We start from the raw sequence: 288,358 nt of genomic DNA on the forward strand, positions 1-288,358 counted from the left end.
TTGACAGGCTCCTGACTCTGCTTGTATGAAAGAAATGAGCAGTGTTAAATGAAATTAATTATTGAATCACCCTGTATTTCAATTCAATTCACTGAGTGATAACACTTATGTAACCAAGTGGAAACAACCACATACTCAGAATGTGCTGGTACCTCTTCTTGTAACTCCAGGTTTTTTGGAAGCACAAAACCCTTGAGCCCACCTCCTAAAACCCGGCAGCAATACCAAAAGAATACAACTGTTGACAAAGAAGCTGAAAATGGGGTGGGAATGGAATGGCTAGAAAAATATGATGGGAGAAAAAGGATAATAAAAACACTAAAGCTATTTTTGAACAGCCTTGGGACTGGAGAGCAGAAGGAAAGCATGCTGGCTTCTGCTACTGGCCAGAAGACCTAGGGCCCCTGGGAAGCTGCCCCCACCCTGCTTATGAGGAATAGCATCATGGTAAGAAGATGACTCACCTAGCCCTATCCACTAGCCAGAGGAGCTGCAAGGCACTCGCCCTCCATCCACTGAAGAATATTCAGCTCCAACCACCCAGCTGCCCTGCAAAAGCAAGGGGACCTCATCCCCTTGGTCAAAGAAACAAGAGCTACCAATTTCATTTCAAGCAAGAACACCAGCAAGAGAAGATCAACCTGACTTGAATTGGATAGAAGTGCCCTCTTACAGCTCACCCCTTTCATCTGGCCTTGGAAAACTATCTTCTACCTTTCCCTGCTCCCACTCGCCTTTCCGTGTGTGTGTTCTTTTAGTTTGTAAACCTGATGGCAGGGACAGTCTCTTTTTATTGAAGTGAGCCACTCTGGGAGACAGTTATTGTCTGAGAGTGAGATAAAAGCAGTAAATAATATTTAAAAGGGGCAGAAGCAATATTTTAACACAGCTGAGACTGGGCATCAACTATGTTCGCTGCCTAATCCTAAAGGAGGAAAAACCCAAACAGCCCAATGAAGTCTGAGAATGCAGACTGATTGTTGGAGGAAAACAAGGTGAGGGACAGTGGAATGAAGCTGTCTTTCCAATGAGCAAACAAAGCACAGATTTACATACAACAGAATTCAAATATTCACATTTGAACACTGAACTGTTTATTTAAATTACAACCGTGGGCCTATTCAACACCTCCAGCCACATTGCTGCTGCTTGTGTACTTGCTATCACATCACTTCTGCTCCTCTTCAAATTTGGGCTCTGTCATATAGGAAAAATGAAAGGAAGTGTCAGTTTATTTTCAAAGTGAAGTTTTCTAAATAGATAGTTTTACAACTTGATTCTATTGTCAATTTGCCAGAAATTAAGAACTGCAGCTTTAGCTACACAAATCTGCAAGAGAGGAGAGGGCCCTCTTGGAGCATAACACTTATTCCTTTTTAAATGCAGGTTCTCCACAGAAGAACAGAGTCTACTTCAGTGTAAATGGTGCAAAAGCCACACTTGCTTCCAAGGCAAGTTCCTACTACATGTAAATATTAGCTGCTTTACAAAGAGATGCATAGAGAGTATATGTATAGTTTATTGTTGTTGTTTCAGCCATCATTTCCCACAGGGTAAATATATACACTAATGCAATACTGAGGAACAACATCAACCAAAATATCTATTTATATTAAAATATACATGTAACAACAACAACAATTTAATACACAAAATATATAATATACCAAAGGTTAAGAAATGATAAAAAATTAAAATACAAATGGTTCAAGGAATTAATAATTAAAATCATCCAGCTGCATAAACCCAGAAAACCAATAGGAACTAAATTGTTTAAAAATAAAGACGTTACACTGTCTTTTTGCTTGTTGATCTCAAATTTAAAAACAATGTATGAACGCATAACGTTATTACTGGAAACAGAACCGACTGCTAAGATTACTATGTAGATAACAAGAATACAAATGTATCGCTATAACATACATATATATTATGCATATATATGTTGGGTACAACATTTGAGCCCATTTACACACTCACTCTCTCATTCTCACTAGTTTACTGAAATATGTCTAAAAGCCAATCCTGAATATATATTGTAAGTCCCATCCCACAAAAGTACGCTTAAAAATATGTGAAAATATCTGCGGTTACTGACTGCAACCAGTTAGTAAAGGTTTTTTTAAATCACTTATTTTATTTAACATGGCATTTCTAATATTTCAATCATCCACTCTCATGTTTTTACATTACTAAACGAGTCATAAAACTTAAAAGCTTACCCTGAAATTTGAATTCTGGAAATTTGGTCATATCTCCACCACCATACACCCGCTGGAGCTTGACCATTTGTTCATGCAAGCTTTTTTCATATTCTGGACCAGCATCAACAGGGCCACCAGTTTTCCTACAGATGCAAGAGTTAATTGAGCTTTGTTATATCTAGAGTGACGGATGGGGAAAGAATCTAAATAAATCACAAACACTTGGCGAACAGAGAACTTGTAGCATAAATAGAACAATTCAAGTACAGTGGTGCCTCAGGTTAAGTACTTAATTCATTCTGGAGGTCTGTTCTTAACCTGAAACTGTTCTTAACCTGAAGCACCACTTTAGCTAATGGGGTCTCCTGCTGCCGCCACGCCACCGGAGCATGATTTCTGTTCTCATCCTGAAGCAAAGTTATTAACCTGAGGTACTTTTTCTGAGTTAGTGGAGTCTGTAACCTGAAGTGTATGTAACCTGAAGCGTATGTAACCCGAGGTACCACTGTATAGGATCTTCAGTGTACAGTGATGCCTATAATGAGTTTTCACACTACGTGAATTATAATCCTTGTTACAGTTACAATAACTTGTTACAGAGTAATTTTGAGAACTGTTATTACAAAATGACAAATGATTCCATAGGCGAGAGACAGCAATAATGTGTAGAAGTGGGAGTATTTGACTTAGATCAGGGTGGTCCAACATGAGGCCCTTGAGGCCTTTTTGGACGGCCCTCGGGTGACACCTCCTGCAGCCCTTGAGCTGCCTTCTCAAAGCAAGGTAAGCGAGGTGCTGGGCTTTGGGAAGGAGGTGTGAGGGCTCTGACGAGATCCTAGAGTCCTCTCTCTTCCTTCATAAAGTCTACCTAGTGCTTTCTCAGCTTTGGGAAGGCAGCGTGAGGTGTGTGTTTGTGTCAAATTTTGCTCTTATTCCCTGCCCCCACATGACAAGAATGTGCAGCCCCCGGGTTCTGTGCTAAAGTATGCTTGTGCCCTACTTGGTATGAAAAGTTGGGCCACCCTGACTTACATCAAGGAGACCTAAATGAAAATCCCACCCAACCCTTATGCTGACTGGGTGACCAGGAACTGATCATATACACACACAGCTACTTTAGTCTACCTTCTAGAATGGTTGTGAAAATAAAATTGAAGGGGGATCATGCGGTCTTGGAGTAATTTCACAAAGAACATATAAATCAAGGGGTGTGATGTTGTTGGGATTACAACTCCCATTGTCCCTGACCATTGGCCATGCTGGTTGGGGCTGATGCAAGTTAGGAATCTGCAGAGCCACAAAATATAAATATACAACAAATCTAAGAATTGGTTGCATGACAGTTTTATAAGGTGGCCAATATTGTGACTGATATTTAAAAATGCCAGAAAATGGCATGGGTTTGTATTCAGTTTACATGCGTTATGGAAACTATTTACCAACACCCTTCTGTGGAAGTCACTGAAGTCTAAAAGACAGAACAAAGAAATCTCAAACTGGAAAGGAGGCAGGAGCCAGCAAATCTTCCTTTTGATATTAGCACAGCTGCAGAAAAGCAAATATAAGCAGCTGCCCACAATGAAAGAGCATGGGGAAGATTTTCAGATGTTCAGGGAAGTTTTTAACGTGTGATATTTTACTGTATTTTTGGTTTCTATGAAGCCGCACAGAGTGGCTGGGGAGGCCCAGCCAGATAGGCGGGGTATAAATAATAATTTATTATTATTATTATTATTATTATTATTATTATTATTATTAATTTCAGCCAGGTGCTATGGGTTTTTGGGGTGGTGGTGGTGGAGGGTAGGTTAAGCTTTATTATTTAGAGGAGGAGGAGGAGTTTGGATTTGATATCCCGCCTTTCACTCCCCTTCAGGAGTCTCAAAGCGGCTAACATTCTCCTTTCCCTTCCTCCCCCACAACAAACACTCTGTGAGGTGAGTGGGGCTGAGAGACTTCAGAGAAGTGTGACTGGCCCAAGGTCACCCAGCAGCTGCATGCAATAACCCTGGTTAAGAGTGTCAGACTATGGCCAAGGAGACCCAGAGCAAATTCATGCTCAAATCTTAAAACTCATTGGGGTAACCTTGGGCCAGTCACAATCTCTCTAATGTACCTCACAGGGATGTTGGGAGCATGGATGGTGAGGAATAACCATGTATACTGCCATTAACTCACTGGAGAAAAAGTGAGATATAAAATGGGATTAATAAGTATGGCTGAATTTCCCCCCTACATATCACAGGGGAAAATGTTTCATTGCTGGGAAAACTAAATCCTATAGCAATAATACAGACAGCACAACTTTCATATTTGTACTTTATTGTTTACCTAATACTTTGTGAACTTTGTGGAACAGCAACTGTTCAGTGTTGAATAACTTCAGCATCCCAAGAACAGTTGCTATGACTGACTATAGCAACAACTGTGCTAGGTATGCAAGACCATTATGTGGGAAATAGCATTCTGTTGCTTTTATTATATGTCAGGTAACAACTTCAAATAACAAGCTGTGTGCAAAGTTGAATCCAAATCATGCCTGCAAACAAATGAAGGGGGACTCACAGAGAGCCCCTTTGGTGCTGAGTGTGTCACTGATCAGACAGTTGGCACTGAAAGCATGCCTTCAATGGGGTTTGCATTCAGTACTGACAGCAAGTGCCCTCAAATGGAGCCCCCTAATGCAGCTGATCAACAAGTCCTGAATGCAAAACAACAACAACTGGAAGCTCACTTTAAGCTGCCAGTTGTTCTTTTGCGCCCATATTGTTACTTGCTCTGCAGCAAACTTCACATTTACGAATACTGCAGGCGGCATTGTCATGGTCAATTAGGACCCCTGCCAGTTCTAACTGGCACTTGCCTGGAGGTTCCTGGTGTCTGTTTTTATATATTTAAGAAGATTTATGCTCTAGCTTTCACTCTAAAAGATTTTTAGAGGCAGCTTAAAAGACATTGTACAACTCAATGTAGGAGGAGCTGCTAAGAGATATCAATTACAATATCATGCTATGGACTAAAGGACTTTTAGGCTACAGCCCTAATATGATGTATATTATGTGGAGGAGGAATGGAGTGCTCTGTCCATTCTCTGTGCCCAGCACAGAAATACCACAGGCTGCTGGAGGAGAGACAGAGCTCTCCATTGCTCCTCCACTAGCTCCCACCAGGCAAGTAACTTTTGAGAACTTATTCAAAAGTCTAATTTATGTGTCTGATTTAAAGCTTTAGATGAATTTACTCAACAGTTACCATATGTTGCAGAACTTGATTACTTTCCACAAGCAAACAATTAACGCAAGAAATACATTTATATCCATATATATTTCATAGCAGGCTGTTATTACTGGGAGTCAAGTACTGTCCAAGAACCAACTTCAACAATATAAAAATTAAATGGAAAATTATCAAAATGCCCACAAGATAATCAAATGACTGGAGCCTTGAAATTCTGCATTTACTACATTCACTTACTGGCTCTTTGTGTTATATTCTCTGATCTTGTCCAAAAAGAGTTTCTGCACAGGATCAAGTTCCTTTGCCTTATTAAAAGCAATGGCCGAAAAGCCGATGTTTCTATGCAAGTGGAAGGAGATCGCGGAACGGAAAACAGAAGAAAACCTGAAGAGCTGTTTGAGAATCATGATGTATTTGTAGAAGTTTCAGCTAGAAAGACAAAAGGAACTATCAGTTACATCTTACATACTTCTATTCCTATCTGAACCTCCCAACAGTTGGAGTTCCACTGGGGAAGCCCACTTTCAAGTTTCAGCTGATTGGGACACCACAGTAGTTTCGACCAGACGCAGGGCATTCTAAGTTAGCACTGCACCATTTTGTGGCAGGGGTGCAATGGAATGTGTACTGATTTTTTGTTTAATGTTTCAATATTTCTTTCTGAAACTATCTGGTGACAAGAAGCATATAAGATTTGATGAAGAATTTGTAAGATGCTTGACACTGTAACAGATAACATGGTCCAGAGGTATAGAACCTTTACCAGCCTGAGGGCCACATTACCAAATGGGCAACCTTCCGAGGATGGGTGAGGCAGAGGTTAAAAGGGGGCAAAGTTAGAAGTATAAGTGGGCAAAGCAACAAAAGCAACCCTTAACCTAATACAACACACTACATTCCAACAATAACAATAGAAACATCAGGTCTCCCTAGTTCATGGACACAATCCAGCCAGCCAAAACCATTTGAGAAGGGTGTGGAGCAGGTCCAGTGATGGGTGATGGCTAGGAAAGAGTACTCGGGGCCAGATGGGCCTCATTTGACACCTCTCTGCTCCCCAAGCTCAAGGTTCCCCACCTTCATCCAGCCAAAGTTAATGGGGAAAGTTAAATTTCCAACAGACTGCTCCCCCATGCCCATTAATTTGAATGGAACATTTCCACCACTACTCCTTATTCTAATGGCTAAAGTGAAACATTCTTAGCTTTTAAAAACAATTGATCAATAGAAGTTATGAAGTTCTTTTCTTGCATTCTCCTGATTCAAACAATACACCTTTAAAAATGCTTTAAAATTCCATAACTGCTTCTTAAGGGTACTTAGGTTGGGGCGCCCACCCCATGCATTTGCATATGCACAGAGGCTGGACGCATTACAGTGGTGCCTCGCAAGACGAAATTAATCCGTTCCGCGAATCTCTTCGTCTTGCGGTTTTTTCGTCTTGTGAAGCACGGCTATTAACGGCTTAGCGGCTTTAAGAAAAAGGAAACAAACTCGCAAGACGTTTCGTCTTGCGAAGCAAGCCCATAGGGAAATTCGTCTTGTGGAACAACTCAAAAAACGGAAAACTCTTTCGTCTAGCGAGCTTTTCATCTGGCGGGGCACCACTGTAATAGCACCCCTCTGGAGGCTTCACCTGGGGCAAAAAAAGTGGCTAGCTCCCCCCCCCTAACTACAGCTTTGCTTAAGTAAACATCTCAGTCTAGAAACATGCAGAGTGACATTCTGGTTCTTCTCAGGGATAGCGTTGTTTGGGGGCAGTTGCAGGTGGGAAACTAGGTCAGAAAGAGAGTACCAAGCAAGAGCTACAAGCAGAGGTTGGGCAACAGGAGCGTTTGTTGGGCATCTGACAAGGCCCACTTTAGAACAGGGGTGTGGGCGCACTGTCAATCCCGATTCTGCTGCTGCATTTCCTTGCCTGTTCATCTGTCCTCTTAACAGGATGCAGACCATGACAAGAACGAGAAACCAGACTCAGCCATCCACCACCCGCTTCTCCTTTCTCAAATTGGGCCCGGAGGGAACGCAAAAGCGAATGGACAGTTCTGACCGCGGGGGAAATGCTACCATTCCCCCTCCTGAGATACCGCAGAAGCCTGCTAATTCAAAGGCCCGGAAAGGAGGCTAAACGAGGGTTAAACTCGAAGGCGGTTTCACACCGACTGAGGCGAACCACCAAGGCCCACGCGAACGCACCCGCCCGCTTGGCCTCCTCAACGCCGCGCTCTCTCCCGTCCGGATTCAACCCCGCAGAGGAACCGCCGGTCACCTTGCCAGTCACAGGGAGGGCCTGACTCGGCCCCGCCTCCAACAGGCGCAAAGAGCTTCGGGAGTTTTCTCTTTTGAACCCCCGGCCTTTCGACACAATTCTAGGCCGCCTCGCCGTACTTAAGCCTCAGATTCCCTTGCACCGGCCCTGCATAAAAGAGAAAGCAAGCCCGTTGAAAGGGGGGGGGAGCGCCTCAGAAACAGCGACGTACCTCCGTTGCTTCCCGTCCCCGCTTCACCGGAAACGGATGGATTCACTTCCGGCTTCAAGTAGGCGGGTGGGAAAAGAGCAAAAGCTAGTTTGAGTTTGACTGAAGCGCTTTCCTCGGGAGGCGGCGGCAGTTTCGCAAGGGACGCCGGGAATTGTAGTTTTCGCCCTGACGCGGAGGGGGGGATTGTATGTGTGTGTGCGCTTTTCCCCCGCCAGGGCCCCGCGCGCAGCCTTCTCTGCCCGAGTGTGAGCGCGCTGCGGCCTTCTTCCCGCAGGGGCGGCGTGAGGGGCTCCGGTGGGGCTGATCCAGCCGCCGCGGCTGGAAAGTTTTTTTTTCCTTTAAAAAAAAGGCGCGGGGAGGGGAAGCGGCGGGCGCTGCTCCGCCTGCTTTGGCGGGTTAGCGGGGTTTTGCGTTTTGTTTTTTTTGTGACGGAGGCTGAGGTGGCGGCGGCTGGTAAGTGCTGAGGCGCGAGACTTCGGGGCGCGCGGCTGGAAAGGGAGGGCGGGGGAGAAAGGGAAGCGCCTCGCGCTGTATCCGGGGGGGAAGGGGGGGTCTCGTGGCTTCCTCGCTTCTTGTGTTTTGTTTCCGTTTTCTGCCCCGCGCGGCGCGAGCCTCATTTCCGTTCCGAGTTCAAACAACAAGGAGGCGCCGCCGCGGGCGGAAGGGAGAGGAAGGCCTGGGCTGAGGCGGGATGGAGCCCTGCGCGCCTCAAGGGCCTCCCCGCCGCCATCGATACCGCGGCGGCGCCCTTTCCTCGCCGCCTCCTCCTCCTCTCAAACGGCGGGGCGGGAAAGAGAGACGTCCCCGCTCGCCCTGCTCGTCATCCGCTATGGAAGAGGCCGCCGGAGTCCAAGGCCGCCATCGCCTCCCTTGGGAAAGAGACGGGCCCGGCGGCGGCGGCGGGAGGAGCCGGCGGACATTTCGGGACCCTTCCCGCCGCCTCGCTCAGCCGCCGCTCCCGTCCCTCACTCCGTGTAACCTGGCGAGGTCATCTCAGCCGTTCGGCCTCCTGTCAAACGTCGGAGGGGTTATTTCAAAGCGAAGGAACATAACAACTTCATCTATCTCTCCCCATGTGTATCTGAAGTGTGTACATGCGACAGCGAGGGTTATTCTGTGCGTGCCTTAATATGCAAATAAAAGGTACCAGAGATTAGATCAGGAGATGATGTAGCTCAGTTGGTTGGAGCATGATAATGTACGGGACGGCTACATATTCCTGCATTGCAGGGCGATGGACCACTAGAGGATCCTTAGGGTCCCTTCCAACTCTGCGTTTCTAGGATTAGGTCTCTTCATAGATGTTTTGTTACATTAAGTGAAGCAGGCAGTACTGGCACCTGCTGAGATGCAATATTTTTATTTTTGGGACGAATGAAAATATCTGGATCAGTGGCTTGTATACTACTATGAAGTATACAGCATCCCCCTTGCCCGGGTGCAGTTCTGTATGCACTAGTGTATACACACTTCGAAAAGTGTTCCACCAATAAAACAGGAACTTCCCTGTAGGTGTGTTTTAACATTGGGATGTTTTTACTCTTTTTTAAGCAATACCTTAGTTTGACATCATTATGTTTACTTTGGAACCACAATTATGTGACTTCAGAAAGAGTTGGTCCAGGAACAAATAATCATAGTGCTTTGTTTTTGTTTTCAAGTGGCAATTACAGCAGTGTGCATAACTAGAAACAAATTGCTTACTTTATTAAGAATATCTGTGCTCTTGCCCCGAAGTGTGAAGGTTTTTACCACTTTAGCTATATTTAAATCATACTGTGATCATTTCCCCAAATCTGGCAGCAACTTATATTAAAGGAAATAACATATTGAAAGTCCTCAGCTTCTTGAAAGTTATATTTTCCAGTTCTCTTTGGAGAAAGATCCAGCTGTGGCAAAGTTAATAATATAAAGTTGAATGATAAATGGTGCATCACTTCAGTGTTTCAGACAGAAACTGCTTCAAGCTGACTTCTAGACATTACTCATAATTCATAAGTTGCATGTCCTGCCTCTGAATTCAGCAGAGGAATTGGAAAGATGAAAGGAAACGAATGATTAGCCAGCATTTGAGATTTATAGCAAGTTGAAAAAGCAATATTTTAAAAGAGACATCTGTTTTATACTGCATAAGCTTTTTTTTTTTTTTAAAAAAGGATATGAATCCACAAGCTACCAAACATCAGAATAATTTTAATGACAATGTTATTTTGATATATTAGTGGTCTTAACCATTAGCTCAGCACCCAGCTGAAATCTTGCTCCATATTTATGGCTTTGGATTGTGCCCTAAACCACCTATGCAGAAACCCCATTAGACCAATAGATCGTATTTTCAAGTGAAAAGTAAATGAATGAATAAAGTGTACTTATTTTGAACCTGTTATTTCTATTTGTATGCAATGTGTAAAAACAAACAGACACATTTTATTTTGCAGATTGCCTCTTGAAACATTTCAGCCATGACTAAAAGAGAAGCAGAAGAACTGATAGAAATAGAAATTGATGGAACAGAGAAACAAGAGTGCACTGAAGAAAGGTATATAATTTGAGTCCACAGGAGTATTTTGGGTTTTTTTGGAGCTGCATTTCAAATTCAGGAAAGAGAGATGAGTGTTTACTGTAAATCCAGTTTAGAGTGTTGCAGTAGAAGAACAGTGGCTAATTTGCTGTTTGTGGGGGCCCAATGCATCCATCCAAGCAAATTTTTCTGCCCAAACCCCACTGAATTTGGTATCAAAAAGTTAATAAAGACATTTCTGGGAAGGCAGATATTTAAATCCCAGCACCCTGATATTGATGCAAATCACCCACTCCCCAGTCACCAGATTGTTCATTTAACTAAGAGGGAGGAGCAGTAATGCCCATCTTGAGCTGATCTGCGGGGGGGGGGGGGGCGTTGTGCATGTTCATGTGAGTGTTGGGTGGCCATCTTCATCACTGGCATGTGGCCCATGGAAGCTTGGCAAAAGGTGAATGCAGCCCTTGGGCTGAATCAGATTAGCCTGCCTGCGATAGAATGTTGCCATAAAGAGGCCACGGAAAGTGTCTAGCTGTATTTCAGTAACCCAAAGCTTTTTTCTTATGTTGGGTTCCATACGTTAAAATTCACCCACAGTGGAAAAAATCAAGTTTGTTGAATGTCAGATAACAAGTTGCTGATTGCTTTTTCTCCATTTTCTACTTCCTTTATTTCTGATAGAAACTTTTTCTTCTTTCACCAAAAGAAGCCAAACAAGGAGTAATTTCCATTTGAAAACTCCTGCTCATTTAACATCCTCCATATGAGATTAAGTCTCAACACTTACTCGACTAAGCTAATTTCTCCACTTGATCAAGGGCCAAAAAATCTAACTCTTGGAAGTCTCTCTGAGTATAAATAATCACAACTTTAAAAGCATTTTCTGTTTCTTTCTTTTTTCCAGCTGTATAGTGATTAGATGTTTTCTTTTGTCAGAAACCAAACTGTTTTTTGTTTTTTAAGAAAACATTTACTGCATGCATGTTTCTATAAAAACTGCAAGATAACTGTGCTTAATATTTCTGTTTCACAAGCTTGTGGGCAAAGATTGGAGGGGGAAAAGATGGACAGATGCATCTCCCTCCCTACAGTTATACTACCTATATTTTTCTTAAAGGGTATACTACTTTACCTTAAAATACAATTAATTGTAAGTCAGATTTAGGGGCTTTACCCTGCTTAATCACTGCCATTATTTTTTGGTCCTTGGCCTGTTTCATTATAACCTGTGGAATCTTTGTGACACATGTCTTGCAGTTCCCTTGATATCTTTCCATTTGTGTATCTTTGTCACATAGCTATTATCTTGATCCCAGTTGTACTCTGCTAAAAAATTAGCAGATTCCTAGGATTTTTTCATTAATTGCATGATTAGTCAGGTAGTATTCAGTATTCAGATACCGACGTGGGGATCCAGGGCACAGTCCTTCAATGGCTGCGCTCGTTTCTCTCTGGTCGGGGACAGAGGGTGGCGCTTGGGGGGGAATTGTCATCGCGCCACTCCTTGGTGTGTGGAGTACCTCAGGGCGCGATACTTTCCCCGATGCTTTTCAACATCTTTATGCGCCCCCTCGCCCAGCTTGTTCGGAGTTTTGGGCTGGGTTGTCATCAGTATGCCGATGACACCCAACTCTATCTGTTGATGGATGGCCATCCTGACTCGGCCCCAGACACACTGACCAGATGTTTGGAAGCTGTGGCTGGATGGTTACGTGGGAGCCGGTTGAAGCTAAATCCTTCGAAGACAGAGGTCCTGTGGCTGGGACGGGGCGATATGGGATTGGGGGGGCAACTCCCATCTCTTGCGGGGGCGCAATTAGTGCCAGCACCGTCCGTTAAGAGTTTGGGTGTAATCTTCGACACCTCCCTTTCCATGGAGGCGCAGATTGCAGCTATAACAAAGGCGGCATTTTTCCATCTCCGCCAAGCTAAGCAGTTGGCTCCTTACCTCTCTCGCCCTGACCTAGCCACTGTGATCCACGCGACGGTCACCTCCAGACTGGATTATTGTAACTCGCTCTACGTGGGGCTGCCCTTGAGACTGACCCAGAAACTCCAGCGGGTGCAGAATGCTGCAGCGAGACTCCTTACGAGGTCTTCGCTGCGAGATCACATTCACCCGGTGCTATACCAGCTGCACTGGCTCCCGGTGGAGTACAGGATCAGGTTTAAGGTGCTGGTTTTAACCTTTAAAGCCCTATATGGCCTAGGACCCTCGTACCTACGGGACCGCCTCTCCTGGTATGCCCCACAGAGAAACCTACGGTCTTCAAATAAAAACATCTTGAAGGTCCCAGGCCACAGAGAAGTTAGGCTGGCCTCAACTAGAGCCAGGGCTTTTTCGGCTGTGGCTCCGATCTGGTGGAACACTCTGTCACAAGAGACCAGGGCCCTGCGGGACTTGACATCCTTCCGCAGGGCCTGCAAGACAGAGCTGTTCCACCAGGCCTTTGGCCAGGGCACAGCCTGACTCCCTCCCTCGGCAATCTTCGCAGAGCTCTGGCCCAATGGTTGCTAGTGGCTTGAATTAATTAATTTTTATAATGAATGATTTTAGAATGTTGTTTATGTTGTACCTTTGTACTGTTTTATTGTTGTTAGCCGCCCTGAGCCCGGCTTCGGCTGGGGAGGGCGGGATATAAATAAAATTTATTATTTATTATTATTATTATTATATGACAATGACCTAGATGTCATTGCAACTTTGCATCAACAGTAAGATTCTTCCCACTCCCCACTATAGTCATGGTTTCTATGTCCCAATGCATTTTCAGTTCAGTGCAAGTTCAGATCACTACAGAAAAACACACAGAACAGTTAAGGGAGTTCAAATCCAGCTTCAGATATGTACTCAAAAGTTGTTCCATTTTAAAACTTTCCAAATGAGGTTCATGTCTCTTACTGGAATGTTTAGCACTAGCACATTCTAACAGTAGTTTTTGTTCAAATACAAGACCCCTTTTTAACTCTTTTGTTTCAGCATTGTTGAGCAAACTTACACCACTGCAGAATTTGTGAGTCAGGCTATTGATATCAATGAACCGGTTGGAAATCTTAAGAAACTACTGGAACCAAGACTTCAATGTTCTTTGGAAGCACATGAAATCTGCCTACAGGATATACAGGTAGGTATAGCAAAAGCATTACAGTTAAAAGTTTTAATGTAAAGGATGGCCTATACTGAGTAGGACTCCTTTGATCTTCTGCCTACATTTTCTATTGGCAGTTTTATTCTTGTATATATTTATCAATATTAATTGATTGGAACGCATTGCATAGAATATAATTATCTCTACCAGGGGATGCACATCAGTCAAGAGTAAAACGGACATAGATACATGGCCACCTTTTCATTTAACTCAACAAAACTTTACCTCTGTATCATATCTAGCATATTTTTCAACAACTGAGACTTTTGTTTAGATCAGAGTTTTTGAGTAAGTAAGTTATAACCAGATAAACATATTCAAGCTACAATTCGTTCAGGAAAACAAAATAGATTCAGGTTTATAAGCAAATATGGGAATGATCAATTATAACAAGTAAGCTGGCCTGCCTTTTAGGTGATACATGCTAGAGGGCAGGGTAGAGCTTCAAAGAGACTGGTTTAGCCTAAATAACTGTTTTGAAAGGCGAGTCCTGTCTTTGCTGTTGAAAACACACAGTCTCTCTCAGGAGACAAAACTAGCCCCCGCCTGTAAAATAAAACCTTGCAATTTTCTAGGGATTCCCCCCTCCCCATATAATTTTATATGGATAATTGCAAAAATATATATATAAGGTTAAATAATATGTGTGTTTGAGGAGCAGGAAAGAAACGGCTATCTGGAAACACACCGGCCATAACCTCAGAAATATTAACTCAGTGGTCTAGAACAACAAAGCATGATCGAAGATATTGCAGAGCATACCTCCAATTGTGTTCAATAGGCCTCCCAAAACAAAGTCTGGAGATCATATCTTTGATGCATGTTCAACACTGTGGTTTCAAAAGTGCTGTATGATAAGGGCATGTGATGTATCTACATCAGTGTTTCCCAACCTTTTTTGGGCAAAGGCACACTTGTTTCATGAAAAAAATCTCGAGGCACACCACCATTACAGCCCCGTGACGTCAGCATGCAGCGTCACGCCGGGAGGGACATGAATTGCTAGCAAATTACATAATCACCTCCTTGAGGGCTGGCTCATCTTCTCCGAAGGCAGAACCCCATTAATTAACAGCACAGACTCACACCATAGCCAAGACGAGGGGGGAAAACCTCAGTCATGCACATGTGGGGGCTAAATGAGGACAAAGACCGGGCAGAGAGCAGGGTTCAAATCACCCCACCTGGCCAGGACAATCCCTGGGTGCTCCCTTGGGCCACTCGCCTGACCCACCTCGCAGGGCTGTTGTTGCGAGGATAACACGGGGAGAACCACGCGCACCCCCGGGAGCTCCTTGGAGGAGAAAGCGGGCGATGAATGCAATGCACGAAATATATGAGAGGCGACCAGGTTTTGCAGGTGAGGGGCCCCCGCCAGCCTCCGCTTCCAACACCCGGCGCAACGACGCCGAAGTTTCCCCCCAGGCTCGGCTCGGGGAGCAGTGCTGCTCCCCCCCGGCTCCCCTTCGCCCTCCCGGCTCTCTCTGCCGCCCACTGGGGACCCCCCTCACCTGCCAAGTCCGGCGCGCCGGTGGAAGTTGCATGCATGCATGCAGGGCGCCGCGTTGCCATTGCATTGCACTGCACTCCATGCAACGCCTGCACGCATGCATTGCCTTGCACGCCCGCCAAGGGGTCTCCCCGCGGTCCGATGCGTCCCCTCCGGCGCGGATGCAGCATTGCAAAAATAACCCCCCCCAACGCAGCCCTACCTGGGGGGCAGCCTCCGCCTCTGTCGCTCTGCCTCCGCGGGGATCCCCGGGCTCCATCCTGCCGCCCGATCTCCGCGGGGGCGCAGGCAGGCTGCGCGGGGTCTGCGCGGAAGAGCCCCTGCCCGCCTGGCCGCCGCGCTCATTCCATGGCCGGGAGAAGAGCGCTTCAAACAAAATGCCCGGCCCGCCAGGCCACGCTGGGAAACGTAGTTCGCGCACCCCGCGCAGGCGCGGAGCCCAAGGGCGAGGGGACTACAGATCCCAGCAGCCCCCGCGCCGGGGACGGAGGGGGAGAGGCCGGGTGCAGGGATGGAGGGACGGGTGGGCGAGCGAGTGAGTGAGTGGTAGCCGCCAAGCCTTGGCCGAGAGCCAGGAAGGGCCTCCCCGGAGGAGGAGGAGGGAGGCGCAGAGCGGGAGGGAGGGAGGGAACCCCAGGGGTCATCTAGTGACGGCGCCCCAATCGAAAATTTGACTTTTTTAAAAAAAATATCTTTCAAATTTTTTAATTTTTCCCGCGGCACACCAGGCAACATCCCGCGGCACACTAGTGTGCCGCGGAACAGTGGTTGGGAAACACTGATCTACATACCATTATGGTGACCCATCAGGTGTTGTGTGGGAAGGATTCCACGAGAGAGGAAGGCCACTGAAGACAACCATGGAGCCCTATCCACCTGGAAAATCCCCCCAAGGGTGTTCTCCCATCAACTGTCCTGTCCTGATTGTTGTGAACAAACCCATAATAATAAGTTGACTACCTTTCTTTGAATTTCTATTTATCAAGCTGGATCCAGATCGTAGTCTTTTTGATCAAGGTGTCAAGACAGATGGAACAGTGCAGCTTAGTGTCCAAGTAATATCAAGGCAAGGTAAAAAACTAATTCTGTAGATTTATGATGTTTCCTGCATCTGGTGGAGATGTATGTTAAAAACAGTACTATTTAGTGGCAGGGTTGGTATGCAGCCCTTGTTATTGACCTACAGTAATAGCTTTTTCTGTTCAAATATTATTTCTCAATGGTTGGATATAAATATACACATTACAGCTTAGTTATTGTGAACTTACTACACAGGGTAAACTTTCATAGTAATACATGTCAGTGAGCAGATAAGAATGATTAATCTGGAAAATTGGTTTCCTTGTAGTGATTTGAAGGACTTTGTAGACTTGCAAATGCTTTTGCACAGCTTATTGATTATATAGATGTTGATGCTTAAACCTGCATGTGATTTTTTAAATGATGAAACTATAAGGTCAAAGTCGATATTGGGAGCTAGTGGGTAGAAAATGAGATAAAGTAAAAGTTGGTGAGCTGGGAATTCAGAGTTTGTATTTCACAAAATATTAATGAATAGCATTTTTTAGAATTTTAAATGTTAAAGTGATGACAGTATTGGAATGAAGCCTTTAAAATTGAAGTTAAAATGCCATTTATAAAGATTTAATTTTTAAGAGGGCTCTGAAATAAAATTATTTGCTCACTTGTTAATGTATGATTGCTGTTGTTTATTAATTGCCTTCTACATATGTCCCAAGGCAATGTGCAAAATATAATAAAAACAGGACTGTATAGTTAACCTTTTATCAGAACAGTATGGAGCAGAACAGAACAAATTAATTGAGTTCCAATTCAATACAATATAAGGAATTGGAACACGATTAATTTGTTCTGTTCCATTTTGTGTAGTTTGCATTTTGTGTGGTGTTTTCTCAATTCTCTTTCTCTGTACAGGAATAGAACCAAAGTTAAACATCCTTGAAATTGTAAAGCCAGTAGAAACTGTTGAGGTCGTGATTGATCCAGATGCCCACCATACGGAAACTGAGGCACACCTTGTTGAAGAAGCTCAAGTGATAACACTGGATGGAACGAAACATATTACCACCATCTCTGATGAAACATCTGAACAAGTAACTCGTTGGGCTGCAGCATTAGAAGGCTACCGAAAAGAGCAGGAACGTCTAGGAATACCCTATGGTAATAAATTTTATACAATGGCACATGTATATCTTTATGGTTCTTTTCTCTGTCTCCCCCTCCATTTGCAGATAGTTCTGCTTAGATGTCTGATTTGTAATAATGACAAAGTGATGTTGAATAAATATGGTGCACATTCCGTTTCTACTGTGAACGTTTCATGTTGCCAGTTCAGCATCATTGCCAAGGGAATGCCATATAAGCAGGGGGAATTCATAACCTCTTTTGCTGAGGTTTAGATTTGCATTTTCTCTGATGTATGCAGTAGTTCAGAGAAGGGGAATAAGCTGTGAAAATATAATTATTTTCTAATTGTCAAACTGTAGTAGCTAAACATTTCTTTGAGAGATTGGTTTGGACCCTTCTTTGTGTGCCTCCTCCATGAGAGGTCTGGAGGGTCAGAAAACAAGAGTGGACCTTTTCTGCCATGGCTCCTTATTTGTGGAATGCTCTCCCCTAGGAGGCTTGCCTGGCACCTTCATTACATATCTTTAGGCACCAGGCGAAAACATTTCTCGGTAACCAGATGTTTAGCTGATTAATATTCTATGGCCTTTTAAATGTTTGTGGGAGCAGGGTTATTGGTTTGTTTTTGGTTGATTTGTATTTTGTGTTCTCATTTTTATGTTGTGAACTGCGCTGTGATCTTCAGATGAATGGTGGTGTACCAATTTAGTAATCAATCAAACAATCAATCCCTGAAGCACTGGATAGTTCATGTCATTCAGAGTAGACCGCACTACTAGAGAGTTGGATTGACTTGGCAGTCTGGTTCAGATGTAACACTAAATCTTAGTTTTACCATTACAAGGATAAGCAAGTGTGAGCCTTGGGGTTGTTTACTCTCCTTTCTTCCTGTATATAGAAGGGGAGGAAGTTTGAAAGTTTAATGTCATTATTTAGAGTTTAACATTACCTCAGAATATGTGATACTGTAATTTATTCCAGTGACACCTAGTTCAGACATACCAGGATCACACTGGCTTCAGATCCTGGTGGATAGAACTGTGGATAGAATAAAATATATTTTCTTATATTTGGACATAAAGAGGAATGGCAATTTGTTCAAAACCATGCCAAGAAGCTTTACATTTTCCTCCTTTCGCATGGAAAGGGGAGACTGAAGCAGTCGGAAGCGCTTTGTTGTGACATCTGAAGTTAGCAGCTATCAGTCATCTCCATAAATTTATATGTTCAACATAATGATGTAGTCATGGATCTTTGAAAAAAGACTACACAAGTCCATGAGTTACCACTATGTCTCTGAAAATGGTTGTCATAATAAAGCTATTTTCTGAAAACTTGATACTTAGTTGAGTATAGATCTGAAAGTAGTTGGAAAGTAAGATTTTCATAGATAATATATCAGAATTCCTTTTCTTTATTATTGCTTCAGCTGCATGAACCTGCCATCTGTTGGGCTTTTATGTTCATTTTAAGAATACTTTGTTTGAATGTATGCTGATGATGGTCTAACATAGCCTGTTGCAACATTGGGAAAAATAAGTAGAATATTTCTCTTCTTTCCTAGATCCAGTACAGTGGTCAACTGACCAGGTACTGCACTGGGTAGTATGGGTGATGAAGGAGTTCAGCATGACAGACATAGATCTCAATACTCTTAGCATTCCTGGGAGAGAGTTGTGCAGCCTCAGTCAAGAGGACTTCTTCCAGAGGGTCCCTCGGGGAGAAATCCTTTGGAGCCACCTGGAACTTCTTCGAAAATGTATGTGAGTTTTCTCAACAAGTACCTTGTTTGATTTTTTAAAATAAAAGTTTTAAAATAAAAAGTCTACATCATGGCAGTCCTAGTTACCAAGTAATGTATGCATTCAGTCATTATGACTTAAAATGCTACTGACACTTTAGGGCTCTGTACACATAAGCACAATTCAAATTGTAAGGGTTCTGTATGTATCAGCTTCTAGACACGGATAATTTAAACACTATAGCAGTTTAGTTTTCTCAAGATGCAAGTATTCTTAGCATCAGGAGAAGAGTTACTGATAATTTAAAGTAAGATTTAAATCATTCTTCAATCTCTATTAGAATCTAAGTGCTTCTATACTTCCTACCCCTCTTTTAGTTAAAAATATATATGAGGCAACAGAAGGTAATTATTTAAAATTACCAGATATGAAAGAAATGTGAAATACAGAATTGCCTATAAATCTAATAACATTATAAATTTTATAGATGTGTATTTATTTTTTCCTTTCCCTGCATGGCCTTTAGACTTCAAGCATGTTCCTAATTCTTATATACTTTATAAAATTAGCACTTTCCTTTGTTCTTTCCTCATTTTTTCAAGTGAAAATGTTGCCAAAGTTTAGTATTTAATATTTTTCTTGTATATCCAGATGTGCTGGCTAGCCAAGAACACTCTGGAGAAATAGCTACAGTTACTATTGATCAACGTAAGTTGTCATTCTATGATTTTGTTTTAAAGAAATAGTATTCTCAACAGAGTCGTATCATAGTCTGTATAAAAATGCTTGAACTTGGAAGCTGATCCGTAACCTTTTAAAGATGGAATCAAATTGAAATTAAGAATATTTGTCTCTAATGGTGCATTTGCACTGGCACCTGACCAGTGAACCAGGAGGTCTAGTGCGAGGTGTATTCCCATTGCTGTGGGGCTTTAATATTGAGCAGTAGTTCAATATTAAATTATTCCTGGATTATCTAGCAGCAGCTTACTGGCGTTTCTCATGGGATACTTTAAAAAGAGAGTGCAAACAATTTGGGAGTAGAGAGTAACTAATAAGGTCTGTCCTCCTGGGCAGAGTGAGTTTGGTAAGGTTATTATTTCTATGGTGCTTTCACCCACAGTTCTTTTATTGGAAAAGACTTTGGATAGTTGTTATTTTCTTCTTAGTTTGGGAGCAAATAAAGAGGAGCAACAAAGGTTTTATTGAAGTGGCACTACGAAAGGTACAGAAGCTTCAGTATCAAGCTCACCTGTTTGCTTTTCTTGGCTAGTAGAAGCAGAATACAGTCATATCTTGGTTGTTGAATGCCTTATGACTTGAACATTTTGGCTCCCGAACGCTGCAGACCCGGAAGTGAGTGTTCCGGATTGCAAATGTTCTTTGGAACCTGAACATCCAGTGCGGCTTCCGCAGCCAATCAGAAGCCATGCATTGGTTTTCAAACGTTTTCAGAAGTCGAACGGACTTCTGGAACGGATTCCGTTCAAGAACCAAGGTGTGACTGTACATGCAAAATCAGAAGGTATTTGCATAAATTAGAGTAGTCACAAAATTTGGGGTAACATTGATGCACACTTCAGATTTGTGGTGGCAGAGCCCTCAAGCTTTTCAATAAAAATGTAAAAATGATATTATAGACTGGGGTGGGGAATAGGATTTGGCTGGCAGGCGAGATGCTGTGCTCCCCCATCCTCCACAGGAGACTTTGACAGGTGACTTGGGCTGACTGCTATCACATCACCTGACATCAACATGATATCAGGTGACCCTGTTTCAAAGGAAAGAATCAGGAGCATGCTCTTAAGAGTGCCTGCATGGAGGCTCAGTGGTCTGCAGAAAGAACCAGAATTTTTAGGAATACTCTATTGTAATAAATTACACACACACACACACACACACACACACACACACACACACATATAGTTCTCTCTCTCCTCCCTCCAAATAGACTTGAACTCCAGCTGGGTTGCAGAGGATGATACTTGCTGAAAGAACCTTGTTTATTGATACTGTCTTAACTCCATTTGGGATAAACTGGAGCCTGCAGACTCTTTGAGTACCCCTTATCCTAGCAGGGTTCTCAGTCAGTACTGATTGGCACCAACTGTAAACTTAGCTTTTGTATGAGGCAGGTGGCCATGACTTTGGTATACCAGCTTTATGGGCCCAATAACGAACCTAGGTGGGCCTGATTTGGCCCATGAGTCAAAGGTTCCCCCTCTACAGACTAGTTGACAAGCCATCACTACTTCACAACTCAGAAATTCATTTTGTGTTTAATACAAACTCTTTAATTATACAGAGGTTGGTTTCCCTAGTTATGCAGACCAACTGAAAGATTTGCTATGCCAAAAATCACTGTTTCTGATGCAGCATTGTAACTAATAATAATAAAAAATGAAAATACTTTGGTGTTCCAGACATATTTCTGTAGGGAACTAACTCCATCACAAATGTTTATTTCCAAGTGCCAGGCAATGACACCATTTTTCAGATGACTTATTGATAATGCTGTTGGACGTTATCTGGTCTTTGGTTATAGAAGGGCTGAATAAAGCTGTTTGTATACTCTTTGGAGAAAACATTAAAACTATTCTATCTCCAGTTCAATATCCCTTCATCTGTATAGTGCAGATTACTGGAGCTAAAGTTTAAGAAAATGATCTCATAATGTAAATTCACCAGCATTTGTAATATTTTATTACATGTTCCTCTGTTCTTTAACTAGCTCATATGATTATATTCCATGCCAAATGTCTGTAATATCTTGGGCTGTTCCTGTGTCTTGGTGTCTGGCATGGGAATTTCTGCTTATGCATCTAATACCCATTTTTAATCTTATGTTTTCTCTGTAGCTGTGCAGATTATTCCAGCATCTGTACAGCCCGCTACTCCAACCACTATTAAAGTCATCAACAGCAGTGCAAAGACAGCAAAAGTGCAGAGAGCACCAAGGATTTCTGGAGAAGATAGAAGTTCACCTGGGAACAGAACAGGTATTTTCTTTTAACTAAAACCAAAAGATTTTAAATATCCATAAAGTATGAATACTCCAGTTCATAGAGAGACTGTAGAATTTGTTAGTATCTTAGAAGAACAAAGGTCAGTTTTATTTGAATGAGTAAAGTTCCTATTTCTTAAAATAATGTATCTCAACCTGAAGTCTCTTGGAGGGAGAACCATCAAGACAGAAAAAATAATGATTTCATAGCTGGTAGATAAAATACTGCCCAACTTGTGCAACAGAGAGAATAGACACAACAAAAATAGATTTTAAAATTTACATTAATGAAAGATACAAACTCCATAAAACTATTTTTTAAATAAGGTTGGGATACGAGGTTTTTAATACACCAGTGTATTGATTGCAGATTTCCTTCAGGTTAAGGGTAATTTTTCTACAATAGTAGGGTAATAGGACCATTAAAATGGAACACAATGTGAGCAAGCTTTCAAGTTAAACTTTTTTTTAATTAGTCAGGATATTTATTTTATCTTGAATATATTTTATGTTTAATTTCTTACCCCAAGGAGTTTAGCGTACTGGAAAGCTTATTCACTTAAAACATTTTAGTCTATTTCACAAGTGAGACTCATAATGAGATGAAAAACATGGTTTTACATTTGCATTTTAATCATTTCATTCTTAATAGGAAACAATGGCCAGATCCAACTCTGGCAATTTTTGCTTGAGCTTCTGACTGACAAAGATGCTCGAGACTGCATTTCATGGGTTGGCGATGAAGGAGAGTTCAAACTAAATCAACCAGAGCTAGTTGCACAGAAATGGGGACAACGTAAAAATAAGCCTACTATGAACTATGAGAAACTCAGCCGTGCTTTACGGTAAGTTAAGAACATAAGAACTGCTTATACTGGATCAGCTCAGAGTCTGATTCTAACAGTAACTCCCAGTTGCCCACGGAACTTCACAAACAGAGCATGAAGGTGATAGCTTTCCTGTTGTTTGTCCCTGGCATGTGGTATTCTAAGGTACACTGCTTTTGAATATTCAGGTTCCATTTACATTCCATGAATTTTCTTATTCCCTTTTAAACTTTAATGGCCATATCCACATCCTGTGGTAGCAAATTCTTTGTTAACTATGCATTATGTGAAGAAGTACTTCCTTTGGTCTGTCTTAAATCCAGTGTCAATTTAATTAATTAAATTGAATACTGCTCATCATATTGATTTAAAGTGGCTTCCCCTTCTGAATGTGTGGACTTCAGTGAACTATTAACTTTAATTAGCTGCATGCTGTCACATATATTAACTCTGCTTTATAGCCAGCTAAATACTCTAGGAAAGTCAGCTGAAGGCAAAATTTAACTATTGGCGGCTATTCAGTGTAATAAGGCTATATGTCTAGATGTTGAAAGTTTAACTAAAACCCATAATCCCTCAGCTTCCAATAGTGAATACACATTATTATTTTCCACAAAACTATAATGACAATGTACATGCAGCCCATCTCCTGACTGTGTATCCATGTTGTCCTATCACAAGCATGGTGATTCTGTTGTGCATTCAGTGGTGTTGAACTCCACAAGACCCAGTTTCATGCATAAAGCAATGGCAAAGTAGATTCTTTCTGCTGCATAGGTTAAATTGAGCAAACAAATATGCAAAGCTGCATATATCAGAAGACCCATTTGCACTGACTGTTGGTTTCTCTAGGTGATAAGAAAGTAGGCTCAAGTGTCCCTCTGAAGCCTTCATTCATATAGACATTCTCAAGCAGTTGAGGCTGCACTGTACCGTATTTTTCGCTCTATAACATGCACCAGACTATAACACGCACGTAGTTTTTAGAGGAGGAAAACAAGAAAAAAAATATTCTAAACGAAATAGTGGATATGTGATTTTTGTGGTTCATGCTGTGGCCACAGACATGTGATCTGACAGTGAGTTTGGAGTAGCCCAATGCAAAAATCCTGAGGATCCATGTGGATCCATGCTTTGTAACTACGGAGGAGGGAAGGAAGGGGAACCATGGATCCTCTGCTCATGACTGCAGCAGACACCCCACCACCACCACCCGCAGGCATTCGCTCCATAACACGCACAGACATTTCCCCTTACTTTCTAGGAGGAAAAAAGTGAGTGTTATGGTGCAAAAAATACGGTAATTCAGGACCTACAAAAGGAAAATAAGTTTGTGATGGTCTGCAAAGTCATCCTTACATTTTGCCACCTTCGAGATCTTGTTAGATGTGAGGCAAGGGACATGCTTTAAGTTAGAAAGGCAGCTTATTTTTCCCTTTATCAAATTTTATAGTTATCATCCGTGTTAGTTATCATCAGTTACTTTTTCAAGGAATTTTTGTTCCCTTTTTTCTAAATGAAGGTATTACTACGATGGAGACATGATCTGCAAAGTGCAAGGCAAGAGGTTTGTATACAAATTTGTCTGTGACTTGAAGACTCTCATTGGGTACAGCGCAGCAGAGTTGAACCGGTTGGTCACAGAGTGTGAACAAAAGAAACTGGCAAAGATGCAACTCCATGGTATTGCACAACCCGTCACAGCAGTTGCACTGGCTACGGCATCTCTGCAAACAGAAAAAGATAACTGAGTACCAGGACCTAAAAGCTTGGGAGCATGAGGCCTTTCTTGTATATTGAGCAGTTTCTGGTCCTAAAATGGGAGCTACTTCATTCCTTGGCAGTTCAATATGATGCATGGTTTTTCTACGGAGAACTGAGACTCCCATAAATTTGGATCTTTTTCACGTAAAGGTATATATTTCATGTATGTTAAAGGCACTCCAGATTCTTCAGCATGAAGACAGACATGATGTGACAAGTTGCTGGATCGGTAAGAGCTCACAATTGGTTGGTGCCATGTTATGCCATACTATTTGTCCAGCGTTTTGAGAAATTGAAGCATATTTACACGATGTAAACCTGTCAATATTTTGAATTTAGTTCTCTGCACTTCCATTTCTAAGCTACCAAATTAAAAGTAATGCATTTCCAGAGGTAAGGCAGCTACTCTTAACCATGCTCATTATCTAAGCATGTCAGGCTGTAAAAAACACACTGAAAAGTACCATGCTTCTAAGATGATTTCTCATCGCAAAGGAAGTGTACTATAGGCAGAATTGGGAGATCACTGCTGAAGAGAAATCCAAATTTAAGTCCAGCAAGGTCAAAAACCAATTATGAGTATTTTGATAAAATATGTAGATAAAGTGTATTTGAGGGAAAGTGCTTAACTATCTTGAGAGACATTGCTAAGCTTAATGTCTGGCACAAAAAAGTTTTCCACATTTTTCCTATTACGAGATTAAAAACTTGAAATGCTGTCTCTCATCCAAAGAATAGGTTTTGCTTTGTTTTAATCTACACTGCAGAGTATATCAGCTGATTCTGCTTATACTTGCAGTGTAGCTGACTTTGATCTGAAGACTTAAGTTAATCACAGAGAGAAGCCCCTACCTGTTGAGAAATAAAATGTAATCTGCAGGTAAATTGATAAGAAGTTTGACTTCTCAATGTTATATAGACCTCTGTATTAAAATACAGAAAAATGCAGTTTTCTTTAAATTACTTAAATTTCCAAGCTGTTGTTATGATGCTTTGGAAAGAAAAGGGTGTGTATCACTCATAGTTAATTAATTTGATAACATTTTTTAAAAGATAACCAAATTTAATCTAGATGAGCTTATGCTATTTTTCTTCGTCTTCCCTTTGTTTGGTATAAATATCCCTTTGTTCTGAATGTAGGCTTTTTGTTGAATCATCACAATTAGAAGAACAAACTCGTTTGAAGTTGTGGTTTCACTTAACAATCAGTGAAAGTGCAGATGTTAAACAGGGCCTTCATCTGTAAGAGCAAATCACTCAGAGCTAAAAAACAGGCTTACAGTAAAAAGCACTGAACATAAAATGTAGCTTAGTCTTGGGAATGTAAGATTGTAGCTGTAGTTACAGCTCGACTCATTTGCTTATTTTCAGACTGCTTAGAAACGTAGAAGATATTCTGGTATTTAAACATCATTAGGGAAAGAAAGTGTTTAAACCTTTGGGTGACATTTAATGTTTCTGATGGCCGGTTAAGTCCATTGACTCCAGTGGGACTTGTATTTAACATTACAGGATTGCAGTTTAAGTTACACTAATATTGTATGCTGTTAGTCAAGCTGGTTAAGAATATGTTTTCTCTCAAAGTCTGAATGATAATTATGGTAAGTGAAAAAACCCACTTTAATCATATATCAAGACTTTGAACTCTCCTATGCATCACTGGAGCCATTAGTCCATAGCTGGGGTGGGAAGGGGAGGGGAGAGAAGCTGCATTCCTAAAAATAAGGGTTTGGACATTTTATGTAGTGCTAAGGAAGACAAGCAACATAACTTACATTACTAGTTCATATGCATCTCTCTAAGATGTGTTTGAAGTGTACAGGCATCTAATTTTTCCCTGTAAAAGAAGGCCGCCGGTAAACCTTGGGATAGACAAGGGTGACCACAAATTACATATATTAATGCTGTCATAAATATACTCTCAGCTATGCACATAATTGCACATAACAGAATAAGCCATATTAGTAAACATGGCACATGGCCTTTTATTATATATACATTGCATTTATTTTCTGAATTTTAAAATTTCATTATACTTCCTTTGTAAGTTTGCTGCACTTCTTGTAATATTTTCCCCATGCATAGAGTACTGATGTGTTTTAAAAACAGTACATACGTGTCAGATTTATTGTGGGGACAATCTGTGACTAATCGAGGTCTTCAGTAAGGTATGGATTATTGTATGTCAAATAGCATTGTGTGGCTGTCAGAAGAAAAATATAGAAGGTATATTCCCAATTTTTTGTAAAATGGAGGGGTTTTTGCATACATTTTTACTCTTTAAGGACACATATTCTGCTAATTATGTATTTCTTTTGTGTTGAATTTTACATAAAACAATTATTTTCTATTTTTACTCTAAAATATTTGTGCATAAAATTGTCAATATAGTAAAGTAAGAAAATAAAATTTTACACAACAAAATGTTTTGTCTTCTGTACATTCACAAAGTGTATATAACTTTTTGCAGTGTTTTCTTAGTAAATTTAGTAGATGTGACATGTAGTAGTAAAGGAAGAGAGAATGCAAATGATAAAAAATATCATTACTCCAGCATTTATGCAGTTTGTTCATCTCTTAAATTCATTGGTAGACATTTTGCTTGATTGCGAAACAAATGTCAAGCTGTACAATGGTGCTTTCCTTTCTTCATCTGGGTAGACTTCCATAAAGCCCCAAAATTTGCTCTGGGAATTCCCCCAGACCTAAGAAGCCGATTTTGGGGTCACACAAATGGCTACAGGGAGGAAGAAAAAATCCATTGTGCAGGTTGAAATGGTATGAACTGCCACTGGATGTCACCCAGTGTAACTTCAGCATAATTTCAGTGTTTGCAATAATAGTAATGGGTAATTCTTGCAAAACAATGGCACTAAGGAAATCGGTAAAGTTCCTAAGACAACAGTGCTTCAGTTTGTGTATACAACAAATATATCTTAAGTTGGATTTCTTCACCTTTTTACTATCTGAGTTAGCATCATTATTTTTCAGTCTTATGTATATTGTCACAAATGCTCTAATCTGCTTCTGCTGTTGCTCTGAACCCCAGCAGAGCCCATCTTAGCTATTCTGGAAGCGTACCTGTAAAACAGCAGAATAACCTCTATTCTTGCTGGATTATTTCACTGCATGTATCAGTGGTACTTTTTCAGTCCTACAGCATCCCAAACTCACAGGAGTTGTATTTAAAAGCAGCAGGATAAAATAATAGGCTGTGGGGGCAGCTCTGCACAGCAGCTTGTAGATTTGAGCTATTTTTGTTAAACATCTTGTGCCTTCCTTTCGGCCTTGGTGAAACCAGGCAGCTGCCTCAGCAACAGCCAAAGGATGCAACCTATTAGTAACTGGCTGAGTTGTAGTTCAGAGGCGCACCCCAGAAGCCTAAAGATGAAAACTGGCAAGTTGCATTCATTTCTGCTTTGTCCTTGAGTGAAAGACAAGTGGATTTCAAATAAAAATCATTCAGAAATCCAGAATTTGGCCCCCCTCCCCCAATGAAATCTGTAATTAGATCTGATGTGCTGTCAAGGGATGAAAGGTTAATCCCTACACAGTCCTTTCTGCTTCCAGCTCAACATGTGCTCAAGTTTTATCTTATGCCACTCTGCCTATCAAAATGCACAGAAGTGGTATCAACATGACTGGGGGGGGGGGGTGATTTCAAAGACTGTTCACCAGGCAGGCCTCTTCCCAGACCAGGTCTCTTCCCAGGTGCTCCAGTATGAGTTTATATATCCAGCAAACCCTGTATCTGCGATGTATGTCTGTGCTACTGCTGCCTTAAGCTAGGGCCTTAATGACTGGTTGGCTTCTAAATTGTCCAACATTCTTTAATTGCTGGAGCCTCAGTTGACAGCTTTCCTCTAGATTCAAGAGCTACTTGACAGTGAAGGTACCTTTCTGGAGCACTTGCCAAAGTCCTTTGGTGAGCCTTAACAACTTGTGTTTGGGATTCCTCAAGTACTGCCTAATCCCTTACATGCCAGCCTGGTCACTTAGCTCTTCTAGGGAGTTACTGTTTGTGGTCCTCCATGTTTCAGAATATATCCTTACCAAAATACTAAGTAATGTATACAAAGGACATTTTTTAAAAAATCCATCACCCAAATGTGGGTGTTTTCTTGCCACTGCTAATGCCAGAGATACCACTTGGACACTATAGTTGTAGTGTTCAGATTCACAAGGCAGCATCATTGAACAAACACCATGCCCCTTATAGGTTTCATGCATATGTCTAAAAGCACTTACTATTCTAAATTTTTGGTTTGATTTGCTGAAATAAAAATTACCATATATAGTAGCTACAATATGCCTGCTGAAAAACCGGGCTGACTGAGAGTCAAAGCGCCCTGAACACTTAAGTGGATCAAGGGTCCCATCTAATGAACAATACTAATTATTATTATTATTATTATCATCATCATCATCATCAACAACAACAACAAATTTATATCCCACTCATCTGACTGTATTGCCCCAGCCACTCTGGGTGGCTTCCAACAAATTAAAACACAGTAAGGCATCAAACATTAAAAACTTCCTCTATACTGTGGTCTGGTTGTGGGGAAGCAGGCTGCCAAGGACCTTGCTGAAAGTCATACCTAAAGCCATTTGGCTTGCTTAGATTCAGAAATCACTTGCCAGGCCTTTTCATCCCCCTGCACCCTTAGGAAGTTTAAACAAATGAAAACAGAATTTCAGAAGGCCAAGTTCTATACCAGATTGCATATTTTGTCACAGAAAATGAAATAACATGACACTGTGAAATGGCAACTCACCACTTTAAGCTCAACGTCTGTGCAGCTGGATCTTTCCTAGGTCGGTTTGGATGTCATCACTGTCATAGAAACTGGGGATTGGAACTGTATAAGGTGGAAGAGGGAGGGCATTTTATAGAAGGTAGCCCCATCAGAATTGTTCGTACCTTGTTAAAACTTTGACTGGGGTGCAGGTTGACCTGCCATTTAATGAGCCAACCTGTTCTTTCCTCAAGTGTTCCTTGTGCTAAAAAGCAACCAGCTTTTGAGATTCTGGTAATGACCTGACAGTGAGCAGTAGGACAAGCTATTGTATTTCCAATTTCAATAGGAAACCAATAGCGCTGCACAAGTTCTAACAACTTGAAGAGTGCCATTCAGCGAACAGTTTCCTGCTTTCTACGCTTGTTGGAGAAGCCCGAGTACTGAATTCTGTAATGAATGTACAACCTATACAAACCATCAAGCAGAAAATTCAAGGTAACTGCTACAGACTCACACCACTACAATGGAGCTCCTCCAGGAATGTATTTATTTACATTAAAACACTATTATACAAACTGAAAAAAATACATTTTAGAGGGAAGGCATGCCCAAGCAAACAGCCCTCTCACCCACCGCTGTTTTGTTCCACTATATTCAAAATGGGAAATCTATGAATCAGATCTATTTGGAAAGGAAGAAAAAGAACAAAAACCAACCACCACCCAACCCCCTATGTTTGAACATTTGATGGTCACTGTTAAAGTCACCCCCAAAATACTTAGTTCTTCATTCAAATAAAACTCTTGCCCATTGGTTTTATTTGTAATTTATTTATGTAACACAGTGTAGAAAGCTATCAGTTCATAAGCAATGATTCTGTACAATCATCCTGCAGAAACGCTTGTAGGATCCCTGTTAATTTTTCAACCAGCAGGCACTTCCCCCCGCCCCCCTATAAAAGTGCTCACAATTAACAAGGATTCCTTTTATTTTTTTAAAATATGAAAAGATACATGGGAAAAGAAAGTTCATCCCCTTAATGCCTAAGGTGTGCACATAAAACAGGCACAAAGAAACAAACGTGTATTCCCATGATTTCTACATCACTAATACAGCAGAAGCAACAATCTGTACAATAAAATGCAACTGCAGAGGAAAATAATTTCAACTCATCTGGAATACTTTTCTAAAAAAAGAAAGAAGAAAAATTCATCTTGACCTTAAAATGCATAGTGATCAGAAAAAGGAAAACTCAGCAAAGAGAAGCAGCTCAACCCCACGTACACAGAAAGCATCCCCCATCGATTCTTAAAGCATATTTCAATTAGGACTTAATTCCCCCCCTTCACAAATCACAAGAATAATATACAACTGGCTAAAGGAGCTATATGATAAATAATTGGGAAAGAAGCTATTCATGCACTAGTTAAGTACAGCTAAACTTTACAGTACACAAAAAACATTCATTAATAATGTAGTGTAAAGACTGAAATGTAAAGAGAGAGAAGAATACATTACTGATTTTATAATTCAAGTTCAGGCATCTACTTGTGTTACAGCACAGCTGTCAAAAGGCGATAATGAGTAAATAATAAAACAAAGTGTTTGTTCGTTCTTGCTTGTTTCCACATTATTCTCTAACTGAACACCAATGGGCAGTGAAGCAATCATTTTGCTGTCCAACTCATGAGGCTGCTGTGGTGTTCTAGTTCTGCATCTGTTCAAAGAACTTGTAGGTTGGATTCTCGTAGCCATTTTGTTGCATCTTGGACAGGTGGCGTTCCTCTGGTGTCACTGCAGCGTCCACCTAAGGCAGGTAGAAGGAAGACCAGAGTCACGGTCCCACACGGGCAGCACACAACTCTTACGTTGACAGTGTAAATGGAAGAAATAGGGTTGTCCCCCCCCCCACCTCCTGGTCAACTCTTTGAAGCTCCGTGGCTGTAGTTCAGTGGTAAAGCATCTGCTTTGCAAGTAGAACATCCTGGGTTCAACCCCCAGCATCTCTAGGTAGGGCTGGGAAAGAACACTGCCTGAAACCCTGCCTGTTATTGTAGAAAAGAGATGGACCAACTGTCTGACTCAGTATCAAGAATCTTCCTACGTTTCGAAGCCAGCAGACCAGGGTCTCTGCTGAGATCAGTGTCCTGACAGTTTGCAGAACAACCTCTTTCACAAGTCATGATGAAAGACTCTAGGGGTGTGTGTGGGGGGAAGGCAGTAGGTGTGTACATTGACTGTACATAGTACAGTCCCCAGTCACAGAATCTCACAGATTAGCAATAGACACCAATGCCGATGTGTATTCTGGGAGCAACACACTCAGTGCCATTGTGAAAAGGCAATGTGAGGGAGAACAGGATACTGGACTTCATGGGCTTCTGCCGTGATCCAGCAGGGGCTCTTCTTGAGGTTAAGTCAGGCATAGGCAAACCTGCCCCTCCAGATGTTTTGGGACTACAACTCCCATCATCCCTAGCTGACGACCAGTGGTCAGGGATGATGGGAGTTGTAGTCTCAAAACATCTGGAGGGCGAGTTGCCTATGCCTGGGTTAAGTTTTGAGGAGTCCTTTGTGTGTGAAGCACACCAAGAGTGTATGCATGCTGCTGACAGGCTTGATGCTGCTGTCCCCTTGCATGTTCACAGATTCAGGAGAAGAGTGGGTTCAAACCCTCTGTTCTAAACGTATCTTTTTATTTATAAAAGGATTTATATACTGCATGTTACAGTTGAACTGAGGTACCTTATCAACTATGTTAGTTTAGTTCACAGAATCACAGATTTGTAGAGTTGGAAGAGACCACAAGGGTCTTCTAGTCCAACATTCTGCAGTGCAGGAATCTTTTGCCCAATGTGGGACTTGAACCCACAAACCTGAGATTAAGAGTCTTGTTCATTTGAACTGGATTCATTAAACTTGTTTTAAAAGGATGGTATTCATATTAAGTGGGATGCGGGTGGCGCTGTGGGTTAAACCACAGAGCCTAGGACTTGCCGTGATGGCGTGAGCTCCCGTTGCTCGGTCCCTGCTCCTACCAACCTAGCAGTTCGAAAGCACGTCAAAGTGCAAGTAGATAAATAGGTACCACTCCAGCAGGAAGGTAAACGGTGATTCTGTGTGCTGCTCTGGTTCGCCAGAAGCGGCTTAGTCATGCTGGCCACATGACTAGGAAGTTGTACGCCGGCTCCCTCGGCCAATAAAGTGAGATGAGCACTGCAACCCCAGAGTTGGCCGCAACTGGACCTAATGGTCAGGAGTCCCTTTACCTTTATTCATATTAAGTAATAAAACAGCAAAATCACAACAATATAAAATAAAATGCGGCAAATGGCCCCAAAGGCACCACCAATTAATTCCTAACATTTAACTTAAGAAAAGTCTAATTTCTATAGTCACTTGCATACATTCCCACTGGAATAGTCATTCTTGGTGTCCATAGAAAAAATGCAGCAGTTATGGTGAAGCACTGCAGAGAATATACTGCTCAAGGGTTAATTTTTATTGCTCACAAAAAATGACATTGCAATCATGTGAAATTCTATCGTCTCAGCAGTCTTCAGACCAGGTGTGGGGAACCTTTGGCCCTCCAGATGCTGCTGAACAACAACTCCCATCATCCTTGGCCGTTGGCCAGCTCCCGGCTGATAAGAACGAGAGTCCAGCAACATATGGAGGGCTAAAGGTTCCCCACAGCTGCTTCAAATGTTCATTAATTCAAAAAAAAATAATAAAAAAAATCCTGCTCTGGGAAAATAATTTCTGCATACTTAGCACAACTGATACTGTCAGAGCTGCTACCAGGTCCCAGCTCACATAGGACCACGCCACACAGCGTCCACTTTAAAAGAGTCTTTATTGAGTTACAGGTTTCATTTCCGAACTGCAGCGTGCAGCTCTACACCTTCTGCTCTAGGTCGGCGAAGACCCGTCTGAGTCCCCGCCTCTTGCACACCAGCTTAATACCCTAGCCTTGCTCCACCTCCTTCGCCTCTCCCTACGTCTCTGGGTCCTTCTGCCCCCCTGGGCCTCCTCCCTTCTACTCTCCTCTGACGCTGACCCCCCTGATCCTTCTGCCTCCTTGCGGCGGGCTTTAGGACCTGGCTCACTCTCCGGGCTGCTTACTGCTCCAGCTTCCGCTGCATTTGAACTTGGCGCGCGCGCCCAACTCTCTACTTTCCTCTTAACCGTTGCCTCGCTCTCTGAGGAGGGCGTGACCACCCCTGACTCGTGCCCTCCCTCCTGCTGACAGCCTCCGGAACCCGATGCCTGGCTACCTTCCTCCCTGCTGCTCTCAGTCTTGAGCGTGGGTCCCGACTTCCAGCTGCTGCCGCCCTCAGTTATGAGCGTGGGTCCCGACTTCCAGCTGCTGCTCTCTGAATCTCCTCTGTTCCCTTCCTCCTGGGGTGTCCCCCCGGATCCCCCCCTTGCTCTGCTCACTGGGGCTCCCTTTTGGGAGTCCTCTGACTCACTGCTTAGGCTTGGAGATCTCGGGTCGTCATCATCACTCATTCTCCCTTCGGCTTCCTCCCCCTCGCTCTCTGTTTCCACCCTTCTCTGCGTCTCTGCTTCTGAACCCCTGACATCCATCCCCCCCTCGAAGCCCCCCCTTCCCCCCTCCCCGCTGTCAGGTGTGGGTGCTGGGCGCTCCATCATCATGGGAGGGAATGCTGGATACAGGTCGCTCCCCGTGGGTGGCCGCCAACTGAAGACCTCCGAGTCTTCCCCCTCGCGGTCGTCGACGTTGACTTGTTGCTCTTCCATCTCTGTACCGCCGTGCTCGAACCCGAGGTCCTCCCCGAACACGTCCATGTCAGTCTCTGCGTCGGTCGCTCGACCTGGCATCTCCAGCCACTTCCTGCGCCATCGCTCCTCTGGTCGATCGTCCCACCAATACGAGTTGCCTGATGCCGAACCTGCCGGTGAACCTTCTGGGGAACGGGTGCTCCGTGCGGGTTCCCCTTCTGAGTCGAATCCATGGAACGTGCTGGAAGAAAGTGTGGGTGTGAACAACCAGTCGTCGAAGAAGCTCGCTGGCATGGGTTTGTGTGGGAAGAGGGCATGAAACTCGTCCTTGAGCAGGGGTTCCTCCAAAGCGTAGTCTGGTACCCAGCTATTGGCGCTGGCCCGGGTGCCCTCTCTGGCTAAGAGGTATTCGACGCCCTCTTCCCCCCATCTGGAGTCCAAAATCTCCGTGACCTCGTTGATGTGGTCCTGGTGCTTCACCTCCCGCGTCTCCGTCCGTTCCCGGAGCGGACTTGGCTCCGTCCCTGGCTCCTGGAACCTGTGAGGTGCCTTGTAGGGAGTGAGCACCGACCTGTGGAACACCGGATGCATTCTGGAACCCTCCGGCAGCGCCAGTCGGAAGGCTACCGGGTTGATCTGCGCTTCGACTTGGTACGGACCGATCTGCTTGTGCCCCAACTTCTTCTTGGCAAGCGACCTGGTCGGCACTGCGTGGGCTGCCAACCAGACCCAGTCTCCCACTTGGATCACTTCGCCAACCCGCCTGTGCTTGTCAGCTTGCACCTTGTAGGCGTGCTTAGCTAGCTCCAGCTGCCGTCTGAGTTGATCGTGGACCGCCTGCAGCTCTGACGCGAACGCGTCCGCCGTCTGTGGTTCTCCTTCCCCCACTCTCTCCAGTCCCGGGAAGGTTCTGGGATTCCTCCCATTGTTGGCAAAGAACGGCGTCACTCCTGTGGACACGTGCTTCGTGTTGTTGTAAGCGAACTCGGCTAGCGGCAGGTAATCCACCCACGTCGCAGGCTGTTGATTGGCATAGCATCTCAGGTACTGCTGCATGATGGCATTGACCCTCTCTGCTTGCCCGTTGGTCTGCGGGTGTCTTGCTGATGCCAGATTGACCTTGACATTTAGAAAACCCATCAGCTTCTGCCAGAAAGACGAGATGAACTGGCGTCCGCGGTCGGACAGGATAGACCGTGGCAGGCCATGCACTTTGAACACGTGATCTATGAACAGTTTGGCGGTTTGTTCCGCCGTGGCCACCTTCGCACACGGAATGAAATGTGCCATCTTGGTGAACAAGTCCACCACCACTAGCACAGCTGTCTTGCCTCTCGAGCTGGGTAAATCCGTCACAAAGTCCAGGGCCACCCTCTCCCACGGTTCAAACGGTGTTTGCAGCGGTTCTAACAGTCCCGCCGGTGGTCTGTGTACCGGCTTGGCCCTCTGGCAGGTGTCGCACCTCGCGACGTAGTCCGCGACCTCTCCTCTCAGCCTGGGCCACCAGAAGTCTCTCGCGACTAATTCCATCGTTTTCTCTGTGCCAAAGTGACCGGCCGTGGGTGCGTCGTGCAACTGTTGCAGTACCTTGGCGCGAAGGTCGTCTCCTGGTACATAGACAGCCCCTTTGCGTAGGAGCAAGCCGTCCCGCACCTGGAACTCGTCCGTGGTAGCCGTGCCTCTGAGCAGTTCCGCCATCTTGTCTTGCGCGAATGAGTCGTCCCGCAATGCACGTCGCACCGCATCCAGGTCTACTGTAGCTGAGGCACACGCCCACGCCGTCGGTGCGAAGATGTGCATGGCCGCCGCTGGCGTCACCTCTTCTAGGTATTGCGGTTTTCGGGACAGTGCATCCGCCATGATGTTGGTGTCGCCTGGGACGTACTCTATTCGGAAATTGAAGTCAGCAAAGAACTCCGCCCAACGTATCTGCCTCTGGTTCAGGAACTGAGCCGTGCGCCAGTGCTCCAGATTCTTGTGGTCCGTGCAGACCTGCACCGTGTGCTTGGCGCCGATTAGGAAGTGCCTCCACGCCTTGAAAGCTGCATGAATGGCCAGCAACTCCCTGTCCCAGATGGTGTAGTTCTGCTCCGACTTGCTGAGCTTTCTGGAGTAGAACGCTCCCGGCCGCCACACCCCCTGCGGGTCTCGCTGCAGCAGGACAGCTCCCACGGCTCTGTCTGACGCGTCTGTCTCTACCCTCAACGGTTTACTGGGGTCGATATGCAGCAGTTGCTTCTCCGAAGCGAAGAGATGCTTGAGCGCTTGAAAGGACTGTTCCGCCTGCTCCGTCCAGATGAATTTCTTTTTTTTGGAGCTGAGCGTGTCCGTAATTGCTGCCGTCTGCATCGCGAACCCCTTGATAAACTTGCGATAGAAGTTGGCGAAGCCGACAAACCGCTGGACCTCCTTCCGGTTGCGCGGGCTTTTCCAATCCAATACCGCACGAACCTTGGTGCTGTCCATGGCTATCCCCTTGTCCGACAACTTGTATCCCAGGAAATCCACCTCCGTCGTGTCGAACTGGCACTTCTCCAGCTTGGCGTACAGTCTATGTTGTTGCAACCTGCTGAGCACCTCCCTCACGTCTCGGTCGTGAGCTTGCTGCGAGTCTGAGAAAATCAGGATGTCATCCAGGAAGCAGACGCATGTCTTGTAGAGGAGTCCCTCCAACACGTGATGCATAAAAGCTTGAAAACAGTGAGAGCCATTTTGTAATCCAAAGGGCATAACTCTGTATTCGTAGGTGCCCAGCGGTGTGAACATGGCCGTCTTCCACTCATCGCCCTCCCGCATGCGGATGAGATTGTACGCCCCTCGCAGGTCCAACTTGGTGAACACGCGTCCCTTGCGCACCGTCGCGAGGAGGTCGTCAATCCTGGGCATGGGGTAATCAGACGGTTTGGTCATCTGGTTCAAAAGGCGGTAGTCCACAACTAGTCTTTTTTGGGGCGTGTCTTTCTTTTTCACGAAGAAAACGGGACTGCCCCCCACTGCCTTGGACTCTCTGATGAAGCCACGCTCCAGATTATGCTCGATGAACTGTTTGAGTTCCTGCATTTCATCTTCAGACATGGAGTATAGCCGCCCCTTCGGCAGCGTCGCCCCCGGTAGGAGGTCAATCTTGCAGTCATATGGCCGGTGAGGGGGTAGCTTGTCCGCCTCCTTCTCGCAGAAGACCTCCAAAAAGCTCGCGTATTTGTGGGGGACCGCTTGCAACGTTCCCAACTGCAGTTGTGATTCCTCCTCCTCTCCCTCCCGTCGGGGCAGGATGCAGTGTTCTGCGCAATAAGAGGAGCCGAAGATCAGTTGTCTCTGGTACCAAGCCAGTGTCGGACTGTGCCTGTCCAGCCAACTCATGCCCAACACAATGGGCGTGTCCGACAGTTGGGTGACATTAAAACTGATGACTTCCCTGTGGTTGCCAAGGCGCATCACCATCGGTGGCGTCTGCTTCACCACCTGCCCCCCTAGCAACTCTCTGCCATCCACTGTGACGACTTGCAGGGGCAGAGTGGCAGGCAATAGCTGTATAGCGTGCTGCTCCACAAAGCTCTGCGCTATAAAGTCTGCGTTGCTTCCAGAATCCACAGAAAGCGGCACTTCGATAGTGGCGCCGTCGGGTAGCTGGAGAGATGCTGTGAGCTGCACTACTGGTTTGGGTGGGAGGGGATCCGTGGGTTGCAAGATTGCTGGGGACTGCTTCACAGATGCGTCTGGCTGGGCCCCAGTGCCTCCGTCTCCAGCCAGACATCGTCGTTTCCCTGCTGTGGTTCTCCTTGCTGCGTTGCTGCAGTCACCATTGCTGAGGCTGCAGTGTGCTTGTGGAGCCTCCGGGGACACTCCTTCGCCAAATGGCCTGGATCCTCGCAGATGTAACACTTCCTGTTCCCTCTAGGAGGCTTCGCTTTCACTGCTGCCGGTGCTAGGGCTCTGGCTGCTGACTGAGCCCTTGCACCTCCAACCGCCATCGGTTCCCCTCCCCCTCCTGGCGGAGGTGTGGATTGCGCACGCGCTGCTTCCCTCGGAACGAAAGAGAAACTTCTCGCTGCTTCGCGCCCTCCACGTCCTTCATCTCTGCACCATGGACGTTCTTCCAGCCTCACCCCCACAGTCAGCGCCCTTTGGACCACCTCCTGCGTGCTTCGGGGCCTCTCCCCCCTTGCAATTTCATCCTTAACCGCAGAACTTAGACCCTCCCAGAAGAGGTCTCTGACAGGGGGCGAATCCCGATCCCATTCTAAAGCACTGACCAGCGCAAAAAATCGGGCGTGATACTGCCGGACGCTCGCCCTCCCTTGTTTTAGTCCATGAATCTCCCGTCTGGCAAGATCCACATCAATAGTAGACAAAAAACACGCATCCATCGCTTTGATAAAGGCATCTGCATTCTGAAGCGCCGGATCTTTATCCCTCCACAAATTGCGCAGCCAGGCTTTGGCATCCCCATGCAAATGGGACAATATGAACCCCACCTTCTCTTCCTCATCTCTAAAGTCTTTTGCCAGCAGTTGCAGTGCGCACATTACGTCTGCTCTAAAATTAGGGTACTGTTGCAAAGTCCCATCGAAGTGAGCCACAAGCCCTCCTGCTCTCCGTGCCAATCCCACGCCCTCCGGTCTGGGTCCCGGTTGCCCTTGCTTAACAAGCATTTCAAACCTGGCGTGTAGGTCTCTGTAGGCGGCTGTAGTCTCCTCCTCCCGTTTCCTGGAAGCCAATACCTCTGAGGACAACTGGGTCACTGCCTCTTGCAGCGCGGAGATCCTCTGTTCTTCCGTCATCTTGCTAACCTTTGTGAGCTCGCTTACAGACACCCCTCTTCCTCCCCTAGCGGCTTCTGCTCCCGCTGCGAGGTTTCAGGTTTCTGAAGCTTTGAGGAGACGGGTCTTACTGTCAGAGCTGCTACCAGGTCCCAGCTCACATAGGACCACGCCACACAGCGTCCACTTTAAAAGAGTCTTTATTGAGTTACAGGTTTCATTTCCGAACTGCAGCGTGCAGCTCTACACCTTCTGCTCTAGGTCGGCGAAGACCCGTCTGAGTCCCCGCCTCTTGCACACCAGCTTAATACCCTAGCCTTGCTCCACCTCCTTCGCCTCTCCCTACGTCTCTGGGTCCTTCTGCCCCCCTGGGCCTCCTCCCTTCTACTCTCCTCTGACGCTGACCCCCCTGATCCTTCTGCCTCCTTGCGGCGGGCTTTAGGACCTGGCTCACTCTCCGGGCTGCTTACTGCTCCAGCTTCCGCTGCATTTGAACTTGGCGCGCGCGCCCAACTCTCTACTTTCCTCTTAACCGTTGCCTCGCTCTCTGAGGAGGGCGTGACCACCCCTGACTCGTGCCCTCCCTCCTGCTGACAGCCTCCGGAACCCGATGCCTGGCTACCTTCCTCCCTGCTGCTCTCAGTCTTGAGCGTGGGTCCCGACTTCCAGCTGCTGCCGCCCTCAGTTATGAGCGTGGGTCCCGACTTCCAGCTGCTGCTCTCTGAATCTCCTCTGTTCCCTTCCTCCTGGGGTGTCCCCCCGGATCCCCCCCTTGCTCTGCTCACTGGGGCTCCCTTTTGGGAGTCCTCTGACTCACTGCTTAGGCTTGGAGATCTCGGGTCGTCATCATCACTCATTCTCCCTTCGGCTTCCTCCCCCTCGCTCTCTGTTTCCACCCTTCTCTGCGTCTCTGCTTCTGAACCCCTGACAGATACTCTCACTAACTGCTGAAATAGAGCAGGTATCTGTACTTCTGCTATGTATTCTATGTATGCCTTTATCAGCTTTATTTTAAAATTTTGAAATAAAAGACCCCTGGATGGTTAAGTTCAGTCAAAGGTGACTATGGGGTTGCGGCGCTCATCTCGCTTCCAGGCTGAGGGAGCCAGCGTTTGTCCACAGACAGCTTTCCGGGCCATGTGGCCAGCATGACTAAACTGCTTCTGGCACAACCAGAAAGGCTCCATGTCCCCATTGACCCCTACCCATTTCCACACTAGGAAAATAAGAACAATTCTTACATTTTGAAAAAGGTCCCAAACCTGCCATTGATAGAACGTGCCCCCCCCCTTTAAGCTTTTTCAAGAAGCAGAGGAATGCTCAGCCTAGCTATATTAGCCATTCCAATCCATCAAGTTTTGGGTGTCCTTAGAGAATGTCACGGCTTCCCAGCGCTACGCTCAAATCCCCTACATAAGAATGTGCTCAGCAGCAGCTTGAACAAATCTATATTGACAATCTTCAGCTCTTGTTCTGCTTTACCTATCAGTTCATAATGAAATAATCCATAACACTCTACAGACTTGGTATGGATCGGTCACATTCTGCTTTCAACCCATTAGCTGTAGCTGGGGTTTGAGACTGTCTACAGGCCAATTGCTTAAATTGTTCCCATTTAAACATCCCTTAATGTTTTTTCCCCTGCAGATGCAAAAGTTAGCATGTCACTCAACAGAGTTCTCCAGCATATCCTTGGGACCTGGCAACAGGGACCATGTAAACCACACCACAAAACTAGTTATGGCTTCATGTTTGTACCCAATGCTGTGAGAGCAAAGTTCCAGTCATGTTACAGGACTGTCCCTTCCTATCCTACCCACTGCAGTGCCCCCCCCAATTGCTTCAGAGAGTCCCTCCAGTTCTTTGGTACATGGATGACCACAGGGAAAAGGAGAGAAAGGGGGAGTCTGTTCTGGCACCGCAGCAGCATTTGATATAATTTTATAATTACAATTTGAAATCAGACTCACAGTATTATTTCCCCTGCGCCCCACCCCCTCCATAAGCCAAACTGGTTTTGCAACCGGAAAACAGAATCCAGTCAGAAAATGGAGCAATCCAGTTGACTTCATAGAAGGGAATAAGCTCTGTTTGGCTGCTATTGTCCATTCACAGAATAATTATTAGTAACTTTCACTTACCTCCACTACACCATGATGGATAGAGGTATATTGTTTCTTCTTAAGCATCACCAAAGTGATGACAATTACTGTGGCAATGACAACACCTCCCACCATTAGTCCAATGATGGCACCTTTGTTCGAACCTACATCTTCAGCAAAGAATACCTAAAATAAAATTTAAAAATGGCAAGTTAGTTACTGAGTTAGGCAACTTGTTACTTGTGCATTTTACACCTTGCCAAACAAAAGAAAAATTCTCTCGACAATCCAATGGTTTGTGAGCGGTGCTCAATAAAATACCTAAACTTTGTTTCCATTTAAGAGGTAAATTAGTATTATGGTTTCTCTTCATGTAACATGGGAGAATAGAACCTGAAACTGCTAGCATCCCATCTGCAACACAGAGAAATGCATATGTGAAGTTGGGATAATCTGGAGCCACAAAGCTGGTATTAGGATGTGGACAAGGAAGTGGGAAAAGAAATTTGTTCAGCTTGCATTTTAATATGAACCTACCTAGTTTGCACCTCATGGAACAATACGTAAACCAAAGCAAACCAAACCCATCTATCCTTCAAAATGCACTTTTCTCCCCATTTTGTAATGCAGTTCTCCAGCCAGGCAATGCATACAACAACAACAACAACAACAACAACAACAACAACGATCTTTATTATGGTCCAGAGACCCAACAAATCGTTACAAAGAAATACACAATTCATTCAGCCTACCTCCAGGTTAAACAAGCATTTTGTTCAGAATATAGGGATCATTGGTTCTTGCAACCACCGATAAAAACTTTGCCACTGCTAATGTTCTAGCATTTGTCCGGTCTTCCAATAGGAACCTGACATAGTGAGCCTCTGATTTTCCCGGGAAAGGTACCAGCAAGCATAGTATCATTTCAGCCCTGGCTTGCTCATATTTTGCACAGTGCAACAAAATACGTTTTATGGAATCGATGTCTTGAGCAGACGAGCAAAGTCTCCTTCTGCAGTGTTGGATGGCAGGTTGAGAGGAGTTCCCTACCAGGACAGACTTTGCTTGTGTGCTCAAGACATTGATTCCATAAAACATATTTTGTTGCGCTGTGCAATGCATACAAAGAAGCATATATCAGAGCAAACGTAAAGAAAAACAAGTGTGTCTGTGTAAACAACATTCAAGACACATTACATTAGGAGAAACTGCTTGCAAAAATGTGTCTATTAGGAGAAGGGCACGCAAACATGCACACCAATTCTCACCCAGGCTTTGCAAATTGATGTGGAAGCAGGGAGAACTGAACTTAAGATATAGAAACTGAAATGGTTGGCTCCGTCCATTCCTAGCTGCATTGTAGGAGTGCGAAGAAGGGAGCTCCCCAGGCCTTCTTCCTACTCAGGCTCACAATAAAGAACTCAATCTGTTCACTTTCAAAAGTCACCAAAAGAGACTGAACAAGAATCCAAAAGCTTTCTCCTATGTCAGCCTCTTTTCTGGCACCACAGACGTCAACAAGGGCTATTCTCAACTGCCAGATATATCTGAGCAGTAGAGTCTTCATTACAGACCATTGGGAGCCTGTCCAAAGGTGATGGACCATTAAGGAAATTGGTGAGGATATTTCTACTTCCCAATCTGACAAAACCCTCAACTGTGTGACCATCAATTGTCAATTAGGATAAGGGCCACTCTTGTGGAGCCACAGGCACCTATGACAGTAGATAAAATCGGTTCCAAAGATCAGCCTATAATGTGCTGAGAGTATGCTGAGCTCAAGTACTGAACTGCAAGGTTAACCAGCTTGCCAAAGAAGAACAACACAGACCTATCAATAATCATAAGAGATTTAGACCCAGAACAAATGTAGTTGGTCTCTAAGGTGCTACTGGACAAATTTTTATTTATTTTATTTCATAAGAGATTTACGTTTCAGTGCTATTCTTCTACTTACTCCCTACCCTGCACTATGATTAAAACAAAAACAAAACTGGTGTAGAATAGAAACAAAAACACACAGATTAATTTATTTATATTGAGGGTTGTTACCGAACAATATTGTGCCTTCAAGAAGAGTGTTTGTTTTTAAAACTGTACAATGCAATTCTGTTTGAATTGCACACACACCCCAGCACAGTAGGGGGAGGAAACAGGTTTAAATTCTCTTTTTAGTGTTGTTCCCCATTGCATGCTAGCTCCCATATAATTAAAAGAGAATAAAATAGAAGTAAATGAACTGAAATACACTTTCCCTCCTCTCCCCACGCCTTTTCAAAACAAGTCCTCCCTTAAATGACTCATAAACATGCTAACTCTTGTGAGCCTTGCAGGCTAGCATTTTACACAGGAGAGCTAATGCATTTTGGATTTATTTTTTCTAGCACTGGGAATTTTTGATCCCCAGAATCTAAGAGCTGATTATTATTATTATTATTTTTGCACGGAACAATTATCTATCCCTAATGCAAATTGGATTCCCACGCTAATTTTAATTTTCAGCACCATTTAGCTTCAAGAATAGGTTCCAAAAAGAAAACCTTTCAAATTTCAGTATCTGAAGTCAAATACTCCAGTACACTTTATTCCTTAAGAAAACAAGAAGGCCGTTTCAGACACAGAGAATGACCAGGATATATTCTGGGTTGATTCATATTTGGCTTTAGTTCAAGTTCCAGGTACACAAGAAATGTTTCAGATTGCTTAGGTCAAATCAGTTCATATTGTGCCAATAAAAAGTTAAACCAATATTCATAGGCTTAATTTTTGTTTTTAAAAATGTAATGATCAAAGTGCTTCCCTGGTTTTTATAATATATTGGGAACAGCTCTGGGCAGGTGGAACAAGGAAATCTTTGTGAACTGCCATTTATGGAAGTAAAGCAGCAGCATTTGCTTTTTCTTCCTGCTCCCTAACAAAGGATTTTAGGGAATCCCCCCCCCCTTTTTTCTCCTGCTTTCTTTTGTGTTTCTGGCATTCCCTTCCCCTCTTTCCACTTCTTGCTCAGTTCCTGAGATGTAACAGGGCTCAAACCTTCTTCTAAATTATACCTTTAGATTGACAAGCCCTGTCTTGAAAAGCCAAATTAGGTATGATGACAACAGACCTGTCCCTTTATAAGTGGCCTTGCCCCAGTCACATATAAAGGAGCGGCGTCCCCTGATTTGCAGCAGATGCCCAATGCGTTAAAAGAATATGCACAGTATTTCACTATTGGTGAATGAAAGATCTTGTGGGTTCTGAGGACAAGGATTTCAATAGTCACAGAAATTGGAAACAGCCCCAAGCTATTTTCAGGAACAAAGTTAGTGTAACATAAAATAAAACTAGTCTTAAGGAGAAGAGATCAGGATCCAGTTTAAGGAAAGAGGGCGCACTCACCAGTTTCTGATGATGTACTTCGTATCCTGAATCATGTCTGTACTCTGCATCCATCTTTAGCTCTGCAGTCTCTTCTGTTTTGACATTGGTTAATCCAGAGCCTATATCAGGCCAAAAAGAGAGAGAGAAACAAGGGCCAGTTTTTGATTAGCTCTATGTGTACCCTCCACCACAGCTGCCAACAATCATGAGTGCAAGACACACATATGAAGAAGCCTCTAATGAAAGTGTACATGGTGAGATAATGGTAGAAGATGCTACTTTAAAAAAGGGGTGGGTGGGGAGCAAAAACAAAACCAAGCAATTGCTAATTTTTCTACTACTTACTGAGAGACAAGAAATGCACTTTCATCGATAGCCAAGGGGGAAAGAGATTCTTTAAAGAACAAAGGATGGCGATTGTTTCACAGCCTTGTTCCTGTGCTACTTCTGCACAGGGCAGAAGCATAGAGATGAGGGGCAGGGCTGCACTTCCAGTCTCACCCCACCATCGGGCCTTCTTTCAATAACTGCATGTTGTGTAGCTGTCTGCAAAGGAGGTCCTGCTCACATGCAGGGGCTCCATACAATTAGGGGTCCAAGGTGCCTAAAGAGCCTACTCACGAGCTGCAGCAACTGAGTTGTTGAAAGATGATGATCTGGTGCTGGGGCTAGGGCACAGCCCCACTACACAGGCTTATGCCTTATGTGCAAGTCAATCATGAATAGGAGTAGGATGGCTTGCAAAAAAGGAGACATTTGTAATGGGCTGACTGAGTGAGGAAAATGCAGGAGAACCCAGTGGGATGTGGGGGTCTCTGCCAAGACTGGGGCAGCCGGATAGAGAAGATCTCTGCTGTTTTATCCATGTCCATGAAGAGAACCGCAAGCTCTTTCCACAGCTGTCAGAGCCTCTCTCTGACACTGCCATGGTGCCTATTCCACTGCCTCCCGCCCTCTGCCTTCCCCAAAGGGGATGTTCCTCCATTCCCAGCTGCCTCTCAGGAGGCAGAGCCACTTCCACCATCAAAGGCACCAAAGGAGAAGGAAACAGAGGTTTCCACCTACCAGGCCTAGTGTGATGGCAGAAATGCTTGCTGCACATAGTTGTGGCTGCCCCATTTCTAAATACAGGACAGCAACGGGGTGTGTGTCAGTGTCAGATCCACACCCACAGCTTGTGGGGTTTGAGAACCTGCCTTTGTTGTAGCTGTATTTGTGGCATACACACTAAAGTCTAGATATGCAAGCAGTTCATTTTTTAAAAAAAAAAAATTGGTCGCATTATCTCAGGTATACTTGCACAAGTCAGCCAAAGGCTGTTTGCTTAATAGAAAGACAAAGCATATTGCCCTTCACTTCTAAAATGTAGATACCCACTCAAAACTATCTAAGTAAATGGCGAAACAGCAACTATACTGGGATGAGACCTGCAATTCTTCTAGCCTAGAATTTCTGCATCTGAAAATTGCCAGCTGTATTTATTAATAACACAGGCTACTAATACCAATTTAATTCCTGGCAGATTGCTGCCAGTCTCTGGGCATTCGCAGTTTAAGGGACACCCTACTAGTCAATTGAACCAAACATCCTTTTGAACTGTTGTAAAAATTCTCTTTTGAGTTGTAGCAGATAATACAAGATCACTGAAAAATATTTCTGCCCCACAAATTATTGAAGAAGTCATTGTGCTATAAAATTGGCATATTTGATAACAGTACTGGAATTGGCTGAAGTGCATATATGTTCATCTTCCTGAACATTTTAGCTATATGTAATACAATCGTGCATCTAGGACTGTAATTTTTTCTAAGAAAAGCTTGCATGATTTAAGAGTACAAATCTTTCTGGAAAAGTGTACATCTTTGAGACTGTAAATAGCAGAGCTTCCAAACAAAATTTGGAAGCTAAAAATTTCAGTAAGATTCCTATGAAATCTCTAAAATTTTAATTCCGCTCTCTCAAATGCAATCTCTTAGGTCTCTTTCCATAAGGCATACCATGGGCTTGTCACATGGGCAGCTTGTTATGTGCGTATCTCATAAAAAGCAATTAATCATTCCAGACACTGGAATGCCTTATGTTGTTTGCGCATAAAGTGCTTCAGACTTAAGTTATAAAATGGTAGCCAAATATGCAGGCATCTTGCTACTGGCATGCTACTGTGAATTATGGAAACCAGCCAATTTCCATAAATGAAGGTTTTGACAAAGCCCAAGAGGGGAGAAAAACACACACACAGCCCATTTCTCTCTTTGGTATGAATCAGTACAACTGCTAAACATATGTCACACAAACTCTTCATGGAAACTAGCTATGCCCTAATATGCTTTCATAACCTAGCACTTTTATTTCGGAATGTGAAAAGGATGGCAAACCTGCAAAATATCGCACTTTCCGTTTTATTCTTGTGCGAGAAACCCACTGGTTTTAACACCAGGAAGAATTGATTTGATGAATTATTTAACTCTAACTGCGTAGCTGCACAGTGAGATCCAGATGCCACAGATTAACTCTGAAGCACACAGCTCTAACCTTGGGACCACTGCCCTCTTTGGACATAACATCAGAGTGATTACACTATATTAGAGGGGTTCTTGCTTCTACAAGTGTACTTCCTGTGTAACTAGCACACCAAATGATAATACATTACAGTGGTACCTCGGGTTACATACGCTTCAGGTTAGACTCCGCTAACCCAGAAACAGTACCTTGGGTTAAGAACTTTGCTTCAGGTTGAGAACAGAAATTGCACAACGGTGGCACGGTGGCCCCATTAGCTAAAGTGGTGCTTCAGGTTAAGAACAGTTTCAGGTTAAGAATGGACCTCCAGAACGAATTAAGTACTTAACCAGAGGTACCACTGTAATTGCATGGCATTTTTTTGTTATCAGCAGTCTCTGGACAACAGGTTAGGGAAGTTGAATTCTTTTCCCACCTTGCAATGATTCTCACACATCTCCCTCTCAAATTATTTACATTTCAAGGGAAGCCCCTATGGCTCCAATGAAGGTTTCCCTTGAAACAGAAGCTGGAAAATGTCCTTATGTTGACACATCAACCAAATCTTTCTTTTCCTTCCTATTAATAAAATACGATATGAGCCAGATAGATTAAAGGGGTTGCCACCACTAGCAATCAACTGCAAGAGAGCAGCAATTTCAGAATTTTTACTATAAAAGCAGTAATTAGCCGGGTTTTTGTGAGGAAGGCCTGTGAACTAAATGTGTGTGTGGCTGCTGCACTTAATCTTAAAGCACATTTTGAAGCAAGCATTGGAATGGTTTTGGATTATTCTCTCTGCAAGTGGCACTGAGTTACCTGCAATGTGCTCATTCCCATTATGCTAAATATACAGGAACCTCTGGTAGAATGACTAGTGTGGCCAGATGCAGAAGACAAACAGGGCTCCTGTACCTTTAATAAGTCATATGGAGGGGGATTTCAGCAGGTGTAGCTGGTCATGTAAGCTATACCAGCTGAAATTCCTTTGTTAAGGTGCAGAAGACCTGTCTTCTTTATAGTATTGGGCCACCTTAAGGATTACTACAGAGTCATGAACTGTAATGAACTGTAATGTGCTTGCAAGCATACATTTTCTTAGCACTGGTTTGAAGGACAAAAATAATAATCCAGCAGTAATAAGTTAAAATTCATAATGTACAGGAGACCTTTGGAAGGAAAACACAGTATCAAAACGGCCCACTATCATCTACAATTTCTTCCTGCTAGACAGATGACATGTCCCTGTATGGATGCTATGTCATAATGTTCTATTTCTTCGCACACAAAACTTTGGGGAAAGAGAGAGACAAGAATAGATTCCTTTGACATATGTGATGATGACTAAAGGCAAGATGTGGGTGCAGAGGCAAAAGCATAATCGCTAAGCTGCATTTTAGATAGGCAATAGTAACATCACTTGTTTTTCCACGTATGTGGTGTCATCAGTTGAATAGGCAAGTAATTCAGGCATTCTGTGATTTATCAGGTTCTATTTAGAAAGGATAATAAGCTACTTTTGTTCTAGAGTAATGTAATTTTGGTGATAAGCAAGACTTGGTCTTTGTGATAAAAGCAAGGCCTGGCAAGTCATGTAACCAGACAATTGGGTAGACAGAGATTCCCTGTCTCCTAAGGATGCCATTACATTTAATGAAGCCTTTCTGTGCACTCCGGTGCAGTACAGGTGACAGTGAGCTACAAACCAGAAATATGATGTGTCATTGCACAAGTAATGAGAGAAAACACTGAGCAGAGAGCTGCAAATTGATTGCCCTTTTGGCAGATGGAGGCTAATCTTTGGAGGGTGCTTATTTAGACTTTAGCATTGTACATTAATTTGTTGTTGCTTCCGAAGTCTGGGAAAACAACTGGTGACATTTCTTTTGCTTATGGTCCCAACAACAACAAAACAAAATGTGATTCCGTACAGATGTCTGGGGAAAGGCATGGTACATATAATTGAACTTGCCATTTCATAGTGTCTTGTGAGTGAATGTGCTGTTCTAACATTAATTCAATACAAAACTCCTCTTCGCCCTGTTATGTGGTACAGAATATCACCACCCACTAATTCCCTAGGCACACTCACTAGTGCAGATTACAGTCTCCATTACTCACAACAATAAAGAGGGAGACCCCAACTCTTTATCACCACTTAGGTATTCTGAGGCGTCATTTGCATGTTAGGTAAGGGTAAAGGGACCCCTAACCATTAGGTCCAGTCGTGACCGACTCTGGGGTTGTGGCACTCATCTTGCTTTATTGGCCGAGGGAGCCGGCGTACAGCTTCCGAGTTATGTGGCCAGCATAGAATCATAGAGTTGGAAGAGACCACAAGGGCCATCGAGTCCAACCCCCTGCCAAGCAGGAAACATGACTAAGCTGCTTCTGGCGAACCAGAGCAGTGCACGGAAACGCCATTTACCTTCCCGCCGGAGCGGTACCTATTTATCTACTTGCACTTTGACATGCTTTCGAACTGCTAGGTTGGCAGGAGAAGGGACCGAGCAACGGGAGCTCACCCCGAAGCACCAACCTTCTGTTTTGTTTTTTTTTAAATAGTATTTATTAGGGTTTTAAGTTTACAAAAAGGCAAAAGAAAACACACCAAATTAAACAATGACAAAACAACACAACACATCACAATAAAGAAACATAAAGATAGGAACAATTAAAAAAACAAAAAAACAACAACAACAAATCAAACCTTCCCATAACTTATCTTTCATTTGCTTGTTTCCCTGACCTCCTCACACCTCCCTTTTTTGTATTCTAAGTCAATTATCCATTTCAGCAAATCCTTTCCCTCTCTTCAAAATTTTTATCCTGAAAATTTATCTTGATCTTAATGACTAAGATGCTTCTGGCGAACCAGAGCAGTGCACAAAAACGCCGTTTACCTTCCCGGCGGAGCGGTACCTATTTATCTACTTGCACTTTGACATGCTTTCGAACTGCTAGGTTGGCAGGAGCAGGGACCGAGCAATGGGAGCTCACCCCGAACCGCCGACCTTCTGATCGGCAAGTCCTAGGCTCTGCGGTTTAACCCACAGCGTCACCTGCGTCCCTTCATTTGCATGTTACGACTAGCCAAATTTAGCAAAAACAAGCAATCATGTGGGAATCCAGATCGAAAACAGGTCCTGCATGTGCCACACTACCCAGATCTCAGCCGTGATCTAGTTTAGCATTATGGCCAAGTGTGGATTCAGGGTTATTCTCCCCCAAACAAACCATGAACAAACCTTGGTTATTTGCTCACTTGATCTTGCTAAGCTATGGCTTGGGCTTAGTGTTATGTGCAAACTGGGCTTGCTGATGAGAATAACTATTATATGAACTCTGAATATGCACACTAGATTGGGGCATTACAGATACTTGTATTTCTACCAGCCAGCAAGGTTACTGTAATGTCTATATCTAGAAACCTGTCTAGACATTGTTAAAGCACTTCTGAAGGAGAATGCATTCATTATCTTTGTTAGAAGTCATTGGGCTCGCTCCCCCCACCCATTCTGAACTAAATATACTGCACTGAAGCCCCCAGAATGAAAAGTTACCATTACCTGGCTGTTTTCCTAGAGCGCATATATTTGATGACTTTAACATTTTCAATTTCCAAAACAAAGTATTTATTTTTCATGCAGAAAAATATCACACAACACACACACACACACACACACTTTGAATGCCCCCATGGCACTGCCTGATGTTCAAGTTACAAGGAAAATATATATAAATGGGAAAAGGAGTTCACAAATCATCTAACCGCTTCTCTTTTAATTCCAGCATATTCTTGGAATAAATTATTATTTTATGGGTCAGGCAGACATGTTTCAGCAAAATGACCTCATTCAAGAGTTGGCAGGAAGTTACTGAGTTATAAATCATGTCTATGAGAAGACGCAGGAGCTCAGCAGAGGAGTATTACAAAGAAAAGGTGATCCATTCAGCTGAAGCCAAAGATGAACATGCAGGGCAAACACAGGTTAGGTAAAAGCCATGCAAATTATATACCTGGTCGTGTGGTGAGTCCTCTGTCTGCAGCTGGGCGGGCATCAACTGGCTCAACTGGGCACGTGCAGCCAAGAAATAAACAAATAGGAAAGAAAAAGAGCAAATAAAAAAATAAAAATAAACGAAAGCTTCCAAAATAAGTTGCCTTTGGTTTTGCCTGGGACAGTGCAGGAAAGTTATATGCCATAAACAAAGTAACATAAGCCAACAGTTGGAAAAGATCTGCTTTAAATTAATCCTGGAAATGAAAGTAAAGGGACAGGAATTACCACGTCCATCCATTTCTGGTTACTTTACATATCACAAACCACAAACAGAGTCTAATGTTCTCCATCTATTGGAGAAGAAGAAAGCCTTCTTCAGTCCTTGAAAACTCCACCTACCTTTTGCTTTGAACTCTGTAACATAAATATCACGCAAAAACGGCTGCTTCTCATCTCTTAACCCCGTCCTTCCCCTTCTCCTTTAGAAGAATGGTTACATTTTAAACACCACTGGACAATATAACTTTAAAGGCAAGTTATGCGGCAGTCTGGCTTCTCTCAAAATAACTGAGGGAAACTTGGGGGATAAACATTTATCTCTTATATAGTCACAGCATTTTGTGTCTTAAAAAAGGAGATGAAAAGGACGGGGAACTTCTGAATTGTAGAAATGCTTGATTCTTTAATATTAAGAGCATGTTCCCTGAAACAAGCTTTGAGGAATTGCAGGACAAATGGAAGAGACCGATTCTGCAGAAGCACATCGCTCTTTAATATGGTACAAAACTTCACCTGAAAGTCTCCAGAAAGTGGAATATAAATACTGACAGATGACAGAATGCAGGACTCTAGCTGCTGATGCAGAAAGCCATGAGTCTGAGCGTATCTGAACATCAACCATAACTTTGCCAGCAATACCTTCTGTACACCATCTATGAGCCAAGATATTGTAATAGGGATTCTCATTGTTGGCTACATCTTACTACTAAATCCCTCTTTCTTGGATTTTTTTCCTGACTGTATTTCGAATGAGAATAAGACTCTTTATTTAACTAGCCACTGAGTAAGGTTTTTAAAAGAGGGAAATTAAATTAATTTTAATAAGTTTCTTAAACATTATTTTTAAAAGCAGGTTGTTATCCAGTTTAGGTATAGCATATTCATTCAAATAAACACACAAATTGGGCGCGGGGGAAACACAACAACACATGGAAGAATCATATTTCAAAACAAATATCACCACCACTTTGAATGCCATGTTGGAAGGAAAGCCACTTATCCAAAGAACATATCAAAGTACAAAAGGTATTGCCAATCCAGATCTTTGTATGCTAGGTATTGTAACTAGATTTTCTAAAATAACGATCCCCCTGAAAAGCCAGAACCCTCTCAGATGAGTAAGACAATCCTCACCCCCTCACAATATGCTTAGCAGTGATTTATGTTTGTGGAAGCAGGTGGACTTACCAGCTAACCTGTCACACACTCATTCAATCCAAGCAGAACATCCCACAGCTGCATAATGAGAAAAACTCAAAAACATGATACTACTAGTCCCTTTTCCATGCTAGAGGAGGAGACACAGTCTCTCAAACCGACATATGCAGGAGCCAGAAATGCTGAAGGAATGCTAAGCTTCCATTAGTAGAATGCAGTGAAGACTATTTCATAAATAGCACAAAGTCAAACCCCAGGTTACCTTATAGTGTACTCTAAGGATAGATCTGCAGCCAACCAGCCCTTGGTGACTGCATCTATGTTTTATTATAGACAGACTAATTTCAATTTTATTGCACCTTTCCTCCAAGAAGCTCAAGGTGGCATACATAACTCATCTTCCATGTTTTATCCTCATGGAAACGCTGTGAGGCAGGTGAGTCTGAGAGGCAGTGACTTGCCCAAGGTCAGCCAGTAACTTTCATGGAGAAATGGGTATCCCCAGTGGCGTAGCGTGGGTTGTCAGCACCCGGGGCAAGGCAAGTAATTTGCACCCCCTAACCCGTAGATTTGCGCCCCCTAACCCCCAGATGTTGCGCCCGGTGCGGCCGGCCCCCCTGCACCCCCCACGCTACGCCACTGGGTATCCCCGGTTCTAGTCTGACACTCTAATATATTGCACTGGCACTCAGGGATACTCTATACAATACTATTCCTGCAAGCATATGTTGGCTGCATTCAAACTTCACATTTTTAGTTTGGTGTTCACTTAAAGCATCTTAATGTGTACCTCTGAAAACAAAACAAAACAAAACAAAACAAACAGTGAAGTTGCTGCAAGTTCTGCATTTATGACACTTATTTATTCAGGCAGCAAAACCACATTTGTGTATTGCATTAAGAAGACCAAAATGAAGGTTTTCTCTTGAATCTGCAAAGGTAACCTCTGTAGCACTGCTGAATGCACACCAATGAAGTGGAAAGGTAAAACAGGGGCAGCTTCAGGAAAGCAGAGGAAGAAAAGGGCCCTCTAGACTAAGCTAGAAAGTTTTTGGATCCAATCCATATCTCTTAAATATTCTTTAAGTGGGGGTGGTGAGCTATTTTTCCTATTGATCTTTACCAGGCAAATGCAATGTGAAGCCACAGGTTTCTAATATCACGTTTATGTACCCAGGTTTGCCAGTATGTGCCCTAAAGTTTGTTAGATCAAAAAATGAATATAACTCACGAATTCAGCACAATCCACAATAAAATAAATGGGAGTTTCTCACTGCACAGCTGATCTGTCACACAATGCCTATTTTCACTGGTTGTTCTGAAGGAGAATCTCCCAACTGACTGTGCTACTTTATTATTATTATTATTGTTGTGTAGTGTTAAGCCATATCCAGCAAAGTCTTCCCATTTGCACAAGGACTTCTACTAGTGCAATTGAGCAGATTTTTTTTGGGGGGTGGGGTTGCAGGGAGAAGGGAGGGAGGGAAAGTTCACAATAGCATAAACCATTTCACTTCCTTTCTATACTGTATTACAATTTTCAAGAAGTGCCAAATTCCTGTAACTCATGTCATTTTGCATGCTTTATAATACATAAATGAACTGCATATGAAGTTTTTAAATGTCACAGTAAGGCAATCATCAACCTTCTATGCCATCATTAATCCAGAAGTTACCTGTGAGTCTCACTAGCAACAAATAAATCAAATACAGTATAATGCCATATATTCTTATATATGTTGCTTTGGGGAATAACAAAAAAGACAAAATAAATTAACACATTTTCCCCACATTAATCTTGCAGATCTTTCTGATGTACACATTTTACTTGGATGAATTCCTTTTGACACTTAAAAACAAGACTGCCTTTTAAAAAAATGATTCTGATATGGCTAGAACCAAATAAAAGCTGACTTTCCAGAAAATTATTATTAAGTTTATCAATTTATCAACTTTACCTATTATTTTACCCAGAGGAAACTGTACATATGACAAGTTCAACAAAGACCACAATGCTTTCCTAGCTATCTGGGAGGGGGGAATCTTTGGAGGAATATAGTAATATTGATCACTTATCAAAGAATCTTTAAGAGCAGTAGTTTTGAAATAAGACTACTGATAATGACCTTGTTAGATGTAACACATTCCCAATATTCTACTTCCACAGAGTCTCCAAGGCAGTAGTTCTCACTCATTAACAGCTCAAAGCACCCCTTTTAATTAGACATTATTATTTTGACTTGCTTCCAATTCCTACAAGTTCGCCACATTAATTTTTTAGTGGGAGCAGACATCTCACTTAAATTTTGACAGCTTCTCTGTTTCAAGGCAGTACGTGAACTTCTGAATCTCAGTGCATTTGCAGTCTATCAAAAATAAAAGAAAGGCAAGTGCTTCTGGCAGACCTTTCACCACTCAGAATGAACCATTCTTTGCTTTCGTCAGAGAGGCCAAGACCTTCTCATAATACATCCAGCTACAATCCCACACCATCTCCATCCAAGAAACTCTTAAGTCATCTTACATTACCTTCGTTTTCAGTGTTGGCTGGGACTGAATCGACTGCAAAGGGGTGCCATGGCTGAAAGTCATCTAGGTTGATTTCCCCATCGACTGGAAGGAGTTCAACTGTTGTTTTAGTCTCTGTCAAGGAAGGCATGAGGGCATCATTTCCATAGCTGATTCTGGGCTCACTGATCATATTTGCCAAGATATCATCTGAGTAGTTTTGCACTTTTTGAAGCAGTTCATCTGGAGGAAAAAGAAACGGGAAACCAGCAATTAATACACTCACTTGGCCCTAACTGGTAAATTATCACAATTGGGAGAATGCAGAAATGGTTTTAAACTCAGTTTGCAAAACAGAAACAGAGAGGCTGATGACCACAGCATTGTTGGAGGTAGGGAGGGAAAGAGAGAAAGACAAAGAACATATTTGTGGTACCTTGCAGTAAGGCTACAGAACAGAAGAGAGAAAGGAAACAGAGCTATTCCATTGGCTCTGCTGAGACTCCAGTCAACACAGGAGGCCTTTTGATGAAGCAGGGTGAAGCATACTGCGTAGGTGGCAGATCTAGACTCCTCCACTTCCACCCTTACTTGCAGGTCTCCATTTTGAAAAACCACACCGTTACAACTTCGGCATAATTTTCAAATGGGAGACTCTGCAAGATCATTTACTCCAAATTCAGCAATTTACAGTACAGTCCTATGCATGTTAACAATTGGATTGCTAGTACTGGCATACTTTTAAAATACTGAAGCTCTGAAATGGAATCTGAAGCCATCTCATTTCCCCTGAGTTCTCTGCTCCCTCAGAGGGAGAAAAAAAGAAATCTCTCTCTACTGGAGAGTCCCGGCTGGAGTTCTGTCTCTCTGAAATAAGGCAGCCATACATTGGGAGGTCTTCTTGGAAATCCCTGCTCTTAAGAGCAAGGAGGGCAAGAGGGCATGGAGCCCAGCTGGGAGGGCAGGGACAGGGCATTTTGCCCATAGCAGCAAAATGCACTAGGCAGGCCTCGCCAGTAGCATCCCTCCCCAAAACTGACCTAGCTGCAACCATACCATCAGGCAACTGTTTCCAACTCAGCTGGTCTTTGTAAGAGCTGTAGCTTTAAGCACTAGTGCTTTTTAGCATGCTTTCCCCCCCTCCACTCTTTGTTGCTTTGTGTTCCATGTCTTTCAGATTGTAAGCCTAAGGGCAGAGACTGTCTTATTATTGATTTTTGCAAGCTGCTCAGAGAGCCTTCTCAGTTGAAGAGTGGGGTGAAAATATTTTACATAACTAAATGAAATGTGTACAAGCATTGGACCCTGCAATAATTCACTTTTGGTTAATGAAGCTACGCTTGCGGTTCTGTGCATTCCTATTTCCTCATCACCTTTAAATATGCAAACTTACATAGGGAGGAATTCAACGATGCAATATTATGTTCGTTTCATTAGTGCAAGCATTTCAGCTTGACAGATGAACAATCTCTCTCCCCCCCCCCCATGCTGTTCTGGGGTTCTCCCAACACTCTGAAGCCAAATTGGGGGAGGCATTTTTTTTTTTTGGTGGGGAGGGCCAAAAGTCCCGTTGCACTAGCAGGACGCATTGGGCTGGCACCTGGTAGCACAAACTGTTTATCTGAATCTGAGCCAAACATACACATATCTCTCTCTCTCTCTCTCTCTCTCTCTCTCTCTCACACACACACACACAGAGAGAGAGAGAGAGGGAGAGAGAGAGAGAGAGCGCCTCCTCTCCAACTTCTAGATTCTATTACTTTCCTGATTTCCACTGCAAAACTACAGTGCAGATAGTATATCCACAGGGCAAACATCTATCAACGAGCAAATGATATTAAGTCAGCTGTGTGGATTGCCAGTCACAAGCGTGACCCAATATGAACCATAGCATGTGTTGGCTCGATGCGCTGTGATTATTACAGGCATTGACAAAGACAGACATATCCTCCTGGGCAACTCACTTGTCTCTGCATTATCCAGCTTTGTTGCAAGGAACACATGGAAGGATCAAATTTCTCACTGGCATCCAGTGACCCCAGGGCTGGCCCAAACCAGCAGCACACATTCACATTTAGCATCAATGCCAGCGCTCCCTTCATTTTCTAAATTGGGATAGATGCTGCACTACGTGCACGCCTAGCGAGCTGGGATATCACTGTAACATTTCATTATGTAGGTAGTTAGCAGTGAAAAGGGATACAGGAAGAAGCTGAAAAATAAATCCTGTCAGCAAGAACACCCAAGGAATGGATTGTTTTATAATCCATTTAGTGATAAGCTGAAATGAGCAGAAATTATTCAAACTACGCCATCATTAAGTTCTTGGTGCTTTCTTGGCAGCACATGCTTCTGACTATTATATTTCAAAGTAAGCTTTTAATTTTGCAATTCTTATCTATTTAAGATGCTTCCTAGAATGTCAGAGACCAAAGTAGCCTCCCAATTTCAAGACAAAAGATGTTTCTATACGAACAGTGCAATCCTATCCTGGTCTGTTCAGAAACTAATGCTCCTGGAGTTCAAATCAAGGTCATTCCCAGGTGCACAGGGTGTAAGATTGCAACCTAACTCTCTTACATTCTCGAATCTTGTACTTACCACATTTCAAACAGGCAATACCTTTTTAAACCAGGACAAAGTGGAATTTCAGGAACCAGAGCAGCACACGGAAATGTCATTTACCTTCCCGACAGAGCAGTATCTATTTATCTACTTGCACTTTGACGTGCTTTCAAACTGCTAGGCTGGCAGGAGCAGGGACCAAGCAATAGGAGCTCACCCCATTGCGGGGATTCGAACCGCCGACCTTCTGATCGGCAAGTCCTAGGTTCTGTGGTTTAACCCACAGCGCCACCTGGGTCCTATTAGCGTTAGTAGTATGCAATAATTCTGACAACTTTCTCTTGTCCGTGACCACACTGCTTTCATGCATTTGGGAATAATTCTGATTCTTGAATAGCAGATCATTCTCCCAGCTCAAATTAAGTATGATAGCTGGGATAACATAAATCAGCCTTCCCCAATCTGGCATCCTTCAGATGTTTGGGGGGGGGGAACTGCAGTTCCCATCATCCCTGACCACTGGGCATGGCTGGCTGGCATCAATGGGATTGGCAGTCCAAGACATCTGAAAGACTCCAAGTTGAGGGATGTTACTGAAACTGTTTCTGTTAATATCTATTAATGAACTGCTCATGTTGTTCCTTTGCTACCAACTCTCCCCTAATTTTATAAGAACATTAAACTTAGCTTGTGGTGACTTCACCTTTAACTAGACGATATTTCAAATACTTTTAAAAGGTGGGGGGACCCCAAGGTTTAGCAGGATTACCAAAGATAACCACCACTGAAGTGTTTAAGCTGCAGTAACAAACATACAGTTTGGATAGCAATTGTATGAAGAGCTGAGTAACGGAGCGAAACCCAGCATCTGTTGAGACAAATATACTCAGCAACCAGATGCAAGACTGATATTCATAGTACAGTGGTACCCCGCAAGACGAATGCCTCGCAAGACGGAAAACCCGCAAGACGAAAGGGTTTTCTGTTTTGGAGGCGCTTCGCAAGACGAATTTCCCTATGGGCTTGCTTCGCAAGACGAAAGCCCATAGGGAAATCTCCGGGGACCTGTTGCAAATTGCTGGCGGTCGGGAGCAAAGACTTTCGCCCACAGCCGGCCTTCAGAAGAGGTCCTGGACCTCTTCTGAAGGCCGGTGGGGGGCAAAAGTCTTTGCTCCCCCCCCCGCCTGCCTTCCCGGGACAGCGGAGACTTCTCTGCTGTCCCGGGCGATCTTAAAATGCTGGCGGGCGGGAGCGTTCGCTCCCGCCCGCCAGCATTTTAAGATCGCCCGGGGCAGCGGAGACTTCTCTGCTGTCCCGGGGAGATTTTAAAATGCTGGGGGTCGGCAGCGAACGCTTCGCTCCCGCCCGCCAGCATTTTAAGATCGCCCGGGGCAGCGGAGACTTCTCTGCTGTCCCGGGGAGATTTTAAAATGCTGGGGGTCGGCAGCGAACGCTTCGCTCCCGCCCGCCAGCATTTTAAGATCGCCCGGGGCAGCGGAGACTTCTCTGCTGTCCCGGGGAGTTTTTAAAATGCTGGGGGTCGGCAGCGAACGCTTCGCTCCCGCCCGCCAGCATTTTAAAATCGCCCCGGGACAGCAGGGGCTTTTAAAATGCTGGCGGTCGGCAGCAAAGCCCTCCTGTCCCCGGAGCTTGCGGGGCGGGAGGTGGGAAGAAGGGCTTTTCTTCCCACCGCCAGCCTTCAGAACAGCCTTCTGAAGGCTGGCAGTGGGAAGAAAAGCCCTTGTCCCCCCCCCCCCCAGCCTTCAGAAGAGGTCGGGGGACAGACTGTCCCCGGACCTGGTCTGAAGGCGGTTTCCCTAGGAACGCATTAATTGATTTTCAATGCATTCCTATGGGAAACCGTGCTTCGCAAGAAGAAAAAACTTGTGGAACGAATTAATTTCGTCTTGCGAGGCACCACTGTAGTTCCAACCATCACTTAAGTACAGAAATCATATATCCCAGTCATTCATTAATAATATAGTATTGCTTATTGCCAAAAATTAGCTACCCCAAAACTATGGAAATGCCTTTGGAAATCCATTTGCATATTTTGAAATGAAAGCCTAATTCATACAACATTTGCTAAGAACTGTCTAACATTTGACTATAAGGGATTAGGTCCTGTTGAAGGGTAGCTTATTACCATCACTTATTTAATGTATTTTATCCCACTCTCTGAGCGGCTTACAAATGATCAACAATAAGGTTTGCAATCTAAAAGGCAAGTCACACAAAAAAGGAAAGACTGGGATGAAGGAGGGAAATAAGTCATTTCAAGCACCAGCTCTTGGTTAATATAGTTTTATATTTTAAAAAAACTCTTTCATCTGCTGTAATGCTTTTAAGCTACAAATAGTTTTTTATGGCTGTTTTAAATAATTTTAATGTTGCACTTTAGTGAGGTGTTGTAACCCAACTCAAGAGGGCAGATACCCTGAATGGTGGTCTAGAAATCCATTAAATAATTAAAAATGTGTACCACTTTTCTGTCCACAGCAGAACCCAGTTCACTTTAAGAGTTTTGCATACTTAGGGAAGAAATATAGCAAAAGTATTCCCGATTTCAAAGCACGACCCATTCAGGGTGGTTGCACAGATAGCAGTTATTTCTCTTTCCACATAGATTCCCTCCCAGCAAACCAGGCACAGAATGTGTTGCATTAATTTTTCCCCACTCACAGACTTTTATCACCATTTTAATGTGAAAGCTACCATCCACTCTTAATACTAAAGGACCAAGTAGTTTTTAACTCATTGTTCTTTTCCCGCCACCTACCCGCTACAAATAAAAATTAACAGTCAAACTATTTTCAGGACAACAGACCTCCGAGCAAGAAGTAAAGCAACTTACCGACTTCATCCTGAATCTCCTCAGCAACCGCTGGCACATTGTAAAGCAAGGAAAGAGACTGGTTCATGCGTTCATATGTTACACGTAGGTGTGTCATAACCTAAAGAATTTTTGGGGGAAAACCCCCACAAAAAAACAAAATCAGTTTGCATCTGTGTAGCATCTTCCACCCCAAAAGGTCTGTGCAAAAAAGGTGTGCTTTGATCAGACGTCAAAATGTATACAAGTGACAAACCAGATGAAACTCAGAGGTTGGCCATTCTACCACTTACCACCGCCCCATGGCATTGCAACTGCCAACAGCGGCCTCCCTTGGTCAACACCTGACAGGTCCACATGAGAGATGCTCCTTCAGATGTTTTGGGATCAAATAGTTCCTCAGGTCAGCATAAGCACTTTGAATATGCAGGTCTTTAAAAACTGGTGTAATATGTGCCTGGCCAGGAGTGTTAACCAGCACCCTGGTGGCTGCATTCTGCACAAGTTGCATCTTCCAAACTGTCTTCAAGACCAGGCCCACACAGAGTGTGTTATGATAGCCCAGTTTTCAGGTTATTAGAGCAAGGATCACTGCAGCCAAGCACTCTCTATCCAGGAAGGGCTATCGTTGATGAACCAGCCTGAGCTGGAAATAAGCCACCGGAGCCACCTGGGTCTCAAGGGTCAATAGCAGGCCAAAGAGCACCTGCAAACTATTAAGCCAGTCTCTCATTGGGAGTGCCACATCATCCAGAACAGGTTGTCTCCTCACTTCCCAGATCCGAGAACCCACAACACATATAGAAACGCCATCAAAATGCAGGCATCGCCACTCCAACTCTATATTTTCAGAGAACGAGACAATTTGCGGTCCTGTCAACCTTATTGATTTTGTAGTTGAAAATCCATTAGGAAGTCACTAAGTAATTCACTCCTGTCATCCATGTCACAAAGAGGTACGGTTCTGTGGCAGATGTCTTCAGTGGTATGCTTTGTAGCTGTTCCCACCCATGTCAATGAGGATTAACTCTCATTAAAATTGCCTGCAAAAACTAACGTCAGCATGGCACACAAGGTTGGGAACAGGCAGGTGAAGGAATTCCTAATCCATGTTCAAAAGGAACAATCACTTGCATGGGCTGGATCTGCCTGCCTCGCTCTGGGGACTGAAGGGAAGGTGAAAAGGATAAAGGGGATGTTCCCAGATAAACAAGAAGCAGCAAGACAATTTTAACCAAGAAAAGACAGTTCTTTCCTTGCAAGAGCAGAATGAACTTCTGCTTGTACGGCGGGACTTTACCTCTCTCCTCCTCCCCACACACCATCAAAATCTGCTCCACAGGATTGGGAGAGCTTCCAGAGCAGATTTGGGGTGTGTGTGGTGGCTGCAGTGGGTGCAAAGAGGGATGTAAAGTCCCACCGCACTAGTGGAAGTCAACTCACACATTACTGGATCCAACCCAGAGTTTTATCTTCCCTACCAGTGACCGACAGTTTGCCGAGACTGAAACTTCAGATGATTCCAGGTCGGCATAATCCTATGCTCCCATGGTTATTTTTCTTAAACTTTACGGATTCTAGGGAGTGAAGCAGAAGTTCTTAAGAATTTTCAGGCGCTGTCTGCTATTTTAATTATTCTATATTTTCTTTGCCAGTTTTTAACTCCTGCATAAATGTGTGAGGGTATTATTAAATCTTTGGCACACAGTCTATAAAACTCCCTGTTAGGAAGCATCTAATAAGAAATTACAAATGGCAAGAAAAGAATTTTCTCATCAGTACAGAGGTGTCCTTGGCTGCAGAGATAACTGAATGGTAAGCCTCATTGTTCTACACAGTATGCCACCAGGCCATCAGAAAGCCCTTATTCACAGCACTACCACATACTCACAGAGATGGGAATATTTAAGTAGTCCCTACTGCACAAGTTGCTCAATTGCATGCAAAACAGATAGGCTATGGCAACACACCCCTGGCACCCACATGTGTGTTTTGCATCCAACCAGTTCACCCATGGAGCAACATGCTTTAATATGCATAGCCTGGGATTTTTGGCAGCCTGCTAGAAATGTCTAAAGCGACCCAGAGGGGATCAGAATGCTGAACTGCTCCTAGTTTCCCCCATGGAAATGCCTCTAAAATGGGGTGTCCTGTAAAATGGGATGCCTCATGAGAATACCATTACAATGCAATAATTACTGGGGTGGGCCACATATATTCATAAGCGGTGCCGAGAGGTCACAATAATGAATCAAGGGAAATTGTTGCACAATATAAGGACATATACAAATATATATATATAGTCAGAGAAATTGAATGCAGAGCAGCGTGCAGGTAACTCGCAACTTACACTTACTTTACCTATGCAATAGCAGCTATGCATGGGTGGGAACAAGCAAACCCACTCTCCATTTATTTATCCCACCACCACCACCACCAGTGCAAAGCTGTGGCTGTGGGCATACCTGGCTTTGAGAAGGTGGTGCCAGGCTTTTGGGAAGGAGGCAGGGACTCTTAAGATCCTGCCAGAGCCCTTGTACCTCCTTCGCAAAGCTGGGTAACCAGCCCTCCATCTTGCAGAGGGCCTGGTTACTGGCTTTACACAATTTTGCTTGCACACACAATGGCCAAGGTGGTCACCCCCGCGTCAGTTGTGAGTTACCTGTACTACAAAATCTATGTACAAAGCCTGACCTCTTAAAAATTGTTATTAAAAACCCCATGATCCTACTACCTGACAGAGAGTATCAAATATTTAGCAGGTATCATCATACAAAGAGGGATACTAGTTGACATTAATCGACTGCAAGCTTTGCAAACTTTTTTTTAAAAAATGCTCTGCTTCTTAATTTATCAGTTTTAAGAAATCATCATGCGCACACTAATAAAAGTTGGGGGTCTCTGATGGACATGTTACCTGAGATCTGATCTGGGCGGCTTTTTTGGGATCCACCATACGGACGTGCTCAAAGTGCTTGAGGGTGTGCTGCCTATCTTTCTGCTCCGCACGCACGTACTTCTTCAGCATGTTAAACACGTGTCGAGGCTGCGGAAACAAAAATCAAAGAAGCCCACATATATAATTCACAGACCTCAGAGCAGAGTGTGATTCAAAGTCATCTCCAAGGAACATGTAAAGCCTAAATTCTAAGCGCTAAGGACACTCAGCCTGCTGAATTAGACCAATGGTCCACTTAGTCCAGCACTGTCTTCTCGCAGTGGCCAAACAGATCCCTGTGGGAAACAGGCAAGCAGGACTTGAGCACAACAGCACTCTTCTCACGTATTTATATAGATATATATTGCATTAATGTAACATTTTTATATGCAACTGTATTTTTATAATGTTTTGTTTAAGCTGTCTTTGTTGCTTCTTTTTTGTATAGTGCTTAGAGAGAGCAAAAATTATTTACCAGAATAGTTGGGATTCAGGTGACCAAGTAGCTTCAGGTGACCAAGAAGCTTTTGTGAACTGGGAAATATATATATTTTTAGGTCATCTGCTGTGTTAGAAATTAGCTAGGCGCCAGGCGCGTTTTGCAACTGGCATGGGTCCACTTGCAAAATGTCAAGAGAAAGGATCTGAAATATTTTCCTTGGAGCTTGAATTTGTTGTATTCTGGGTTGTTTCATCTGGTGTTTTAATTTGTTGTAAACTGCTTTGAGATTTGTTCTTTAAAATATAAAGTGGTATAGAAATTAAAATAATAATAATAATAATTCCCAGCAACTGGCATTCAGAGGCATGCTACCTCTGAAGAGTGGAAGCAGAGCACAGCCATAATAGCTAGTAGTCACTGATAGCCTTATCCTCCATGAATTAGTCCAATCCTCTTTTAAAACCATCCAGGTTTGTGGCCTTCGTGGCCTCCTATGTAAGTGAGTTCCATAGTTTAACTATACACTGCATGCAGCAGTAATTTCCTGAATCTTCTAACGTATTTCAGCTTCACAGGATGACCAAGAGCCCTAGTCTTATAAGACAGGGAGAAAAACCTTTCTCTCTCACTTGCTCCATGCCATGCGTAATTTTATAAGCCTTTATCATGCCACCTCTTACTTGCCTTTTCTCTAAACTAAAAAAGTCCCCAAAAGTCACATCACTGATTTGTTAAACAGGATTATGATATCAGCAGTTTTACTGTGAGAGCCATGTGGTGTAGTGGTTAAGAGCGGTAGTCTCGTAATCTGGGGAACCGGGTTCGCGTCTCCGCTCCTCCACATGCAGCTGCTGGGTGGCCTTGGGCCAGTCACACTTCTCTGAAGTCTCTCAGCCCCACTCACCTCACAGAGTGTTTGTTACGGGGGAGGAAGGGAAAGGAGAATGTTAGCCACTTTGAAACTCCTTCGGGTAGTGATAAAGCGGGATATCAAATCCAAACTCTTCTATTTTCAGTTCCTTTCCTAATGATCCGTCACATGATTTTGACTTTTTCACAGCTGCCACATACTGGGTTGACATCTTCACTGAGCTTTCTATTTTGACCCAAATGTCTCACTGCTGGTCACCAACCACCAATGCAGACTCCATGAATGTATATGTTTAAAATTAAGGTCCCCGCCCTCCGCAACATGCATCACTTTATACTTGTTTACACTGAATTGCATTTGCCATTTTACTGCCCATTCATTCAGTTGAGCAAGGTCCTTTTGGAGCTCTTCATAATCTCTTTTTGTTTTAATAATCCTGAATAATTTATAATTTTTGTTTTGTTTTTTAAAAAACTGGTGTTACATTGTCCACTTTCCAGTTTTCAGGTATGGAAGTTGATCTTAGCGACAAGTTACATATTTCAGTTAGAAAATAAGCAATTTCATATTTGAGTTATTTGAGTAATGCTGAATTCCACCCAATACATATAAAATATTAATAATCCAAATCTTGCAGTATGCAACAGCTGGAATGTATTTGACAGAATTATTTTGTAAATTAAAATAAAATGTCTGTTCCAGGTTGATATCTAAAAAGCCTTTAGGATAGCATCTGGTCAAGTATTCTCAGCTCTGTCCTGTCATATCCTCCAGCACATTCAGTTTCCACTGCTTTTTGTGCTGCATAACTGCATTAAGTAATACAATTACTCCTTTTTTGAATAAGCACCACAGTTATTTACATGTGCAATGTTAGATGTGCTACTGTTTGATCTACAATGCTTTACTCTAAACAGCTCTGAGAGCTTTGTTACAGACAAATAAAGGCATTTAATAGACAGAATTACATGGTAAAAGGGATTGCTTTGGGCACAGCAAATAACTCACACTATCCAGGTTGATTTTCTAGGTTAGTTCACAGCAGCAGCACAATGCCACAAGCTGCAATACCATGCATTTTCCTTGGAATGAAGGACAACAACTGTAGTTTTGTCAAAACAAAAACTGTTCATTTTTAAAAGAAGTTTCATTTGAGCAATAGCATAGAATTTTAAGCTGTACTAATGTCTCTCATGAGCAGATAAGATTCTTGAAATCAGAACTGACTGTGCTTACATATAACCAGATTGGGTGGGCAATTAGCAATTCAAAGATCCAAGAAAGCAGAGGAACTTCTGTGTGTAAAAGCAACCCAAATTCAGTTTCTCAAGGTTTATTTATGAATGAGATCACTCAAATTCAACATTTTTCAAGAGTCATCTTCTGCTGCTTTCATTACTAAGAAACATACTAAGTTTCTAGTTCTACAGAAGGTTACTTCCCACAAAGAGGAAATAATACTAATCTAAACAAATCTGTAATTTACAAGATAGGTAATTAATTGTCAGTTTTCCTAGTTATTTTCAGTGAATACTAGGATTTGGATTGTGTGCAATGTAAACATTTGATTTTAACCTGCAGCTATGGAATTTAGGATGCCAAGGAGGAAGCTCACATCATACAAGAAAATGTATAGAGATGTGTTGGATTCATACAGAGCTGCACCTATAATCTAAAATCATGGTTCTAGGATCACTTTATAAATTTTGAGATTTACCTTGTAAAGTAACAAATGCTTAGTCCTCTTTGATCTTTGCACATTTCATTGGTGGTATTAAGGTTAAAGTAAGGCTTCAGAAGATAAGACGGCAACCTCTCCAAAACCTGATATCCATTTGTAGTATAGAAGATTAAGTTGGTTCTTTTCTCAGGATAACTTGTGGATACAATGGAACCTTGGTTTTCAAGCATCTCGGAAGCCGAACAATTTGGAACCCGAACGCCAAAAACTCGGAAGTAAATGCTTCCGTTTTTTAATGCGCTTCAGAAGTCGAATGGCTTCCGAGGCACGTTTCTCCATTTGCTCCATTGAAACTGCCAACCTCTCATTGCACCTCAGTTGTCGAACGGTCTTCCAGAACGGATTACGTTCGACAACCGAGGTTCCACTGTAATATATTTTCTGTACAGTGGTACCTTGGTTTACAAACTTAATCTGTTCCGGAAGTCCGTTCTTAAACCGAAACCATTCTTAAACCGAGGTGCATTTTTCCTAATGAGGCCTCCCACCACTGGTGCCCTTCCACTGTTTGTATTCCGTTCCTAGACTGAGGTAAAGTTCGCAAACCGGGACCAGTTTTGCGGAGCTTGTAAACCGAATCTTTCGTAAACAGGACTGTTCTTAAAACGAGGTACCACTGTATACTCATTATGTTCTTTTCCCAACCTGCTGCCCTCCAAATGTTTTGGACTCCCACTGCTATCAGCCACAGCCCACATGTCCAATGGCCATGGGAGCTGTAGTTCAACATTCCTGGAAGGCCCCAGCCTTGGGAAAACTGAATTAGAGTACAGTTTTTCAGGTACAAAGATAAGGTTAACTACTGATAAGGCTAACTACTGGTGCTAGCACTCACTGCAAGAATTACACAACACCAATACCTTTGTTCGAGTCATTGACCTTTGTGGTCAAGTCTTTGCTGCCCGATGAAATAAAATGCATTTAATAGCAACCCCACCAGCTGCCTTTCCATTTGGCTGCAGAAGAGTTCTGTGTTAATTTTTAAAGGCTGGAAAGAACACACTAATAGCAGAATCCAGCTCTCCACAATGTAGCTGAAAGTGAATACAGTGGTGCCCCGCAAGACGAATGCCTCGCAAGACGGAAAACCCGCTAGACGAAAGGGTTTTCCGTTTTTGGGCTGCTTCGCAAGACGAATTTCCCTATGGGCTTGCTTCGCAAGACGGAAACGTCTTGTGAGTGTTCCAATTTTTCCCTGCTCCCCCCCTTTTTCTAAGCCGCTAAGCCGCTAATAGCCTTTTAGCCGCTAAGCCGCTAAGCCTTTAATAGCCGCTAAGCCGCTAATAGCCGCTAAACCGCTAATAGGGTTGCTTCGCAAGACGAAAAAACCGCTAGACGAAGAGACTCGCGGAACGGATTATTTTCGTCTTGCGAGGCACCACTGTAGTGAAACAACCTTGCTGAAAATAAGCAAGTCTTGATCTATTCAGAGCTGGGGTGGGAAAGATGGCTGCCTGTCACGGATGCATTGCAGGGGGTTGGAATAGATGACCCTTGTGGTCATTTCCAATTCTACAATTCTATGAAACTGGTTAGGAACCCTATTTATCCCACCTTGGGTCCAATGATGGAAGGCAGGTAGGATGCAACCACCTGGGAGACCATGACTGCTGAAAGAGAAGTATTTTAAAATATACTAAGCTATTTTGGATCTCTTATTCTCCAAAATGGATAACTGCATCAGCCTCTATCAAAGATTAAGTATGCAGCATCTATAATTATTGGATCAATATTGTGTTTTAAATATTTATAAGCACATGCAAAAAATTCCAGATATGGTTTGTCACTATCCCACCTGTATGTTGTGTGTCTGTGTGAATTAAGCAACTGGGAGAAAAAATTACTCATAGAAACCAGCAGGGGCTGTCTGAGCTCTATAAAATAACTTCCCACATATACAGAAATTATTTTCACTCATCTTATTAATCTTTGTCAGAAGACATATTCGTTTTTACAATTCTGACTTTCCTTGTTTACACACATTATACAGTATGCTCATCAATTGTGATAGGTATCCTAAATTATTGATTACCGAGACTGACAAATTTCTTGCCAGTCTCACATCAGACAGAATCGTAATTCTCAACTAAATACACTATAAATAGCAGTAACACCCCCCCAAACCCACATCTTTGTGGGCCTACAACTTCTACCTACATATTTCTTCCTCTCCTTCTATAGCCTAATGTATCTTCAGAAAATGCAGAATAATTTTGAAAATGTATTTAAGTTCTTGCCTCTCTACATTAAACTGTTTGGTTCTGACAGTGCACAAGTATTCCACTCTGCAACTCTTTTATTTCTATCCTAAATATCTGTGCTTGTGCTATGTACCCACAAAACTAGCATGACAGGCTTTGTAACACCATGGGTGCTAAATGTACAATGCCAGGTTGTTGCATTATTATTTTAATCTGGAAAAAGCAACTTGGGGGTGGTGGTGTCCAGTCATGACCCTTTCCTTATCTCACCATGGTCCTGAGGGCAGCCCTCCCAATTAACACCAAAGGGTGCAAATTTCCAGGTGTAACAGTATCTTTGGAAGGTGATTCCATCAGCACTACAGACGGGAGGAATGGAGCATAAGAATGCAACATCAAGTCACATGTGGTTTGGGTACAGCAGTTGGTATGCTCCATCCTAAAACAGTTCTATACTGGTTCATCAAGTCGCTGGGTAAGATCAGCTTTTCTCAGAATTTTTCATTTGCAAACCACTTGAAAATTCCTGGGAGTCTCAGTGGACTATTAACAAAACTTTCAAACCAAATAAGAAACCTCAGTTGCTATCAGGATTGTCCTCACAGGTATGACTAGAGCACACACTGGCAGAATTTTCAAAAGTTGCGCCACTTGTCACAAACACTGGTTAAGATTGATTTAACCCTCAGGTTCAACCCCCGTAGCACTTTTACAAAACTGTGTGAAACAAGTAGTGAACTGGCACAGGAAATGATTGCAGTCACATTCATACCATGTCATATGAGGGAAAAGAAAACAAGGTTGATTTGTAGCACATACTGTATTTTGGACAATATATTCTAGTGATTTCCCAACAGCAATAGCACTGAACTTTTAAATCCATGCCGTATGTTTAAAGGAATGGTACCATTATGTGATCTCTGGTGACTTTTAAGAGATCTTTAAGAGAACTTAAGAGAAGGCTCTCAACTCCATACAGAAGTACCAGGTGTACTTATAATCCCAAGCATGTTTACTCAAACGTAAGTCTCAGTGGGTTCAATGGGGCTTTTCTCACACAAGTGTGCTTGGATTCACTTAGGTGGAGACTAAGCCCCACTTGGACTCAGTGGAACTTACTTCCAAACAAACATGCATAGGACTGGGCTGCTGACCTATGCTTATGCCAATCCTTATTTTGCTTACTTTGGGAGGGACAGCCTGCAGAGCGGTGATGTAGTTCTCCAGAGCAACACGGCGACGGTCATTGAGCATGGCTTCAACTCGTGCCATGTGAGTCTCCACTAGCTGCTGTCTCTCGTTTGCAGCTTCTTGTTCCAACGATTCCACCTTCTCTTGGAAGTGCTGTTGTAGAAGAAACACAAGTTGTCACAAGACAGCAACAGGAAACTTGAAACCAGCAGATGCCACCCAACTGATTCTAAAATATCCCATTTTTAAACTGACTTGGAATTGCACTGAATAAACTGGGAGCTTCTGGCATTTAGCGTTTCCTGCATTTCTTATTATCGGGTGCTGCCAATCTTTCCCACTCTCTAAAAATCATGGAAATGACATTTCCGCATGATCCAGTGATGTGGCTTAGTTTCCACTTGGACAGCCAACAACATAAAAATTGCTTGAGTGTGCATAATCAAGGAAAGAGAACCCATTCTTCACCAAGCTAATGATCAAAATGCACAGATATCTTTTTCGTTTCCTTTCAAAAAAAGCAGGTAATTCTAAACTGAAGGGTTTTTAAAACAAAAAAGCAAGGAAGGAAGCAAAAAAACTGAAGAGGTCCCAATGAACACTCAGCTACATGTTAAGCATGCTGGGCACCAGTAGCTGGACATGTCAGGCACGGACAAGGGCCCCAGAGGTTCAGCTCAACCCCTCACAGGCCTGACTTGCCTGTGTTGCCACTCACTGCCACCCCATTGGGCAGCTGTTTTAGCAGTGGATGAGTAATGGTACTCCTTCTGGATGGGAACTGAGGTGTGTTGCTGTGTTGTGGCAGCAATATATAAAAATAAAACCATGCAGCTGTGTGTGTGTGTGTGTGTGTGTGTGTGAGAGAGAGAGAGAGAGAGAGAGAGAGAGAGAGAGAGAGAGAGAGTTCAGTGTTAAGGCCCCATCGGTGTCACTGTACAGATGCTCGCCCTGATCTTAAGTTTGGAACCCAAATACCCAACAGGCACACAGAGTTTTGTATGCACAGTGGTTAAGCTCAGACTTCTTCACAGCTACACCTCACAGGTGATGGGTACCATATCATCTTCATCACAGAATTCAAAGAATATGTAAAGCATCCATGTTAAGATCACAAGGAGCCTCCACCCATGCTTCCTTCAAACAATAAAGATGTGGCAAATTGCACTGACAGGGCTGCAGCATGACTGAACATGGAAGTCCTGACTCACACATTTTTCAAATTACATGGAGAAGATGTAGCAGTATCCATCTCCTTTTCTCAAAAGGACGATCAGCTGTATTGGTATCGTATGACCAGGATTTAAGCCACCTAGACTTGTGAAGGCAGATTCCACATTGTGTTGAGGGAGTGATCTCCAAATTCACAGGACAGAACAAGTAACCCTACATTTTCAAACCTCAAGGTACACACTGGAACTCAGTTTGGCTACACATTTATTTTTATTTTGCAATCCTAATTGGTATGGAACATTCCTTTTTCTCCTTACCTGGATGACTGCCTTTTTATCAGCCTTTGGCAAATTCTTTGCTTGGTGTTCTGCCTCCTCCCATTCCCTCATGACCTGCCCAGACATAAAACACAATACGAGCAAATTGTATTAGGTTCATACTCAGAAGGTGATTTGAGATTTTCTGGTGGTTGGAAAAATAAAATTAATCCAACAAAGCTATTTTGTGCTGGCACCCACAACACTTTTATCAATTTATGATTACAGGCACCCGATTTTTATTTTTACAAAAAAAGCAGCATTGTTTTAGGGTGTAAATTTTTAATTATTAGCTCATGTATCCTCCCAATAATGAGCACAGAGCAACAAAACTAAATGTAATGTATACACTGCCTCTCAAGGACAGGTTTCAACCTTGCTACTCTGTCCACCCCACCAAGCTAACTATGACCAATATGAAAATAAGTCAGGTTTTAAATGGAAAGCTGGAAAACAAACGGGCAAAAATTGAGTTTCCCTTCAATATACCACTTGCTGTGAAGTGTTTTAGTTTTTCTGCAACAATGGCATACGGCTAAGATCAAACTGACAAGCAAAATAACACACTTCTGAAACTCTTTCCCACAATTAGCGCTCTGAATTTTAAGGTCCTTCACAGCAGGCCTTTTCTTTTTTGAGGGGGCAGAAACTGAACAGTTATATGAATTAGTGAGCAGATTCTATTACATATTATGCTCAGGGATTATGAAACACAGAAGGCAGATGATTTGTGAAACCATATATTAAGAGATCAGGTTCTTCATTCCCTAAAAATCCCCCCCCCCCCGCTTAAAGACCAAAGTACCTTGAACATTATTGAATCTATAGCATAAATATATGTGTGATTAAATATATGTGTGATCTGTTATTTCATCTAACATACTTTTTAAATATAAAAAAGAAAGCTTAAAAGCATCCAAGGCATAGGGGAAAGAAGACTGAGACTGTGGGTCTGCTGTAGCTTTATTTTGTGTGTGTGTGTGTGTTTGTGTGTAGATAAGTATATAGATGATAGAGATAGATGATAGATAGATAGATGATAGATAGATATAGATAGATGATAGTGTGTGTGTGTGTAGTTTTGGAGGGGAATGGGGAGGTTGCCTGTTTTTGTTTTTTTTTTAAAGGGGGTACAATATTTTGCCTGTTGTTCTGGAATGGAGGCTGTAAGCGCTGGAATTTTTTTCTTCAGTGAACCTGCTATTTTGTGGTAGCTTTGTTAGTTTATTAGCTGTGCCTCCAAAATGGGGGAGTCCTGAACTAAGAATCCATGCAGCTACATCTTTTGTTTTTGTTACACTAATTACAGACACTGCGGGTGGGGGTGGATAACTGGGCTCGCAGTGTGTGGTGTTTGCCACAACCACCCCAGGCACAACACACACAGCTAAATGTCACTGGTGCCAATGGGTACTTTTTAAACTAAGCCTCATTGCTGTGCACCCCCAATTTTTGTGGTGTGTGTGTCTGGGCAAGGAAGAGACAAATCTCCCTTCCCTTCCTTGCTGTGAATCTAATAAGAATCATTCCCTTGCGGCTATAATTTTTTAAAAACTAAACAAAAGATGAGCTGAATGCTATGAAATTAAGCTTAACATATAGTTCAACCTTAATTTTTTCCTTTACCATGAATTATGATATTTGCATTCACACCCACCAGTTTTGCTTGCAAATGCTTTATGTAAAAGGTAAAGGTAAAGGTACCCCTGCCCGAACGGGCCAGTCTTGACAGACTGTGGGGTTTGTGCGCCCATCTCACATTTATTGGCCGGGGGCCAGCGCTGTCCGGGGACACCTCCGGGTCACGTGGCCAGCGTGACATCGCTGCTCTGGCGAGCCAGAGCCGCACACGGAACGCCGTTTACCTTCCCGCTGGTAAGCGGTACCTATTTATCTACTTGCACCCGGGGGTGCTTTCGAACTGCTAGGTGGGCAGGCGCTGGGACCGAACAGCGGGAGCGCACCCCGCCGCGGGGATTCCAACCGCCGACCTTTCGATCGGCAAGCCCTAGGCGTTGAGGCTTTAGCCCACAGCGCCACCCGCGTCCCTAATGCTTTATGTACTGTTGCTTTAAGTACAATTCTTCACACAATAGGTTTTTCCTTTTGTCTTTTTAACCAACCTTCAAATCTAAAGTGCACATGGCTAACACATTCTGTGGAAATTAGCATTACAGTGGTGCCTCGGGTTACATACGCTTCAGGTTACAGACTCCGTTAACCCAGAAATAGTACCTCGGATTAAGAACTTTGCTTCAGGATGAGAACAGAAATCGTGTGGTGGCGGCGTGGCAGCAGCAGGAGGCCCCATTAGCTAAAGTGGTGCTTCAGGTTAAGAACAGTTTCAGCTTAAGAACGGACCTCCGGAACGAATTAAATGCCACTGTATTGCCAATGTGATAAGACAGTATTTGGCTTGAGCAAGTTTTCAACATCTCTCATCCGCTCCTCAAACATTTTAACTATGAGGAAGGTGAGATTATAAAATGGCAGGTCATGAGGCTGGTCTGAAGAGATGCAAATTGGGAGGCCCAGAGTTCACTCTGGTGCAGGGATGATAAATACCTTGCAGAACTTGAAGGGCATGATTAGCTTAAAAAAAATAAGACACTGCCCAAGCTGTTATTTTAGCAGGCTACGTTTTTGTCATCAGTTAAATCTGAATGGTCTATTTACTCTAGCTGGTCAGAAAAATTCATCAGCTTCTGCCAGACACCATCCACATACATAAGTGTCGCAAGAAAAGGAAAAATAAATACATTTTGGGTTTTCGTTTTTTGAAGGTCACGGATTTAGAAATAATCTATTTTTTCAAAAAATCATCTGTGGGGGATGGACAGACCCAAGTGATAGAAACAAGAATAAAAATCACTAGATTAACATGCATTCATTGAAGAAGGGCTCCCCAAGAACCATGAAGTTGTCCTATAAGTGCTTATAAAGCTATTCTCCTTCATTGAAAATACAAAGCTATCACAGCCATACAGATTTATGATACTTCAAAGACTTGGCTGTTTCATGCCGAGAAAATGACAACTTCTGGGCTGAGATTTAAAGAAGGCAGCCATTTCAAAGTCAAACTGTTCTCAGAATTCAGGACACACAGCATGATATAATGCAGGGAAATGGATGGGGAGAAGAGTTAACATATGCCATCCATTATTATCAAGGCATATTCTAACCACACCAACCCCATTGTACTTCAAAAAGGAGATTTTAGATTTTATCCTGAGTAGGTGTTCTACACAGCGAGTTTTACGATTATCAGCAGTTCTGATATGTCTGAGGGAAAGGGGATATGGAAAACACCTGCCAACCATGAGGTAATTCTCAAAAAAGCAAAACAAAAACCCCGAATGTCTCTACTAGTTATATGAAGAACACTGTAAAACCTAAGCAAGTGTTATGGCATGACTGCCAAGAGATTGGGTATTCTGCCTGCGCCCGGACAGTTGCTACACGGCCAGTCCTAAGAAGAAGAGAGCTATTTGCTTCAGACCACAGAGACAGCTGTCCGGAATGAATTTGTATGAGGACATGTTAAAAGAAGCTACAAAGCAGGCAAGCTTGTATGTCCTAGGAATAAAAAACTTAAGAAACTGGTAAGGTGAAAATCAGTGTGCATGATAGGGTTTTACTGATGCTTTCAATGAGGATTAAAAACAAAGCGTGTTCTCCCTAACAGAGAGCACGTGTTGCGGTTGGGGAAACAGGCCACCCTACAGTGACTCGGCAAATTGTTAGCAACCCAAGCACTAAAGGGTTAATTGGGTTGCTGGGGAGTTCTAATTTGGCAATTTGGAGGAGGGGCCAGAGGCTATAAATACAGGGGCCAGACGAGGGAACGTCCTCTTGGCCGTTTTGAACCGGATCACATGGAGCACTTGGACAATCTTCTCATTGTCTGGTTACATTTCTTTATTTCTTTATTTTCCCCTTCTTTTTAATCCTCTCTAGTCCCTTAAATAATTTAATTCCCCCCTTTTCCTGTTCGATTTCCCACCCCACCCCTTACCCTGCCCTGTGGGAAGATTCTCCCTGTATCTGTGGCTTGCCTTTCCCAATAGTGAGAGAGCCCCCCGTTAGGGGCTTTCTTTCGCAAAAAGGTTTCCCCCATTTCTCTTGTTGAAATTGTGGGGCTAGTCAGGGCTGTTCCCAGCTTAGCTGGTATCACTTTCGTTTATAGTATCCCCGAAGGTTGGCTTTATGGCTCCCTGTGCCTCCAAGGACTATGAGCACTCTGTATATGCTCTTGAGCTATGCTGTTTCTGAACAAGTTTATTTTCTTCAAGTTTGTTTTGCCCTGATAGTGGCGACTGCCATTTTAGATGAGCCATCGTGGCCTAGTGGCTAAAGTGTAGGACTAGGACCTGGGAGACAGGGTTCATATCCCCCTCTTAGCCATTGTTATAACAAAACAAAACAAACTGCTCCTTATGGGCTATTCTGTTGCTGGGTAGTTCGGCCCATTTGTGATAAAAGAACTTTGGGTTTCTTGAAGGGGTGCTTCCCTCTAAAAGGGCAAGCAGGGGTACTTGGACAAGCTGTGGGCTACCTCAACTCTGCTATTTCACTGGAAACATTTATGCCTGGCCTAGCAGGTGATCCTAGGGCTTTGCCCTAGAATTCGATGGCCTGGAAGCGTTTCCGGCCTCAATAGTGTCCCCATGTGGTCCATGAAGCATTGGTTTCACTGGGTCAGTGCATAGTGCCGGTAATGCCTAGGTTGCAGGATTGGTCACTGTATGGGACAGCTGCATGCTCCCCCATTGCTCTACCTGGACACTTAAGTCCTTTTGGTGGTTACCTCACTGCGAGGGATGTAACGGGCGCCATGTTTGCAATATGCAACTGGGAGAAAGCACCTTTGCGTGCCTGCATTGCAATTTGCTCTGTGCGTTGCAGAGCACGGCGCTGCATGGGCTGCAATTGCATTGCATTGCTAGGAGATTTGCAGTTGCATTGCACGGAGGGTGTGTGCATTGCATGGAGGGTGTGTGTGCATTGCACGGAGTGTGTAGTTGCATTGCACGGAGTTTGTTGTTGCATTGAACAGAGGGTGTGCAGTGCACGGAGTGTGTAGTTGCATTGCATGGAGTGTAGTTGCATTGCATGAAGGGTGTGTGCATTGCAGTGAGTGTGTAGCTGCATTGCAGGGAGTGCGTGTGCATTGCATGGAGGGTCTAGTTGTATTGCACAGAGTGTGTTGTGGTTTTTTTGCATTGCACGGAGTGTGTGTGCATTGCACGGAGTATGTAGTTGCATTGAACAGAGGGTGTGCAGTGCACGGAGTGTGTAGTTGCATTGCATGGAGTATAGTTGCAATGCATGAAGGGTGTGTGCATTGCAAGGAGTGTGTAGTTGCATTGCACGGGGTGTGTAGTTGCATTGCACGGAGGGTTTGTGTGTGCATTGCACGGAGTGTGTAGTTGCATTGCACAGAGCGTGCTTTTTTGCATTGCACGGAGTGTGTAGATGCATTGCATGGAGAGTGTGTGCACTGCACGGAGTGTGTTTTTTGCATTGCACAGAGTGTGTGTCTGAAAAGGAAGCTGGCTTGGCGGCAGCTTGGTTGGGACTTCTTTAGGGGTTCTGGCCAGCGTCGGCCCTGTAAATTTACATATCATGATGGCAGCACAAGATGCCCCCTGCCCAAGTGGGGGCTGGAAGCTGGCAAGCAATAGCTCAATACCTTTGGCCCTTATTCCCATTTTATTTAGGGATCCAGTTGGATATCGTTGCTAAAACATACCACTTGGCTATGGAGAAGCTGTCTGCCTTGAAGGAAGTTAATTTGTAATACTTCCTCTGTAGCAAGTGATGCTTCACCAGATCGGATCTTGCTGGGTCACTTAACTAATCTTCCCACTAGGCTAGGCTGCCTAGATTTCACCCCTCCCATATCCAAGAATCTCCTGAGGAGTCTGCTGATTCTCCAGAGAGGAGGAGGCGTGTTCTGATCTCTACTTATTTTGCTCCAGCACCAAGTCAGTCAGTCAGTGAGTGTCGGAGAGGGAGAGAGACTGAGTGTTAGAGATCATGTGTAGAGATAAGGTTGCTGCTAAGGGCAGCTGCAGACACTCAGTGCAGTGCAGCGTTTATTTATACTTAGACCTATTAAGCTCTGTATATAGTTTGTATAGTTGTAGATAGAATAAAGAAGATATTCTACAGAGCTGCACTCCGAGTTGTTTATATACTCTGCTAGACTCTGCTGTACTCTGCTGTGCGACGACTGTCTTCTTGTGGAAGTGAATCCGGTGCTCACAACTCTAAGCTGTGAGTCCACAGCACTTTGACCTGTTCCTGTGCAGAAGGTGGTCTCTGGAAATGCTACCCAGCTCGCCTAGCCCAGTCGGGGCTGAGTGGATGAGTCCAGTTGGTGGCACTGGCTCAAGGGCGATGCTGACAGAGGTCCCCTTACCTTTGTGTATGCCTACCAAGTGTGGTGAAGGCAGATGTCAGGCGATGGTAGCAATTCCTGAATGTATGCAATAGTAGTTCGCCATGGCAGGATACCTTGAACCCGCTCAGGGATTTTCAGGTTCATGCTGGTGCTGCTGGATCTTTGCCCTTTGGTTTTTATTTCAAGGGCTGCTGGTGCGCAAAGCTATGGCCTCAAGCCTGGTGTGGTGAGGCAATCATGTGGCATAACTTTTCTTGAGTTTTCCACATTGTAGTAGCAGTTCATGTGGCCCGAGGAGTTCAGTGACCATCGGATCTGCTTTTGGTCTGATAACCAGGTAGTGGTGAGCGTCTTGGCAAAACAGTCCTCATGCTGTAGCACAGTCTCTGCCCCTCCGCTCATGCTTTCGAGCTGCGCCACTTAAGGTTTAATATTGTGCTTTCTACTCTCCAAATTACGCTGACACTATCCGATTTTCAGATGAAGCGCTTCAGATCCTGGGCTCCAGACTCAGCTATTGCCAGACTTTTCCAGACCTGTGGCATTTTGACAACAATTAGTAATTTCAGAGAGCGGCAGCTTCCATTTCCCCTTCTGCTTTTACCTCTTATGGGAAGGCCTGGATGGATTTCTTAGCCTTAAGCTGGCAGTTCTCGGCCATTCAGAAGAATTGGCCCCCATCCTCTGAGCAGATCCTGCAGTATTTGGTCCACCTGCTGCAGATTGGGCATGCGGTTATAACTATCCGAATTCAGTCCGCTGCAATGTCTGTTACATTGAAGCTTTATTTTTCAGAGACCCTTGTATAAAGTTTGCAGTGTGCAGGGCCTTGGAAGGTTGGAATAGGCTCCAACCTCATAGGACAGTGGGCAGGAAGTCGGTCAATTTTTACCTATGCAGTATCTGCAACAAGTTAAAACTTGTCTGCGGGTTAAAGATCAAGGTGAGACTCCTTTCAGTAGTCCATTGCATTTTCGCACTGAGGGTTGGGGAAATGGTTGTTGGAGCCAGCACGGGGCTGAGAGTCTGGAGGCTTATTCTTATTGCTTCAGGACTTTTCCTTATCCTTTGGAGCTTGTCATTAGAGTTGGTAATTCTAAAACAGACTTAGTGGGCAGGAGTGCCACAATCAGGCTTCCCGCCACAGGTGAGGAGGGCCCTGGCCCGGTTATGGATAACAGAATATTTGGCTTTTTATTCCCTGGGGGGCTGGCCCGCTCCTAGTGCATGAAAATGGGTTCCCGTTAGCCCGGCATCAATGTGTTTACGTCGTGCACCAGTTATTACAGCCTGCGGCTTGCTTACCGCTGAACACTCCTCATTCCTTACGATTAGGTGCTGCTGCAAAGGCTGCACACTGGGTGCCTGTCAGTAGACAGGATTGTGAATACGGGTCATTGGAAGTCTGACGCTGACAAGGGTTATATCAGGAAGTGTCACAATGATGTCTGTGCCGATGCTTGTCTGTTATTTCCTTTTTTCATAGGAGCAGCTGTGCACATTTGAGCCACAGCATTGTACACTGGGCTGGCAAGCATGTTGACGAGTTTGGACTGGGGCGCCATCTCAGTCTTCCTGCCCATGTGAACATATACTGCATGTCCAGATGGGGAATGCTTTGGGAGGAGATCCTTCCTTTGGTGCAGTCGAGTGTGACCTGTTCAGGTCCTCCCGCAGTGCTGGTGGTACAGCTGGGCGAGAATGTTTGCTGTCTTCCTCCAGCATAAGTTTGCATTCCTGCATGCAAGAGGGCTTGGACTGAGTTGATGGCAGCTCTCCCTGGACTCAAAATAATTTAAGGCATTGGTTCAAGGTGGTTTGGAGGGGGGGTTGGAGCACCTGTCCCCTCCAATGCGCAAAGATGTTCCATTAAGGGAATCCAAGGATTCGCCATGCTTTTGTCGACCCCTTTCGAGGGTTAGGGCCATGCCAGAGTCCCTGGGAGCATTTGGGGTGAGCTTGAGTCTGATCCTGGTTCATTGCTCCCCCATGCTGTTTACTGGAACTGGCGATATGGTGGGGCCCAGTCGTCAGTGCTGCCCTGCTGAGGTCAGGTGCAGCTAGTCGGGAACCAATGCCTAGACAAACTACCACCGAGCAGGCCAGAAAGCATGTTAATAAGGTGGTGGATAATAGAATAAAATAAATAAAGTAAATAAAATAACAAATAAAATAAAATAGGTCCTTGCTTTAGGTGGTTCTGTAATATTGCACCCTCCTAATTTTCTTCAAGGCTATTGCCCTCTTTAGGGCAGATGGGGTGCATCTTTCCCCTATGGGGAACGACACCTGGCGGGATGCGATTGCCTTGGGATTCATTGCTCCCCCACAATGTTTGCTGGTACTGACGATATGGTGGGGCCCAGTCGTCAGTGCTGCCCTGCTGAGGTCAGGTGCAGCTAGTTGGGAACCAATGCCTAGACAAACGTACCACCAAGAAGGCAAGAAAGCATGTTAATAAGGCAGTGGAAATAAAATACAGGTCGTTGGAAATCGAATGCATTCAAAGATTATGTTCATTAACATTATTGGTGTCTTACAACTTTTGCTTCTTTTATTTATCAGGTTTAGCGGTGACCTGTGTTTGGATTGTGGGGCACAGTATCGTCCATTGGGCTGGCGTCGCAGCACGGCAATCTGGATTGGGTCCAGATTTCGGCTTTCCTCCACATATTCGCTTGTCTTGGCTGTCCAGACGTGGGATGCGCTGGTCGGAGTTCCTGCCAAGTATCCGGAGGCAGTTGCTCTTGGAGGGGCCGCCAGCTGCTATTGTGGTGCAGCTTGGTGAGAACGACCTGGTGCCCATGGACTGTTTGTCACTACGTGCTGCAATTTTGGGTGACCTGGAGACGCTGCGTGCAATGGTGCCGTCAGCGAAAATTTTTTGGTCAAAGCTTTTGCAACGCTGCGTTTGGAAGGGCAGTCGTTGCCCGGCTGCCACTGAAAGGGCCAGAAAACGCATCAATTCTGCTGTGGTCAGAAAAGTTTTGGAGCTGGGTGGCGATGCAATTTCCCACCCCGAGATTCTTTTTGAGAGGCCATCCTTTCAATGCTGCTGTTTCCAGAAGGATTGTGGAGTTGGGTGGAGAGGTGATTTTTCATCCGGAAATCACCTTTCAAGCGGCAGCCCTTTTTAGGGCTGATGGAGTGCACCTGTCGGCTTCTGGGAATGAGGCTTGGATAGGTGCAGTGGTGGCCAAGCTGAGGTCTTGGCTGGGGCTGTGAGTGGTTGGCGGGGAGCTGAGGGCTCCATGGCGGTTAGGCATTGGTTAAATGGTGCTTGGAGGGGTAAGTGCCTACCCCTCCAAATGATGCGAATGGGAATTCCGTTAAAGGAAATCCAGGGGCTTGCCATTCTTTCGTCCTTGTCCCCGGAGTCGGACTTGGGCCGGGCAAGACCCACCGGAACATGAGGGTGAGAGGTGTTAGTCTGATTCCCAGCTTCATTCTCACCCAATACTTGTTTCCCACACTGGCTTCCGTTGGTGTCCGGAAGGCCAGCTCTGTCCCTGAGGGCAAGGACAGATAGTCATAACCAGTGCCTAAGCAACCACTCACATATTTTGTATTTGAATAAAGTTGTGGCCAAAATTATGCCAAAAACCTTAAACAAAAATTGAAGTGTGAAGTGTGAGTTATTTGGGGGGTGGCTTGTGGGACTCAACACGCAAAGCGTGTTCTCCCTAACAGAGAGCACGTGTTGCGGTTGGGGAAACAGGCCACCCTACAGTGACTCGGCAAATTGTTAGCAACCCAAGCACTAAAGGGTTAATTGGGTTGCTGGGGAGTTCTAATTTGGCAATTTGGAGGAGGGGCCAGAGGCTATAAATACAGGGGCCAGACGAGGGAACGTCCTCTTGGCCGTTTTGAACCGGATCACCCGCCCTCCCTCCCTTTTATCAGGGTGGTTTTGATTGCTTGACCTTGCTATGCCTGTCATGGGGTCGTTCGCCTTTGAGCGGGGGCCTGGTAGGAATTTTGCCATTTGGCTGATTGGCTGGTGCCATTTGGTTTTCGCCTACTGCGTAGCAAATCGTCACAACTTGTAAGGTTGGCGGTTAGGCATTGGTTAAATGGTGCTTGGAGGGGTAAGTGCCTACCCCTCCAAATGATGCGAATGGGAATTCCGTTAAAGGAAATCCAGGGGCTTGCCATTCTTTCGTCCTTGTCCCCGGAGTCGGACTTGGGCCGGGCAAGCCCCACCGGAACATGAGGGTGAGAGGTGTTAGTCTGATTCCCAGCTTCATTCTCACCCAATACTTGTTTCCCACACTGGCTTCCGTTGGTGTCCGGAAGGCCAGCTCTGTCCCTGAGGGCAAGGACAGATAGTCATAACCAGTGCCTAAGCAACCACTCACATATTTTGTATTTGAATAAAGTTGTGGCCAAAATTATGCCAAAAACCTTAAACAAAAATTGAAGTGTGAAGTGTGAGTTATTTGGGGGGTGGCTTGTGGGACTCAACACGCAACAACAAAAGTCTATACGAAGATTTGAAAACCCACCACCACAAACCCGTAACAATCAGGATCTCCTTACCCCTTTCCTAGAACAGCAGTGCACACATAACATTAGAGCTGTAAATGTTTCAGAAGAGGACAACCAAGATGGTCAATGGGACAAACCAATTCCCCTTTGAGGAAAGGCTAAAATGGGGCTTTTCAGTTGAGAGAAAAGGTGAGTGGAAACAGGTGAGTAAAATTATGCAATGTGTGGAGAAAGTGCACAGGCAATGAAATACAGTCGCACAAACATTAGAGGGCATTGTTGCATGTTTCCCACCCACCCAAACATCCTTTCAGCTCCAAATGTCTCACTGCACTTTGCATAGAACCATAATAGAATTCCTGACCACCCACCCACCCAAATTGGTTCTATGAAAAATGCAAGTCTAATATGTACCACTTTTCTTTCACTGCATGTCAGTAGACTGACTGTCAACAACAACAAAAACTTGTGCTTTTGACCCATTTTAGGGAGGAGAAAGGATATCAAGCTCCAATAGGAATATCAGTTTATAACATCAACTTGCAGCTCACCTGAGACATTCTTTCACGGTGCTTGGCTTCAAGCCTCTCTTTTGCTTTTTGGAAATGGGAATGCTCATTCTCATCACCAGGTGTCTCCAAGTACTTGTCAACAGCATCAGGAGTGCTGGCAGCTGTGGTGGGAACTATGGATGGGGATTTACAAAAGGAATAAAGAGGCAAAAGGTTCACTTTAAAAGTGAAATATAGAAGCATCTGTACACTTCCAATATACGACAACTATTTAAAGCAACTAGCTACTAGAGGAATATAAAAAGAGGATGGTTCATAAAGAGAAGATTTTGCTTCATAGCGGGGGGGGGGGGGACCCCACACAGATAAAAGATTTTGCCCACATTAGGAATTAAGAAAGCATGCAAAAATTCAAGTTATTCCAGTTCACGTAAAATATATAAACAATCAGAAGAGGCAAGGATTTTAAAACTAAGTACAGTACTGTGTTCTGAAAACAAACATGTGCCCCAACACACATGCACATATTTCAAAAACATCTCCAGAGGCAATTTAACTCCCGAGCCATACTGCCAGTCCAGAGGGAGCATATTACAACTCTGTTCTACAAAACCCTTTTCTTACACATAACTTCCAACAACACATTTGCATTTTCTGACTGTTCTATACACCTAACCATTTTTATCATCATGTTAGAATTGCTGACATATACTTTGGTTCTATGTTTTCTATTTTACTGGGAGACGGAAATAGTGTACTAACAAACATTTGATATACTGTATGCAGCTCCACAAATTTCTAACTTCCAGAAAAAGGCCACACACTTCTGTTTCTCATTATATGACTGACATTAACAATTCCTAATGGTCAAATGCCAAACTTCACTGCTAATAATTTGGGGTTTGACCAAACTTTCTTTTAGATTTAAGTGGAATTAGGAACAGCCAAAGCTGCCTTATAGGCTACCTATGTTCCCAGGAAAGGTCTTTAAATTCCCCTGCTACCTAACCCTTTCAACTGGAGTACTAAACCTGAGAGTTTCTGCAGGGAAAAATATGTTCCTGACTACCACTACACTACAATAATTTCCCAAAATACAGATAAAAAAATCAAAAGCTTATTTAAACATGAAATTGTAATGTGTACACATGCAGATAAGCACTCAAAGTGTCTTCCCTGGAATTTTATTTCCCTATATTATTGTTTTTCCCAAACTCAAAGTGTATTTTAAGCCCTTTTGCAGCTTTCTGAATTTTCAAGAACTGGAGGAGTAAATTTTCCAAATATAAGAAATGAACATGAAATGCATTCGACAATCAATTAAAAAAATGCATTTCCAAACTGAAAGATGCTAAATATTTCACATTTCAGTGTTTCTGCAGAAGCTGTTAGATAGTTGTATGTGGTACAACCCATATATGACCATTTTAGAGAACCTCTGAAGGCATAGGACATACACAAATTAGAAAAGTGTACATTCTTGTGAGCATGCATATTTGAGTACAGCTTCACAGTTTTAGTTTCGAAGACAATCAGTACCAAAGACTTAAGGTACAACTACTTGTGTGATGGCTATTTCTTTAGAAAGACTCAAAATTATCTGCAGAAGGTGCCACCCAAATTATCTATCAACAATAGAAAAGTTCACAGAAACATCTCTCTACTGTCACTATTATAGGTAGGATGACGACGCAGGTGTTGTATCCTGCAACTGTTGACAGAAAGGTTATGAGTTCCCTGTTAGACAAACAGCTAGTTTCAGCATAGAGTCTATGTTAGGAATGGTACCAATACTAATTGAACAAGTGGGACTGCACAAGCTGTAGCCGTGTCTAGCAACAGCAAATTTCTGTATGTTGCACAAAGCAAACCACATCGATTTGAGGCATGTCCAATTTGTACTGCTAATATTTTCCCACAAGGCAAAAGAACCTGTTTCCAAACTGATTTCTGAGAGATAAATGCACAGCCCCGGCTCACCCCACTGGGGAATGCAGATGGCTTCTTCAAAAGAAAGCACATCTGAGGCAAAGCTATCACATTTTGCTGACATCCAGACTACAGTACTTTGCACCCGGAAAAATATTAAGTCCCCTTGACACAAAAAAAAAAGGAAGAAGGAAAAAAAGAAGTTGCAAGGAGAAGTGTTTGCACAGCAATCTTAGGCACTCAGTGGTTAGTGCTTGCGAAACTCGTGATGCAATGCTTTCCACTTGGCGGTCATGTCATTTTCTGACTTTTAAATTTCAAACTTTTTTTAATTAATAGAAGCTGGCTGCTCCATTATAATCTCTGAAAATAGAGCACACTGCAAGTACAGCTGCACCGGGGGTGGGGTGGGGAGGTAGAGGCAGTTGACCCCAGGACACTACTGTATGGTTGCAAGATGGAAGGACTGGTGCAGTTCAATACTTGACTGCTGCCTGGGGCAACTGCTGTTCACTTTAGGCAACATATTGCATAGCTGTGCCAGAGAGCAACGTAGTCCTGACAAGGAAAGAATAAGAGGCAAACGAGATGTGTCAGCAGCAGATCAGATTGCTTAACTTTTTTGCTTCCCCATTCACATTTAAGGAGGAGAATACAGGGCCTAAGAAGAAGAAGAAGAAGAAGAAGAAGAAGAAGAAGAAGAAGATGACACAGGCTTGCTTCCAAGTGGCCTGCTCTCCTACTCCCACAAATGTCTTTCTTCCGTATGAGCTCGCTTCCAGCACCAAAGACTATGTGTGGGATGTGGGCCTGGAGGGTTGGTTGGATGGAAGATAGTTTAGCACAGGGATGGGAAGCAGGTGACCCTCCATATGTTATTTGACTACAACTCCCATCATCCCTGACTGACAGGTGGGGCTAATACCAGTTGGAACACCAACACCACCCTACACTACTGTCTCAGAATAAACATATCTTTCACATCACCAAGAACTGGTTCACATAGTTGTCCTTTACAAGGTGAATCTGGTTTGATACCCAACAAATTTATTCTGTCTTTTAGATTAGGGATTAGGAACCTGTGGCCCTCTAGATGTCGAAGGATTACAGCTTTCATCTCCCCTGACTGCTGACTGAGGTTGATGGGAGTCCAAAGCACATGGAAGTTCATGGGTTCTCCACTCCCAATTTAGCGTCCCTAAAAATATCAGCTAAAAGCAAACTGAAAATTGGATTGGACCACGTGTGTCCTGAGGCATGCACACCCCACACCTCCAACTATTCACAGAGCACAGGATGTGCACATCTGCATTATGCCCTTCAGAAGTAGGGCTAGATGAACAAGCTCACCTGGAGTCAAACCAACAGAGCAGTTGAACTGCAAGAACACGGAAGCCCTGAAATTCAGAAGCCTCACACAATAGCATTTCTTTCAAAGCTTTTCTTTCCCTGTCTGTTTTCTTATCTTACATGCTAGCATTAATTCTGCATCCTTCTTAGCACCAAGATGCTAAGCTCTAATTTGGGACATGTGCTGGGTTTTTAATACAGATAAAAGGTAAAGGTACCCTTGCCTGTACGGGCCAGTCTTGACAGACGCTAGGGTTGTGCGCTCATCTCACTCTATAGGCCGGGAGCCAGCGCTGTCCGCAGACACTTCCGGGTCACGTGGCCAGCGTGACGAAGCTGCTCTGGTGAGCCAGAGCTGCACACGGAAATGCCGTTTACCTTCCCGCTAGTAAGCAGTCCCTATTTATCTACTTGCACCCGGGGGTGCTTTTGAACTGCTAGGTTGGCAGGCGCTGGGACCGAGAAACGGGAGCGCACCCCGCCGCGGGGATTCGAACTGCCGACCATGCGATCGGCAAGTCCTAGGCGCTGAGGTTTTACCCACAGCTCCACCCGCGTCCCTTTAATACAGATAGAGCACGTTAAATACATAATGTCTTCTTATTGCATGACATTGATTGTAGTTGGGTGGGGGGGAAGCTATGTTATGTAAATCTTAAGAGGTTGCTTCAACATCAATTCTGTGAATACATTCCAAACACAACACAATACATTCTTGCTGTAATAATGAGCATGTTTATGCCCTATGTAAAACCCAAAAGAAGCCAAACAGACAAATGTATGTTACTTCTGCCCACCTCCTTTTTAAAAACTGGATTAAATTGCTAGTTAACCTCAGACTAGCTCATATGTCTGTCTCGCTTTTTGACTTTACCACGCTTTCCATTTTAAGGGTGATGGAACAGGATTTTAATGCAGATAAGTCCAGCATGATTTTTATTCTCAGCCGCTCAACGGCACCTAGCTAGTTGTAAATTGGCTTGACTGAGTACTTTTTGTCACCTGCATCCAGGGATCAATATCAACTCACACACCACGGGGCAATTTCAAACTGACATGCACTTGAATCATTGCAGCAAAAGGATTTACTACTGTGTGGATTAATTACAGCTCCTCGTTCTGCCACTGCCATGGCACTAGTCCACTGCAGAAATGTGCAGACTCGAATTAAATGCTGTAGTATGAGGCTTAACCTTCAAGCCTCTCGATGAAAGATATTTTAGCACAACTAAATGCTAGTTTAACTACTACAGTTGAAGAGTCCATTTTCAACAGATAAACAATACTCAAAGTGCTTTATGATCGTATTTGTCAAAATGACACTGCTATATAATCATTACTGTTTGCTTGTTACAATCTTTTCCTGAGAAACAAAAGTAGGGACGATATATTTCAAAGACAATCCTGTGATCTTGAACTCTGAACCTAGATTGTCAAAATTCAAGTCTCTTATTCTTTTCTTCCCTGATCTCTTAAAACTATGTGTATGAACCAAAACATTTATTATTATTATTATTACTGCAGAAACTTCATAAAATGTTTAAAGCTTTTAGCCTCTGTAGCCCTTCTGGGTAAGGAGAACACACTCATGAGCACACTGTTAGAGAGGGTAATTACTCTTTAAAACAATGCACCTGCAATTTAAAAAAAACTGTTATACAGACCTAATATTTCCAAGCAAGAATACTGTCTAGACTATTCCACTATCAGCTATAAAATGGTTAATGCCAACAAATTTTAAAATATTGCTAAACCACTCAACTCACTAATGAGACTGGCAAAATCCCCAAAAAATTATGTTTCATTTTCTGGCAGCTTGAGGAAAACATCCGAGCACTAGAGATAAGGAACATTTTCTTTTAAATAGTTTCTTGATTTTTCTGGAACTGGATGGTGCCAATAAAGCAACAAAAACTGGCTTGGTTGGATTCTCGGAGGAACAAAACTAAAGCAGAATGCAAACCTGGTTTTGCTGAAAATTAACTGCAAAGAGAGAATCAGGGAGTTGTCTGTGAAATCCCTAGCCAGGATACACCTTGATTGGGCCAAGAAGCAGTGCCAGTTCCTCACTCCATCAGCACACAAGAGGCGATGTGTTCAATGCTCTTATGTTGCTTGCCAGTTCTTACAGACAGCCGATGCATTTGGGACATTGTTAGAATGAAGGGAATAAGCTGCAGTTCCAGGCTGCTCTCCCCCTCCTTCAAAAGCTCTTAATTCAGTTTTTAATTCAAGATTGCATGAGGGGTGGTTTTCCTTCAAACAGCATTTTACTCTGATATAAAGTTTATTATGTGTGATGGTGTGTTCTTGATTAAATGGTTACCATCTCACTCAGGAAAACTTTGCTGAATAAGCATCTGAGGTGAGAAACTGTCTGAAACTGTGTTGATTTCTAGGCCTTCTTCTTCCCAAGGGAGAAGGAAGTACGTTGAGCTGACAAGGAAGCAACTGAGGGTTCTTTTGTTAATCCAGTGTCTTGGAAACCAAGAACTCAGTCTGTCATACATCAGCTCCAGTAAATGGACCTTTGAGATTCAGGGCAAATTCACATTTGAAAAAACATTAATTGGTGCAGCCGGTCTTGAATGTTACCAGTTCATACTACAGATTAGATGACTGATGCATGTTTGAATTATCTCTCTAGTTTCTGCTCAGATTTGACCCAATAGTGCAACTATAACTCATTTTCTTAATGAAAACTGGTTTGGTTGAATTTAATTTGATGTGCTTCAAGATTTGGAGTCTTTTCAGAGAGTCCACCTGAGGGGGCAACTTATCAGGCTTTCCTTTGTCACAGAAGGCATGAAGTAGTGTGACATGTGAGAAGCCTTAACCTTTAAAGTTATCTCAGATGAAAATGAGGTGAAATATCCCTTGCTAGATAGAAGACAAGAGAGAAAGAGAAGCAGCCTATATTTCATGTTGAGAACAAAAGGCTAGAATTATATCGTATGTTTATGAAATTTGATTTGCTCTCTCTCTTCAGGTCCCCCCGCCCATGGGAATTCTATGAGGCAGAGCTGAGACAACAGGACAGTTACATCAAAGCTATTACAGTGGTGCCCCGCAAGACGAATGCATCGCAAGACAGAAAACCCGCTAGACGAAAGGGTTTTCCGTTTTTCAATGTGCTTCGCAGGACGAATTTCCCTATGGGCTTGCTTCGCAAGACGAAAATGTCTTGCGAGTCTTGAGATTTTTTTTCGCTCCCCCCCTTTTCTAAGCCGCTAAGCCTTTAATAGCCTTTTAGCAGCTAAGCCGCTAAGCCTTTAATAGCCGCTAAACCGCTAATAGCGCTAATCCGCTAATAGGGTTGCTTCGCAAGACGAAAAAACCGCTAGACGAAGATACTCGCGGAACGGATTAATTTCGTCTTGCGAGGCACCACTGTATATACCTTATTTGGTTCCGACCACAGCTCAGTTTTTCAAACTATAAAAACTATCAATTTTTAATCAATCTCCCCACAATACTATATGACGTCTGCTGTGTAGCTACGTTAAATATATTTCTCAAATGTACGTTTTTGTTTGTTTTAATCTTGTACAAATTTCCTGTTGGGTTTTTTGCTTTTGTCTCATACAAATATTTTTAAAAATATATCCTAGGACCTTTGGTGTACATCTTTGGACAGATATTTTCCAGGGCCACCCTAATGGTCAATATTTGAACAATTTGAGACCTCTGCTAGAAATTGGGGTGGGGGAAGGATGGTGTCAATAGACGACTGTATTGAAAAATGGGATATACAACTTTCCAAAGAATAAAGCAGTCCAGGTGATCTGAAAAGTTAGCACAAATAGTCCAACAAAGCACTATAGCTAATGAATCCTTGATGTTTCTGCAAACCAAAGACTTACCACAGTTTAGGGTCTGGGCAACATACTAAACTATAGGTAATCAAAAGAAGTAGTGGAAGTTTCCAATCTCTTCCTTGTGACTGTATTGAAAGAGAGGCGAGGGAGAATTCCATGAACCAGAGGCCTGTTCCCAGTGTTTACTGCGACGTCCAAACACAAACGTTCAATTGTTTGCTAGCTACCCAATGTACAAAATAACAAAAACAATGTGCACACATGTGTGAAATAGACTCTTTCCTTATCACCACCGGTGGGGGGGGGAGAGAGAGATCTGTTTTATAAAAGGAAAAGGAAAGATATAAGTAAACTGAGTAACTTTTTCCACTGGAACCAATTTGTTGTTGTTCTTTATAATGTGAATATATGCATCTTGATGCATGTCTAGTGTTTTACTAAAAGAGGACAGCAAACAATTATAAAACAACCAAAGGCAGCTTTACAGGCTTGTGGGCTGTTTCTGTTTTAATCATGCATTGTACGTGCATGAGAACAAAGGCACAGACACACACGAGCAAATGCACTTCTAAAGCAAGTCCTACAACAGAGACTCTCATTCCAAGTGCCTCATCTCCCTGCTTCCATTACCTTGTGCCTATAACAAGTCACAGATGGGAAAACAAAAGTCGCCAATTGTCAAGCTTGAATAGAAAGAGAGAGACACACGTACTAATGGTCAAACACACTCTACAAGATGTGAGCAATTAAGAGAAGCTGACAGAGGGATGTACGGTTAGTGGTGGTAAAGGCCCACTCCCAGGGGAATTAAGCAGCAGAGCCAAAGTGGCACAAGAGAGAAAAGAGAGAGAGAGACTGCCACAGGCTGGAGAGGTCCACTTACTGACGCTGCCACAGACTGCCATGCAGTATTCCTCAGTGTCAAAGTTGTTTCGGTTTCCACCGCATCCGCCGTAAAAGAATGGTGCACATTTTCCTTCAGTCACATCAAAGTACCAGCGGGAGATCATTGAGCGGCAAGGACCAGTCTCAGCTTGTTCAGAGCACACCTCTAATTATAGGAGATGTGGAGGAACTATATTTAGCGTGAAAGTGGAATTGTCAATGCTCTTCTACATACCTTTATTTGTAGTTATATACATAGCCCTAGGAGACCAGGAATGACCCTAGGAAGAGGTTAATCTACTAGGTGTCTCTCTACATGTTTGTTACATCATTCAAAAAACAACTGCTTTTAGTCCCGCAATTCAAATCGGATTCAAACCATTCAAGCTATTGGTTCTTGTCTCAGTGGAGAGCTGAAAGCCCATCAGGGAGGACCTGAACAGTACACTATTTGCTTTGGAAATGCTCATGCATTGCCACATTATAAAATCACCCCTCAGAAGACAAAATTGAAGTACAGTGAAAGCTATTTCTCCCTATGCCGAAAGGACTGATACACCGATGAAGGCAGGACAGCTGAAGTTACTCCCAATATAGTCCCATTCTCAATAACGACCCTTAAAACAAGAGGTATCCAATTTTGTATGCTTCTTTGTATGACGGGGGCCATGTCCTAATGGAACACATCACACATCTACAAGCTTAAATAGATTTTGTTATTTAGCTTAGCTACTATATCTGCCTCTTGTAAAAAATAAAAATCTATATGCTCATCTTAGAATCCCATTATGCATCAGTGTACATATCTGTAGCCCTTTACCAATAATGTTCCAAACAGGAAATATATATATACATATATATATATACAGATACACATACTCCTTTGTAAACCTGCAGAACATTAAATGGCTGAACATAAAATAGCAGTTCTTCGGTTGTCATTCCTTTCCCCTTTCCTCATGGAAGCAGAGTTTGCCATGATATTTATCCAGAACATTTTTAGGAGCATAACTTTGTTATTATTCCATCCTATCACTGCATGTTTCTACGTCATAATCAACCTGCTAGCCAGTATGTCTTTCAAATCACTTAAACTGTAAATAAGCCAAATTTCCCTCCCCACTTACAAATGGTTGCTGAGACTTTCAACGCACTTTTCACCTAGGATATTTATCTTACCCCATACAAAATGCATTTGAACTTACATTTTTGCAAAATTACAAACATCTTTACACTAAAAGCCAAGGCCTTCCACATTCCTCCAGTACGCTGAATATTATCTTGGCAAGTCTGCTCACATCAACTGGGACCAATGGTGAAGGACTCCTGTGTCTGCTAAGATTGTGTGTGTTCAGGTTCACACGTAACAATAAGCAAAGAACCTTGGCCTAAGGTTAAACCCAATTACTGCTTCCCGGCTGAGTTGGCAAACAATTTAGGAAGGGGATAGCTTAAGAGTTGCATCCAAATCCAGGAGGGTGGCTTGTTTCGCCTTAAACTACGATCTATTGTTGGCTTAGAAAGCTTGGCTTGTTAAGGCAGAATAAACACAATCCCAGGTTCAGACACAACACTAATCTATCCCCCTCCTAATGGTTGGTTTATTAATGGATGGTTTATTACGTCAAGGTTCTTGGCTCACTGCTACAAATACTAGGAAAACACAGAACACTTGTGTGCATCTCATATAAAAGCAGTAATGTTATGCCACCTTTTTCTGGTGTTGCCCAATTGGCACAGGACCATGATGGGGCCTTCTCTGTGGCCATTTCACACTTCTAGAATGTCTTCCTTAGTGAACTGCACCTGTCTCCCTCATTATTAACTTTCAGGAAGAATTAAAAAAAATCCTGTTCACTCAAGTGTTTTATGACTGTTCCTAACAACCCTGAGATTATTAGCTGTGAGGGTATCTGAGTATCTTGCATGTTTTTAGACATTCTTAGTATTTTTAGACGTTTTGGTTTTTAATTGTGTGGTTGGTGGTGGTGTTTTTACTTTTTGGATGTTTGCTGCCATGGACTCCCTTGAAAGAAAGGTGGAAAAGACACAGTCAAGAAATAAAATTAATATTGGAATATTCAGCCTTAAATAGTATGTGGCACCTTTGGCACTTTAGGGTATATCGGGTACTGTACATGATAGACTGCAATTTGTAGAGCAACTGTGTCTACATCTGGTCATAAGAACCATCACACTGCTCTGATGTTTTATTTACTGATATTTTACTGAAATGTTTTATTGACAGATTTCTGTTTAATTCCTTTGTTTCTTTGGTTAGAAAATTGTATCTATATATTTTTCTTTTACATTTTTGTTATGTGTAAACTGCTTAGGGGTTTTGCAAATGAATTGGCATCGATATATTATGAATACTTTATTTGGAACATCCAATTGGCCTTGTGTTACGTATGTCTAAATGTAAAACACAAGAGGACAAAAAAATGTAGATGTCTTAGCAGAACCACACAACAGTTTTGAAAATATATAAGCCCAAGTCTCTTAAGTTGGAAAGCTAGTACCTGACTGTGCAGGAATTTTATATGGTGTATAGTACAGACAGTTACCTGAGAGTAAGTTGGTTTGAACTCAGCAGGAGTTACCTTTAAGCAAAAATGCACAAGACTGTACTGTGTATAATTTAGAGCACAATCCTATACATGTCTACACTGAACTAAGCCTCCCTAAGCTCAATGGGGTTTCCCCTAGGTAAGTGGCTATAGAATTTCAGACATATTCCCTGAACAGAACTCCAAGTTTAATTTTTCTAGTTTTTCTAAAAATACACTTAGAATCAGAAGCCAAATACTAATTTTAATACCCAAAGACAAAAGCTAATTACACAAGAGGCATTTTCGAATTTATCTGGAGACAGCTGTGAAGCTGGCACGCATTTTTAAGAATAAAGCTTAGGCATTAGCTACACCATGGCAATATTCTCCCAGCAGGCAGTTACAGGAAGGAAAATTAAATTATTCGTTTCGAATCCAGTCCAATAGAACAATTATTTCTATGATGGTAAATACCTTAAAACTGTAATCTGTACCCACAAATAATTAAAATTAAATTTCACTTCCAAATGTTTATTTTTAATTCAGCGAAAAAGAATAATTAGGACATGAATTTAGCAGTTAATATAGTGCACCTGGAATATATAGGGCAACATCCAATTAAGTCATACTTTCAATCAATCTGTTTGTATGACTCACTTTGGCTATCACCCATGGCCTTCTGGTTAGCATATTATATTTTAAGAACTCCTGTTTTATTTTCCTGAAATATTCATTTCAAATCAAGGGATCAAATAGCTCCAGGCAGCAAATGTTTTGCATGGGGGTTCTGCTCCCAGCCCCTGCGAGCATTGTTGGTGTGCATCCTGCCCTCTTCTGGGTCCAAAAGGACCCGCACATCCACAACCATGTGTCGACTGGATGTGCCTAAAATGAGTACTGCCTGCACTGCACAAAGGAAAGAGCACTACTTCAAAGGTTCTTTATTTTACCTAAATCGGCAGACTTACATAATTTAATGGCCAGGAGCATTACATTCATAAATTGTTCTCTTGTTAATGGATTGTTTACACCCTGTTTTTTAAAAAAATACATGGATCCAGTTCTGCCCATGTCAAACTTTAAGATGGTAAGTGAAATCTCTCCCTCAAGTTTGATGGAAATACCAGTGTCTTTATGTAAGCCACTTGGGATACGGACCAATTGTTGCTGCTACTCTGTAAAGTGCCCTGTAAACTGATGGCACTACAGTGATACCTTGGGTTACATACGCTTCAGGTTACAGACTCCCAGAAATAGTACCTCGGGTTAAGAATTTGCTTCAGGATAAGAACAGAAATTGTGCTCTGGCGGCGCGGCGGCAGCAGGAGGCTCCCATTAGCTAAAGTGGTGCTACAGGTTAAGAACAGTTTCAGGTTAAGAACGGACCTCCGGAACGAATTAACTACTTAACCCGAGGTACCACTGTATATAAAAACAAGCAACAGAAATGACCTTCCAAGTCAAACTGTATAGAACTGCTAACAGCAATCCCATTTGCTCTGACAATATCCATTTCCCATTTGCTCTGACAATATCCATGTTCCCAACAGTCATACAAGGACAAAAGAATGATAGTAAAAAAAGGAGAGTATATAGAACTCTATTTACAGTAGTGAGAATAAAGAATAATTCACAAATATCAAAATACCATATATAAGCACCAACAGGTGAATTAAAAATGACAGATCTATAGAACTAGTGGCATTAATCAAGGATAGCCCAGTAAATACAAATACATGACTCAGACCTTTTTGAAGACTCCCGTAGCTGCAAAATGGTTGCTTACAGGCTGTTGTGTTTACAAGACAGCTGGATGTCCTGTAGCTTCCTTTCAGTATCTCCCTTTAGGTGAGAATTAACCTTAAAAAAGCTATTTGCATATATATGTGTGTGTGTGTGTGTGTGTGTGTATGTGTGTGTGTGTATATATATATATATATATATATATATGGAGAAAGGAAGCATCTGAGTAACAACTATCACGAAAGAACAAAAGAACTCAGGAAATGGCTGCACCAAGACACATTCCTCAGCTTCAGCCAGACCTTATAAAATGGCATTCACTTTTTTCTCTCATCAATATTCCTAATACCAAAGTGACATGACATCTAACAAAGCAGCTGTGACACACAGCAGACCTTTTATAATGGCTGGTGATTAAAGTGTGATCAGAACACAGGTAGGCAAAAGTACACTAAATAGCCCTAGAATCAGTATGAAAGATGGTCATTCAGTATTAAAAAATGTCTAATCTTCTGAGGACACTTCCTGTCATTTTTCTTCCTTGCAAACCTATCTGTGAACGCATGGGGGAAAGAGATCGTCTCTGGAAATGTCATGCCAATATGACTTAGATCTGTGGCGAGAACACTGTTTCTCAGCATGCCCCTCTGCTTCTTTGCTTATCATTTCTCTAGGTCTTCTTGCCTTGTCAGGTCCTTGAAAAGGCTTCTGAGGGAGTGACAAGGGCTGTGGGCAACTGTGTTATCTGCCATAGGAAAGAAATTAGCAACCTGCAGCTCACAAGCAATAGCACCTGTGCAGACTGAATGCTAGCTAAACGTACAAACCTAAAAGAAAACCAATGCATTAGCAGCAGAGACTCAGTCCCCCCGATGCTATTGAGAGCCTCTAAAAACAGATATACGCTTGTCTCATGACGGTGCTTATAGAAATGAAGAGTTGTACTACTAGTCTCCCAGGAAAACATTCTTACGTGAAGCCATTCTCTCCTCCACCACCACCATCCCTGCTTTACTGAAGCAGAACAGCTGTTAAGAACACACCTTTCATATAATATGTTTGCCGACGGGCAAGAAATAACAGGCTGCCACCTGTCATTCTCCAGGCAGGATTTAAACTGCAATGTTCCTGAAAATGGAAGCATTTTGTGTGTGTTCCATGCTAGCAAGAAGAGGTTTGGCTCCTGCCTATTAAATATGAGGAGAAATTACAGCGAAGAAAAATATACTGGCTACAATCTTTCCCTGCGTGAGTGCAGCAGTTATGGCATGCAGAGGGATCTCCATTTGAACAACACTTTTGTTTCCCCTCCTCTCTTGGTGCTCCCATGTGGAGAAAGAGAGGCCTGTGCGCACTCTCCTTCTTCAATATCCAGCCTACCTTCTCCACTCTGTCGAGGAAGACAAGCTCAGACCCAGATTCATTGATTGAGCAAAGGAAGAGAGACTGTATGGGCGACACATACAACTGTGTTTTCCACTGAGGTCTCTCTAAAACGACTTTTTGATGGGAATGAGGGAAAGCACTTTCTCTGTTTTGACCCCCAAGGTGCTGAATGTTCTTTTGCAGGAGATCTGCATCTGTCATAATGGAATATATTTTTGTTTATGTCAGGTCCTTAGCCTGATCACTGGCCAAATACAGTTTTTGCTGCATTTGGAGTTTAAAAGTAGGATAAAAATATATATCCACCAGCAAAGCACATGAGGAGTTCCATGGAATTTTCTGCTAGCCACCAGATGGTTCAATACACATAGAAGTAATAAAAGAGGTCTGAATAAGTAATACTTATTTGATCGTTTTTCCACATTTCAACTAAGATGCAGTTAGGATCTCCTCTATTCAAAGCATACTTGTTGTAAGTTACTTTCCCATCACTGCTTTATTTAATTGGCCTAGTGCAGAGGTAATGTTGCTAAGCTCAAAACCTTGGCTTAGTGACTGGGAATAGACCAGATTCAGAAATGTCTTCCTCCATTCCCCAGAATCGATCTATCGATTCCTTCCTTTCTCAGCACTAGTTGTGATTTATCAGCACACCTGCATCAATGCTAACTTCAGTCTTGAATCTTGTTTGACAACACCATGGAACCGGGTAAATTTATTTGTCATGCCAATTTGTATCTCTGCTCTTCTCCAATTATGTACTCAAGGCAGTTAATAACAATGCAGTACAATGTAATAATACACAACATAGCAAAACATCTATAGGAAACATATTCAAAAGCAACTAAAACACTTGATTTCTTAGGTAGCACAAACCATGATTACCATTGATACAGGGGCAAAGTGAAATCATGGTTAAAGCCAACAAGGAAAAGAAAGGAAGGGAGGAGTCTGTATGCTGCCTTGAGCTCTCTCTGGCGTGCTTTCGCCCTCAAGATGTTGCTAAAACACAAGTCCCATCTGACTCAGCAAGCATGGCCAAAGACCAGGGTTGGTAGAAGCTGTAGTTCAGCAACATCTGCAGGATGGGATGGGGAGGGTCCCCACACCTGAGCTACTTGAAGGAAATGAAATAGATAAATGTGACTAATAAAATAATAATAGTACTGAAAGCTCTCATTTCTACATATGTGTTCATCCCTCTCTCATAAATACTCAGTATCCAGAACACAGAATAGGTTATTCAGTTTTGGAAAATATCCATGCTTCTTCAACTTTCTAAGCATCCTATGAAGTGTAAATCCCCAAAGTTTTTTTTTTGGTTACAATTAAGTGCTATACATATTCTGCTAACAAAATAAACACCACGGCCATTCTTGTATCCTATACTTGTTTCTCACTATATCCTGTAAATCTAAATTTGTACCATCTTCTGGCTTCTAAATGATGATAGCTTAAGAAAGGGGGGGGGGAGTCATTAAACCACCAATCTATTTTTGTTACCCCCAAGAACATTTTTCATTCTTAATATAAGCTGATGACCCAGCAAGCAAACCCCCTCTTGACATGCATCCTTTCCCAACTCATACCTTACTAAAACTGTTCACCACATGGTTGACACTATTTTAAATTAAAAGTTCACATCTATTTTAAATCACTTTTTATCCATGCGCACAGAGATGACAATCATCAAAACATGATTTAGGTTGTTACTGGGAGTCTGAGGGGAGCAAAAGGGGGCGGGGAGTAGCACACAAATTTGGCAAATCACAATGGAAAAGCATGATTGGTATAGCAACTTGGAATATTTTGCTGTTTGGAACATTTTTTGCAGTAATGGGCATATGCACACTGTGAAGATCAGTTCCTTAGACCTCATGCTCTATAAATAACAGCTTACCTCGAACAACCTCTTCTACAGACTCTGTAGTTGTGGTAGTGGTGGTGGCGATACTGGTTGTTCGTTCGGTGGCTTCCTGAAACTGATCATCTGCCTCTTCTTCAGCTTCATCACCATCTTCATCATCGTCATCAGCATTTTCATCCTCCACGTCTGTAATGTCCTCTTCCTCTGTCAACTGTTCTTCTGCTATCTTGTCATAACTGCAAGCAGCAATGGATTCTGTTAAACGCCTCACAATATGTTTTTTAAAGCAATTAATTCACAGCTTTATGCAGCTACAGCCTTTATTAAACTGATCACTGAGAAAAGAACTTTTCTACACTGAGAAAAGAACTTAATGTGTAATAATAGTCATGCTAGACTACGTGACCTCCCATTGCATGGCTGACTCTATGGCCTCTGCTTAAGGTTTGGAAATCACTGCTTTGTGTTTGGGGAGGTTGAACATTTGGAAAACATCTGGCCAGGTCAAAAAGTTCATTGTGCTACACACAACGAAAGTTACATAAAATGGTATTCACAAAAGTGAATTTGTTTCTAACTAACTAAATGAGCCAGGCAAATGCTTTGCAGTTGGGGTTCTGTTAAATTGTTCTCATGTAAAAATCCTGCTCATGCCATACAACCAACATGTGTTTGTTGTACTCATGTCTTTTACAGGCAATTTCAGCATAGGAAAGTATGTAAACAGAATGGAGGAACATTGGAAACTGACTTACACAGAGATAGACCACTGGGTCCATCTAACTGTGTATTGTCTACTTAAACTGGAAGCAGTTCTCCAGGAATTCAGATAGGAGCTTTTCCCAGCCCTACCTGCAGACACCAAGGGTGAAGCCTGGAACCTCTGCGTACAAGGCAGATGCTCTATCATTGAGCTAAATTGGGAAAAGGAGGACAGTGCTACATCAGGAATGGGGAACCTACAACCTTCGGGAGGCTATTGGGCTCCAACTTACATCAGACCTGGACAGCATGACAGAGATAGTGGGATAACATCTGGAGGGTCATAGGTTCTTTATACTTTCATATCCAAATCAGCAAAAACAACAACAGCAAAATATGTTTGGGCCAAAAAATGAACGAAACATTATAAGTATGCTGCTATGTTAAGCAAGCAGAATCATGATTCCAGGTGGAAAATAACTTTGGGGGTAAAACACACTTGCTTTGACATACATCTGAACATGACTAGCTGGACAAAGCTGTACTGTATTTTGAACTTCACCATTGTCACTAATTAGAGGCACACTTATTAAGAGAGCCCAGACCCACCCACCCACAAAGGGGTCAGGTTTTGCAACCCACAAAGCACTAGAAATAGATAACACAGAAGGTAGACATCAGTACCATAAATAATAAGCCAGTAGTTATGGAAGTGAGAGAGGGGGGTGGGAATTATATGATCTCATATAAGGCCACAATGGAGAGAAAAAATCATTCAGAATTAAGAAGGAAGCTGACCATTGGTCTATCTGCCTCACTATTATCTACCCTGGCTGGCAACAATAGGGCTAGAACAGGCACCTGCTCTTAAGGAAACAGCGCTGACTTGCCACTAAGCCAGGAAGCCAGAATGTTTGCATTTTTAGCATACAAAATCCAGTTAATCTATAAATATTATTTATATTGAAACAGAAGATGGGCTTTTAGATACAACCGCTCGATCATTTTTAAAAAGGGGGTGGGTCTGAAGGGAAGAGATACCTAGACAAATATACAGGAAGCATTACCAGGTTTTCCAAGATTCCTAATGCCCATCATCCCAGGGCTCTCTTTAGGGTAATTGTATTACCCGAGCCATTAAGTGCATCTCTAAGTCCACTGATGTGTCTATGTTATCTGTCAGCTTATGTCCATCTGAAATAATAACACATTATCTTCTTGTTTACTCAGTTAACATTTGTGCATTTAGAAAAACTGGAGAGGACTACTCCAAATATAGCATCTTTGCGTGCTTCCTTTCAAAAGCAGCTTATTCAGATATACTCTCAAATGCATAATGGCACAGGACATAATCCATTAGAGGTAAATCTATTGGTCCTTAAATGGCACAGCAGTGAGCATACGGGAGAATACTAACCTAAACTTACATGGTTGCACCTCTTCTCTTGAAGTAAACAAAAGTGGGCATCCTTCTTCTATGAGATTTCTCAGCTATGGCAACAGCTACTTCCCGTACATACATAAACCAGTACAGTTCCAACCCAGGAATGCCCTGTGGGGTTTTTTGTTGGGGGGGGGGGTTCACACTGGCTGGTAGCTTTCACCGGTGTTTTTCATGCTTTCAGCAGGTACAGTGGGATCTCTGTGGTGGCAAAGACCCTCTACTGGCGGAGTCAACTCCAAATCCCCTCCACCAAGGCAGATTGGGGGTTTCAATTGCTCTGTTAAATGCTTCATCTGGAGATAAATTCCTTTGGCAGATATTCCTAAGTATTCACTCTCCAGCAGATAATAATCACAGCTTGGATTAAGAGTCTCAGGCAACCACATCTAGTTTACAGTAAACTGGCTCAATCTGCTGGTGCTAGTAATTAGTTTTCCAAAGCCTATTAAACGTATTAAATGATGCACGGGGCAAATGCTCTCCTCATTCTTGAGGGGAAATAAGAAGGAATCTCAAGTATCAGCAATGTAATGACAATGGACCCTATCCAGCTTGACTATCCAGTTTTGTTTTTGTGAGGATCTTTTTGCTTCATAGAAGTCTTCCCTCACAATCACCTCAGGATTGATTAGCCTGTGAGTAAACTGGAGACTGTGGGGATGTGGGGTTGCACACACTGGAGGAAAAGTCTGACCAGGCCAGATGCAACTTAAGGGCCTCATTTGCTAGCCTGCAATAAAACAGTTCCCACTTCTCATACCACACAAACTTCCAAGCAACCAATATATGCAAGATCAATGCTGATCTTTTTAGGGTTCCAAATGGCACAGGAAGCCAGAAAGCAGCAACAAGGGGTGAGCAGAGCTGGTCATGCTTGCCCCCACTCTTGCTGAGGGATCCAGTAACTTGCATTTCTCTGTTTTCCTGGCACTGAATTTGAAAGCCAAAGAAAAAAGGAGGGGAATAAATATAGAAGCAGGAAGTTATGTAAAATGAATTATATGGTCTATTAAATTACCAAGAGGGGCCTATAAATGGATTAGGCCAGTTTTGAAAACCATCAGAGGTTGCTATGTCAGGTGACTTAATTCACTCATCTGAACTTCAACTTTTATCCTGAGATTGGGGTGGGAAGGAGTTCCTGTTCGTCTCTACAAACACACCGTGAGGAATTTATGACTGAGGAATTTATAATTCCAGAAATGAAACCCTCCCCAATCATTCTGATAACACTTTCCAGAACTTTCCCCAGTCTGCAAATATAATTTTCTAGTAGGAGTGTAAAACAAACAATAGCAAGATTGAAGGACATGAGGTAAACATTATCTTAAGTATCAAGCCATCTGAGCTAAACACTGTTAAATATAACATCAAACATCTAACACCAGACAGGACATAAAACTCAGATCTCTTAAAATATCTTGCTATGACTGAGGACTGTAGTGCAAATATAAAGTCCACACTTGAGTAAAAGTCTATTTTTCAACCTCTGAGATGATGAAGCATAGACACAAATCAAGGTAATGTTCTTATGAACATTCCACGAGAGCATTCCTTTTAGCATCTTTAATAAACTACCATCACAACATCCCTTGTGCTATGTCACACTGAAAGAGCCATATAATATAGCCAAGCAACTCCTCTCTAACAGCATGTTCAGAAGAATATAGCACAGCACAGGGAATCAAAGCCCTTTACCATTCCTCAATTCAAGCCCAACTTCTGTTTCTTAGAAGCAAAGCCTGAAACAATATCTCCAAATGTGCAGATCAAACACAAACAAAATGTCAAATTTAAGAGCTTGAGCACATTTGTCTGGCTAATGACAATTCGCTGTACTGAAGCTAAAACCCAACCCTAATGAATTGTATCTTAAGATTCCATTATGAACATAGGTTAGAATCTGTGTTTTTTTTAAAAAAAAATAACTGTCAGTTTAACAAAAAATAAATCCTAAAGCAGTATGTTCCTTCAAAGCTTTTTGCATCTTAGTACAGTGGATCCGTTCCGGATCTAGAAGCAAATGTAACCCGTGTCCGCACATCATGTTTCGGCGCTTCTGCGCATGTCATTTTGAGCGTCTGCGCATGTGCAAGCGGTGAAACCCGGAATTAACGCGCTCCATTACTTCCGGGCTGCCGTGGAGCACAACTCGAACGCGTTCATCCTGAAGCACATTCTGTTATGTACTGAAGTTCTCACCCTGGGGATACTGTAGATAGTTATGCAAATGAAGGATCGAAAGTGACGTTCAGTGATTGGACAGTTTTAGAAAATGGCAACAGTTACATTGTTCTAGAGCTCTATATAAGCAGGCTGACTGAGCTCCTCAGTCAGTTCTGTTCCAGCTTACAAATAAAGAGCTGCTTTGGAAGAATTGCTGTGTCGTCTGATATGTTCGCCCACAACTTAACACATTCAACCTAAGGTATGACTGTAATTGGAATATATTTTAAATCACACAGCAAAAAGTGATAGGTTTTTTGTAAACCACTTTGAGGGTTTTTTTTACAATCAAGTATATAAATTTTATGAAATAAATAGAAATAAATAAGATGCAATGACTCTCTAAGAAACAGATAGATGTTTTCAGCTATTGAGCTGGAAGTATTAGGATTGTATCTGGAATCAATTACCCCTTCTCCAAACCTCTGATCACTTGGCATGAGGCAACACCATATAACTAAGTCACTTCAAACATTACACCAGCAACATGAATACAGTTCAAAATTCACTTTAAAGACAAGAATTCTATGCCTTGCCAATTCCACTGAACAATCTACTTACTTCCAAGTAAACATGCTGTGGACTGAGCTGCATGTTTGTAATTAAAAGATCACAATCTTTCAGTCAAAGACTTTCAGCAAAGGATTCCTCTGCTGAAGTTTCTCATGCAAACTTTTTCTTCAAAAGAACATCTTGGCTTAATAAACTGCCTAATGATGGCAGGAGTAGCAGCCTTACCTGCCATCTGCATAATCTGCATCGGCTCCTCCCCACCAAACATCAGAGTCATCTTCTTCAGCGTCAGCTGAATCTATGTTGTCACTTTCGTCTGCTACCGGGCAGCAAACAAACTCCACACCCCGGAACTTGTCAATCCCACACGGTAACAGCATACCGTAGTCATGCAGATTCATGCCCTTCTCGCTACAGGACTAAAAACAAAATGGGGGCAGGGGGCGGGAGGAATAGAATATATGGTTACACGATAAAGAAGCTATTTAAAATATTTATTAGAGAATGGCTAACAAATTGATTCAGCATGTACACTTAGCGTTAATTCAACTCTTAGCACCAATTCAAACCTTAGAGCAATAATCACACAGAAGCCCAGGAATTTGCTCTACATTGTGGTGGCTCCATGCAACGGTGGAGAGGAACTCTTACTTCACTGACATTCAGTGAGAACCACAAGGCGTAAATGAATACTAATATATAAAGGTTTTATCAAGACGACATTCCCATGTTAAAGGATTACAGATAAACCACACAGAATATAACATACTTTGCATTTGTATCTTCTAAGCAAGGAGATGGTGCATTGCAGATATAATCTTGAAGTCAAGAGCACTTGGAAGTCAACCTGACACAGCACTCTCCAAAATATACGGATGTGCCTTCAGATATTCACAGAAAAAGAAAGCACCCACTTGTGAAAGAAATTAAAAATGGGGCAAGTGGCCTTAAGATGTTTAAAAGTTCCCCTTCCATGATTTAAACCTGAAGTATTTCTCACTGACAGAATAAGATAAGAACTACAAACAGCAAATATACACAAATCAGGAGGGGTAGGAGTGGAATTCAAATTTGGACCATCACTGAAAATCCCCGTTGTGTTCTCACTTGTGGAATCAAGGACGGTGGGTTTGTTTGTTAAAAAAAAAAGATGTTTAGTCCATTAAAAATGGACTTTTTAGTTTAAGACAGTAGACTACACAGTCCACTTTTCCAGATGTTGAAAACAAGCAACAACAGCAGTTTTATTTACTTATTCTTAAGTTCTCCATGCTTTTAACATAAAAAAGGAATCCATGGTGCCTGTTCAGACATCAGATTACACAATTACCTAATGTATTTATTCTTCTTCTGCCACCTCATTTTCCACCTGAATTAATTTGTTTGAAGAGAACCACTTTGAGGTCCTTGATGGCCAGGTAGGTTAAAACGTGTTCCTCCATAAGTTGATTGTATTCCTATTCTTTTTGTGCCTGATGTTTTACTTAAACAGAATGTTTTTCTTGAACAGAAACCGCTCTGGCTTATGTAGACTACAGTTGGACAACACTGAGAAGATGCAAGAACCTTGAATATTGTAAGTGGCATTGTTAGAATGATGTAGCCAATGCTAATCAAAGGGCATAACTGATATGTTGGTTTCTCGAGGATCTTGTCCCTTCTGCAATTTGTTTGCAGCATGCAGTAGTTTCAAGAGCTCTCAGTAGGCTGCCTGTTATATCCTTCAAGGTGCCATTACTCTCAAGAATGGACTGTAGGTCATCAGTAATAATTTACTGCTGCAGCAGCTTTAGAGTGAACCTGAACACAGGAGCCACAGAAATTCATTATGTTTTGTTGTTTGTCTTGTGTAAGTTGTTCCCAGAGTATTTTGCTGGCCTTTGCGATTTGTTTGGCAACTGTTCTAAGTTGGTAGCACTGAACTGTGATTTTATTTTCCGTAAGATTTTCCAAGTGTTTGTCAAAGCCACTAAAATTTGACATGGAATATAACTGAAAAATTAAAATATTTGGCTCCCAATTAAGGCTTCAGGCAATAAAGATGAACACCCAGCTGTGCCCACAGGCGTACAAAACAATAGATAGGAATATAACCACACATTCCCCCTTTTCCCATAATATCTTGTTGCACTTATTTTTATTCATAAGAGAAACATCAAATAAGCTTCAAGGTACTGATTATAAACATACCTCCTTAGCTACTGTGTGCCAGTGCAGGTGAGTTTCACATATATCCATCCTTTCCTGGTGAAGGAACTTGCACTTATCTGGCACCAGAAGAGCATCACTCACAAATTCTCCAACTGAAAGAAAAATTACATGACATCTTCATTTTATTATCACCTTGAATGGGTGCTTTTCAGAGGAACAGCTTACAAGCAGACATCTTACAAACTGGTACTGGGAAGAAAATGTTCCCTGTGGGCCAGCTCACACCTTAATTAACAGCCAGATTTAAAAAATAAAAAATAAATCCTCACTGAATTAAGTAGATTTCAATTTGTGATCTTACTGCATAGTGCCTGTGCTTTAAATACACAAATCTAATGGCATGGTATCTCTTTTGCTTCTGCGGTGCCAGTACTTACAAGCCTCACTTCTGAAACATCCCCAACTAACTTATCTTTGTGCCCAAAGGGTAAGAAATTTGACTCTTCTAAAATGAAAACTGGTACTTTCAGGTTATCAAATTTGGTTCTTTTGACCTTGTGTGACCAGAACACAGTGGAATATACAGCCCTAATGGATGGTGGATCCAATATCCCTACTTTAAGATTAGCTGGCTGAAGTCATCCCTTTCACTATACATTAAAAATGATGAAAATACAATCTGATTAATACAGGAGTCAAAATGATGGGAAAACTCATATTGTCTAATGCCAAGTCAGATGTTCATTTCTTTATAAGATTTCTCACCCGCCCGCCATCAAAAGGACCCAGAACAAGTTAGAATAATAAAATGCACAATTATAAAAATAAATCCATTATAAAAACATGTAAAACCATTTCAAACGGAACTAAGCAATAAAAATTTAGCAAAATGGGTAAATTATAAAAACCCAGGATACGGGTTTGCCTATAACTGGTTTTATGAAAGGGTAGTCAATTCTAAGCATCTTAATTTAGTACTTTTCTTGTCATGAAAAAGGCTTGCAGGAGCACTTTCAAACAAACATTGAGATGGACCAAAACAAATTGCTTCTACAATTGATGGGCTAAGTTCTGCTCATGAAAGGGGAGGGGTTATTCTGTGAGCAGAACTCTCTTTCCATCACCAAGAACACTGGAACACACAACACGGACCCTAACAGGAGACTGATATGATTTAGCTCTCATCAGTATGTTTCTTGATGAACCATTTATAATACAATAATTAATAATAATTTATTATTTATACCCTGCCCATCTGGCTGAGTTTCCCCAGCCACTCTGGGCAGCTTCCAACCGAATATTAAAAATAGTACAGCATCAAACATTAAAAACTTCCCTAAACAGGGCCGCCTTCTGCTGTCTTTTAAAAATAAAATAGTTGCTTATTGCCTTAACATCTGCTGGGAGGGAGTACCACAGGGCAGGCGCCACTACCAAGAAGGCCCTCTGCCTGGTTCCCTGTAACCTCAATTCTCGCAGCAAGGGAACCGCCAAAAGGCCCTTGGAACTGGACCTCAGTGTCCGGGCTGGACGATGGGAGTGGAGACACATTTACTGTCTACTGCACGACAAGAAACACTTCAGTGCAAAAGTATGGCTCCCAGCTCCAGAGTGTGGTAAGAGTGATGCCCTCTCTTGAGCACTGCACTTTTAAATGGCCAAAAGAGATCCACATGCTTAACTATAACAATGCCAATATATCACCTGGGAAGAAATGTTTACTTTGCTTTGCGGTTGTAGAGATTATTCATTGATAAGCAGTATGATTTATTACCTGACAACTGCTGTCATTCTCTGGCAAGTTTGGAGTTTGTGAGCCATCTTAATTATCCAAGTGATAAATGGTGAAGAAACAGGCTTATAGAAAGTTTACATGAAGAGGAAGAGAAAACACTATCTACACGAGCATTTGAGGTTAGGCAGTAAGAACATGACATAACTGTAATCCACACCTCTTTATGCAGCGTTACGTACACCTGTTATTCATATTGTGTAGGATGCCACATTCTGATTTCAACTATATTCATTTCCACCTAGTCACACTGGCCTCATTTGATGCAATATTAACCTACCATTTAGAATTATCTGAACTCAGTTTTTCCTCCTCTCTGGCATGGTCACAAGATAAAATAAAAATAAAAATTCTTCCATTATTATCTGTCCTTTGACTTTTGTACACTCCAGAGGAGGAGATTAAAAGCATCAACTTCCTGTTTAAATTAACTATTATTTGTTCTTATGAAATTTGTTTTAAACCTTTTGGGTTTGGTCCTGACTTGTTCCAAGACATCATAGTTTAAACTAACCACTGTTTGGCCTGTCTGCAGTTCTTGGCATTGCATTTTTATATTCTTAGTCTCAATTCCGATTGCTTAAATATCTGCATGACAACTAACTTCTCCTTTAACTCGTTTGGAGCATAAGATACAGCAAGTTAGCATCTGATCTCCCAAACTCCTGATTTTGCATGCGGATGTGACACATGGGTGGCAGTCTAAAATAGTTTCATTTTTCATTTGTATCTAGCCAGCCTTGTGAAATTTTTACATGCAGCTTTCTATTCTGCCTGAATAAAAGTTGTGTTTAACCCAAAAGTCTTTGTATTCTTGCAGCCGTACCACAGCATCAACTGTTTATGCAGGGCATTTTGATTATTTTACAATCATCAGTGTGCTTCTATGTACTTCAGGTTGTGTTTGGATTGGAGTCCTAGTTATTGACAGCTGAATAAGATCAAAATTCATTTGTTTTGAAGTGTTGACTTGTAATGATAGGGAATTACATCAGAATCAACTTATTGATTTAGGTATAAAATAAGTGGTCTTGTGAAACCATTAACAAAAACGTTCTCTCTGCTAAGAGGCATTCCCATTTTCTATAAGTAGTCCTATGACTGCTAGCAATCAATGACTTCGTCAGGCCACTGTTTCTCAACAAAGGCCTGATTAAGAAATAAGGCTTAACTACGGTTTAACATTACAAGAAACAGCCTGGGGTTTATCAGCTCCTGCTTCTCTCATCTCTATCAGCTTGGCTGTGAGGAGTTCAGAAGCATTTCTCCCTAAAGCCGCTAGCATATTATGCTTTTCAGGGCTGACTATGCAATCTGTAATATGACAAGCTTCTCTTGTGGGCACATGCTGACAGAAATATATTTTACCATACTTTTCTGCCATTAGACAACAAATAAGCTAAAAGCAAATATATAATGTTTCAAGTAAACTAAAACAGCTTCAGAGGTTTTGTTACATTTTCCAAACACTCAAGCACAATTATTTTGTGCCCTGGGAACTGTAGTACTTTTATGTTCATACCAATCCCACTTTGAAGTTATTGATGACCTGTATATTTGAAGGAACATCTTCACCCCCATCTTTCCAGCCCGGACACTAAGATACAGCACCGAGGGCCTTCTGGCAGCTCCCTCACTGTGAGAAGTGAAGCTACAGGGAACCAGGTGGACGGTCTTCTCCGTAGTCGCGCCAGATGTCAAAGAGATAAGTAACTATACAACCTTTAGAAGACATCTGAAGGCAGTCCCGTACAGTGAAGTTTTTAATGTTTAATGTTTTATTACGTTTTTGTATATGCTGGAAGCTGCCCAGAGTGGCTGGAACAACGCAATCGGATGGGCGAGGTACAAATAATAAAATTGTTGTTGTTTCTGTTATTGCATGGACAACTGTGGTCAAGCTATCCAGGAATGGCTATAGCTGTCCTTATCACCCCTGGCTGGTAAAAGGCACTCTGGGCCACCAAGAATACTTGTTCTTCCAATGACAAGAGCTGGACCCAGAAGCACCCTTAGCTATGCGGAGAGAGTGTGACTCCCTGCCGCTCAGGCAGGCAGCTTACCAGCTACCTGGATACAACCACTCACCCACACAGCCTTCGTCTTGTCAAGATTGAGGCTCAGTTTTTCAGCCCTCATCGAGGACCTGCAATTCACTATTAAATTTCATACTGGTCTGCAAAGGTTTACATGAAAGTGCAATCTATAATAATTTTAATAAATAAAAATAAATGCATTGCCCGATTTATTAAACCAAATTCACTTCATAATTAAATCTGCACCTTAGGGTCATTCACACTGCCCAAATTTAGGCAACTTGTGGCTCTCTATATATTTTGGAGCTGGCTTTTGTTCTCCATGTAAGAGAATATTAAGGTTACCATAGTAAGCTACTTAAAACAATGGGATTGATATTAATTCTACATAGGTTATGAGCTCTATGGAAAGAACTGGGAAGCTGGCCAGAGAGTTAAGGAATACAGTCATACCTTGGGTTAAATATGCAGATGCTCAAAATGACATCACGCGCATGCGCGGAAGTGGCGAATCGCGACCCGCGCAGACGCGGGTTGTGTTCGCTTCAGGATGCGAACCGGGCTCCAGAACGGATCCTGTTCACATCCAGAGGTACCACTGTAACTCTGTGCTCTCCAGTTCACCACAGCTTGAACCAAAGAGTGGCCATTTTGAAGAGCGTTTGCTGGTTTTTATTGCATTTTTAAAAATAGGCTGGGACTCTTTCTGCTCTTTGCCCTGAAGCATGTAACTGAAAAGGAAGGATAAAGCAGCACTCCTTTCCCAAAGCAGAAGGAATCCCTCCACCTCCAAACATCTGGGTTTTTTTGTGGGAAGGATGTAACACTATTGGCATGGACTCGCCTGCAAGACTTTCTTTCAAAGGATACATGTGGTTGGAAGTATGCTTTTGACTCAGTGTTTATTTTAGAAGGCTCTCAGAGACAATATTAATGATATTAAAGGACATGTAGCCAGTCAACTGTAGATAATGTTGTCAGGCCCCATATACACCACTGGATCCATTTTAATGCATAATTCAACAATATACATTTCTCTCAAATTAGCTAAATTGACAAAAACATGAAACATAATTAAGATACACAGGAAAATATTATAAGCAGCCACATGGATCACTTAGCCATTTAAAACAGAAACAACTGAATGCTGTTTGCATATTGCTATATAGTCTCTGTGCAACTAAAGCAGAAATCTAAATGTATCCTATTCATAAAATAGACTCTTAGCACTGTTTAAAATGGCTGTGTTTTCTAGGTTGATCTTGCTTATTTAGACTAATCTAAACATTCAAGTTTTAAATATAGAAGAATTCAGCAAATGTTGCTGCTTTTCTGTCTGGTTACATCTTATTTATTTATATTTAACAAAATGTATAGACCACGTATTCAGCACAGAATAATAATTTCTAAGCAGCTTACATTAAATGGTATAAAATATTTATAAGGAAACACCAGTAAAATAAATAGACTTTATAGGAGGAAAGCTAACATAATAAAATTATCAAAATATATAAAACAAGCAGCGTTTAAAAACCAGTATACACAATAGAAATTACATGCCTAGGTAGGCTTGCAGAAACAGAAACCTTTTTAGCAGGCATCAAAAACAGAGCGGAGGTGGCTGCCGAATATTAATGAAAACACATTATTTTTCCAGGCACACTAAGTGTTATTCAAATCTTACTCATCATGCATATAAATATGGGGGATGTATTTGCTTAGGAAAAGCTTCCTTAACATGCTTCGTTATATTTGCAGATGCCCATCTAAAATTCCCCTGAAGTACTGTATCATTTTCTTGCTGCTTATTCAGGTTTTGAATAAAAACCATTTCCCAGTATTTTATTCCTTCATGGCTGGCGTTTCAAGTCTAGGTGTTTACGTGAAAAGGCCTGCCCTGAAACTTTGGATTAATGGGTGCAGCAAGAGAACCACATCACCATGGCTTCTGATAGTAAATCAATATGTAACACCCTAAACATTTATTTCCTGGAGCACCAAAATTCATAAATGGATATTATTAAATCTTGCAGAAAGTGTGCAAGCATTAAGTGTTTCTTCCATCAAGCAGCACAAGTCCTCTAAGCTTATGAAGACATTTCAGTCTTTCCCCAAGAGTTGTTTTGGTTGGCTCAGGAGACAAGTACCAACACAGTTGGAATCCTACCAGGCCAATGGGTGGAACGGCATCCCTAAAAAGACTAGACACAACCAGTAAAGAAACATATTTGTGTTTCTTTTTCATCAGAAGAACTGAAAGCATGCTATGACTCAAGCACAGATACACTATTTTAACCTGCACTTCCAAAACCGTAAGCTGTTGGCCCTTTGTTAACATTACATGATGGGAGGAGGCATTAAAAAATAGGTTATGGTATAGCTGAAAAGCCTCTGTGATAGAGGAACTGGGTTACTCAGCACCTCATATCGTTCCAAAGCAAGGTGACTGAAAACGTGTCCAATAAAAAAATGTTTCTCAAAGGAAACACAAATGCATAAACTGATTTTAATATCATATTTTTTATATTGCTGGAACCTACCCTGGAACATTGTGGTTTGTTTATGGACAACAAACAGGGTGGGAGGGGAGACAACAAATGACCATTTGTTTGAAACAATCTGCAGTTTCTTTACTCACCCTGCTTGTCCAACAAGCCATGGTTAAAACAAATGGTTTGCGTTATGTCCAAATGGGGCCTATGTCAACCACACCCACAATGCTACTGAGCAATGCAAAAATGAACAGAAAGGTGTGTGGGGCTGGATAAGAGATTGGTCTGTTGTATACGCACCTGAAAGCCTATTGGTCACCACAGAGCCATGTTTAAATAACAAAAGGAGTTTAAGGTATTTTGTAGCACTTTGAATGACTAATTATTATTTCAGGCTTTGGTGAAGAACAGTTTACTCGATTGGATCCTCAGTTTGTAAGCGTTTCTACATAGGTGTAGAAGGAATAAAAAGTTGCTGACTGTGGAAATGGTGAAGATGTGCAAAATTGTTTGTAACAATTCAATTAGAGCTTAAAGTGTATGCAAAGTCAGTGCAGCAACCATTCACAGCAGTAGTAGCTGAAGACAAATGTGTTAAGATTATAGTGCTAAGCAAATAACACCTATAGCAGACCAGGAAGCCACTGCACTTGCCTATCTTAGTTGAGACATCTGCATCTGGCTCACATACTGTAGCAAAAGTGTTATAATGGGAACACAGAACAACACATACAACATTTGCCTTGAGTAAGATGATTCTCTAGGGACACCGACAGAAACAATCCGAGATGCATATTGATGAAACTGAAGTATATAACAAAGCCTGAAAGTTCCTTCTACGAATGTCAATTCAACTAACTGCTCCGTCCATACCACCAGTAGAAAAACAATTACCTTTTAAGAACTATCCTAATCGTATTAATCCCATAAACAAAGAGTAGTATTTTAGAGCATCTTTTCCTTTAGTATTCCCAAAAGGTACTGTGTTAAAATGGAAGTCAGTGAGCTATGAAATTAGCACCTCGCTTGTGTTTTTGTTGCCTTTTATTCTGCTGCCTTAAAAAGGAAGCTTAATTCTTATACCCAGACATCAATATTATGTCAGCCTGAAATATACATGCATATTCCCAAAATGCATGCATATTATGCATAGAACATACCGTGCAATCTCAGGCAGAGCAGAAATTAACAGCTAAAGAACATGACTTATTTTTGAGGGATATATAATCACCTAGCTGTAGACCAGTGGTTCTCAAGAAACACTTTGGAAATCACAACTAGGATTGTCCTCAGTATCACTTGATGCTCTTGCTCTCATTCTGAAAAGATCCTTATCCATATTTTGCAAAGAAAAAAAATGATACTATATTATGCTATATACTGCACTGAAATGTTTAAATGTTTCTTTGATTGTTCTAGTATCTTCCCACCACACTTGCCATCCTCTCCTGCCACACCAGTGTGGTGTGCCACACCCTTTGAGAACCACTGCTGTAATCACTGTGATCCATGCCCCTGATAACAAAGGATTTCTCTCTTTTATACTGCTTCATTATAAAATAGATACTTGAAGAGGTACCTGCAACATGAAACTGTTTAGTGGTATTTTTTTAAAAAACCAATAGAAACAGGTCTAAAATTACACAGCCTAGCTCCAGTTGATGAGAATCATCACCTTACTAATCATCCAGACCATGTCACTAATCACATCTGCTCAACAACTGAAGAAGCAACCCTAGCATTTAGCAGCTGCTGCGGAATTGAACAGTTCATACTACATTCCCAAGGGGAGGGCTGGCGGAAACTGCATTCCCACTGAGCCTACGGAACCTTGAACAGGAAGATCAAGAAAGAGATAGGAACAAACAGCTGCTCAGCTCGCACTTAACATTCTTTGAAGCACTTGGAAATTCCTTCACCTAGTGCTTGGTGTTCCATAGTTTTGCATTGTTTCAAGCCCGTCTCTCACTATGCTGGGGCTGATGTAAGTTGCAGTTCAAAACATCTGGAAGGAATAGAGGTTGGTGAAGGCTTTAAGAACTGTATTTTGTACACACATTGAGGCCTTTCCTGGAACCTGTTACACAAGAAGTTCTACCCTTCTGTAAATGTAAACCATCCCAAACAAGAACTGTACACAGTATTTGCTCAAAGTCAAACTAACAAGGACCGCAATCTTCCACATGAACCTGTCTGACTGCTTAGATTCTACTGATGCCAATGGAAAGGTTTTTTTTTTAAAGTCTTGTAGTTGCAAATTGAGGGGGATCACAACTGAGAAAGGGTGAACCTCCCCTCTCTACAAACTGGGATCTGATGACAATCACTCCCCTCCCCAACACACATGAAATTAAAAGAAAACATGAGATGTAGCTACATGCTATGCATTAAGAGTAACATGTAGTTTGTCTGCTCTCTGGACTTTGCACAGGTTGCCCCTTCTATCTGCTTTTTGCTTAATTAGTTTTTGGCTTAGCGTTGTGTCCAACTGCAACCACCAGGTATACTATATTGTTATCCTGTTGACTCACAACACAATGACCAACACACAAATACTGCTTTACATTTTGAGGTTTGAATTTTTTGTGAGAAAGGAACTCTCTTGACATCAGTATTTTTTTGCAAAGGTAGTTGCTTACTCATAAAAAGGTTGATTTTGCAATTAATGTATATTTTGCAGTTAATGCAGAAACAAAACTGAACATTGAGATTTTGCAGCTCTGATACCACTTGCATAAATGATTCGTAACATGATTAATTGCATGTTACTTTGAAATAATTATCTTGTTCTCTACTTTTCTCTTGAAGCTCCAACCATGCCACCAATATTGAGATGGACTGGAAATTTAACAAACCATCTACTCCATTTTCTCCATTCTGATGTTACACCATTTCCTTTTTCCACACTAAACCAGTGATGGGCTACGTGGCCCTTCAGCTGTAGCTGAAATCTAGCAATCTGGATCTTGCAATTTTTTCCAGGTCTATCTTGTTAACATAATTATTATATTATCCCACTTTATAGATTCCCAGTAAGAAATGCTAACACTGCACAAGCCTAAAAAGAAATATTACTGGTCATATAGCTCGGTTTCGTGCAAACAACTGCGCAATTTAACAAATAGTTCTCTCACAAGCTCTAGTTCCTGTTCCATCTCTATTCTGACTGGCTCTATAACCCAGATACAATGATTGACACCCCAACCAGCCATGACACTAGGAATATACACTTTCTGTAGAAGCACACCTGCCACCACTGCAAAAACATACCCTAGAACCTGTGCTGAGAATGTTACATGTGGATGAATGAAAAAAGAAGTGTTATTGTATGCTTGACCTTCAAACGTTAACATATCCATCTTGTAAAAATATTGCACATTTTCACGTCAACCAAGTGCTGTAACCTTCCCTGGGGAGATGTTCTGAGCTAAGCGATCATATCAGCTGAAAGCTGGCAGGTGCCATCATTGTGCTGCTTTATGGAAATCTACTAAGAATTGCCAGATTCCAAAATGTGTCATTTCACATAATGCAGTCCTGCACAAAACCATTCCATTAGTTCTCCGCTCTTTTTTCTCTCTCCAAGTGTTTCAACAACAAGAGCTGCTAAGCATAAAACATTAGCTATTTCTATTGCTACTCTAGCAAGGCACAAAGAGCCATCTGAGAAATCTTTTGTCATAATGAAAATGGAACGGACGGTTTCAAATATTTGATCGTAATCCTAACTTGTGACGAGGAAGAGCTAAATTCCTGCAAATCGACATTAATGAACTGGTGCTTGCAGGCTGAATGTGTCAACTTTTGAAGGTCAAGAGCACAAACAGCCAGGCTTTCTATAAAACTGAAAAAGGGAAAGCAAGTAATACAGAAAAAATGGTGTCCAAAATTTCACATTGTGTTTAAATGCACAGTTTGCACTTGCATCTTTTTAAAACAGGAGCCATTAACTTTTTTTTTGGGGGGGTAGTATGGGGTTAATGCCTTTGACACTATGATCCTGATTTTTAAAAAATGCCTCCTCCAATTGGCTGGGAAGGAGGTGTTAACTGGGGCCAACAACAGTTTCTCTTTTCGCACAAGGATATGATGGGACAATTTTCATTAGGTTGGAAAGTTCAGCCTTTTCTCCAGCCCTACCACAGTCCCAATTATCACCACCTTGCTCCACATGGTTGCTGCTGTTCTTCTTAAGGTGCAACTATAAGCCATGCATTTAATGTAATGGGAGGGATTCAATATCACGCTAAGTTAAAGCCCCTTAGCAGTGTGCCGGTTGCACAAGAGACATAGCTGTCAACTTACAGATTGGAAAATAAGGGACAGCAGCCTCGAAAATAAGGGATCAGCAGCCAAAATAAGGGATTTTGGCTTAGCTTATACAGAAATCTGCCACTCATGGAGCCATGCTGCTTTTGCTGCGACTGACTGTGTTTTGCAGGGGGTTGGACTAGATGATCCTAAGGGTCTACAACTCCAACCAAAGAAGAGTGGCAGACAAAACTGATGAACGATGTTGAGATGGCAAAGCTTACAGGCAGAATTAGAATCCAGGAAGAGGACCTCTTTAATAAAGAATGGGGAAAGTTTATAATTTATTTGAAAAGCTATTGTAAAGAGTTACATACATTGGTAGGATTGACAGAAAACTTGTAGTAAAAATTGGAACTATGGATGGACAAATGATTTATAAAAATAGAGTTAAGAAAGGGATGCAGAAGGGGAAATCACTACATTAAGATGCTGCACGGGTTGGAGGGTATGCTAAACAGCATGTCAGGGCTGCCGTCGGCCTGGCGCGAGGAGTTCCATTGGCCCTTCCCCGCCCGAGAGAGAGGGAGGGAGAGAGACTCTCGCCCACGCCGCCCGTGGGCCCGGCATGAGGCGGTTGCAGCGCCGTGGCAGCCGCTGAAGCACTGCCCTTCTGCATCCCTCCCCATCCCCTCCTCTTCTTCCTCCCTCAGGACACCTCCTCAGCCGCCGCTGCCGTCTCCAGCTTCCCCTGGCAGCACGGCGGAAGATAGGGGCTGCCTGCCCACCCGCCGCCACCCGTCTCCTCATGATGCGCCCCTGAGGGGGAAAAGGGAGAGACGGAGATGCGGCAGCTCCTGCACGCTCTCTCTCTCGAGGCAGAGGACCCTGAGCCGCTGCTTTCCTCCCGAGCCGGGTGACCATGAAACCCGGGAAATTTAAGGGACATCATCAATCTGGGACAGCAGCGGGAAACGGCGCTGGGATAAGAGAGTTTCCCGCCAAATAAGGGATGGTTGGCAGCTATGACAAGAGAAGGAACAGGAAGCCAGCGTGGTTTCCGTGACTAGTTGCACAACAGGTATGTTGCAACCATGATACAACCTGTTCCACAGCCAGCTTCTGCTAGCACAACTGTTGCACTGGATTTCAGCCTGCACACCCATTACTCTTACTCTAGTGCAACAGTTCTTGCATTAGCAGTCATAGAACCGAGAATCTGGGCCTAAGAAGTTTCATCTTAAATTCCATTGAGCCTAAGTGTACAGTTTAGAGGCACTTTTATATTAAAGCCCCACTGATATGAATGAGACAAAAAGAACACCTATTATAGGTGCTGCATTTGGAAACATGACAAGAAGGCTGCCAATCTAGCTTTCTTCCTTTCTATCTTCAGCAAGAGTTTTGACAAAGCCATCTGCTGGTGTGCATGTTACATCGTACCAGACAGTGAAAGGGCCATACCAGATGCAGTTTGTCTGAAAGGACCATCTGGTCAGAGAATCTGAAACACTGAAAAGACAGAAACTTGTAGACCTCCATCTTGTCAATAGCTGAGGAAAAGTGATTATGAACCTTCTGGGTCATTCCTGTAGGCCCCCTGCCATGGTTTGGCTAATGCTGCCCACCTCTCTGGCATGTCCCCACTGCCATAATCTCATTGGACCAGCGCTGTGTCCACTACCAATACTAGGTTATCCCATAACTTAAATGCAGTTCTGTTGACCATGCCAAGACTTAATGCATTCTTTATTTAAAAGCAAAATGGAGCTCTGTAAGGCTTGTCTCTCTCAATCACACAGGCTAAGTGGAGACAGAACCAATTTATGAGAGCACGATAAGCTAAATCCACAGTGACATTAAAATTCTGAGACACAATTAGTTAATCTTGTCTCATCGATCAGGCAGTAGATAGGAAAGCTACTATCCGGATGTATGGCTCTTCAGAGGGAAAGCTCATTTGAAAGGAGAGAGGCGACTCCAACTAAGGAGAAAATCCAATGATTGCATCAAGAAACAAGCTAGCAATAGCCACATCTGAGTTGCATGGACAACCCTTAAATGGAATATCCTTAATGTGGATTTTTGTTTTGTTTACACCTGTGCTTTTTTATGCCCAGAGCACATATTAAAGTTGATGCCCATTTTTAGGTTTTTGATCCCAGGTAAATTTACTTGGAAGGCTGGCGGTTCCATTTCAATCAATGGGATCTTTACATGTAAATATTACAAGGTCCTCCAGCAAAGCTACAGAAATGCTTCCATACTTGGCATTACACTTCATTTGTCCCAATTAGGAAATTAACATTTCAAAACATTACAACACAGGCACGTTAATGCTTAGTAGGTGATTTGAACTTCAAAGGTGAATATGTGTATGCAAATGTTTTCCTAAGCTACTCATTAATGACCATTCTCACACTGATACTACATGTGAGGACTAGCCCCAGCCATACCCCTGTGTAATAAAGGAGATGGCAGCAACAACCATTCTGAAACTTGGATATTGAATGAAAAGATTAATGGGGTAACCTTTAGAGAGTATCTAGCGTAGAGCTAGTTCTGTCTTTGAATCAGAGGAAAGTGAAATACATTCATCATGTGAAATGACCTGACATTTTACAGTACTAGCAATTTTGACAACATTGCCGCTTGTATGAATGGCATATTTTAAAACCATAACTGATTTTATCTATAAATAAGGGAAGAAAGAGAAATAATCTCTCACCTTTTAGCTGCAGCTAAAGCTAAATATTGGAAACAAAAAACAAGATACCGCAAGTAACTATTTCTTACTAAACGATTGGGATCCTACTAGTGCAGTTTCTAAATTCATTATTCAATTTAGAGAAGTATCTACAAGAGATTTAGGCTCCAAGATTACACCCATGTACCTGGGAGTAATTCAATATGGTCTGACTGTGATGTCAGGTTCATGAGGAAGATACTATTCTTTGAAAGAAAATTACAAGAAAGAAGATTACAAGTGAGATCAAAGGTTATGCTAGTTGATGCAATGGGATTTTCCTTTCTGCCTGTAATTCCACCTTCCCTCCAAATCTGCTTGAGGGCTCCCCAAATTTCCATTGCAGAGTGTCTGGGGGAGAGAAGGGAGGGAAAATCCCATTGTTGAAGTGTCTGTTGCACAAACAGAACACAATTACTGCATGCTACCCATTCTATTATATCAGGAAAGTCTTGTTAGACAAGACTATTGTAACACTGTGTCGAATTCAACTTAACAGTTGCATTACCACCCAGCACAATGGGACTTCCCCACCCCCACTACCACCCTCCCAAATTGGCTTGGGGAGGGGGGAGAGGTTCAGGAGAACCCCCAGAACAATGTGCAGGCGCAAGAGGGAGGATGTTGAAGGGACAGAACTGACAGAACAATTGTAATAACATGACATGGAATTCTACCCACTGCTTCCAGGTGTAAAACAACGCAAAACTGGCATTTCTCTTCACTGATATACGTGTGCTCGTTTCAACAGACAGCTCTGAAGGTAAACCTGGAAAGAAGCTGGAAATGCCGCACTGCATTGTGAGTTGTCACTCACAATATATTAAGTTACATAGTACTGACACAATCAGAAGATAAGAGGACAGGAGCCCTAAGCTACATGAAGATGTTGGAGGTGTAAACTCCATTGTTTCAAGATGACCAGGACACTGAGAAAGGCTGCTTCTCAGTGCATTTGCTCATTCTGGGGAGGTAACCTTTTCACTGAACCCACACGGAGCCCAGTTCCACGAACCTCCCCATAGAATTTCAGAAAACAAACTGTAACTCCTGCCCTTTCTCTGACCAAAGAAAAAAGAAAAAGAAAAAAAGCAAACCTAGCATAGAGATTCACCCTAGAAAGAGATACTATATTTCCATTCAATTGTCTTTGATGTGTTAGTCACACAGTTGTTCTTCCTGTGTCAAGGAGTGTTACGATTTCTCATGGCATACAAACTACAATATTGACTGGCTGGGGAAATAAAATCCTCCCACAAGCTCACATATCCATTCCTATAGATTGTGTTAGTGGAATGCATCCATTTGGGTGCTGCAGGACCATATTGACCAATGCCTGTGACATCACTGCCAGTAAGAAACAGTTCCCCACGATGATGTTTTGTTATTTCTGATAATACTGTGTAAGTTTTATGTTCCCCACTATGGAAAGGGCATATCCAGGTGGATTCTGCATACATAGAAAAAACGCTGTGAAAATGCTTTTTTAAAAAAAAAAGTTTTGAAAAATACATTGAATTTGGCATAGCTTACAGTTGCCATCTAGTGTCGCATTTGTACAACACATTCAAAACGTTTTATTTGCAGCTGTATAGCTGAGTCCCCAGTCTGAACACACACTAATCACAATCATATACTCAGATAAACACATGCCAGAAAGGTTAGCCCCTCTTGCAATAATATTCTACCATTTCTTCAATTTTTATTGCCACTTTGCAACAAAACTATTATTGTCACACACATATCACACCATGACATTCCACTTTAGTTTAATCAGTTGCACCAATCGTGTTACAGTACAAGGAAAGGTGATCAAATTCAGTCACCAGTTTTGGTGATAGGGAGATAGTGCAAGTTTTGTGCTTGTGATTTTTTTTAGAGTCAAGAATAGTATAGTTATCGCTTACAGTTTATTTATATGCACGATTTATTTTAAGCTGCTTTGAGGGGGAAATGGCAGAATGCTCTAAACAAATAAATCCTCAGCCTAATGCATTCTGTGGAGGTAGGATATAGAGCTAAAATGACCCGAAAGACTATTGAGAGTTAAGTCTGAAATGTGACTGAGGAATGCCTTTACAAAAACAGGAATGCCACAAGGCAACTGGTCCAGAAAAGGAAGACACCAGGAACACTTGAGAACTAACATGGTTAGGGTTTTCTTTTATAATCACAGCTAGGTTATAACCTCTGTAGACTAAAAATAAAAGGAAAGCTGGAATTAAGGCAAATATACAAACCTCAAAATGCATATATGACATACACGCAATCCAGCCAGAGTTTAACACCTTTAAGGCCCACTGATATCTATGTAAAAAGTTAAGCAAAAGTTTAAATTGTTCCTACCTGAAACTGAAACTAACTAGAAATGCTTGATTCTGCCTCAATCCTTCTCCAGATTAACTGCACAGGGAGGTAGTGAGAACATTGTGTCTCAAGGATTTTCTTGCTGGTTTGTTTAGGAGTAAATACCACTAATAAAAGACAAAAGTGGAAAGGACCTAACAGAAGCAGAAGACATCAAGAAGAGGTGGCAAGAATACACAGAGGAACTATACCAGAAAGAAATGGATGTCTCATATACCCCAGGTAGTGTGGTTGTTGACCTTGAGCCAGACATCCTGGAGAGTGAAGTCAAATGGGCCTTAGAAAGCACTGCTAATAACAAGGCCAGTGGAAGTGATGATATTCCAGCTGAACTATTTAAAATTTTAAAAGATGATGCTGTTAAGGTGCTACACTCAATATGCCAGCAAATTTGGAAAACCCAGCAGTGGCCAGAGGATTGGAGAAGATCAGTCTACATCCCAATCCTCAAGAAGGGCAGTGTCAAAGAATGCTCTAACTACCGCACAATTGCACTCATTTCACACGCTAGCAAGGTTATGTTTAAAATTCTACAAGGCAGGCTTAAGCAGTATGTAGATCGAGAACTCCCAGAAGTGCAAGCTGGATTTCGAAGGGGCAGAGGAACCAGAGACCAAATTGCAAACATGCGCTGGATTATGGAGAAAGCTAGAGAGTTCCAGAAAGACATCTACTTCTGCTTCATTGACTATGCAAAAGCCTTTGACTGTGTCGACCACAGCAAACTATGGCAAGTTCTTAAAGAAATGGGAGTGCCTGATCACCTCATCTATCTCCTGAGAAATCTCTATGTGGGACAAGAAGCTACGGTTAGAACTGGATATGGAACAAGTGATTGGTTCAAAATTGGGAAAGGAGTACGGCAAGGCTGTATATTGTCTCCCTGCTTATTTAACTTATATGCAGAATTCATCATGCGAAAGGCTGGGCTGGATGAATCCCAAGCCGGAATTAAGATTGCCGGAAGAAATATCAACAACCTCAGATATGCAGATGACACAACCTTGATGGCAGAAAGTGAGGAGAAATTAAAGAACCTTTTAATGAGGGTAAAAGAGGAGAGCACAAAATATGGTCTGAAGCTCAACATCAAAAAAATGAAGATCATGGCCACTGGGCCCATCACCTCCTGGCAAATAGAAGGGGAAGAAATGGAGGCAGTGAGAGATTTTACTTTCTTGGGCTCCATGATCACTGCAGATGGTGACAGCAGTCACGAAATTAAAAGACGCCTGCTCCTTAGGAGAAAGGCGATAGCAAATCTAGACAGCATCTTAAAAAGCAGAGACATCACCTTGCCAACAAAGGTCCTTATAGTTAAAGCCATGGTTTCCCCAGTAGTGATGTATGGAAGTGAGAGCTGGACCATAAAGAAGGCTGATCGCCAAAGAATTGATGCTTTTGAATAATGGTGCTGGAGGAGACTCTTGAGAGTCCCATGGACTGCAAGAAGATCAAACGCATCCATTCTTAAGGAAATCAGCCCTGAGTGCTCACTGGAAGGACAGATCATGAAGCTGAGGCTCCAGTACTTTGGCCACCTCATGAGAAGAGAAGACTCCCTGGAAAAGACCCTGATGTTGGGAAAGATTGAGGGCACAAGGAGAAGGGGACGACAGAGGACAAGATGGTTGGACAGTGTTCTCGAAGCCACAAACATGAGTCTGACCAAACTGCGGGAGGTAGTGGAAAACAGGAGTGCCTGGCGTGCTCTGGTCCATGGGGTCACGAAGAGTCAGACACGACTAAACGACTAAACAACAACAACAAAATATCACTAGTCTACATACTATGCAATTTAATTATTACTTTTCCAAATTGAACACTTAAAAGAATAAAAAATCCCTGGTGTTATTACATAAACTATAGCTTGCTCAGTGGAAAAGCAGGACAGGGGAGTGTTTGTGGAGAAGGATATATGCAGTTAAACCTCATAGAATATATTCACGAAGTATTTGACAATACTCACCTAAGCACCTATATGGAACTACAATGTGAGGGTGACTTCTGCATTGTTTCCATCCCCGCTTGCACCAATTCTGGATTGTTACAGGTTGATTGGCTTCAACAACATTGGTAATTTGCAGTTCAGGGTAAACCTATTAATCAAAATGCAAAGAGCACAGTTAATTGAAATAGAGACACATTATTATTATTATTATTATTATTATTATTATTATTATTATCATCATCATCATCATCATTATTTACAGGGATGCATATTTATTTAGAATAGAATGCTGAAAAACATTTCCTAACTTAGTTCCTCAGTGCAAACACTGCCTAAAATTTTGGAACCTCTTTTTCTTGATTATTTTCAAAGGACGATTAGATAAAAATTCATGCAGGAGTCACTGAATGCAGGAAATGAATGAATAAATGCGTATTTGGGGCTGGAGGTGGCATAGTTTTGTTTTGTTAACATATTTTTATTAAAAATTCCTTGGCTTACAGAAGCATATGTGCAACGTCTCTTTTTCAAGTTACATTTTCAACAGATCAATTTCATTTGTTGAGACATTAGTGTTACATTAAGAAGAAAAGGGGGAAAGAGGTGGAGGGGGGCATTATTACTGAGGTTTGTGAAAACTTATTAACATTCTAGTACACACCAGCCTATCCACAGTGCATTTTGCAAGCAGGAAGTTGTGGAGCTATGTCTGCATGGGCGATTTTCCTGTACTTGTTTCTAAACACAGGGGCAGTCATTTTATTGAATTTACATACAATTTACATGCAACAAAGAAAATAATCATATACCTCCTCAATGAAATGCTAATTTATGGCTAAATAAATTTTGTCCCCAGATTTAGATATCTAATTCCTTGTACCATCTTGTTGTAATGACCATGTCCATACATTAATGATACTGATTTCTTGTAGTTTTCTGTAAGAATGATCCATTATGTTTACAGCTTGTGCGTTCATAAAAGTCCAATAAATATATTTCCAAAACCACAAAGGCAGTCAGTCGGGTTTCACATATCCAAGGAAAGCAATGTTATTCACAGCATCATCAATTCATCTCCCCCCCCCAATCAAAATTATTAACCAGCGTAATAAATCTCTTCCTTTCTTCATCCCATGTTTTGGTTTAATAACTACAAAAATAAGAAACTCTCCAGTGGGACTAGCAAACAAAAAGGCAGGAGCCATGTGGATGCAGTAGGGTCACATAGGAGGAACCAACATGAGCATCAGAAGTCAGGCTGGGAGCCCAACCTCCATATGCATATCCAAGATATTTATTCTGTGAACCGCCCTGAGAACTCTGGGTATAGGGCAGTATATAAATTCAATAAACAACAACAACAGTGGACCACCATATCAAATCCCAAAGAACTGGGCTGCAGGAATGGCTTATCAAGTGGTTGGTTACAAACACATCATAATTAATCACCACTCAATAAAGAGTAGTATGCCCTCACCTACTGTGGTATAGGCACTGGATCGAAGGTGCACTTTGATGATAGAGATTACATACTGTCCATCTGTTTCAGAGGCCAAGGAATGGTTTTAAAGGACTAGCAATCTATACAAAATACTTCAGGGGGGAAATGTTTCCCCTGATTTTGTGCACAAAATGAACAGGTTTTGTTAGAAGGAAGATTACCGGGAACAATAATTTTTTTAAAAGATTTTCTTACCAAAAATTTGAAGAATGTTTGGAAGATTCAGCTAGTGAAAAATACAGCATGCCAGCTGTTGACAGAAGTGAATTATGGAGCCTGAATTTGCTTCTTTGTAGTGTTTCCAGCACAATTCAAGTAGCTGCTATTAATCTGTGAAGCCCTAAATTGCTTAGACTCCACACACCTTCCGTGTACTTAATTTCTGAAATGGGAAATGCCCAATTCTAATTTTTCAGCATATGCTTTATTATAGTTCCTTCTCCTATTACTCATTTCCCATACACAACAATGTATCATCAATCACACAGACGCACCTACTTTAAGCTGCAGTAAAATATATGCATTCTGCCATTTTTATTTGCACGGCTTGGGGAGGAGGGGGTTGCCCAAGATCTCATAAAGAACCAGCGTTATGTGCTTAAATGTATTTTCCACTCTGTATACATATAGCTGACTTTGGCTATTAGAATTAAATTTCCCTCCCCACATGTCACCTTTTACCACTGACTGATGTAGAAAAACAAAGATGACTCCATGTTGCAGATTGAACAAAACAGATGAAGGGAATATATTCGATTTCCCTGTAAATCACAGGTCTATCTGCTGTATGCTGTTGGAGTAGCCTTCTCTCACTATCCACTGAATAAACATTTATGGGATGGAGAGCAGATTCTAATTCTAATCCAAACTTCTTGTGTAGCATGGAAATAGAAAATCTATGGCACAGATTCACAGGGTAAATCATTCAATATATTATAACTAAGGCAGGGTTAAACTCCCCACAGAAGAAGTGGTGGTTGTTTTTAATGTGTGTGTGTGTGTGTGTGTGTGTGTGCGTGTGTGTGTGTGTGTGTTTGCACACACTCCACAACTCTAAAATCTAGCTTGGGTAGCTAGTCAAGCAAGTCAATTATTCCACAGCAGCAGGATCATTTTGTATATTTCAGATACAACTCATCTCCCAGATGTTAAAACAGCTGTTGTGATTTCGAAAAAGATAAAATTCTCTCTGAGGTGCAATCTCTTAAGAGAAGCATAGGGGCTGCATTTTCCTACAGCAGACAGTAAAGTGCTTGAAAGATTACTACTCCGTTAAGAAATCCCTGTAGACTACTGATGCACTGCTTGGTTCTAGCATTCACCATTTAAACTAGCATGAATCAGAAGTCTGTATGATGTAATATTTCTGAAACACATGATGTCATGGCAGCACTTAAAAAATAATCCTGTTTACAAATAGCAAGGCCCATCATGAGAAGGTTTATCTGCCAGTTTTAAAAGCTGTGTAATAACACTAAGGAAACAAGAGTGCATATTCCAGAAGATCTTAAACCTAGGTGAGAGAAGGCTGTGAGCACACAGATTCCCTCCATCTTGCATGAAAATTCCCCTGTTATCCTCAATTCCTAACCATGGTTATGCTGGCACCAGTATTAAAGACAACAGATGAGAGGCAGGTAGAATGCATGAGGAGGAGGAAATGGGATATGACTCTGAGGCTCATTTCCTCCAACACAAATAATTCTAAATTAATGAATTAAAATAGAACCTGAGCCAAGATGACCATAACTGGCAAAATCAGAGGTCAACATGACTGGAAGTAAACCTTACCTATGTCACCCACAGTATATATTCTTTGCCTTGTGCTGGCAAGCAAGATTATTCCTGCATCTTACATGGATCATTTGATGCAGCCGCTACACCAGGGATGGGGAACAGGACTTCCCACCTGTCAATCCCCTAACATTGCAATGACACCCATCCTAAGGAACAGCCAGAAGCAATTTAATGCTCCCCTTGGCAGACGAGGTTGCCACCTGCCCCACACTCAATGTCACACAGGTGGGCATGGTTTGGGGAAAATGGCCTCATGGGTGAAATTAGGACCTAATTAGGAAGTAGGTTCTCCATCCCTGAGCTACATATGACTATATAGAAGGCTCTCTTCACATGTATTGAAAAGTAGCAGTTCAATGAATAAAGGTCTCTTCCAGCCAGCCACCCTTGAGGTTCTTAGGACAACAGCATCTCCTACAGAAAGCAACTGAACATTCTACTCCATCATGTCTATCTTGTGAGTGTGGAACAGGCTTAATTTTCTGCCTGTACTACCTTCTTGTCTTATTACGTGACCAAAGTATTTTATCAAGGTCATTTAAAAAAAAAAACAATCTTTTCTTTATTAACTTAACATTTTTGGCCCACACAGTCTCCCATCACCTGATGCATACTGAGATCATACTGTCCTGCCATCTCTGTAGGCACAACCATCTTATTTCACTCTATTAAAGCAAGTGAAGACAGTGCTTCCTCATCTTCCATCTTGACTTAAGCACAGAATGTCAAGTGGCAGACATTTAACATATATCCCTTATTTAGTGCTGAAAGTCCACCCCTCATCTAGCTTAAAATGGCTGTATGATGGGTTCTTCACTATGTATTACAACAATGCCACCCACAAATATCCTTGGCAGACACAGAAGCTATCCAAGCAACAAAAGGGATCAGTGCGGTAAGCAACACTGTTTAACAGAAGTGGAATGACAGCGTCACAACAGAGATATTTTTCTCATGAGTCACCACATCACAGCCACAACATGTTGAATATGAATAGGGCTGGGCGATACTAGGTTTCCAACATCGCGGTATATCACCAGCCAAACAGTTTGGCGATATCCTGCGATGTTGAAAAGAGCGGAATTGGCCCCAGCCTGTGAGGCCCTGGGTGAGACTGCTTCAGCTCTCATCACACAGGAGCTGAGGTGTTTCCACCCCAGTGCCTTGCAGGTGAGGGGTGCGAAGGCTCCCACCTTCTAGCTGAACTAGCCCTCCACTCCTCAAGATGGAGGCAGCCCTGTGACGGAGCCTGACCGGCTCTGTTTGCAAGGCTCCTTTCGCCAGCAAGGTATGAGGATGGACAAGCGGCCTCCTTTTCTTGGGAGAGAGGCCGCTTGCTCTCCCTCGCATGCCCAAAGATGGAGGTAGTACCGTGACGGAACCTGACAGGTTCCGGAGTCAGGGCTCCCTTTGCCTTCGCTGGCACAGTCCTCTCGGCCAGGGAGCACAAAGACACCTCCCCGCAAGACTCTCCCCGCTGAGCCTCCTGCTCCCCAGCTGAGGGAGCACAAATCCTTCTCCTGCTTGCATGCTGTCAGGAGGATTGGGGCTTCTCAGCTGGGGAGCACGAAGCCCTCCCCTCTGCTGAGGGAGCCCGGATCCAGATCCTGCTCGGATGCAAGCGGGAGAAGGATTGAAGCTTCCTCAGCCAAGAGCGGTTACAATTGAACGGAGCCCCCACCCTGCCGCTCGTTCATGCAAGCGGGTGGAGGGTTGGGGGCTCCATAAAACTGCTTAGCTGAGACGAGCCAAGCACTTTAAAGAGAAGGAGAGAGGAAAAAGCTGTATCGGCACCTGGCCGACGCAGCTTGATTCTCCCTCTGCATGAGGGGCAGACAGCAATGGCGGTTTCACTCAGCAGTATATTGCTGGTGAAAATGCAGTGGCTCTGAGTCCCTCTGCCCCCAGCTGCAGTTTGTTTTCCCCTCACTGCACTGGGGGGACTCAGGAGCAGTGGCAGTTTCACTAGCAATGAATGAAATCACCATTGCGATCTGCCCCTCATACCAGTCCTGGGTGATATATCAATACATCACCCAGGCCTAAATATGAGTGGCGATCATAGCTTCATGGGTAATTTTTGAGGGGCCACATGTCAGCGGTGAGCAGGCCCAAAGCTACTCAACCTCACCTCCATTCACCCTCATACACCCATGCCACTTTCACATATACAACCACACACACTGGCATGGCCTTTAAAAAACTCTGTGTTCTTTCAGGATGTTCTTAGTCCCTTATGCATTTCCCCCACCTCAAACTCGGGCCTTTTCTCCTGGGAAAGAGTGATAAAAATGGTAGTGGAGCTTCATAAATATAGAATTGCTACAAGCAAGCAGTTTTTGCAATAACAGCAGTCACCACTGCTTGAATTCTGAAAATTCAACATCTTCCCTCTCGTATTTCTAAGTCTCCGCCAATGAAGGCTTAGTTAAAAGAACAGTAAATGGAAATAAAACAACCAAACACAAATTCGTAACATCTCAAGGTTTTCGTGGAGCAGACTTATGATTCCTACATATCTGTAATTTGGATTACCAGTGCTTTTTATTGCCCCAATAAATTGGCTGGTAAGCGCAGCTGCAAAGAGGCGGCTTTTTTCAGACACTTCCCAAATGTTAAGAAAATTGCTCATGAAAACATCATCCAGGGCACTTCTTCAAAGACACTCAGATTGGAGAAACTTCAACCAGAGCTTGAAGGGAAAGTTCTCTACAGACAGAAAGGCTTGTAGTTAAAAAGGAGAAAACCACAAGCTCTATTCTGGTGTTCAAATCTCCTCACATGTAAACACAAAGGAGAAGCAAGGCTGTGCGGCCAAACCCCACCCCCTCCAACAGTTTAGAGCCCTCCAGGAAGGTGACAGTGACTGTCTGAAGGAGAGAGCCTCCTCTTCTGGAGGCTTCTCACACAATTAAGAAGACTGCACAGTTAGGGTCCTGTACTTTTTAAGTCCTTCATCAAAGAAATGAGATGCATTTCATGGGCCTGAAGTTTCTTCATATGAGTTCTAGGGACAAGTTCATATATGCAAACTCCTGATCATATACACCAGAACATCAGCTTAAACGGGACCCTGAGACTACACCCAGAGACAGCCTTCAGCAATTTCCAGGGCTGCACTTCAGCTAGCCTGCTTTATCATCTCTACACTGGTTCACACCAATATTTCTCCTTTCAGAAGGGTACCTATTGCTATACTGTGAGGAAATGAGACTTTTGGCGGTCTGAGAACTCAAATGAGCAGGAGTAAGACAGCAAACACCTTGTTCTGATTCTCTTTACCTTGCAGGTTTTCCTCAGAGTGCAACACAAAGATCACAAATTCTGCCTTGTTTAAGAGATGGCCACACACAGGCATTTCCAAGCCTGAGCTCCCTCTCTATGAAAGGTTCCAGAGTCCCAGCTTTGTTTTGTCACTTCCTTCTTAATTTAGAGATTCCATGAGCCCCCTTCATATGCAAATCACTTGAAAGGGGCATCACACAATTACTGGGAAAGCCTCTGTGATGCATCTGCATTGAGAATGCCAGCAGAACATTTCCCCTCCCAGTAATTGCATGAAGGGAGCTATAGTCACTTGGCACTCACTAGTATTCCAGTAGGACAGCACAGAAGTGGGTCCAAATCTATTACGGCTTTATAGAAACCACTGGTGAATTGAAAGAAAGATAAGCACAGCAGAATTGCAAATAATAAGGATGTTGGCAGCTAATCTATCTAACCATAAGTGCTTCTCAGTGGAGGAATTTTAACAGGTACCCCAAATGCTCTCAGCAAATCCTCGCCCAAATGGGGATTGCACAAACCCAGTGTTGACCCTCATCACTCAAACTAGTTTACGTGGCTTTAACAGCAAGTACTGAAAGTGGAAAGGATTTTACTCTAGGTGGTGGTTGGAAGCCCATCTAAAAAGGGCTTATGTAATGAAGAAAGGCTCAAGAGCAGGGGTCAGCAACCTTTTTCAACAATGGGCTTGTCCACTGTCCCTCAGACCATCTAGTGGGCTGGACTATATTTTTATAGGGGGGAAATGAACAAATTCCTATGCCCCACAAAAAACCCACAGATGCATTTTAAATAAAAGGACACATTCTACTCATGTAAAAACACCAGGCAGGCCCCACAAATAACCTAGAGATGCATTTTAAATAAAAGGACACATTCTTCTCATGTAAAAACATGCTGATTCCCGGACCGTCCGTGGGCCGGACTGAGAAGGTGATTGGGCCGCATCTGGCCCACGGGCATTAGGTTGCCTACCTCTGCTCAAGAGTCAACCACATTGCCTATGGCCCAACTTAAGTGGGAGTGATACTCTGGGTAGAGTCAGAGATCTTCAAAACCTCCCCTCTTCACTGTACCAATCAAGAGATCTGAGTACTGTAACTTTATTAGGCACCTGAGCCCCTCACTCTGAGGCCTGATGTCTACATCCATCAGAATGGGAGTAACAGAATGGATTGTATAACATCAGCATAAAGTAAAAGGGGTGGAGTGTGAGTTCTCAGAAAAGCTAGCAGAATAAGGGATGGTTGCTCACAGAGCCTGTACCCAACAAGTCAGATGTTACTGTTTTGATTTAAACCAGCAAACTTTTTAAAAAGACATGGAAGAGTGATAAAAACTGGCATCCTTCACCTGCAGTCTGAAGGGGTATGGAACATGCTGCCAACTCAGGATTCTAACATTTCATTTTGTTGCAAGAAAGTGGGGTGTTCTTTTTTTCCTTTCCCCCCAAAGCACCTCAGCTACTGTGAAATTTGCTTGTTTTGCCTCACAAATGGAATGAATTGCTAAACTGCAAAATAAAAGGAGAGTCTTCGAGTTTTGAAACTAAGATGGAGGTCATAAAAATAAGTACCGTAAGTTAAGCTCTCAAGGTGCCAGTTTTCTATTTCTAATTTAAAGTGGTGGGAATTCTCAGTCCTCCTATGAATTTAAAAGCCACTTCAATCAATTGTTTATTATACAGTCACAGACCAGTTTAAAAAGAACAAAGAATAATAACACAATAATTAAAACATACACATCTAAAATAAAACACAATGCAAATAATAAAAACAAAAAAAAATACAAATTGCAATTAAAATGAGAGTTATAAGCGGCTTTTGCACACATCTATGAAAGGTCCAATTAACCTTGTCTGCAGCCTCAACCATCCTGAGTGAGAACATCTCTGGTTTTGAAAAGCATTTTCACTTTGCTAAGGTCTTTTTGGGCCACAAAAAAGGAAAGAAAGTAAAACCTGGATGACTACTAGAAACATCCGTATGTTACAATGTAAGACAGCTTCAGCTGTTTAAATTCTTTGAATTTTGTTGCACGAAAGGTTACATGAGATTAAAAAATGATTAAAACACAATATTTTTGGAGGCGGGGAGAGGAATTATTAGAAACAAAGTTTCCATGAAAAAAATCCTAACAAAAATGCATTTTAACCTACTATTTCCAGTTTAAAAGGTTACATCAGATTGCCTCCTTCCCTCCTATGTAGACTGCTTCTCTCCCCTCCCCATGTCCTATTTCTCAGGCCTTCATGAGAAAACCACAACCGCTATCTGCTATGTAAAGATTCTCCAACAATATCAGAGGGCCTTATTACATATCACTTCACTTGTACTTGCCCATCGTAATTTAATAAAGTCAACCTTCTATTATAAACAGCAAAATATTCTTACAAAAAAATGCTGATTGACATTTTCCCCCGACGGTCTTCCTGATGAACACATTTTTTTAAAAAAACCATCCTTTTATGTCTTCTTCCATCAAAGCTTAGCAATTAGTTTATGTATCAATCCACACATTGTCTAAACGAAGAATTCCTGAACTAGTTTCAGTGCAGAAATGGCCTCTAGATACTGTTGGGTAATGTATTTTTTACTAGGTCCAATAGAAGAACTATCCTACTTTGAACAAATGTTGCATAATGACAAGAGAAAGCACAGAGTATAAAGAACCCTTCTGTTCTATTTTGTTTCAATGACTAGCCTCCTAATTTCTTCTGACAGGGCATAGAAATAAGGCTTTGTGCAAGTCTACAACAGAAAAGCAGTTTTGAGTTTCTCAACTTAATCAAATACCAGTAGCACAGATCTTGGGAAACAAAGGTTCCCATAAGGCATTTCAACCTAAGTGACATTAGGTCATCACGATCACAGTTTGTAATAAAATAAAATCCCTGTTTACTTAGGGAACAGTCAATGGGATTGGGCTGGCTAAAAGACTCAAACTTTTGGCTTGGCAAATCCCAAAAGCTTTATTGATAAAATCAGCACTGTCTCATCAGCTCTAACAACAGGATACATAGTTCAATGGTTCATGTAGACCGCTAGGAACCATGGCTAGCCATAAGCACAGATGTTGTCCTAACCACAGTTCGAAATTAGAAGGGTGCCAGGCGCACTTTGCGCCTAAAGATTCTCCATTTGCGAGCACCTCCCAAAGTTTGGCCGCCATTTTTGGCGCCTTACTGACACTCAAGGATTACAGAAATGTGTGTGCTTTGAAGTTTAGGTTAAGGATAGACAATATGTTAAGGAGTTTAACAATACAGAGTAGTGTTTTGAAAACTGGTATGGTACCAATATTTTTATTAAACATGCAAATTAAACATGCATTAACAATTTCTGCTAAAAATGTGATATTAACAATGTGTCAATTAAGAAGAGGAGTTTGGATTTGATATCCCATTTTATCACTCCCCTCCAGGAGTCTCAAAGCGGCTAACAGTCTCCTTTCCCTTCCTCCCCCACAACAAACACTCTGTGAGGTGAGTGGGGCTGAGAGACTTCAAAGAAGTATGACTAGCCCAAGGTCACCCAGCAGCTGCATGTGGAGGAGCGGAGACACGAACCCGGTTCCCCAGATTACAAGCCTACTGCTCTTAACCACCACACAACACTGGCTCTCTTATGTGAATTGCTTATCAAAATGATAGTATTAGTTCATGCTTATCAAAATAATAAATAAAAAGTGTTGCCACACATCCCCAGTGGCGACTAGACATTCTGTTTTGGCCCCCACAACCCATGTCCCACAAGCCATTTGGCTCCTAGCTTTTCTATCCCAGTTTCTAACACTGACTCACAACACTTGACATGTCCCCATCCCCGTCCCCCCGCTCTGCTTTTAAAGACCGGGGTGAAACCAAGCAGGTGTGCAGTTCTTGTCCCAAGTGGGAAGCCAGTGCTTACAAGTGAGCACTCCTATGGAAAGGAGGGCGTGTCCTTGGTGATGGGACCAAAACCCAACCCTCCGACTCCTGCTCCAACAAAGACTCAGCCAACTCCCACCAACTGGACAGCTGCCTCTAGGGCCAGGAACTTCATTCTCTGGGAGTGGAGAAGAGACTGACTGAACTAACTCTGAGTAACAACAGGCACTCGCCATGTTACAACAGCTGCAACGCAGTGCTGGGCTGGGTGCCAGGTGTTGTGGCACAGCAGCTTCCTGGCTCCTAACAGCACCTGCACCATGACATGCTGGATAGACATGCTGGGAGAGGAGATACATGGTGGCTAGAGCATGGCAGGGGCATTGTTTCAGTAAAAGGTAAAGCTAAAGGACCCCTGGATGATTGGGTCCAGTCAAAGGCGACTGGGGTTGCAGCACTCATCTCGCTTTCAGGTCAAGGGAGCTGACGTTTGTCTGCAGACAGCTTTCCAGGTCATGAATAAACAGCCTCTAGCACAATGGAACACAGTGCTGAGTAACAGAGCGCACGGAAACACTGTTTACCTTCCCGCCCTTCCAGTTGGGAGCTGTAGTTCAGCAACACCTGGTGGGTCAAAAATTCCCATTCCTCATTCCCAACCTAAACAAATCAAAGCAAAATGTTTTACACTCTCTCTCTCTCTCCATATATACCTTTTCCCTTCACTGATACATCATCAGCACAAAGAAGCAAGAATGTGAGCAAGTTTTAACGTTGCTTTTAAATTACATTTAGTAATTTAGTCTAACCACAAGGAATCATAAACTGCTTTTGATCCCTGAGTCCAAACTATCATGAAGAACAATTATATATTTTGAACTTTTTAAAAAAATTATTCATCTGCTATTCCAAAACCTAGACTGTTTTCTACTCTATCACTAAAAGAAGAAAGAAGCAACAAAGACTTTAAATGGAAATGAAATCAAGGTACCCAACAGATTCAAAACTTGCTATGTTTTTTGTGGGGGTTTTGCAAGCACAGTCTTGGAATCAGCTCTGCGAAATGTATAAAGTTTTATTGATACAGGCATTTCCTAACTTGAGATTGCCTCAGCCACTTGATATCATGATAACTTCCTTTAGGCCTTTACGGAAACATTCTCTCTCTCTCTCTCTCTCTCTCTCTCTCTCTCTCTCAACTTCCCTCTCTTGCCAGTCTGGAACACAGCTGTTCAATTAATCAGTCTGTTTATTTGAGGATGCCAGCCCTCAGAAAGCAGGAAAATTGGGATCTTTTCCTTCTAACTCCATATGCAATTTTACTTTAAACTCCTCCTAAGCACAATCATATGCACCGCTTTCTATTAATATGTTAACCACATGAACATTTTCTCACTTTCTTGTTTTCATAAAAATAAATTGCTCATCTAATAATGGGGGGAAAGAAAATTATTTACAAGAAACAAATAACCTTCCATTTTTTCCTTCACTTTTACTTCCTAATACACTTTATGCATTTACTAAGTCTTAACACCCTGTCTCCCAATCAGAATTTGATTACCCCACGGCTGACTCTGCACATAATGTTAAACCGTAGTTTAATACTATGTGCACAGTTCTTAAACACACGTGTTCCCCCTCTCCCCGGCAGAATATATCTGAGCTCAGACTAACGATGGCTAATGTGAACTATAGTTCTTCATGGTAGGAGTGGCTAACCTTTTTCTTATACAGGGACACACTGATCCATGGTCAACCCTCATGTCTAAGTGGGTGTGACCATTAAAAAAAAAAAGAAATAAGGAGAACATTTTAAAGGTTTGGGTGGAAGGTTGTCACAAAACACCTTGTGGCATCACAACCTATTGGGCCAACAGGAAAGGCCAATAAATAAAAAATTATTTAGTAATATGATGGTAGTTTTGAAGGCCACAGGGTATGTGTGTGTGTAGCATAACAGGATGCATATGAAAATAGTCGGGGGGGGGGGAAGACATTTTTTGAAAAGGAAGAAAATTGGGCCACACCTGGTTAAAAGAAATAAGCCAGCATCAGAAACCATGGTATGAAGTTAGCCTGTTCCCCTAAACCACAGTTTGCAAACAAATAACACTTAACAAACAGATTGGATTAATTACTTAAACTACTTAATTGCATTGTAGATTTTATTTTAATTACCATTCATAAATAAAAACATTGTAATATCTAAAAATATTATACTGGGATGTTGATGTATCTCTAGCTGAGAAGAGGAAACCTATCTCAGGAATATGGAATCTGCAGCCTCCAGATATTATTGGATTACAATTCCCACCATCCCTGCCTATTGGCCATACTGGCTGGGGCTCATGGAAATTCTGCAACACATGTATGACTGCAGGTTCCCCATCTATGTCCTATTCCTGGAGAGGGAGAAGAATTAAAATGCATGCAAAACCTTCTATCAGTGAAAACAATTTCTTTAAAATAATAAAGATCACTAGGATCTATGGGTGCAAGATGCTGACTACCACCTCAGCAGTGAAGACGCCCTTGAAATACCTAGAGGGGATGGATGAAATTAAATTGGGACCCATAACTGAGTCGTGTGCCAGTGGTTCCTCACTTCCGCTGTAATGCCCGATACGATAACTTAAAATGGACATTTTTGCCAATATAATTCATGCATTCAAATATATGTGCTTGTATATATAATTTTCATGCAGTTTCACATACTTACTTTCTCTCCTACTTTTTCTCTACATTTCTGCTATATTTACATTTCCCCCAGATATTTATTGCAATCTATGCATTATATCCTTTGTGTGAATAGACATATTCTGTGTAGTATTCAAGATGTACAGTCGGGTTAAGTACTTAATTCGTTCCGGAGGTCTGTTCTTAACCTCAAACTGTTCTTAACCTGAAGCACCACTTTAGCTAATGGGGCCTCCTGCTGCCACAGCTGCACGATTTCTGTTCTCATCCTGAAGCAAAGTTCTTAACCTGAGGTAATATTTCTGGGTTAGCGGAGTCTGTAACCTGAAGCGTATGTAACCCGAGGAACCACTGTATTTAGCCTAAAAACAAACAAACCTCAAAGCACATACTATTGATATATCAAGTTAGAAGTTAGTGAAATTAAAATATCCCTCTCCTAAATGACATGTTTGGTAGATCTTCATCTAAAGAGAGAACAGCCACTTGATAATTCAACAGCTGTTCCAAAATCACCATTTTATACAATGACCTACTTTATGTCAATGTTCCCCTCTGGGCCTTGTGTGAGCTGTCACAACTGCACAAGCCTGGGAGCTCTTTTTTTAAAATCATCATCATCATCATCATCATCATCATCATCATCTAATTAATTTATGCATTCCTGGTTTTACTACAGAAGTTGCCAAAGGCAATTCACTAATCTAAGAAGTTGGATTCAGTTTAAAGTATCACCTAGGCAACAGAAACAGCTGTGATTTTCCCTGCTTCTGAAACCTACTTTAGGGTCTAACATCAAAAAATATGAAGCTTCAAGATGTAGCAACACTCAGACTTTGAAATGGTGATCCAAATAATTAAAAAATGCATTGATAAATTCAAAACCAAGGCTATATTCTGTATTTGTCTTCTATTGCAAATAACCTAATATGAATTGCACAGAGTTATGCAGCCTGGCAAGAGAAAATCATAGGCAAAGTGGGCCAAAACAGCAGGGGAGCTGTCCAGCCAAAGAATGCAACAAAAGAGGATGGGCATAAAAAGATGTTGCACCAGCAGCCACTAAGCAGAAACTGAATGGTTTTACAGTCGGACCTACTAACCCACACCCTTCCAAGGGCATAGCTTTGTCATGATCCATAACATCTATTACCTCTTATCTCTTCCATGCTGCCAAATTGACTGTCTCTCTGTTAGTGGGGCAGGAGAGCTGAAAATTTATTTCACATCTGGCAAGCAATGTGCCCCTTTGGTTTCAGATAGTACACAGGTAGATAAGTCTAAAAAGCCTGGTACACACATTTTTTAAGTCCTCTAGCAGCTATGCTGGCTCATTTACGAGAAGTAATGTATTGTTAACTCTGGAAGTGTATACTTGATTCTGACCAAACTAAGCCTCCTAGGACTGGATTTGATCCTGGGTCCATAATTGTCTCTGGTCCTGGTGGAGGATGGTGAAGAGTCCAGAGTTGTGTAGAAGTTGGTGGATAATACATCCCCTAATTCTGCAACCTCCCACCAAAAGGGAGACTCTGCCTTCTAGAGTTGCAACCTCAGGCTATCCCTCAGGGTTTGACAACACCCTCTGGTCCCATTCTCTGCTAAGGCCAGTGCTGGGGGTTAAACACATCTGGGTCACAATATTTGGGTTTAACCACACACATCTGTATGGGACCCAGCATGTGACCAGACCCTAATCCAGATAAGACATATTCACATGTGTCCTGTCCTTCCTTGAAGAGCTCAGGATGGTGTGAATGATTCCTTGTTTTGTTTTAATTCACACAATCCTGTGAGATAGATTAATAGTAATTTTATTATTTATACCCGCCCGTCTGGCTGGGTTTCCCCACCCACACTGGGCAGCTTAAAGTACATATAAAAACAAAGTAAACATAGATTGAGAAATAGTAACTGGCCCAAGGTCACCCCAAGAGTGTCACTGCTGAGTGGCAATTTGAATTCATATCTCCAGCCACTGCGTTATACTGGTTCCCAGGCCATGCCTGATCTTCTCCTAACTGTTCACCTTGCCTTGAGTTCTTGTTCTGTGCTGCCCAGTCAGCATTCCCTGCCACTCAGTTTCCGCTTCTTTCCACAAAGGTTTTGGTCTTGACCCCAGTTTTTACTGGACTCAGATAACTGACGTGGCTGCAAACCTCAGTTACTTCTGATTTTGTCACCTTGACTGGGCTACTTACTCAGTTCCCAACTCATATTTGCAACCAACTCTGACTTAGTATACAACTTTCTCTAGATCTCCTCCAACAATCCATCCAAACCCAGAGACTCACTCTTGCAGTTCCCCTGTACTGATCTGTATAAGGCAAAGCATTAACACAGGACATGCAAGACTGCTTCAACAACTCTTAGGATCCATTCCAAGAAACTGCAGGCTGTGCAGTCAGACAGAACGGCCTGAGGGCAAACAGTCACTGTGGACAGTCACTTAATCCATGAGCTGTCGTTTTACCACAACCTCTCAAAATCTCAAGTTGTGTTTTAATCCAAACTGTGAAGAGTCTGGAATCCCTGAAGCAATTAAGTGTTGCTGTCATATTCATTAACAGTTTGCTCAGAGTCCCAGTCTTGATGGGAAATATGTTGACGTTCATGGTTAACATCAACTTGACATTCTGTCTTAATTTCAGCTCTTAAACACTGCTCAAAGATTTCTAAACACATGTACCGCATTAAGAATGTGCATTTGGAATCACACATTCTGACAACTGACCTCTAAAGTATAAACCCATTTATAAGCTCATTTATCTTAGGCATGCCGGAGGTAGTTCTTTGGATTCTGACCCACATTTTGGAGAAGTAATGGTTTAGAGAGTAACTGGTTTAATCTCAATGAGCCAGGAGGAAGAAATAAGTTTTAAGATTATACAGTATTAAGGTTTTTTAATTTACAGGGCAGCAGCTGAAATGCTTTAAGCATCTATGCACCGATGCAACTTGATTACTAATATCAGAAAAGCGGTGATATAAGTCACTACCCTTCTACATGTTTTGCTTCCTTAACAGAACAGGATGCCTCAGGGTGCACAAGCTATAACGATTACATATTCCAATCAACTAAACATCACACGGGAGTATTCCATGGTTCAGACAGTGCTTTATTAACCCACAATGTGTGTCGGAAAGTCCTAAACTATGGTTTCACTGTATACAAATGAGTCTCAAGCTAACAAGCTTCCAACTAGACAAAATTTTATATATATATATATATATATATATATATATATATATATATATATATATATATATAAAATTCACTTTACAGGAGTTTGTTACTGCCTAGCTGCTTCTATATTCACCAACTTCTATATTCCTCACAAGAAGTGACATCCTGCTAGGGCTGAGAAAGACCTCTGTCTGAAATTCCAGTCAGTAGACAGTACAGAGCTAGCAATGGTCTGGCTCAGTATAAAGGCCTAGCAGCACAAATAAATACAGAATGTGTTCATATGAGCACAATACAATCAGCTTGGGGCATGACTTATTCTCAGCTGGGATTGTTGATGAATAAGCACAGCAAGACCAATTGTGTAGATCACACACCTAAGGAGGGGAAATTACTCTCTTTAGTAATGTAGGCATTCTAAGGATTTGTCAAGACCCTGATTCCACAGCCCTTAATTTGCTATAATCAATTTCAATTCTGTGGCTTCACTTTGCTTAGAAGTATGGCAAGTTTCAGGTGTGAGGTTGAAATGCTCTTCCACTGGATTCTCCATGCATTTGTACTCTGCCTAGTGCTGGGAAACACTCGCTGCTATGCCTTGCATTGCTTGATTTTTTGACCTCACCTAATACATATGTATGTATTTGTAATACATTTTCTCCTTCTCACTATGCTCAGGGCATTTATATGCCTCCAATTGCTTTAAATGTGAAATGTGTTATGGCAAATGAAAGCTGATGCCATTAGTGCTTTGTTAGTCTTCAAGCGCTCCAAAACACTCTGCTGCAATTGCTGCAACAGACTTTGTGGCTACCCCCTGGTATATTTCACCCTACCCACCCCCCTGAACTTAATCAGAGGTACTTCTGAGCAAGTCTGTCCATTTTTATTGGGCGATGTCTAACTATGCTATACTCAGAGCACACCGATTTCAGTGGCTTTACTCTAAGTACAATATCTGCCACAAATTGTTTATAGCTGATGGACATCTACCATACAGTGGTACCTCTGGTTACATACTTAATTCATTCCAGAGGTCCGTTCTTAACCTGAAACTGTTCTTAACCTGAAGTGCCACTTTAGCTAATGGGGCCTCCTGCTGCTGCCATGCCGTCGCCGCATGATTTCTGTTCTCATCCTGAAGCAAAGTTCTTAACCCGAGGTATTATTTCTGGGTTAGTGGAGTCTGTAATCTGAAGCGTATGTAACCCGAGGTACCACTGTACAGTGGCATAGCGTGGGTGGTGCAGGGGGGGGCCAGCCGCACCGGGCACAACATCTGGGGGGGGGCGCGCTCACACTCTCAGCTCTCTGCCCCTACCTGGCTCACTCACTCTCTCTCACTGCAGTGCTGGCTGTGCGAATCCGATCCGAGCCGCCGGGTCACCGCCCACTGTGGGGGGGTGCCAGGCGTGCGGTGCGGAGAGAGAGCGAGGGACTATCTGGGGGAGGGACAGTGCAGCGGCCGCCCAGCGCAGCGCTGAGCGCGGGAGAGAACCACACCAGACCAGACCAGGCAGCAGCAAGAAGAAGCTGGCAGCAGTGGCAGGTTAGGGGGCGCAAATTACTTGCCTTGCCCCGGGTGCTGACAACCCACGCTATGCCACTGCCACTGTATATTGGTTCATCTGTCCATCTGCTTGTTCTCTATACTGTTTGGGGATCAGAAAAGTAGCACATACCTTTCTTGCTGCTAGTGCACATGAACCGAACCTACCCTACAGGAAACAAACCTGTCTACACAGGCCAGCAATCATCTAATTAAAAAATTGTCTGTTTGACCTAGAAAATTCAGAAATGAAAAAAAAAATCTATTCCCAAGCGACTTACAAAAATACAGAATATAGAGCATAATGTCTTCAATCTGTTCTGATCTGCACACAGAGAGATGGTTAAAAAAAAACCATTACCAGCCAGGAATTTCATGTTTGGAGACAGAGGCCACAATCCTGTGCCCATTCAGCTGGGCGTACACGCCACTAAACTTAATGATGCTTACTTTTTAGTAAACACATCTAAGATTCCACTGTTACTTGGTCTATTAACAGCACAATCCTAACCATACCTATTCAGAAGCAAATTCTATGGATTTCAATGGCGTTAACTCCTAGCAGGGTTAGAATTGCAGTTTTGGGTATGCGGAGCTGTACATACTGAGGCCCCCAGAGCCATATGAGTCGATCTTCTCCAACAACATTTGTGTGGGCAAGGTATAGATGCTCTGGAAACAATCACTACCTGCCTGTCTGGCCAATCTTTCATTTATATTAGCAGCAGTCATCCGTGTCATAGAAAGGAGATGAGACTTGGTGAGAAATTATTGTGACTGAGGTGAGGAGGGATGATTTTGTTTGTTAATACAAAGTTGGGGGCGGGAGATACATTTTATGCCTACAGTTACTCATCTGCTTTGACGCTATCACGCTCCCTGCTAACAGGAAATTTGAAAACTTGCACAAATGTCCCCATCTCTGATCTGCAGCACAGTCCTGCTAGCTAGATAATAATTGGCAGAATGAAAAGGACAAAACTGGGACAGGATATAACATTCCTCCCTCCCGCTACTTTCCAGAATACAAAGCATGTATGATGTGCGTCAAGCAATGAACAAGAAGACATAGGTTGCCTTAATGTTCCTGTTTGTTGGTATCAGTGTGGTTTTTTTGATGTCATTTAGGCTCCCGGCTTCCTATTCCTATCAGTAGAAGCACCCATCAGTTCCCATGTTCAATCAGCTGTCTCCAATTACATACAAAATAAACAGCAAATAATACGCCATGTGCTGTGTTTCAGTAAATGGAGCGGTGGTCTAAGAAACTGAGCCTCTTGGAAGGTCAGCCGTTCGAATCCCCGCAATGGAGTGAGCTCCTGTTGCTCTGTCCCAGCTCCTGCCAACCTAGCAGTTCGAAAGCACGCCAGTGCAAGTACCGTATATACTCGAGTATAAGCCGACTTTTCCAGCACATTTTGTATGCTGAAAAAGCCCCCCTCGGCAGCCCTTGTGGGCTGCTTGTTCTTCCTCCGCCACTGCCGCCACAAGCCTCTGGTGTGGTGAACCGGCTTATACTCAAGTCAATACGTTTTCCCAGTTTTTTGTGGTAAAATGAGGTGCCTCGGCTTATATTCGGGTCGGCTTATACTCGAGTATATACGGCAGATAAATAGGCAGCGGGAAGATAAATGGCGTTTCCGTGTGCTCTGGCTTCCGTCATGGTGTTCCTTTGTGCCAGAAGCGGTTTAGTCATGCTGGCCACATGACTTGGAAAGCTGTCTGTGGACAAACACCGGCTCCCTCAGCCTGAAAGCGAGATGAGCACCGCACCCCATAATCGCCTTTGGCTGGACTTAACCGTCCAGGGGTCCTTTACCTTTACTTCAAATGTAGTTTGACTTTTTAGGGGACTATGCACAGAGACAGAGCCCTCCCCTCAATCACTGCAGCTGGTCCAGAAGCTGCCTATGGTGCAGGATGGAGCATGTTATCACGCACATCTGGCACATCTCTTAAATGAGCTGCAGAGCTACCAGTGAGCTTCCAGGCCAGGCTTAAAGTTCTTAAACAGATTTACAAAAGCCTTAAATCAAGGACGGGGAGCCTCAGACCCAGGGGCAGCAGCAGGGCTAGAGGAGGAGTGAATGCTTGGCTTAGTATTGTGTGCAAACCAGGTCACTGGCTTTGTGATTCTTAAATGAAAAGATATATATATATATATATATATATATATATATATATATATATATATGCGCGTGCGCACACACGCGCACACACACACATATAATTTTTTTTAAGTATGGTTCCATAATCTGGAACTTCATTTTAAACATATTTATGATTTTCACACCTTTGGACTACAGAAACATATGAGCAAGACACAAATTAAGACATAGTTGCCTCTTCCATCTGCAGCAGGCATAGGGAATCTGTGGCTATCCAAATGATGGTGGGCTACAGTGCCAACCATTTTTATGTATAAAAATACTTATAAACCAAAATTTAATTTTAAAAAGTATGTATCATATATACAACAAAAACTATTTTCTTCTTCTTTAACTGTCTGAAAAGGTTGCTGAGAGTTGCTAGCTGACCCTATTCCCCTCCCAAAGGTACAATTCCCATAGTATACTATCAACCAATCCTTCTTCACAGGGAACTTTGGGAATTGTAGTTGTGAACGGAATAGGGGGCCTCTAACAACTCTCAGCACCTTTATCTAACTACAGCTCTGAGAATTCGGCCGGGATGTGGGGGAGCCATGACTATTTGAAGAGGTTTAGTGCCTTAAAGTTCTAGTGTGAATGTGGCCCTCTGGGATGTAAAAACTGTTATAGCTACTATCCATTTCTTAGCATCAGAAATTCTCACAACATTGTTCATAATTCATTGTTTGGCTGCTGTAGACAAATTGCCCACCACATTGCCATTCACTCCTGCTGAGAATTGCTTGTAGCTGAATTTAGGAGATGTACCTTTTCTTACTTAAGCCTACGTTAAGAATGCATGATTCCAGTTCCCCATGGACAGAGGCAGCAAAGACCAGAAAAAGAAGTGGATTTCCTAGGGCTTTCTAATCATTACTGCCACAAACTTGTCTGACACATATACACACTATGCTTTTGCACTGTGCCAACTAAATGTAATGCAAATGTAATGCTACTGCCATGAATTTAAAACCTTAGTTTTTTGTGTTGTACTCATACGGCTATAAGGCCACAATGTGGTTAAAACTGAGAAGTCTTGGGGGATTATGCTTGTGGATTTCATTAAAGTCCCCCTTACCTATCATCTCATAACTTGAGCATGGTTTTTGCCTCCCCCCCCCCTTGTGCTCACTTCTGCCCATTCAAAAGAAAGCATCAGATGATTGGTTATGTTATCATAATTTGCACATAGGTTCTCAACCCCATTGGTTTCTTACCATTACTTTTAAGAAAGGTTCTATTTAGAAATCTGCAAACTTTTTACACAATTTCATAAACATAGAAAAGAAACAACAAAAACAACAACACAGGGCATGAAGGAGGTTGGCTGTGAAGTACAAAAAAAGATGAGGCTTAAAACAATGACTTGGGGGGAAATCACTCATTTCCAAAATTCAATTACAAACCAAAATGGCTATTAATACTTATACTGGGACATCACAGTCCTTCGTATGAAAACTAAGTGTCAAATCCATCCTTTGTTGCTTCACTGCCACAACCAAATTATCAACCACCTGGGCTCTAACAGAATACAGAATCACAGAATTGGAGAGTTGGAAGGGACCCTGAGGGAAATCTAGTCCAACCCCCTGCAATGCAGGAACATATGGATGATAAACCATTATTTTTCTTGGCCTGCTTTGCAAGGCAAAGATGCTGTAGAAAACCAACACAAAGCTCTTTGTAATGGAGAAAACAACAAACTAGGACTTGACACTGTGTCCTGTTATGACATGAGGAGCAACTTATCTCCATCTCTCCATGTTCCTTCGACGTGAGCTAGGGTCTTGATTAAACAAGCACACTCCTTATCCTGAGGAGAGCTGTGCAAACTATTAGCCTGAACAGACTGAATGCCTTTTGTTAGCTTTCGGCAGAACTCACTGGCCACAACTTGAAAGCTAGAGAAATGTTCATTAAATTGAACAAAAGGACAAGACAATCCAGAGGATTGGGAGGGGGGAGAGTAGATGACAGAAGATTCCACTTTGAAGCTGAAAGATTTGCATTCTTGGTGGTTGTATAAAACTATTTATGTTCAGGCAGAAACTTACATGCTGACAGTACTGCAAAATCCCTTCTTTTGTCGCAATGCAGCTCTTGGTTCCAGAAGGGTCAGATTCCCATTTTCCATTCTGAACATTCATATGCATATTCAGCTTGCCACAGAACATGGCCACTTGGGGCTCCGCCAACAGGCCAGCATTTCCATCAGTAGGCACCTAGAACAGAAAAGGCAGACAGTATTACTTCATTATTGAAACCACAACAACCTAAAGTAACAAACCTCTCTATGTGTGCGTGCGTGTGCACAGACATGCACACTTAAGAGAACCTGCAAAAGTTCAAAAAGCGTAAAACAAATCATCACTTCACACATTAAGGCTGGCAAAACATGCATTTCAGATTTACTCAGCTTGGGCTACAGCTGTTGTCAACAGGCCTTTTGTGACATGGCAACTAGAGAAAGCATGGATCTGGCTGTGCACCCACCCATACATATGCATATGGCAGTCACCCAGAGATTTCTGAAGGCAAACAGCTGACTCTGGTGTCATAGGGACAAACACAGAAAGAGTACCTGGGAAGGTGCTATCAGTATCTTAGCAGTTACAATACTATAGGGAAGGGTCTCACCTACAGCCAGTTGTTTCCTAGCCAAAGACAGTATTACTCCTCTCCAAGAGCCATTTGTCATGCTGGCTGACACTGAGCAAAAGGTTTACCTGCGTCTTCACATAGCAATGGGAGGGAGATGCCCCCTCTTTTTTCACCGGGAATTCCCAAATGCACAGATAGTTTTTTCCAGATACAGCAGCTAATGTTTTGGCCTGCACTTTGAAACCAAAGTGTAGGTAGAATACGCTGAATATGCAAAAGCGTCTTGGAAGCCTAGGAGCTTAGTGACCTTGAAATGTACTGCTAGCAGAATTTGTGCTCATTATTCAGGGTTGGAAAGGAAAAACTCACAGGCTTTCAGCATCTGAACACATCTGAATGTTTTCTCAAATGCAATGCAATACATGTTCTACAACCTTTATATATTTGGCATAAAGGGAAGAGCCATAGCTCAGTGGTAGAGCATTTGCTTTGGGAATCAAAGGTTTTTCCATCCCCAGCATCTCCAGGTTGGGGCCGAGGATGTCCTGTATCAGAAGCCCAGGAAAGTCCCTTCCAGTCAGTGAAGATAATACTGAGCTAGATGGAGCAAACTCATCTGACTCAGCAGAAAGTCACTGCTGCTGTTTCTATGAACTACACAAGTCCAAGGCAAAGAATGCACCTTGAATGTAGAAAGTCTCAAGTTTGGTTCCTGAGATCTCCAATTAAAAATCTCAGGTAGCAGGAAAGAAGTTTTTTCTTACATTTTGGGTGCACCACAGACAGCAAAGAGTGAAAAAGAGAATACAGGCCCAGGTAGACCACTGCACAACTTCAAGTACAGCTGTCTGCACAGCTATTCTCACATGTGAGCAGTTACAATCACAACAGCATTCCTCCTTCAGAAGTCAGGAAGGAATAAAAATGCTTCAAAGTCCATGCAAATCTGATGGGATCAGTTTGTGATGTGAACAGGAAACGTGCTTCCAACTTTCCATAGTCGTGATTTTTTACACACTTGACCTATGCTGTGTCTGTGCATGAGCAAAACTTACTTATGCTTGTGCAATAGGCCTTGACCTCCTTCTCCTTCTCCCCTCTTCTTCCAGCAGTCCCCTGCATACCTTCAAAATCACCCACCCACCCCAGATCCTTTGAAGAGACACAGAAGGTGTGCAAGGAGGAGAGCAGCAAGGTCAAGTTAGTTCACCCACTAGTTATAACTTTTAACACTCACTTTGCTAGGAAAGGCTTACATATTATCTGATGGTACAGATCGCTTTGTTTACATTTTCATCTCTAAAAACCCACATTCATTCCACCTAACCCCACGTTTCCATATATCTTGCATTTTTTTGAATGAATCAGTTCAGGTGGCTCAGACAACATTCACTCAGATTATTAAACCTGGTCACATCTTCAAAGGCTCTTAGAATGCGGCATCTGCTTTCAGGTGCCTTAAAAGGAGCTGCCATCTGACACAAAGGCTTTTGGTAACTTAATATTAATCCTCTTCAAAAATCAAATTAGCCTCAAGATGCTTAGTGAGCAACAATAAAGCCATGTAACAGTAGACTCATTTGCTTGAAGTGACAGCATCAGCAGATACGTGAAACCACAATGATTCTGACTGCAACTGGCATAAATACAATGGAAACATGTGTTATACATCAGTATGTCAAATAATATACATTTCCAGGAGAAAGCGAGGATGTCTCATGGAAGATGCTCCATGTAACTTTAGAGAGAACATCTGAATATGTTAGGAGACTAAAAGGATAGTCACGTGAATGAGTTTAGCATATAAAGGCAAAAACATGCAGTATCCTGGGCAACTTAAGACAGTATTTCCAGACAAGGGCTGGATGGAACAACTATCATATCATAGTCCAAAATCCACATACCCAAAACCACATTAGGTTTTCAACAGCCTTGCCAATTTTTTAATCAAGGGCTGGTGAAAAGATTGCACTCCGAAATATGCTGCCATAAGAATAAAATTTGGAGGTCTCTTATAAACCAAGAGAATGCCTACCAAGTAAACACACATCACGGCAAACCACAAGCAACAGTGTACCCATAAACACACAGTGTACAATAAACACATACGCACCACAAACTCAGCTCAATTTATATCACATTTAGCACAACTTAGATGTGACATGCATGTGAGAAAACTGTTCTAGTTTATTTTGTCAGTTCATCAGAAGGGATGACATTTGGGAGTCCTTTGAAGGTAGTAACCAATGTATTTTCTTTAGCATCACACAGAAATGCTGAATGAGAATGTGCTGTCTGATGCCCTAAATTCATTAGAACAAAAATGTTACACTGACATCTGCTACCAACAGCTGTAAATATAGGAAATTCATTAGCTGCCTGTCCAATACACAAGAGCCGCATAAGAAAACACATCAACTGTGGAAGTTATACATCTATATTAATCATGATTATGATCTAAACTTTTCTTACTGTTTAAAGTGTCCCTTAATTGCATCCACAACTCCATATGACAAGAAACATTAAACTGTCTTCAACAAATAAGTAATGTGGAATACTAAATATGCTGAAGGCTTAATTAGCAAACGCCTGTCAACTCCAGTGCTATGAAGAAGTCTCAATGTGCTCATGACTTGTCTTAATAATTCAATAAACCAGGGAGTGGAAAGAAAATATAATATTGCCATGATTATGGACGATGGACTATTTAATAACTAAGTCAATGACTAAATCTTTAGTGGCTAATAGCCCAATTTACTCAGAAGTAAATTGAGATTTGCTGCTGGGGGAACATGCATAAAAGTGCAGCATAACTGTACAATGCTTTACATGTCTACTCAGTAGTAACTGCCACTGAATTCAATAGTATTTATTCCAAGTGGTATACGATTGCCGTCTAAATAATCTAAGCAGTGATTTTCTCATATGGATTCCACTTAGCTTCTCCCCCAGCACGAAGAGGAGCAACAAACCAAGATTCCTGACTCAGCCTGACATCTGAACTGGACATCATGGGTTATTGCCCTCCAAACAACCCACAATGCAAAGCCAAGGTTTATTGTTGGCTTCCCAATCTTGGGTTAGCTTGGAGTGAAACAAACCACAAGGCACAGTTAGACAGAATGCTAAAACAGGGATTGTTGCTCTCACTAGAGCAGAAAAGCTGGAGAGATCTCAACATTTGCAGGGAAGCATTAACAATGGTTTACCATGATGTGTGCAGTCAAAACTGTCTACCTAACCTCCTCCCTCTGCTCTTGTGCTGATTATCCCAAAAGAGTTATTGTATATAAATTAGATGAACATGGCAGCTACAGAGTTCTAATTTACGACTAAGAGTAAGATATGCATATAGATATGGATAGATATAAGGGACGTGGGTGGCGCTGTGGTATAAACCACTGAGCCTAGGGCTTGCCGATCAGAAGGTCGGCAGTTTGAATCCCCGCCATGGGGTGAGCTCCCATTGCTCGGTCCCAGCTCCTGCCAACCTAGCAGTTCGAAAGCACATCAAAGTGCAAGTAGATAAATAGGTACCACTCTGGCGATATTTCAGGAGCTTGTTCACTCATAGGACAGAGGATGGCCCAGTGGAAAAACCTCACCTTCACATATTGTTAGTCTCACCCTTACTGTGCAAGGTTGCTAAAAGTTAATCATTCCAACACAGGCTGTAGACATTCACCTCTAATGAAAGTTTATACAGACTCAGATCTTATTTATTTGGCGGAGAATCAATTTGCACTCTGCCTGCTGCATACAATATGCAGCACTACCTTAAAAGGGGTTAATCATGGATCACTTAATACAGCCCTATTAAATTTAACAGGACTACCACAGTGTTGACCGGTCACCTAACCCTTGAGAATTAAAGAAGCGGAAAGGCGAAGAACCTTTGGGAAAAGTTAGTCAAGGTGAAACATTTTACTCCTGAAAACCCGAAAACACTTGATGTCCAAATGCTGACAGCAATGTAAAAGGGAAGGGATCCTTGAAAAGGTCAGCTGATTCTTGCAACAAGGATAGGAGGTGCTACTTCTGTGTTTTCCCCAAAGCACCAAATGAGGCGCTAAAGAAGCTCCATTGGTTCTCAGATAACTAAACATTTCTGTGGGGTGTCCTCTCCTCTCTCCAACAGTTCAAATCTCTCACCCCAGAACACTCCAAGCTTGGAAACCTGTGGCTTACCTGAATATCAGATAAAAGGGTCACTAGACAAACACGGCATATAGCAGTCACAGAAATATAGAAAGCCCCCTTATACAAAGGCAGGCCACCAGTTTACACACTGACTAGCAGCTACTCTCCAGGGTTTCAGACCAGAGTTCTCTCCCAGCCCTACCTGGAGATGTTAGGGATTGACCCTGTGACCTTCTGCATCATCCTACTTACCACTTTGTTTGCACCTAGTCCATTCTGGATCCCAGTGTCCCCAAGATAAGAGTTCTGAAGCAAAGTTCCTCAGAAGAATATTTGTGACCTTCCACATGTTGCTGGATTACACCTTCCATAATCCCCCGCCACTCATCGTGCTACTTGGTGCTGATGGAAGCTGGAATCCAATAGCATCTGAAGGGTCACAGGTTCCCCCTTCCCTGCAGTAGGTACTTGAAGCTTTCTCATGCGGTCAACCTGTCTTCTGAGACTGAGCATGGCCACACCCTCCATTTCTAAGCACCCACAGAGAGATGCAAATGGGTGATTACTTCCTCCCTGTGTGACCACCCATGCTATACAGTGTGTCTATAAAAGAATCTATCAAGCATTGCCAAATGTTTTGGGGAAGTGGGTTTATTCAGGTATCTCCAAGTTTTGTAACCCCTAGTTTAATTCAGAGCCAGGTGGTTGGGAGGAAGAAACAGCAGCAGTAACAACCAGGGGTGTGGGTTTCTTGGTTGTTGTTTTTTTAAAAAGTAGGGCATGGGCTTATGGTGGCAGTGGTGAAACAGGAAGTTTGCAAATGGTAAACCATTTGGTTGAAAGCCACAGCATTAAGTCATGCAACTTTAAATAAACACGGATGCAATTTTATGCATATTCTGGGGCTTTCTGAAGCCTCAGTATTGTTTGGTTTCATGCAAGTAATCCCTCAGCATGTGTCATCCATCACTTCTAAAGATAACTTTCTTTAACCAAGAAACTTTACACATCTCTGAATCATCAGAAGTAATACCACGTGGATTACAAGACTAAGTATCCCCACAAATTCCCACAAGTGTAGACTGGCTAGGGAAAAAATATGGGATGCTACATTGTTAATCCAGCTAACTTGTTTTTCTAGCAGCTGATCAAGAAAAACAGACAGATCCATTGAAAATGTGTGCTTATTGAAATAACTCTAACAGTAAAAGGTTACTATGTAAAAGAGATAAAATACGTGAATATAAAGTTTATTTGATACTTACACCAAAGGAGTGGAAGGAAGTCCAAGGCTCGGCAGAGCCTAAAATAAATGTATTTATGACTTATGGAATGAATATATTTTGTGCAATTTAAGTATTGGATTTTGTATAAGTTTATATGTATATATATATATAATATCAATAAAAATTTATCAGGCAAAAAAAAAAAAGAAAATGTGTGTTTATTAATTTTTAGAACACATCTCAATAGCAGTTTTTATAAGATCTTATATTTTGTTTGTAAATACATCTAGCTTGTTATGTTTCTTATGAGTGTAAATTTCTCTTTTTATAATAAAAAGCTGTTTTAAAAAGTGACTAGATAGTGTGGATCTTGTTTAATTGCTAAGGGCTTATGCCCCGCTAACTCCACTCTCACCAACCTGCCAATCCCTCCATATTAAACCCCTCTCCCAAGCTTCCCACCCCATGCATCCTTTATCTCTCTCACATATTATTTCTTACATGTGAGGAAGCTGAGGAGCAGAAAAGAGGGGGACTTAACTTGCCTCTTCCTTGCATTATCTACAGTATTTCACAGACCAGCTTACAATTTCTTGAACCACCAATACTTTTTACCTAAACTAAAAATGCCCTCTCTCTCTCTCTCTCTCTCACACACACACACGATTAATTTATTCTGCTTATCAGAGAGCCTTGAAGAGGTTTCCCTGCAAAGCCATTTGATAAAACCAAGCACACAACAGAATTAATTTGCATGTCTGTCCTATTATAAGAAACAGTCACACTCACACCTTGGAATAGCACTCACTTAGGGCAAATCCAATGTGTATTAGTGTAGGATGTGGGACAAGGTTTAAAAACACATCTTAACAAACTTGAAAATATTATGTGAAAAACAGTTGCTTTATGTTTCGACCCCCTAACTCTAGTAAGATGTGAAGATGTGCAATTGCTACAAATAAAAGGTATGCCCCACGCCCGAGAGATGCAGTTCAGTTGTGTCAATGGATGAGCCAAAGGATGCCAAGCAACCTGTCAGCTTCAAAGGAGGACACAGGCTAGGTAAGGAGCAAAAGGTTGAATCAATTAAATAAGTGTCTGCTTACTTTCTTTGCTGCCTCGCCACGGAGCGCAACCCGAAAACGCTCAACCGGAAGCGTATTTATCCCCAGGTATGACTGTATCAGCACTAGCCCTAAAAAGATCCAACTGGCAAATCAAATTTCCTCCAACAAATTCATTGCAAGCTGTAAATCCCAGGGATTTCAAAAGAACTTGCCACAACACAGTGAGTTTCAAATTAGCACACAAAGCACTCCAGATGCCCTTATGTCAATCGTTTCAACCCAAATACGCCCATTTAAAAATGCATTCCAAATCACACCATGCTGTGTCATCTGATGTACATCTTGATTACCTCAAACCAGCTGAAGCAAGAAGGTGTAAAGCCCACAGGAACTGAATATGACCGTACCTCAGAAAGCTACAGAGTTAGCATATATAAAAGGAAACCACCAAAAAAAGCTTGCATGGCAACCCACCTACCCGAAAGAAATAAAAACCCAACCAAGAGGGACAATGACTCTTTGAAGAAAGGCGAAATCGTGCACCGACCGGTGAGGTAGGCGAGGCAGATCATTTCCATCTTCACTGCACCAGGTGATCTTTTGTTTGTTCCCATTAAGAGAAAGTCATTGTCTGCTAAGAATTCTTTTCTTCAACAGAAAAGAGTCAAAATTATAGGGCTGAACCTGTATAGCTCAGCAATCAACCCTCTTCTACCTGAAAAAAGCTACTGTGGGGGTTACAAACTCCACAATTATACGTCGTCTCTTCCAGAGATCACAGCAACCTGCTTTTTCCTATCAACCACAATCCTATATTTCTATTAACCAAGTGGCTGAGGCTCAAGGCAGGGGGCATTGTGAGTTTGGCAAGAATGCATGCAAGACTCAATTGTTCATTAGGAATAAAGAAGGCAAGGAAGAGAACAAAGGGACAAAGCAGAATATTGAAAATAAAAGGGGCTCTTTAGCTCAAGTCTTTGTATCCTGATCTTACTACAGTGGTACCTAGGGTTAAGTACTTAATTCGTTCCGGAGGTCCGTTCTTAACCTGAAACTGTTCTTAACCTGAAGCACCAATTTAGCTAATGAGGCCTCCTGCTGCCGCCGCACCGCTGAAGCACAACTTCTGTTCTCATCCTGAAGCAAAGTTCTTAATCCGAAGTAATATTTCTAGATTAGCGGAGTCTGTAACCTGAAGCGTATGTAACCTGAAGCGTATGTAACCCGAGGTACCACTGTACTTTAAAGCCAGTTTCTGGTCTCCTCATGAGTAGCATAGGTGATCAGTCCCCATTCATGTCACAGTTCATTTGACTGGTAGATGGCACCTTTCAGCCAATTATCTTCCAGGTCACATTTGCCAGAGAGTCTGCAAACACTTTCAGGGAAGTGGGGAGAGGGGAAGATGGCTGTTATTTTTGCAGATCTGGGAAGTGGCCATCTGGTGATAAGCATCACCAGCATTTTTCCATCTTTCTGTCAGGCAGCATTTAATATTTTCCTGCTAAACAAGATTTAATGAATAACCTTTGGGTCTGAGAAGGGGCCCGTGCCTTATTCAGCAGCCATGGTGGTGGGCAAGAAACCAGTTTTAGCCACACCCTAAAACAAACACTGCTTTCTCTCATGCTCAAAAATTCAATCCCACTAAAAAGAAAGGCAGTTGATTATGCAATTACAAGGTGCTTTCTCTTCCTCCTAAGTTGTGTGGCATTAGAACAAGTCTCACCAAGGGTTACACAAGTTTCTCATCAGGAGTACAGTGTCACATACAACAACAGTGTTGAGAACAACAATAATCACAGTAGCAGTATGGTGTACTCCTCGTTTCACCTGAGATCATAAAGCAGTATTTAATGTTTAAACAGCTACTATAAACATGCAGGCATAACACAGAGGTTATCTGCTGTAAGCACAAAAGCCTCACACTTAAAAGAAAACACAAGAATATAATGGATTGAAGAAATCCTCTCACTAGTTAGAGATGTGACCATGTGCCTCAAGGCAGAAATCTCAAACCGGGTAGCTAGAAAGCAAAGTTATCTGAAGGGGATACACAAACGAGCACTTCAAAGCACAGGCTAGTTTAAAGGAACAAAACAATTTAGAGCACAGTAGCTCAAAGGTCCTTTGATACATGGCAACTCAATTTAGCTGACAGATATACAAAGAAACCAATTCGCATGACAGGCCATTCAGTGGCAGATGGCTGGGGGCTATTTCCCTCATCTGACTGCTTGTAGCTGGAAGGGAAAAGCAACACAGAGACACAATCCAAATCATGGATAGGCAAACTAAGGCCCGGGGGCCGGATCTGGCCCAATCGCCTTCTTAATCCTGCCTGTGGATGGTCCGGGAATTGGCATGTTTTTTACATGAGTAGAATGTGTCCTTTGATTTAAAATGCATCTCTGGATTATTTGTGGGCCTGCCTGGTGTTTTTACATGAGTAGAATAAGCATCACTGGGACTTCCTTGCTTTTCTGCCAAACAGGATTTGATTGTGAACATTTGGGTATTAGAAGGATGTGGGTCTAAACCACAGAGCCTAGGGCTTGCTGATCAGAAGGTTGGCGATTTGAATCCCTGCGACAGGGATGAGCTCCAGTTGCTCGGTCCCTGCTCCTGCCAACCTAGCAGTTCAAAAGCACGTCAAAGTGCAAGTAGATAAATAGGTACCGCTCCGGTGGGAAGGTAAATGCTGTTTCCGTGCGCTGCTCTGGTTCGCAAGAAGCGGCTTAGTCCTGCTGGCCACATGACCTGGAAGCTGTACACTGGCTCCCTCGGCCAATAAAGCGAGATGCGCGCCGCAACCCCAGAGTCGTCTGCAAGTGGACCTTATAGCCGGGGTCCCTTTACCTTTACCTTATTCAGCAGCCATAATAGAGGCTGTCACATACGTATAGACAGACAGACAGATTAAAAGTTTATAGGTAGATATATTTTTAAAATTGAGGGGGGGGGGGAGATAGCAAAGGTATATAGATAGAATTGTTTGCAGTCATATTTATGTGGCAGGCTGCCAGTTCATTCTGTGGGTGCAGCCTGGTTCATGCTAACCTTTTCTCATGCAGACAATATGCAATCATGCGCAGGCATGCACATACAATCAATTGCATATTGCAGTGTCTGTCTATCTGGAGACAAGCAGTGTATCTGCAAGAGCCCTGTCACTCACACTGGTCATTCAGAAGTCTATGCGAAGCCCACCTGACGGCAAGAGCTCTTGCTTGTTGCTGTTCCCAAACATCTGATATTCAGTGACATTACTGCTTAGGAACATGGAGGCTCCATACAGCCATCATGGCTAATAGTTATTGAAGGATGCCTTTTCCCTGAATTTGTCCAGCTCCCCTTAAAAGAAATCTAACCAATGTCCACCATGACACCTTGTGACATTCAATTCCATAAATTAAATTACAAAAGGTTTGGACAATATTCGAGGCATCAAGAAGCCATTAACAAGCTTTGGAACAGAATGCTCTGTTCTTGTCCTTCCCTTTCCTGTCACACACTGGCTTCAGTGAAAGATCCTGGCTCGTATCAAGTCAGAGTTCCCTGGTTCAGGCATAACAGAGAACTCTGGTTTAATACAAACTTTCTCTAAGCATTATAGGAAAGGTGAGAAGAGGAGCAACAGGAGGACCTGTCAACCCCAATGTTTATTTATGGCTTTACGAAGCCTTGCATAATTGTACAAACAGGCCACATTGTGAATACGTATTTCCTTTGTTTTGTTTTTCCTGAAATTTGTGCCGATCAGTTTCATCTGATAACCCCAAGTTCCACTATTTTAAGAAGAGGGGGGAAATCCCTTTAATCACTTTCCCCTACAAAATGCTGTCCCTCCCTCCCTCCCAATCCTAGCCACCTTCCCCAAATTCCAGAACTAGAAATACACAAACATAGCTTGAAAAAAAGAAGCATTTGGTGTGTAGGAAAGAGAAAAAAGTATTTCCAAGAGTTGGAATTGTTAGCCTGAAAGAGAGCAAAGAATAGAAACGGAAACTTGAGAATTTGCACAAAAAAAGGAGCAAAGCTAAGATTTCTTCTCGGAAGACTTCTAGCTAACATGACACACGCTAACTTGAATGAAAAATAGAGAAAGCTTGCCTTTTTCTGCTGAAGAGGTGTAAGACAGGAATAAATTACTAGGTGTCTATCCCTCTTTGCATAAAATTACAGAGACGGTCCTTTGCCAGTAGTCAAGTGAATATTCCCAGGAACAAAATATTAAGCTTAAGAAGAGAACTTTAGGAGAATGAGCTTGTCAAAGTGAAGATCAATAATCTTGTAGCAGTCGTGAAAGCAAAAGTTTAACTTTGTTTTATTACAGAGTACAGCTTTCTTCCATTGGGGTTTAATTAAAAGAAATATATCATAAAGAGGTTAGATTAATTTCCCTTTATTTTTTAAAACAACGGAGCATGAACCAAGCAAAGTTTAGTCCTTTTAGGAATCACTGGTTTCAGTGGGAATGTTAAACATATGGGCATAAGTTTCCTACTGAAATTAAAACAATGTAAGAGCACTTAACTTTAGAGGATTTTGCTCAGTTACTTTTTCAACACCATCGAATTGTCAGCAACAATTAAAATTTAGCAATTCTGCATGTTAGCACTAAACTTTTATATTTCACCAGGCAATTAGGAATACATCTTTCCACCATGGTTAACCGACGTCTGTTTTCAGTTTTTAAATATGGTTTTTCTTGTATGTTTTTGTTCTCTCACTGCAAAACACTTTGGTTTTTTATGACCAGGGAGGAAGAAGAGGGGCACCTTTTTTCAATTCCCTTCATTTCTGACCACTGGACATGGTAGTTACGACCAATGGAAGTTGGAGTCCAGTAATGTTTGGAGGGTCACAGTTTTCTCATTCCTGTCCTTCAACATTCCTGCCCTAGGGCACTTATTTGTTAGACTTCTATTTCAGCCACTATTTCTCAAGTCTGAGACATCATGTGAGGACAAGGTAATCTGATGCACATCTACTCAGAAGTTAGTCCTCTTAATGAGGCTTCTTCCCAGAAAAGTGAAAGTGGGATTGCAGACTTAGGGAGGAAGTGGGCCTTGTCTGAGATAGTGCCGTTAACCACACATTGGTTTTTCCCCCCAATTATATGCTGGAACAGCAAAGACAGACAGGTGGAAAGGATTCACAGCAGAGATTAATGACAAGCTGTTTTTGAAGGAGATTTATATGTTCATGAAAAGCTGCATAATGCATACACCACAGCTCATTTGTGTGAAAGTGTTCAGCTGTGGCATTCTGGCAGCAAAATTATAAATAGAACCCTCCACAGTTCCCCGATATATACCCTTTTTTGTTTTCTTATTAGGACCTAATGAGATGCAGTCACATTGCGAAAGGGGTCATGAATTCCACTATCAGCCAGGAAGGAAATGTCTAGTCCATTTTGTCTCCAGCAGTTCATGTTTCATTATGTAGAATTCCAAAAAACCCTAATGACACCACACAGCAAGAGTGCAGCAGCCAGAGCATCACTCACTAATGATGAGCTGGTGGAGAGAAACTGTAAGCAGAGGGGCTTGTGCCACTTTTGAATCCATCCATCCATTTCATTTCAGGTTATCAGACATTCTTTTCCACATTCAAGAGCAATCTAAGTTTCCATCTCTATCAGGGTAAAAAAGGTAAAAGGTAAAGGACCCAAGGATGGTTAAGTCCAGCAAAAGGCAACTATGGGATACAGCACTTCAGGCCAAGGGAGCCGGAGTTTGTCTACAGACAGATTTCCGGGTCACGTGGCCAGCATGACTAAACTACTTCTGGTGCAACGGGACGCTGTGATGAATGCATGGAGCACATGGAAATGCCGTTTACCTTCCCACCACAGCTGTACCTATTTATCTACTTGCCCTGGTGTGCTTCCGAACTGCTAGGCTGGCAGAAGCTGAGGCAGAGCAATGGGAGCTCACCAACGCCGCACAGATTCAAATAACGGGGGAAAGAACGCTTTCCCAGATAAAATTCCAATGCTGAATTTTTCCATAGGAACAAAATATCCATTGCATGAGCTCTTTAGCAACAATAAGTGTATGCCAACTGCTAACACACTATCAGGCGAGCTTGGCAGTTTCAACTTCGTTGGTTTGCTTAGTAAACACAAATAAAATAAACAAGCAAAATTAGATCACTCTCTGGGACATCAAAAAAAATTGCCAGCGCAAAACTGTCCAAAACATTACTGAACTCTAAATCACAGAGGCTGCATTTCAGGTGATTTTCTAAGCCAAGGATGTAGAACCTGTTAACAGATGGCCTCCTCCCCTCCCCTCCTATTCACATGCAAAAGACTCCAGTCCTGACATCCTGTTTGAAATATAGCAACACAGAGATTTGTGCCATCCAGCCCAGTAAGGAAGGCAAACCATGTTTTGTTCTTGTTTTACATTCCAGCTTTGGGGGGGATCACTCAAACACAGCGTGTCAATTTGGACATCATGGTGAACTGTGGCTTGGGCTCAACAGGAAGGGGAATTAAGTCATATGTGAGAAATAAGAAGGAAAGGGGAAAGGGGGAACACATGAGCTCAGCAATCACCACAATCCCCTAAAAGAGTGTTTGAAGGCTTGTCTGAATGTGAACACTGAGTGTATACCTGTTTGTACAGACACTGTACAATGTACAAACTAGCTAGATAATTCTGAACTCAAAGATATGCATCACCACAGGCGAGTATTCCCTCTTTTTAATTACTTTTTCATGCTGTAGCTAAAAATGTTTTTTCCCTGATCTTTCACTGTCTCAACCATGGACATTGATATTATAATACACAACAGTAACTGCACGAAGCAAAGAGGCATTGTTAGTCTGGAATAAGGTGGAAACAAAGTGTGTATGCACTCTCCAAAAATGAGAAAATGAAAACAACAACAACAACATTTGTATGCCACCCATCTGACTGGGTTTCCCCAGCCGCTCTGGGTGGCTCCCAACAGAATATAAAAAACATGATAAAAGATCAAACATTAAAAATTTCCCTCTACCTACTTCCATTTGTGAAAGCACAAAGCAACTAAAATTGATGGCCAGTAATTTCTTCATAAACTATATGAGAAGGTCGTTTATAGACCTGACAACTGTGTACAGTTTACCTTTATTTCTTTCGCTTGCCCAGGAGTGGTGATAGTAGCACCTCAAAGCTGAAATCCTAAAGCATGAGTTAGGGAATTAAACCCACTGAATCAGTGGGGTTTGTTGCAGAATAGATGTGGTTGGAGGCTGTGTCTTTTCGTTCATTCAGCCTAACATTTGTTCTTAATTGGCAGTGACGTGTCATCTCATTAATAGAATTGGGGGGGGGGAGAGATGCAACTATATACACATTGTTATTATACAGAGGTTTTGCATGTGTATTAATTTATCCCTTCTGAAGGGACCCTCAAGTGAACAGAAATAAGATGCAGGTCTCCAACCTCTGTATATCACTAGCTGTCATAAAAGGGTGGGAACCATATGTATGCAACCCACTGCAGAAGAAAGGCGGAGTGTAGTAAATATAGGAAAATGAATTTCTCAACATGCATACTGTGAGCCTGTCACATTCAGAATAATTAGAAATTTAATATGAGAAGGTATAATGTCCTTTATAAGATGGGTATTTAGTCAACACAACTTGCAGAAAATGGATGTGATCCTATACATACTTACTAGGAATAAGCCCCATTGATCACAGTGCAACTTACTTCTAAGTAAACATGCACAAGATTGTAGATCAGCCACTGTTGTCTGGCAAGAACCTCCAAGTAGACAAAATAGGAAGGGTCTTAAAGTAAAGCACTAAATACTATTTTCATTTCTAATCCAAGCAATACTCATGACTGGAGGATATTTTATTACAGTGGTACCTCAGGTTAAGTACTTAATTCATTCCAGAGGTCCGTTCTTAACCTGAAGCACCACTTTAGCTAATGGGGCCTCCTGCTGCTGCCGCGGTGCTGGAGCCCGATTTCTGTTCTTATCCTGAAGCAAAGTTCTTAACCTGAAGCACTATTTCTGGGTTAGCGGAGTGTGTAACCTGAATTGTATGTAACCTGAAGCGTATGTAACCCGAGGTACCACTGTACTAGATAAGGAACCCTTCTCCAACCCCTATCGATCTCAGCAACTGTGCCCCTTGGTCAGGAGAGATGGGAATTGTAGCCCAAAACTGACAAGGTAAAACCAAAATGGGGAAGATCATGACCCAGTTGTGCTGCTTATAAAAACATTCTTTTCATATCATAAGGTTCATCGCTTGTTTAGACTTCATTTTGATTGCCAAGACATGCATTGGGCAAATTACTCACTTAAATCGACTTAATGCGTTTCTTCTTTTCATTCAAAAAGAAAACTGTCAAAACAGTCTAGCCCTCTGGAGCACCATAACACCATTTACTATCAACATACCAATATTTCAAGCACAGACAAGTTGATACGATATTCTGCACCAGTTCTTCCTCAGAATGACAGTTTGCAATAACGGTCATATAAAAGCACAAATTCTTCAAACTGATGTGAAGGAGAGAGAGAGAGATTGAGGGTAGAGAAATAAATCTACAGTTCCTCTTCCCTCTGCCCCAACTGCTTAAGGCTGCTGTTACAAAAAAGAGAAAACGTCACCTTTCATACATTCATTTTTTAAAAATTCTGAACAAGTGAATACAAAAACAAACACACTTTGTTTCCTCAGGTCAGAGTATTGCCTCCAGTATGGCGGGGGGAGTGTATCCCTCCAGGTGGTGTTAGACTACAACTCCCATCAACCAAAGCCAGCATAGCCCATGGTCAGGGATGATGTGATTTGTAGTCCAGCATTGCCTAAAGGGCCACAGGCTCCCCACACCTGTAATACTGAATTCTCTCTAATCCCTGATTGTTTTACTTACAATCTTCAGATTGACTATCCCTGCAATAACATCCTTATTTCCAATTCAACTCCTTTTCTTGGTGACGTTTGAACAAAGATACATCTTCCTTTACATTGAAGCACATGGCATGCAACAATTACATAAAAAATAAGCACTCAGATAAACATTTCTGAATTTATTAACAAAGTTGCAGCAAAGTGTATTTACCCACACTGCAAGCCTATACATGTCTACTCAAAAGCAAGCCCCACTGAGTTCAACAGAACTTACTCTTGGGTCAAGGTGTACAGAATTTCTGTCTAAGTAATTTTCACCTGCTCTGTTCAAGATGTGAACAGCCACAGATTAGCCACCTACAATTTGTATCATGAAAAATAGTGTGGCATATTAAGCTATTCCTCCCCAAGCACCGCTGCTTCAATCAAATTAGGAATCCCGTTGAACTGCTTTAAAAAGAACATTAGGCGACCTTGCGGTTTCAAAGCCTTTTGTTTTGTTCACTAAATGAAAGTTTAAAGAAAAGCTACGTGACTATCATGGGTGGGGATCCAATCTGTTTCCCACAGATGTTGCTGAACTACTGCTCCCATCAGCCAAGACATAGTACATGCTTGCTGGGGCTGATGGGAGTTGTAGTTCAGTGATAGTTTGGGTACGTTTAGCCAAGAAAAGAGGAGAGTGAGAGGAGATATGATAGCCATCTTCAAATAGCTCAAGGACTGCCACATGGAAACTTGTTTCTTTTCCTGCTCCAGAGGCTAGGACCCGAACCAACAGATTCAAGACACAAGAATGGAGATTCCAACTAAACAGCATGAAGAACTTTTTAACAGTTAGAGCTGCTCAACAGTGGAACGGACTCCCTCAGAAGGTGGTGGACTCTCCTTCATTGGAGGTTTTTAAGCAGATGGCCAACTGTCACGGATGCTTTAGCTGAAATTCCTGCATTGTAGGCGGTTGGACTAGATGACCCTTGGATCCCTTCCAACTCTACAATTATGATTCTGGCAGGCCAAAGGATTCCCACTCCTGCCCTAGTGCACTGAAATATTTTCTGATGCAACCTCAAAATTACCCATTAAATTTACCAGGAAACCCACGCCAACAGATGCAAACTTCCTGGCCTTTTAGAAATCTCTGTACTGCACTGATAGCAAAATCAATTGTCCCTTGTTAGCAGAGGGCCTAAGCAAATAAGGTTATTTTCAGTTTATTTCACCAGATTAAAAATCTTAATATTGAAACAAAATGAAAAAATGACAACCTACGTTTGTTGGACATACTGCAGGTCTTTGACAACAGTATTGTTCTTAAATTTTAAAATAAAGATACATTGAGTTAGCTGAAAAACAGCATGTAATGTATATATAATAAGTAAACAGAAACAAGGCAGCTACCAAACAAAACCTAGGTACATTTGTTTTCATTTCCTCTCCTTTTTCCATTCATTTTTGGCCACACAGTTTGAAGTCTTCCTCTCCAATGTAAAGTCTTAACTATTTTTTCTTTTATTTACATTAAAGACAAAGCTTTGAAACTTCCAAAATATTAGCTAGCCAATATTGGGGGGGGGGGTTTGCTGTCGAGTCCTTTTACTCTCATTTTTCTTTTTCAAAGTGGGGATGGAAAACTTGTTTTGAAAAGTAATACAAGTTTTCCCCACCTCCCACCAACAGACCAGATTACATGGATGCATTCTGGAGACATTTTACTACTGCAATTCAGTTCTGCTGCTTTCGAGAGTGAGACTGAGTGAAACAAAATATTTCCTCAGCCACAATACGCTTACTGTTTCCAGAGGGAAGTAAGAGGCCCTTTCAGCTTCTCTATTGTCCTATCTTTCTCAAAGATCACTGAAGAGACTTTAAAAAGTCACAATACAGTACAATATTAGTTAGTTCAGATGAGTGACTAGTACCCAAAATTCCACTTCAATTTAACTTATAAAGGAGAGAATACAGTAAAGGTTCTTCCTGGTCATTTTACAGCCTGGCATGCTTCTAGAGTTCATAGCTCAAATAGAAGGATAACATAGGCTCTGCCTGGGTTCAAACCCAGTATTTAAAGCAGGCTAACCAGATGTTAAAAGGGACGCAGGTGGCGCTGTGGGTTAAACCACAGAGCCTAGGACTTGCCGATCAGAAGGTCGGTGGTTCGAATCCCTGTGACAGGGTGAGCTCCCGTTTCTCGGTCCCTGCTCCTGCCAACCTAGCAGTTCGAAAGCATGTCAAAGTGCAAGTAGATAAATAGGTGCCGCTCCAACGGGAAGGTAAACGGCGTTTCTGTGCGCTGCTCTGGTTCGCCAGAAGCGGCTTGGTCATGCTGGCCACATGACCCGGAAGCTGTATGCCGGCTCCCTCGGCCAATAAAGCGAGATGAGTGCCGCAAGCCCAGAGTCGGTCACAACTGGACCTAATGGTCAGGGGTCCCTTTACCTTAACCAGATGTTGAGCTCCTATCATCCTGTGCTGGCAGGGGCTAACAGAGTTGGAGTCCAACAACATCTGGAGGGCCACCAGTTTGTAACCCCTGCTCAACCCCCCCCAAAAAAAAACACACAAAAAACCAACCTCAGGCAGCAAGGCTGGCAAAGATCTCCACCTGAGACCATGAAGAACCACTTCCAGGCAGTGCAAGCCAGGGTTTCCTAAACTTGGGTCACCAGCTGTTGTTGGACTACAACTCCCATCATCTCTAGCTAGCAGGAATAGGTGTCAGGGAAGATGGGAACTGTAGTCAAAAAACAGCTGGAGACACAAGTTTGGGGAACCCTAGTGTAACAATTTTTAGATAGGTGGACCAATAGTTTGATTCAGTGTAAGACAGCAGGTTGATAAGTTTGTATCCTTGCTGCAATCAAAGCCATTAGTGACCCACTGAGAATTTTCCATTCTAACTTGGATGACTTGGGAGCGGGGAGATGAACTATTTGGACAGGTGAGCCCATTCTGCCTACCTCCTCCTGCCTCACATTTGACTGCTTAAAACCAGAACTATTTCAGACAATGGCCTTTCATTGGCCTTGGTTTTCAGTAGTCAGAGGCATGGTCAGAGCTGGGGGGGGGGGATTCATGCTGGTTACGTTCTTAACAAAGTAATGGAAAGGCAGAAAGCAAACTTTACTCACAGAATGGCAAAATATAATAAGCAAGTCTCCTTTTGTTGTGTATATGCAAAACGGCTTTGAAATGATGAATCTCCTCCAGTGACAGTGTGTGAATTGTGGACTCAGCTATTCACTTAATTTAACACAGGAATATGCTATTCATAAGCTGAAAGCTCAAAGTAACACAGTAGGCTCTTTTTTGTTTTTTTAAAGTGCTGATCAAATCCAGTATGTCTAAGCATGCTGCATGGGGGAAGGAGGAAGAGAGAAAAAAAACACCTCTGTGAAAACTGCACGCCACTTCAAGTTTTCAATGTAATCTATCACAAACAAAACTAACGAGAGCAGCTGCTAAACCTACCGGTATCAAATGGGCATCAAAATATTTGAAACAAGCTACAGGATGTGAGTAGTAGAATATCACACAACTCAACATCTGATATGGACACAGCCATGCAGAGTTCACCAAGAGGTCTGCAAGCTTCCCAGCATGGAACACAGCAGCCATAGAAAAATACTATAAATGCAACGGTTCAGCACAGAGTTGCCTTGCTGAAAAGAGGCATTGTGAGTTATTCTTTATTACCGGAATAGATTAAACAGATGACATTAAACACTGTCTTTATAACCGCAGCCTGCATCAATTCACACCGACAAATTCCTAAACAACTTGGACCTCAAATAACTGAAGGAGCACCTCACCCCCCCAAGGTGCGGATACAGAGGAGGCCCTGCTGGCAGTTGTTCCACCCTGCAAAGTTCTGTCAAATAAACATGCTAAATCAGATCCCAATCAAGTTAGGACTACTGGAGCATTTTCAAAAATGTTTCCCAATTCATAATTTGCCAGAAAGCCAAGATTGCTTCTGGCAATGGGAATGTAAGGTCGCAGCTCTAAGCAGTTTTATGGCATTTTTAGCTGGCAGCTCTTCTGTTTTGCCTAAACTACAAAGTTTTCATCAGTTGTATGGCATTATGTCTGTTATAGCACCCTGACCCCCCAAATAAACAAGTAGATAATACTTGTTACCTCCAGTACTTTTTTTCTTTTTAAAAAAATGTTTAGGGCTACTCTTATTTTCCTACTCATATTGAAATACTGTCCCTCCCACAATGAGGCCAAACTTAGATTCACAATATGTTTAGGGGTATGCGTACCCCTGAGTCCCCCCCAAAAAAAGCACTGGTTACCTCTATCCTCTTCATCCCTACCTCTGAGAACAGGAAATGCCCATTTGTCTTTAGTACCAATATGCTCCTGAAGAAATTAGACATCAAAAGAACAAGTGTCCATTGAGATGCACTGAGCTGGATTCAAATTCCTAAATATTAAATCCCTGGTGGGCAGTGTGTACTGCAAGATTTGAATATCACTGTGCAAACTGCCCCACAAATTGTGGTTGATATTAGCCAATAAAAGGAAACTGTGAGTGTAATGTATTTCCAAATTTTCTTTCACCGTCTGTTTTAAACAGGTATAACTGCTGATCTTCTACATGCAAACACTTAGTTTTGAGAGGTGACCTACCTTTGTTCTGCATAAAACATAGCACACAATAATATTCAAGTCAAAATAGGATCAAAACAAGGGAAATCAAAGAATTCCGACACTTTCCCTTGTCAGCTGTCTCAAGACAGATGGAGAACCCATGCGGCTGTCCAAGCATAGACGCTGTTCTAAGAATTCACCTCCTACAATGCAATATTAAGTCACTCTTGTATGCCTGCCAAGTCATTCCACAAGACTGTGGATTTTGGTAGGTATTCAGTCACTTCAGAAGTACAGTCTGCACATTATAACTTATGCATCGGTTGTCAAAGTGAATTCAACATTGAAGTTTTAAAACCATTTCACACATCTTGTATTCTCACTGATGGAAGGGGTATTTTCGGAGGGAGTACAGAAATCATATCTATCTACGGATACGGCGCAGGGCGAAGAAACTAATACAGGACCTAAGTGACATGACAGGGAATGGCATGACCAGACGCAGGAGAGCAGCATTCTTAGCACACTAGTTTTCCACACAGGATAAATGGCTATGAAAATAACACCCTGCTATTACCTCAGCTGTGCCCTGACTCGCTGAGTTCAGAATTCAATGAAAGCACAAAGGGAGACCGAAGACTGCACACCCAAAGATATCACTGAGACACCCATCCAGAAACTGCTAAACCGAGAACCTGTTATCTTAGCCACAAAGCAACAAACATCTCTTTTCCAACGCACGGTTAACTGTGAGAGCACAGCCCCTGCTTAAAAACAGCCGAATAAATGGCTCTATGTGAACTGAACGCTGGAATCTCTTCGTTTATGTGAATACACTTCCCCTATTCAATAATGAACAACTGAAATGTGATATATGCACTGGGAACAAAGCCCTAAATAATTATCACTCAGGGCAGAAAATTACATACACGTTGGATTCAGGCTAAGTGTGCAACAATGCCCCTCTCTGCCATGCTGATGACTGGGGAAGGGGGGTGAATAGGGTGCCTTTCTGCTGGACTGCACCAGAAGTGCAATGGTGGGGATGGGACTCGGCTGCAGCAAAGGTCTGATCTGTGACCAGGTGGATGGAAAGGCTAATGTAGACAGTTTGCCTGCCAGTGGTAGAGAATGGGGCGTCTCTGGGTTGTGGATCCCAATCTCCAGGCCCTTTAGCTACACCAGCATGGAGCTGCCATTGCACCTTCCACTCTGGCCAGAGGGAGCCAACAGAGCTTGGCACACAGCAGTGGAACCGAACCACTTCTCGCCAGTCCCACACGATTGCTCTGCTCAGGAATCAAACTTAGCTTAGCCATGGGCTAACCTGTCGCAATCATTTCAATGGGACTGTACATAACAAGCCAGACTGACAAGGCACCTCTCCCTAAGGAAACACTTCGTTTCATTTTAAAAAGCCGTTCTAGTGATCGTCTTGTACTATTTTTAAATGATGTTTTATTTCTGTAAACAACGTTGATGTTGCCTCATATAAATGGTGTCATGTAAATACTCTTATATAAATAAAGCAAACACATTTCACCACAGCACCTTCTGCTCCACCTACATCACTGCAGGAGCCAGGATAGGAGGTGGGGGTGGGGGGGTGGATGGGTTGGAGAATAGCTAAATTGCTCTCAGATTAGACTGTGCTTATTTCTGATTTTAAGAAGCAGAGAGCATTCTTGGATGCCAAAATTTAAAATGCCAGAACATAAAGAATCAGCGCATATATAGGATATATATATGCATGTATTTCCTATAAACATAATTAGCACTGACTTACAAATTGTATTTTTCTCGCTCTTCAAGATAACACCATCTAATTACCGGTCTGCACCATCTGTAACAACACCGAAACCTTTTTCTTCTGGAGGAGGAATCTACTCAAGAGCAGTTATTAAGTTTGGGAAAGCAGCAATTGTACATACAAGGAGTGGAATGTAATTTTACCGCCAGGAGAATTTATATGTGAGTTAAGAGCTTGGGGAGGGCGGAGATGGGGGGAGCAGAAGAGAAACACAGTCTTTGCTAGCTCTGCATCTGACCTGAAAATGCCAAAAAAAAAAAAAAAAAGGGAAGATGCCTGACTGCTAAGAGCTGAGCAGGTGCATAAACTGCAGGGGACTTTTCTTTCAACGCTGCAGCTTTCAAATAAAATGGCACCTTGAGGCATCGGTAGGTAACAAAACAAAGCTGTGCAAACCAGCCATATGGTCACGTTATGTATTTGTTTCCCCCTGCAAAGCGCAGTTCTGCTTCCAGTGGAGGGCATTTATTAAAAACATGGTTCCAAATAACATCAAATAACAAGTTTCCAGCAATGCACATCTGGGGCAAATGCTTTATTACTCTCTTTATCTGCCTCCCAGGTAAGAAGACGACAAATCTCCCTACATGCCCTGTCGAAGCAGCTCTAATAGCTTTGGACCTTTCGCCAGTTTCTGCGCCCTCCACCTGACGGACAGTAGCACCGGCAAAATTGAGGAATGCATTGCAGCAGCAAAGGAATCAATGGCTGCATTATGTTCACAGTATTCGTAATAAAGGAGTTCATTTAAAACGATCATAGCACTAAAAGGTTTTCGAAAATCTGTAAGCAGCTCTCTGCCATGTTCTTATGTCGATACGATTATAAAGGAATATTAAGTTACACAACATTACCCTGAGATTGAAGCCCAAATTTCAAAGGAACCAGCATTCCAGGGCTGGTCAAACATTCCCCAGAGGCAACTCAAATCGCTTTAACAGATAAAGGGAGAGAGATCCCTCAAAAACCCTTAAAAAAAAAAACCACTATACTGTTCTATTCTACAGTCTTGCGTCCTCACACCCCCACTTCCCCCTCAGCATTCAGCTGCTCCATTCAGAAGCCACTTTGTCAACTGAGACGGTCTCCTAATGCCAAGTTATGCCGTGGGATAAGATGCCTGGAACTCAAAGCATCTGGAAATATTCCCTCACAGACACTTAACACTATTCAAGATGGTAACGTCCTCTAGACACTCCACTATAAACAGAAAGAAAGATGAGAGAGGGGGCAAAACAGCAGTTTGCTCTTAGGTTTCTTGGTCACACTGGGGCTCCAGAGCATTGGGGGCGGGCGGGGGGAGGCAGAAGCACACACTGAAACAAATTTGGTTGCCATAGCAAACAACTCACTCATTTTTGGCCACTTGCATGAAAGCGATTGCCACTCAGCCTCGATGCTCCTCTTTCACAAGAACCTTTTAAACCCAGCCTGTCCCTAGCTATGCTCACTGGGGCTGACAGAAGTTGATGGCCAAAACATGTGGAAGGGACCTGGTTGCAGAAAGGCTGTTTCAGCCTCTTGTCATGCTCCAGAGAGGAGAAGCAAACCGCTAGTAACAAAGCAAGAAGCAAAAATAAACAACAAACCATGAGGGCAACAGTTCTGCTTTTCTGTACCGCTGACTTAAATAACCTAAAATACAGGGTGGGGGAAATCCAGTAATTTCAGCTACACCTGAGTTGCAAAGACTCAATGACGTCCCCCCAAATACTAGACTGAAGGGTCTCTGCCCAGCTCCCCCTTGAAAGCTGTGCTTGGACAAAATGTTGGCTCCAGATGTGGGGGGGGGTAAAGGACCTCTGGATGGCTAAGTCTAATCAAAGGCGACTATGGGGTTGCGCTCATCTCACTTTCAGGCCGAGGGAGCTGGTGTTTGTCCATAGACATCTTTCTGGGCCATGTGTCCAGCATGACTAAACCGTTTCTGGCACAACGGAACACTGTGATAGAAGCCACAGTGCATGGAAACGGCGTTTACCTTCCCGCCGGAGCGGTACCTATTTATCTACTTGCACAGCCGTGCTTTCGAACTGCTAGGTTGGCAAGAGCTGCGACACAGCAACGGGAGCTCATCGCGGGGATTTGAACTGCCGACCTTCCGAATGGCAAATCCAAAAGGCTCAGCAGTGGAGCTCAAAGACCACCTGGCCCCCACATGCCAAACATCTCTCAGCCCAGGCTTTCCACAGAAGGAGCCATATGGTGCTTGCATCATGGTTAGGCAGGATACTTCTTCATTGAATTGAGGCAGAAGAACTCCAAACAAGTCATTTGTGACATGTAGCTCCCCCCCTCTTTTTGATTCCCAAGAGCCACACATCTGCCTGGCCTCTTTCTGTAACAAAAGCTTAACATTTAATAATTTGAATTATTCTTGTCTGTGTGTGGCAATGCTTGCCCTCCTTGGCCAAGCCAGCTGCTTTACTCTAACAGTCTACCATTTACAAAGCCCTCTCTGTGTATCCTCAGCTCAACTCCTCCTCTATTCAATAAGACTTAACACAGAGATCATTTTACGGAGAACTTCAAAAGAAAGGCGCTTATACCTCACACTCTCCACAACCCTCATTCCTGTTCATGCTACCAGAGGTTGGCTACCGGAATAATCAAGAACAGATATTCAATTAGAGATGGAATTCTTTTCTTTGAACAGGAGGCAGGAGCCACTAATACGGAAATAATGGATTTGACAGAAGGTGCGGTGGCTTTAGACTCTAACGAAACCTTACTATCAAGACAATTTAGGCTGCAAAACTACATATAGCATCTGAGTACAGATTGGCTGAAAACAGAACTAGCCTAAGGATAACTTCAGCATGTAAGGTGACAAGACAGTTTAGCGATTACAGAGTAAACAAGGTTAGATATGTTGGGAGCACGTTCAGATCACACAAACAAGAAGTGCTGTTTATGTCACACTCTCTTACAAAACAACTCTAACTGCGGTATGAGACATTTCCTCCTTGGCCCTTCTCTATTCGAATAAAGTCACAGCAGTTCAAGGCAATGGTATAGCTCTGCATTCTTCCCAAAGTGCAACTTGTCTGGTCTCAACCTCAGTTGTAACATCAACAGCTGAGTTGAGGGCCAGCTTGATAAAGACTATGCTGTGGGGGCTGGGCACTGAACCTGCAGTCCCCAGATGCGTTGGGCTCCAATTCCCATCAGCCCCACCCTGCATGCCCAATGGTCAGGGATGATGGTAGTTGTAGTCCCACAACCTCTGACGGGCCACAGGTTCCTCATCCCTTCTACATAGTTCCAGAGGTGGGAAGACTTCTTGCTTGTGGGATCTACTTTTATTCAAACCCCTAGATCCATCAATCAGGGATCAGTGCAACCACCATTAAAGAATTCCAAGCTGGGGAATATTTATTTAGTACCAGAACAGAGCAGAGCATAGTCTTCCCACAGAAATTTCCACGAATGTGTGCTATTAAAAAAAACAACATCCCACATGTTTTGTTACTCCAAGCTTTCTTCATTTCAGGAGTATAATAAGCAGGCCAGTGCTGCTATACAATTGTATATCATAAATCTACTACAGGCTGCCCATAGATCTACCAGTACGCCCAGATCTGCTTTTGGTAAAGACTATATGAACATTCTGGTTTCTTAATTTCAGAATAAACATTTCAGGAAGATGTTCAGTTCTAGAACACATGAATGTACATACATAACCTGCCAATAATTTTTAATTCAAAGTAGATGTTCACATGGCAAAGTGGTCAATACAATTCTTTGTTCCTTAGTGTGCACACGTGTACTAAAAAAATACATGTTTTGTTACCATATGCGGTGATGTTCAGAACTGCTATCTATTATAAACCCCAACCAGTTGGAACTTAGGTTATGTTATGCAGAGTACACAATTCTTTATCACAAGCTATCCATACATCAAGGGAATGACTGCAGCAATGCTGTTGATACTTTGAGAATTGTATAACAACTATATACATTAGAAATATTCCATGTCAATATAAAAAACCAACAAACATTTGCAAGGTAAAAATCACTAAGCCTCTGACAAAGCAACTTTTCTGATTCTGAATATTTAACTATTTTTCTGATCCTTGTCTGAGAAATCTTCAACTTTTGCCAGTTATGTGGTTCATACAAATCTATTCCAAGTAATTATGTTTCTTTAGAATGCTAGAAAGTGTAAATGGAAGAATCAAAATGATTTGCATTCAAATCCCAAATTAAGATATGCACTCTTGGGTAATTTACTCTGCCCAATGCTTTATTCTATTTTCTTTTAAAGACCCAGTAACACACATTTAACTAAAATATAAATATAGTTCTGGGTGGAATCCACACAAGCTGTTCCTCCAATTATATTTATAGTTATAGCAATTGCAACAGAATGAAGTAAATAAGGAATTAATACAGAAAGAAGCAAATCCTTAGCAATCCGTTATTGCTATCATGAGCCATTTGCATACAAAAATTCAATGTAAAAGTTCTACAAGAGTGTCCAGCTGCATTATTGCTAAAAGTGAATAGTCAGTGGTTTCTAGGAAGCCTACAAACAGATTGTGAAGACAACAACCATGTCCTTGTGTTTGACTCTCAGCAACAAGGGTTCGAAATTAGCAGGGTGCCAGGTGCATTTTGCACCTAAAGATTCTCCATTTGCGAGCACCTCAACAGGTCTGGGTGCCATTTTTTGCACCCGGCTGACACTCAAGAATTACTGAAATGTATGTACTTTGAAGCCTCAAAGTATATGTTAAGGACAGACTATATGTTAAGGAGTTTAACAATAAAGAGTATAGTGTTTTGAAAACTGAAGTGTGGTATCAATATTTTTATTGTAAACATCAAATTAAACATGCATTAACAATTTCCCAGTTTCTAACACTGTCAGCAACCAGTATTTGGAGACTGAAACACTGAACGTTCCATTTTGCATCATCAATGAATCTGTCCAACCTTGTAGAATTCAAAGGTGATAATATGGACTGTTCCAATTCCAACTGAAAGGGGGCATTAATGCCCCCTTGCATAAACCGCCTACAAGTATAAACTAGCACATTAGAGGCAAAGCAGCCACTCCTTGTTGTTCTAAGTTTCTACTTACAGAGCAGTATATAGTTTTTATGCCGGGAGCCCTTTATGAATTGACCTAGCATGTCCACCCAACCACCTGATTCTGTTCCATGTGTGAACCAAGCCTAGGAGAAGAAAATAAGCAAAAGAAAATCAAGCAAAGCTAACAGTAAACCTGAAAAGGACCATCAAAAGCTTCAGATAAATAATATATTTAACAAATGTAAAACATTTAGTTATCCAAACACTTAAGAATCCATAACACACATGCTATGACTATGGAGGTTTGAAACAAACAATCCATAAGCCCTTTCAAAATACGCATACACAAATTGCTCCACATTCGAGAGAACCAACCAACTAACTACCAGCAAATCATAAAATCATAGACACACAGAACTGTAGAGCTGGAAGGGACCATGTAGGTCATTTAGTGCTGCAATGCAGGAACATTTTGCCCAACATGGGGCTCAAACCCACAACCATGAGATTAAGAGTCTCATGCTTTATCAAGTTATCTTCATATCACATATTCATGTATAACTGGTAAGTGGGCACTGCTACTAAGCAGGAGAGGGCCAATAAAAGGAAGTACCCATTCAAGATATTTTAACAATTTAAAAGTATTGCATCACACTGAAGCCAATATAAAAACTCACTATCTCTACTACACAAACACTTTCCTCAAGAGTTTCTTTATGACCAGCATGGCAGAATGCCTTGTTTTTAAAAGGATTGCATGCTTATCCCAGAGTATTAACAGCTCCATAAAACCCAGTGAGTGATCAAATGGCTCCAACTTGTGCATGGTGTTTCAGCTTTCCCAGATCTGGTGTTTCACGAGCGGCCCCCGTCATCCCAAATGCATTTACTTGGACAAGCCTAGGCCTGGCATCGGCTGTGCCATGCGTCACCCGGCTCACTGCCAGCAGGAAGCATGAGACTCTCCCAACAGGAAAGGGACTTGCCTTTCTCCAGAACACTTCGCTCCCCAAAATCAACATTACAGTGCACAACTGGCAGGGCTGAACCAAACACTTTGCCATTCCCAACAGCGCTTCAACACAATCTTACAGCATTGCCAAGGATGGCAGAGCAGATTTCTCATATTCTTCCCTTCTTCCCTGGGACCTCTAAAGTTATTTATTTTTATTTGCATTTCTATCCCAGCAATTTCCCCCCGCCCCAGGAGCTCCAGAGGGTATTTATGGTTATCCTCTTCTTATTCAATCCCTACCACAACCCTGAGCAGTAGGTTAGGCTGAGGGGCAGAGACTGGCCCAAGGTCACCTAGATGCCCAAGTGGGGATTTGAACCCTGAGTCCCAGCAGTGTTCAAGATAAGCCAGGCACATTTTGTGACTGGTGTGGGTCCAATTACAACTACATGGAGATCTCTGGATGCCAGGTTGGCAACTGACATCTCCATCTGGCTGGCCCCTCCAGCTTTCTTAAGAAGGTAAGCAGAAGAGCTTATTCGTTGTATTAATCTCCCACCTTTCTTTCCAAGGAATACATGGTTCCCATCAGCCTCACAGCCAATGGTCAAGGATAACAAGGCTTCTAACCATGTGGGGAGGGCAACATCTGAGAAGGTTTCATTTAGACAAGGCTCATTCTCAACTCCCCAGGGGGATTGAACCTAACACCTTCTGCATGCAAAGCACATGCTCTATCACTCTTCGTCTGCAATCAGACCACCAACAGGGAGCATGTAAAACTGTCGTCCACACATTATCCCAGCTCCCAAGAGTCCCTCTTTTGAAGCTTTGGAAATTAATGGCAATCCTACATTCTCAGTATTTAATTAGAAGGGGTGTTGGAAGACACCAAACAGCAGGTGGAATACAGCCTTATGGGTCACTTAAGACAGGTCATGCCTGCAGGTTTGAACCAAGCAGGGTCTGAATTTGTTTTAATCAATCACTTTGGCAGTTCAAATATTTCAGACCATGAAAGGAGATTGCCACTTATTTTTTTTAGTAACTATGCAAAAACAGACTCGGAATTAGTGGGACAACGCCTTTATTAGGCCAATTTATCTTAAAAATCAAGGATGTTGATTTCAATGTTATACAGAACTCTTTTTTTCTAGGTATTGTTCTGAAGAAAAGAAATAAGCTGAGCACCGCCTGTCCAGCCTTTGAACATAACCAATGAATCACACTGCCATCTCTGAATGCTAACTAGTCACCACACAGACTTGACTGGCACAGACAGCTAGTTCCCAAACACACAGCAGATTCTCAGCCTACGCCTGACCTCTGGAGTCTGGGATATCAACATGTGGAATCAGGGTATGGGCACCAGGCTTCAGTCAGGGCAAATAGGAATCAAGAAAACCACAACTGATGACCACATAACATAGACCTGTATCAACATGTCGTCAGATGTAACTATATAGTCCTGCAACCCGAGGCAGTAGTAAATGTATGTAAAGTATTTCATGAGGAATACTATGAGGAACATGACCACATACACAGGCACTCGGAGTCAATTTAAGAGCAAGACCCATAGATAGCAAGATTATTCAGAGTGCAAATTATACAATTAGGAACAGATAGTGAAAGATAGGGAAGCGTGACTTTTGCATGTCCTGAACAAGAAGTAAAAACAAACCAGCAATGTCTTTGGTCCATCTTGAAATCAGTCAGTTCTGTTGAATACAACCAAGCTGTCCTGAGGATTATGGATATGTTATGGGTTCTATTTATGCAATCGTCCAAACCATGGTTTGCAAAATTGGAAACAAGCAAAGGTTTGTCTGTTCCCTCTTCCCCTCACATGCAACTTCCTCGTGTTTCCTGCTTAGCACTAACCATAGTTTGCTGGAACGTTCAGGTCAGTAACTATAGCCTTTGTGACCTGGGATATATAAAAATGAACTGGAGTAGGAAGTCACATATAAAAGGGTAAGAGAAAGGAGTACAAATTCCTGATTGTTGGCCATGGGATTTTAGTTTTAGACCACAAAAAAATGTATTTAGCATTGTGCCAGCAAATATACCCAGTGCTAGAAATAGCACACTTTGGACTTCTGCAACCCTATACTACCAAAGAACATGTATTTTAGTTTCTGACATCCGAGAAGCAGGAAAAATTAAAAGTTGAAAATAGAAACCACCAATTTTGTAGTAAACAAAAGAAAGTGTATCATTTGGACACAAACAGTTGCACACAGTCACAATACTGATGACTAGCTGCATATTTGGATGTTGAGTCTGGTTTTATATTACAATATTAAAACCATCAGGCTCATCAAAAAAACATAAAAAACCCAACAGGCAAAATATTGCTATACTACAGCTATTGTTGCCGATCAAATAAAACTGATGCACTTCAGGTCTGTAGCCAAGTTTATTTGTTGTGTCAACCTGTAACTTTCCTATTCAATAAGCAAAGTACAAGGACCATTTCATAAAACTGTAAGAAATATGGTCATGTATTCAGTTTGTTAAAATATGTAACAAAGAACACTCCGCTAGCTAGTACAAAAGTTCTACTTAGTCAACATGTTTGAATACTTATACCATATAACCGATAAACATTTTATTTGTGAAATAAAGTGCAGGCACATGTGTAGCAGAAAGAATGGCCAAGGCCTTTATCTCTTAAATCATTCTATCCTGCATCTTAAAAATAATCACCTAATGCACATCACTGCATAACATATCTTGTATGAACACCAAAGGCATTTTAGGAAGCATTCCTGCAGCAAGCTACTCTCAGTCACTGGAGGGAACCTGCAGCTCCCCATACATTGTTGGACTACAGCTCATATCCCTGACCACAGGCCATGCTGGCTGGGAGCTAGGGAAGCAGTGTTAGAAACTCAGATTTATAAACTAGGCGCCAAATGGCTCCTTAAACCAGGGTCACAGTCACCAAAATGCAATGCCTAGTTGCCACTTGGGAGCCAGACAGCTCGAAAGTCTTATCTTTTCAATACAACTTTTTGGTTCCTGAAATTCATTCTGATTGTGCAGATAAAACATAATGCATAGAATTCTACAGGATGTGAAAACAGGCAAGATCCAGGCACGCCCCACCGGATGGTGGAGATGTCAAGTGGCAAATTTTAAACAAGGTAAGGAATTTGTAATCCATTAAAATCTGGAGGCCCACAAGGTCTTTATCCCTAATCCTGAGTCTCACCAAAACTCAAACCTGAGCAGCTTCCACAGAGAATACATTTTATTTTGGCTGAAAGAAAGCACTCAGCAATACCTATACAAAAGTCCCATACTCAAGCCTCAGGTTTGGAAATTAAATAAGCATCTTTATTTTCTACATGCTTACATTCTAAGAGTTACAACTTCCTTTGTAAACATTGGCCTTGGAATGATTTCAACATTCAATAGAAATAATAAATCTTCAGTTAAGGCTGTAATTAACATCTTCAGCACATAATTTTGTTTTATAAAATGAGCTTCACAAAGACAATTTAATTATGTCCAAATGGGTTAACACTGAAATCTGACAATTTGCAGCAAATGATGCCTGAGGGTGGGGGGAGAGAGTGAAAAGAAAATCTATCCAAGGCCATAACTGAAAGCAGAGGCGGCTTTGCAACCGTAGACAATATTGTTCATCATAACACCAATCCTATCCTAATGAATCTGACATTCTTCAGAACAAGGCCATGTAAATTAGTTCAGTACAGCAGGATGGTTTCATTTTATAAAACGAAAAGCAAGTGGGTTGTGCAACAATACGTTGCAATGTAAATTCTCCCCCTGGGGAAGGTGTGGCTCTCCAGATGTTGTTGTAGTACAATGTTGTGTTTTAATTGTTGTGAGCCGCTCTTGGAGCCTGGGGTGAAGGGTGGGTAACAAACTGTAATACTAATAATAGTAATAATAATACAACTCCCATCATCCCTGACCAGTAGCTGTGCTACCTGCTGTCCTGATGGGAGTTGTCCAATAATATCCAGAGGGACACAGACTCCCAACAGGACTACTTCTGTCCCGGTTGACATCCAGGTAGCCATGCCTTCCTCCAGGATCCTATAAGCTGTCAAAGGCTCAAACCAGCCAATTCACCTTTTCCTCTGATACTTCTGCAAACCTCTGAGCTTCCTTGAGCCTGCTGATTTTGTTTCAAAATGACATTATTCTGGCTCCATTTCTCTTGGCACAAGGGCATCAAGTTCACCATGAGAGGGACTGATGTGTCCTTTGTCTTAATTCTTATCCACCCATGGAAAAGGGATAACAATATTGCTGAGGGTTCAGTTTGAACCAAGGTACAACAGAGTGTTATGCTTGGGGCCAGACCTTACATGCCAGAGATGGGCTCCGTCACATATGAAGGAAGCTTGTAAACAGCTGCTCATCCCGGGGCAGGTAAAAATAGGGTTCTCCGAGACAGTCCTGGCAGGAAAAAACAGTTCTCTCCATTTCTGAGGCCAGCAGGGACTGACACTGTAACCTAACCCACCGGCACACCTTTGTGCTGGGCAGGGTGTGTTTCTCACAACCAGCCACCAACTTGGATTAAAGGAGCAGATTCATGAAGGATAAGGCTTTCAAAGGCTACTAGCCCTGATGTTCAAAGCTACTAGCCCCACTGTTCGGAGGCAGTGTGACTTCCAGTTGCTGAAACCACAGGTGGAGGAAAGTGCTGTTGTGTTCTGGGGTCCTGGGAGAACAGGACCTGGACTAGAATCGGTGTTAGAAACTAGGATAGAAAAGCTATTTACCACATGGCTCCTGGAACATAGGCTATGAGTGCAAAAACAGAAAGTCTAGTCGCCATTTTGTCCTTTTTACAAAGGTGGCTCGCGCTGCAGCAGGGGAAGTGCGGCTTCGCTGTGTGGCATTGATCCTACTTTGGAGTCAGTAAATTAAATAAATAAAATGCACTGTGCAAATTTGAGAGGGTTGGAGTAATGACCCTCGGGATGCCTTACAACCCTACAATTCTATGAGTAAAACCAACATTTGAATTGTGAGCTATTCTGGTGGCTTAGTGACTTGACTTAAGCCTGGTTCATTTAGGTTTGTTAAAGCAGGTTTGGGGAAATGACTTGCAGTGACTGCTCAAGTTGCCCTGGGGGTGGATTGCACTCCTCCTGGAAAAGGCAGGCAACTCATCCCGCCTTAAAAGAATAGCATTCAGAAGATGCTCGAAGGCATTCCTATCTTAAAGGTGACACATGAGGCTATGACTCCAATGCTAAAAAAAGGGATCAGTGGATTTCTGCCTAGCTGCTCTTTTGCAGACTGCATTTTGTCTAGATGTTCCACCCACTCCACACAAGTGAAGTATCATCCATCAGTTTGCACAGGCTTTCCCTAACCCATAAGAGTGGGCCCTGCTAGTACTGAATTCCTGCTTTAAGATAAGGTTTTTTATGCTGTACAGTATCTGTTTTTAGGGTATATTTTATTGTTTTTAATGTTCCATTTCTGTGCGGCACTGAGAAATTCTAAGAATTAAGCAGTTTAGAAATGCTTCTAATTAAGCAAACAGACAATACTCTTACAATGACTCAGAACTAAGGATGCAATCCTTGCCTCACTGAACTCAGTGGGACTTACTTAGGAGTAGGCACGTTTAGGATTCCACTGCAAGTCTCAATAATTTCACTTGGACTTGGCTTGCGTAGGATAGGATTACAGACTACACCCTGAGAGTAAGCCCAATCGAACCCTAAGAGACTCACTTCTCAGCAAAAGCAGACAGAACTGCACTGTGAATTGCAAGGAAGGAGAGGCAGCTAGCCTGGAAGAAGAAATGTTTGCAAGAACAAGCAAAGAAGATCAAGAGATAATGGCTAACATCCCTCCCTGCCAAAAAAAAAAAAAAAAAAGGCAACAGTGTTCCTCCTTACTCTATGTGAATGTATTTTTCTTTTCCCTATCTCTTCAGGACTGTCATATACAGAGATTTGCACATTATTTTTAATGAGCAAAAAATTAAATCCTTGATTCTTTCCCCAACAGTCTCCAAAAGAGGTGTGGCATATTTAGAGCGTCTTCTGCCACTCCCCTAATCTCCCCCACCTTTAAAATAAGAGGGGAGCAGGCTGGTCAAAACCGCAGCCTCGACCACTGAATGATGTCTGGACCTAACAGATTCTTTCTGAAAGCGCAAGTAGAAGAAAAGCAGACAGCCAAACCCCAGTTTAAGGAAGAAGGGGAAGAGCTCCCCCCCTCCCTTTACACTGCCCAGTCGTGTGCCCAGGCTCCAGTACGTCGCACCCAGCCGCGGCTGCCTGACGGGCAGTGAGATGAATGGGAAGGGAGAGTTGTTTCCAACACCTAGCGGTGAGAGGGTTGCTCCGGGCTGCAGCTCGCATTATTACAGCGCTGCCTTGCTGCACTGCAGAGGCGCCATCTTCTTGCTCTTAATCTTCCCCGCCAACCCATTTCCTTTCCATCGGCTCCCTAAACGCCCATCCTAAGAGGAATCCACCCCCTCCTTGTAACGCGTGGAGGTGCCTCTGAAAAAGACGCGCGGCCAAGGCGATTTCCTCCCGCAAGACGGCGGGCGGGGGGAGAGAGAAGTCACCCCCCAGGACACACACAAACACACACACCCCTCTCTCTCCCGCATCCAAACAAAGTCTGCAAGGCGCTCTCGGATCAATGAAACGGGGGAGAGTGGAAGGTGCTCGCTCCCAGAAGCAGGTCGCGCCAGTTGTGGGAACAGACGGGGCGGGGAGGCTGTTTTCTGCTTTCTTTTTTAGGAAGCGGGGGCTCCCTAAAAACCGGGGCGGCTATTCCGCAGGAGCCGCGGTCCGCTCTCAAGTTACTCAGAGGCACCTGATCCAAAAACTTGACCCCCCCCCCTTCTCCCCTATGGACGGCTGGGTAGACGGATGGCCCTTAACCGCCTGCCTGCCGTTTGTTTTCCGCACTGGAGCGCAGAGAAAGAAGAGGAGGAGGAGGAAGAAAAACGAGGCTAGGCTACCAGGAGAGGCGGGAAAGCAGCGGGATGCCTGCCGTCTCCTCTCCCGATCTTCCCCGCGGTGGGTCTCTCTCTCCTCCTCCTCCCCTCATCCCTCAGCCACACCGGACAACCCGGATCTCTCTCTCTCCAGGAAGGCAACAAAAGCCACGCAGCGGCCAGGCGACGCGATCGCGGCTCTGCCAAAGCCAAACACTCGGCAGGCGGATCGCCAAGACGGCGCACCTCGGGGGAGGGAGGGGGGAGGGGGAGGGGGCGGCGGCGCCCTCCTCCTCCTCCTCCTCCCAGCTTCCCGGAGACTGTCGGTCGCGAAATCCAGCACCGAGGAGGCGCACGACCCGGACACCCCCCTCCCTCCAAGAAGGCTCCAAGTCGGCGCGTCCCACCTCCCCGCCCCACCTCGGCGGAGCCCATTGTTCAGGCGGGGAGAGAGAGAATTACCCCCGTCCAGGCGGGGGGCCGGGGACGCCCCCTCCCATATCCCGGAGGGCAGCAGCAGCAGCAGTAACCGGGAGGGCAGCCCCACCCCCGCGCCCCTTCGTTATGCCGTGTCTCCCCGCCGCCCGCCTTACCTCCAAAGCGTCGGCGAGCCACGAGGCCGCCAGCAGCAGCCCGGCTAAATGCGGCAGCATCGCGGTTGGCGGGGGAAGGAGCGGAAGCTCCCGCTGGAGAAGGGCGAGCGGCGAAATCCAGCCGGCGGCTCGGCTTCCTCGTCCCCGCCTCTGCGCTGCTGAGGAATGGAAGGGAGCTGCAGCAGCGGCACCAGCCGAGCTCCGCCGAGGAAAAGGCGAGTCAGCTGATGATGTCCCAGCCCACCCAAAGCAGCGGCGGCGGCAGCAAGGCCGGCCCTCCGCAGAGACCCCTAGCGGAAGCGCCGCGCAACTACAACCGCCCTCCGCGCACGCACACAAACACACGCGCGCGCACCCCCGAGGCGCCTGCGATAATAATGGGAGCGAATGTGGGGCGGGGGGAGGAAGGAAGGAAACCGAAGGTGGGGGCGCAGGAGCCCCGGTGGCCGTCTGATGGCTGTCTGGGTGGGGCAGGAACGCCGATAGGGCCGTTTCATCCCTCGCTCTTCCTTCCTTGTTTGTTTTTTTTAAAACTATTTTTAGAAGCCACGCCGCTTGTCTGTCGATTCGCGTCCAGACCTGGCGTCTCTCCTGCCTTTTGCAGGTTACCAGGTGGTCTGTTTTCTTGTTGGACATGGGGGGGGGGGGGTAGCGTTTTGTGAGTAAGATGCGGTTGAGGTTTGGTTACAGGCAAGCACGGTATAATTCTTGGGAAATAAAGGAAATAATATAACAATAATATTGCTGTGAGTTTTTGGGGGGTGGGGTCGTGGGAGTAACCCAGGGGGAACTGCCCCCAAATCAATACAAATCTGAGCTTCTGCCCCCCCCAACAAAAGCCTGCCCCCTAACAAAAATCCTGGCTACGGCCGTGGGTGGGGTGGGGTTAGACTGTATGATGCCCGCTGCCCTTCTAAACCTCTGGATCCAGCAAGTCAAATGAATGATCTCATTGTTCATGTAGCCAGGCAAGGGACACAGTGCCCCCTTCGTTAATAGAAGAAAGGGATTTCCTCTCTGCCAGAGGACATGGAAGTGGGCCCCCTCCCTCACCTGGCTGGTAGGAGATGGATAAAAGCCCAAAATGTGAGAGAGAGCTTGGCTAGAAGCCAGAGAGTGAGAGCCATGCTTGATTTCTGTTTGAATCCTAGGCTGCGGCTGTGGGAGGAGCAAGACCTTGTTGGCTGTTAATGCTGTGAGCCCCTCCATCATAGTCTCAGATTGTACATATGTGTAGATAAACCATATACTATAAAGACACTGCAGTCTCTTCTGCCCCTCATTCCAGGGCAATGGGTCCCTGGGTAAGTGCCTGGAACCCCTGGAATCACCGCTCAGAGATTGGGGTGGCATGCCACAATATAAACCCTGCAGCATGTGCGTTGTTGCAGTGGATGCAATTTCCTTCAAGATAGTTTGCTTTGAAAGGCTTTCATCCTACCCCATATTTCCATACCCCCCCTTTTTAACAGCTAGCTTTCTTAAGGAAAATCTGTGCCACTATCCATATGCTTGTATGTGTGGGAGTGACAGGATTTGATGTGGAAGAGGAAATGGTGCTTTGAACTTGTGGAACAGCATTTTGAGAGTTAGATGTTTCTAATTAACCCTATTGTTTGCCGTCTCTGAAGTGAAAACCCTCTAGATGCAGCCAAAAAGTGTTAGAACCATGTCAATGTCATGTTTTATTCACTTGAAAGAGTATTTAAAGGACAAGATGTAATTACTAGGTATGATTTTTTTTAATTTTAGTTCTTGATGCAGGTTATCCTTTTAATTCCCCAGGAGAATTTTTCACGTATCCAGAAGACTTTGACTGCTGTGTCTGATCTTGCAGAACGACAGCTACAGCTGCCTTGGAAAACAGGCCACAGAAGTCAAGACCCAGAAGTATTAGTGCAGTTTTAGTGTGTGCTACAGTAAGTATAGGTAAAGGTAGGAAGGCGGGTGGCGCTGTGGTCTAAACCACTGAACCTCTTGGGCTTGCCAATTGGAAGTTCAACAGTTTGAGTCCACAAGACAGGGTGAGCTCCCATTGCTCTCTGTCCCAGCTTCTGCCAAGCTAGCAGCTGAAAAGCAAACCAGTGCAAGTAGATAAATAGGTACCACTGCCACAGGAAGGCAAACGGTGTTTATTTGCGCTCTGGCACTCGTCACAGTCCTCCATGCACCAGAATCGGTTTAGTCATGCTGGCTGCATGACCTGGAAAGCTGTCTACGGATAAACGCAGGCTCCCTTGGCCTGAAGCAAGATGAGCGCCGCACCCCATAGTTTCCTTTGAGTAGTCCTAATCGTCCAGGGTCCTTTACCTATTATTTACAGTACATATGCAACCACACACTTGTGCCTCTAGTACAGACAGCCAGGGAGTAGACAACAGCAGCAAAGTGCAAGAGATATTTGCAGGAGCACAATCTGTTTCTTTCTCAAGTGACATTTGTTTATTTAATATAATTTATATACCACTTGATTGTTAAAAAAAAACACCAAAGAAACTCAAATCTGTTTATTTATTTACTTGTATCTGTTTCTGGCCTTTGTTATTTTGTTCTTTGTTTAAAATATTTATAGTCCGGTCAGCAGCAGTGTTCTCAGAAGGAACTTGTAAGAAATGCAAAATCTCCATTGCCTCAGTCGGGGTGGGAAATCTTTGGTAGCCCAAGGGATGTGTTCAAGTGGCCTTGAGTAACATGGGACGTGGCAGTGATGGGTGTGGCCAGAGGCAAAACAGATGTGGTGCAACAGATGTGGCTCTTCTTACCATAGGCTAAAGGTAAAGGGACCCCTGACCATTAGGTCCAGTCGTGGCCGACTCTGGGGTTGCAGTGCTCATCTCGCTTTATTGGCCAAGAGAGCCGGCGTACAGCTTCCGGGTCATGTGGCCAGCATGACTAAGCTGCTTTCTGGCGAACTAAGCCGCTTTCTGGCACACGGAAACGCCGTTTACCTTCCTGCCAGAGTGGTACCTATTTATCTACTTGCACTTTGATGTGCTTTCGAACTGCAGGAGCAGGGACCGAGCAATGGGAGCTCACCCTGTCGCAGGGATTCAAACCACCGAGCTTCTGATCAGCAAGTCCTAGGCTCTGTGGCTACATTCTTGCTATTCAGAAGGAAGGAGCTTATACACCTGTATCTGCTTCCTCCATCTAGGCAAGCAAGAGACATGGTCACAGGTCAAGGGCACATTGCAGGGAGGCAAAGTACTTGACAAGAGCATGGAGCAGGCAGGGACTATGAGAGCTTGGGGAGGGAGTGTGGTCTGAGCATCCATCAAGGGATCTGGACAAAGGGGCCCAAGTAGCCCCATAAGTAAAGTTGCCCATGGATAGTATAGATTGTGAAATCTTTTAAGAATGGCTCTGGTGTGCTTTCTTTTCCACGTGAACAATATGTGGAAGTCAGAACATAGGACGAGTCTGCTGGATCAGGCCAATGGCTTATCTAGCTCAATATCCTGTTCTCCCAAAGGCCAGCCAGATGTCTGTGAAAAACCCACAAGCAGGATTTGAGTACAGCTGCACTCCCAGCACTTGAAGTTTCCAGCAGATAGTATTCAGAGGCACTCTGCTTCTGACAGTGGAGACAGAACATGGCTTTTGTTGCTGGTAGCTCTGGATAGTCTTATTCTCCATGAATTTGTCTAATCCTTCTTAAAAGCCGCCTAAATTGGTGGCCACCACTCCATCTTGTGGGATTAAATTTTACAGTTTAATTATGCGCTGTGTGAAGAAGTACTGTATTTTTGCTCTATAAGACGCACCAGACCATAAGACGCACCTAGTTTTTGGAAGAAAAAAACAAGAAGAAGAAAAATCTGAATCCCAGAAGCCAGGACAGCAAGCAGGATCACTGTGCAGTGACCCCACAGCCTGTCCTGGCTTCTTGCTTTCATCCCCTGCCCGGGAGAGGCTGCGAGGCTAAGCCAGAAGCCAGGACAGCCAGCAGGATCGCAGCACAGCAATGCCACTGGACTGGCTTCGTGCTTAGCCTTGCGCAGCTTCTCCCGGGCAAGGGGAACCTTCATCCTTTGCCCAGGAGAGGCTGCGTGCGGCTAAGGCTCCCCCAAGAGCCACACTCCCTTTAAAGAGCACACAGAGTGTGTATGGCTCTTGGGGGCTTTTCCCCGAGGAGAGAGAAGGGCAGCCCTTCTCCCTCCTCAGGGGAAAAGCCCCCAAGAGCCGCGCACACACTCTACACGGCTGAGCAGAGCCTCCTGCCTGCATTCGCTCCATAAGACGCACACACATTTCCCCTTTTTAGGAGGGGAAAAGTGCATCTTATAGAGCGAAAAATATGGTACTTTCTTTCGTCTGTCCTGAATCTTCTGACATTCGGCATCATGCTACAGGCTGTAATGGTTTTCCCATAATGCAAAGTATAGGTTAGGACCCCAACCAATGGGAGTCCTTATTAAGGTTTGAAATGTTGCAAGGATTTCAAGAAGTCTTACCATGGCTCTCTCACTGGGCTCCTTTTAAAATTCCTCCCAGTTTGTAACATTTCATAGACTGGTCTGATCCATGGCCACCTATCAGCGAATCTGTGAAGTGAGTTGGTAGATTGATTCGGCTAGCCAGAAACAGAGCCATAGCCTAGATAATGAACAATGTGTCCCTTTCCTTTTCTAAACCATCACGTGAATGTTTTGAGAGCATGATGGTTGCTTACACTCTATATGCAAAGCTATGCAAGTATTGGTAGGAGGTGCAACAAAATGCTGCAGTGTGGAATGCTCCTGCTCTGAATACTCCATTGCTTCTCCCTTCCACTCACTTTTCTGCCCCTCCCCCTGCCAGCCCAATTAGACAATCAATCAGCATTCTGTAGCCACTGAGGAAGCTAAGTCTTTATTGAGCTGTGCTTGGGTCTCTCCTGCACCCTCTACTTCTGGTGCTCTTGCCCCACAAAAGTATTGAACCTTTACATCTGCAAATCTGGTAGTTCCCCCAAGCCAGCTGTTACTTCCTGCTTGTGCATGGATAATGCCATTTTGGCTACAAAGGAACCCACACTCGGATCTTCAAGATCATTCTGGGTATACATGATACATGGCTAGCCTCATTTCCTATCCATATCTGATCACATTATACATTCGATAGAAGAACCAGTACCCCAGTATCTCCAGCTCAGCTCTTCTCAGTTGCTTGCTACTCTTAACAGCACGTCTTAAAGATGAATAGATTTGAGGGAACCAAGCAGTGAGATCTGATAAGCTTCCATAAAAGGGAAGAATAAAATGGTAACTGAAGGAAGATTGTTCATGTGTTAAAATATATACTGCACAAGAGCTCAGATCTTTCAGAGACGCTGGATTTTTCTGTTTCAGTTAATCGGCTTTGTTGTGCCTTTGATGTCTTCCCAAGGCTCTGTTTTCCTATGGAGTGTATAGATGGAGCTAGATAGAGTATCTGTGCCTGTTTCCTAGAGGCACTTGAAAATACCTTTAGACATACTTTTCCAACCTTGACATATGCAGAGTTGCATTGCACGTCATTTTAAGAACATGATGACGCATTCCTTCTGCTAATGAAGATGGTTTACTCTCATTAAGCTAAGGTTGAGTTTTTATTTAGTTATTCATTCATTCTAGCGTTTCTAATCCACACTGTGCAAAAGAAAACCCAAGCCGGGATCGAAAACACACTACAAATCATAGAGCAATGTTTTTAAAAATCCCCATAAAACTAACAATAATTCAAAGCTGCAGAAATAAGACAGACTAATTTGGCGAGGCGTAAGGGGAAATAAAAGTTTTCCACAAACATAGCCATGATAGGGCTTGCTGCACTTCCAGAGTGCTCTAGTCACATCACTGTATGGCAGTAAAAAGTCACTGTTCTATGATCATTGATGACAGGGAAAAGGCCAATATATATATTTTAAAATGTTCCCATCCTATGAATTTCTTCACTGAGACAATTTAGTGCAAGGTCCCAGTGTTGGCATGAGGATGCTAGTGGTCGTAACTCTAGCCCAGGAACCAGTGCTGGATCTGCTCTACAATCAGATCAGTTACTGGACTCAAGCTGCACAATTCCAGGAGTGCCTACTCTTCTGGAAGTTGTGGATGGGCCTCTGTTTTGGTGGTGCTTCCAGCACGGCTATTCCCTACACACATGAAGACTTCTCCCCTTTCATTCATGCAGGGATATCTCTGTGCACCTAAAGAAGAAATACTGTCTTTGGACTGGACCTGACACCATTGCCATTAGAAGGTCCTCCTGTGTGTCTTTTTACTCCATTTTGTTTCTCTCTGGGCAATGCAGAAGTACTGGCACTGGTCTTTAGGGGACAAAAGAGAGACTTGTTGCCATCAGCACCTTGGAGAGCATCCTAACTTGCAGTGGTGGCTGGTGTTCAATGGGATAGGTAGGGTGCAAGGCAGGCAGGCCAACAGTAGGTGGAGTGAGAGCCAATGACAGGGCCTCATCCTTGCTGAATTATACAAAGGCAGCACTGAGATGGGGGGGGGGGCTGACAGCCAGTGGCCATCCCTTGACTGGCTGTAAGTAAAGAGGGAGGCTTCTTAAACTGGCCGAGAGCAAACAGCTTGGTGGGGTAGATGCCCCATTTGCCCAAATAAATTAGCCTCCACTGATCCTAAGGTGGCCTTCTTGATGAATGGAAATAGGGGACAGCAGGGAATATAGTGTTCTGAGTTTAGTAATGCATATTATTGCTTGCTCCATTGCAGCTAAAACCAACCTGAAGAATGGGCGGGTGGGTGGTTTGCCTGTTTGTCTCTTGCATTTGTTTTGGGAAAACTTAGCCTATTTGCTTGTTAGCTCATTTGGAAAACCTTATGAGGCTTGACTTGTTGCTGGGTTTCAACTGCTGTTCTGGTGGGGGTGGGAGGATATTTTTAAACCAGTCTGGCTGTTGCTCTTACTCTTTTACATATAGTATTTCAAAGATGCACCCTTGCTCACAACTACTATTTGTTGAAATTGTGAGCAAACATCTGCAGGACTACAGCCTTACACCCTGAGCCTCTAGAAACAAGCTGTTGTCATAGCTTACACTGAGGGAGGTTCCTCTGGTATCCTTGCTTGTGGATCAGTGCAGACCTGGAACACCATTTTATAATTCTGCTGTTTTGTTTTTCATAGAATCATAGAATTGTAGAGTTGGAATTAAAACCGCTATTGTCAGAGCTTCATATCCAAGAGTAGGCTTTCATCGACAATGTGTCTTGCTGGCCTTTTAGGATGTCACAGTAAATGAATCCTGCCTTGGACAGAGCCCTGGCCTATCCCCACTCCACCAAATTCTCTGCTGTACAGTGCAGTCTTTTGACATGCCACCATTCATCTGGTGAGGGTGGTTCTTCCCAGGGCTGACTCCAGGTTTTAGGGACCTTAGGCAACATGCCCTGAATGGGACCATCTTCACCTCTGTTGCCCAGTCAATTCCCCTCTCCCTTGTTTCCACTTGCATGTTCAGAGAGGGAAGCAGACATGCAGTGGCAACCAGGAGGAGAGCAGGAGGTTCTGGAGGTTGACAGTGGGCCCCCTGCCTTGACAGTTACCTGACAATGCCTACTACAGGCAGCCCTGTATCGGGAAATTTTTAAGTTGTATTTCAATCAACTTGTTTTTATTATTGGTTGTTAGCCGCCCTGAGCCCGGTCTTGGCTGGGGAGGGCAGGGTATAAATAAAAATTATTATTATTATTATTATTATTATTATTATTATTATTATTATTATTAATGTCTGATGTTTTACAATTTTTTATATGTGCTGTAAGCCACCCAGAGTGGCTAGGGAAATCCAGCCAGATGAGCAGGGTATAAATTATTATTATTATTATTATTATTATTAATATTAATATATTATTACCGACTGATGCTGGTCCTGGCTGTTGAAAGCATCCACCCCCATATAGCAGCAGGCCATTCTGCTCTTGGTTTAGCAACTTTTATAATCTGGGCATTCATGTTGATTAAATACAGCCCAGCGTGCTCTGAATCTTCAGGATAACATACACATCCAGATTCAGTTGTATGCATGTCATTTATTCATGGCAGACAAATGAAGGCATCATTTGTTTTCAAAAGAAGTCGAAGTGGAGACTTGCTGCATTACAGACCTGTTATATCATGTTAGCAGACAAATAGCTGCTCTCAGCCCGTCTTCATAATTGGACAAGAAAATGCATATCCACCTTTTCTAATGCACTGAGAGAATGGAAACACGCTATAACAACAGAGAATGCAATCCACATCTCATTGAAGCCAGTAGCAATTTCCCACTAATTTTAAATGTACCCATAATACCCTTATTATTTCTCATCCACAAAGGATGTTTTAGCGGCCTTGTACTTCAGGAGCGCTACACAGTTTTTCTTTAACTAAAAAAACACAAGTTTATTGTGCTGCATTTTGAAGTATAGCAATTATAAATCAATCTAATCTCGTACCAGGTAATAGCAATTTATCTCTTTGGTGCCAGAGGACTGGGAAGAGTAAAGTGTTCCAAACTTTACTGCGACGGATGGAGAAAAACTCAATGCTGTACTTTATCCCACAAATGAAACTTTCTTGCTTGGGGATCAAAGTTGTTTTTATTAAGGATAGAGTTCTGTACAAAGAACAGAGAATGCTGACCTCAGTTCTACAAAAGAACTTTATAGTTTGGTTCCAGGAAATGTAGGAAAAAAACAGGTAGCGTTGTCATAGCAACAAGAGAGAGAAGTTCTCTTTCAGAAAAAGCTGAAATAGTCATAGCCTCAAATCATACAATGTCCATATAGTTCTTCATGTCTTTAGGAGTGGGCAGAAGGTAGACCGGGATCTACAGGTAGATCTGTGGATGTTCTGCTATGGATTGGCAACAGGTTCTGACTCTCAATTGTTCAGGAAAACAATTCCCCTCCTGACAAATTTAGGCTGATGAAGAAAGCTAACCAGGGGTAGGGAATGGTGAATTTCTGCATTTCAGTTTCTCTCCCTTTTTCATTTCCACAATCTTCAGTTCTCCACACTTCTACACCAGTTTGTAAATTATGTTTTTTAAAGTCCTCATCAAAATTTAGCAGCATTTTGGTTTGCATTTCTCCTAAAAAACTCCTAAAATACATATTTGTCCATGTCTACCCAATATACAAGTTTTTGCAAAAGCAATTTGCCCCAAATATAATGCATTTTTATGTTATTTCCTTTAAAATATGCATTTTTATGAACTCTACCCTAGTATATGCATTTTGTACCTCTTACTTGGCAAAAGTCAGAGAAATATGAATTTCAAAGGCTGGCTGTGTTTTTGTTCACATGCATTGTTTCAGAATGTGTGAATTAGGTAGATTCACCTATAAATGCAAACCGGCTCAAATTTCTTCCCCATCCCTAACCAGAAGTGGATTTTTATGTGAAAAGACTGTGACCACAGTTCAATTCTAGTACTGAAAACTAATGCATAGTTTCATGTCCTTAGAGGCATCCTGCTCAATAATTCTAGCAAGGTAACTTACCAGATTCATCATGGTTTTCCAATATGAGATACTGGTTGTGCTTTTGCTATACAGTGGTGCTTCTTCACCAAAAGGGCAGAACATAGATGTTTTAATAAAATGAATAAATATGGAAAATAAATGTTCAAAATTTCTCATGTCATTACCAAGTCAAGAGGGTGAGATGACATTGATGTGGTTCCAGCCACATGTTCCTCTGGATAAGATGCAACAAAATAAACTGTATTTTGGTCAAATCAAGGGGTTTCTTAGTTTTTGGATTAGGTTCACCAGTTTGGCCTTTCTAGGTTACAGAATACCTTTCATAACTAGCTGAGTGGCAAATTTTGCACCTTATCTGAAGTCGCTGATATTGTCAAAGTGACCTTATGTGGATGACTTTTATGGTGCTTTTCCTGGTCACTAATTAAATTTTTAACAACAACAACAACATTTGGTTATGCTTGAATCTTGATCCTTTGTGATTTCATCATTATGTGCTATAATGGCCAATTGGCTGAGCTTTGAAACATAATCCAGTTACTAAACTTGGGAAGACCTTAGTTAATATGATAATCTCAGAGGGCTGGGAAAGTAACCTTAAGTTATGGCAGGATGCAAATGTATACTGTAGACATAAATAGCTCATTTATTCCTTTTCATGAAAATTTCATAAAAGAAAAGCACACTGGATTTATTGATCTTTGTGCCAATAAAATACTGCAGTTGGCAGATATTCTAGTGATCTGTTTCTTCAGCAGCCTGGTTGTGCACAGATTAATAAAGCAGTGTTCTCATTACATTTTATTTTATCAGACACATATGAGGCCAATGGGGAAGCTTGCTCTCTCCAGCTGTAATAAAAATCTGCCCAGTAACAGCATCTGGTCCTGCACTATGCAAGCCTTTTATAAAGTATGTCTTGTGTTAAACATGTGATACATAAATGCATTATCTTGTACTTTATACATATAATATTATCTGTGCATCTTAATAGGCATTAAAAGTAAAACACTATTTTCCATGCAAGTCAATCTTGTTATTGATGTCTAGCAACAGGGGCCAAAGTAGATGTGACATTAATTGGGTGAATGCAATTGACATGCACATTTTTTCCTATGTAAATAGCAGCCCTGGTGATATTCAAGTAGCCTCAGGGTTGTGGAGTGGGGCTGGATAGGCACATTTTAACTATTTCTCTCTTTACCACAGTCCTGACAAAAATCTCCTCCCTGAAAAGCTGCTATTTGCATTTCAAGTGAAGCATCCATTGGTGTCAGCAAGAGCTTCCACTAGAATGCAAATAGCAGCTTCACAGAGAGTTCTTCTTTTGGACCATGGCAGAGAAAGTTACATTTTCTCTTTCTCTGCCCCACTCCTCATGGTAACAGTGATTATCAGACTTTCCTGCATTCACACAACCAACATCACATCTAGTTTGGCCATGAGGATCTTACCCATGCCTTTTAATGGACCTTCAGCATTGACCTGGTATGCTTTGCATACCACAGCAACATGCAGAGAGACTCCCATTGACATGAGATTCCCGGACATACGTAGCTCACTGCAATCCTGTCTAGCAATTGTCATTTGTACCTTCATAACTGCACAACTTGACAGCTGCAATGTACTCCATGTACATTACTACGGATGATTGTTCAGAATTTTCAGCTAGTACAGAATGTGACAGACCATTTCCTTGAGATGACTGGCATTGGAAGCATATTATATTATGGTTCTGGTAACAATGCTGATTGCATATTGCTTTCCAGGGATAAATCAAGATGCTGGTTTGAGACAAAAAGTCTTAAGAGCTTAAGACTGTCCACATGTGGAAACCAACCAGACTGGAAGCTAAATCTTACTGCAAATGGGAGATGAGGCAGGCAATGTTCCCTTCTCCATCTGAGGGCAGGAGGCTAGCTTTAAGGGGTGCATGTGGCATGCACAGCTTTGTGTCCTCTAACACCATGCTCCTACTCAATATACATACAGCTGCCTCACTATACAGTATGTGCATAGGGCCCTGAATGTGGGCTTTGTGTAGGGTTGCCATACATCCAGGTCTGATCTGAAGCCTCCAGCTTTACCTCTTCCAGGTAGCAGGTGGAGCACTTGAATCTCCAGGTAGGCAAGAAAGCCTTTAATTAAAAGAATATATATTGAAAATGCACACAGCTTGCAAGCTCTAGCCTGACAGGAGCTGGATGCAAATTATCGGATAGACGCTAAGGGACGATGTCCTACTCTCCCCCATTCTTCTCTCCCTCCTCACCTCTGTCTCATTGACCCACCCAATTACATCACTAGGAGTCTCCCCCCATGACATCACCACAAACTGCCCCTAGTTCTTGGGTTTGGTCCCTCAAATCTCAAGGATCTGGGAATGCTCCTGACCCTTCAACCCTAGCTTTATAGAATACAGGTGACATAGCTCTCAGCTGTAGGCTCCTCTCTGTTGTGAGAGGAAGGGTCTAGACCAGCCTTTCTAAACCTTGGGTCCCCAGATTTTTTGGCCTACAACTCCCATCATCCCTGACCACTAGTCCTGTGAGCTAGGGATCATGGGAGTTGTAGGCCAAAAAACATCTGGGGACACAAGGTTGAGAACCACTGGTCTAGACAGAAGCACCAGTTCACTGCAACTGCTTATCTATCTACGCTTGCCATACATACAGAAAATTCCGGACAGGTCAGGAAATCGGTCACCTAAAACGGCGTCCTGAGGGAAAACTTGAATTATAAGAGATGTCCGGAATTTCCCATACGTATGGCAACCCAGGATTTCCCCCCGGTTTTCTGCCCCCCCCCCGAGCAGCGGAAGGAATGCCCACCCTTCCATGGGAGACCCAAAGCGTGCTCCTGCCTCCCCTCATTCAGCAGCCACAACTGAGGAGGAGGAAGAGGGAAGCGTGGAGGACGGTGGCAAGAGGGCAAGAGCAGCCCCAAGTGCCCTCCAGCCATCCAGAGAGGAAAATAAAGACGACTCAGTTATCCTGCCCCTACCTCCCTCCCTGCTCAAGAATTGCTGCATTACCTTCTCGAAGCTGCCACAGCTGCTGCCTTGAGGAGGACACTTGTTCCCCTTTCCAGGAGGTGAGGAGCCCGGCCAAAAAAGGAACAAGGTGCCTGTGGCTATTGCTTGGGAGCAGGTCCAAAGGAGCTCACCCCCTCAGTCCCACCCTCCCAAAGTGGGGGGGGGGGAATATCAGCAAAGCATCTCCCTTTCTTTCCCTGCTAGTAGTAGAAGAAGAATTGGCTCTTGGAGACACTGGAGGGGGGGGTGTTGATTTTTTGTTTGTTTGCTTTTGAGGAGGGAAGGCTGTGCCTTCATTATACACCTTTAGGCGCCAGGCAGATACGTTCCTTTTTAACCAGGCCATTGGTTGATCCGATTTACATCCTATGCCCTTTTAAAATGTGTGGGGGTTTTTTGGGGGGGTAATTGGGTTGCTGTTTTTATTTTATTAGGTGTTTTGTAGTTTCATATCTTGATTTTATTCTGTGAACTGTTGGGGGTGTCAGGAATTTGACTTTTTGAAATATTGCAAGCCTACTGCCCTCGTACCAGTTCACACTGCTGTTTTCAACTTCCTGTTAATTCTCTATCTTTTAATAGTCAGGAACAGAACATCAGAACACATCCAGAAATTAATTCAGAATAGAAAAGCAGATTAATCAATTATGCACACTGAGAATTGCTCTTGGTGCTGCGCTGTTAGAATGGAGGGTCTGCACTTAAGTTTCAAATGAGTGCATCCATTGTTTACAAGTCAGTAAGTCTGAAAGGGAAATAATGAGAGCTGATCAGAAATAATATTGTATTTATTACTGCCTTTTATGCATTCATGGTCCCGGCTTATTTTTATGCGGAAGAGTGCAACTTTGCCAGGCACTTTTGAAACATAAACTGGCGAGTATTTGGAAATCAATGATTAATAACTATTAGGGACAGGAAGTTGGATGACAATTGATCGTAGTTGTTACTTTATTAGAGTGGTACCCTCAGTTCTCGAATGTCTCCGTTGACGAACATTTTGGAACTCAAACTCCGAAAACCCGAAAGTAAATGCTTCCGTTTTCAAACACACCTTGGAAGTTGAACGGCTTCCGCTGCATGTTTTTCATTTTTCTTAATTGAATTTGCAGACAGCCCTTTGAGCCTTGGCTTCTGAACATTTAGGAACTAGAACAGTCTTCCGGAACAGATTACGTTCGAGAACCGAGGTACCACTGTATCATGTTACAATAGGGGCCATTATCCCCAGGCTTCTTTTAGGTATAATCAGGGGCGGATCTGCTATGAAACTAATGAAGCTTAAATTAATCTCAGAGGGGCCCAGAAGTGACTTTAGTCCATATTGCTTAACCATTTTGCTTCTAGAAGACCCAATTTGAGTCGCATGACTCAAATTGATTGTTGATATTATATATATATAAAACAATTTCAAAGTTTGACAGTCAGTAGCACAGATGTTGTAAAGATGTGGTGATCTGTCATGGAACAACTCCATTGAAGAAGATAACAGTGGTTACCCAGGCCTGATGGCTGGCTGCGAAGAGGCCCCCATAACAGTTCAAGCTCCCAAAGAGTAAGTGTCACCTGTCACAAGCCACCACCTCACCTCAGATAGCAACATGACTTGTGGAAATGCTTCCACTGAAGATCTTAACAACCAATCAGGTTTGTATGGAAGTAAGTAGTTATTGAGATAGTCTAGTCTTAAGCCACTCAGGGCTCTAAAGGTCATGAACATGTTGAATTGGATCTGGAAATATATTAGGAGCCAGGGAAGTTGATGTAAGATCAGTGAGAGTCTTGCTCACACTCAGGATGAATGAAGCTGTCAATTAAATTTCTATCAGCTTCTAATGTTTTCAGTCATAAATTCAATTGACCAGATTTCCACAATCAATGTGTGATTTTTTTAAAAATCAGCATTTTAGTGCCTATTTTCCCTAATACAGTATACATATTCATGCATGCAAATTTGCCTTATTGATAGATTTTGTAAGAAATTTCCCCATATAAGTCCATTTTAATGGACACTTTCCTCTAATACCTGAATTTCTATACACATGTTTGGGTTGGAGAACTACATCCCAAAAAATCGGAGAAGAGTGAATTTTGAAGGATAGTTCCGCTTCGGTTTGTGTCTTGTTTCAGGAACTGCAAATTAGATTTCATTAAAATGTGAACTAAACTGAATTGCTCCCCTATCCCTCACTCATACCCCTTTGATTTTCAAAGATTGTTCTTCACTCTTTCCTCCTAGGATCACTTGTGTGTGTGTTTTCAACTTTGCATGACTAGATCCTTTGCGTTGTAGGTTTGGATTAATATGTTCTAGCTTAGATTGACATTGTGGCTTTAGAATGCCTCACAGCAGTTTCATAGTTGTGTAGTTTGCTATACTGGAACAGCATGATTGTGACAACCATCAGATGACAGCATTCAGATGATTAGACATGAAACTCTGCAACAGCCAAGCAAGGGAAACAATTCATCTTGAATATGGAGAGCTTTTAGTGCTATAAATGAGCAGCCGCACCAGTTCCTGGCTGTGAATGCACACGGGTATGCTGTGCATTAAATAGGCATTAATATGCAGCAAAAGCACCAGGGTAGGAAAGTATTGAGACTCTCACTATCACACTACTGGCACTTGAGATCATTGTGATTCCAAGTCAGGCAAGGACTCATGTCTCAAGCTAATAATGCTAGTGGCACCCCAATGATGTTGCAATTAATGTGAAACAATTGGGTTTATATAGTGCCTTGATGATGAGATGATGAATCATCAAAAGAGCCTCTTGAAACAACAACAAACAACAAAAAACTATCAGGAAGACAGCATGCCAAGTGACGGTAGCTGTTGTGTGCGAATAAACAAAATTATTCCCCTTTGCTGGCTGAGACAGAAACGGTAACTTGATGTGACAGAAGAGTGGAGCTTTTCAGAGAATGATGACATGGTCACAATGATGAGTAAAGTAACCTTGACAGCAGCATCTTGTATGGGTTACAAAAAGTTAAGGAGTAGCAGAGGGCAGGATGAAGGGATTCAGAGAAGACAAGATGGGCAACAGCCAACATAAAAGATAAAATAGGACTGCCAAACAGCCGGATTTTCCCGGACATTTCAAAGGCGGAATTGATGTTTCAGGGGATCTCAGGCAAGTCAACTAAAACAGTTCAACAACCTGAGGTTTTTAAAAGTCAGACCAATAATAAATTCAATCAGCAACAACACAAAATTCAGTTTTTGTTGTATTGAGGACTTTCCATGTTTGCACAAGCTCCAAGATGCTGTGAAATTAACAGACATATTATTTTGGCAAAATTGATATGCCCTGAAGCCAATGGTTCTTTGGTGACAGAAGGCGGTGTCTGAGTCACCTCAACTGACACGTTAGGAACACACAATAATCTGAAAGCACAAGTTGAGGTTCATTTCAGATTCTGGTTTGTTCCGAATGTGGAAATAATATGTTCTGGGTCCAGAACAAATTCATGCAGGAGGACTTACTTTGCTGCACACTCAGAAAGGAGGAGGGAAGGGGCAGCATGGGCAGGCACAAAACTCATGCCTATCTTTGCCTAACAAGCTTTATTTACCAGCCAACTGTTTTCATGCTTTCTAGCCAAAGAACAGCATAATGCTTGCAGTGTGTCTCAGCAAAAACAAGGAAACAGGCCAATAGCCAAAAAGGGTGCAAAACGCCTTTTTATGTGTTGTATTAAGAATAGCCAGCACCTCAGTGCTATAAAAATAAGCAGACTTCACATTCTTTTGAGATGATTAAACAAGCAAAGAGATCTGAACAAACCAGCACATAGCCCCCCAAAAGAAATGTTTTCACAGCGGGAGGGAAAATCACAAAGACATCCAGTGAAATAATAACTGATTTGTACAGAACATTGCTCCAGCTCTGATTTAAAAATAAAACTGACAATCTTGGGGTCATTTAGTATTTCAGGTAAGAACTTTGAAACCTTCAGTGAGACTACTCCTTTTCACTTCAGAATTGCCATCAGATTAATAGCTAGTGATGACCATGAGTGATATCTTTTTCTCCTTACAAGCAGATACAAATATAGTTACGAGAGCCTCACAGTGGATTTGCCATAAATCTAATTATTGCTGTGTAGAAATGCAAATGAGAATTAAAATTCAAGAAAATGCAAGGTGTGTTGATTTCTAATGTTAAGTTAATGCATTTTAACCACAATGGACACATGGCTTGTTTGTTAAACAGATAACTTAATTGCTCTAAACTTCTATACACACTGAAGGATATCGATAGGGACCAGTTCATAAATTCAACCGTCTGTGTAGGAAGTTGCAAGAGACACCATTTTATGGAGGCTGCTCTATGTGGTGAGCCATTGTCAGCAGCCAGGTGGTTCCCTGGGCAGTTGTTTTTCAAGTAGCCTGTGACTAGAATTATGTCTGTGCCGATCCCTAAAATGCCCCTCTACCCTTTACCAAGTAGGCTGCAGAGGGCTGAAGTTGCGGTAGGGCATAGAAATCAGGCTTTCCACTTTGGTACTCATCATGAATTGTCCTTTCTCTAAGGGAACTGCTTACTTCATTAAATGGAATACTGTAGTACGTGGTTATCCCATGGCATGAGGTTAAGTTAGGCCTGTCAAGTTAAACAGTCCACCAGCTATGTTTGGTGACTCCTCGAGGCAAAGGAAGGGAAATTTGGTGGGATAGCAAAGGACAGATTTCCTGGGTAGAAAGACTAATTCCAGGGCAGGGCAGGGCTTGCTTGCTTATTTATTTATTTAATCCATACAATTTATATACCACTTAACTGTAAAAAACCCCACATCAAACCTCAAAGCAGTTATAATACCCCCCCCCCATTTATGTTGTTGGGCATAAATGGGGAAAATATAGCTGTGGCCTCTTAGGAAATATCCAGCATCCACAATTTGCATTTATGCCCACAATAACTGGAAGATGTTCAACAGCATCCCAAAGGACATGTCCTCTTGAACATTCAAAATGGAATTTGTCTTATTTGATTTTTCTGGTAATTTTAATGAATTATCTTCCAAATCTGCTTCCTTGTGTGCAATTATTTAGAATGGCGGCAGCATCCTCAGACAGTGAACATGCTTCATATTTCGCAATATTAATCAGTATTCCCTTGGATGTCTTGAAATCAACAAGGAAGGAATAATTTGTAGTTGTATTAATGCAAACATATGGCATCTTCTGAATATCAAAAAATATCCCTAGTCTCCCAGGTGAACTCAAGGAAGACTGAATGTTCAGGATTTCACCACAACAGCTGGTGGGTGGTGGGTGGGGAGTATCAGCATCTGAAGTATGTGCTTGATTTGCTCACAGTGAAATATCTCTCCTTGCCAGTGTTGACGAGATGCCCATAAAAAGGGGAGAAAAGCAGAGTGGGTTGGCTTCTGCTTTGCACAAAATCAGATTGCTTTGACGCATCACAAGGTTAGTTCCCGATTTGTCCAGTGCAGAGATAATGAAATTCACACAGCATCCAATATACTCATTCTGTTCAGTTCCATGGTATATACTGTTGTAAGTTGGGGTTTTTTTGGTTGTTTTGTTTTGGTGGGGGAAAGGTCGGTCCAACTGGTGCCTGAGGCCCCGCTTATTCATCTTTTATCTCCAATTATTTTTATTAATTTTCCAAATTACTGTATTGCATATCAAACCAAATTAATTTAATACAATTTCTTAAAATCAGGTTTCCTGCTCCTGTTCCAAACATATGATCATCGTCATTTCCTCAGATTGCCACATCATTTCTTATTTAGACTCCAGTTGACATCCTTTACTTGCCGTTAAACATTCTTCCAGCTGGCCGCTTTTTTCACCTTACAAACAACACCTCCGTTACACGAGGCCCCTCTAAATCTTGGAGTCATGTACCCAAGTAAGGATTAAAATCTAGTGGAGGACTCCATTGTTGAACCCGCCAGGCAAGTTTCTTTGTGAGATAATGGCCATAGATGCCACCTAAGCACTGACCTTGTGTTTAGGCAAAAAGGCTGTATGGTCAAAGGTTAAGTACCATAATTACAGGCTACTGTGTGGGCCTTTCACCACCACCTTCACCTGACTGAGACCTAGAATGACAATGGCAAGGTGTATGTGAGAGAGAGCTGAGCTGGAAGCAGGCTGCAGGCAGAAGCTGAGAGGCAGGCCCATGCTTGATTAATGTGTGATTCCAATGCCTTTGGGGGCACTAATGCTGTGATCTGCTCCATCTTAGGCTCAGGTTGTATATGTGTGTGAATAAAACTGCCACAGTCTCCACTTCCCCTCATTCCAATGAAAACTAACCCTGGAGAAGTGACTTGAACCCCTGGAATCTCTCACTACTCAGAGATTGGGGTGGCGTGTAACAAAACATTAATATGTTCTCTTGGGTAGCTCTTGTTAGTTGAATTTAGGACACTGATTTTGCACTGTGCAATGAGAAAATTTAAAACTCAACAAGATTGATTTCAAATCGCACTGATCCTGCCTGCTCCATCTCAGCTCTACCTCAGACCACCTGCTACAAGATTGTTTAGACTCCAGAAGTAGTGCCATCAGGACAGGACTTTAGGGCAGACATCCAAGGCACCACTCAGCTGAATGAGCAGGAAAGACCCCCAAGCACTACAGAGCTGGCTTGCCACATTTTGAAGTAAAGGAAGTCATACACATCTCAAAATTGAGACCCCCCCCAGTAAGATCATGAAGTCAAGAGTCTAAAGTTACCTATCTGCACCACTAGGTTCACATACAAGTGAATCTCTAAGAAAAGAGATCCATTTTGTGGCTAGTTCTGTGCATACTCTCCGCCTGTGCACTTGGAGAATGAGTAGTCAGTATTTCCTTAGGTGCTAATATATTGCTATGGATAAGGTGGTATCTTACTTGAAAATTACAATATAATCTTACAATATTAAAACATCTATTGAGGAGGAGGAGGAGCAGAAATACTTCTGCCTTTGGCACTTGATAATAATCGGCTCTAAATTTTAATTCCTACAAGAAAGAAAGAAAGAAAGAAAGAAAGAAAGAAAGAATTCAGAAGTGGTGCTATTAATATGATATTGTGCTTGTAAGAGACTAATTTCATTGCGTCCTGGAAGGAAGTAGGCTTCATCATAGTAGATGACTCACAGATGCAGCAATATTTTTGAGACTAACGGTCTGAATAATGAAATGCATATATCAGGGTGCCGCATGTAAAACTACTGGAGCATATTTTGCTTAGTTCTCATCAAGATCAAGCTGGCACTGCAACCCAAACCCCAGTCAACCAAGGATGGGCCTTAATGGAACTGCAGAATTACCGCCACACCCGCAGGCCCATGCCAGCCAGGGGGGAAGGTGGAGGCAGGCTGTTACAGCTGGAACCGGTGCAGCAATCAGGCCCATAGTGGGTCTAGTGTGATCAAACTCTGATACCCAGTTAAAGTCTCTCAAAATCAAATTCCAACTCCACACAATAGCATGAGAAGACGGGAGTAGCATCTGGACAGTGAAGCATGTTCCTGATCTCAAGACAATCCGAAAGATGAAGGGAACAAAAGGGACATGCATAAAAATAACCCCCTGAGAATTGTTGTCCAAGGGTATTACTTGGCAAACATCTTATTCAAAACATGACAAACACACAAGTTCAAAGTGTGTTGAGAGTTCATATTACACTACCATCAGCTTCTGACATGTAGATCTTCTGAAGGTGACTATTGATTTTCTGCCTGACCGCAGAGAGATAAACACAGGGAAATGTTGCTTATTTTTGTTGATAGAGGAAATGCTGGTTCATATTTTCTTTCTTTCTAAGGAGATTGTAAAATACAATTGGCTGAGAAAAGGCACAAATATTACAACAAAATGTTACAGTGAAATTAGTGGAGGCTGGTCCATTGGGACAAATGGGGTTCTGCCCCACCAAGACTATTCTGCCCTCAACTAGCCCCTACCTCCTTGCCTGCCTCCTTCCTTACAGGTAGTTTTGTGCTGTGCAGAATTCAGCAGGGAGCAGCATAAGGCCAAAACTAGAATTAGTTGGCTCTCCCAAACATTGGCTCTCGCTCCATCTCCTATTGGTCGTCCTCACTTCAGCATTACCAGTCACACTGGTCCCTGGTCTCAGGTCTCAAAATGTAATGCTATAGCATGGCTTTTTAAGTCAGTGAGTGGAATTTAAGCACATATTTTTGCTCTCATTTCATTTTGAATGTGCATATGTGCATTCCTTAATTTTCAGAACAAGCAACTATTCTGTGCATTCAGTGTAAGATTCAAATACTAGATCTCCCTTTCTCTTTGAAGAATGTTTACTTCTGTATCCGACAATTCTGAATCAAGATGTTGGAGGCATGTCATAATTTTAAACTGAGTCGAGACGGACCTTTTATTACTGCAGATAAAAACACAATTCAGTTAGCATATGATTCGAAAACCAAGCATTTATTTTCATTTAGCATACAGAGATAAGGGTAAAATAAGCAAATTATCCATTCAAGTACTAAAATTTTATGGAAGTTCACTACTTTAGTAAACCAAGAGTTCAACACTATAGATATCAGGCCTTTCCACGTACACTGGCTCAAACTCTCACCTTTTACCTCATTTATTAAAACAAAAACAAAGGAAACCTCTGTAAGTGCTTCCAGGCGCTATGTTGGAAGGAAAGGCTGGATATAAATTTAACAAGTAAAAAAATACTTGTTTCATATATGTCCCTGTCCCAAAGTAGAATCAAGGAATTGTAGAGTTGGAAGGGACCCTGAGAATCATCTGGCCCAAACCTCTGCAATGTGTGGGAATTAAACCCACAACCTAGGTGTTATCAGCACCACACTGAGCTAAAGAAGAAGAAGAAGAAGAAGAAGAAGAAGAAGAAGAAGAAGAAGAAGAAGAAGAAGAAGAAAAGGTGGTGGTGGTTTAGTGGTAAAAAAACAGGTATTGCAGTGTGAAAGGGTCTTTAGAAATTAGAATAGAAGTGCTACCATTATAATCAATAAAACTAGCACAGTAACCCCCCCCCCATGTGAACACATCCCTAGTCTTCTTAGCAGTGCTTTTTTCCTGGGGGGGGATGCAGGGGGACACATACCCCTAAACATTTTGTGAATCTAAGTTTGGCCTCATTGAGGGGCAGCATTTCAATACTAGTAGGAAAATAAGAGTACCACTAAACATTTTTTTAAAGAAGAAAAAAGCACTGCTTCTTGGATATTCTGTGCAAACTGGAAATGGTACCACTGCTTGAGCAGAGGGCCCTCTGCTGGTCTTTGGGCACCGTCAAATGCCCAACGCTGCCGCCCTCTGGAGCTGAAGCTGGTTCGCACATGATTAGCACACTGCAGGTAGAATAAAAGTCTGAACATTGGATGCACTTACTATTCACCTAGAACACTGAACTTCAGCTGGTGCTTTAGGACCAGCTACTGGGTCACAGCACTGTGACTATACAAACTGAGCTGTAAAAATAAGAAGTGGGTCCTCCAAATAATGTTTGAAACTAAAGATGGTTCATAGGTCTGAGAAGACTGAAGTAGTAGCGGACACCAAGGCTGGGATGGTGACTCTCACCTGACCTCTTGTCACCTGCTGGTGATTTGTCTTGTGCTGACCTTGCCGTGGCTCTCCATCTCTCCACTCTGGAATGCAGCAGACAACACAGACTGGAGGCCAGATCACCATCTCCGTCCCACCTGCCACCCACTAATGGATACTAGGCAGGGGAGGAGGAAGGGGGGGTGGGGGCGGACTGCCCCGAGTGTCATCATTGAGGGGGGTGACATTTGGTGACTCCCAAGCCGTTGGGGAAGCGGAGAAGCTGTGCCACCTTGCCGGCAGCCTCCCCCCCTTCCCCTTTTGTTTTGACAGCTCAGGGGAGGCTTGGGAGTTGCAGGCGGGTGGTGTGCCATTGCCCCTCGTTCCCCGGCTGCTTCCTGGGGGGGGGACCTACCCCGAGCTGTCAAAAGGAAGAGGGAAAGGAGGAAGGCTGCTGGCAAAGTGGCGTGGCTCCCTCTCCCCGCCCCCCGCCCAGGAAGCGGCCTGCCATGGGCTCGCTCCACCCCCATGAGTGGTTCGCTCCGCTCCCCTGGGATGCTAGCTGTGGGCGACGCCCCCCTGGGATGCTCGCCCCCACCCCCATGACCCCGCCGCCCCGGGCGCACAGCATGTGCGCTGTTCCGGGTGCCAGAGCAGCAAGCTCCACCTCTGATACTAGGATCTCTTTATGCCTTTTCTATACAGTGGTACCTTGGGTTACAGACGCTTCAGGTTACAGACGCTTCAGGTTACAGACTCCGCTAACCCAGAAATATTATCTCAGGTTAAAAACTTTGTTTCAGGCAAAGGCAGCAGGAGGCCCCATTAGTTAAAGTGGTGCTTCAGGTTAAGAACAGTTTCAGGTTAAGAATGGACCTCTGGAACGAATTAAGTTCTTAACCCGAGGTATCACTGTACTTAAAGAAAATGTTGAGGAGAATGCATTGCCAGTTTTGACTCCTGAGTGTTCTTTTCCTTCCTGAAATAGAATTTGAAGCCATCTTCATGGCTTAATCCAACTGCCTCCACTAGTCTAATTAGGATCTAGTCGTGAAGAGAGAGAGAGAGAGACAGAAGACCTGCCCATCATCTAGCTCCTAGCATTCCAACTGAGGTGCGCTTCTCCCTTTCAGCTGCCACCACAGAGCTAATTTGTGGTTAGAAGTAAATCCTGGGAGACTAGGGTTCAAATCCCCACTCAGTCATAAATGGGTGCCCCCTAGCCAGTCACTATTACTCAGCATAACCTACCTCACAGGATAATTGTGAGGATAAAATGGAGAGGGGGAAAACATGCACATCACCTTGAACTCCCTGAAGGAAAAGTGGGAGATATATATATATATATATATATATATATATATATATATATATATATGCAGGTTTTGGTGTCTTCGGGTGTCTTCCCGTGTAAGAGTCGGGGTGTCTGTGCGACGTTTCGACGAGGTCTCACTCGTCATCTTCAGGCTGGTGCTTTCGGCTTCTTGTTACTGGAACAGAGCAGAATCTGGTGTTTGAGTTCCTATAAATACTGTTGAGGGGTGTGGTGTATAGCCTCCAACGTTCTGGGCAGAGAGGAAGTTCCTAGATTAGTGTGCCTCTTCTTCTTTTGTTCCTTAATTACTTGAGGGATATCTTGAGTGATTTCATGAGTGATATTCTGAATACCACTGGGTGGGTCATTAAGTGTAGATTAGTTGCTAAAGCTTTTGTGTCTTGACCTCTTGAGCTTGTGAAGAGTTTTTCTGAGAAGATGGCTGTGCTGCATTTAGTTGTGCTCTGGCTTGGCTTCGTGTATAGGGGCGAGCTGTGGTTTTGTGCCTTGTGCCAGCCAGATCTGTGTAGGGATTGCAGGGGGGTGCAGCATCCGGAGGTGCCACTATAGTTTGGCTACTGGATGGAGTCTGTAATATGTCTGTGGAGAGGGTCTGGGTTTGGGTCTGGTGTGGTTGATTGGTGACGGCGTTCTGTGTGCCTCTGGTTCTGGTGTCGGTTTTTGTGGGGAGGGCTAATTTCCAGATGTCTGGCAGGCGGGACGTGTCATCACGCTTGTTCATGTTGTGAGGGTGTTTCTCTATCTCGATGGCTTCCATGATTATTCTCTTGTGGTGATGTTCCATGTTAAAGAGCAATTTGGAATCTGCAAAATTAATTTCGTGTCCTGTTTCTTTCATGTGTTGGAAAAGAGAGGAAGTTTTTTCTTCTTTTTTGACGGCATTCTTGTGTTCTGCGATACGTGCATTTATTCGTCTGTTTGTTTGTCCAATGTACGTGGCTGGGCAGACTTTGCAGGGTATTTCATAGACCCCTTGGTTTTCCAGCTGGATTTTGTCTTTTGGGTTTCTGAGGATATTGGCTATTTTTTGGTTGGTGCAGAAGGCTGTTTTGATATTGTGTTTATGGAGGATTTTGCTGATTTTGTCTGTAGTGCCCTTGATATAAGGAAGGAGGGCCATGCCATTGTTTTCTTCTGTGTCTTGGTTTTTGGGGGGTGTTTCTTTTTGGATTAGCTTCGTAACCCTGTTTTTCTGGTATCCATTGGCGATTAACACATTTGAGAGATTCTGTAACTCAGTTGTCAAGTGGTCTTTGTCAGCCAGGCGTTTGGTTCTGGAGATGAGAGTCGCCCCCAGACGCATCCCCACGGAAAACATCATATGCGGAGTCGAAGCTAGCCTGACCAAAATCGACCCAGATGAAGCCAATAAAATCAGACTTGAAGTCACCAACATCCTTTGCTCCAGCAAACCACCCAGAAGCAATTTACACAAAGAAGAACAGAAAGCACTCACCAACCTGAGGAAAGACAACAACATAATCATTCTCCCAGCAGACAAAGGCAACGCCACTGTTGTGATGAACACATCGGACTACCAAGCAAAACTATCAAATCTACTCCAAGACCCTACCTACCAACCTATAAAAACAGATCCCACCACCTATCTGGAAAAAACCACCAAATCCAAAATAAAAGCCTCTCCTATCAGTGAAGAAATCCAGCTAAGAATCATCCCCAGAGAAAAATCTTCCAGATGCCCCAAACTCTACGGTCTCCCCAAGATACACAAAGAAGGAACACCACTCAGACCAATAGTCAGCTCCATAGGCTCACCTCTACAAAATCTCGCTAAATTTCTCGCTAAGCAACTTCAGCCCTATGCAGAATCCATCGCTTCACACGTTACTAACTCCTTCCAGTTCATAGAAACAATAAAGAAGCAATACCTACATCCCGATGACCTACTTGTGAGCTTCGATGTTGTATCTCTCTTCACTCAAGTGCCCATTAATGAAGCCTTGACAGCCATTCAAAACAAATACAACCCCCCCAAATACATCCTGGACCTGACCAACCACTGCCTAACCAACACGTACTTCATCCACAATGGACAAAGATACAAACAGATAGAAGGAGCACCTATGGGATCACCCCTCTCACCGGTCATCGCAAATTTGTACATGGAACACTTTGAAACCAATGCTTTAGACAAGTCAGAACACAAACCCAAACTTTGGCTCAGATATGTTGACGACACCTTTGTAATTTGGCCACACGGGAAAGAAAAACTAGATAGCTTCCTCACACATCTCAACAGCCTACACCCCAAAATACAATTCACTATGGAAATAGAAGACAACAACCAACTCCCCTTTCTTGACGTCCTAATCTGCAAAAAACCTGATGGCTCCCTAGGACACACTATCTACCAGAAAAAAACACACACCAACCGCTACTTACATGCACAATCACACCACCACCCTGCACAAATATACTCCGTAGCCAAGACTCTCATCTCCAGAACCAAACGCCTGGCTGACAAAGACCACTTGACAACTGAGTTACAGAATCTCTCAAATGTGTTAATCGCCAATGGATACCAGAAAAACAGGGTTACGAAGCTAATCCAAAAAGAAACACCCCCCAAAAACCAAGACACAGAAGAAAACAATGGCATGGCCCTCCTTCCTTATATCAAGGGCACTACAGACAAAATCAGCAAAATCCTCCATAAACACAATATCAAAACAGCCTTCTGCACCAACCAAAAAATAGCCAATATCCTCAGAAACCCAAAAGACAAAATCCAGCTGGAAAACCAAGGGGTCTATGAAATACCCTGCAAAGTCTGCCCAGCCACGTACATTGGACAAACAAACAGACGAATAAATGCACGTATCGCAGAACACAAGAATGCCGTCAAAAAAGAAGAAAAAACTTCCTCTCTTTTCCAACACATGAAAGAAACAGGACACGAAATTAATTTTGCAGATTCCAAATTGCTCTTTAACATGGAACATCACCACAAGAGAATAATCATGGAAGCCATCGAGATAGAGAAACACCCTCACAACATGAACAAGCGTGACGACACGTCCCGCCTGCCAGACATCTGGAAATTAGCCCTCCCCACAAAAACCGACACCAGAACCAGAGGCACACAGAACGCCGTCACCAATCAACCACACCAGACCCAAACCCAGACCCTCTCCACAGACATATTACAGACTCCATCCAGTAGCCAAACTTTAGTGGCACCTCCGGATGCTGCACCCCCCTGCAATCCCTACACAGATCTGGCTGGCACAAGGCACAAAACCACAGCTCGCCCCTATACACGAAGCCAAGCCAGAGCACAACTAAATGCAGCACAGCCATCTTCTCAGAAAAACTCTTCACAAGCTCAAGAGGTCAAGACACAAAAGCTTTAGCAACTAATCTACACTTAATGACCCACCCAGTGGTATTCAGAATATCACTCATGAAATCACTCAAGATATCCCTCAAGTAATTAAGGAACAAAAGAAGAAGAGGCACACTAATCTAGGAACTTCCTCTCTGCCCAGAACGTTGGAGGCTATACACCACACCCCTCAACAGTATTTATAGGAACTCAAACACCAGATTCTGCTCTGTTCCAGTAACAAGAAGCCGAAAGCACCAGCCTGAAGATGACGAGTGAGACCTCGTCGAAACGTCGCACAGACACCCCGACTCTTACACGGGAAGACACCCGAAGACACCAAAACCTGCATTCCTGTACCCGTGAAAATCTACGAAAGCATATATATATATATATGCTTTCGTAGATTTTCACGGGTACAGGAATGCAGGTTTTGGTGTCTTCGGGTGTCTTCCCGTGTAAGAGTCGGGGTGTCTGTGCGACGTTTCGGGGTGTCTGTGCGACGTTATATATATATATATATGCAGGTTTTGGTGTCTTCGGGTGTCTTCCCGTGTAAGAGTCGGGGTGTCTGTGCGACGTTTCGACGAGGTCTCACTCGTCATCTTCAGGCTGGTGCTTTCGGCTTCTTGTTACTGGAACAGAGCAGAATCTGGTGTTTGAGTTCCTATAAATACTGTTGAGGGGTGTGGTGTATAGCCTCCAACGTTCTGGGCAGAGAACACCACACCCCTCAACAGTATTTATAGGAACTCAAACACCAGATTCTGCTCTGTTCCAGTAACAAGAAGCCGAAAGCACCAGCCTGAAGATGACGAGTGAGACCTCGTCGAAACGTCGCACAGACACCCCGACTCTTACACGGGAAGACACCCGAAGACACCAAAACCTGCATTCCTGTACCCGTGAAAATCTACGAAAGCATATATATATATATATATATATATATATATATATATATATATATATACTGAGGGGACAATAGATGTAGTCTTCAAAACATTTTTCCTTGTTGTTTATCTATGCTATCTTATTATATAGTTATCTAGATTGAGACTTAATAATTGTAAATTGTTTTGTGAGTCCACTTGAAAAGTGGTATGTAAATATACAAAATAAATAAAAGTTTACTTATCTTTTCCCTTTGGGAAAAGCAGTTTTTTTGTCCTGGATATGGGTAGATTTGTCTTCCCCCACACACCGGCTCTACTTGTATACAGCTGCTCAATTGCATTACATTCAGATAATCTGTGCAATTGACCAAATAATTAGGAGACCAAGCAATCCCCAAAGCAGCTCTTGTGTTTCTTCCAGTAATGTTAGATGGGGCAGAAGAGCCACAATCATGTGGTAATCTGTAGCTCTGGTTGTCAAATAACAAGATATATGAACATGGAAAGCTATTTTACACTGAGTTGGCCTCTTGGTTCATTTAGCTTGGGATAGTGGAGAATATTCACCAACAAAAGAGTATTTCAACTTCTTATGTGCATGCAGTCCACCTTTGCTGCTTGAGCTTACGAGACAAGAAGCATGGCACAAAAAGTTGGGGGGGGAACCTATCAGGAAACCCTGTATTGATTATTCCTCAGCTAGTGCATATAATAATAATAATAATAATAATAATAATAATAATAATAATAATAATAATAATAATAATAAAATAAAATAAAATAAAATAAAATAAATAATTAATAATAATTTATTATTTATACCCCGCCCATCTGGATGGGTTTCCCCAGCCACTCTGGGCGGCTTCCAACTGAATAGTAAAAACAGTACAGCATCAGACATTAAAAACTTCCCTAAAGAGAGCTGCCTTCAGTTGTCTTTTAAAAGTAAAATAGTTGTTTATTGCTTTGACATCTGCTGGGAGGGCGTTCCACAGGGCAGGCGCCACTACCGAGAAGGCCCTCTGCCTGGTTCCCTGTAACCTTACTTCTCGCAATGAGGGAACCGCCAGAAGGCCCTCGGCGCTGGATCTCAGTATCCGGGCTGAACGATGGGGGTGGAGACGCTCCTTCAGGTATACAGGACCGAGGCCGTTTAGGGCTTTAAAGGTCAGCACCAACACTTTGAATTAAAGGTCAGCACCAACCTATCATTGATGTTTATCTTTCTGAATCTTTTGAAGAAACAAATTATATTTGAGAATTGCCTAAATATTTTATTTTTCTTTTGTAAGGCATTTTTTTAAGCCACAATATTTTTTTTAAATAAAAGGTAAGTATATATTCTTCCCCTTGATTTGTTATATCTCCTTCTGCCTAAGCCCTTGCTAAGGACTTGCAAAGAAGTTAGGAATAAGTTAGGAATAATGAACAAATTAAATATGATGCAACAGATCTACTAGCAGGATCTCCCACAAGTATTAACAGTAGCCATGGGTGTGTGGCCCAAGTTAGATTAGGTTAACCATTCTCCCATGCTACCACCATTAAAATTGTCACACACACCCCAAGCTGCTATTTGTTCCACATACCCATATGTTTCCCATCCCTTGTGGGGCACACAGAAGTTTGGAGAGAGAATTTTAATTGCAAAAATGGCATGGAGCAAATGGATTAACCATTTCTTCTTTTCAAGTTTTTGTTGGTTCATCCTCATAGCTGCTATTCAAAATTCTGAAAACCCCTATTCATTGACTTCCCTTATCACCCTTAGGTTTGGTCTGAATATGTGTACTGCAATTATAGTTCTCTTTCCCCCCCCTTTCCTTCCAGCAGATAACTTTGTTCCACAAAGGGAATTTGGTCATATTCATAGATTACAATAATAATAATAATAATAATAATAATAATAATAATAATAATAATGTTATTTATACCCCACCCATCTGACTGGGTTTCCCCAGCCACTCTGGATAGCTTACAGCATATATAAAACATAATAAAGCATCAAATATTAAAAACTTCCCAAAACAGGGCTGCCTTCAGATGTCTTCTAAAAGTTGTATAGTTCTTTATCTCCTTGACATCTGAGGGGATTGTGTTCCACAGGGAGGGTGCCACTACCTAGAAGGCCCTCTGCCTGGTTCCCTGTAACTTCGAGTCTGGCAGTGAGGGAACCAACAGAAGGCCCTCGGAGGAGGACCTCAGTGTCCAGGCTGAGTGATGGGGATGGAGACACCAGGGTTTGAGTTTGGATTCCTGGCAAGAGCTTTGGAAAGGTACTCTATATTGGCTTTATTTACATATCAAAGCAACCTGCACCTAGATGGATGGACTGCCAGAAGGTGCACTCTTCCACTGTCTCCTGAGCCAGATGGGTGCCAGCCAACCTAGATGGAGGGATTACAGAGCATTCACATCTGGCTTCCCCCTTAAGGGGGAAAGGTTCTCTAGGGAGTATGTGGAACATGTGAAGTAAAAATGGAATAAAATGTCCTGTGACCAGAAAGATATAAGAAGGCAACAGAACACATCTTTGGATAGCAATATTAAATCAACATAATTCAGTCCCACTTATACTGGAATTTTTTGTTTGGTTTCATTGCCTTTTGAACACATTTTATTTAGTAGCTAAATGAGAAGTGGGGCTTTGTGCAACTTAAATAATTAAAATAAGACTCCAGATAAATTACTGTATTGATTTTTTCTTTGTCAGGAGTATCACTGTAAGAAATACACTTTCTAGACCAAACTTCATTATTTTACCTAATATTGCTTTAATAGGATTTTACTCCTGTGTTTATTTTGTTTATCCTACTTAGAATATCATTTATTTTACTGCCTTAACTATTAACTATCATTTATCCAAGCCTTAACTATAATGAAGTCAAGATCAGTACCATGTAACAGAACTTGAGTTGCATCAAGGCAAAGTACTTTATTGGCATTATTTACTCTCATCTTTTACACCAAATATGTATATTTTCAGGACCCACCCTATTTCTTTTGATTTCCTGGTGCTGAAAGGCAGGTAATAAATTAAAACAAAACAAAACAAAACAACAACAGAGGGCTAGACCCAGGAGTGACCAATCCTCCATGGGGCAATTTTACAGGTGAGTATGGCCACTCACTTATAACTTGTCAAGCTCTAGGAAGAACTGCAAGCCCACTTTAAGTGCATTCCTAAGTGCCTTGCAATCTCAGCTTAAATTTAAAAGAATTCAAGCTAGGGTTCCAAAGATACTTCCTTTGCAATTCAAGCCCAAATCTTCTTAGGCTTGAATTCCAAAAGGAATTCTTGCTTTTGACCTTGGCTTTACCTGTTTTGTGCCTGATGTCATGTAATATCAGGTGATGGGGAGGTGGGGATGGTTTGGGCTAAACCATGTCCTGGGTTAAATGTCAAGGCCTATGAACAGATTTAAGGAGGAGCATCATGTGATGCAGTAGATAAATTACCTTACATTCCAAACTTCATAATATTATGAGTTTGTGGGTGCCAGAGTGACACACATAATTCCTGGATTTAGTAAGTGTTTGGATTTAATCAGTGCTTGGAAAATTAAACTGGAAGCCAGATATATGTATCTTAATAACTGGACTCAATTTTCTGTGTTCAGGAGATGCCTGAGAGGAGGGTCATCCCATTAACAGAGAACAAAGACAGGGGAATGGGCCACCAGACTCTGTGCCAGCTGGCAAATGGGTGGAGCCCATCCCTGAGCTCTGAGATAGCAGAACTAAAACAGAATGGAGAGTTTAGGATTGCAGATGGGGATGATATGGGCTGGAGGAAAATAGTTGGAGTCTGTAAAATGCAGCAAGCTGGAGAGAGGCTGAGCTATGGCTGGTGACTTTTTAAACCCAATGCTGCTATGATGGAAGAAGCAAGAACCTCTTTGGGTGTCAATGCTGTGAGACCCTCCATCATAGGTTCATGTTGTATATATGTGTAAATAAGCCATATATCAGAAAGACACCACAGTCTCCGCTGTGCCTCATTTCCAAAGCACGATCACCTGAGACATGACTGCTGGTAAAGGTTTTATTATCTGGAAAACTTGCAGCCACATTTTCAAGTTAGATAGCAGCAGGAGACTTTCTCCTGCCACTCCCCCGCATCCCCTGCCAAAGTATTAAGTCTCATACATTTTAAGAGCTGCATGAGGCCAGAACTGAATGACTGTATCCAAATTGCATTTTCACTGCTAGAGCCTGCTAAAAGGAGGAGAGAGTATTAGCAGATTTTCTGCTGTCTTTTAAATGGCAGAAATGCAGTGAAACTAGGGGTAGAGCCCATATCAGTTGTTGTTCAGTGTTGTACAAAAACGGAAGTAATAGGAAAGGGCACAGCGAGAAGAAGGAAGTTAAAGTAGTAGTATGGTTTGTGTTTCTCATTTTTCCAATCTTATGTACAATTTGCCCCATTTCTGTATCAATTTGCACACATTTCTTTTGAAAACTCCACATGAAAGTTGGCTTGCATTTTTGTGTGAATTTCCCTAATGGTACACAGTTTCGTCATGCTTTTTTTTTTTTTTTGAGTGGGGAGGCAACCATTGCCCCAAATATGCTGCAGGATTGTATGTTATGCACACTAAACTCTCATTTCTGTGTTTGTTCTGGGATGAGGAAGTAGTGGCCCTATAGATGTTGTTAGGTACCATCTTTGACCATTGGTTATTCTGGCTGGGATTAATGGGAGTTGGAGTCCAACAACATCTAGGAGGCCACAGGTTCCCTATCCCTGTGCTAATGGAACCTAATTGCTTGTAGCACTGTGACACAGTGAACATGAGCTAGATAAGTGTGTGGCAAATTCCAGGTACCCACCAGGCCTGTCTACAGTCATTTCTGAAGTGTAGTTATACCCACCCCAAATCTCCACGGGGCTTAAGAAAAGGGGGGGGGGAGCCTCATGCACAGAGGAGATAGCCTGTAGTTTTGGAATGAAAGTTTTTTAAAAAGTTCCCTTATGTGTGTTGAAATCTGTACATTCCTACTAAGGATGTCTTGGAATCAGAGCCCTTAAGTCTAATTGATTTCAGTGGGAGTAACTATAGAGGACTGCAGTGTAAAAGACAGAAATAGTTTGCCAACTTACTTATGGATAGGAAAGACACACATTGTCTTTCAAACAACCAAATAAATGAAAAGGGAGGTCTATTAATATTAAATATATGTATCATTTCGATAAAGTAAAATGAAATAGTTATTTGCAGAGACTTATTTCCAACTAGGTGGTTAAATAAATCCACGGATAAGCAAACAAAAGGAAGCAGAAAGTAATTGGAAAGCCACACCGCTGTTTGCAATAAATGGTCACTTGTGTTAACGTTTATAGTCAGTTTGTCTTCCTGAGGGCAAAAATCCTGGTGCTGTGTCCTTCATTAATATTAATGAAACCTTTAATTAAAAAAAAAAAAACCACACAAATTCTCAGTGGTGGGATAAAAATTACTTCAGAATTGTGTTGTATGACTAATGGTATGGTCAGAAAACTCACTGGTTTGGTGAGTGGGGGAAGGTGTTATTGAGGAAGCATTAGGAGAAGGTTCAGAGAAGATTGGTCATTTAAGTTGGAGAACCGAAGTGTGACTTTTCATTGGAAACAGCTGCGTGGGAAACTGTATGAAGGGCAAAGCTACCAAGCACCAGGAACCAGGAGGTCTGGGCCACCAAGTTTGATCCCCAAGTAAGACAGTTTAGGGGGCAGGCCCTCGGTCTTTCTGCTCACCAACAGGACTGCTGCTAATGATTCCAGCAAATTCCCCTAAAATAATTCATTTTTGTATCTTATGTGACTACAGAACTGCACCGCAAAATTTGTTGAAGCATGAATTTTGAAGGATGGCCGTGTTTTGGTTCACATACGCTTTTGCAAAGTGTGAATTAGGTATGCTCACCTTTAAATGCAAATGGAACCCAGTTTCTTCCCATCCCAGCCATAAGCTTTTCCTTACTATTTTGGCCACCTGGAGTCCGTTTTTGCTCCTGTTAAAACCAAATGTTCACGTCCTATGCCAAGGTCAAGATCTGTTAAATATGTCTCTGTTGCCTCAGGCCTATCTCTCACTGCACATTTAAAACACACAACTGCACCCTTGCATGTTAATTCCTGTGTGTGAATCAAAATATGTGCAAATGTAATGTGAACACAGGGACAACTACCTAGAACTTCTTAAAACTGTGAGATTCTAAAGGTCAATGCTTGAATTGTTTTCTGAATTTCATATATTTTATTTTTGTCTGATTAAGTACAGTCATTAATCTTGGTGTCTTACTATTGATTTTTTTTTGGCTGCAAAGGTGACTTGCAAGGTTTCCCTGACTTATTTCCCCACATTGAGATCTACTATAAGTGATGCTTAGTTAGGGTTTCTGGGCCTGAAATTATTGCTGCCAAATATAAGAAGCAATAACCTTTTCCCTGTTGCCATGGAAAGATGCCACACAAAAAAGAGATCTACATTTATCTCTTGGGTGGCATCTACACAAATATAAAAAACGCTGTAAAAATGCTTTTTTAAAAAAATGTTTTGAAAAATACATTGAATTTTGCATAGCTCATTTTCGCCATCTTGTACCACATTTGTATATTGCACTTTACAACACATTTAAAACGTTTTATTTGCAGCTGTGTAGCTGAGTCCTTGCACTCTAGATTCTCTGTGATCTGTCATCTCCATACCTTTTCCCCATTGCTGAGAAATCAGCTGAGAGGAGGCAGTTTTACCAAATGGCCAGAAGGGAAAGAATTAAGCCATTCCCCTCCCACAATTCTTTCACATTGAAATGCAGCCTTCTAAGGCTATTTTTCAGGAACTCATCCAACTCCCCTCTCTCAAAACCCAAACCATCAGAAATGCAGAATTTCACATCACATTTAGTTTGGCACCGATTATCTTGGAAATGTAAAAACTTTCAAGAATACAGTGGTACCTCGGGTTAAGTACTTAATTCGTTCTGGAGGTCAGTTCTTAACCTGAAACTGTTCTTAACCTGAAGCACCACTTTAGCTAATGGGGCCTCCTGCTGCTGCTGCGCTGCTGAAGCACGATTTCTGTTCTCATCCTGAAGCAAAGTTCTTAACCCGAGGTAATATTTCTGGGTTAGCGGAGTCTGTAACCTGAAGCGTCTGTAACTTGAGGTCCACTGTATAAGAACACATTGCCTAAGCAACCACAGGGCATTATTAAGTCTGTCAGATGACTAGCGGTAATGCTTTTTTACACATAGAAACAACAGGTATGTCAGGAAAATGCTAATCATGGCAGGGCGGGGAGAATTTGTGTGTTGCTTTAACTGGAAAAGCCAGTGACTTGGCTGTGATACAAAATACATTTACCAGGGAGTAAGTCCTGTTGAATTCAGTAGGTCTTGCTTTTGAATAAACAGACTTAGTAGGACTACATCCATGTAATCTATTTGAAGTGCTCTACAGTTACCTTCCATAAACTAAAGCAAGTTGAAAATCTCACTTGCTAGCATGAAATCTTTCCGCTAAAATGATTATTGGAAGAACTCTGCTTCTATCCTGTTATCAAATGGACTAGAAAATGCTTCTACCGAAAGATTGCTTACTGTTTGGAACAGAAAAACATGGTTTCTTGAAATGTATGTTTTATCTCTCAGCCCAAAACCATAAAGCAAGATAACTGTGGGAGTGGAATGGTTGCATGATATATATTTCCCAGCCCCCCCATAAAACATGGGTTAATACTCCTTATAGGTTTGCACAATGGATTATGAAGGGCAGAGTTTTCCATATGAGTCCAATGAGGATTGCTACAATAATAATGGTTTTAATTATTCAGTGTATTTGGCCAGATGTCCAAATTCAGGCAACTTTTCTGTGTATTCTCTCTCTCTTCTCTTCCCCTGCCTTTATTGTTCTCTCACATCTATCACTTCTGCCCTATTCAAGGGTCCTAAATCACAAGATTACAACTGTGTGAAGTAGAAAGTGGGGTCATGGCTGCTGTCCCCATCTTCCCACTGCCCACACACTTAAGAGGGGAGACTGCCTGTCACCCACAGCGCCCTCTGATGACTTGGAATCTGCATTGCACACAATTCCAAATTACAGTGGTACCTAGGTTTTCAAACGTAATCCATTCCGGAAGACAGTTCAAGTTCTGAAACGTTCGAAAACTGAAAACTCAATAGCCGACAGCCAGGCCTCAGGATCTTGCACTCAGTGGAAGCCATGTGGCATGTTCGACTTCTGAGGCGTGTTCGAAAACTGAAGCATTTACTTCCGGGTTTATGGCGTTCGAAAACCGAAATGTTTGTCAATGGAGATGTTTGGAAACCAAGGTACCACTGTATTGTGTGCAGAGTAGGCTCCCTGCTTCTGACTCCCCCTAAAGTGCAAACTGTGGCAGAGTGCCAACTTGAATAAAATACTGGGGATGGGGAGCAGGTAAGCCCCACCCCACATAATCGATCACATAATGTGGTGCAGGCACACCCTTTGAATGGAAATGCCCATCAAAGATTTTATTGGGAGGTGGCAAAGCCCCATCAGCCCCTAGGAGTTGACTCCTATGACCAGCGGGAAGTTAGGAGATGTGACAGTAATGATCCTAACTTTCCTAATTTACCAACTGCACATTCTGGAAACAATTTACCAACTGCAAATTTTTGTTCTGACAAGCTTTCCAAGATGGATGAACAGGACGAATAGGCCTTGGGTGTCTATTTTGAATTGCTTTTCAAATTCACATTCTGTGGTTTTTAACAGGGCTTTTAAAAGCCGTTTTTATTATATTTTCTGCATGCTCTCACACACATAGTGATTTATAACATCTGGGCAAGGCTATTCTCCAATAACAGTATTTGTGAATTGATTTTTACCAGTATGTGTTGGACAATGAACTGGAATAAATGCATCTCAAAGTGATCCATGAAAACCTAATTTTCCTAAAGAGTATTGGCTCAGTATTGATTTTTTCCAATGAATCAATTTTGTGTTGGGAACTATATTGGCCAACTAATTCTTCCTGATTGATCAACTAATTCCTTCTGATGGTATCTTGAATGTATCTTGAAAACGTTAATAAACACTGGGGGGAAAGGTTATTCAGCAAACATGGGCCACCTTCATGTCAATGGACTAAGTGTCGCATCGCTCTCCTACACTAGACTTTCTTGAGCACTCAACTTCTGTGCAATAGAAAACCAAACCTCTGGATCAACAGACATGTGCTTGTGCCAAGCCACTGTTTTTATTATTTAAACTGCCACAGTTCTGTGACATCACCAGTGCTGAGTGCAGCTCACCATCACAGATAACTAATGTAGTATAATAATGATTATAGACTGGGAAAGTGGGTGTTTTTTTTAACAGAATCATTTTTGTTCATTATAAGACAAATAGCTGAGTGTGATCAACATAAGCATAAAGCCAACCTGGTGTCCGAATGCAATGGTGGATTGGATGAGGGACAATAAACTGTGCTTGAATCCTAGGGAAATGGGGGCTCTTGGGGTTGGTTGCTCCCATGTCTGGGAGATTAGCCTGTTTTGGACAGGCTCCTCTGAAGGAGCAAGGATGGAGCTTGGGGGTATTCCTGGATACTTCTTTTTCACTAGAAGCCAATGGCATGCATTTTATTGGCTTTGTCTGGCTTGGCAGCTATAGCTGTTCCTGGAAAGGTACAGCCTGAACACTGTAGTCCAGGTGCTGGTAACCCCAAGGCTGGACTACTACCATGCAATCTTTGAAGCTGCCCTTGGAGCTTGTCTGGAGACTTTAACTGGTGCAGAATGCTGCTAACCTGCAGCTCCATTGTTACACCGTCCACATTGGGTGCCCATTTACTACTGAGCCAGGTTCAAGGGACCTTGGGGACTTCCTGAACCCTTCCTTTCCTGCTCCAATCATCTGCAGGAGTGTTGCTGGCTGTCCCCCTCAGTCGGCAAGGCTCATCTCATTCCAACAGCAACAAGAAACAGCCTTTAGTGTATATTTGAAATAAATAAAAGGTGATCGTTAATCTAATGAAATCAAGAGGCTTATATTTGACATTTCAGTTACTGGTCTGTGTTGTTTGGGATATAAATTAGGAGAAAAATACATGCATTTTGTTTTCTTAAAAAGGAGGAGCATGAGGCCTCTTTGCTCTCTTGAGAGCTTGAACATAAAGTAGACTGTCTTGCAAAGCAAAACCTTTAACTAGAGTCTATGAAAGCCGATTTTAGGTGATGACTGGTACTTTAGAGGATACAGATTTAAACAAAACAGAAAAGACTCCAGCTCTTTGCAACAGTGGATTCAATTTTCTCAGGGAAAGATTCCAGCAGGGCAGGGAAGCCATTACATGGATCATCTTCTTTCATCCCCTTGCATAAACTTAATACTCTGAGATTGCAGCTTTTAAGATTATTTTAGTAATTTCCATTTTTCAATGTCATGCAGCATTTCTTTGAGGAAGAATTTCTTCTGTGAGCTTGCACCAAATTGAGTTTAAGATTTTACAATAATACCACACATTTCACTTACTCATTCCATTTTGATTCATTAAGGGTGCTTCAGGAAAATGTTGTCTAGTTTTAGATAATATATTGGGGTTGGGTTTTTTTTTTTGTATTTTGTGTTCTCATGTAGCATGTTTATGTCGCGAACCGCCATGTGATCTTTGGATGTAGGGTGATATACAAATTTAGCAAATAATACAAACAAATAATTTGGGATGTTTCCTTTGGGATCATCAGTACACTGTAGCTATTCAGAAAGAAGACTGAACCCTATAACCACAGAGCAAGCTTGGTAAGTTGTGAAAGGCAATATCAATTAATTTTGCTTATCAACCAATATGTTGATCAACTCTAGCTCTAAAATTCTAAGCAACACACTGCTCACCACAAGCCCCCCCCCCATTATGTACCAGTGTCATTGTATCTGGTGGGAAGGCATTTGAGGTCCCCTTGGCTGTGGGGTCCAGACTTGGACCCTGGAAACCACTCCAGCTGGACCACTGCTTAGGAAGGACAGTGTGAGCTAACCATCCCATGCGTTTATTGTTTCAGAGAGCTAGATATCAAAGTATGCACCTGTTCTCCATTTTTAATAGGTGTGAATCCCAGTTGAGGAATTAAAGTGACAAAACGTTCAGAAACATTAAATCTTCCTAAAGATAGGCGTACTTTCTGATTATCTAGGTTCAGTGTTTTACCTTCTGTACAACTCCAATAAAGATTTCAGGGTATCCCTTTGGATTATGTTTATGTCCTAGCAGGATTGAAAATGCTGTGTCTGATATGCATTGGCAGTTTTACACAGAGAGTAGATAAAACTTATTGCTAGATTTAAGGAAATTATTGCATGAGTTAATTGGATGTTTTATTTCTATCAATGACAGTTATCAGTCCTTATGTGTAAGCACACAAGTGTGCAAGTAAGCATGTGCTATTGTATTATACTACTGGGTATACTTGTAAGTAAACATGTGTAATTGTATTATAGATAAGCTACGTGAATGTCATTGCTCTCTGCAATTGTACACACATCTGGCTATCTGACATCTGGTCAGACAACCAAGCAAGTTGTGTCATAGAAGGGAGCAAACATATGGTAATCTAGAAAACAGCCCATAAAGAGAAGGCAGCAGCATCTCCCTTGGGGCATGCATGACAAAGGAAATAGCATCTGACTTTTTTTTTCAAGATCAATTTATATTTCCAAACTGAAACACAGATCCTAGTAACTCCTGAGAGCAAACACTTAAGAAATATTTAGTGCTAAGTTCTGACTACAAAGTTTGCTTTAATGGTTTCATTATTACCTGCCGATGCGGCAGAGCGAACACTTTCCACAGCAACCAGTCAATAACAATAATTCCATATATTTTAATGAGGAGCTTTTGTGATCTTGGCAGATATTTGCTTAAGACTTCAGAGTGTTACATTGACTATCTCATAATGTTTAAGAGCTCAGAGACCATTTTATTTTAGTCTTTGCTTCTGAAACAGAAGGCCAGACTTCATATTTTCCGTAAGGCAATTAAGCAGTCATTCCAGTCATAGCTGCTAGACCAAGGAATTACAAAATACATACCATAAAGTTGGTGAGAATTAAAGAAACTGTTTCTATGTGCTCAAATGCCGGCTATTAGCAGCTATCAAACTGGGACTGCAGATGGCAAAAGTTTCCTTTGATATTTTATTTCCTACGTGAAAGTAGGTCTCCTGGTCTTAAAAATATAAAAGTCAGTTCAAAGTTATTAAGCTTAACAAGAGACGTTTAGCTGAATGCAGACTCAGAAAGATTTATTATCACTTTTAACCAAGAGGTCAGGAGCCTGTGACCCTTCAACTGTTGTTGGACTCCAACTCCCATAAGACCCAGCTGCCATTGTCAATATTCAGGGGTGATGGGAGTTGTAGTTCATCAACATCTGGAGGGCCATTGGTTCACCATCTTCTTTTTAACTTCTCCCTCTGTCATAGAGCTTAAGAAGCTGTTTGATACCAGGTCATACACATGAAGGCAAGTATTACCTATGCTGATCAACAGCAGTTCTGCAGCCTGTGACACAAAGGTCTTTCATATTACCTTCTACCTGATCCTTCTTTTTAAAAAGACTGGAGATGCTATCGATTGAACTTGGGACCTGCATATGCTCCATCGCTGAGCTATGGTCCTTCCCATTGTTACATTAATCATATGTGGTACCTGTCCCCATCCCCCCATTGTCAACAGATTAGGAGGGGGTGCAGGCAAACGGTCTACCCAGTCATTCTTACCTTTGAGCCAATTGCCAGACATTTCTGTTTCTGTTTCTGAAACAGTTTCCTCCCACCGGGATCTTTGCTACGCTGGAAATTCTATATATGTGCCATGGTACAAGGAATACACAGTCTGCTGGACTGAAATCCAGTAATGTCCAATGTGCTAACTCTGACCTCATCACCACCCTGCCTTCCCTTAGCTCTTTCCTGCTAAGCTGTAGCAATGCTGGTTCTGGGTGAGGCAGATGATCTGTGGCTCTAACTCACCACACCAGCCATTCCTCCAAGAGGCTTGTGATGAGTTGGCACTGAGATATAGGAGACGGGGGGGGGGGGGTTGGCACAGAGACTGCTTTCATTGTTTTGGATCATTGTGTTCTGGAGCTAGACAGGGCAGCAAGACGGTGTTGACTGTCTTTGTCCTCTCAGCTTGACAGGTTATGTTGGCTTTCTATCCACCTATTGAACAGGCCTTGTTATGGCATTTGCAGTACAAAAAATAAATATATTAATAAATGGGGAAAGTGTTACAAGACAAAAAAACACACAAAACCCTAGTTAAAAAGCAAAACAGCAGCCCTTCCCCAGCCGTTTCGGTATAATTCTCTATTTTGTGCTACGAAAAGGAAATATATCCTTAAGTGACCAACAGTGCAATGTTTCAATCACAGGATAATGTACAGCCCACATATTTGTGTTCTGATTTTTTTTATGGCAACTCTTTTAAGCTGTTTTCCAAAGGTGACAAGGGAGGCATGGTTTTGCTAAATTTGGGGGGGGGCATGGAAAAGAGGCCAGTGGGTTTTATTAAGGCTCCAGATCCTCCCCACTCTCAAATTCAAGCCCTGCCACTGATGATGTCTAGCAGGTTCACATCAAATATTGTTAACAATCTGCCTACCCTTCTATCACCAAAGGCATTCAATGTACTTTTAAGCAACATGGGAAAAATCAAGCTTTTAATTTATGTTTAATGGTGCATGGAAGTAATTGAAGGCCTAGTTCTATTTGATTGTCAGAACATTAAGGCAATGCAATGATAGTGGTCTGGAGAACAGGTAAGTTCACATTTTGAGCCAAGGTTGTCACCAGCAATCATTCTATTGTTCTACCAGGATGATTTGCAGGGGATTTCAATACCTAAATGCCCATTTAGGGGAATTTAAACCTGGTGAGACCAACATAAGCATGGATCGGAGGTCAGTATCTTAAATAATGTTTATTAAAGATCCTGCATTTTCCCAGAGAAAGGTAGATGGAAGAGCCTTGCTGCATCATCTCTCTCCATAAAGTCCTTATGAACTCTAGCTACAGAAATTCTTCATGTTTCTGTGCAGAGAGTCATTGCCTCTCCCTTCAAGAGCCTTGCGATACTGGATTTAGTATGTGCAGAACTTCTACAGAAAAGGATGGCATTCGAAGATGAATTGGTACTGGCAAAAATGGGAAAGGCAGATAGGGCATGTAGAGGGGGTGCTTGCCTTTCCACTCTAGTCTACAGGCTTAGGGCAGACCAGAGTGAAGCCTGCTTCACTCCAGTCCACCCCCAAGCCCCGCCCACTCACCCCAGCCGGATGAGCCAGGATTCAAATAGTTGGATGATAGGAAAGCCTGCCAATCCAAGCTGCCGGCTTGGGGGTTCCCCAGCTGCTGTCCACCTAGCCCCAGCATTGCTCCCTTGGTATCTGAACCTGCCACGATGAGCTGCAACAGCCGCTCAACCCATGACTGGGTAAACAGACATTGTAGTTCATACAAAAATCAGTATCTGGGTGATTACGCTTTGGACTGATTTAGAATTTGTAGTTCACAAGTAAAGCCTATGGGCAGTTTATGGGCAGTTCTAACAAATGAATTACCTTAAGTGTACACTTGAGAAGAATTTGCAAATATTATTCTCTCTCTGACAGCAAAACTATTTGGAAGGATGCCACATGTCCTAAATCCAAAAATACTTTCTATTGATCTTATTTTGGTATTAACTTTAGAGCTTCATACTTCTTAAAATAAATATATGGAACATTTGTTTGACAAAAATCTCTAATTGGCTCCAAGTCATTTTAAAAACCTGTTTGGTTCCAAGGCAGAGGTTTACCTTGGAAATTATTGTGGTTATTTTGATGACTATTCTACTGGAAGATCTATTTGTTATATGTCCAAAAGAAGCTAACTTAATGAAGTTCGTGTGTGCATGGATGTAGGGAAATGAAGTATACCACCTTTTGCAGCAGGAACACTTTTCTCCACTGAGGTGTGTTGATTGAATGAGAGGGCTTTGGTTTCAATGCAGCCCCTGATCTGCTCCTGACATATATCTAAGAAGCATTTCTCTCTCTCCATCATCCAAGCACTGATGGTAGAGGACCAGTCTCAGCAGTCCTTTGTGCGGCAGCAGGGATGGGGCTTCTATTGAAGAGATGGGAAAATGTGTGTCACACTGATTTTGTGGTAGAGGGGTCTACCCAGCTCTGTTGGAATATCAGTTTAACACAGCAATCTTATGCACATGTAGGTTTCAAGACTGGTTTGTAGATATTCCCCTTTTTACCATTACACACAAAGTCATCCTAGTATGTTGCACCATGTGTATGCCAAATTTCATATTTCTATATGTTAGAGAAATAGTGCAATAATTTTAATATTGCACTATAATAATATTGTATAACAGTGCCCCCAATCCCAGGGGCTGGGAGCTGGGGGCACTGTTATACAGTGGTTCTGCTCCTGTTATACAGTGGTTCTGCACCACCAAGTGGTGGTGGGGGATGAGTGTTCAGACCCCTGGGCCCTCACTTGTGGGGTGCCTCAGGGTTCTGTCCTCTCCCCCATGCTTTTCAACATCTACATGAAGCCACTGGGAGAGATCATCAGGGGATTTGGGCTGGGTGTCCATCAGTATGCGGATGATACCCAGCTCTACCTCTCTTTCAAATCAGAACCAGTGAAGGCAGTGAAGGTCCTGTGTGAGTGCCTGGAGGCGGTTGGAGGTTGGATGGCGGCTAACAGATTGAGGTTGAATCCTGACAAGACAGAAGTACTGTTTTTGGGGGACAGGAGGCGGGCAAGTGTGGAGGATTCCCTGGTCCTGAATGGGGTAACTGTGCCCCTGAAGGACCAGGTGCGCAGCCTGGGAGTCATTTTGGACTCACAGCTGTCCATGGAGGCACAGGTCAAATCTGTGTCCAGGGCAGCTGTTTACCAGCTCCATCTGGTACGCAGGCTGAGACCCTATCTGCCTGCGGACTGCCTCGCCAGAGTGGTGCATGCTCTGGTTATCTCCCGCTTGGATTACTGCAATCCGCTCTACGTGGGGCTACCTTTGAAAGTGACCCGGAAACTACAACTAATCCAGAACGTGGCAGCTAGACTGGTGACTGGGAGCGGCCGCAGAGACCACATAACACCGGTCTTGAAAGACCTACATTGGGTCCCAGTACATTTCCGAGCACAATTCAAAGTGTTGGTACTGACCTTTAAAGCCCTAAACGGCCTTGGTCCAGTATATCTGAAGGAGCGTCTCCACCCATCGTTCTACCCGGACACTGAGGTCCAGCACCGAGGGCCTTCTGGCGGTTCCCTCACTGCGAGAAGCCAAGTTACAGGGAACCAGGCAGAGGGCCTTCTCAGTAGTGGCGCCTTCCCTGTGGAACACCCTCCCACCAGATGTCGAAGAGAACAACAACTACCAGGCTTTTAGAAGACAATCTGAAGGCAGCCCTGTTTCAGGAAGCTTTTAATGTTTGGTGTATTATAGTATTTTAATATTCTTTTGGAAGCCGCCCAGAGTGGCTGGGGAAGCCCAGCCAGATGGGCGGGGTATAAATAAATTAATTATTATTATTATTATTATTATTATTATTATTATTATTAATACTTGCCCTCTGAGTGAGTCAGCAGGTGAGCAGCTTTATATGTATAGTTTTGCTTCAGGGTAAGACAGTATCTAGCTTTACACAACTTAATATTTTACTTCTCCACGAAGGTGGAGGAGCAGAATGGCCAGTTACAGGTCTATTTTTGGTGTGCCCCCAGGTGGGCTTTCTGAAATGATCTTGTAGGTGGCTTGTAATTCCATCTCTAGAAACATTATGTGGAAAACATTTTCTTGTTTATGCAACTTATCTGTGCGTTTACAATGTCATTTCAAAAAGGCATTCTTTGAGTGCCAAAGGTTATGTCAAAATAAATGTTTTTTGTCCTACTTTTTCAGACAAACTTAAAGCCATTGTAACTAATTGATGTGCTTAGCATCAGTCAGGATCACACACAAAACAGAAGCAGAAATTAAATTTTCACTTACATTTCCAACCCCCTCCCACACCTGCTATTTAAACAGTAGACCATTCAGTTTTGCTTATTGTGTTTACTATCTGCATCTTGGTCTTAAAGAGAAGACTATTTGACTATGTGATTTGTTAAATCATAGGAGGTATTTGGGGAGGGGGATGCATTGTCATCCTTCTAAGGTAGTTTGTCCACCTTTGGGCCACACTCTGCACTCAGATTTCCTGGAAGCTGTCAGCATGCAAAAATGGCCAAACCCTAGAAATGGCTTCAACTGGCTGGCTAAACCAGGTGAGTGTAGCCTCTGGGTCTCAAAGTCTCAGTGAGTTAGGGACTTGCCCTGCATGAGAAGAGATCTCCAGCGGATTGAGCGGATGAGACCAATGGTGGGTCCAACAGTCAAGGAGGCAGTTTCTGCACATGCTGTAAAGGGAAGTGAGGGGCAGATGGCTCGGTCAACCTGGGAAAGCAGCTCATCCAGGAGAAGGAAAACTCTGATCCTAAACCCCAGCTGCCTTGCAGGATATCTCTGGGAGAAGAAAAGGATAAAGAATAAACGCTATACAAATCTGGATTGGTGTCCCCAAGATGGTTGGATGGTGCCTTGTACACCTCCTTGCAGCAACTCCTGCAGCCAAGCTGGTGACCAACATATTACTCTGCTTTCCTTTGTACCACATCAGCAAGACTGAGGGGGGGAGGGTCTTGTCATCTGGGCAGTTCAGACCTTCCATACATAATGCCCAGGCTTGTGCCCCACTTTGGTGCTGCTAATGCAGCAATTTGACTTGACCCTGGGGACACACTCCACTGTCTCTTGAGATAGATGGATGTCAACAACAATTGACCAAGGACTACAGTAGAAGCCTATTATCTTGCACCTGACCAAATAATATCTATTAATGCTTTGGAAAATATGGACAACCAGAGATTAAAAACAAAGGGAAGAATTCAAAGTCACACTAATTTAAAATTGCTTAGCAGTGTATTAGTTGCAGTAGTGGAATGACTATGCACAAGAGAAGCCACAGGAAGCCTCTGTGGTTCTCATCACTGGTTGTCCAACAGCTTGCTTCTGTGGTCCCAGTACTTCCTGTTGCACAAAGTCCCATCAGCGCAACAGTTGTGCTGCATTTCATATTTCACAACCTTTATTTGTCCTTACGCTAGTGCAAAAGCCCATGCACTGGTGACCCAAAAACATTGAAACCCGGCCAAATCTTTTATCTTAATTCTGGTACGAACTTGGTTTTCATTATCTGGGTTTTCTGTTTGTTTTGTTTCTTTACAAAGATCTTGGCTATCTTCTTACTGCTTCCTCTGAGAGATGACCTTCCCTTTATTCACAGCTGCACAAGCTGTATTCCTGATTCAGTCAGACCCAGCTTAAACAGGCAAAGGATGAAATACCCATGCCCCCCTCCCCCCCACCAATGTTGTTTCAATTTTTATAACCCGAAGGCAGAAGAAACATTAAAAAGTACTTTCAAGGGCAGCATCATGTGGCCAGCATCATTTGTATCCACCAGTCAGAAGAATGATGTTTTATCTCATGGCCATTAATAAAATATTACAAACTCTATATCCTGTGCATATTTAGTATTTCGTGAATCTACATTTGCAAGTTTGGTTTTTAGGAGTGCTTGTCATATCTGCATAGCAACATGCAAAAATAACAAAAATGCTTAGTTTTAAAAATCCCAACTTGAAAAACACTGGAAAAATATAAATGACATAGTTAGTGGAGGTATATGTATCTGCATATGGGGCAGTGTTAGCTAAGTATGAAAGGAGGGGGATCATGAAAACAGTTAACTGGCAGTTAACTAGGATGCTAGGATGCTAGGACATAAAGCAGGATTAGCGCAAAGCAGTACCCTGACAACTCATTCTCCATGTGATTTATAAAGTCTGGCAGGAATTAAGAAAAACATAGGGTACTCCCAGGGCTGTTGCTAATTTTGGTTGGGATTCAATCACATATTGGCAAATTCAGATGGCACATTTAAATTGGGAGGTGTTGTGCAAAAAGCCAATTGCTCTCAAAGACTGGACTTTTTGCAATAAGTGGCAGGGAATTGCCCTGAAATTGTGCCATGGCACTTGCTTTTATGCATCATCATCTAAGTTCCCAACAAACATTTATTTATATTAAATTTGTATACCGCCTTTCATCCTCAGATCTCAGGGCGGTTCTCAACATAAAATTACAATATAAATATGACAAAATACATAGTAAATAAGAACCGGAGGAGGAGTTACAGGCAAGAGAGATGAAGTAGAGAATGAACAAGCTGACAGACTTCATACATGACTGATTTGCTGGCATCCTTGTCTGTCAGTTTAAATTATGCAACCAGGAAGCATGAAGTAATCAGCTGTGGAGGTTAGTGTATTAGCATGAATGGGACAGTCTGTTAGATGTGCATAGACCCCTTTTTCACCAGTGCTGAATGCCTAGAATATTGGGGGCAGGGCCATCAGATGCAACTGTTGGCTTTTTGCAGTATAGTAACGCTGCAGAGAGCTTGCTAGGGAGACCATGCCTTAAAAAGAAAGGACTCAAAAAGTACTTAAAGAAGGTTTTAATAAGAAAAACAAAAACTCCATTTACACTAAATATATTAACAAACAAACATGACCCAACCACCAACCCATCCCCCAGGGTAATGGGAGAGCTAGGTGCTGCTCCTTATATACTCTACCCAATTGCTGACATAGTTTAATCAGTACAACTCAGCAGCACCTGCTATGTTTCACAGCTGTAAAGCTGGGTCTCGTTAGTTTGCTCTGGCCCTTGCTCCGGCCCCTTAAAGACATACACATGGAGTGGAACAATGATGAACCTTTACATGTAAAGAAACCATTCAACAGCAACCTCACTTCAGCTCCATGTATCATGTGTGGCAGGGAAATGTGCATGCATGACATCACAGTTTCAATTCAGTCTGGTTTCTTACAAGTGGGTGTGTGTGAAGGGACAAGCCTCAGGCTTCCACTATATCTCCAATTACACATAAGCCCGGCTAACACAATCTGTGTGCTGCAAAAAAGAGGCAGGGAGATCACATGGGTGGCATCTAACTCCATATGCCATAGTAGTTCATACTCGAGGTTCTGGGCATCCTGAGAGAAGGTGCATGAGCATAAAGTACACTTCCTTGCTCCACCTTACGGAAAATCTAGACATTGGAACCATTTATGAATCAAGACTCATTGTGCCAATCTGGGTGTCATGCCCAGGTGGATGGCCTAAAACAAGCTCAACACAGATTTGGATTTTTTAAAAAATATTTAAAGTTGAGATTCTGTGCTTTAGATTCTGAGATCTAAAGCTTCTCAGAATCTAAAGTACAGAAGTTCAGCCACTTCAGCAAAGGCACTGTTCTTTGCCCACATGCAAAGAGGGAGCATACATATAGAGGGAAAACATTAAATGTTCCGTAATCCCCAGTTCTTCTTTAGAAAGGATAATGGCTGAAATCATTTCTGTTCCCTTTTCACATTTACATTTCTCTGGCGAGAAGGATGGAAAACAGCAACAACTATGTACTCAAGTTTCCTCATTCCAAGCAGCCATCGTAATATGGCAATGAATGTGGCAGGCTGTAAGCACTGATCGGAGCATTTGAAATGGCATGCTGTCTTATCCCCTGAAAGCATGATAAGATACTGTTCTAAATAAGCAGCCAGTCCCACATTGTGCTAATGCAATATTAATTATTAGAGAGGCATAATAAAGGAAATTCAAGTCGTATTATTAAGGCTTTCCTGCATCACAGCTGAGAAGACAGAGGGCGGCTTCTAAACAAACAGATTATGTGGCCCAGGGCAGAGCTCAGCAAGCAATCTGCAATTATGTCTGCCCACAAGAGTGCTGTATTGAGTTATTGTGGGCAGTCCCAAAGGGAAAGGCTCTAGTGGCATAATGATTATTACAGATGCATTATTAAATATCCACATTTTGTTCATTTGATCAAGGTGCCAGCGGTATACTTCCATTTCTATTCTGCAATTAATATGTGTTGCATGAAAGAAATGACAGATGAAATCTACAATTCCTTTCAAAAGCCAAGAAAAATAACCATGAATGGGGAATGACTAAACATAACTAAAAGTATTAAGCTTTTCTGTTTTGAATGTGTACATTGACTAAGTGCTACCTGAATAGATCACTAAAGATTATTTTTTATAAAAAAAATATTGAGGGGCATTTGAAAGACTGTTAATGTTTTAATGGACCACGGCTTTAGCATATAGCAAGGCATAAAAACAGATTGTGAAAGAAAATTTGGAGATTTATTTGCAGGTAATGAAGAACTCTGAAGAGTTTTGTGTGTGCAGTTAAAACAGAGCAACAAGGATGTAAAAAAATTAAAAGGAAACTTTAACTTTTTTAAAAAAAAATCTATGTTGCTGTGCTTTAACAAAAGTAAAATAAGAATTCAGTGCTCATCAATGCTCCACAGGTGACAGTCTCACTTCTTGCAAAGCCTATGGACCTAGAAATATACCTGATTGATTTTGGTATGTATGTGTTAATTGACATCATGCTTTGATTTAGGAGACGACAAACATACCACACCAGATCACCCCAGTTGGCCTTATTCAGCTCCCATACAGAGCTGAATCAAATCCCTAGGTTCTACCAGCAGAGGAAGCCTGAAGACTGGTTGTACTTAAAGTTAATTCTTTCTGCCTGAATGCAACACAGTTCTGCTCCTCCTCCTCTTCCTCCTGTAAATAAGCCACAAAGTGACAGAATGCAAACCTCACTTTTAGAATGCTGTATTCAGTAAGCTTTGGGCTGCTTTGGTCTGGTTGCCTTGGGGGTAAGACAAAATAAAATAAAATATTCACATGTGATTCGTCCATATTGTAAGTGACAGGGTGTCCATTAGGAAATCAAAGGCATAAGTATACACATCTTACACCCTGGAGAGATGTCAGTGTCTCAGCTTCCCATCATAGCATTATTTTAAAGTCTCAATTTAAAAGCGGGCACCATCATGGAACCATTCCAGTCATTTTTTTATAACAAAATAATTTTGAAAAACTTTATTCTTTTCCAGACCCTGCTAAATTTTGGCTATTATCATACCCTGCAAGTGTCCCAGAAAAACTGGGATATCCCCCCTTTTTTATAGTGAGAGAATGGTGGCCACTGGTTTTGCAGGCAGCAAAACCAACACAGCAGCAATGGGAAAGATTCTCATGTTTCTTCCTCCCCCACCTCCACATTTTCAAAAAGTTTCTCAAGCAGGTTCCTGCTGACTGTTCCATGTAGCCGGCAGGCAACAAAATGGGTGACAGACAATTCTTGCATTTCTTCCACTACTTCCACAATGGGTTGGGCTACATACTACGGTATATCTCACAGGATTGTTTTGAGGATAGAAATGGATCCAGGGGAAACCCATGTACTCCTAGGACTGGATAGAAATGTTATAAGCAAACAGACAACTTCTGTGGCTATATGATTTGCTCTTGGACCTGTCCTGCTGCCCCCGGTCATTCCCCAAGCTCTGGAACCTTATGAGCTATCTGCAAGTGCCGTAAGAGACTCTCGTAAAAAAAGAAGGGAGCTTAAAGTGTGATAGGAATTTTATGGTCTTAGATATATGGTAATGTTCATAACCGCACATACATAGATCACCACAGGAAGACCAACCTGGAACCATTTTGATTCCTAAACTGACCAAATGTTTTCTCTGCAAGGTCAAAATGGAAAAGCCTCCCCATTGTCTCTTCCTTCACAAATCCTGTCTTAATCTGTGTTTGAATAAGTATTATCACTACAAAAGACTGGCCAGGCTACCAAGGAAATCCAATCAAGTAACCTGCCAGACAGGAAGTAAACAAGCGACAGGAGAAAAACAACATGCAAATGTTCTGTTTTAGTGATATATCTGAAGGGTGGTCTTAGGTTACACCCCTTCTGTGATGTATGCATAATGTTTCTGGGGGTGGTCTTGATCTACAGGAGGGGAATTTCAAAAGTCTTTATAAGCCCTTGCACAGCATTTCTGTGGGTCCTCCTCTTTTCCTGCATGTGAGGGGAGCACCCTGTTGCAACAGATCAATAAAGATCAAGCTTACTAGCTGCTTTGCTTCTCAATATTCTCTGGTTGGCCTCTGTTATTCTCTCCTACCAATAGGGAACCTGTGTAAGGACTCTATATGGGCTCTTGCATACCCCATAAGGGAAAAGGGCATATTTTTATTTACAACAAAAGTATCAAGGTGCCTTTTAAATTTAAGATCTCTTAAGATATGTTGTTCCTCTGTGCATGTTCTTACAGTCTATATTTGCTTCCATTTGTTAAGGATCTAACCCCATGATGCCTATTAAAGGGCTTCCTAAAAGCCCAGATTCACATAAGGATTGCTTAGTCCTACCTCAAAGCAAATAACATAAAAAGGAGTGTGCTTTTTGACTGAATTTCCCCTAATGAATAGGACCCATAAAAAGGAATTATGTTCAATGTAAATTATTCATACTTCAGCAACTAAACGATGCAACCTCAAGTTATGGCTCCCATCCACCAGCAGCCATAAACAGCCATTTCGGTAAGATTGCAATGCATGTTTCTCACTGTCAATTAGAATATATATCATGCACAAAGCAATAGAATGTGACAAGAAGAGGCGATAAGGCACAGTAGCCACGAGGGAAATGCATAGTCAAGACAAGGCAGGGTTGTGTTGCTTTGTTTTTTTTACAGGACTCTTATCTACAAGCTGCTTGTTTTGAAACAGTGACCTCTGAGGGACAATGAAAAAAGGCAAAAGGAGAGCCACTCTGTCACTGCTTGTTAAACATATTTCTGAAGTGACTCAGTTTTATAACTGAACATAGTAAAACAATAACAACAACAATGAACTGAAGATTTGTCCCATGTGGGGTTCTGAGGAAGGACTTCCTGTGTCATTGTCTTGTGCCGTGAAGCTAGATTGCTCATTATTTTGAACATGGTCAGATAGGAACATTGGAAGCTGCTTTATACAGAACCAGACCATTGGTCCATCACATATTGTCCATGCTGACTGGCTCTCCAAGACTTCAGACAGGAGTCTCTCCTAGCCCTACCTGGTGATACCAGGAATTGAACCAAGGACTTTCTGCATAAAAGTATCTACTCTATCACTGAGCTATGGCCCTTCCCCAAGGATTTCTTCCTTTATCATACTCTGATGCTGATGGAAGGAAATACTGAGGTGATTTTAGGAGAGGGAACTTTGAATTCACTGAAGTCTACCTCACCAAAGATGCATTGCAGATTCTGTTAAAAATAATCAACCTCTTGCCACACTATTTCCTTCTACAGTGCTGTGAGTGGAGAAGGGGAGCAGGCTGCATATCCAAGACCCTTCCAATTCCTGTATCCAGCAAGGACTCATTTGCTAGAATGGTCAGACAAGTTTCATGATAACAGCCCTCTAAGTATGGACCTTTAAGGTAACAAAGGAAGTGGCTCTGTGTCAGAGAACAAATGGGTAGTTCCCCCTTCCTCAACTGTCTAGTAGTTAGAAAGATCAAGGTCACCAATTGTGACTTACAGCAATGTTAACTGTGCTAGAACAACAACTCATAATAACAGGCCATTATTTAGAAGAATGTGTATTAATGAAAGATGAGGCATAAATATAAAGAGTGCATAAAACATGAACATATATTATGATGATCTGAACATATAAACGGCTTCAGCCCTGTGTACCCAAAAGAGCATCTCCACCTGCATTGTTCAGCCCAGACACTGAGGGCCTTCTGGCAGTTCCCTCACTGCGAGAAGAAGTTGCAGGGAACCAGACAGAGGACCTTCTTGGTAGTTGTGCCCACTGTCAGGAGCACCCTCCCGTTAGATGTTTATTTCCTTGACAACTGTCTGACTTTTAGAAGACATCTGAAGACAGCTTTGTATAGGAAAGTTTTTCCATGTTTGATATTTTACTATGTTTGATGTTTTAATTTGATGGAAGCTGCCCAGAGGGGCTAGGGCAACACAGTAGGATGGGCGGAATAGTGATGATGATGATGATGATGATGATGATGAGAAGGACGGTACATCTCTGTTCTTCATTCACCCAAGGACCTTAGGCCCATTAAATATTTAAAGTTATTTAAAAGAAATTATGTTATGTTTGCAATTTTACCTTCTGCTTCACACAAAGAGACAGGTTTTGTTTTTCAAAATGTTTGGAACTTTTAATGTTTCATTTATTTGTTTTTCTTTTTTACAGGTGTATAATTACCTTAAATATCACTTTATGATGAATGGATCATTAAATAATGATGGTTCAAGGAATTAACTTCCCTGGATTTTGCCTAACCCCTTTACCTTTCTTGCCAATCGTCACCAGGTTGGTAAAGCCCCTCAAATGGGCTATTAGAGATTCAACAAATATCTTTTACTGGCTCCTGATGTGCTTTGGGTATAACAGGCACATTAGTAGCTAAAGACAGGCGTGTGTAGCAAGTGGTTCACTCATTCTGAATGGAACTCTTGAGGAAGACCTTGAGAAGCATCCAACACTGCTATTCAAAATAATCTGATCTGAATCCAGCTGAACACATTCATCTGCCCACATAATATTAAAATACATTTGGAAGTCCTCCTACTTGCTCTTAATCTCCCAACCTTCCAGGACAAGATTTGCACCTTCAGTGTTGCTTCAGAATACCAGATCAGTCTCTGACAGCTGCTGTATCAGGTCTTTGAAAGAGGGACTAGAATTCTCCACTGACAGATGACTGATGAAGAGAACTGCATGTTCTTTCCCTGTGGCTAGATAGTTTGGTGGTGGTTCGTGGGAGAAAGGTGCAGGAGTAGAAGTAGAAAACAAGTCATTAGTCAAAAAGACCTAGTACAGGCAGTAAAGGCAATAGCATCATGGGCAGATCAAGTATGAAGACCCAAGATCATTAGTGGCATCTGTAAATTCAATGCCATCTGGAAATAGAGGCATTGTCCACAGCCAGATTAAAAGGTTGCTTATGAATTGCAGGCCACAATGCCGTGTTGTATTATTCTAGTTTAACAAGCAACACACCATCGGATAGGAAAGCAGATGTGCCTGATCTTTGGAATAATCTATCGGGTGGCAGATGAATCTGAACTGTTGAATAATTATTTCTAAATCGCAATAGCAAAACTTGAAGGACTTGGCAATGGAGTCAGAAGATATAGTCATTATTAGCGTTACAAGCTCCCTGACTGTCCCCCTAAGCCTGCCCCTGAGGCCAGCTGAAGTGAAATCACACTGGGGTAAAAGACCCTCTTTTACCATACCTTAGAAAAACAGGTGGCAAAGTCATAGCTTTCATCTACTCTGAGTAAAACTTAGTTGCATACCAACTAATGCCAATATGTTCAGAACTGTAATGCTGACTCAGTAATTTTTTCTTAAATCTTTTATTTAAATCCCAAAATATTCCACCTTTCTTATTCTGACCACCCCTTTACACACACTCTCACCTGTTTTGACACCTGTTGTCACTTTCTAGAAAATTCTCTAAGAAATCCAGTTGCTAATTTATATTAATTGTCAGGGGAAATAGTTCAACCATGACTGACTATGACTCATGTATTTTTGTCTAGTTCTGTTCAGCCAGATAAAAGGATACAGTTGAAATAAGTGACTGACACACTGATTAAAAAGTGCCTTTAGAGCTGCAATCTGAAGCATACCATTTGCATATGTAGGAAGGGGGGGAATTCCAAGAAAGGGGGCGGAGGAATTTTGTAGTTAATTCAGGGAGACTTTACTTTCCCAAGGGCAGCCCTCTTGGCACAGAGGTGTCAGTAGGCTTAATCAGCTGTAAAATGGCATGTGGCGCCATTGAAGCTGTGCTGAGGTTCTGCAGGGACTTTATGCACAGAAAATGAGGCGTGCTGTGTTCCGCAGGCTGACCAGTAGTTGAAGCTGGCATATTGGCAGAGGCACAGTCATTCTAACAGATGGCCAGAAATGTTTCCAGACCAGGCTCTATAGTCAGAGCATCCAATGTACAATCCCAGGATGGCAGTCTCTTGCGAGAATATCAATGCCTAATGTGACATGACATCATTACTCGAGCCCGTCACTGGATTATAAACAAAACAGTTTGGACTAGATTTCACATAGCAGGAGCAACGTGAGATAACGGACGTACCATGCTTTCTGGAAGGCTCCAATAGAATTGACTTCGTGAAAGCATGGTCCGTTTTCTGTTTACAGGTTAATTATTGCAAACTAGTGTTTTGCCTGATGAACATTTGGCAGAGACCTTGCTGACTATTTCTACTGCTGCATAAATTTACCCTGACAGGGTATGTTTTTATCTTCCTACCAGTCAGCTTCATGACAAAAATGTAAAACTCAGGTTGCGTGACTTTTAAACATAACTACACATCACAGGCTAACATACTTAACAATGCTCTGAATCCCTTATTTAAAATAAGAAAGAAAGAGGTGCTTTTGACTTTTAATAGTGAATGCTTGACCACTAAAGTAACTATATCAGTATTGGAACCATAGTAACTACATGTTTAGTTACTTGGTATCCCAGCTAATTTTGTTTCCTTGCCAGATATGTACTGTGAGTTCAGTCTAATGGAAAAGCATTTATCTACTCAAAACTATTATTCTTTTAAAAAAGAATAACAGAACCATAGGATTGTAAGGTGCCACCAAAAATCATCTAGTCCAACCCTCTGAACAAAAATTCTCTAACCACTTGCCAAAAACTGTAGTAATTATAGTTTCTGAGCAAAACAGATTAAAAGAAATCCTTTTGTATTGATGTGCTTGATAGAATTCTTAATGAATGACATTTACCACAGTGTCAGAAAAGTAATTCCAAAGGAGGAGGGAAGAGCTGTTTGTGCTTTAGCATCAACTGAAAACTCTTAAGCAGAGCGGCAGATCTCATTTCCATATTTTCTGTTTCCTTTCTTAATCTAGGGAAGCAAATCACTTATATTGCCAGAGAAAAACAATCCTATATATATCCGGTTGACAATGATTTCAATAACATGGTGGCACAAGATAGGACTAGAACTAATTCTAGCCTCATCTTCAGAAAGTGGCTCATCATATGCAACCCATTTACATTATATAACTTGTGTATCATTCAGATGGACTGATGTAAAATTCGGATAAAGAATGCAGGAAGTACTATTAAATGTCATTTAAAAAAATGTAATCTAAATGTGTATTCAAAACCTAAATGTGTATTCATGTTGATTTATGCAACATGAATCCACAGTTGCACCCTATGGCTGTGCAAGCAGACAGAAGCTTGCAAAACCACTCCCTTCTCCTCCCCACAGCACCCACGGAAAAGGCTCTTTGGAGACCCTGTGGGTCATTCAGAAGAACAGGTGCTATGCTCCAGTAGGCTGTAACAGAATGGTGGAATCTCCTAAAAGCAGACATAGGCAGAAGATGCTTTGATGGCATTTTGAGCAATTCTCCCTTCTTTCAGCAGCCTTTCACATAGCAACGCCTGGACCCCCTTGTCTCCCCAGAGTGGGGGTTTGTTATGTCTTAAAGACCGTAGCCATTCTAGATTACTTAATTCATATAAAAGTGAAAACTTGAATATGTGTCACCAAAGTGGCTACTCTGGAGCGGGAAAGGAATGAAAGTCATTTTGTCCTCTGGTCAAGGGTAGAAAGTTCTGACAATTCCTACACATCTTATTTATAGAAAGCAAGGGGAAAGCAACTTCCCTTCGACACCTCCTACGGGAATCTGGAAGAGGAAGCAGCGTTTCTTCCTGAGACATTTTTTTGCCCCTGAGATTTTTGGAGCCTCTTTTATTCTTCAGCTTGCAGCTTCTGGTGGCTCTTGGGATTCTAAAGATGCTTCGTCAGCGGTTTTGTGGTTGTGAATCCTAATGACTTCTCTTTATTGCTCGTTCTCTATCTGGCAAAGTAATGCTGCTGTAATGAGGATGATTACAACCAGGTTTACCAGAGTGGGATTGTAAGAGAGAAGGAGGGAAAGATAAAATAAGCAGAGACATAAGAGTTGGCAATAAGGTTGCAAATGGATATGCGAGCTGCATAATTGAATGGGAAACTTGCCCAAAATGTATAATACTGACTGGGGCAGTGGTGACCAGACTTATGAGCAGACATATTTTTATGGGTCAAACTTAATATGCCTTGTTATTTGAAAAGTAACAGCTGGTGGGCAGTGGTGGTACAATCAGAATTGTTATTATTTATTCTTGTTAGCAACTCTGAGAACGTGGCTGAGGGAGCTCATATGCTTTATTAAAATTAAAATTCACTAAACATACAACAAAGGGACGCGGGTGGCGCTGTGGGCTAAAGCCTCAGCGCCTAGGGCTTGCCGATCGAAAGGTCGGCGGTTCGAATCCCCGCGGCGGGGTGCGCTCCCGCTGCTCGGTCCCAGCGCCTGCCAACCTAGCAGTTCGAAAGCACCCCCGGGGGCAAGTAGATAAATAGGTACCGCTTACCAGCGGGAAGGTAAACGGCGTTCCGTGTGCGGCTCTGGCTCGCCAGAGCAGCGTTGTCACGCTGGCCACGTGACCCGGAAGTGTCTCCGGACAGCGCTGGCCCCCGGCCAATAAATGTGAGATGGGCGCACAAACCCCAGAGTCTGGCAAGACTGGCCCGTTTGGGCAGGGGTACCTTTACCTTTACCTTTAAACATACAACAACAACAAAATAAATCCAGCAGTATTAACAGTCAATACAAAATGTAACTTAAAAAGTTATGGCAAATGGCTGTCAATTAGTAGCCAACAAAGGCCTCAGTAAATACTTAAAACTGTTGTATTGGAGGTGTATTTTCCCCATGCGCAAACACTAAATAAATAACAGACAAATATCTTCTGTGGCCCCAAATCCACATCTCATCATGCTTTTTCTATCCTGCCTATTTTTTTACCACTGGATATGTTTATTAAGATACAGTTGTAACTTGGAAGTCTAACAGAATCTGTTCCCGAAGTCCGTTCAACTTCCAAAACATTTGAAAACCAAATTGCGGCTTCTGATTGGCTTCATGAGCTTCCTGCAGCCAATCAGAAGCCATGGAAGCCCCATCAGACATTTGGTTTCCAAAAGAACATTCACAAACCGGAACAATTACTTCCGGGGTTGTGGTGTTCGGGAGCCAAAACGTCCGAGTTCCAGAGCATTCGTTTCCAAGGTACGTACAACTTTAGTTTTATAACAGCCAATTCACATATGCACATGTAATTTAAACATGCAAGCCATCACTTGATGTGTGTGCATATGTAAACTGGCTGTTAGATTTAGCATCCTTCATTAGGACTAAATTGTATTGCAGCCTGGGGCTACTGGTTAAACATTTAAAGGATTAGTAGTTAGAAGTACCTCCACTGTGATTTAGAGTGTAATATATGGGATCATCCTATACATCAGCCTTTGTCTGTCAAAATGCAGTACAAATGATCAAATCCTCTGTATAGGTGGGAGTCTCAACTGAGCTACCTCTGCTGTAATGCCAAAAATTGCTGCACTCTCTGTGGCATCCCACCTGACCCCTACAACTCTCCAGTAAATATCAATCAGTATGTTACATAAATTACCCAATGTTAAATAAAGTAACAGTTATACTTTGAAGGATGATAATCAGTGACGCTCTTAAATTAAGTGATTGTCTGAAATTTGCTGTCATAGATAGGTGAGTAGTTTATAATGTCAATCATTCAATAAATTTACTTTATGCTATTGCATGGTCTGTCTGGGAAAACAAGTTGGCTTTGGGCTCTTCATGTGGCATAGAGAGTGCTCATTCTTTGCAGCTTGGGGGAGACAGGCTTTCAGATACATGCTTACAAATACAAATGCCACAGGCACACAGCCATAAGGAAGCTCTCTCTTTCAAACTATTTGGGAAATCTACAAAGTTGAAAACCCCTCTATTGTCAGATTTCAGAAATGTAACAGAAAGAAGAGCATGACAATACAAATTCAAAAGACAGCAAGTCCGTTGTTCCCAGCTAGAACAGTTGAGCTCGGCTGATCACAAAAGACAGGGTATCAATTTTAGTACTGAGTCTCTAAAAGAGCAATTTGCCAAGGCAGCTCCTCCTCTGTGTTGTTATTAGGAGAAGCAGGCAGGCTGCAAGTTACTCTCAGTGAAGCTCAGTATGAAGACTGACAGAGCTGTGTGTACCCATTAATCTATGTACCAGCTGCAGTTTGTATGTATTTGTCGGGAACAGAAACCTGCTACTGTTGCACCGTAACTGGAATTGGGTAGAAAGACTGGGTTCATCCTAGGCATGAGGAAATACTGTGCTTAAGTAAAAGTATTCTGCTCATGTGTGAAGGTGTTACCATAGAAAATTGAACAACATAGCTATGTGCATTCCATGTAAATGTAAAATCTAAGTCTGGCATGGAATTTGCTATATTGGTATATTGAAAATAACAGAAAATATAAATAGATCAATATATAGATGGTGCTTTTGGCATATTGGTTTATTGAAAATTACACACACACACACACACACACTACTTTCTTGGGGGGGGGAAATGAGGTGCTGCTACTTATATCTTAAATCGTTAAATGCCTCTCCCATCACTTCCCACACCTCCCACCCTTATCTACTGAACAAGCACTTCACTGTTGCTCATCCTGTATTCTAGAATAGTATACTATCACCCATTATTTCTACCCCAAAGATTTTCTTTCAGACCTGAAAATATAGATTTAAGAACCTGGAAGCTGAACTTTGGAATTCTAGTTGTCATGCAAAAAGAAGGCAATCAAACTGAAAGCTAAAGGCGAGGACCCTTATTTATATCAAAAAAAATTAAATTGCTGTAACATTTCAAGGTACAACTGACAGACCTTGCAGTTTATATATCCATCCAATTTTTCCTCGGGTGCAAAGTTGCCAATCCATAAAACAAATGGTGCAAACAGTAAGCTTCTAATGGTATGGAAAACTGTCAGTGCAACTGTCTCTTATCTCTCCTGAGCTCCCTTTTGACGCTACCACAGTAGCAGTACAATATAATGAAAGCTTCATCTATTATGAACGATTGCAGAACTCTTAATACTTCCCTCTTACATAAAGAAAATGAATCACTGTGACCTTCCTCAGGGAGTGCAGTAGTGGAATGCTGCAGAAAACAATGTGGTGAGGCACCAGAAGATATCCTCCTAAGAAAGCATGAATGAAAATAACCCTTATAGAGAGAATTGGGGTAAGCTTTCAGATTTCCTCCTCTGATTGTTATCATGCTAAGTAGGGATGGGTAAGCCGTAGTCCTCCAGATGTTGTTGGACCACAATTCTCCTAATCCCTGACCCCTGTCCATGCTGACGGCAGTCCAACAACATCCAGAGAGCCACATGTTTCTCATCCCTGAAGTAAACCAGTAATTATTAAAAGCAAAGGGGGATTTTTAGAGTTAAGAAGCTGGAAGAGGGCACTAAACCCTTTCTGCCCCCTGCCACTGCCAGAGCTGATGACCTTTCCTCTGCCTCTGCATTTGAGACTGTGTAAGGACTCATAACATGCAGCAATCAAGTGCTTAGGCAAGGTGCTACTGCTTGCCCACCCCATGCCATGGTTTCCAAGAAGCACCGCAAGAACATGAGCACGCCAACTGAGAATGCCATAAATAAATGTATCTATTAAAGAGGCTTATAATTAAGGGCCCAAATACAATTCAAGTGGTGGTGGTGATGAAGGCTTCACAAATTAGTAGCATTTCATATGCCGAATTCAACTTCGTTGCATAAACAGGAAATAGAACAGGGATTGCTGCAGGGATACAGGAGCTCATGGCAAAAGGCATTCCTAGTCTCTTCCTAACTTCCAGTTTCCAACTGCTATGTCTCGCTTGCTGCTCTCTGCAGACCAGCTCAGTTTGCAAGCCAGTTATGTTCTCTGTGTCTCTTGCCTCTTTCTAAAACCATGTTGCCTTCTGATCGTGCATCCCCTTCCTTTGAGCCCGGCTTGTCCACGCTGGTTCTCTCCAGTCTAATCTTGGTGGAGCATGTAGGTATACAACAGCTGGAAGCTATTATATCAGGGGTGGGGAATCTGTAGCCTTCCAGTTGTTGGACTCCCATCAGCCCTAGGAAGCATAACCAATGGCCAGGTATGATGGGAGTTGTAGTCCAGCAACATCTGAAGGGCTACAGTTTCCCCACCCCTGAACTAAAGTAAGGTCAAGCAGAGCTGATATTGACCTGAATGTTTTAGGTGATCTGTACTCTTGCCTGCTACCTGCTACTTCTTAGCAATCCTCATCTTCTCTATAATCACAACTCAATCTGATTTTGCCCAAACCTAAAACTGCATACAACACCTATTTTCTCCCCTGCCATAGTTCTTTAGAGACTTTCCTCTGTTTCAGTAGCCTTTTGCCTATTCTGTTGTTTCCTTATCCTCCATTCTATTATCCTTCTTCACTTAATTCTCATCTGATTTAAGTGTATTTCCCCCCACACTAAATTTCTGTGTTCTGCTGCCTTAAGGGCAAAGGAACCCATAATGGAATTTCTGCTTTTGAAAGACCATGTGTTCTGCTGCTTTATGAGAAATGTGATCTGGATTCTGAACTTATACTAGGGAAAGTACAATCTTCCCTGATTGGTTCAATCACTTTTTCTTTGCTAAGGGAATGGTCTCATTTTCTTCTAGGGGAGAAAAGCTCGCCTCAGTCAGCAGTCAAGAAAAGATATAGTGAGTACAAGAAATGGAGAAACTTTTCTTACCTGGTATCTTTTGAATAGCCCCAATCTCTCTTTCATTTTCTAACAAAACTCACAGCCAGTCTGATATGATATGGTTCTACAGATTATTTTTCAACATACTTGGGCTCATTTATTTGAAATGTGTCTCATAGCTTCTAGCTACTGTTGTTTGGAACATCTCACATAATTTTTACTACATGAAACTCAACCCAAAGCATGTACCATACTAAAACAAAATAAAAAAAACCTCTAGCAAATACAAATGTCTATGATGAATGCAGCTGGAAAGGGAATGAACTGACAAGAAGAATAAAAATGAAAGTTTTAAACACCCAGGAGGCAACGAAAAATAGTTTTAGACCTGAAAAGGTTTGTAAGAGTGACTTTCAAATTTATTGTTACCTTACTATAAGGTCACATATGGACAATCTCATAGTAAGAATTGCATTTAATGACATACGACTTGCATTAAACTATATTTCATTCTACTAATGTTCTGAAAAAGCTGGAATCCAGCATGGGATATGTTTTCCTTCTCTGTGGAGAAGGAACAAACAAAAGCCTCCATGAAAAAAGTGAAACCTCTCTGTACAGAAGCCTTATTCCAAACCAGAGTAATTTTTCCAGTACACTGTTCCTCTCTACATAGTTATGTACTTAAATCACCAGAAAGATTTAAAAAGGACTGCCAAATGTATATTGTCGAATTAGGAAAGCCATGGGTAGCGCTGAACAAGCACCCTGTAAGTAGTTATTGCTTCACATCTTGGTAGCCTAGTTTGTTAAGCTACTGGCCACTGGAGTCAACAACAAATGGCCCAACCGAGGCTGACACAATGAGAATTTCTTTGGGGAGAGCTCGAGGACCAAATTAATGCGATTCAAGCTGTCAAGTGATTTGATGCTTCTAAAGCTTTTCAGTGTTCTGCCAAGGAAGATGTCAATCCAAAAACACTTTTTAAAGAAAGTAACAAAAAAAATCCAGCCTGATTTCTATTGAACAGACCATGAAACAAATCCACATGTTGCTGCTTCATATGTGAACATAATACAAGCCTTGACCTTTAAATGCAACCAAATTGTGTCTTTAAACATGTACTTTTAAAATCTCTTGAAATTAAAGCAACTATTAGTGATCTCCTTCCACATTGTCCTTCACACACCCACCCACCCCAGAGAGAAACTAGCTATAGCACTGACATACTTGGTGTAGAAGCAGGACACAATTAGACATTCTGAATGTGCCATTGCATCTAATATTTGCAGGTGTTTAAATTCTAATAACACATGCATGCTTGCCATGTAAAAGTTGATGCTACAAGTCTATATCCCAAGTTGTTTACTGTAACAGAAGCTATGCTACATTTTTAAAAGTACTGTATCTTTCTGCAATTTAGAAATTAAAACAGTAGCTTTGATTTTATCATTCTATGTTAGAATAGTTCAATTATGAATGTGTTTCTTTCTAGGCATAGGAATTTTATATTTCTATTTTTTTCAACAAACAGAAATTTAAAATTCCAAAGTGGCATGAAGACTTTTTGGGATAGTGTGTATAATGAGTTAAAAAAAGATATTTAGGTACACCTTTTATAAAAAACCGGAGGCATTTTTGCTAGGAATGGTTGGAGAGGACATTAAAAAGGAAGATCAGAAATTCTTCCTGTATGCCACAACAGCAGGAAGACTACTCCTCGCACAGAGATGGAAACAACAGGATATCCCGACAATTGAAGAATGGCAACAGAAAGTATTGGAGTATGCGGAAATAGCAAGGCTAACTGGGTTTTTAACAACAGCAGGACAATGAGAAATTCTAAAAAGAATGGTCCAAATTTATGGTATACTTAGAGAAAACTGTACATAAATAAAGACACTCACAGGACTAAAATAAAACTCATATCATTTATTGTAAATATTTGGTTAGACCACAAGATGTAATGCTGTATTATAATAAGGTATGTATGTCTAAAGTATAATACAAAAATTTATTAAGGGATTATAGACACTTATAGAATGTATATATAGTAATCACGCTTAAGCAAGAGCAATGTAGAGAAGCCAGAAGAGGGGTAGAGGGAAGTTAACTCAGATAAGATATAGATTTAAAGGAGAATAATATTGTTAAGCTGTATTGTGTTTAAGATATTTGGAAAAAAATAATAAAAATTATGGGGGGGGGGTGATTTTTTTTTTTTTAAGAAAGAGAATTTCTTCACCCACACTTGTTAAACACAATGGCAGGGAAGTCAGTTTGCTGGTCAACTTGACCACCTAGTATTTGACTACTGACAAATATCCACAAAGGCACTGATGCTTGAGGAATTGGCTCACTGCCTGCTTAGCCTGTACAAACTGACTTCAGGGTTTTTAACATGCATCCCCACACCTCCGGAGTATGTTTGTAACCTGCTTTAAGGGAGAATACTGCTATATACGTAAACATAGGAGAGATGCATAATGAATGATCCCTGCATCTTCCTTTCATACTTCAAGTGCAAAGTCCAAAAGAGAAACTCATTCATATTTCCCCACAATGGAACGTGTGTACTAACATCAGTGCCCAAAGCAATGAGTCCAAACCATCTGTAGGAGAGAAAAAACTTATAATTTAGCTAACAGGACAGAAAAATAGTTTTGAGTCTAAAACAGCACTGAAGGTGAAACATGACTTCTATAATATGATAGGAGCGTAATGCAATATTGTTGAAGCAGAAAAACACGCATCATAAAAAGTAAACACCACTTCTCAGAAGCGTAATCCTGTTCATTTTTCTAAACTTATTTAGAAAGAAGGCTGTAGGTGAGGCAGGAATTTGCTTATTTAGTATTTGATTTTCTATTTTTCATGCTCTTAATGCAACATTTTGCCAGACTTGATCTCTGATTAGTCATCCTCCCAGAGAAGGTGGAGAGGAACAGCTTTGAAACTGTATTATTTTTTCTTTTTTACACTTTCCCTGCTCAGCCTGATGGTTCATGCAGCCACTTTATAATCACCCACTTAAATCCTATAACATACTCAAGCCTGGCTGCTTTTCAGTTGATCTGCCCTTGCTCGTATTTGTAAACATTCAGGGGCAATTTCAAGTATTCTGTTAAACCAAATGTTACATTGCATAGATGAGTCACCACCAACCACCACTAGCAAATACTGTCAAAATATATCTTTCCCCTTGGAGTTAATGCTTTGCTTGAATAAGCTGCTAGGCTGTCTGAATAAGTGAGGATAACTTGTTCCACTTGCAAAATGAGTCCAGCAGGAGGAAAAAGGACAACCGAAGCACGACTGTGACCCAAACACAGCACATGACCTGATAAGCTAAATCCATTAGAATCAATATAATTATTCCTATCAATAGTACCATAAGTACAACACATTACAAAACAAGTACCAGTCTTTCAAAGTCCATAAAATGCTATTAAAAGGAATTAATATACAAAAATTTACACCAATAAATGGAATGAATCAGCAGGAAATAAACCAATACGTAGGACAGGAAGCCTCAACGTAGATAAAAAGCATGAGATTAAGGTAAAAAAAAAAGTCAAGGAAAAGAACAAAGCATCATCCAATATTTCTCAACCAAAAATAATTCACACCTGTCCAATGATTCTGCCTCTCACTCAGAAAGATAGACATTGCCCCAGGAGCAATGTGTTGTAGCCCCATCCAAATCTCATTGCTGAGCAAGCAGGGACTAGGAGTCTCCAAGGATCACTGACCTGAGATCAGAATCCACATCTGAAGAGGAATCCACATCTAAGGATTGGGCAGGTGGCAAGCCACATAGTCAGACAGTCCAGATGATCACAGAGCCAAAGATCCTCATGGAGAGCAGGCAACAGCAAGGTGGGGCTGGCAACCACAGACATAGTTTCCAGCATCTGGCTGCTGCTGAGAGATCTGTTTAAGAAGGCTGAAGCCAGCTTGTTCTCATCAGTGTCTTCTGCTCTGTGTCCTTGAAGGCTGATCGGCTGCAGTCTGCAGGTAGAGTCATTCCACCTTTCTCCCCTTCAGGCTGCTGTTCAACAGGAGAAGCGGACTCTTGACCCATGATACTCTGTTACCATAGCTTTCCATTCCAATCTCCTTCAGGATTCCCACATTAAAAATCTCTCCTCATGTGTAAAACAGGTGGTATCTCAGCCTTACTGCAACCAAAAAAGGTAACCGCAACAGGAATAAGCCTGTGGAATTGTCACTTTTGGAATCACCCACAACAGTCCATGGGGATATCATTTCCCTCTCCCTGCAGCCAGACATGGTGGTGATAGCTGCTCCCCAGGCAATAAGATATTGATAGTCCTTGAGTTGGAGGGGGCTCCTCAGCCAGGCTGGCAATGGAAGAGGTGCACACCATTTGAAAACTTAAGGCTGCTAAGATACATAGGCCTGATACATGCCTGCAATCTCATCATAACTGATATGAACGGACAGCTTGGACACAGAAATGTGCTATTGGTGACTGTAATATCACAGGCAGAACTTCCATAGCATCGCAAACACAATGCTTTTGGATGGGAGTTCACTCACCCATTCAGCTTCTTGTAGGGAACTGAAATCATATACGTGTAATATGCAGTATGATGTCACCTGTTCCCAACTGCAGGCAGTGCTCCGATGTGCCAGATTTGAGGCGTAGCATGTAATCTAAACAATGTTGAACATTTATATATCTGTAACTGAGAGTATCAATTTGTAAATCATGAATGTAATTATCAACTTTAAAAAATAATAAAAATCATTATCTAAAGTCTTTCCTCTGGTTTCCTCTGCTTGGCTCTATCTTTCTTACAGCATGTTCAGGTGACTGCTCAAAGTATGGATAGCGGAAGGAGCATTTGTGCAAACCCACCCTGTAAGCCACCACACGTCACACACTCCTCAGTCCCTGACAGAAGCACCATCTTCTCAAGTTGATTGAGGGGGCCTGCCGTGATCTCCTGATGCCACACGCACATCCGGATGTCATGCGCAGGACATCCTGATGTTGTGCATGTGACACGTGTGGCTTTATGACATCGTGTGCATGATGTTGTAAGGAGCCAGGGGGTGGAGCCAAACACCCTCTGAACATTGAGGGGGACAAGCCTCCTCAAAAATAACCTGGGGGGGGGCACGAAACTGCCTTGACTCCTAGGAGCTGGAATGTATGGTTGCTGACCATCCTGAAGTTGATGAAGAAAAGTATGCAGGAGCCTTTGATATGCATTTGCTTGAACATGAGGAGACCTCTCAACATGATCAGGAACCCTGATGGAGAAGGCTACTCATGCTCAATCAAATGATACAGAGATGATATGATAGTAAAATGACAGAACTATCAGCTATACAACTATACAAATATTATCAGGGTTGCCTGATGCAGGGTTGCACACAATATCAACAATCTTATTACCTAGTCCCATAACCATCTCCTTTCCTTCTTGCTTGAGCTTGGATAGGATATTTGGCTATTTCACAAGTGTTGGAAATCCATTAAATGTAATTTGCTTAAAATCAGTGACAATGGCCTGATCTTGGAAGGCTAGTGAGAATGGCAACAGAATAATTAACTGCTAATTTCATTAAATTTTAAAATGGGGAAAAAATCTGTGCTTAACAGAACTGCACAAATATACAGTTAAGTTTTATCTCTTGGTGAAGAAACCCCATTTGTACTAAATTACTCCATGATTTATATTTTCCATTTCACCAGGTCATGAAAGATTCAGCAGATAGCTGAATAAATTGTTTAAATATGCAAATCTTTGGGGCATTTAGTAATATTTCTCCAAGGATTTCATTCCAGTGCTTCTTGCCTCATCGCTCAAAAGAACATGAATCAGAAGAGGAAGTATATTGCATTTTAATTTACTACATGTTTATTTTAGCAGCAGTTAGTGCATATAGCGCATTCTCATTTTCTCGGGAGATTCTCAGGAACATGCAACACTTTGGGAATAAAGAAGGAAACTGAGATCATTCAGTCATGAGTTGGCAGGGACAGAATATAATATGAAGACGGTACATTAATATCGTTATTTGTGGCTTGATTTACTAAGTGCCTGGGAAGCTACCAATTCCACTTAAGTCAATGGGAGCTGCAAGTGTTTAGTACTCCAGAAAAACAAGTCATTGTTGTATGTAGTATTATACAGTAAAATCAATTAAACCCTCATAAAGTTGCAATTAATGAGCTGCAGCACATGCATTTTAGAAGTGCTGAGCACCTCTCTCTTAGCATTTCTGTATAATAAGGTACCCCTTAAATAACATGCAGAAGATCTTGAGGTGCTAATGAAATACACCTGTCAATGCAATTTTAAGTTAGAACTCAAATGCGGTTTATTTCACTGCTGAAATTTGGCAACACAAATAATCAAAATCACACTTTGTGTCACAATGTAAAAGACAGGCAACACATGCCAACCATGTGTTTAACGAGAGAAACACAGGACTGAATGCAACTAATGCACCTAAGTTAGTCATATCCATTTATTTTAATGGGTCTGCTATGTGTACGATTAGAATTGTATGCAACCTACAGTATATGCTTACTTTGCAATTCTACAGCCCTGCTCACTTTGCTTGCTAACCCCATCCACCCCTCCTTTTACCCCTCCCCAGCCTCCTCCCTCTCCCTCTTCACACCTCACCAATCCCCATTTTATACCTTACTAACCCCCCTCTGCACCTTACAATAATCCGTGACTGTTGGCGATGCTAGCTAAGGATGATAGGAGTGTCACAGCATCTGGAAAGCACAAAGTTTAGGAAAGCTGCTTTATTCAATTTGCACTTGTGAAACGCCCCCTCCTCAGAAATGTATTATAAATTTCATCTAAAAAGATGCACTTCTCTTAAGGAAGAGGGAATATGCTGTATTGTTGCACACCAACCCAATCTCCAAGTGGTGTGAGATTCCAGGAGTTTCAGATGATTACTCAAGGTCTGTGTTTCCTTTTAGGAATGAGGCATAGCAGAGGCTGTGTATACCTGAAGGAGCATCTCCAAGGGCCTTCTGGCGGTTACCTCACTGAGACCCTATCTGCCTGCGGACTGTCTCGCCAGAGTGGTGCATGCTCTGGTTATCTCCCGCTTGGACTACTGCAATGCGCTCTACGTGGGGCTACCTTTGAAGGTGACTCGGAAACTACAACTAATCCAGAATGCGGCAGCTAGACTGGTGACTGGGAGCGGCCGCCGAGACCATATAACACCGGTCTTGAAAGACCTGCATTGGCTCCCAGTACGTTTCCGAGCACAATTCAAAGTGTTGGTGCTGACCTTTAAAGCCCTAAACGGCCTCGGTCCAGTATACCTGAAGGAGCGTCTCCACCCCCATCATTCTGCCCGGACACTGAGGTCCAGCGCCGAGGGCCTTCTGGCGGTTCCCTCACTGCGAGAAGCAAAGCTACAGGGAACCAGGCAGAGGGCCTTCTCGGTAGTGGCGCCCGCCCTGTGGAACACCCTTCCAGCAGATGTCAAAGCAATAAACAACTACCTGACATTCAGAAGACATCTTAAGGCAGCCCTGTTCGGGTAAGTTTTTAACGTGTGATATTTTATTGTATTTTTGGTTTTTATGGAAGCCGCCCAGAGTGGCTGGGGAGGCCCAGCCAGATGGGCGGGGTATAAATAATAAATTATTATTATTATTATTATTATTATTATTATTATTATTATTATTACTGGGAACCAGGCAGAGGGCCTTTTCGGTAGTGGCGCCTACCCTGTGGAACACCCTCCCATTAGATGTTAAAGAAATAAACAACTATATGAAATTTAGAAGACATCTGAAGGCACCCCTATTTAGGGAAGTTTTTAATGACTGATATTTTAATGTATTTTTAATCTTTTGTTGGAAGCCACTCAGAGTGGCTGTGGAAACCCAGCCAGATGGGCAGGGTAGAAATACAGTGGTACCTCGGGTTAAGTACTTAATTTGTTCTGGAGGTCCGTTCTTAACCTGAAACTGTTCTTAACCTGAAGCGCCACTTTAGCTAATGTGGCCTCCTGCTGCCACCGCGCCACTGGAGCATGATTTCTGTCCTCAATCTGAAGCAAAGTTCTTAACCCGAGGTAATATTTCTGGGTTATTGGAGTCTGTAACCTGAAACATATGTGTCAGGGCTGCCTCAGGTCTCAGCTCACAAAAGACCAACGCCAGGCTCTTCTTATATACAAGGATGTTTATTGCAGTTCATTATCGGTTCCACAACCGAGGCGCGCAGCCCCGCGTCTCTTAGGCTAGATGTTTGAAGTCCCCTCTGAATCGGTCCCGCCCCTACACCAGCTTAAGAGGCTTGTGCTAGTCCACCTCTTCCTGTCTTTCCTTTTCCGCAGGGTCTTTCTGCCCCCCTGGGTTCCTTCCCTCCTGCTCTCTCCTGAAGCGGATTCCTCAGATGCCTGTTCCCCCCTCCTTCGTGCTTCGGGGCCAGGCTCCTCCTCCGGGCTCTCTCCATTTCCGCGCGCCTCCACATTTGAACTTGGCACGCGTTCGCTACCCCTGACCTTCCTCTTGACACTTACACTACTCCCTGTACTACTCTCCGCCTCTTCCGGCAGGACGTCCTGCCCCAATCTCCTTCCCCTGTCTCCATCCTGCTCCGCTCCGTGTGTCACACTGGGAACTCCACTCTCTTCACTTCGTTCCTGCTGGGAAGCCGGCCCCGATCTCCCACTCCTACTCGGGGTTTCCCTGCTGCTTCCCTGCTCCTGGCAGGTCCCCCCTGTCACCCCCCTTGGCCTGACTAGGGGCGCCCCCTTCTGGGAATCCTCCGATTCACTTGAGAGACTCATGGAAGACCTCAAGTCATTGTCATCCTCTTCCTCACTGTCCTGGGATTCTTCCCCATCGCTCTCCGTCTCCCCCCTCACCTGTGCCTCTGTCTCTGAACCCCTGACATCCATCCCCCCCTCGAAGCCCCCCCTTCCCCCCTCCCACTGCTTGGGCGCAGGTTCCGGGGGCTCCGTCATTGCGGAGGTCGTTGCCGGACACAGGTCGTCGACGTCGATCTCCTCTGCTTCCAGTTCATTGTTTGTGTGCTCGAACCCATGGTCCTCTCCCAACATGTTCACGTCCTCCCCTCCCCCTGTTGCCTGGGTGGGGTCTGCTTGCCAAGGACCCATCCGCCACCTCGTGCGCCAGTCCTCTTCTGGTTGGTCATCCCACCAGTAAGAAGGGTCGGTGTCCACCCCCGAACACGATCCCCTGGGAGGGCTCGACTCTGGCGTCGTCTCCTCTGCGGAGGAGAACCCTCGGAAGGTGCTGGCGGAAAGTGTGGGCGTAAAAAGCCAATCGTCGAAAAACTGTGCTGGCATGGGCCTGTGTGGTAAAAGGGCATGGAACTCGTCCTTGAGGAGGGGTTCGTCCAAAGCGTAGTCCGGCACCCAACTGTTGGCACTGGCCGGGGCGCCCTCCCTGGCGAGAAAATATTCTACTCCCTCTTCCCCCCATCTCGAGTCCAGAATCTCTGTGACCTCGTTGATTGGTTCGTCCCTAGGTGACCTCCCCCTCTTGGGCGACTCTCTGCTCGGTTCTGGTGCCGTCCCTGACTCCTGAAATCTGTGTGGGGCCCTGTAAGGGGTGAGCACTGACCTATGAAAGACCGGGTGCATTCTGGAACCTTCGGGGAGGGCCAGTCGAAACGCTACGGGATTGATCCTGGCTTCAACTTGGTACGGCCCTAGTTGCCTGTGTCCTAGCTTCTTTTTAGCTAACGACTTAGCTGGCATTGCTTGGGCCGCTAACCATACCCAGTCTCCCACCTGGATGTCTTCCCCCTCCCTCCTGTGTTTGTCTGCCTGCACCTTATAGGCCTGTTTGGCTAGCTCCAAATGTCTCCGTAGCTCGTCGTGGACCTCTTGCAATTCTGCTGCGAAATGGTCGGCTTCCTGTGGCGCCCCCTCCCCCGTCGTTACGAGCCCCGGGAAGGTTCTGGGATGCCGTCCATTGTTAGCGAAGAACGGCGTCACCCTCGTCGACGCGTGCTTCGTGTTGTTGTAGGCAAACTCAGCCATCGGCAGGTAATCCACTCAAGCCGCGGGTCGCTGATTGGCGTAACATCTCAGGTACTGCTGCATGATCGCGTTGACCCTCTCCGCTTGGCCGTTGGTCTGCGGATGTCTCGCCAACGACAGGTTGATTTTGACGTGCAGAATCCCTAGGAGCTTCTGCCAGAAGCTGGACACAAACTGGCGCCCCCAGTCGGACAGAATGGACCGTGGCAAGCCATGCACCTTGAACACGTGGTCGATGAACAGTTTGGCGGTCTGCTCCGCTGTCGCCACCTTCGCGCAAGGAATGAAATGCGCCATCTTGGTGAACAGGTCTACAACCACAAGCACCGCTGTCTTGCCTCGCGAACTGGGCAGATCAGTGACAAAGTCCAGCGCCACCCTCTCCCACGGTTGCAGTGGCGTCTCCAGCGGTTCCAGCAGTCCCGCTGGCTTCTGGTGCATTGGCTTGGACCTTTGGCATGTGTCACACCTGGCGACGTACTCCGCGACCTCCCCTCGCATCTGGGGCCACCAAAAGTCTCTGGCCACTAATTCCGTCGTCTTTTCCTTGCCGAAGTGGCCAGCGCTGGGTGCGTTGTGCAACTGCTGCAGAACCTTCGCGCGGAGATCGTCTCCCGGAACGTAGAGAGCACCCTTATGGGTCAGCAGGCCGTCGCATATCTGGAACTCGTCGTCCTTCGCCGTGCCTCTCCGCACCTCTTCCATTTTGGACTGTGCGAATGGATCCGCCTGCAACGCGCGCCGCACCGCCTCCAGGTCCACGACGGCTGAAGCGCACGCCCACGCCTGTGGTGCAAAAATGTGCTTGGCTGCCGCTGGTGCCGCTTCCTCGAGATACTGCGGTTTCCTGGAGAGCGCATCTGCTATGACATTGTTGTCGCCTGGGATGTACTCTATCCTGAAATCGAAATCCGCAAAGAACTCCGCCCAGCGTATGTGTCTCTGGCTCTGTAGCTTCGCCGTGCGCCAGTACTCTAGGTTCTTGTGGTCCGTGCAGACCTGCACGGTGTGCTTGGCTCCGATGAGAAAGTGCCTCCATGCCTTGAAAGCTGCGTGGATGGCCAGCAACTCCCTGTCCCAGATGGTGTAGTTCTGTTCCGACTTGCTGAGCTTCCGGGAGTAGAAAGCACAGGGCCTCCAGTACCCCTGCAGGTCTTCCTGCAAGAGGACGGCCCCCACCGCTCTGTCAGATGCGTCAGTTTCCACCCTCATGGGCCTGCCGGGATTCACGTGTAACAGCTGTTCTTCGGACACAAAGAGACTCTTAAGTCTCCTGAAAGACTGCTCCGCCTGGTCCGTCCAGGTGAACTTCTTCTTCTTGGAGCTGAGAGTGTCCGTGATAGCTGCCGTCTCCCTGGCGAAACCCCTGATGAACTTGCGGTAAAAGTTGGCGAAACCGACGAACCTCTGGACCTCCTTCCGCGTTCGCGGGCTCTTCCAGTCCAACACCGCGCGGACCTTGGCGCTGTCCATGGCTAGTCCCCTGTCGGACAGCCTATAGCCCAGAAAATCCACCTCCGTCACGTCGAATTGGCACTTCTCCAGTTTGGCGTAGAGCCTGTGTTCCCGTAGCCTCTGCAGGACTTCCTTAACGTTGCTCTCGTGAGCCTCCGGCGATTCCGAGAAGATAAGAATGTCGTCGAGGAAACATACGCACTTCTTGTAGAGGAGTCCCGCTAGCACGTGATGCATAAAAGCTTGGAAAAAGTGGGAGCCATTTTGGAGACCAAACGGCATAACTCTGTATTCGTAGGTGCCCAACGGTGTGAACATGGCCGTCTTCCACTCATCACCCTCTCGCACGCGTATGAGATTGTATGCGCCGCGGAGATCCAACTTGGTGAAGATCTTCCCTTTCCGCACCGTCCCGAGCAGGTCGTCAATCTTGGGCATGGGGAAGGCTGCAGGCTTTGTTTTCGAGTTTATGAAGCGATAGTCTACGATCAGCCTTTTTTGGGGCGTGTCCTTCTTCTTCACAAAAAACACAGGACTGCCCCCTACAGCCTTCGATTCTCGGATGAATCCCCGCTGCAGGTTGTGAGCTATGAACTCCTTGAGCTCCTGCAGCTCGTCCTCGGACATGGAATACAGCTTCGCAGTCGGTAGCGTTGTCCCTGGCAAGAGGTCAATTGCGCAGTCGTAGGGCCGGTGGGGTGGCAACTGGTCAGCCTCCTTCTCGCAGAAGACCTCCAAAAACCCCTTGTACTTGAGGGGTACAGCTTGCGCCATGCTGAGTCTCAGCTGCTGCCCTTCCTCTGGGCCCTCCTCCTCTTGACCGGTCTGGATGCAATGCTGCGCGCAGTAATGACGAGCCGAAGGTGAGCTGCCGCTGGTACCACGCCATGGTTGGGCTGTGCCTATCCAGCCAACTCATGCCTAACACTATAGGCGTGTCTGACAGGCGGGTGACGTTGAAACTGATGATTTCTCGGTGATTGCCAATCTGCATCACCATGGGTGGCATCTGTTGCACCACCTGCCCACCCAGCAACTTCCTGCCATCCACCGTGACGACGTTCAAAGGCAGCGTGGCTGGTAGGAGCTCTATGCGATGCTGCTTGACGAAGTGCACCCCCACGAAGTCTGCGTTGCTCCCACTGTCAATTGTAATGGGGACTTCTAGGGTGTGTCCATTAGGTAGTTGGAGAGTTGCAGTGAGCTGCACCACTGGCTTAGGTGGCAGGGGGTCTGTAGGCTGCAAAAGCGCTGGGGACTGCCCTACTGACTTGCCTGGCTGTGCCCCAGCATTTCTGCTGCCAGCCAGGCATTGCCGTTTCCCTGAAACTGCTCTTCATGTTGTGCTGCTGCAGTTACTGTTGCTAAGGCTGCAGTGTGCTGCCGGAGCCTCTGGGGACACTCTTTGGCCATGTGCGTCCCACTGTCACAGATGTAACACTTCCTGTTCCCTCTAGGAGGCTTTGTCTTGACTGCTCCGGACGCTGGGGCTCCAGCCGCTGACTGAGCCTTTGCACTCCCCAGTTCCATCGGTTCCTCCCCTGCCTGCAGCTGAGGTGAGGGACGCGTACGTCCTGGATCTCTGGGAAAGAAAGGAGGCACTCTAGACGGTGCGTGAAGCTGGCTACCCCCCTCATCGCGCCAAGGGCGTTCTTCATGGCGTACTCCAATGGCAAGCGCCCGCTGCACCACGTCTGCCAGGGTTTTAGGTCTGTCCCCCCTTGCCAGTTCGTCTTTCACAGGGCCAGAGAGCCCCTCCCAAAACAAGTCTCTGACTGCCAGAGAATCTTTCTCCCATCGCAGCACATTCAGCAAGGCGAAAAAGCGAGCATGGTACTGACGTACTGAAGCCTTGCCTTGCCTTAAACCATGCATCTGCTGGCGTGCCACATCCACATCCACGCTAGACTGAAAGCAAGCGTCCATGCATTTGATAAATTCATCAGAGTTCCTTCGAGCAGGGCAATCCTCGCGCCACAGATTGCGCAGCCAAGCCCTCGCTTCCCCATGCAAGTGGGACACAATGAAACCCACCTTCTCCTCCTCATCTTTAAAGTCGTCGTGAAGCAAATGCAACGCATATTCTACGTCTGCTTTAAAACTGGGGTACTGCTTCAGGTTCCCATCGAAGTGGGCTACCAAGTTGCCTCCTCTTCTGCCCAGTGCTACTCCAGCAGCTTTGGCCCCCGGGAACCCCACCTGGCATGCATGATCCCACCTGGCTTGCAGATCTTGGCACCGCTTTTCCGCCTCTTCCCCCTTCCTCTGGGAGACCACTACCTCAGTGGTAAGCTGGGAGACTGCGTTGCGTAGCTCAGCTATCTGCTGCTCCATACTCATGGCTGCCAAACTTCGTGAGCTTTGCAAAAAAAATTTTTGCGTATCTTTGAGAGGGGACTTACTGTCAGGGCTGCCTCAGGTCTCAGCTCACAAAAGACCAACGCCAGGCTCTTCTTATATACAAGGATGTTTATTGCAGTTCATTATCGGTTCCACAACCGAGGCGCGCAGCCCCGCGTCTCTTAGGCTAGATGTTTGAAGTCCCCTCTGAATCGGTCCCACCCCTACACCAGCTTAAGAGGCTTGTGCTAGTCCACCTCTTCCTGTCTTTCCTTTTCCGCAGGGTCTTTCTGCCCCCCTGGGTTCCTTCCCTCCTGCTCTCTCCTGAAGCGGATTCCTCAGATGCCTGTTCCCCCCTCCTTCGTGCTTTGGGGCCAGGCTCCTCCTCCGGGCTCTCTCCATTTCCGCGCGCCTCCACATTTGAACTTGGCACGCGTTCGCTACCCCTGACCTTCCTCTTGACACTTACACTACTCCCTGTACTACTCTCCGCCTCTTCCGGCAGGACGTCCTGCCCCGATCTCCTTCCCCTGTCTCCATCCTGCTCCGCTCCGTGTGTCACACTGGGAACTCCACTCTCTTCACTTCGTTCCTGCTGGGAAGCCGGCCCCGATCTCCCACTCCTACTCGGGGTTTCCCTGCTGCTTCCCTGCTCCTGGCAGATCCCCCCTGTCACCCCCCTTGGCCTGACTAGGGGCGCCCCCTTCTGGGAATCCTCCGATTCACTTGAGAGACTCATGGAAGACCTCAAGACATTGTCATCCTCTTCCTCACTGTCCTGGGATTCTTCCCCATCCCTCTCCGTCTCCCCCCTCACCTGTGCCTCTGTCTCTGAACCCCTGACAATATGTAACCTGAAGCGTATGTAACCCAAGGTACCACTGTAATAAATTATTATTATTAACCTGAGTCTATGACAGAGGGGTTCACAGCATTAACACCAAAAGAGGGTCTTTTTTCTCACATAACTGCTGCTTCGGATTCAAACAGAAATCAGATATTGCTCTGACTATCCCTCCAGCTTGCTGCTTTTACCTGGAGCTCACATCACTGCCAAAAACTCCCTACCCTCAACTCTAGCCGTGTCCATTCATGAGTTGGGGGAGGGGCCCCATCCAGGCCCCACCCCTTTGCCACCTCAACATACGGCCTGCTTCCCTCCACCAAACTCATAACATTATGTTGGAAGTGCCACTTGTAATGCTACAAACCAACAGTGTGTTTTGATTGTCCTCGGAACTCAAAGAGCATTAGTTGATTGAAACCACAAATGCACTTTCCAGTGCTTAAATCTTCTTAGAAGAAAAATAGTATATTATGCTTGAAGCCCATCAATAAACATAACTCAAAGCCCTATCGTTATAAGAGATTTCTGTTCGATTAAGGATAAAACAGCTTCAGGATTGCCTTATGTGAATGCAAAAGCATTTCCTTGTTCATTAAATAGGACAACAATGCCCTATAGCTATGAAGCTCCAAATATGTATCCAATATGCTACAATGTCTGCTGAAAACAAAAGGAAATACTATTAATCTATATTTTCCTCTTACAGGTCAATAGTATGTATGTTCCACTGTGTACAGTGGTGTTTACCTTCAGGTAAATGTGTACAGGATTGCAATGTTTCAGCAGAATCAAACACATGTCTACTCAGAAATATGTTGCACTGAATTTTCAATAGAGATTACACCTAAATAAACAGGTATAGAGTTCTATATCCACTTGTCTTTGAAAAAGCCCAATTGAACTAAGCTGGATTTTCTTCTGAGTAGACATGTTTAGGATTTCATTGCTAATCTTTTGCCTTCATATGCTTAACAACATAAAATGTTTACAATCCCAAATGATGGTTAAATATTTCTATACAGCTTCTGCAGTGTGCTCTTCCTTGGAGTGGGGAATGGAATCTGATGACTCCTTTAAAGGTAAAGGTAAAGGTACCCCTGCCCAAACGGGCCAGTCTTGCCAGACTCTGGGGTTTGTGCGCCCATCTCACATCTATTGGCCGGGGGCCAGCGCTGTCCGGAGACACTTCCGGGTCACGTGGCCAGCGTGACAACGCTGCTCTGGCGAGCCAGAGCCGCACACGGAACGCCGTTTACCTTCCTGCTGGTAAGCGGTACCTATTTATCTACTTGCCCCCGGGGGTGCTTTCGAACTGCTAGGTTGGCAGGCGCTGGGACCGAGCAGCGGGAGCGCACCCCGCCGCGGGGATTCGAACCGCCGACCTTTCGATCGGCAAGCCCTAGGCGCTGAGGCTTTAGCCCACAGCGCCACCCGCGTCCCCAGGATGACTCCTTTACTTTTGTATAAAAAAACCATTTGTGCCTCCTTAAATCCTCTTACCTGAAAAATCAGCACAACAACTTCCTAGTTTCTTTTTTAAAGGAAACAAGCATAGTTTAAAAAGCACTTCAGTAGCCCAGTTCTCTGTAAGTGCTTCTTCCTTCTGGACTCTGTGTTTTCACATTTCAAGAGAAAGAATATAAAGTGTGAACGCATATTAAGTAACAGAGTTGCAGACTGCATTAAAAGCACCTAGGGGGAATATAATTGATTCTGACCAGACACAAATTGGCTTAGCTTCAGTAAAATGGTGGCCTCGTGTGCCTTGCAACACAAGGGCGTAGGGAAAGTAAATCCCTTTTTCCATCAGAGCAATGCTTAATGATAATAATTCTTATTTAACACTGAAGAAAAAAATGGGAAAGAAGGCCTTCAAAATAGTACAATCCCAGGCAAGTTCATTAAAACTAAGTCCTGCTTAGTTCAGTGTGGCACTTTTTATTAAAAGCATCTTAAATATATACACTTACTGCCAGGTAAGTCATACTGAACTCAATTTAGAGTAGATATGCATAAAATTGTATTGAACTTTTTAATGTACACATGATGTGAAAGTGTGTGCACTTTTTAAACGGTTCTATTAATTTTAAAGCATGAATATAAGATTTAGTATGCACACATCTCAAATCAATATTTCTTGTATATATGCCATACAAGATTAATTTAACTTTAATTAAAATTAACTGTACTACACCAGTTTTCATATTTCACCCAACCACTCAGCTTTTCTACTTCTTCCAATGGGAAGGAGCAGAGAAAACTCTCTGATTTGCCAATGTTTCATGTGACTAGATCACTTTTTTCATTTCTGAAATGCAAATTTGCTCTCATGAGTATGCACAATCACAAGGCAAAGCATTGACAGGAGCTTATGATTCACCATTTAGACACTGCTCTAAAACAGTTGTTTTGAAGGCGTGTTCAAATTCACTAAGCTCTCACCCTGTCTAAAAGATCTTGTTCTAAACTACAATAGTTTATAATCTTTTTTAAAAAAATATAGCAGAGTGGCTTGAAAATATGAGACAGACATTGCTGTTCCAAGCCATTCAACCTTCCTAGCATTTCCATTTCATTCAAGGGTAGAGTGACACCATATATCTACAGTCTATGCCAAGTGTTAAGTAAGGGCACAGTCCATATGAAATATCAAATTCCTATGACTGAATCACATTTCATGCTTTTTCTATCATGTTGGTTAAGAGACAATGTTCAAGGGTGTTTGGTTCTTAGATAATTCAGAAGGTACTCCCTTTTACATCTGTATGATGCAATACATTTGATCCTGGTTAGCACAGGCAAACATGAAAAGCATCATATAACATGGCACGAGATAAACACAGGTATATTTCATCATACAATATATCATAACTCATGACCTCAGGGGTGTAGCTAGCTGCTCTGGCACCTGGAGCGGCAGGGGTAAGGGGGCGCCGTGGCAATCTGCGCATGGGGGCGCCGTGGTGATCTGCCCAGGGGCGGCGGCCCAGCAATCCACCCAGGGGGGGTGGCACGGTGAGCTGCCCACAGGGTCCGCCCGGTGGATGCAAGCCCCATGCTGCCATTTCAGGCAGGGCTGAGCCACCACATCACTCGCAGGAGAGATGCGTGGCTCAGGCATGCTGCAGGCCAGGCTCTGCGGTATGTGCTGCACCCCGCGGTGTGCTATTTTGTCACTCCCCTCAAGAATGACACCTGGGGCGGACCACACACCCCTTCCTAACAACCCTGCCTGACCTAAACATATTTTGATCTAAAGTTCACCTGCTCCGTTACACATGTCTACATTAGAGCCAAAGCCCTGGATGATACTTTTTATTATATGTATTTTTCCTTCAGATGTTGACAGTTTAAACTGATTTTAGTTGAAGTTCACTGTTTTAAGGGAAAGTAGATTGCTTAGAGGATTTGTAATTAGATGCCAAGAGTTATAGCTCTAGAGAATGCATTTAAAGGTTTCAGTACCAGGTCTGAGTCCTGAAATAGGGGAAGGAATATGCCTCTGAAGATGTGCATTTCTCCCAACACTGTACTTCCTGGCACACTTAGAATTCAGAAGCAGGTTCCTGTTACTTAGGCAGAATTTTCAGCATAAGAGCTAAACTCTCCTGCAAATATGTGTGTGTGTGTGTGTGTGTGTGTGTGTGTGTATATATATATATATATTCCATTTTCTCTCTCACTCCTCCATCAATACATCCAATTCAGAAACGTTTTCATTCATTCTTTTTTTAAACAACCTATTAGGATAGTAAGAGAAGGCTCTTTTCATTTTCCAGCGTTCACTCTGATGCTTATCAATGAAAACGAAGGAAGTGGAGGTCACGAAATATTCCATTGCTCAAATTGCTCCTTGCCATCTACCTCTCCTCACCATAAATTTCCAGCACAGCTCTGGCAGAAGCAGAAAGAGCTAGCCAAGAGCAAATTGAATTGATTTGCATTTCACCGAAAGCTTCAAGGAGGAAAGTTCAGAAGGGTTGTGGGGAGCAAATGCATTTTAAAAGAGGTTGTATTGCCATTTCTTAGCTTGCCTCAGACCACATGACACAGTTCTGTGGTAAAAGAATTATGATTTTAGTATCACTATAACCAATGGTATGCAAGTGTCAGGGGTTCAGAAGCAGAGACGCAGAGAAGGGTGGAAACAGAGAGCGAGGGGGAGGAAGCCGAAGGGAGAATGAGTGATGATGACGAACCGAGATCTCCAAGCCTAAGCAGTGAGTCAGAGGACTCCCAAAAGGGAGCCCCAGTGAGCAGAGCAAGGGGGGGATCCGGGGGGACACCCCAGGAGGAAGGGAACAGAGGAGATTCAGAGAGCAGCAGCTGGAAGTCGGGACCCACGCTCAAGACTGAGAGCAGCAGGGAGGAAGGCAGCCAGGCATCGGGTTCCGGAGGCCGTCAGCAGGAGGGAGGGCACGAGTCAGGGGTGGTCACGCCCTCCTCAGAGAGCGAGGCAACGGTCAAGAGGAAAGTAGAGAGTTGGGCGCGCGCGCCAAGTTCAAATGCAGCGGAAGCTGGAGCAGTAAGCAGCCCGGAGAGTGAGCCAGGTCCCAAAGCCCGCCGAAAGGAAGCGGAAGGATCAGGGGGGTCAGCGTCAGAGGAGAGTAGAAGGGAGGAGTCCCAGGGGGGCAGAAGGACCCAGAGACGTAGGGAGAGGCGAGGGAGGTGGAGCAAGGCTAGGGTATTAAGCTGGTGTGCAAGAGGCGGGGACTCAGATGGGTCTTCGCCGACCTAGGGCAGAAGGTGTAGAGCTGCACGCTGCAGTTCGGAAATGAAACCTGTAACTCAATAAAGACTCTTTTAAAGTGGACGCTGTGTGGCGTGGTCCTATGTGAGCTGGGACCTGGTAGCAGCTCTGACAGTAAGACCCATCTCATCAAAGCTTCAGAAACCTGAAACCTCGCAGCGGGAGCAGAAGCCGCTAGAGGAGGAAGAGGGGTGTCTGTAAGCAAGCTCACAAAGGTTAGCAAGATGACGGAAGAACAGAGGATCTCCGCGTTGCAAGAGGCAGTGACCCAGTTGTCCTCAGAGGTATTGGCTTCCAAGAAACGGGAGGAGGAGACTACAGCCGCCTACAGAGACCTACACGCCAGGTTTGAAATGCTTGTTAAGCAAGGGCAACCGGGACCCAGACCGGAGGGCGTGGGATTGGCACGGAGAGCAGGAGGGCTTGTGGCTCACTTCGATGGGACTTTGCAACAGTACCCTAATTTTAGAGCAGACGTAATGTGCGCACTGCAACTGCTGGCAAAAGACTTTAGAGATGAGGAAGAGAAGGTGGGGTTCATATTGTCCCATTTGCATGGGGATGCCAAAGCCTGGCTGCGCAATTTGTGGAGGGATAAAGATCCGGCGCTTCAGAATGCAGATGCCTTTATCAAAGCGATGGATGCGTGTTTTTTGTCTACTATTGATGTGGATCTTGCCAGACGGGAGATTCATGGACTAAAACAAGGGAGGGCGAGCGTCCGGCAGTATCACGCCCGATTTTTTGCGCTGGTCAGTGCTTTAGAATGGGATCGGGATTCGCCCCCTGTCAGAGACCTCTTCTGGGAGGGTCTAAGTTCTGCGGTTAAGGATGAAATTGCAAGGGGGGAGAGGCCCCGAAGCACGCAGGAGGTGGTCCAAAGGGCGCTGACTGTGGGGGTGAGGCTGGAAGAACGTCCATGGTGCAGAGATGAAGGACGTGGAGGGCGCGAAGCAGCGAGAAGTTTCTCTTTCGTTCCGAGGGAAGCAGCGCGTGCGCAATCCACACCTCCGCCAGGAGGGGGAGGGGAACCGATGGAGGTTGGAGGTGCAAGGGCTCAGTCAGCAGCCAGAGCCCTAGCACCGGCAGCAGTGAAAGCGAAGCCTCCTAGAGGGAACAGGAAGTGTTACATCTGCGAGGATCCAGGCCATTTGGCGAAGGAGTGTCCCCGGAGGCTCCACAAGCACAATGCAGCCTCAGCAATGGTGACTGCAGCAACGCAGCAAGGAGAACCACAGCAGGGAAACGACGATGTCTGGCTGGAGACGGAGGCACTGGGGCCCAGCCAGACGCATCTGTGAAGCAGTCCCCAGCGATATTGCACCCCACGGATCCCCTCCCACCCAAACCAGTAGTGCAGCTCACAGCATCTCTCCAGCTACCCGACGGCGTCACTATCGAAGTGCCGCTTTCTGTGGATTCTGGAAGCAACGCAGACTTTATAGCGCAGAGCTTTGTGGAGCAGCACGCTATACAGCTATTGCCTGCCACTCTGCCCCTGCAAGTCGTCACAGTGGATGGCAGAGAGTTGCTAGGGGGGCAGGTGGTGAAGCAGACGCCACCGATGGTGATGCGCCTTGGCAACCACAGGGAAGTCATCAGTTTTAATGTCACCCAACTGTCGGACACGCCCATTGTGTTGGGCATGAGTTGGCTGGACAGGCACAGTCCGACACTGGCTTGGTACCAGAGACAACTGATCTTCGGCTCCTCTTATTGCGCAGAACACTGCATCCTGCCCCGACGGGAGGGAGAGGAGGAGGAATCACAACTGCAGTTGGGAACGTTGCAAGCGGTCCCCCACAAATACGCGAGCTTTTTGGAGGTCTTCTGCGAGAAGGAGGCGGACAAGCTACCCCCTCACCGGCCATATGACTGCAAGATTGACCTCCTACCGGGGGCGACGCTGCCGAAGGGGCGGCTATACTCCATGTCTGAAGATGAAATGCAGGAACTCAAACAGTTCATCGAGCATAATCTGGAGCGTGGCTTCATCAGAGAGTCCAAGGCAGTGGGGGGCAGTCCCGTTTTCTTCGTGAAAAAGAAAGACACGCCCCAAAAAAGACTAGTTGTGGACTACCGCCTTTTGAACCAGATGACCAAACCGTCTGATTACCCCATGCCCAGGATTGACGACCTCCTCGCGACGGTGCGCAAGGGACGCGTGTTCACCAAGTTGGACCTGCGAGGGGCGTACAATCTCATCCGCATGCGGGAGGGCGATGAGTGGAAGACGGCCATGTTCACACCGCTGGGCACCTACGAATACAGAGTTATGCCCTTTGGATTACAAAATGGCTCTCACTGTTTTCAAGCTTTTATGCATCACGTGTTGGAGGGACTCCTCTACAAGACATGCGTCTGCTTCCTGGATGACATCCTGATTTTCTCTGACTCGCAGCACGCTCACGACCGAGACGTGAGGGAGGTGCTCAGCAGGTTGCAACAACATAGACTGTACGCCAAGCTGGAGAAGTGCCAGTTCGACACGACGGAGGTGGATTTCCTGGGATACAAGTTGTCGGACAAGGGGATAGCCATGGACAGCACCAAGGTTCGTGCGGTATTGGATTGGAAGAGCCCGCGCAACCGGAAGGAGGTCCAGCGGTTTGTCGGCTTCGCCAACTTCTATCGCAAGTTTATCAAGGGGTTCGCGATGCAGACGGCAGCAATTACGGACACGCTCAGCTCCAAAAAAAAGAAATTCATCTGGACGGAGCAGGCGGAACAGTCCTTTCAAGCGCTCAAGCATCTCTTCGCATCGGAGAAGCAACTGCTGCATATCGACCCCAGTAAACCGTTGAGGGTAGAGACAGACGCGTCAGACAGAGCCGTGGGAGCTGTCCTGCTGCAGCGAGACCCGCAGGGGGTGTGGCGGCCGGGAGCGTTCTACTCCAGAAAGCTCAGCAAGTCGGAGCAGAACTACACCATCTGGGACAGGGAGTTGCTGGCCATTCATGCAGCTTTCAAGGCGTGGAGGCACTTCCTAATCGGCGCCAAGCACACGGTGCAGGTCTGCACGGACCACAAGAATCTGGAGCACTGGCGCACGGCTCAGTTCCTGAACCAGAGGCAGATACGTTGGGCGGAGTTCTTTGCTGACTTCAATTTCCGAATAGAGTACGTCCCAGGCGACACCAACATCATGGCGGATGCACTGTCCCGAAAACCGCAATACCTAGAAGAGGTGACGCCAGCGGCGGCCATGCACATCTTCGCACCGACGGCGTGGGCGTGTGCTTCAGCTACAGTAGACCTGGATGCGGTGCGACGTGCATTGCGGGACGACTCATTCGCGCAAGACAAGATGGCGGAACTGCTCAGAGGCACGGCTACCACGGACGAGTTCCAGGTGCGGGACGGCTTGCTCCTACGCAAAGGGGCTGTCTATGTACCAGGAGACGACCTTCGCGCCAAGGTACTGCAACAGTTGCACGACGCACCCACGGCCGGTCACTTTGGCACAGAGAAAACGATGGAATTAGTCGCGAGAGACTTCTGGTGGCCCAGGCTGAGAGGAGAGGTCGCGGACTACGTCGCGAGGTGCGACACCTGCCAGAGGGCCAAGCCGGTACACAGACCACCGGCGGGACTGTTAGAACCGCTGCAAACACCGTTTGAACCGTGGGAGAGGGTGGCCCTGGACTTTGTGACGGATTTACCCAGCTCGAGAGGCAAGACAGCTGTGCTAGTGGTGGTGGACTTGTTCACCAAGATGGCACATTTCATTCCGTGTGCGAAGGTGGCCACGGCGGAACAAACCGCCAAACTGTTCATAGATCACGTGTTCAAAGTGCATGGCCTGCCACGGTCTATCCTGTCCGACCGCGGACGCCAGTTCATCTCGTCTTTCTGGCAGAAGCTGATGGGTTTTCTAAATGTCAAGGTCAATCTGGCATCAGCAAGACACCCGCAGACCAACGGGCAAGCAGAGAGGGTCAATGCCATCATGCAGCAGTACCTGAGATGCTATGCCAATCAACAGCCTGCGACGTGGGTGGATTACCTGCCGCTAGCCGAGTTCGCTTACAACAACACGAAGCACGTGTCCACAGGAGTGACGCCGTTCTTTGCCAACAATGGGAGGAATCCCAGAACCTTCCCGGGACTGGAGAGAGTGGGGGAAGGAGAACCACAGACGGCGGACGCTTTCGCGTCAGAGCTGCAGGCGGTCCACGATCAACTCAGACGGCAGCTGGAGCTAGCTAAGCACGCCTACAAGGTGCAAGCTGACAAGCACAGGCGGGTTGGCGAAGTGATCCAAGTGGGAGACTGGGTCTGGTTGGCAGCCCACGCAGTGCCGACCAGGTCACTTGCCAAGAAGAAGTTGGGGCACAAGCAGATCGGTCCGTACCAAGTCGAAGCGCAGATCAACCCGGTAGCCTTCCGACTGGCGCTGCCGGAGGGTTCCAGAATGCATCCGGTGTTCCACAGGTCGGTGCTCACTCCCTACAAGGCACCTCACAGGTTCCAGGAGCCAGGGACGGCGCCAAGTCCGCTCCGGGAACGGACGGAGACGCGGGAGGTGAAGCACCAGGACCACATCAACGAGGTCACGGAGATTTTGGACTCCAGATGGGGGGAAGAGGGAGTCGAATACCTCTTAGCCAGAGAGGGCACCCGGGCCAGCGCCAATAGCTGGGTACCAGACTACGCTTTGGAGGAACCCCTGCTCAAGGACGAGTTTCATGCCCTCTTCCCACACAAACCCATGCCAGCGAGCTTCTTCGACGACTGGTTGTTCACACCCACACTTTCTTCCAGCACGTTCCATGGATTCGACTCAGAAGGGGAACCCGCACGGAGCACCCGTTCCCCAGAAAGTTCACCGGCAGGTTCGGCATCAGGCAACTCGTATTGGTGGGACGATCGACCAGAGGAGCAATGGCGCAGGAAGTGGCTGGAGAGGCCAGGTCGAGCGACCGACGCAGAGACTGACATGGACGTGTTCGGGGAGGACCTCGGGTTCGAGCACGGCGGTACAGAGATGGAAGAGCAACAAGTCAACGTCGACGACCGCGAGGGGGAAGACTCGGAGGTCTTCAGTTGGCGGCCACCCACGGGGAGCGACCTGTATCCAGCATTCCCTCCCATGATGATGGAGCGCCCAGCACCCACACCTGACAGCGGGGAGGGGGGAAGGGGGGGCTTCGAGGGGGGGATGGATGTCAGGGGTTCAGAAGCAGAGACGCAGAGAAGGGTGGAAACAGAGAGCGAGGGGGAGGAAGCCGAAGGGAGAATGAGTGATGATGACGAACCGAGATCTCCAAGCCTAAGCAGTGAGTCAGAGGACTCCCAAAAGGGAGCCCCAGTGAGCAGAGCAAGGGGGGGATCCGGGGGGACACCCCAGGAGGAAGGGAACAGAGGAGATTCAGAGAGCAGCAGCTGGAAGTCGGGACCCACGCTCAAGACTGAGAGCAGCAGGGAGGAAGGCAGCCAGGCATCGGGTTCCGGAGGCCGTCAGCAGGAGGGAGGGCACGAGTCAGGGGTGGTCACGCCCTCCTCAGAGAGCGAGGCAACGGTCAAGAGGAAAGTAGAGAGTTGGGCGCGCGCGCCAAGTTCAAATGCAGCGGAAGCTGGAGCAGTAAGCAGCCCGGAGAGTGAGCCAGGTCCCAAAGCCCGCCGAAAGGAAGCGGAAGGATCAGGGGGGTCAGCGTCAGAGGAGAGTAGAAGGGAGGAGTCCCAGGGGGGCAGAAGGACCCAGAGACGTAGGGAGAGGCGAGGGAGGTGGAGCAAGGCTAGGGTATTAAGCTGGTGTGCAAGAGGCGGGGACTCAGATGGGTCTTCGCCGACCTAGGGCAGAAGGTGTAGAGCTGCACGCTGCAGTTCGGAAATGAAACCTGTAACTCAATAAAGACTCTTTTAAAGTGGACGCTGTGTGGCGTGGTCCTATGTGAGCTGGGACCTGGTAGCAGCTCTGACAGCAAGAGATAAAAAGACAGAGATATGCCATTTTGATAAATAGCCTATCTATGTTTCATAGCCATCTATATTTCATACCCCCAAGTGTATTCCCCTATTCTGACTTTTGCATCGTGCGGAATGTCAGTCTGTCCCCCATGGTGGGGGCAGATAGTTGCAACCAATGCCTAAGCAACCACTCACAAATTTGTATTTTAATAAAGTTGTGGCCAAAATTATGCCAAAAATCTTAAACAAAAATTCTGTGTGATGTGTGAGTTATTGGGGTGGCCCTGGGGACCTCGACACGCAACTGTGATATTTGTGTTCACTCCAAATTAATTAATTAATTAATTGCCTTTAGGGTAAAAAACTATATGTAATGTGTTTTTAACAGCATTTGTTGTTGTTGTTTCTTTATAAAACTCAAAGCTTAATCCAGAAGCTAAGAAGATATATGGGATTGCTTTAAAAATAAAAGAAAACACCAAATGCTTGGGTTTTTGCATTTTTAAGTTACAACTATAAATCTGTTGCTCTTGGAATTAAGTATTTATCAAAAGATATGGGCAAAATTAGAAACATTTTAAAAGACAATTATAGGGAACTTTGTTTTGTGTTTCCTTAGAGAACTTCAGGAAATTGATAGGTTCAGTATATCCAGTGGTTATGTTGCTGCATCTCAAATGTCCTCCAATGAAAATTAGACTACTGTCCTCTAAATGGTATAAAAACAATGAATATAGCATGTATATGTCACATGTATAGTGGCGCCCACCCTGTGAATGTGAAGGAAATAAGCAGCTATCTTCTCTTTAAAAGACATCTGAAGGCAGCCCTGTTTAGGGAAGTTTTTTAATATTTAATGCTGTATTGTTTTTAACACTTGATTGGAAGCCGCCCAGAGTGGCTGGGGAAACTCAGCCAGATGGGTGGGGTATAAATAATAAATTATTATTATTATTATTATTATTATTATTATTATTATTATTATTACTACTACTACTTGTCATGAGTCATGACACAAGTTGGTAAGAATCCACACAATGTGTTGTATCCAGTGCTGCTATTCTGCTCACACAGCAGACTTGCATAGGGGAACTTCCCTCTTGTCTTCCCCGCAGCCTCCCTGGCGCGCCGTCCAGAGAAGATATGGGGAATATTCAGGGAGGAGGAACAGGAGAAGTCCACTTGCATGAGCAGAACTCCATTTGTGCTGCGTTGGTTACAATTCACTACTTTCATCAAAGAAATATCAGAGAATAGAATGCCATTCTTATATTTTAAGACTCTCCCACGACCGCCCACCAGCTATTCAATTTAGCAATGGAAATGTTATAATAAAATACAGATACCACAAAATGCCATCTCAAAACTGGAACTAAGACTCTGCTCCAAAACAGTTAAGTTCTCATAAAACCAATTATGCAGAAGTGAAACACTGAAGTATAAGTTTTACAAATACAAGGGAAATGCTTATTGGGAGTCTTAGCTGGGAATAAGTCAGACTGAACTCAGAGGGACTTACTTCTGAGTAGACATTTGGAAGCTTGTGCTGTTACATGATCTAGCTTCTTATTTGAACAAACTAATTTACACACATGATTATTTAATGATAGCTAAACGGCTGAAAAATCATAGACGCAATCTATTGGGGGGGGGGGTGTTCAGCTGGAAACATTTAATACATCATTAACAGCAAACAATCCTACAATGTTTATTGCTGAGACACAATGGATACATCTTTGAGCGAGTTAAACTTGCACCGAGCATCAGTATAATGAACGCCATGTATTGCTATTTCTGAAACCATGTAAATACTTACAAGAGTACGATAGTATGCTCTCAATATCAGCATAGTAAGGGCAGCAGTAGGGAGCAGTCCCATCACAGCAGTATGCCTTGCATTTATTATCACACTGAGCAAAGCAATCTTCTGCTGGATAAAAACAAATTTAGGAATATAAAATTGAATAGCACAGTGATTAAAAATGCATTCCAACTCTTTGATGCCTCACTACATTATTTCAATCAGACTTGGCTACAATGCTATACCTGCTTACTGGCAAGTAAGTCTACTGAATGCAGGGAGATAATTTTAAGTAAACATGTCTAGAATTGCAATGTTCATCAGAGGCGTGACCTGGCCATGTAATCCATATGCAAGCAAATTCTCAATAACTTAGAAAAGATATGCAGAAGCAGGGGCAATTTTGAAGTTCATTACTTCTTCCTTTCACTAAACTCATAAATAAGACCTATATTCAATCAAGGCAGTCTTTCTTACTGTTAAGATTAATTCAGAATGACCGTTCCCCACATCAAATGGTTTCAGGCCTTGGGCGGAATCCTTTAGTCTATCTTCCTAAATGGGGGGGGGGGGCGTGAAGCGGTGACCCACGCCCACCTTGTGCCAGTGATACCAGGGTTCCTCGTTAAAGGGGACTTGAGGGGAGGCATTGGCCATATGCCGAGACGTTGTCATTCCTCTCCCCTCCAATGGCGGCAAAACAGGGGGCATGCTCTCTGCTTGAACATATATTCTCCAGAGCCAGCCCAATTCCCACACATTCTGGATAACCCTGAAGTCTCCCAGATCCCCAGCTGGGGACTGGGAAGGATAAACGCCCAATGCCTGAGCCAAGGTCTCCCTACATCTGAAACTTAATAAAGTTGTGGCCAATTTTAATCCCATAGCACGTTATCTTGAGTCATTATTCTGCTTGGGGGTCGCCTGGGGTTGGGGAGACTCTGCCTGTCCACGCAATTTACCATTTACTGTAAAGCCAAAAGGACTATAATGAGATAGAAAAGTAGTAATTTGTTCTGTTGACCTATAACGATCAGAAATACAAGTCCAAACTTTCTGGATAATGAGCATGTGTGATAGCAAGATTTTAGCGAGAACATTATTTCTCTTAAACAAAACTGCATTATAATAAAAAGTTTATCCAGCATCTGTTTCAGAAAGGATTTCTACAGTACAAAAATCAATAAAAAATGTGTAAACCTTTCTTATGTATTCCTACAAGTGAAAGCCGAGATCAGCTAAGAAGAAAAAAAGCTTACACAATCACTCAGCTGTTTAGTAAAATTAGATGTAGAAGTTCTGTATGCAGGTTTCTTGGCTCCACTGTATCATGGAATCTACTGCATCACCTTATCTGTGTCCTCCCACTCCCCGAGAGGTCTGGAGGGTGACAACACAAGAAGGGGCCTTTTCTGTGGCGGCTCCCTGTTTGTGGAATGCTCTCCCCAGAGAGGCTCGCCTGGTGCCATCATTACATGTCTTTAGGCACGAGGCAAAACCATTCCTCTTTACACAGGCCTTTGGCCATTAAACAATCTAAGGCCTTTTCAAAGTGGGCCAACGAGAATAAGGAGGGCAGCAGCGCTTTTCCTGAGCTGTTCCACCTCAGCTTGGCCCTCCAGGTGGGCAGCAGGCGCAGAGGGTGATCCAGCAAGGGTCAAAGAAGGGCCAGAGCCCACAAGTTCAGCCTCAGAGAGGTGAAGGGGCCTGATGTAGATAAAAGTCGGATGCCTCGCAGCATGTCCCTTAGCCTCCTGGGGCAGGCTGGCTTGCTCACCCAGTCTCCTTCATTGTCTTGTTGCAGCGGCTGTTCTGGCTGCTCCTGTTGCCTGAAGATGACACCTAGCCAGGCTCTGATTTCCGCTCACTGGGGGCTGCCACCATGCTTCGCAAGGCCCTCAGTGGCTCCCCTCAGCTCTATGCTGCGTACGCACATCTCGCTTCACTCCTGCTTGCCTAACACAGCAAAGACTCCTTTCTCTCTCTCTGAAGTAGGTGCTGCTTCCTGCAGCTAATTAGGCCACAGCTCTGTCCCACCTAACAAAAGAAAACTCTTGGAGTTCTGCCAGTGAGGTACTGTGGAGATTCTCAGTATTTTCAGTTTTGCTCTGGTTCTATGCACATTTCACTTCGGCCAGCAGGGGACCAGAACGTAACCCTCGCGTAAGTGGAGAGTCGCCTGTACAGTCATATCTTAAACAAGTTGGCTCCCAAACGCCGAAAACCCAGTTGAGTGCAGGAAGCTCCTCTAGCCAATCGGAAGCTGCGCCTTGATTTTTGAATGGTTTCGGGATTTGAATGGACTTCTGGAACGGATTAAGTTCGAGAACCAAGGTTCCGCTGCACTGCCTTCTCCTTTGAAAAGGTTGGAACATGCAGTCACCTCTTTGTGCAGTAGCCAATGCAAGACTTCATGAAGGTGAATGCAAGACTTCATGAAGATGAAGTTCAACTGCTCAAGTGACAGAATTGTGTTTCAAAAGTAATATATTCTTTTTGGTTGGTCAAATCCTAACATTTCTTTTAAAGCATGCCTCCATAGCTTTGTGGCATTCATATCTAGAAGCCGGGAGGGAACAGCATTGTAAATTCCATTTAACATGCAGCACAACTGCCAACACGAGAGTAATAAGGGAAAATGTTACTTGATAGAAAATTACACCTACTCTCTGATAGCAGCTGCAGAGGTGCCTATTCTTATGATTTTATCGCAAGCCATGCAATAACCTGTGCTTTGTTAAAACCCCAGGGACTCTGGGAATCTGTGAAAACCTCTTTCATTTCAGAAAGCACATACCTTGGTTGCAGAAGAAGCAAAGGCATGCCTCTCTCTCTCCAGAGGGGAAACATAAAAGCTTAAAAGTGAAGCAGAAGCAGAAGCAAAGCAATTAGTTATGAGTATCTTATATCCCATTGATTTTAATGAGTCTAAGCATGCCTAATAGCCTATGTTTAGAAGAGAACTCAAGGGTTAGATTCAGAGTTAATCTTCTAAAGATGACATTTAATTTTAGCCATACTCAGTCCTGCTGAAATCAATGGACAAATCCATTGGGGCATGCTCTGATTGGCCATCACCCTAAAACTAGTGTGTTAATAGACTTCTCAAACAACCCCTTGGTTACATCTGCTGAAATCTCTTATTTTTGAATTTTTTTTAAAAAAAATGTTACAGAAGTTGGGTGTCTGCCCCTTGCTCTGCCAAGCGGTGGCAAAACCCCATGGGGTCCGAGTCATCCATAGAGGGTCTGCGTCCCTTTGAATAATAGAAGACATGACAGAGACTGTTGTGGCTTTCATAAATATGTTTTCTTCACCTATTTACACTTTCAGTCTGCAGGGAGGGAGTCCAGATCTTACAGCATAGTCAGTAGTGCAGGCAACCATCAATCTTCCTCCCCTCAAATGGATTTCAGCCTTTCTTCTTGTTTCTTCTTCCCAGAAAACCCCTTTCCTGTCCCCTCTAACATGCACCCCATCACCTTGGTAACCTTTCAAACCCCTATCTCTGTTCAGACCAGGGCAAAGGGGAAGAAGCTCCTGCATTGGCCATGACACACAATAACCCTCTATTGTTCCTTTAATAACCCTAGTTTGGCCAGGGAACTCATATATTTCTTCTTTCCCATCCCAAATGATCACAATCCTAGAATTTAATAATCTCTAGGGTTTACACTAAATCTATAGCAATACGTATGGGGAGGGAGAAGGGAATTGCAGCATAGAGTAACCTTTAAGTCTTATAGGCAGACATTTCATGATCACACATATTCAATTACTTCAGGAGAAAGAAGATAGAATTAGGATTATGCTCATTAGGTAGCTAAAACTGAGGTTTTAGGGAAGAAATTATGGACACAGTACTACAGCAGTGCTGAAAATAGATGCCATTTAAGTGACTGTGCCGTGATATATCACTTTAAGCACATATTTGTTTTCAGAAACCTAGTCTTTCAGAAATGCCCAGTCTTTAATCTTGGTTCCTGATAACTGTATTTAAATCTAGTGGTAACGGTAGTTCAATAATAAAGGTAGGTAGAGCCTAGAGGCTCAAATATTTACCCCAGGTCACTGGAAAACATAGAAATGGTTTGGATTTCATAATGAGAGATGGCCTAAAGCATGAGTGTTCAAATATGAAGGAATGCCACACAAAAATGCAAAAAATCCACAGGTGCTTTTGTTCATAGAAGACCTGCTGGAACGGCAAAGGGAAGAATGAATGGGCTTTTTTGTGTGTGTGTGTGTGTGTGTGTGTGTGTGTGTGTGTGTGCAGGGGTTGCCTGTCTTAGAGCACTAGAGCATCTATTAGAGAAAGCTCATATACAGTGGTACCTCGGGTTACAGACGCTTCAGGTTACAGACTCCGCTAACCCAGAAATGGTACCCCGGGTTAAGAATTTTGCTTCAAGATGAGAACAGAAATTGCGTTGCAGCGGGAGGCCCCATTAGCTAAAGTGGTACCTCAGGTTAAGAACAGTTTCAGGTTAAGAACGGACCTCCAGAACGAATTAAGTTCTTAACCCGAGGTACCACTGTACATGCCCGCTCCTACAAAGGAATGACTAATCAAATCCTTTCAATTCCTGCTGTTTTCGCCATATGCTATCTAGTCACATGTTGGCTTTTTGTGCTCCTCAAACTGTATTGCCACAATAGTTCTTCCATCCCTGCATTATAAACACCCTAGATCTCAGCAATAGCTTCCACCAGCTTCCGCCAGAATAAGAATCAAAGAGTTGAAGTAGGGCTGAGGGGATTCAGAAGGCCTTCTGGTTCAACCTTCTGATTTAAGTCAGTTCAATATATCTAAAAGCAAGCCACAGCTCAGATCAGCCCATACAATTCTATACCAAAGTACATCAGAATCAGAGTGCCCTAAAAATTAAATTAACATTAATGAATTGCAACACTGATATGTTATTACCAGAATTATATGCTTGGGTTATAAAATGTGTGTTTCCTTGCAAGATGTGCATTGTTAATATTCAGTGTCCTAGCTCCACAGTTGTTGTTTTTTTAAAGTAAATGCTTACTGTATTAAATTGTAGCATGCTATCAGTCAACATATGCCCACAATTTTCTATTAAGCTGTTAAAGGAAATAATCCATTTGTTTTATCACCGCATTTCCCCATTGTTATATTTCAATATAAATCTGAACTTACATGAAATGAGCTGAAATATGCATAAGAGGTCCTGCTTGGGTAGCTGCCATTAGAGAAATCAGGCAGGCAGCCATGAGAAAGAGGACCAATTCGGCTGCGGTCCCTTCTCTATGGAGGTTTTCCAGTAGAAATACATAATGACCCATCACTGCAGGCGTGGGCTTTAAAAGCAGATTCTCTTGAATGAAGAACTTCTTGAGCTGCTGGAAATTAGGTAGTTTACAATTATTTGATTTTACAATTTTTGCAAAGCTGAATACTGCTTGTGATTAGTATTATTGTTGGTTCTCGTTTTTCACAATTGCATTTTTTATGATGTTTTATAGTTTCAAAATCTGTTTTGATCTTATACTATGAATTTATATGTCGGAAACTCCGGTAGGCGTTTGGCTGTAAACGACTGTCTGCAACTAAAAATACATACATTTAAATTTAACAATCTATTTAAATCTCTCTTGTTAACCTATCATTCTTTTTTCAGGTTTCATTCCTCCCTTGTTATTGTTTGATTCATTATTAAGAAATTATGTCCTTGTACTACTGCTATTTTCAGTGTTTCTCATTAAATGTTTGCTGTTCTGTATTTCTATAACTGCTTTATGTCTGAGAAGCACTAGAAGAGGAATGAAATTTGTCAGTAGCACAAATAGTCAGTCTCTTATCATTCCAACTGCAACTGCATGGCATCCTTCTTCTTCTCCTCCTCCTCCTCCTCTACCTTCTGCTATGGAAATCATTGGCTATGGCCTTCTTTATGTAGCAGATAGCAAGGTGATGGGACAAAAAGCACAAGCAACACCTTTGTCTGACTCTTAGTTTTGCCCCAAAGTAAGCTGTTTACCCCCTTCATGGATCACTGTCCCTTCATGGATCACTGCCTTGCCGTGGCGAAGGGGCTTGAAGAACTCAAGAGAAGCTATGAACTATGCCGAGCAGGGCACCCAAGATGAACAGGTCATAGTGGAGAGTTTTGACCAAATGTGATCCACCTGGAGGAGGAACCGGCAAGCCACTCCAGTATCCCTGCCAAGAAAACTCCATGGACAAAGACAACAGGCATATAAAAGTTATGACGCTGGAAGATGAGCCCCTCAGGTCGGAAGGTGTCCAACATGCTACTGGGGAAGAGCGGAGGACAAGTACAAGTAGATCCAGAGCTGATGAAGCGGCTGGGCCAAAGCCGAAAGGACGCTCAGTTGCGGATATGCCTGGAAGCGAAAGGAAAGTCCAATGCTGTAAAGAAAAATATTGCATAGGAACCTGGAATGTAAGAACCATGAACTTGGGTAAGTTGCATGTGGTAAAAAATGAGATGGCAAGAATAAATATTGACATCCTGGGCATCAGTGAGCTAAAATGGACGGGAATGGGCAAATTCAGTTCGGATGACTATCATATCTACTACTGTGGGCAAGAAACCCGTAAAAGAAATGGAGTGGCCCTCATAGTCAACAAAAGAGTGGCGAAAGCTGTACTGGGATGCAGTCTCAAAAATGATAGAATGATCTCGATACGAATCCAAGGCAGACCTTTTAACATCACAGTAATCCAAGTCTATGCACCAACTACTGGTGCTGAAGAAACTGAAATTGACCAATTCTATGAAGACTTACAAGACCTTATAGAAGTGACACCAAAGAAGGATGTTCTGCTCATTATAGGGGATTGGAATGCTAAAGTAGGGAATCAAGAGATAAAAGGAACAACTGGCAAGTTTGGCCTTGGAGATCAAAATGAAGCAGGGCAAAGGCTAATAGAGTTCTGCCAAGAGAACAAGCTGGTCATCACAAACACGCTTTTCCAACAACACAAGAGACGACTCTACACATGGACATCCCCAGATGGGCAACATCGAAATCAGATTGATTATATTCTCTGCAGCCAAAGATGGAGAAGCTCTATACAGTCAGCAAAAACAAGACCTGGAGCTGACTGTGGCTCAGATCATCAGCTTCTTATAGCAAAATTCAAGCTTAAACTGAAGAAAGTAGGAAAAACCACTGGACAGGTAAGATACAATCTAAACCAAATCCCTTATGAATACACAGTGGAAGTGAGGAACAGGTTTAAGGATTTAGATTTGCTGGACAGAGTGCCTGAAGAACTATGGGTGGAGGCTCGCAACATTATACAGGAGGCAGCAACTAAAACCATCCCAATGAAAAAGAAATGCAAGAAAGCAAAGTGGCTGTCCAACGAGGCCTTACGAATAGCGGGGGAGAGAAGGCAAGCAAAATGCGAGGGAGATAATGAAAGATACAAGAAATTGAATGCAGATTTCCAAAGAATAGCAAGGAGAGACAAGAAGGCCTTCTTAAACAAGCAATGCAAAGAAATAGAGGAAAGCAACAGAATGGGAAGAACCAGAGATCTGTTCAAGAAAATCGGAAATATGAAAGGAACATTTCGTACAAAGATTACCATAATAAAGGACAAAAGTGGTAAAGACCTAACTGAAGCAGAAGACATCAAGAAGAGGTGGCAAGAATACACAGAGGAATTATACCAGAAAGATATGGATGTCTCATACACCCCAGGTAGTGCGGTTGCTGACCTTGAGCCAGACTCCTGGAGAGTGAAGTCAAATGGGCCTTAGAAAGCACTGCAAATAACAAGGCCAGTGGAAGTGATGGTATTCCAGCTGAACTGTTTAAAATTTTAAAAGATGATGCTGTTAAGGTGCTACACTCAATATGCCAGCAAGTTTGGAAAACTCAGCAGTGGCCAGAGGATTGGAGAAGATCAGTCTACATCCCAATCCCAAAGAAAGGCAGTGCCAAAGAATGCTCCAACTACCGCACAATTGCACTCATTTCACACGCTAGCAAGGTTATGCTTAAAATTCTACAAGGAAGGCTCAAGCAGTATGTGGACCGAGAACTCCCAGAAGTGCAAGCTGGATTTAGAAGAGGCAGAGGAACCAGAGACCAAATTGCAAACATGCGCTGGATAATGGAGAAAGCTAGAGAGTTCCAGAAAGACATCTACTTCTGCTTCATTGACTATGCAAAAGCCTTTGACTGTGTTGACCACAGCAAACTATGGCAAGTGCTTAAAGAAATGGGAGTGCCTGATCACCTCATCTGTCTCCTGAGAAATCTCTATGTGGGACAAGAAGCTACAGTTAGAACTGGATATGGAACAACTGATTGGTTCCAAATTGGGAAAGGAGTACGGCAAGGCTGTATATTTTCTCCCTGCTTATTTAACTTATATGCAGAATTCATCATGCGAAAGGCTGGGCTGGATGAATCCCAAGCCGGAATTAAGATTGCCGGAAGAAATATCAACAACCTCAGATATGCAGATGACACAACCTTGATGGCAGAAAGTGAAGAGGAATTAAAGAACCTTTTAATGAGGGTGAAAGAGGAGAGCGCAAAATATGGTCTGAAGCTCAACATCAAAAAAACGAAGATCATGGCCATTGGGCCCATCACCTCCTGGCAAATAGAAGGGGAAGAAATGGAGGCAGTGAGAGATTTTACTTTCTTGGGCTCCATGATCAGTGCAGATGGTGACAGCAGTCACGAAATTAAAAGACGCCTGCTCCTTGGGAGAAAGGCGATGGCAAACCTAGACAACATCTTAAAAAGCAGAGACATCACCTTGCCAACAAAGGTCCGTATAGTAAAAGCCATGGTTTTCCCAGTAGTGATGTATGGAAGTGAGAGCTGGACCATAAAGAAGGCTGATCGCCGAAGAATTGATGCTTTTGAATTATGGTGCTGGAGGAGACTCTTGAGAGTCCCATGGACTGCAAGAAGATCAAACCTCTCCATTCTGAAGGAAATCAGCCCTGAGCGCTCACTGGAAGGACAGATCGTGAAGCTGAGGCTGCAATACTTTGGCCACCTCATGAGAAGAGAAGACTCCCTGGAAAAGACCCTGATGTTGGGAAAGATGGAGGGCACAAGGAGAAGGGGACGACAGAGAATGAGATGGTTGGATGGTGTTCTTGAAGCTACCAGCATGAGTCTGATCAAACTGCGGGAGGCAGTGGAGGACAGAAGTGCTTGGCGTGCTCTGGTCCATGGGGTCACGAAGAGTCGGACACGACTAAACGACTAAACAACAACAACAACAAAGCTGTTTACAGAGGTCACACAATGATGTTATATAAAGACACCTCCTGTCAGTTCCCTTGACTGGACTGAGCATCTTATGACCCTTTCTGTCAGCTCCAGTTCACTGAGAGGTTTCATTTCCTTGTTTCCATAATTTGTGGAAATAACTAGCAAAAATCTTTCTTCAGACTCACATTCACATTCTATTTTTCTTGTCTGCTGGCAACAGGGAAGACGTGGTTTATTCTTCATACCATCCTGTATGTCACTTAAAGAATTCATGTACTGTACAGTAAAGCATGCCACCTCACCCAAATAATAGCATTCCTATAGATTTGGTTTTTTAAAGGACAACTGAGAAAACTTTCAAAGACCCTATATCCTCCTCCTCCTCCTCCTCCTCTTCTTCTAGTACCAGCTGATGATTTATACACTGCTCTGACAGATTCCATGTGTTTAAAGATTTAATTCCTTTCAGTCTTGTTACACACTGTTTAAAAATATAGTCACTCTTGTGCTTTATTGCTTCCCTTAATGAAACATTTGTTTAATAAACCAACATTAATCAGCAGTGTTTGGTGAAGCAAAGAATAACAACATCTGGGGATAACTTTCCAAAGCCTTTGAGGGCAATTACCCATACCAAGGAAGTCTTCATTTTTAAAAGGGGAACTAGGAATTATGACAGTCATATCTCAACCACCAGAAGGACCAGCCCCATGTTTCCCAATGAAATATCCTTAACCTGCTTTCTGTAATCCACTATGAAGGGATCTAGGTTAAATTCTCTAGTCAGGGAATTCCACCCCTGGGATGCTAGCACTGGGAACAGAGATGACATATTATTATTAATAATAATAATAATAATAATAATAATAATAATAATAATAATAATAATAATATTTATACCCCACCCATCTGACTGGGTTTCCACAGCCACTCTGGGCAGCTTCCAACAAAACACTAAAATACAGTAACCTATTAAACATTAAAAGTTTCCCTAAACAGAGCTGCCTGATGTCTTCTAAAAGTTTGGTAGTTATTTTTCTCTTTGACATCTGGTGGGAGAGTGTTCCACAGGGCGGGCACCACTACCGAGAAGGCCCTCTGCCTGGTTCCCTGTAACTTGGCTTCTCGCATCGAGGGAACCACCAGAAGGCCCTCGGCGCTGGACCTCAGTGTCCAGGCAGAACGATGGAGGTGGAGACGCTCCTTCAGGTATACTGGACCAAGGCCATTTAGGGCTTTAAAGGCCAGTACCAACACTTTGAATTGTGCTTGGAAATGTATTGGGAGCCAGTGTAGGTCTTTCAAGACTGGTGTTATATGGTCTCGGCGGCCGCTTCCAGTCACTAGTCTAGCTGCCGCATTCTGGATTAGTTGTAGTTTCCGAGTCACCTTCAAAGGTAGTCCCACATAGAGCGCATTGCAATAGTCCAAGTGGGAGATAACCAGAGCATGCACCACTCTGGTGAGACAGTCTGCGGGCAGGTAGGGTCTCAGCCTGCGTACCAGATGGAGCCAATAAACAGCTGCCTGGGACACAGAATTGACCTGTGCCTCCATGGACAGCTGTGAGTCCAGAATGACTCCCAGGCTGCACACCTGGTCCTTCAGGGGCACAGTTACCCCATTCAGGACCAGGGAGTCCTCCACACCTGCCCACCTCCTGTCCCCCCAAAACAGTACTTCTGTCTTGTCAGGATTCAACCTCAATCTGTTAGCTGCTATCCATCCTCCAACCGCCTCCAGACACACACACACACACACACACACACACACACACACGACCTTCACCACCTTCACTGGTTCTGATTTGAAAGAGAGGTAGAGCTGGGTATCATCCGCATACTGATGAACACCCAGCCCAGACCCCCTGATGATCTCTCCCAGAGGCTGCATGTAGATGTTGAAAAGCATGGGGGGGGGAGGACAGAACCCTGAGGCACCCCACAAGTGAGAGCCCAGGGGTCTGAACACTCATCCCCCACACCACTTTCTGGACACAGCCCAAGAGGAAGGGGTGGAATCACTGTATAACAGTGCCCCCAGCTCCCAGACCCTATAGACGGTCCAGAAGGATGTTATGGTCGATGGTGTCATAAGCCGCTGAGAGATCCAGCAGAATTAGGAAACAGCTCTCACCTTTGTCCCTAGCCCGCCGGAGATCATCAACCAGTGCGACCAAGGCAGTTTCAGTCCCATGATGAGGCCTGAATCCCGACTGGAAGGGATCCAAATGGTCCGCTTCTTCCAGGCGTGCCTGGAGTTGTTCAGCAACCACTCACTCAATCAATCACCTTGCCCAGGAATGGAAGATTTGAGACTGGGCGATAGTTGGCCATCGTGGCTGCATCTAAAGATGGTTTTTTAAGAAGCGGTTTGATAACCACCTCTTTCAGCGGGTCTGGGAAGGCTCCCTCACAGAGAGAAGCATTCATCACCCCGCGAAGCCCATTGCCCAGCCCTTCCTGGCTTGCTTTTATAAGCCAGGATGGGCAAGGATCAAGGAAACAGGTGGTTGGTTTCACTTGTCCAAGCAGCCTGTCCACATCCTCGGAAGTAACAGATTGGAATTGATCCCACGCAACTTGTGTTGCATTGTGTACTTTTTTATATGTTTACAAAGCAAGAGACAATAATGCATTCTCAGAATCTCTAAAATGTCAAGGTGTAATTATAGCAAGCAATTCTGGGTGTGGTAATGACTGTAGGCTCCTTGCTGGATCAGATCATGGTCCACAAAGCTCAGGTGTTCCTAGCATTGTTTACAAGAACCCCAGCAACCAGAAATTCATAGCTGGTCTTTCAGATATTGGTCATTGGTCTATAAGTACAAAGCGCACAGAGTGTGTTGCTACAGTTTAATCTCCAATCCTATAATGCAATCCTCAAAAAGCCTACGAGAAACAGGGTCAGAAAACATCAACACACTTGCTTCTGCATTAAAATAACACTGTGCTTTTTAAAGGTCTGTAGCATGAAATGCAATTTTAACTGACTTCCCAGCCCTACCTGAATCCCGCTATGCCAATTATTATGGCTTCTGCATAGCCTACTTTTATAGCTTTTTGCTGCTAGACATGAAGGGATCTCAGGGCCAAAGGTACCTACTTTTGCATACTTCTTGAGAGCGATACTGTTCACATTTGGGAATGCACAGAGCTGTCATGGCAGGGATGTCTTCTGCTACTTCTAAGAAGGGGCAAGAGAAAATGGATAGTGGTGCAGCTTTCAGATCTCTAGGCTGTCACATTATTAGTACATTACTGGTATTATGAGGTCTACAGGTTGCTCCTCCAGCAACTGAGCTGAGGTAAGAAGGCACTGCCAGCTTTTATGCCTCACTGGCTGCCCAGGCAGGCAGCCTATACCCTTTCAGCCAATGAGGACCCCCCGCCAAGGAGGCCACTCATTGGCCAATTTGGACTGCAGCAGCTGGCAGGAACTTGAGCCAGCTACCCAGGAAGCCAAAGGGAATTCTCTCAATGGTCGCCTGCCCATATGCACTCTGTTTTTTCTGCCCTGAGATGACGACTGAGCATGAGGATCCACAAGAGCTGCCCACCCAGTGGAATGGGTAAGTGTCCATTATTGGTATTATCTACATTAGTCTCTACAGTCACAGCAGGAGCTGCAACCTTCCAATAGCTTGACCTCACCCCCAAAGGTGTACTCCGGGCTTCCTCAACCTCGGCCCTCCAGATGTTTTGAGACTACAATTCCCATCATCCCTGACCACTGGTCCTGCTAGCTCGGGATCATGGCTGTTGTAGGCCAAAAACATCTGGAGGGCCGAGGTTGAGGAAGCTTGGTGTACTCCTTTATTGTCTCCCGAGACAGATGGACACAGCACACTGGTATTAGCTAGTTCCCAAGACCGCGGAGATTTTAACAGTCACGACATGTTCCGTTTCTATTCCTCCTTTATAATAGCAAATCCTCTCAGTTTTTTTTGTTTTTCTTGGAGGAAGCAAGTGTGTGTGGTCACTTTGTTGGGTGTGGTAGCTTATCAGCTTTGTGAGGCCCTCCTCTTTGACACCTTCAAGCCACTTTTTGTTTATAACTCTGCTGTTTCTCCCTATGCTGCTTCGTTTGCTTGACTTCAGACTTCATAAAGTTCTAGTTTTACACCAAGGAACTCTGGAAAAAAAATGTTTAAGCTACCTGAGGTTTGGGAGAGGAATTAAAATAACAATACATGTGCATGTAACCCTATATCTACTCAAAAGTAAGTTTCACTGAGTTCCATCAGATTTCCATGTAAAAGAATAGCCATCTTTGTGTTGTACAATGCAACCTTATGTAGGTTTACTGAAAAATAAGCCCCACTGGATTCAGTAAGATTTATTCTCATGTGAGAATGAACACTTATTTAGGAGTAAGTACCATTGAACTCAATTTGGTTTACTTCTGAGAAAAAAGCATGCATTGGATTGGTTTACTAATTCATTTATTACCAACTGTTGCTCTGCTGGCTGAATTACAACTTTGTATAGATGACCTTTAAAGAAAAACGTCTCTGGAAGCTATTTGTATTTTCAGAGTTTCAGTTGGGGCATTATCTAGCTATTTTAAATAATAATCTAATTTTTGTTACTGTTGTTACAGTCTTGATTCCAATCAATAATGATTTTTCTTCTATAACAATCACTTTTTGCTCTGTCTCCTGTTGTTGTTTAGTCGTTTAGTCGTGCCCGACTCTTCGTGACCCCATGGACCAGAGCACGCCAGGCACTTCTGTCCTCCACTGCCTCCCGCAGTTTGATCAAACTCATGTTAGTAGCTTCAAGAACACCATCCAACCATCTCATTCTCTGTCGTCCCCTTCTCCTTGTGCCCTCCATCTTTCCCAACATCAGGGTCTTTTCCAGGGAGTCTTCTCTTCTCATGAGGTGGCCAAAGTATTGGAGCCTCAGATTCACGATCTGTCCTTCCAGTGAGCGCTCAGGGCTGATTTCCTTCAGAATGGAGAGGTTTGATCTTCTTGCAGTCCATGGGACTCTCAAGAGTCTCCTCCAGCACCATAATTCAAAAGCATCAATTCTTCGGCGATCAGCCTTCTTTATGGTCCAGCTCTCACTTCCATACATCACTACTGGGAAAACCATGGCTTTTACTATACGGACCTTTGTTGGCAAGGTGATGTCTCTGCTTTTTAAGATGTTGTCTAGGTTTGCCATCGCCTTTCTCCCAAGGAGCAGGCGTCTTTTAATTTCGTGACTGCTGTCACCATCTGCACTGATCATGGAGCCCAAGAAAGTAAAATCTCTCACTGCCTCCATTTCTTCCCCATCTATTTGCCAGGAGGTGATGGGCCCAGTGGCCATGATCTTCGTTTTTTTGATGTTGAGCTTCAGACCATATTTTGCGCTCTCCTCTTTCACCCTCATTAAAAGGTTCTTTAATTCCTCTTCACTTTCTGCCATCAAGGTTGTGTCATCTGCATATCTGAGGTTGTTGATATTTCTTCCGGCAATCTTAATTCCGGCTTGGGATTCATCCAGCCCAGCCTTTCGCATGATGAATTCTGCATATAAGTTAAATAAGCAGGGAGACAATATACAGCCTTGCCGTACTCCTTTCCCAATTTGGAACCAATCAGTTGTTCCATATCCAGTTCTAACTGTAGCTTCTTGTCCCACATAGAGATTTCTCAGGAGACAGATGAGGTGATCAGGCACTCCCATTTCTTTAAGAACTTGCCATAGTTTGCTGTGGTCAACACAGTCAAAGGCTTTTGCATAGTCAATGAAGCAGAAGTAGATGTCTTTCTGGAACTCTCTAGCTTTCTCCATTATCCAGCGCATGTTTGCAATTTGGTCTCTGGTTCCTCTGCCTCTTCTAAATCCAGCTTGCACTTCTGGGAGTTCTCGGTCCACATACTGCTTGAGCCTTCCTTGTAGAATTTTAAGCATAACCTTGCTAGCATGTGAAATGAGTGAAATTGTGCGGTAGTTGGAGCATTCTTTGGCACTGCCTTTCTTTGGGATTGGGATGTAGACTGATCTTCTCCAATCCTCTGGCCACTGCTGAGTTTTCCAAACTTGCTGGCATATTGAGTGTAGCACCTTAACAGCATCATCTTTTAAAATTTTAAACAGTTCAGCTGGAATACCATCACTTCCACTGGCCTTGTTATTTGCAGTGCTTTCTAAGGCCCATTTGACTTCACTCTCCAGGATGTCTGGCTCAAGGTCAGCAACCACACTACCTGGCATGTACGAGACATCCATATCTTTCTGATATAATTCCTCTGTGTATTTTTGCCACCTCTTCTTGATGTCTTCTGCTTCAGTTAGATCTTTACCACTTTTGTCCTTTATTATGGTAATCTTTGTACGAAATGTTCCTTTTATATTTCCGATTTTCTTGAACAGATCTCTTGTTCTTCCCATTCTGTTGCTTTCCTCTATTTCTTTGCATTGCTCGTTTAAGAAGGCCTTCTTGTCTCTCCTTGCTCTGTCTCCTACGGTAGCTTAAAAGTCAGGAACCAAACTGAAGAACCATGTGCATAATTTCAGTCTAGCAAACAAATAGTTTATCCTCCAGAGGATTGTCTGGGGGGTATAAGCTATGTAGAGCAAGGGTGGCTAACCTGCAGTCCTCCAGGTGTTGTTGGACTCCAACTCCCATCAGCCATAGGCAGCACAGAAAGTGGACAGGGATGATGGAAGCTACAGTACAGCAGCAGCTGAAGGACCACAGGGATTGGCCACCCCTGATATAGAGCTTCTGACACAGGATTCATACTCTTTCATACTATGTTTGTTGGTGTTTTGTGGGAGCAGATATTAATACTGAATGATTATAATTATTATTTTTTTGCTTCTCATTGATTATAGCCACATGTGTCCAGATCTAATTTTTAATAAAATTTAATGCTTAAAATCCAATATATTTCCTGAAGAGTCATAACCAGCTGGTGAGTATTCAAGTCATAAACCCAGCCATTCATTAATCCCTAACCAATGCCCTACTTTCCACTGAAGTCCTTTAAAATTTCTTTTTAATGTCTTGTTCTCTGCATTTTGACATAACGGATTTCAGTACCTCAACAGCTTCCTACCCAGCTTTAAGATTCTGCAGTTTCCTCTGTGCTTAGAATAGAAAATCCCTATGGTATCTATTAGAAAAATAGATGGTGTGTGTAAGTTTAATGTAGAATAAAGGATTAACATTTACAATAGAATTCCCATCATCCCAAGGATGGCTTTCCTTCTCTGTGGTCCCATGTCCTCCTAGCACTAAGAAAGCCTTCCCTCCTTTGTTATTGGCCAAAGCTTAGGTTTGATTGCAACAGGATACCGGAAGTCTGTTTCAATTCATTGTAAAAATGTTAATAAGGCTGTGTGAGCTCTGTTTCAAGATTCCCATATCTTTGTTTCTATGCAATGATTTTAATCACACAGGACCTGTCAGAAGCAAGCCAGTCGAAAGATCAGAGAGGAAACTTCTTGTTGATGTCTGTCCCTAACAACTGTACAAGGAAAATGTTTTCTCTCTCTTTAAAAACTTGTTTGCATAACTATGGCAAATATGCTCACTCACTGAAAAAAAGTGGATTTCTAGAGTTGCAAAAACAACAAAAGAAAGATGTTAATGGCCTGGAAAAATATTGCATCGCTCACACTTCAATCATGGCTAGTTCAGATGGCAGATCTATCTGTGTGTGGAATGACAATCTATAAAAAGCATGCTAGGTGGAGAATATTAGAAGCCTTTTGTCTCTTTATTTAAAAGGCAAGTTTTCTCTTTCAGTGTGTTGGTTTGTATACAAGATGGTGGTTCTGGCAGGGAACTGGGTTGCTTAGATTTCACCGTTTCCACTCAATCTCTTGGTAGTATGATACACGGAAGAATTTCATAAGAAAATATAGTAAACATGGTAAATGTGAAAAACTAGACAGATGCTACCGAAACAGGAAGACTGACTACAATATATAGGTTGGATTTATATGGCACAAACCTAAAAATTAAGAGTATCAAATATACAAACAGTGTGGCATGGAAATTTAAACTGAGGAACTTTCTGATGCAATGTGCCACACATGGAGATGTGCAAGAAAGTTACCTCTCATTAATGCACTTTCTAAGTATTATTTACTACAGAGCAATCTTACTACTGGGCTAGAAAGGATGTTTATCAAGGGACATGAGGGGCCTATTTGCTACAATGATAGGCATTTTGAAGAATTTCATTGTATCGGGATCTGGAAAGCTGTATATACATACAGATACATAATGATTTTTTTTGCTTGTTTGTTTCCATCTTCCCCTACTGGATTTCCAGTTGCTTGTCCATTATCTATCCCCAGGCGAACCTTAACCTAAAATCTCAACTTCTCAGACAGTCTGGCAAAATGGTAATAAAATTTTACAATCCTTGGCTAAGTCTGTGCCAGGATGATAGAGAGTAATAGTTAAGGCCTAAAATGGCACTTGATTCGCCTGTCAAAAGTAATCATTCAGTCATGAGAATGGTTAAAATAAAAATTTCAAGGCTGCTCTCAAAACAGCTGTAGGCTAGACCTTGCAGAACAAGTTCATGCTCAGAACTTCAATGTTTCTTATTAAAACAGACCTGCAAGGCAAAAGGGGCTACAAAATCAGATGGATTATAGAAAATTAGAAAGAAATATAGGCAGAGGCCTGCCATCAGTTTTCACCTCACATATGTTCTAAGAGAATTGTGATTTACCATCACCTCTCATACTAAAATTATTCAAAAATATGAAAGAAATTTCAAAAGCAATTCTTTTCCAAGAATAGGGGGGGGGGAGGGGAATAACCCTAGCCAACAATGAGTAACTGATTCACAGAAGTTATATCCTTTCTTTACTTCCCTATTGGGAACATTTCTTGCTGAGTTTTCTAAGTCCAGTATACTGTATGATGATTGGACTCTCTGATACACTCACAGAAGTGCACAATTGCATATGCTTTATGTCATATTCAAATTTATTCCCTGTTTTGCAGGTGGAGTGGAGGGCCCCAAAATTAGTAAGTGTCCACACATATAACTGCATTAACCACGAGTAACTTAATCCACAGATTTTAGTGGATCTGCTTAGAATTTGACATAGACACAATCTAAAACTGAAACCAGAAATTGGAAACTTGTGGACAGAAATAGAAAATACCTCTTTTTACACAACAGAATGATGTTGTATGTGGATAGTATAATCAAACACATACAGATGTATGTTATGCACACATTGGTGGACTCCACACATGTTCATAAATTGACACAATTCTTTAAATCAAACCAAATGTTTGTAATTCTATGAATGGTTACCTGAAAGTAAGCCCAAGTGAATTCAAATGGAGTTTACTTCTGAGTTGACATGCAATGAATTACACTGTTATTGCCACTTATTTCAGTTAAAAGTACTTGGTTTGAATGCAAGCATGCAAACTTAGGTTGTGGATTGCACTTGTGGTTAATATCTCAGAACAGAAAAAAAATCCATAATATCCACAGCATGTTTTTTCATTAAAAACACAACACACATAGAAAATCAATGGCTTTGAACTATCCTATTAGGTGGCAAATCAAAACCTGAATATAAAAGAGAAAACTGCCTATTACCAGATCAACTCTAGCACATTTTGCATTGGGTATATATAGCATGTTTTCTCAAAAGTCTAATTGCACATTTAGTTGATAGACTAATAGCTCTATTGGAAACATATGATTTATTAACTTATTGTGTAAATATATATATTTACCTAAGATAGGATTTGACTTCTTTTGCTTTCCACGAAGCAAATGAAGAATTAAGTGAACAAAGCATATAACCACATCACCCTCCCAACCAAACAATTATCAATCTAGTTGAAATAATGCAGTAATAAAATAAACCCATGCACATACTGCAAAACCAGGCCTTCAAGTTTAAAATCCAGTTTTAAGGGGGTGCTGCCCTGGAATTTTAAAATTATCTATAGTATACAGTAGTGCTGTGCTGAGATCAATCCTCCAATTTCTTGATAGTTTTCCTTCTCTGGTAAAGAGGCTCCTATTTTTTTTTGGCCTCATTATCAGGTCACTTTAGAATTTCTTTAGAATTCTGGTGGTTGCGGGGTTTTGAGCTTATCACTGAGAGGTGGTGAGGGAATGGTGTGTATTTTTCTTCCCATTATACATTTCTCCAGGCTCCCGTGTTGCCTGAACCCAGACCTAAAA

General features: G+C 43.1%; 3 protein-coding genes and 3 long non-coding RNA genes across 18 annotated transcripts; 3 read left to right on the forward strand and 3 right to left on the reverse strand.

The window, feature by feature from the left end:
• Positions 1-1,047: 1,047 nt before the first annotated feature.
• On the reverse strand, positions 1,048-15,444 carry ATP5PF (ATP synthase peripheral stalk subunit F6). 3 transcript variants are annotated; one of them, XM_082220832.1, is made up of 4 exons: positions 15,435-15,444; positions 5,679-5,870; positions 2,223-2,347; positions 1,048-1,197 (listed from the first exon to the last, which is right to left on the reverse strand). In XM_082220832.1, exons 2-4 carry the CDS (start codon positions 5,846-5,848, stop codon positions 1,169-1,171), a joined length of 324 nt encoding a protein of 107 aa, XP_082076958.1. In that variant the 5' UTR covers positions 5,849-5,870; positions 15,435-15,444; the 3' UTR covers positions 1,048-1,168. The 3 variants fall into 3 exon arrangements, with proteins under 3 accessions (XP_082076958.1, XP_082076957.1, XP_082076956.1); XM_082220831.1 differs by lacking the exon at positions 15,435-15,444 and adding an exon at positions 7,601-7,866; XM_082220830.1 differs by lacking the exon at positions 15,435-15,444 and adding an exon at positions 7,638-7,865.
• On the forward strand, positions 8,229-27,010 carry GABPA (GA binding protein transcription factor subunit alpha). 5 transcript variants are annotated; one of them, XM_082220758.1, is made up of 10 exons: positions 8,229-8,374; positions 10,360-10,460; positions 13,423-13,567; positions 16,088-16,172; positions 17,037-17,282; positions 18,814-19,008; positions 19,643-19,699; positions 21,850-21,990; positions 22,648-22,840; positions 24,345-27,010. In XM_082220758.1, the coding sequence occupies exons 2-10, from the start codon at positions 10,384-10,386 to the stop codon at positions 24,571-24,573; spliced, it is 1,368 nt and encodes a 455-aa protein (XP_082076884.1). In that variant the 5' UTR covers positions 8,229-8,374; positions 10,360-10,383; the 3' UTR covers positions 24,574-27,010. The 5 variants fall into 5 exon arrangements, with proteins under 5 accessions (XP_082076884.1, XP_082076888.1, XP_082076885.1 ...); XM_082220759.1 differs by lacking the exon at positions 8,229-8,374 and adding an exon at positions 8,485-9,064; XM_082220760.1 differs by lacking the exon at positions 8,229-8,374 and adding an exon at positions 8,485-9,037.
• Positions 27,011-29,858: 2,848 nt separating this feature from the next.
• APP (amyloid beta precursor protein) lies at positions 29,859-180,758 on the reverse strand. Of its 4 annotated transcripts, XM_082220729.1 has the most exons (17): positions 180,520-180,757; positions 144,715-144,882; positions 122,645-122,774; positions 105,031-105,143; positions 103,066-103,259; positions 97,989-98,191; positions 90,406-90,573; positions 82,465-82,598; positions 71,020-71,094; positions 69,524-69,682; positions 63,063-63,191; positions 60,167-60,266; positions 54,769-54,990; positions 50,819-50,872; positions 44,318-44,418; positions 40,976-41,122; positions 29,859-31,135 (listed from the first exon to the last, which is right to left on the reverse strand). In XM_082220729.1, exons 1-17 carry the CDS (start codon positions 180,577-180,579, stop codon positions 31,034-31,036), a joined length of 2,259 nt encoding a protein of 752 aa, XP_082076855.1. In that variant the 5' UTR covers positions 180,580-180,757; the 3' UTR covers positions 29,859-31,033. The 4 variants fall into 4 exon arrangements, with proteins under 4 accessions (XP_082076855.1, XP_082076856.1, XP_082076857.1 ...); XM_082220730.1 differs by lacking the exon at positions 50,819-50,872 and having other exon boundaries at positions 180,520-180,758; XM_082220731.1 differs by lacking the exon at positions 90,406-90,573.
• LOC309531409 lies at positions 72,582-73,170 on the reverse strand. Its single transcript, XR_014219304.1, has 2 exons — positions 73,084-73,170; positions 72,582-72,694 (listed from the first exon to the last, which is right to left on the reverse strand). It is a non-coding gene; the product is annotated as an uncharacterized lncRNA (long non-coding RNA).
• Positions 160,239-168,179, forward strand: LOC309531373. Of its 4 annotated transcripts, none has more exons than XR_014219266.1 (4): positions 160,239-160,318; positions 161,327-161,769; positions 166,979-167,137; positions 167,539-168,179. It is a non-coding gene; the product is annotated as an uncharacterized lncRNA (long non-coding RNA). The 4 variants fall into 4 exon arrangements; XR_014219268.1 differs by lacking the exon at positions 160,239-160,318 and adding an exon at positions 162,248-162,375 and having other exon boundaries at positions 160,801-161,442; XR_014219267.1 differs by lacking the exon at positions 160,239-160,318 and having other exon boundaries at positions 160,801-161,769.
• A 1,077-nt stretch (positions 180,759-181,835) lies between the features above and the next one.
• On the forward strand, positions 181,836-190,854 carry LOC309531394. Its single transcript, XR_014219289.1, has 2 exons — positions 181,836-182,438; positions 190,788-190,854. It is a non-coding gene; the product is annotated as an uncharacterized lncRNA (long non-coding RNA).
• The last annotated feature ends 97,504 nt before the right edge of the window (positions 190,855-288,358 follow it).

The sequence above is a fragment of the Podarcis vaucheri genome (assembly GCF_965113315.1).
Source record: "Podarcis vaucheri genome assembly, chromosome: 4".
NCBI classification, from domain to species: Eukaryota; Metazoa; Chordata; class Lepidosauria; order Squamata; family Lacertidae; genus Podarcis; species Podarcis vaucheri.

What these genes read in the sequence shown, in the direction of transcription:
- ATP5PF (XM_082220832.1), bottom strand. Translation starts at nt 5,848, where the DNA reads ATGATTCTCAAACAGCTCTTCAGGTTTTCTTCTGTTTTCCGTTCCGCG. An exon ending in GAATATAACACAAAGAGCCA is followed by an intron (nt 2,348 to 5,678) that starts GTAAGTGAATGT and finishes TTGCATCTGTAG; the next exon opens with GAAAACTGGTGGCCCTGTTG. An exon ending in TCCAGAATTCAAATTTCAGG is followed by an intron (nt 1,198 to 2,222) that starts GTAAGCTTTTAA and finishes CCTATATGACAG; the next exon opens with AGCCCAAATTTGAAGAGGAG.
- GABPA (XM_082220758.1), top strand. Translation starts at nt 10,384, where the DNA reads ATGACTAAAAGAGAAGCAGAAGAACTGATAGAAATAGAAATTGATGGA. An exon ending in CAAGAGTGCACTGAAGAAAG is followed by an intron (nt 10,461 to 13,422) that starts GTATATAATTTG and finishes CTTTTGTTTCAG; the next exon opens with CATTGTTGAGCAAACTTACA. An exon ending in AAACTCAGCCGTGCTTTACG is followed by an intron (nt 22,841 to 24,344) that starts GTAAGTTAAGAA and finishes TTCTAAATGAAG; the next exon opens with GTATTACTACGATGGAGACA.
- APP (XM_082220729.1), bottom strand. Translation starts at nt 180,579, where the DNA reads ATGCTGCCGCATTTAGCCGGGCTGCTGCTGGCGGCCTCGTGGCTCGCC. An exon ending in AGTTCCATATAGGTGCTTAG is followed by an intron (nt 105,144 to 122,644) that starts GTGAGTATTGTC and finishes TTTTTCTTTCAG; the next exon opens with TTGGAGAATTTGTGAGTGAT. An exon ending in GCAGATTATGCAGATGGCAG is followed by an intron (nt 98,192 to 103,065) that starts GTAAGGCTGCTA and finishes TGCTGCTTGCAG; the next exon opens with TTATGACAAGATAGCAGAAG.